At 34.0% G+C, this 267,646-nt stretch overlaps 30 protein-coding genes, 3 long non-coding RNA genes, 3 other non-coding genes and 1 pseudogene across 73 annotated transcripts; 20 read left to right on the forward strand and 17 right to left on the reverse strand.

Annotated features, from left to right (window-relative positions):
* The first annotated feature begins 24,319 nt into the window (after positions 1–24,319).
* Positions 24,320–26,796, forward strand: LOC108819063 (indole-3-acetic acid-amido synthetase GH3.6). The gene is made up of 3 exons (XM_018592054.2): positions 24,320–24,756; positions 25,040–25,968; positions 26,064–26,796. Exons 1-3 carry the CDS (start codon positions 24,431–24,433, stop codon positions 26,645–26,647), a joined length of 1,839 nt encoding a protein of 612 aa, XP_018447556.2. The 5' UTR covers positions 24,320–24,430; the 3' UTR covers positions 26,648–26,796.
* A 2,961-nt stretch (positions 26,797–29,757) lies between these two features.
* On the forward strand, positions 29,758–30,990 carry LOC130505038 (uncharacterized). Its single transcript, XM_056999644.1, has 2 exons — positions 29,758–30,162; positions 30,934–30,990. The coding sequence occupies exons 1-2, from the start codon at positions 29,874–29,876 to the stop codon at positions 30,948–30,950; spliced, it is 306 nt and encodes a 101-aa protein (XP_056855624.1). The 5' UTR covers positions 29,758–29,873; the 3' UTR covers positions 30,951–30,990.
* Positions 30,991–35,061: 4,071 nt separating this feature from the next.
* On the reverse strand, positions 35,062–35,168 carry LOC130508938 (small nucleolar RNA R71). Its single transcript, XR_008943122.1, has one exon. It is a non-coding gene; the product is annotated as a small nucleolar RNA R71 (small nucleolar RNA).
* A 14,622-nt stretch (positions 35,169–49,790) lies between these two features.
* Positions 49,791–50,831, reverse strand: LOC130508637 (uncharacterized). The gene is made up of 2 exons (XM_057004233.1): positions 50,352–50,831; positions 49,791–50,300 (listed from the first exon to the last, which is right to left on the reverse strand). The coding sequence occupies exons 1-2, from the start codon at positions 50,829–50,831 to the stop codon at positions 49,791–49,793; spliced, it is 990 nt and encodes a 329-aa protein (XP_056860213.1).
* A 10,885-nt stretch (positions 50,832–61,716) lies between these two features.
* Positions 61,717–63,328, reverse strand: LOC108822384 (NAD(P)H dehydrogenase (quinone) FQR1). The gene is made up of 4 exons (XM_018595442.2): positions 63,173–63,328; positions 62,744–62,837; positions 62,251–62,513; positions 61,717–62,172 (listed from the first exon to the last, which is right to left on the reverse strand). Exons 1-4 carry the CDS (start codon positions 63,193–63,195, stop codon positions 61,935–61,937), a joined length of 618 nt encoding a protein of 205 aa, XP_018450944.1. The 5' UTR covers positions 63,196–63,328; the 3' UTR covers positions 61,717–61,934.
* Positions 63,329–68,807: 5,479 nt separating this feature from the next.
* Positions 68,808–69,462, reverse strand: LOC108839769 (calcium-binding protein PBP1). The gene has a single exon (XM_018612545.2). The coding sequence runs from the start codon at positions 69,390–69,392 to the stop codon at positions 68,997–68,999; it is 396 nt and encodes a 131-aa protein (XP_018468047.2). The 5' UTR covers positions 69,393–69,462; the 3' UTR covers positions 68,808–68,996.
* A 5,834-nt stretch (positions 69,463–75,296) lies between these two features.
* Positions 75,297–76,770, forward strand: LOC108838078 (kelch repeat-containing protein At1g19460). Its single transcript, XM_018611061.2, has 2 exons — positions 75,297–76,559; positions 76,632–76,770. Exons 1-2 carry the CDS (start codon positions 75,358–75,360, stop codon positions 76,633–76,635), a joined length of 1,206 nt encoding a protein of 401 aa, XP_018466563.2. The 5' UTR covers positions 75,297–75,357; the 3' UTR covers positions 76,636–76,770.
* Positions 76,771–80,082: 3,312 nt separating this feature from the next.
* LOC108841888 (uncharacterized) lies at positions 80,083–81,193 on the forward strand. The gene is made up of 2 exons (XM_018614671.2): positions 80,083–80,740; positions 80,832–81,193. The coding sequence occupies exons 1-2, from the start codon at positions 80,240–80,242 to the stop codon at positions 80,934–80,936; spliced, it is 606 nt and encodes a 201-aa protein (XP_018470173.1). The 5' UTR covers positions 80,083–80,239; the 3' UTR covers positions 80,937–81,193.
* A 2,764-nt stretch (positions 81,194–83,957) lies between these two features.
* On the reverse strand, positions 83,958–85,547 carry LOC108842102 (universal stress protein PHOS32). Its single transcript, XM_018614914.2, has 3 exons — positions 84,721–85,547; positions 84,264–84,320; positions 83,958–84,160 (listed from the first exon to the last, which is right to left on the reverse strand). Exons 1-2 carry the CDS (start codon positions 85,427–85,429, stop codon positions 84,313–84,315), a joined length of 717 nt encoding a protein of 238 aa, XP_018470416.1. The 5' UTR covers positions 85,430–85,547; the 3' UTR covers positions 83,958–84,160; positions 84,264–84,312.
* A 1,720-nt stretch (positions 85,548–87,267) lies between these two features.
* On the forward strand, positions 87,268–94,893 carry LOC108842103 (trafficking protein particle complex II-specific subunit 130 homolog). 2 transcript variants are annotated; one of them, XM_018614915.2, is made up of 21 exons: positions 87,268–87,445; positions 87,868–88,097; positions 88,215–88,396; positions 88,736–88,919; positions 89,200–89,290; positions 89,486–89,646; positions 89,759–89,848; positions 89,940–90,101; positions 90,351–90,412; positions 90,547–90,637; positions 90,855–91,018; positions 91,187–91,400; positions 91,512–92,057; positions 92,147–92,359; positions 92,505–92,895; positions 92,992–93,082; positions 93,158–93,242; positions 93,365–93,551; positions 93,800–94,098; positions 94,277–94,367; positions 94,467–94,893. In XM_018614915.2, exons 1-21 carry the CDS (start codon positions 87,382–87,384, stop codon positions 94,643–94,645), a joined length of 3,777 nt encoding a protein of 1,258 aa, XP_018470417.1. In that variant the 5' UTR covers positions 87,268–87,381; the 3' UTR covers positions 94,646–94,893. The 2 variants fall into 2 exon arrangements, with proteins under 2 accessions (XP_018470417.1, XP_018470418.1); XM_018614916.2 differs by having other exon boundaries at positions 93,806–94,098.
* A 2,421-nt stretch (positions 94,894–97,314) lies between these two features.
* LOC108842104 (uncharacterized) lies at positions 97,315–98,974 on the reverse strand. The gene is made up of 2 exons (XM_018614918.2): positions 98,268–98,974; positions 97,315–98,028 (listed from the first exon to the last, which is right to left on the reverse strand). The coding sequence occupies exons 1-2, from the start codon at positions 98,764–98,766 to the stop codon at positions 97,646–97,648; spliced, it is 882 nt and encodes a 293-aa protein (XP_018470420.2). The 5' UTR covers positions 98,767–98,974; the 3' UTR covers positions 97,315–97,645.
* Positions 98,975–103,192: 4,218 nt separating this feature from the next.
* On the reverse strand, positions 103,193–105,627 carry LOC108821033 (PAP-specific phosphatase HAL2-like). The gene is made up of 4 exons (XM_018594084.2): positions 105,338–105,627; positions 104,049–104,685; positions 103,619–103,986; positions 103,193–103,430 (listed from the first exon to the last, which is right to left on the reverse strand). The coding sequence occupies exons 1-3, from the start codon at positions 105,498–105,500 to the stop codon at positions 103,683–103,685; spliced, it is 1,104 nt and encodes a 367-aa protein (XP_018449586.2). The 5' UTR covers positions 105,501–105,627; the 3' UTR covers positions 103,193–103,430; positions 103,619–103,682.
* A 3,448-nt stretch (positions 105,628–109,075) lies between these two features.
* Positions 109,076–111,013, forward strand: LOC108824878 (protein arginine N-methyltransferase PRMT10). Its single transcript, XM_018598252.2, has 7 exons — positions 109,076–109,346; positions 109,427–109,619; positions 109,755–109,860; positions 110,004–110,193; positions 110,277–110,459; positions 110,553–110,636; positions 110,717–111,013. The coding sequence occupies exons 1-7, from the start codon at positions 109,134–109,136 to the stop codon at positions 110,891–110,893; spliced, it is 1,146 nt and encodes a 381-aa protein (XP_018453754.1). The 5' UTR covers positions 109,076–109,133; the 3' UTR covers positions 110,894–111,013.
* Positions 111,014–112,560: 1,547 nt separating this feature from the next.
* On the reverse strand, positions 112,561–112,633 carry TRNAF-GAA (transfer RNA phenylalanine (anticodon GAA)). The gene has a single exon. It is a non-coding gene; the product is annotated as a tRNA-Phe (tRNA).
* A 1,116-nt stretch (positions 112,634–113,749) lies between these two features.
* Positions 113,750–116,612, forward strand: LOC108821223 (serine carboxypeptidase-like 42). 3 transcript variants are annotated; one of them, XM_018594279.2, is made up of 12 exons: positions 113,750–113,798; positions 113,881–113,938; positions 114,119–114,377; positions 114,445–114,552; positions 114,664–114,756; positions 114,831–114,923; positions 114,997–115,085; positions 115,165–115,425; positions 115,522–115,655; positions 115,756–115,848; positions 115,923–116,040; positions 116,163–116,612. In XM_018594279.2, the coding sequence occupies exons 3-12, from the start codon at positions 114,122–114,124 to the stop codon at positions 116,334–116,336; spliced, it is 1,419 nt and encodes a 472-aa protein (XP_018449781.1). In that variant the 5' UTR covers positions 113,750–113,798; positions 113,881–113,938; positions 114,119–114,121; the 3' UTR covers positions 116,337–116,612. The 3 variants fall into 3 exon arrangements, with proteins under 3 accessions (XP_018449781.1, XP_018449788.1, XP_018449773.1); XM_018594286.2 differs by having other exon boundaries at positions 113,780–113,798; positions 113,899–113,938; XM_018594271.2 differs by lacking the exon at positions 113,750–113,798 and having other exon boundaries at positions 113,815–114,377.
* Positions 116,613–122,939: 6,327 nt separating this feature from the next.
* On the reverse strand, positions 122,940–124,366 carry LOC108841113 (uncharacterized). Its single transcript, XM_018613896.2, has 3 exons — positions 124,106–124,366; positions 123,652–123,988; positions 122,940–123,550 (listed from the first exon to the last, which is right to left on the reverse strand). The coding sequence occupies exons 1-3, from the start codon at positions 124,326–124,328 to the stop codon at positions 123,097–123,099; spliced, it is 1,014 nt and encodes a 337-aa protein (XP_018469398.1). The 5' UTR covers positions 124,329–124,366; the 3' UTR covers positions 122,940–123,096.
* A 4,136-nt stretch (positions 124,367–128,502) lies between these two features.
* Positions 128,503–128,575, reverse strand: TRNAF-GAA (transfer RNA phenylalanine (anticodon GAA)). The gene has a single exon. It is a non-coding gene; the product is annotated as a tRNA-Phe (tRNA).
* Positions 128,576–134,675: 6,100 nt separating this feature from the next.
* On the forward strand, positions 134,676–138,556 carry LOC108843497 (ADP-ribosylation factor GTPase-activating protein AGD5). Its single transcript, XM_018616710.2, has 11 exons — positions 134,676–134,947; positions 135,730–135,788; positions 135,900–135,990; positions 136,209–136,263; positions 136,353–136,443; positions 136,536–136,773; positions 136,902–137,106; positions 137,192–137,361; positions 137,553–137,795; positions 137,882–137,934; positions 138,134–138,556. The coding sequence occupies exons 1-11, from the start codon at positions 134,897–134,899 to the stop codon at positions 138,297–138,299; spliced, it is 1,422 nt and encodes a 473-aa protein (XP_018472212.1). The 5' UTR covers positions 134,676–134,896; the 3' UTR covers positions 138,300–138,556.
* A 1,685-nt stretch (positions 138,557–140,241) lies between these two features.
* On the forward strand, positions 140,242–141,515 carry LOC108819529 (uncharacterized). Its single transcript, XM_018592587.2, has 2 exons — positions 140,242–140,929; positions 141,006–141,515. The coding sequence occupies exons 1-2, from the start codon at positions 140,284–140,286 to the stop codon at positions 141,341–141,343; spliced, it is 984 nt and encodes a 327-aa protein (XP_018448089.2). The 5' UTR covers positions 140,242–140,283; the 3' UTR covers positions 141,344–141,515.
* A 37-nt stretch (positions 141,516–141,552) lies between these two features.
* LOC108819519 (cytochrome c-type biogenesis ccda-like chloroplastic protein) lies at positions 141,553–144,352 on the reverse strand. The gene is made up of 12 exons (XM_018592576.2): positions 144,207–144,352; positions 143,692–143,826; positions 143,416–143,474; positions 143,182–143,312; positions 143,010–143,095; positions 142,887–142,918; positions 142,557–142,718; positions 142,395–142,467; positions 142,215–142,315; positions 142,031–142,123; positions 141,871–141,917; positions 141,553–141,773 (listed from the first exon to the last, which is right to left on the reverse strand). The coding sequence occupies exons 1-12, from the start codon at positions 144,271–144,273 to the stop codon at positions 141,698–141,700; spliced, it is 1,062 nt and encodes a 353-aa protein (XP_018448078.1). The 5' UTR covers positions 144,274–144,352; the 3' UTR covers positions 141,553–141,697.
* A 9,053-nt stretch (positions 144,353–153,405) lies between these two features.
* LOC108842586 (myosin-2) lies at positions 153,406–159,952 on the forward strand. Its single transcript, XM_018615555.2, has 23 exons — positions 153,406–153,662; positions 154,033–154,523; positions 154,791–154,892; positions 154,981–155,124; positions 155,205–155,355; positions 155,458–155,485; positions 155,563–155,731; positions 155,811–155,874; positions 155,997–156,010; positions 156,087–156,171; positions 156,261–156,364; positions 156,453–156,591; positions 156,683–156,801; positions 156,901–157,053; positions 157,149–157,238; positions 157,320–157,397; positions 157,555–157,713; positions 157,806–157,991; positions 158,079–158,420; positions 158,491–158,734; positions 158,816–158,916; positions 159,002–159,202; positions 159,293–159,952. The coding sequence occupies exons 2-23, from the start codon at positions 154,071–154,073 to the stop codon at positions 159,773–159,775; spliced, it is 3,609 nt and encodes a 1,202-aa protein (XP_018471057.1). The 5' UTR covers positions 153,406–153,662; positions 154,033–154,070; the 3' UTR covers positions 159,776–159,952.
* LOC108842587 (chlorophyll a-b binding protein 3, chloroplastic) lies at positions 159,918–160,995 on the reverse strand. Its single transcript, XM_018615556.2, has 3 exons — positions 160,793–160,995; positions 160,539–160,700; positions 159,918–160,458 (listed from the first exon to the last, which is right to left on the reverse strand). The coding sequence occupies exons 1-3, from the start codon at positions 160,916–160,918 to the stop codon at positions 159,949–159,951; spliced, it is 798 nt and encodes a 265-aa protein (XP_018471058.1). The 5' UTR covers positions 160,919–160,995; the 3' UTR covers positions 159,918–159,948.
* Positions 160,996–162,639: 1,644 nt separating this feature from the next.
* On the forward strand, positions 162,640–163,772 carry LOC108841218 (uncharacterized). The gene has a single exon (XM_018613999.2). The coding sequence runs from the start codon at positions 162,663–162,665 to the stop codon at positions 163,770–163,772; it is 1,110 nt and encodes a 369-aa protein (XP_018469501.2). The 5' UTR covers positions 162,640–162,662.
* A 594-nt stretch (positions 163,773–164,366) lies between these two features.
* On the forward strand, positions 164,367–168,063 carry LOC130507905 (uncharacterized). Of its 15 annotated transcripts, none has more exons than XR_008942536.1 (11): positions 164,367–164,790; positions 164,877–164,974; positions 165,275–165,389; positions 165,534–166,235; positions 166,395–166,529; positions 166,656–166,710; positions 166,810–166,864; positions 167,059–167,143; positions 167,394–167,571; positions 167,679–167,755; positions 167,844–168,063. It is a non-coding gene; the product is annotated as an uncharacterized LOC130507905 (long non-coding RNA). The 15 variants fall into 15 exon arrangements; XR_008942535.1 differs by having other exon boundaries at positions 167,059–167,127; XR_008942538.1 differs by having other exon boundaries at positions 167,059–167,127; positions 167,398–167,571.
* Positions 168,064–173,665: 5,602 nt separating this feature from the next.
* Positions 173,666–175,624, forward strand: LOC130508638 (myosin-2-like). The gene is made up of 6 exons (XM_057004234.1): positions 173,666–173,693; positions 173,851–174,092; positions 174,163–174,406; positions 174,488–174,588; positions 174,674–174,874; positions 174,965–175,624. The coding sequence occupies exons 1-6, from the start codon at positions 173,666–173,668 to the stop codon at positions 175,445–175,447; spliced, it is 1,299 nt and encodes a 432-aa protein (XP_056860214.1). The 3' UTR covers positions 175,448–175,624.
* On the reverse strand, positions 175,590–176,667 carry LOC130507906 (chlorophyll a-b binding protein 3, chloroplastic). Its single transcript, XM_057002685.1, has 3 exons — positions 176,465–176,667; positions 176,211–176,372; positions 175,590–176,130 (listed from the first exon to the last, which is right to left on the reverse strand). Exons 1-3 carry the CDS (start codon positions 176,588–176,590, stop codon positions 175,621–175,623), a joined length of 798 nt encoding a protein of 265 aa, XP_056858665.1. The 5' UTR covers positions 176,591–176,667; the 3' UTR covers positions 175,590–175,620.
* A 1,974-nt stretch (positions 176,668–178,641) lies between these two features.
* On the forward strand, positions 178,642–179,867 carry LOC130499620 (uncharacterized). The gene has a single exon (XM_056993869.1). It carries the CDS (start codon positions 178,665–178,667, stop codon positions 179,772–179,774), a length of 1,110 nt encoding a protein of 369 aa, XP_056849849.1. The 5' UTR covers positions 178,642–178,664; the 3' UTR covers positions 179,775–179,867.
* Positions 179,868–180,239: 372 nt separating this feature from the next.
* Positions 180,240–182,158, forward strand: LOC108840834 (uncharacterized). 10 transcript variants are annotated; one of them, XR_008942939.1, is made up of 6 exons: positions 180,240–180,800; positions 180,893–180,965; positions 181,219–181,318; positions 181,405–181,473; positions 181,558–181,637; positions 181,922–182,158. It is a non-coding gene; the product is annotated as an uncharacterized LOC108840834 (long non-coding RNA). The 10 variants fall into 10 exon arrangements; XR_008942934.1 differs by having other exon boundaries at positions 180,241–180,800; positions 181,219–181,314; positions 181,405–181,637; positions 181,922–182,142; XR_008942937.1 differs by lacking the exon at positions 181,922–182,158 and having other exon boundaries at positions 180,241–180,800; positions 181,558–181,915.
* A 14,059-nt stretch (positions 182,159–196,217) lies between these two features.
* Positions 196,218–197,330, forward strand: LOC108838098 (uncharacterized). Its single transcript, XM_018611077.1, has one exon. The coding sequence runs from the start codon at positions 196,218–196,220 to the stop codon at positions 197,328–197,330; it is 1,113 nt and encodes a 370-aa protein (XP_018466579.1).
* Positions 197,331–197,419: 89 nt separating this feature from the next.
* Positions 197,420–197,798, reverse strand: LOC108838109 (chlorophyll a-b binding protein 3, chloroplastic-like; annotated as a pseudogene).
* A 3,777-nt stretch (positions 197,799–201,575) lies between these two features.
* Positions 201,576–202,840, forward strand: LOC108838118 (uncharacterized). Its single transcript, XM_018611091.2, has one exon. The coding sequence runs from the start codon at positions 201,587–201,589 to the stop codon at positions 202,700–202,702; it is 1,116 nt and encodes a 371-aa protein (XP_018466593.1). The 5' UTR covers positions 201,576–201,586; the 3' UTR covers positions 202,703–202,840.
* Positions 202,841–203,225: 385 nt separating this feature from the next.
* Positions 203,226–206,242, forward strand: LOC108840767 (uncharacterized). 2 transcript variants are annotated; one of them, XM_056991875.1, is made up of 3 exons: positions 203,226–203,582; positions 203,783–203,903; positions 204,078–206,242. In XM_056991875.1, the coding sequence occupies exon 3, from the start codon at positions 204,865–204,867 to the stop codon at positions 205,975–205,977; it is 1,113 nt and encodes a 370-aa protein (XP_056847855.1). In that variant the 5' UTR covers positions 203,226–203,582; positions 203,783–203,903; positions 204,078–204,864; the 3' UTR covers positions 205,978–206,242. The 2 variants fall into 2 exon arrangements, with proteins under 2 accessions (XP_056847855.1, XP_056847857.1); XM_056991877.1 differs by having other exon boundaries at positions 203,783–203,832.
* Positions 206,243–219,101: 12,859 nt separating this feature from the next.
* On the reverse strand, positions 219,102–229,505 carry LOC108840901 (uncharacterized). 10 transcript variants are annotated; one of them, XM_057002687.1, is made up of 4 exons: positions 229,391–229,501; positions 227,285–227,403; positions 220,471–220,542; positions 219,102–220,381 (listed from the first exon to the last, which is right to left on the reverse strand). In XM_057002687.1, exons 3-4 carry the CDS (start codon positions 220,488–220,490, stop codon positions 219,289–219,291), a joined length of 1,113 nt encoding a protein of 370 aa, XP_056858667.1. In that variant the 5' UTR covers positions 220,491–220,542; positions 227,285–227,403; positions 229,391–229,501; the 3' UTR covers positions 219,102–219,288. The 10 variants fall into 10 exon arrangements, 3 of the variants coding, with proteins under 3 accessions (XP_056858667.1, XP_056858666.1, XP_018469209.1); XM_057002686.1 differs by lacking the exon at positions 229,391–229,501 and having other exon boundaries at positions 227,285–227,493; XR_008942555.1 differs by lacking the exons at positions 220,471–220,542; positions 227,285–227,403 and having other exon boundaries at positions 220,220–220,359; positions 229,391–229,497.
* Positions 229,506–230,585: 1,080 nt separating this feature from the next.
* Positions 230,586–236,451, forward strand: LOC108828257 (cyclic nucleotide-gated ion channel 4). The gene is made up of 8 exons (XM_018601891.2): positions 230,586–231,256; positions 233,390–233,605; positions 234,405–234,718; positions 234,824–234,932; positions 235,020–235,256; positions 235,355–235,441; positions 235,539–235,903; positions 236,260–236,451. Exons 1-8 carry the CDS (start codon positions 230,663–230,665, stop codon positions 236,411–236,413), a joined length of 2,076 nt encoding a protein of 691 aa, XP_018457393.1. The 5' UTR covers positions 230,586–230,662; the 3' UTR covers positions 236,414–236,451.
* Positions 236,452–246,551: 10,100 nt separating this feature from the next.
* Positions 246,552–251,492, forward strand: LOC108840319 (uncharacterized). 2 transcript variants are annotated; one of them, XM_018613152.2, is made up of 3 exons: positions 246,552–247,285; positions 247,677–248,001; positions 251,200–251,492. In XM_018613152.2, the coding sequence occupies exons 1-3, from the start codon at positions 246,803–246,805 to the stop codon at positions 251,241–251,243; spliced, it is 852 nt and encodes a 283-aa protein (XP_018468654.1). In that variant the 5' UTR covers positions 246,552–246,802; the 3' UTR covers positions 251,244–251,492. The 2 variants fall into 2 exon arrangements, with proteins under 2 accessions (XP_018468654.1, XP_018468655.1); XM_018613153.2 differs by lacking the exon at positions 251,200–251,492 and having other exon boundaries at positions 247,677–248,101.
* A 1,602-nt stretch (positions 251,493–253,094) lies between these two features.
* Positions 253,095–253,587, reverse strand: LOC108840596 (uncharacterized). The gene has a single exon (XM_018613432.2). The coding sequence runs from the start codon at positions 253,464–253,466 to the stop codon at positions 253,275–253,277; it is 192 nt and encodes a 63-aa protein (XP_018468934.1). The 5' UTR covers positions 253,467–253,587; the 3' UTR covers positions 253,095–253,274.
* Positions 253,588–260,966: 7,379 nt separating this feature from the next.
* On the reverse strand, positions 260,967–262,896 carry LOC130507908 (uncharacterized). Its single transcript, XR_008942556.1, has 2 exons — positions 262,495–262,896; positions 260,967–262,332 (listed from the first exon to the last, which is right to left on the reverse strand). It is a non-coding gene; the product is annotated as an uncharacterized LOC130507908 (long non-coding RNA).
* Between the last annotated feature and the right edge of the window lie 4,750 nt (positions 262,897–267,646).

Consider the following 267,646-nt stretch of genomic DNA (forward strand, 5'->3'; position numbering starts at 1 on the left):
AATTTCTTAGAATGTTTCTCATTTAATATTTATATATATAGAAGATATGTTGGGATAAACATTTGTAATTGTAATTGTGGACCGAAATCTATTTTGAATTTATGATGAGTCTAATCAATTTGGGCAATTAATTTTTTATCACAATGTTTATATCTATAAAAACTGGAATATGGTCAATAAGTCATTTTTATTACAAAAACATGTTCTACAATTTTTTTAATATTTAACTTTCACATCATTGAGAACCATTTTAATGATTTTAGAACAATCATCTTATTATTTTCAAAATTGTATTACTTTAACTTTAGTCTTCCACATAGTTTTGAAAGGTTTCAACTGGACGACTAAAATTGATGCAGCCAATTTTGTTGCTTTAAATCGTTAGTATATATATATATATATATATATATATATATATATATATATATTATTTAATTTGAGTAGTTATTAAATAAAAAATCACGTTAATACAATTTTATAATTATTTGTATCTTATTATAACAAAAACAATTAAGCAATTGATCACAAAATTTTCAAAGTGAGATCTTCAAATTTCTAATAATTTATAAACGTTTTGAAAAATTCAAACTATAACATATAAGAAAAAAATCTAAATTTTTTATTATATAGTTAATGTGATTTTTAATATCTTTTAATAATAAAAAAACTAAGATACAAAAATTGCTATCAAATATTCATTATTCATAATAATTAATTTTTATATATACGTTAATTATATTAGGTAATTTCATAGCTTTTATTTAAGGAAAGTGCGAGATTGTTTTTGTACATTATTTATCAATTCGATATTTAGTTTAATAAAAAGTGTAATATAAGTTAAGATGGACCAATTTACTTTTCTAAGAATAATATATTTTATATATTGTAATTTATATAGTTATTTATTAAATGAAACTTCACAATCATATGGTTCCTATGATCATTCATATTGTTTATAACAAAATATTTAAATCATTGATAACAAAATTTTCAATGTGAAAATTTAATAAGTTTATAATTTATAAATGTTCTTGAAAATTCATTGAAGTTTTTAAAATTAAAATATTTATGTAATCTTATATGGTATATAGTTTAATCTATATATATTGTTTTATTATTAATTGATACTTTTTATTCATATGGTTTTAAAATCATGTGTATCTTTTTATAATAAAAGTGTTAAACCATTGATCATTAATTTTTAACATAATAGTTAAATAGTTTTAGTCATTTATTGTCATTTTTTAAAATTCAAAATATAACATATACGAAAAATCTAAATTTTAATTTTATAGCTAATTCGATTTTTTAATTTATTTTAATAATATAAAATTAAACAAAAATGATGGAGTTATCAAATATTTATTATTAGAAACATTAATTGTCATATATATATATTAGTCATTTATGGTAATTTCGTAGGTTTTATTTAAGGAAAGAAAAGAAAATAGTAATTATATCTAGTGGAACAATCATCAAAAGCTTCTATCATAAATATCATATCATATCATCATATCATTAATTCGGGGATAAAATTATTATTTTATTTATATTTTGGGAGAATAAAACAATAATTCGGTTTCATTTGGATTAGGGATATTCAATCCGGATATCGGATTGGTTTCGGTTTGGTCTTTTTGGTATTTTGGATTAGTAAAATATAACTACTATTCTAAATCCATATTTAATTCGGTTCAATTTTGTTTATATACCTTCGGTTTTCAGTTTGTTCGGCTTTATACCAAAAACATAATGATTTAGTTTGAGATCATATTATATATTATACAAATTTAAGAGTCATGTTGTCCAAAAGTCATTTATTAAAAAAATATTATATATTTAAATAAAAGAATAAAAAAACAAAGAAAAGCTTTATCATCTAATAAAATAATAAATCTAAAATTAGATCAAAACTCTAAATTTTGAAAAAAAAAACAAAACACAAGCACAAAGAAAAGTTTTTCTAATCTTTCATATTAAGTGTTCATCAAATTAATATGTCTTCAGTTGAACACATCTCTGTTTGTTTAAAAATAAAAAAAGTTATAAACAACTTCAACTAATCGGTTTTGTACATCAAATTTCTAATCTTTACTTCAATTTAGGCAATGTTAAAACAAAAAACAAAAAAAAAACCCGAAAATAAAAAGTCTCAATTACATTGATATGGTCAACATGTTGATGATAAAAAGTCGCAACTAAGGAATGTATAACTAACATTATGAGATAATTAAGAAAAATGGTCAACAGGTTGATGATAAATTATTAGTTTTATCAGAATTTTTTCTTTATTTTGTGGAATACCTTTGGTATCATACACAAACCATGTGGTCACTGTGAGATTACTCTTGTCCGTTCCAGTGACAAGACGCGATCACATTAAGTAAAACGGGGGGGTATAACAATACTCTCCCTGAAAACATAGTATAATATTGACTCTAAAATGTTTTCACGACATAATTTCACAAGTTTAACGATACAAGTTTAACGAATTTTGTAGCTCTGCTTTATAATTATCTTTGTATCGTTAAACTTGTGAAATTATGTCGTGAAAACATTTTAGAGTCAATATTATACTATGTTACTGACCGCCATTAATGGTATAACAATACTCTCCCTGAAGAAAATTCAAAACAGAATGTGGTTTGCAAGCAATAACTTTTGTTTGTCGTCACAGAGATAATACAAATTTATTGGGCAAAGAAATGTAACAAAAGGCATGAAATAGGCGTTACCCAATCAATTATGTGGCCACTGGCCACTAACAAGTGTGTCAGTTCAACTTAGTAATAACCCAAATATCAGCTTGCAAGTAAATGACTGGCACACTATAGAAAAGACATTGATTGTGTTTCTTACCTACAATGGAAGTACAAAGATATAATCATTGACTGTAATTTGACCCCCAAAAAAAAATCATTGACTGTAAATGCGATGTAAAGTAATACATATGTTACAATTGTAATATCATACTTTTTGTATCACACTCAGTTACAAAAAAAAAAAAATATCACACTTTTTGTACTCGCCAAATACATCAAATATAACCGTCTAAAAACAAGTGTTCACATAAACAGAAGTACTGTATATAAGGCTGGGCAAATAATCCGAACCCGAAAAACCGAACCGAACCCGATCCGAAAAAGTAGCACCGAACCCGAACCGAAATTGATTAAATATCCGAACGGGTTCAAAATTTCGGTATTTAAAGAACCGAAACCGAACCCGATCCGAATCGAAGTATTTTGGGTACCCGAATGTATCCGAAATAAATTTATATACTTAAATATATACATTATTTTTATATATAATGTATATTAAAATATTAAAAATATATAAGATACCTTTAAGTTTTCCAAAATACTCGAAAAATATATGCAAATAGTCAAAAGTAAATGTTTAAAATAGCTAAAGTATACTGAAAATACTAAAAATAGTTAAATATCTATTGATTATTTATCCAAATATTCAAAGAAAACCAATTTATATGTTAAATTAAGGTATTTTGACATATATGTTATGAAAATTTACATGTAATATATTATCTTTCTTATAGATTTTGAAAATTTAAAGTATATAATGAATTTTGAAAATTTAAAAACATTTTAAATGGGTTATCCGAACCCGAACCGAACCCGCAAAGATCCGAACCGAACCCGAACCGAAATTTAGAAATATCCGAATGGGGCTGAAGTCTTTGACGCCGAAAACCCGAAACCCGAATGGACTGAACCGAAACCCGAATGGGTACCCGAACGCCCAGCCCTAACTGTATATATGGTGCTTATATCAAAAGTGTGGTTTCTCACATATTTGTCGAATTTTTTTTGTGTAGAATATGGAAGTTCTTATAAAAACTGTAATCACAAAAGGATAATGAAATGGTGAGACATATACCTTTTCATGGGGGAGAAATTGAGGAAAGTGGATACCAACACAAAAAAGAAGTCTCCTTATCTTTCACACCCACTCATACATAAACCATAAAAATATTATTGACACATAAAAATGATCATGCATCTGTGACCAAAACACAAACGCCAACAACACAACAAAAAGAGGAAACAATTATCTTCAGGAAAAAAATTATAAACATATTCATTTGAAAACAAAACAAAAAAAATTCTCCATCTTATCATGATTCATCACATTTTCATCTTCTTCGTCTTCCTCTTGGTCTTCTTCTTCGCACTAAGTAGACAGCCAAACAGTTAATTTTCCAAGACATTACTTGGTCCACAAACACAAACCCTTTAAAGTTTAAAGGTTTTCCATTACCTAAGTTTGTCTTCAAAATGTATATGCTGTATTGAATGAATCTAATTATTACCACATCTTCAATTTGCTGGTGGCTACTATTTATTCAAATGCTCATATATTTTTAGCCATTAGAAATAATATCCTCCTAATAATATGTAAAAATTAGAATGTCCCTTAGTACCGCTGATTTTTGACACATTTAGGGGGGTGTATTCAATTAAGAGTTTTAAGTGATTTGTATTAAAATGACAAATCTACTGTTATTCAAACGTGGATTTTAAAAAACACTTTAAAATCCAGTGTTATTGAACTTAATATTTTATAAAACACTCTGAAATCTACTGTTATTGAACAAAATTTAAGTTGGAGATTTTAGAATACTTTAACGGGGGTGTATTCAACTGAGAGTTTCAGGTGATTTGCATTAAAATGACAAATCCACTGTTATTCAAACATGAATTTTAAAAACTCATTTAAAATCCACTGTTATTGAACTTGACATTTCGTAAAGTACTCTGAAATCCACTGTTATTGAAAATATTTTAAGTTGTGAGATTTTAAAGTTTTGAGGTGACTTTAGGGTGTTTGGGTGGAGTTTCTTAGTTAAAAAAAAAATAAAACTCAAATCCCATTGTTTTAGGTAAAATTCTAGAGTAGTTTAACAAAAATAACCTAAATCTCTGCAACTTATTAAAATCATCTAGAACTCCATTAAAAATCAAATCACATCAAATGCTAAATTGAATACATCCCCCTAAATGTTTCTAGAGTGTTTGAGGGAAGTTTCTTAGTTATAAAAATAAAAATCCAAATCTCACTGTTTTAGATGAGATTTAAAAGTGTTTTAACAAAGTCACACCAAATTCTCTAATTCTCCTGCAATCATCTCAAAAATCATTAAAAATCAAATCACTTCAAATTTCAGATTCAATACACCCCCTCCCCCTTAAAGATTTGTCTGTCATATGGTCTACTATCAAAATCAAAATCAATCTTAACCAATCTCATTGTATAGAATACAGTCGAAAGCTCTACCCAAACGACATGTACATGACGTATGCGCATATAAATAAGTTTTAAAAACTAACTAAGAAGAGCCTAAGACTATGCCCTAGTCCAACATTGATGTTCTAAATAATAGTCAAATGTGATTTCCGTTCATAATAGCACCCTTTTCGTATACAATTTTATATTTTCCCTTTTGTAGATAATTCAACTGGAATTTTCCAGACTAGTGCCGAATGTATGCATCTATTATCGCTACTGTATTTCTAACCTCTCGTTTTTTATTTGAATATATTGTTTTGTGCAAACATATTTATGCACCCTACTTGGCTAGCTATTAAGCCTACATCTATACAACTCTATGTTTTCCACTTATGTCTTGAGTTTGTTCCCCACCTTCTTTGGTTTCCAACAAAGGATCTCTTCCTTTCTTTTTTACTTTCTTTTTTCTGAACAATTCTCTTTTCTTGTATTATAAAATAATATAGTTCTATATCAAAATTAACAGAAACGGCACTAACTATATCCAATCTACAAAACTTCATTGCATCATCCAAAACCTTGCAATCTAAATTATTTCCCATGTCCTCAACCCCACACATCTAAAGTTTTTCTTTCAATGATGCGACAAGAATCAGCAGTACAATTGGTTTTTTTTTTTTGTAACTTCAGCAGTATTATTGTTTGTTTTTTTTTTGGTAAACTGATCAGCAGTATTATTGTTGCAAGGACTAACTCTGCCAAAGTTCTAGCCAAGTCATGTACTATTCATGGCATCGTTTTAATGAGGAAATTGATGCCTCCAGTGAGGCAGTGACTACTGTCACATATAATGTAAAGACCGTTGAAGAAAATGTGTATGGCGTCCATCCAACCTCTAAAAGCGTTGATCGGAGTTTTGACTTTAAAACGGTTTATGTATATAAAATATCATAAGATATAGTAATATATAATATTATATATATGTGTAATATGATATTCATTGATCCATAAATCATTGGAATAAAAGGAAAGCATATATCATAAATATCAAAATTTAAAAGTGTGTGAGTATCCTAATTATCCCAAAAGAAAAACTCCCTGAACTAAAAATTAGATAGATCGCATTCATTTGAAATTAATACCACCACTTTCAAATTTACAATGAACAAAGATAAATTTATAAATAATAATAATAATAAATGTTAAAACATTAAAAATTAAAAATGTTAAAAACAGGCAATTATAAAGAAATTAAAAATGTTAAAAACAGGCATTTATAAATAATGTTTGCTTAAGAATCTTAATGGATAAGTAAATTGAAATGAGTGACACGAAATAAGTGTTTTTTTGTGACATTCATGAAATAACTAAAAAATCTATTTGTTTTCTAGGAAAATGATATAAAGAGTACTTGTGGATGGTCAAGCGAGTGTTCGATAGGTATATGGACCCACCGGATCGGTTATCGGAGACATGAACCGATGGGCTTAAAAGTTCTTACGACTTAATTATGAGTTAATAAATTTCTTCACCTCTCATTGGATATTAACTTTATGGTCTCAAGACATTTTGATGCACGTACCTTGTATATATTTTACGGAAAAAGTGTTTATTTCAACATGAAATTTACGCGTCGTGCCTATTCCTTCACGAACTTTGTAGCAGTGCGTATTTCACACTGAACTAAACAATTTTTAAAAAATACTATATAAACTTTATGCGTCGTGTCTATTCCTTCACGAACTTTATAGTAGTGCGTATTTTACATTGAACTAAACAAAAATAAAAAATACTACATACACTCTCAAAATAGTGCTTATTTCAATATTAAGCGTTAAATGTGTTAGTCATCCGTTAATTTATCAAAACAACGTCAGAATAAATTTTGTGAAATTAAAACGTAGCTTGGTTTGTTATTTGGCTTCTTGTTAGAATCGAATTAGAGCCAAATAACAAACCAAGCTACCAAGGCGATTAGTAAAATATCAAAGTAGTTTGGTTTGTTATTTGGCTCTAATTCGATTCTAATTCGTTCGCTTATGATTACAATGACCGTCTTTATAAATAAGCATACCTTGCCTGAAAGAAAATAAAATGCTTTGATTTTTTATAAAAGAAAAATATTAATAACTTCACTTTTGGACACTTTTAAGTCTTAAACCGTTTAACATAATGTACTAACAGTTTAGACATTTAATTAGTATTAGATATTGACCCGTGCGACCGCACAGGTATTAATTTCAATTTTAATTTTTATTTATTTATACTAAATATATATAATATTTGATCGTTTTATATTGATTAAGCTAGGGATAAATATTTGGGTATCCACTCGAATTCGGTTAAAATTTATTCGGGTTTGGTATTTTCGAGTTTAAAGATTCTAACTCTATTCGGGTATTTATAAACTTTGGTTCCGGTTTGATTTAGATCTTTGCGGGTTTGATAACCCGTTTAAATTATTTTTAAATTTTAAAACTTTATATATCTTTAAATATCCTTAAATCTAAAAAAATATAACATATAAATTTGAGTAATGTAAGCTAAAGTACCTAAATTAAAAATTAAAATAAATTTAACTTGAATATTTAGATAAGAATATATATATATATATATATTTTAAGTATTTTTGGTGTTTTGATTATTATTTATCTACTTTAGATGTTTACTTTTGATTATTTTTTATATTTTAAATCAACTTAAAATAGTTAGATATTAACTCAAAAAATAGCTAACATATTGAAGTATTAAATATGATTTAAATACATTCGGATATCCGAAATATTTCGTTCGGGTAAGGTTTAGTTATGGTTCTCTAGATACCAAAATGGTAAATCCGTTTGGATATTATCTAGTTTCGGTTCAAATTTGGTAATACTTTTTGTTCATATTTATTCAATGAAAGTTGATATTATAATTTTCATGAATTGTTTGTCCAATAAAAGTGTATTTTTTTGAATACGACATTATTTTAATTGAAAAGTTAATGAAGTGTATTTAATTCAAATTTAATTTTAGAACACATTAATGTAAGTGGAAAAAACAAAGCATTAAAATAGGAAATATTATTTAATTGTGTATTTAATTCAAATTTAATTTAGGAAAACACATTAATTAAAGTGAAAAGACAGCATTAAAATATGAAGTATTATTTAATATCAGTGGCATGGAAGTGTAAATAACACTGAAAACTAAAGGGCATTTTATATGTGTACTTCTCTTTTAATAATATATATACTATCACGCATAGAAGTAGACCCATCTACTTTATTCTTAATATACTACCTTTCTTCTATCTTCAGTATGATTAATTTTATATGAAATGCATTAACGCTTAGAGGTTGAATCCAAAATAAACTGATACTACCTCCATTTTTTTTTGATTATTGTTTTAGGTTTATACACACAAACTAAAAAAATATTTAACCTATATATTTTCAAAATAAAATACATTATCTATATACCTAGCTATATTTCAACTAATAGAAATATAAAATGAAAAATATTTTTAATAAATTTTGCATTGAAACTCTAAAACAACATTTATTTTGACACATAAATTTTAGTTTACAATGAGAAGTAAATTGAAACGATGGAGTAATAAATAAATTGACATTGGCTGGTATATTAGTTTATGTCATTTCAGATGCAGAATTATAGACAAGCTTTCTCCATAAATAATATTCTCTATGTTTCAAAAAGACTTATATTCTAGAATTTTCACATTTCTTAAGATAATACGAAAGAGTTTGACAATAAATGTATTATTTTCTGTATTTAATTATTTCTTATGATTTTAACCAATCAAAAATCAGTAAACACAATTTATATTTTTGAAATTCGCAATTTATTGTTATTATATACATTGAAAATGTAAAATATAAATCTTTTATAAATATTTTTTTCTAAACTATGAATCATTCTGGTACAGAGGCGCATACGTGTTTGAGATGTTTATCTTCAATAAATTCCATAATATGACAAAGTTTTTTCTGTAAGATTAATATAAAAATGTATATGTACGATCAAAATATAGAAGTTCAAAACATAAATAAAATACAGTCTTACAGACTAAAGTTTTGTTTTAGAGTTCATCGAACGAGGTTTTTGTATATTTTGGTAGTTATTATCTATATAATCATGCTCCCTGTTTCCGTTAGTAAAATTGTCGTCTTAATTTTTCAACGGCCTGTAATTTTAATTAAGGTAATGCGACCTGTCGACTTTTAATTTTGTGAAATATGTAATTTTGTTTTATCCGTAATTGTAGTTAGAGCCGGATCTGAGATTTCGAAATCCTATTCAAACCAAAAATATTATTTATCTAACTTTATTTTTGAGAAAATATTTTTTTGAGCAAAATCTTAATCTAAATTACTTCTGAAGTAGTACCTTGAAAACAAAAAGAAATAGATTAGTCTATTATAATATTTTTTGTATAATTAAAAAATTAAATTGTTTTGTCATTTTTCTTTCTATTTTATATTTTATAGCAATAAACGACTATTTTATTACTCAAATTTGAAATAGTTTGGATAATCATACCGAAATAAAACAACTAATAAAACAAAAAGTTTTTTTCAAAAAGAAAAAATCAGTCTTCTTTGAATATCGAGGTGCATAACGTACAATTATGCCGTTCAGAAGAAGTCTTCTACGGAAAGAAAGCATGTACATATAGTGATATCTTATGCATTTACATGTTTTTAGCTTGGATATCTTATACATTTTAATTATATAGAGTAGGATTTAGGCATCTTTTAAGTTGTATTTTGCATGCATAAGTCCATATCAGGTGTTGGAGCATGCTATGGAGTTCTTAAAGGTGTTTGAGATCAGTCATGGATCAAAAGAAGTGAAAGATGGGCATTGTGCGAAGTTAACGTCTGGAGCGGAGTACTTGGACCGGTGTCACGACACCGCTGTGATCCAGAGCGAGGTCTGAACGAGTACACGGAGCGGCGTAAGTGATACCGCTCGGGTTGACGACGAGAAACGGTGTGATGCGGTTGGAGCGGGGTTACAAACCGGTGTCACGACACCGCTGTGAAGGCTGGAGCGGGGTTGAGCAGCCGTATGGAGCAGAGTCACCAAGGTCGCTCGGGTTTGTGACGACACGAAGCAGTATGAGTCCGGAGCGGGGTTAGCCAGCGGAGTCACGACTCCGCTGCGTGTTTTTGACTTGAGCGATTTGTAATGTTTTAAGGGTTTTTTAGTCTTTTTATTATCAACCATTAGGGTTTGAAAGGATCATATAAGTACTTTTTAGACCCAAATGATGGAATTATCTTATTATCTCTTGAGAAACACAAACCTCTTTTGTGAAAAAGTTCTTTTCTTTGAATCAAATCATCATTTTGTTTTTTTGTTCTTAAGTTATTTTAAGTTCTTATTTTCTTTCTTTACATGATTAAGCTTAAATCCTTCATGGGCTTAAGGGGAATCATGGTGATTAGTGAGTAGTCCATTTTAGGATTCATGGGTTAGGAAGATTAAGGGTGATTAAGTTAGATCTAAAGGGTTTTATACTATATCTATTTATTTCCTTGCTAGTAGAGTGATCTTATTGCTTCTTTTGAGTTGGCTTCTTAAAGGTTGATCTTTAGACATTTCACATTCGAAAGGTGTTTGATGAAATGTCTGAGTCAACTCTTTTAAGCTCTTATAACACTTTGCCAAAGGAATTTGTTGTTAAATGTGTTAAGATTGCTGGTAGGCTTAATTTTAATGATTGCTTTAGTAACATTCAACCAAAAGAATTTGATGCTTGAGTTGTTTTAGCAAATGAATATTCATCTAGGGATAGAGCTTGTTTAGTGTTGTGTCTAGGCCTAAGGTTGCTAGATTGATTGAAAGTCATCCCCTTTAGTTCAAAACTTAATCACCCAAGATCTGTTCCCTACTCCCATGAGTTCTCCCATCTCATAATCAAAGAAAGTTTGCTATTTTACTGCATTTTAGTATTGCTCTAGTTTAAAGCTCATCTCACTTTTGGTTTGCACTTAGATTAAACATGGATTTGTATTCTCAGTGCATTGAAATCACTTATGATTGGTTCGACATCTCATATACTACTTCATTTGATAGGGACCCTTGAAAATTCCTGTTATCATATAGAGTAAGTGGAGAGGAAAAATCTCATAAAATTCTGATATTATTCCATTCCAGCAGCTCGACCAGTAAACAATGAAAAAAAACTCAAAAATCCTTTGTTTTCCTAAAGAACGGAGCCATATAGCTTTACCAGTTGGGAGTTATCTGTGATGAGTTCTGATTCAGTAGCTATCAGTTCAAAATAGATCTGTCCTTATGTCGATTCATCTATATGTCTACATAAAATCTTGAATTTCACAAGGTTCACAATAGAATTTTCTTTTAGTAGGTTGATCTAAGCCTTGAGCTCCACTAAAGGGAGGCCAGCTATTTATGGTATTTTGGTATGAGGATGAATGTCTCTAATCTAACTATTGTCATGTTTTAATCATATTCAATCATATAGAAAACTACTATATACCCTAGTTATTCTGCCTCTTTTTTCTACATTCCATATGTATTGAGCCGAATCACCATCAATATATTATATATATACCAAGACTACTTATTTTTTTAGAAAATACAGTAAGCATTTGAGGAATTTTGGGATCGAGTTGAAGCATGGATCCAAACCTCCAATTATGTAGACTGGGACTGGGTAAATGAACGAGCAGTCCTAAGTAGTAAATCAACAATTTCATTTTTCGTCCTTATAATGTAGCAGATTTTAGAGTTGGAGAAGCATATCTTAAAATTCGGAAAGCAATTTCTATTTTATATTTAACAATTATTATTGTGTATATATTTTATTTAAAAAAGAAATCTTACGAAAGTAGAGTCTCCAATCAAATGTTTCAAAATCATGGAGTCAAGTCCGGCTCTGATATAAAATTGACTCGAAACAACCGGTTTGCAGCTTATGTTTTCGAATTTCGTTTATCATCTATTTATCGTATTAAAGCTTAAGTACAATTTTGGTATGTTTGGATACTTGGATAAGAGTTTTAAAAAAAAATAGTGTATTTGGAAACATGGATTATAGTCTTTTAAAAAAAAATTATGTTTGAAAACAAAGATAGTAATATTAAACATAAAAATTAATAGGCTTAAGTTATTAAGTCCATTATAAAAAAAAAGTTGTCAATATATATAAGAAAAATACAATACAAAGCCCAATTTAAAATACCAACTCAAAATTATGGTTTTTATATTTCATTTTAAGTTTTTAAAATATAATATATGTAATTATTTATATGATGATACAGATTAAATATTATTAATTATATGATTACTTATATGATGGTACATATAAAATACGATTAATTATATGATGAAATTATACGATATATAATAATGACTAAGGATGGATTTTCAGACATCCATATGGGTTTGGTTCTGATCGGTTTGCGTTTCCGGTTTTTGAGGTCAAAGATTTCAGTCCTATTAGAATGTTTCTAAATTTTTGTTTGAGTTTGATTCGGATCTTTGCGGGTTTGGTTTGGGTTTGGATAACCTATTTAAATTATTTTAAAAATTTTAAATCACTATATATTTTAAATTTCTCAAAATCTATAAATAAAGTAATATATTACCTATAAATTTAAATAACATATGTCAGAATACCTAAGCTTAACATATCAATTGGTTTGATTTAAAATTTTGGATATGAAATCAATAATTATTTTAAGTATTTTTGGTGATTTTAGTATACTTTAACTATATCAGATATTTATTTTTGACTATCTATATATATTTTCAAGTATTTTAAACCAATTTAAAAGTATCATTCTTGATGTTTTATATACATTAAATATAAAAATAATTAATATATAAGTTTATAAATCTACTTTTAGATAAATTCAGGTACACGAATACTTCGATTCAGATCCGATTCGGTTCTCTAACTTATAAAATTTTGAATAATTTGAATATTTAATCAATTTATGTTCATGTTTGGTACTATATTTACGGATTGGTATCAATTCTGTTCCTTGGATTCATTTTGCCAAACCCTAATAATTACATGAAAAACTAATATCATCATTTTTTTTAAAATATACATCCGCGGAGATGCAGAGATCAAAGTCTATAATCATTTATTTTAACAACAAGCCAAATAAATATGTTGATTGAAGAGCGAATAAAACAAAATTAGAAAAATACATAGTTTATCAGAGACAATCTATGTGTCGAATTTATTATAAAGAAAATTTTATTAAAATAAATAAATTCAATAATTACAAACAAATAATATATTTTATAAAAGTGAAAATAATATCTGCGCTTTCGAAGCGCGGATCAAAATCTAGTTTCCATTAAAGATAACAATAAAACTACCGTAATTTATTAGAGAATGCTAACGCCTACCTAAACTGTCTAAGAGCATCTCTAACCCTTAGCTATTTTCATCTCTATATGCTATAATAGAGGAAAAAATGTTCCATCCCATCTCTATTTCCACCTCTATAATAGAGGAATGCTATTTTTCCTCTATTTAATTTCCACCTCTATAGAGGAAAAAATAGCATTCCTCTATTATAGAGTCATACTTTTTATTTTCAAAATAGTCCTTTAACTTTCAAACTTTTATATTTATAACCAAAATAATTATTTTATAGAGAAATAAAATGTTTATAAAAATAAAATTATATTTTTTGTTTACATAATAGTTTTTGAATACAAATTTAGTTTAAACAAATTCATAATTTTATGAAATATTTTAAAAATTAAAAGTAAATAGGGTTAGTTATCAATTTTTATAAATAAAAAGTGTTTTCTGTAAACTTAAAATAGAATTTTTTGAGAATATTCTTTTATAGAGGCAAATATAGAGGAATACATTGGAGACAAACCCATCTCTATTTTAAAGTTCCTTTGTTTTAGAGATAAAAATAGAGAAATACATTGGAGATGCTCTAACTAAAACTTAGTAGTTGAGTTCTCTTAGAATTGTAAGGATCTATCGTAGAGTTTTAACTGTGCTATCTTTTATTGACCCATCTTGTCAAACTTTAATTTCTTGGATTCATATGAATTTTTATATTTTCAGAAATTGCTAATCACCCATGCTTTTTCGTCGTGCCACTAATTCCAAACCTAAGTCTAAGTCTATAATTCATAAAAATACATAACATACTCAGTGTGATAACATAAATAGCAAATAGACACTATTAACATAAAAATTAATATTAAATACTCTGATATATTAGTTTTTTGGAACACCCTCTAATATATTAGTGAAATGCAAATTCGAAAAGGTAAAATCGACACACTCATTTTTTCATATTGTAGTAGCATGTGATTTGTTTCCATACCATCCATTTTTCTGCTTTTAGTTCGTTTTGTTACCAACTTTTTTTTATCTCTTAAAGCGTCTTCCAAAACTCATTCCGTCTTTCCGGTTAATATTTGTATATGTGACATTTGCCCCAATACATAGAAAATCGCAAGTTTGAATCCATTATTACTCAAGGGTTTAATCATGCCAAGAAAACTAAAAATCAAATGAAATTAAGAATCAAAATTAATCAGGGATAAAAATATTTGTAACCTGGTTAGAAAATTAGTGGAGTACGAAATTAATCTTTTTTTTACTAAAAGGCTACGAAATTAATCTTCTAAATAAATCTTATAGCATATATGCGGCTTATCTGATGGTGAATTATGTCCTCATAATATCAAAATTTCCTGTCAAGGTAATGACATAAACGATGTCAAAGAGATACAACTAGTAACAAGTTACGTTACTTTCCTAGATATTCGATTTGTTTAGTGAAACATTTCAGTTTTATTCACCATAACCAATTATTTTGAGAATGATACATATACATATACACACACACACACACACACATATATATATATATATATATATATATATATATGTAACCTGAATTTATGAAATTAAAATTTTAGGAAAAAAGATCAAGCAAAAATAAAATAAAATCTCTTAAAAGTTGTTTTATTAATAAAAATAGCTTTCCCCGAATTTGTTCACTAACTTTTCCATCATAAACTGTTTATGTTTTTAGAACTATAATTTATCCCACAATTTCTCAATTTAACTGTGTTACTAAATACTAAACGGATTCAGTATTTTTTATGTAAGTTGTAGCCATGTAATGAAAAAGCTTCGGTGCTATAAAATTTGAAAAATCGAGCCACTGAGTTTTATGTATTTTTAATTTAAAATCAACTGGCGGTAAATGTAATGATTCAAAAAAATTATATATCAATCATGTTCGAATTGAAATTTTCAATGTGAAATCTTTTTAACCATTTTCTGTCGAAATAATGGTACATATAATTATTAATATATAATAATATAATTCATTCTAATTTTTATAATTTTTTAGATCGAATTAATGGGATAACATATGGATCAACTTTAATACTATTTCAACTTGAAACTAATCGACGGTTAATAAAATGGTTAGTTCTTCATATCACTCATGTTCCATCAAAATTCTCAATGTAATATTTTTTCTCCAACACGAATTCAATAATTGATTACTAAATTACAATTTTTGGTAAAATGGATCACAATTATACGTAGTAAATAGAAAATGTTAACTAAAAAATCTTGTGTGGTTTCAGTTAACATTTTCTATTTATTACATATAGTTGTTATCCATTTTACCAAAAATATATATAATTGTAATCGAGCAATCAATCGTTGAGCATAATTTTTCAAAAATTTGTTGTGGTTTTAAACCTTTTAACAAAAAAATAACTTGTGCCACCAGGGTGATCCTCTTAACCTATTTCAAATGGTCTGATTCATTGATAAAATCATAAGAAACAAGATACCCTCTCTTCGTTACCGGAAGCCAGCTTTCTACAGCAACAATGATACAGTGATGGCTTACAAGGACTGCTCCTTCATAAGTTCGTTCTCTGTTTCCTATAAAAATTGTGCTTAATTTCTGAAAACATAAACTTCAGTAATCTGTATTTTTTCTTTTTGATAATTAATTTAAAGTTTCAACTAGGCCTAGTTTCAACAAAAAAAAAAGTAACTTGTGTGGTTTCAACTTTGAATGGAAATGAATGTGTAAGAGAAGTCTCATATTATATATGTGGCCACAAAAGCACGTGGTGGAAGGTGGAATATACAAAGCTTAAACTTTTTCCCCAACATTTGATCTGTTGATAAACTATTTTACTCACCCAAAGGAATAGGATGAAACATTTTTAGATAACGACACCTATAGACTAACTATAACACTATTTGGAAAATGCATTCATTGTACATGAGAGCAAGAAAAAATTGACACAAAAGAGTAAAGAGAGTAGACATGAAACTTAATTTGTCAAAATGTCGTTCAATCGCCAGAGGTGTTTATTTTCCCTAGTTCTAGTGGGTTTCTTTTAATAGTTACCTCTAAAAAGTCAAGGATAAGGATAAAAGTAAACAGTACTTTTATATAATTTTGATATGCACGACCGATCGATTTCAAGATCAATTATTGTCACGACAAGAGATAGAACCAAGATGTAGACATTAAGCTTTACATGGCGACAATGCTAGAAGTGGTGTGGTAGATATAAGCGCGGTAAATATGGTAGGTACAGTAGAAATGACATCGTCAAAGATTGGTTGGTAAATGTTATACTTGGAATAAACAACTGGTGCATGCAGTAGCAGTTATAATCCATTGGGGTTATAATAGTATAAATGATGATTAAAAATGGTTTGGATATTTTTAGTATATCTGATTCTGAATTATATTTAATCGTTAAAATAAATTTTATAGATATATGCTAATCCACATACAAACACATCAAAGAGAAAAGACAGGTCATGTCCATTTCGAGTTTACTGCGATTTACGACTTGTAATCAGTCTCATATTGTAGTTTGTTGCTCGTTTTGTTGTTGGGCAATGACTAGTGTTTTTTATTTATTTTTGAACAACAATGACTAGTCTCAAATCGATATTTAATATCTCTATAAAATTTATCAAAAATTAAAGTGTTCTATAACTAATACCCGTAAATAAACTTCATTTGATCACAAGACATAAAAACATTTGATCGCAGGTTCCGGCGACTTCAAGTCGAACTGGTCCATAATGTTACTACGACAGGGTTACTAAGACTTTCGTATTCTTTTTTGCAGAAAAATTAAGATCTTCAATTTCTTTTCTTTTCTTTAACGAAACAAATAGCTGCGTCTTATTTCATGGCAGAACTGTTGTAAACTTTTGCACTTATTCATTGTTTGCGTAGTTTAACGTATTATCAGTAAGAAAACATATATAGATGATCTGATAAACAGATGTGGCATGGTGTAATGATACTGCATGATGAAGTGACGTATCGCATTGGAATCATGCTTTTAGAGAAAGCTTAAAAATCAAATCAAACCTTTTATTTGCTCGTGATTTTATTTTTCACCTTTAACTCCGTTCTTTATTGTCCTTCCCTTCGTTACCGAAATTCAAAAGACATTTTTTTTTTGAAAACAAAATTCAAAAGACATTTGATGTTGTTATCCTTTTATTACAAAGTTGTATGTGGAATTTGTCAATTCATTTCTTGCTTGTTTATATGTGCCACTGTCTAGTCTGTCTTTGTGCGAAGACCGTACGATCTCGTACAATAATCAGAAAACATATTTACTATTTTGAGCTATCAAAAAACATATTTATTTATTTTTTGGAGAAAAGGCATATAAAATTTTATTTATTGAACCCTGATTTTTTTCCAATTACGATCCACATGTCCCTTTAATTTTTCTAATATTATTATTTCGTAAGTTTGCAAAAAAAAAAACACGACATTCACTAAATCAAATGATTAAATGAAAACAGCTTTAGTCAACGCCAGTGGTCAAAATAAAAATGAAAAAAGCTTCGAGTTTTAAGTTTAGCCTACCAAAGTGTTATGGTAAAAACAAAACAAAATTATGCCTACTAAACTATACAACTGAAAGAACTAACTGATGATATTGAGGATAATAATAATCAAACTGATGATATCTTTTAAGAAAAAATATTTAAAACCAAAAACAGAATAAACATCTTATTGGCAATACATAAATGCGTGGTTAAAAAACTTGGTGATATTACAAAATTTAAAAATACTATTTTCATGGCCAATTTTCAAATTTTATTTCACTCTCTTACAAGATATATCATATATCACACATATATGAATCGAGAAAAAAGAAGGAAACTCCATGATTTATGTCACTTCTATGTATATTCCATCTACATGAAAAGACGAGAAATAGAGATTTAAACACAATCTCCAAAGCCCTTTTCGACTGAAAGATAAGCCACTTTCTCATGTGGTTTTTGAATCTACCCCTACTCAATCAATTTCCAGTCGTCTCTACTTTAATTCTTACTTGTATAATCTTAATAACATCTGTTATTCAATTTATGTATCATTTTAACTAACCTCTTTATCAGACACGATCCTGCCTTCACGTTACACACTACATGTGTTTACAGAATGTGCTATGACAAGGTTAGGGTAGATTACTAATTCCTTTATATGTAGGGTGGATGGCTCTTAATCTGCTGACTGTGTGACATGTGGAGTAAGATAGCACTTATAACTCAAAAATAGTTAGATTGATTTTTCGGGACTCCAAGGAAATCGAAGAGCCAGTTCAACAGTTCATCTAAAATTACAGTTTAATTATTCAATACGGGTTCAAAATTGCTGGTTAAAAATTAAATGGTCTTGTGGATTCATTACGAATGGCCGGTTTTTGCTGTTGAGATTGCTTGGCTTTTTTTTACAAAAAACATTGGAAGGTATCTGGGTCGAGCTACAACTAATCAAATATCAACGACTGATCGGGCTCCGAATTTCCTAATGTGGTCTTTTACGTGACTAAGTTCTCCGAATTTGAAGAAGCACATATGTGGTAAAAGATGAAAAACAAGCATGAAGAGTATAAACATTAAGATTGTATTTTCGTTTCTGTATTATTTTTTTCTTAGATACATTATGTGATATGTTTTCTCTACTTAACCTTGAGTATTTTAGCTTTGGCTACGTACATAGTATAACACAATATTGTAATAGTATGTCATGTGTATTTATGCACATATATTATATTGATGAGTTGGCAAACATTTTAGGACAGCCATCAATTTGTAAGATCCAAAATAAAAACATCTATTGTCTGCGAAAGATATTTTCACTCTATTCAGTTTCAGATGGACGCTATTTTGTTGAAGAATTGAAGTGCAAAAGCATCATTTACCGAAAAACTTGCCCACTTTCACTTCTACACTAAACCGGAAAATTGGTGTGTACACAAGCAAAAACTAAGGTTTGAGTTTTGACTATTATCTTAGGGACCGGAAAACAAGAAACAATCAGGGACCACTTCATTGGTTTTCATGAACTGATTTGATATTAATGAAAATTAATTTTCATTAAGAAATAATTAACAGTAATTAATTAAATAACACCTATATCCTATGTGTTGTTCCCTCTAAGTAAACCATAAAGCCATATTTCAACATTCAACCATACACATGCAGGTTGTGACACCATCATTATAAGTTATTCCAAAATCCCGTATTTAAATAACATAAGTTAGCAGCTTTAATTATCTGTTCTCACTTTTCTTAGTTTACGGGAAAATTAGTTTGCATGTACGCTACCTATTAAGTACATACGTATACAACCAGTACAACACACTTAGATGTTGTATAGTCTACAGAACATAGTACGTCGTATAGATTTTGCTAGCTTTGCAATATCACGTGCGAAGATTACATGCATGGACGAGCGAGAATTTAGATATTTCAACACTTTACAAGAATTTGTTTTCCGTCCTCTCCAACACACAATTGATAAGATATATCTCATCACTTGGTTCGGGTAACTTGACCCTTCACTATCATTGGGTCGTTTAGTTCATCTCAGCTTCAATGCATCCTTTTTTCTTATACGTCATTCAAAACTTAATAAGAAAAATAACACTCCTACAAAATTGAAAGAATAAAAAACAAAATTTACACCTTATTGCACCAAAAAGTTATTTTTGCACACCAAAAAATTGACACCTTGTGTAGAGATACAAAAAGTCAATGGTCAAAGATTTGCAATGATCTGTCGGTGCCTCCCGTACCCTTTCCGTATAATAGCACAACAAAAACTCTTTGTGTTGCGATGAAACGTGTAGAGTCAGAAACACTAATTAAGTAAGGATTACATATATATCAAAAGGTTCAGAAAACGCCATCACGGCTCACACTACTATAGAGACAATTATTTATATCAAGGACTTGGCCTGATCAAGGAGTGATGTCCTACGGTCCTACTACCCTTGCATCTCGGTGCAGCCGCTATCACCTGATTTTCGGTGGGGAGCTCCCACATGGCATTACCGTATGGTCCCTTGTCAAAAAAATTTCCTAAAACGATGAAACACTCTTATCCATAGTATTAACTTTTGTCATGATTCAGATATTTTTAGCTCGTTCTAGTTATTTTTCCTTGGGATTTTCTAGGAAATTTATGGTTCATACCCGAAAATAAGGGAGATGGCGAGCGTAAAATCGGCAAACGAATATAAAAAATGCAGACCGTATTGCTAACATCACCTAGTGATGTTATTTACGAAATTTTCCACTACGAATTTTACATCATTTAATTTTAGGATGCTTTTGGAATATAGTATAATAAAGTTATATAGTCATGTGCATGGAAAATCAACTCACAAGAATATAAGTATAAAGTTTAACTACCTTCTGAGGCTCTTAGCCAGATAAGAAATAAGAAGTTTGACTAACTTGGAAGGGGATATCTATTCGCTCTTTTGTTAAGTCAATTTTTCACCTAAGTATTTAACTGCTAAATACGAACACCGAAGTGACCAAGGAAATATGTATATAGTTGTTTACCCTAGATGCGGTATTTCAAAAAGCATATAAAACTGTTGTGATGCGATTTCATATGGTTTCTTTTTGTGTGTTTGTATCGCCATTCTATCTTCTACTTTACCGGTGTTTGATTTGTTTGGCTGAGTACAGTCTTGTTAATTTCTCTTTTAATGGAATTTAAGCTTTTATAGACTAAATGTAAGTATGGTTTTGGGGTGGATATGTACAGTAAGGGTGTGGGGTCACGTGCCCCCAACTTATTTTAAAATTTTCTTCAGGAATTCTTATGTTGTTTACGAAATGCCTTCGACTGAAAAATAATTTTTATGTATGTGCCTCTACCTAGTTACATTCCTGCATCCGCCAATTGACCAAAAAAAATATAGTCGTCTACGCATATGTTAATTGTTACGCACTGATTTTAAACCTAAATATATACGGTAGTCAATTTATATTTATGTGGAGCCGTATTATGTACTTATGTACTTACATTAGCCGTCATGTGTTTTTGAAACCGTATATTTATATGAATATAATTTTCTTTTAATCAATGATTTACGTTTCTACGGATTCGACTAAACGTGTTTTGGTCATTCCTTGCAATATATATCTATACTACACAAGAGGCTTCAATTGATATTGAGTTTAATTTGAAGATATACTCCGATTATATAGTGTTGCTTGTCGAATAAAATTCCAACTTACTTGTCAACGATATAAAATATATACTTTTATGATAAGACAAGTACTTTGTAATAAACGCTATATATGCATTTGTGTTTATACGAACAATAACAAAGTATTTTAACAAATTATAAAAATATCGCATTTTCCTTCACTTTCTCTACAATACTTTTTCAGAGTTTCATGCATTAGCCTTTTTGTCATTGAATTGTTTTATATTCTTTTACAATTTCTTATGAACTAAAATATTACCTATAAACCGTAGGTCATTGTCTTTATATATCATTTCTGTAGTATCTTCTTCTAGAATTTTCCCGCAATTATGTATGATAGAACATTCCAAAACAAACAGTAAGAGTTTAAATTAGATAAACAAGAATATAAATTGAAAAGCAGAAGACACTTTGGCGGGAATAATATCTTTGCTAAATATTACCATCTTGGTCTCGTATCTAATTCTAGTTAATATCTACTTTTAAGTCAAATAATAGGTGTCCCCGATGTGATAATTCCAGTAACAAAAAGTCGAGTTTACAATCTAATTAAGACGTTTGCCAATATTTGACATATTATTATTGATTTTTCAAATTATACAAATAAAACCATCTAAAAGAAAACATCAATAAGGTGTTCACACCCAACAAATGTTGATTATAGACACTCATTTGATTTTCATGGATGATCAAAATTATAACAAATCCAGCAAAAAGGTCGGATGAAAATAAACTATACGTGAAGGCACCAAACTAGTATAAACACCAATTACACGTGTCAACCAATAACAATGGAGTCCAGCTGTAATGGTCCACACCTTAGGATTTCTACTTCTCTCGCCGGGATACATTGACCAAAAACATCTCAAAGTTCATAGTGAACGCCGTTTTTTGTGTTTACCGGGAAACGGAAAATGATGGTGTAGCTTAGGGTTTTAGAAAAGGCTTTAGGGGAGTTTGTTGCCGGTTATTTGTGGGACAACTACGTTAGAAACTACTGCTGATTAAACGGATATTTCCGGTTTCTCCGCCCTGGTCAACCGGGTAAAAATCCCGTTATAAAATCTGTGCCCTCATTTATGCTCTTTTCTACTCCCTCTGTTTTATAATAAGTGTCGTTCTGAGCTTATTTTCTTGTTACACAAAAAGTATCACTTTACAATTCCAATGTAAATTATACTAACTTTCAGTTGAAAATTAATTGCAAACTGCATTGATTTTATAAATAATTTTATTTATCTAAAATACTATTGGTCAAAGAGGTATAATTAATTAAAACTTACATATATTTCAACAACTTTCTTAATCTGTGTGAAAAAATGTCACAACGATACTCTTTAAGAAATAGAAGGAGTATCTCTTTCTCACTCTCATACGTCTGTGTTTGCATTTAAAGCGTTCCTGTCACCTTAATTCATACTCCCTCTGTTTCATAATAAGTGTCACTCTAAGCTCATTTCCTTGTTACACAAAGAGTGTCACTTTACAATTTCAATGTAAATTATATTAATTTTCAGCTGAAAATTAATTGCAAATTGCATTGATTTTATAAATAATTTTATTTATCTAAAATATTATTGGTCAAAGAGGTATAATTAATTATAACTTACCTATATTTCAACAACTTTCTTAATCTGTATGAAAAATGTCACAACGACACTTTTTAAAAAACGGAGGAAACACTGCTCTTATGTTTTTTCTTATTTCTATCCTTACTTTTTACCGTAATGGTCTAATAGGAAAAGCAGAACCAAAGTAAACAAAAATAAAGTCTACTATGAAATCAAACCCAATTTCGTGTAACCACTATCATTTTGGGAACAATAAAAATCAACATAAGTCATGCATGATCATTTTGTGAATAATAAAAATCAATATAAGTCAAAAGAAAAAAAAATCAATAGAAGCCATGACATAAAAAGGGAATTAGTACGACTATCATATTACATGTTCCAACTAAAAAAAAATTACCTGTTCCAGTTTCAAAAAAGTTACATGTTCATGATCATTTCATTTAGGTTCAGTGATGGGGTAAAAAAATTGACCAATGTCAATGTATCAAACTATCAACCCCTTTCTCCAAAGAGAATATATATCTAATGTATTTTATTAGCTGAAAATAAAGTGGGCGAATTAATGAATACTCCTATATATAGTTTGAATGTCCTTCAAATATTATTCAAAGCCAGTAGGGGTATTGACCATTTTGGAAGATTAAAATATTATCGAAATACACCTTTTGAAACGGAATAAAATAATTTAAATCAAATTTCTTTTTTTCTTGTCGACAATTTAATCCAATTAAACACGAATAGTAGGCCGTTCACAGAAATCGTGGATGTAATTACATATTGTTAATTTATTATTTTATACCCTTCGACGTCATCTTCACCCTCTTCCTCCCACCCTCTATATATGTAATTACATATTGTTAATTTATTATTTTATACCCTTCGACGTCATCTTCACCCTCTTCCTCCCACCCTCTATATATATCAACCCGTTCTCTTCTATTCTTCCTCACACCCTCCAAGCTTTAAGACTACAAAGCTTATTCACCATCTTAACTCTTCCTTATCTCTCTCATTTCAAATCTCTAAAACCACAAAAACTTAAAACGATGCCTGAGGCACCAAAGATCGAAGCTTTGGAGGTTTCTGATCAGACTCTCGAGGAGAAGAACAAGAGCAAGCTCCTGTTCATCGAAGAAGTGACCTCTAACGCTGACGATGTCCAGAGAATGGTTCTTGAGGAGATCCTCTCACGCAATGCTGACGTGGAGTACCTCAAACGTCACGGGCTCGAGGGACGAACCGACCGTGAGACTTTCAAACACGTCATGCCTGTCGTAACGTACGAAGATATTCAGTCTGAGATCAACAGAATCGCTAATGGTGATACGTCCAAAATCCTCTGTTCTAGCCCCATCTCTGAGTTCCTCACCAGGTTTGTCCATTGTTACTCTGTTTTTTGCTCTGTTTTTGCTCTGTTTTTACTTTTTTCACTTTGTTTCATCAGTTTGGCTGAGATGTAATATTCGAATCTTTATTGGTTAGTCTTGGGTTTTAATGGGTACTCAAAAAGGTTTTAACTTTCTCATCCATTCACTGTTAAAACCTTTATCAAGAAAAAGATATAAAAATATTCTCTAACTTTTTCTTATGTGTAAATAAAATTCTCATAAAATATTTTTGAAAATTTAGAGCCTAATATTAATTGTGTAAAACAGTTCTGGAACATCTGGTGGAGAGAGGAAACTGATGCCAACAATAGAAGAGGAGCTAGACCGAAGATCACTTCTCTACAGTCTCTTGATGCCTGTGATGAGCCAGTTTGTTCCTGGTCTTGACAAAGGCAAAGGAATGTACTTTCTGTTCATAAAATCCGAATCCAAGACACCTGGTGGTCTCCCAGCTCGTCCTGTCTTAACCAGTTACTACAAATCCTCTCACTTCAAAAACAGACCCTTTGACCCTTACACCAACTACACAAGCCCTAACCAAACCATCCTTTGTCCTGACTCTTACCAGAGCATGTACTCTCAAATGCTCTGTGGGTTATGCCAACACAAAGAAGTACAACGTGTTGGCGCTGTCTTTGCCTCTGGTTTCATCAGAGCCATCAAGTTTCTTGAGAAACATTGGCCTGAACTAACCCGTGATATAAGAACCGGTACACTCAGCTCTGAGATAACCGATCTTTCGGTCCGTGAGGCGGTAGGGGAGATTCTTAAACCGGATCCAAAGCTTGCGGATTTTGTTGAATCGGAATGCAAGAAGACCTCTTGGCAAGGGATCATCACTAGGCTTTGGCCAAACACCAAGTATGTGGATGTGATTGTGACTGGGACAATGTCACAGTATATTCCAACTTTGGATTATTACAGCAACGGTTTGCCTCTTGTTTGCACAATGTATGCTTCTTCGGAATGTTACTTTGGTGTGAATCTGAGGCCACTATGCAAACCAAGCGAGGTCTCTTACACTCTCATACCAACCATGGCCTATTTCGAGTTCTTGCCTATCCATAGGAACAACGGAGTCACTAGCTCAATCAGTCTTCCTAAAGCACTCACTGAGAAAGAACAACAGGAGCTTGTTGATCTCGTTGATGTCAAGCTTGGTGAGGAGTATGAGCTTGTGGTCACCACCTATGCCGGTAAAAAAAAAGTTTTAATCCAATTATTATTTTATTGATATTTTTTTAAAAAAGGAAAGACTTAAAAATGTGTTGTTTTGTGATATTCTTTGCAGGACTGTACAGATACAGAGTGGGTGATGTCCTAAGAGTGGCTGGTTTCAAGAATAATGCACCTCAATTCAGCTTCATATGCCGCAAGAACGTAGTCCTAAGCATTGATTCAGACAAAACCGACGAGGTGGAGCTTCAAAATGCAGTCAAAACCGCGGTAACACACCTTGTTCCCTTTGATGCCTCACTCTCCGAGTACACTAGCTATGCAGACACATCGTCTATCCCAGGCCACTATGTCTTGTTCTGGGAGCTCTGCTTGAACGGTAACACGCCGGTTCCTCCCTCGGTGTTCGAGGATTGTTGTTTAACCATAGAGGAATCATTTAACAGTGTGTATAGACAAGGAAGGGTCAGTGACAAGTCCATTGGACCGTTGGAGATCAGGGTAGTCGAATCAGGGACTTTTGATAAGCTCATGGATTATGCGATAAGCCTTGGGGCATCTATCAATCAGTACAAGACACCGAGGTGTGTGAAGTTTGCTCCGATCATTGAGCTTTTAAACTCTAGGGTTGTTAAGTCTTACTTCAGCCCCAAGTGTCCAAAATGGACCCCTGGTCACAAGCAATGGGGAAGTAACTAAAGAGGGAAACTTTGAGGAGAAAGAGAGACTCTCTATGTGATAATAGTTTCTAGTCCCATTTGAACTGTTTTTGTAATCAGATGAATGTCGAAAAGTGGTTAATTATTATGTCTGTCTGTCTGTCTAATTTTAATCTTAATCTTAATTTTTGCTTTATTGTTTTTGATAAACTTTTGTTTTAAACTATGCTTAGCTCCTAATCACATGTACATATGAACTTTATGTTTCTTTTAATCCATTTCGTTTTTACTATTTTCTTGCAATTGCTTAGTCAGGGTGAATTTGCTAAAACTGACCTGGCTTAGCAAACTCAATAATTAGAAAAACCATAATTTGTTCTGACTGTTATGTATTTTTAGCAAACTATATAAATCATCGAGAGATGAACAAGAATCATCAAAGATTCAAGGATCGAAAACTAGTTAATTAAATAAATAATATGTATGCAGTGTAGGCGGTAGACCCGACAATTTATTATGTGCACGTAATATAATAATGTGCTGCATTTTCAAACTATTTTATAACTCGAGCAAGTATTTTATCTGTTTAGTTCACATTAACGTCATAAGTAGCACAAATGAATAAGACTTTATTCTTTGAAAACCAGCTTTCAGAAAACATAAATGAATAAGACTTATTACTGCATTCTAATATATACTCCATCCATTTCAATTTACTCGTCGTTTTAGGTTCATTTACATAAATTAAAAAATATTTAATTTTGTATATTTTCAAAATTAAAATATTATTATCCATACACCTAACCATATTTCAACCAAGAAAAATAAACAGAAAATCTTATTAATAAATTTTACATTGAAATCATAAAACAATACTTATTTTGAAACAAAAAAATTTCTTTACAACGATAATTAATCTGAAACCGAGGAAGTATAACGTATTCTCTTGGAATTAGAAATTGATGAAATTTTGCCAAGTTGTGAGAACAATTGTTCCATGTGTGATCATCAAGACCACAAAACTGACCACAAAACCCTACTTTTTAACACTGTAAATCCATTCTTTCATATTCTTAACTGGACCAAAAGTCCTTACATCATGTGGTGAAAGAATCAAACTCAAACGCACCATACCAAAAGACAGCGAGGACAGAACGAATAAAATAGGAAGAGAGCCATCTAGGGCTCGCCACATACGATTGAGTAGAATTCGTAGAGATCACACTTTTTGCAATCAATCCTGCTGGAACATCCACATTTTATTGACCAATTCCAGCTTCCAGTGACCAAAAGAATGAAGGGAAGCTAAAATCTGACTGGATCTCCACTTAAAGAGGGCCAAGCCGGCGGTCTAGTGACAGCACCAAATAGATCAGACGCTTCAACACCGAAAACAATCTTGTTTTTTTTGTACATATATATAAAAGATTTTGTTCAAAAAAAATATATAAAAGATTAAATTTGAGTAAAAGACTATTCAAAGTTTACAAAAAGGAAGAAATGCCATTGTAGTGTTATGAAATGAGAGAAGTGTTGCTGTGAAAGTTGTGTCTTTCTCATTAGCTCTTGCCACTTATATATAGTGATTGTCACATAAGGTTTTACATCAATGGAGAATCTACATAATGAATACACTTTGACTACATTCAATACAATATCAAGACTTGGTCAAAGCTCATAGATGCTTAGGTTGAATGGGTCTTCATCTTGACAAGTCTCGGGCGGAATGTAGACGGATCGAATAGACGGGTCGGATGTAAACCTCCTTGGTCTTGGTTATAGGCAATCCACACAAACCATACTATGGTTTATAACTGATATCTTGTGTATTTCATGGTTTTAACCATCCATTTTGCATTCATTTTGATTATTTAAGTTAGTGTTTAGGTTTGTCTAGGTTGCATTGCATGGTGTTTATGTGTTTTCAGGTTTGGAGAAGTACTAATCAGATTTTGGAGCTTAAGAAGTCATGAAACGTCCAAATGGTGAGTAATGGTGCGGTAGCAGGGAACCTTCGCGGGCAAATGGAGGCTGCGACGAACCATGACGACCGCAGGCAACCATCGCGGGTGAAGGCAGGTCGCGACGAGAATTCGACGAATCCGACCAGAGAGTTTCGCGGGCTGTCATCGCAGGAAGAAGAGGGCGCGGCCATAGCATGCGTATCGCGGCCTACTTTCGCGGGTTTGAGAAGGCTGCGGCCGAAGTTTAAAACAGACTTTATCCATTTTCTATTTGGGTCGGCCCAGGGTTGTTGGGTTGACCCGGTTCGAGTTTTAGAGTAGTATAAATACATTTTAGACCTAAAGGTTATGATATCTTGTTTTCTTTGTAATCACATTAGCTATTTTGGTGAAAGACTTAATCTTGAGCTTCTTTTCATCTCTATCTCTTGTGATTATTGATCAATCTTGACCACTAAGCATGATTAACCTTCAATCATCCATGGGTTTTGGGTTATTCATGTCTATTAGTGAGTAGTTACCTTTTGGATTCATGGGCTAGGGTGATTAGAGTGATTAAGTGAAGATCTAAGGGTGTTTAGTGTTAGGTCTCTTGTTTCCTTGCTTGTCTACTTCTCTTAATGCTAGATTAATGTTGGCCTCTTTATTCTAGAGCTCTAGACATTTCCCACCCACAAGGTGTTTGATGAAATGTCTGAACCAAGTAGAGCTTGCTCTAAACTTGCCTTACACAAAGACCATTGTGTTAAGGGAGTTTAGATAGTTAATAGACTCATCCTTAATGATTGCTTAGATCTTTTAGGCTCAAAGATCTTTGATGTCTAGTTGATTAAAGCAAATGAGCATTCTTCTTGACCATAGAGCTTGCTTATTTCAGTGTTCTAGACTTAAGGAAGTTATTTGATTGAAAGTTGCCACCCTTAGATCGGATCTCAATCGCTTGAAGTCAAATGCCTAGCCCCATGAGTCCTATTGTCCTAGATTGATTGAAAGCTTGTTCCTTTATTACATTTTAGCATAGTTCTAGTTCGCATCATCATTCAAAACCTGTTTGCACTTAGATTAAGCATAGATTTGTATTCTCAGTGCATCGAAATCACCTAGGATTGGTTCGACATCTCACATACTACTTCATTTGATAAGGACCCGAAAAGTCATGTTATCAAATTGGCGCCGTTGCCGGGGAACTAGTAGATTTATCATTAGGATTTCAATCTTTCTTGAGACTAAGCTTTATTTTCTTGCTTTGTTTTGCTTTTGTATAGTTACTAACCTTTAGTTCTAGTTTTTGTTCATGCAGTTATGGCTTCAAGCTACCATGGGGAGCCACAAGAAGAGGAAGACACATTTGAATATCACATTCAAGATGATTTTGATGCAAGTATACTCACACCAGCACAACTTGTGATGTTATATGAGCTTCAGAAGGAGTACCCGGGGTCGGCAAAGACATCCCTAGCACGAAGGATCCGGTTGGAGCTTATTAAGGATCGAGCAGAGCTTGAAGGAAGGGAGGTTACAAAGTATGAGTTTAATGTTGCCTATGACCTTAAAGAGGTAATGGATTGGGCTCCACCACTCCAGCTGGAAGGTATAGAAATTTCCATTTTAGAACTTCAATTTGAGAAAATATGCTTGCCTTGTGGTGAAAACATTGCCCATGATCATAATTCTCTTGTGCTCATCAATGAATGTCTTGATATGATATGTGAAACTAGGAAACTAGATGAGTTGAGAATAGAAAAGCTTGCTAGAGATCATATTGAAGTTTGTTTTGACAAGAGCTATCTATGTGCTTCATTTGATCTCGAATCTGAGTTTTTTATGCTTGATGAATCTAGACCTCTTCTTGAGATAGCTGATTTAGGGGATGAGCTTGATGTTGATAAGCTTTTGCTTGAGATAGAAAATCCCCTTGTCAAAAGCATTCATGAGAATGAGAACATTGTGTTCTATTCAGTTGATGGAGATAGAGTTGACTACTTTGTTAAGACCTCGTTTGAACCTGTAGTTGACTTTGTCTTTCCACCAAATACATTTGATTCTCATGACTATTTGAACATCAAAGAGCATCTCATATTTCATGATTCATCTATAGTGAAGCTCCTTGATGAAAAATCTGTCTACTATCTATGGACAGTAGTGTGCTCCTTTGCATGCTTGGTTCCTTGTTCTTGTAGGAGAAGGACCAAAGGTGCATTGGCTCAGCCCTTTGATACCTATGATTAGCATGTGCACAAAGTCAAGCTAGAGACTTAAAACAAGCTCACTTGGGAGGAAATCCCATGTTTATCCATTGTATATATTTCTTTATCTTTCTTTCTTTTTAAGTTGTTTAATAAGTATTGTTGAGGTTGTTCAGGTTGGGTCTATCTCTAGATAAGAGAAGTCTTCATTTCCACTTCAGCCCATGTCTACCGGAGAAACAAATCTGAGGCCAAGGGTCCTCTACCACCCAATTCAGCTTATAACTCCAAGTATGTGCCACTCCAACCCTGTACATATTTAATTCTCATGTTTCTTTATTTTCCTTAGATCTCTTCTTTGAGCTTACTCTCACACAAGGGACTGTGTGAAGTAAGTTTGGGGGAGAGTCTACTATCTCACATTGTTTTTTTTGTTTTGTTTACTTGTCATAAGTCTCATGCATTGTATTGCATACTTATTTGCATTCAAAAAAAAAAAAAAATTTAAAGCATTTAGTTGCATCATTTGCATTTTTAAGATTGAGTCTAGAGGCATTTAGATTGCATTCATGCATTGGGAGAAACCTTGTAAAGAACACATGTCTAGAACTCAATTTGACACCCTAGCTAAACATATCAAGTAGCTTAAGCATCTCTTGAAAGCCTTGCACGCTTTGAGCCTTGAACACTCTTCTTGAAACATGTTGCTTGCTTGAAATTGACATCGTTCTTGAAAGCCAACTCCAAACTGAACTTGAATGTAATGAACTTAATCTCTCTTGCATATGGGCACTTGCATACTTGATCATGGATCTCATACACATTTGGGTTATCTTATTCCATTATTCCACTCTCTGTTAACCCAAATGGCACTCCTTTACCCTTTAACCCTTACCATTCATTGAAGCCATCATTGATTTGCTTGAGTGAGGCCTTTTTGTGAAAGCTAGTAATGTGCAAAATCTTGAGAGTATTAAGAGCGACAATGGTTTGTTCTTATCTTTGGCTAGCACTAGGACCTCATTTGAGCTAGCACTTAGGATGGTTGTTGGGTTTGTAAGCTTGTTTTTAATCTTGGGATTGGGATGTGAGTGAGAAAGGTGAAAGAAATGAACCAAAAGAGTGAGAAAAGAAAAGAATACCACTAGGGATCTAAAAAAAAAAAAAAAGAGAAAAGCTCTAGAGTATATAAATAGGAAATCCTCTTAAGAATAAAAAGAAAAGAAACATGAAAAGAGTGGGGGAAAGAAAAGAAAAGAAAAGAAGAGCTTAGTAAAAAAAAAAAAAAAAAAAAAAAATCCCTAGTTGGTTATGATAAGAAAAAGAAGAGTGTTCATTGGGTGAGTGATGAAAGTGGGTGTATCTTTGGGTTTTGGGATGATGAAAAGAAGAAGGGTAGAACTTGAAATCATTTAGGAAAAGGGTAGAATGATGAGAACAAATCATTGTATACATGAATTGCTCCTTTTCTTAGATAAATTTTGCATAATGTTCTTGCTTCTTTTCTTGAGAGTAAGTCACCATGAAAAATGCATTTGAAACCCCTCTTGTTTTACATTAGACAATTTTCACTCACCAAGCCAAATGATTGAGATCATGTGCCCATTTGTGAGAATTCACCTTATTGTATAAATGAATGTGAGAGTTGGTCTAAAGAGCTTGTTGATGGATGAGCATTACAACTTGTGTAGAGGTATAGGAGTATGGATAGGTCTTGAGAAGCTAGAGTGTAATAAAAGTTCTTGCTCATGCTATTTGCTATATTTTCATTAGGATGTCAAGTTGAAGGCTAGAAAGTGTTTCTTTTGGTTATAAGCTCTCAATTTCAAACTCTTCTCTTTGATTGATCTTAAATGTTTACTTGTGGACAAGTAAAGGTCTAGTGTGGGGGAGTTGATATCTCATATTTTTATAGGTTTTTAGATTCATATTTTAGATTATTATGATCATTTTAGGTTGCATTTAGATGTATATATTGCATTTGCATACTTATTTGCATATTATAGGGGTTGGAGTGCACAATTGAAAGTTCTGGGTCAAATCGCGAGGTCATTTCTGCAAATTCTGAAGTTTTGGGGCTAAATTGTAAAAAGGCAGAAGTTGAGGACCAATTATGCAAAAACGAGGAAACCAGCCATTGGAGTTGTTCTTCTTGCCGGATCTGTTGACGACGCGACGGCGGCGATTAGCTGAGCCACATTGACGACGAGTACGGAAGCGGAGAAGCTTGGTTTGGTGATCCACGGCGGTGGGGGATTGTGGCGAAGAAGCTTGGTCGCGGTGAAGCTTCGCAGCAGTGAGGGCTGACTCCGACGATGACGAGGACGGGAGAGATGGCCATGGTGACGACGGAGCACGACAATGGCGGAGTTGTAGTTCGACGGAGGCGCAATGATTTGACGACAAGTGAACTCGTGCTTTGATTCATGGTGGAGACTTCGGCTCGAGATTGATTCAACGAGGTCAGTGGAGTTGCAATGTGAAGAAGTTAAGCTCGAGTCAAGAGCGGTTTGATGGCAGCGGGCAGATGACATCGCTGGGACTGAACCGAGCTCCACAGCGGCTTAGTGAAACGGGATGCGTAACCCGCTCGGGAGAAGACAAAGGCACGAAATCAAATGGTTGACCGGTTATCTCCGGTTTGACCTGGTTTAATCCAATTAAACCAGCTCGAAATTTGTCTCTCCTATATATAGTTTTAGATCCCAAAACCCTAATGTATCTCATTTTTTCTCAAGACTTTGTTTCATCTTGTAAAAGCTTGAACCTTTTAATCATTTTAAGGAAGTTCTTCATCTTAAATCTTGTTTCTCCTTCTCATAAACATGATTGGCCTTGAATCTCACATAGATTTAAGGTTTCTCATGGAGATTAGAGAGTAGACACACATTGAATTCATGGGCTAGGGTGATTAGGGTGATTAAGTGAAGATCTAGGGTGTTTAGTGTTAGATCTATTGTTTCCTTGCTTGTCTACTATCCTTAATGCTAGATTAAAGTTGGCCTCTTTGATCTAGAGCTCTAGACATTTCCCACCCACAAGGTGTTTGATGAAATGTCTGAACCAAGTAGAGCTTGCTCTAAACTTGCCTTACACAAAGACCATTGTGTTAAGGGAGTTTAGATAGTTAATAGACTCATCCCTAATGATTGCTTAGATCTTTTAGGCTCAAAGACCTTTGGTGTCTAGTTGATTAAAGCAAATGAACATTCTTCTTGACCATAGAGCTTGTTTATTTTAGTGTTCTAGACTTAAGGAAGTGTTTGATTGTTAGCTTGCCACTCTAGCTTGGATCTTAGTCATCCAAAGTCAAGTTCCTAGTCCCATGGATTCTACCTTAGCATTTGATTGAAAGTTTAGTTCTTGCACTTATTTCTTGATAGGATTTGAGATCACCTTTGTTTATATTCTAGGATCTTAACTTGTTACCATCATCCATCTTCATATTTGCTTAGATTAAGATAGTTTGTGTATTCTTGGTGTTATAGATCACTAGTTCTCTGTGGTTCGACAACCTTTATATACTATCATTTGACTTGGGAGCATTGAAAACTTCCAATATCAAATTGGCGCCGTTGCCAAGTTCTATTGTGATTTTGACATTGAGATTTAGTCATTTGCTTGAGACTAAGTCATTTTTATTGTTACTGTGATATTGGCTCTGCTTTTTCCTCTTTATTTTTCATTTCAGGTGTATGAACTTGAGAAGTAGAGGGACTACAAACCTCACTCCTCTAGTACCAGACATCCGGGCTTTGGAAAGAGAGAATACAAGAAGAAGGAGAGAAGAGGAGCAACAGGCTCATTTCAACAGATTGGGTTTTGATATGGCTCACCATCAGAACCAGAATCAAGATGGGGAGATCCCTTTGGGAGCTGCCCAAGAGGGAAATGGTCAAGGAGCTGCCAACCTTCGACCACAACACCCACAGCGCCAAGCTCGCGCCATTGGAACCTATGATCGCCCTCACATTCATGGTCATAGGTTGGGAATCAGAGCACCACCTGTGGAGAACAACAACTTCGAGATCAAGTCAGGGCTACTCAACACCATTGAGCACAACAAGTTTCATGGCCTGGCAGCTGAAGATCCTATTGATCATTTGTACAAGTTTGATCAGTATTGTAGTTTGTCCAAGACATATGGTGTCTCTGAAGATGCATTCAAGCTGAAGCTGTTTCCCTTCTCTTTGGGAGACAAGGCACATCAGTGGGAGAGGTCTGTCCCAAGTGACACTATCACCACTTGGGAGGGATGTAAGGAAGCCTTCTTGGAGAAATTCTTCTCTACCTCAAGGACAGCTAAGATAAGGAATGAGATTTCTGGTTTCCAGCAGAAGAATCTAGAGAGCTTCAATGAGGCATGGGAGAGATTCAAGGACTACCAAGCTCAGTGTCCTCATCATGGTTTCAGCAAGGAGAGCTTGCTTAGCACTTTCTACAGAGGAGTTCTCCCATCTTGCAGAAACAGACTTGACACTGCTAGTAATGGTTTCTTCTTGGGCAGAACTGAACAGGATGCAGAGGAGCTGGTGGAGAACATGGCAAAAAGTGATTCAGTCTACAATGAGGAGTATGATAGAGCCAACAGAGGGGATGACCAGCAGACAAGGAAAGATATCAAGTCTTTGCAAGACAAGTTGGACTTGGTTCTTTCAAACCAATCCAAGAAGGAGCAGGTTAGCTTTGTTGGTGATCCTAGTCAAGAGGTTCCTCCTAAGGTGAATGAAGTTGATGGTTTTGAAGGGCAAGAGGAGTTATGCTTCATCAACAACAATGGTACTTGGTACAGGAAGGAGCCCAACTTTCAGTACAACAACTACCAGCAAAGACCCTATTCCAACAACCAACACGGTGGGTACCAGCCTAAGAACAACCAACAAGGAAGCCATCAACCTCAGCAAAACCCTCCTCCTGGTTTCTCCAACAAAGGAAACCAGTCTACTCAAGCACAAGGAAGTTCTTCTCAACATCAGCCTCAAGACACAAGTGTGGAATCAATGTTCAAGCAACTACTTGAAGCTCAGTCAAGAAGTGAGAAGCAAATTGGTTATGAGTTGAAGAACATCCACTCAAAGATTGATGGGAGCTACAATGAGCTCAACAACAAGTTCAAAGCTTTGGAGAATCAGTTTGCCTCTATGAGTTCCAACTCCAATCGCCAACAAGGAACTCTTCCCGGAAAGCCTGAGCAAAACCCAAAGGAGACAATGAAAGCAATCACTTTGAGAAGTGGTAGAGAGTTGCCTTCTAGAGTTCTCATTAAGGATAATGAGAAACAAGGTGGGGAGGTGGTCATCAATGTAGATGATCATGTGGTGATTGTTGATGAGAAGACTAATGAGGAAATCTTGGAAAAGATAGTGGAAGCCAAGGGAAAAGGAAAGGTGGGAGAAGAGAAGACAGTTGTGAACAAGAATGAAGTTGCTACATCATCAAAAGAAGCTTCATTCACTCCTCCTCCCTATGAGCCAAAGCTCCCTTTTCCTGGTAGATTCAAGAGACAACTCTTGGAGAAGTACAAAGCGTTGTTTGAGAAGCAGATGAGTGAGGTTCAGATTACCATGCCTATTATAGATGCCTTCATGTTGGTACCTCAGTACAGCAAATTCTTGAAAGATGCTGTAGCACAGAAGAAGAAAGAGATGGAAGGAATGGTGGTGCTTACTCATGAGTGCAGTGCTATTATTCAGAGATTGACTGTCCCAAGGAAGCTAGAAGACCCAGGCAGTTTCACCTTGCCATGTGCTATTGGACCTTTGACATTTGAGAGGTGTCTATGTGATTTGGGAGCAAGTGTGAGTCTCATGCCTTTGTCTATTGCCAAGAAGCTTGGGTTTTCTCAGTACAAGAAGTGTAGAATCTCTTTGGTGCTAGCTGATAGGTCTGTGAAGCTTCCTATAGGCATCTTAGAAGATCTTCCTGTCATGATTGGAAACTGCGAAGTGCCTACTGATTTTGTGGTACTTGAGATGGATGAAGAACCTAAGGATCCCTTGATCTTGGGAAGACCTTTCCTTGCTACTGCTGGAGCTATGGTGAATGTAAGAGATGGCAAGATAGACCTTCATCTTGGCAAAGGAAACATCCTGCACTTTGACATCAACGAAGCTATGAAGAAGCCTACCATTCAAGGCCAAGCATTCTACATCGATGAGATGGAGACTCTAGCTGATGAGCTTCTTGAGGAGTTGGCAATTGAGGATTCCCTACAACATGCTCTAACTGTTGATAGGGAGAATCAGATGGTTGAGAACCAAGAGAGTAATGACCTTGTGAGGAGGCTAGATTCACACAAGAAGTTTGATGAGAAGGTGCAGTTTGAGGAGCTACCACAAGCAGCTTCAGCTACTCAACAAGAGGACAGTCACCAAGGTGACTGGAGTGAGCTCAAAGCCCCTAAGGTGGAGCTTAAACCCCTTCCCCATGGTGTAAGGTACGCTTTTCTTGGCCCTAATGAAACTTACCCTGTCATTGTGAGTAGTGAACTTACTGAACTTGAGCTATCTGAACTTTTAAATGCACTTAAAAGATTTAGAAAAGCAATAGGGTATTCTCTTGATGACATCAAAGGGATATCACCTACTTTGTGCATGCATAGGATACATCTTGAGGATGAATCTATGACTTCTATAGAACATCAAAGAAGGTTGAATCCCAACTTGAAAGATGTTGTAAAGAAAGAGATTCTTAAACTCTTAGATGCTGGTGTGATCTACCCTATCTCAGATAGTAAGTGGGTATCTCCTGTGCATGTAGTCCCAAAGAAAGGTGGTATCACTGTGGTCAAGAATGAGAAGGATGAATTGATACCAACTAGGACCATAACAGGTCATAGGATGTGCATTGATTACCGAAAGCTTAATTCAGCCTCTAGAAAAGATCATTTTCCATTGCCATTCATTGATCAAATGCTTGAGAGGCTTGCAAATCATCCTTTTTATTGCTTTCTTGACGGGTATTCAGGGTTCTTCCAAATACCCATACATCCCAATGATCAAGAGAAGACAACATTTACTTGCCCTTATGGTACCTTTGCATATCGAAGGATGCCATTTGGGCTATGTAATGCTCCAGCTACCTTCCAAAGGTGCATGATGTCTATCTTCTCTGATCTTATTGAGGATGTTGTGGAGGTGTTTATGGATGACTTCTCTGTCTACGGATCTTCGTTTTCTGCTTGTTTGTCCAATTTGTGCAGGGTCTTACAGAGATGTGAAGACACAAACCTCGTGCTGAATTGGGAGAAGTGTCACTTCATGGTTAAAGAGGGGATTGTGCTTGGGCACAAGATTTCTGAGAAGAGGATTGAAGTAGACAAAGCTAAGATCGAAGTGATGGTTAAGCTGCCTCCACCAAAGACAGTGAAAGACATTAGAAGCTTTCTTGGTCATGCCGGGTTCTACAGAAGATTCATCAGAGACTTCTCCATGATTGCAAGACCATTGACCAAGCTGTTGTGCAAGGAAGCCACCTTTAGCTTTGAGGTTGAGTGTCTTGAAGCCTTTAAGAAGCTGAAGAATGAGCTTGTTAGTGCTCCCATTGTCCAGCCACCAGATTGGAACCTTCCCTTTGAGATCATGTGTGATGCTAGTGACTATGCTGTGGGAGCAGTTTTGGGGCAGAAGAAAGACAAGAAGACACATGGGATCTACTATGCTAGTAGAACTCTTGATGATGCCCAAGTGAAGTATTCTACAACTGAGAAAGAGCTGTTGGCTATTGTCTTTGCTTTTGAGAAGTTTAGGAGTTACTTGGTCGGGTCAAAGGTGATTGTCTACACTGATCATGCAGCATTGAGACACCTTTTGGCAAAGAAAGATGCCAAGCCAAGACTTTTAAGATGGATTTTGCTGTTGCAAGAGTTTGATCTTGAGATTAAGGATAGACCGGGGGTTGAGAATGGTGTAGCAGATCACTTGTCTAGGATGCGAGTGGATTGTGGTATCCCCATCGATGAAGGACTTCCAGAGGAGCAGATCATGGCCATTAGAGCAGTTGAGGCAGTTTGTGAAACCGGGAAAAAGCTTGAAGAAGTTAAGGCAACTGATGAGAAAGGTCCTTGGTATGCAGATTTGGTGAACTACTTAGCTTGTGGGAAGGAGCCATTGGGGCTTGAAGGATATGCCAAGAAGAAGTTCTACAAGGATGTGAAGAGATACTATTGGGATGAACCTTACCTCTACACACTTTGCAAGGATCAACTCTATAGAAGAGTAGTAGCTGAAGAAGAAATCAATGGGATCCTCACACACTGTCATGGATCATCATATGGAGGTCACTTTGCTACATTCAAGACTATTGCTAAGGTTCTACAAGCTGGATTTTGGTGGCCACACATGTTCAAAGACACACAAGATTTTGTCTCAAGGTGTGATTCTTGCCAAAGAAGAGGGAACATCACCAAAAGAAATGAAATGCCTCAAAATCCAATACTTGAGGTGGAGGTGTTTGATGTATGGGGAATAGACTTTATGGGACCTTTTCCATCATCCTTTGGCAACAAGTACATCCTAGTGGCTGTTGATTATGTGTCCAAATGGGTTGAAGCAATTGCAAGCCCCACAAATGACTCTAGGGTGGTTCTCAAGATGTTTAAAAGCATTATCTTCCCAAGATTTGGAGTCCCTAGAGTGGTCATAAGTGATGGAGGTTCACATTTCATCAACAAGTTGTTTGAAAGCCTCCTCAAGAAGAAGGGTGTGAAGCATAAGGTGGCTACACCTTACCATCCTCAGACTAGTGGGCAAGTGGAAATTTCCAACAGGGAAATCAAGTCTATCCTAGAGAAGATTGTGGGAACTACAAGGAAAGATTGGTCTAACAAGCTTGATGATGCACTTTGGGCTTATAGGACAGCTTACAAGACTCCTTTGGGCACTACACCATTCCACCTTGTGTATGGAAAAGCTTGTCACCTTCCAGTTGAGCTAGAGTACAAGGCATTATGGGCAGTGAAGCTTCTCAACTTTGACATCAAGACAGCTAAGGAGAAGAGACTCTTTCAACTCCATGAACTTGATGAGATTAGACTTGATGCTTTTGAGAACTCAAGGATCTACAAGGAGAAGACTAAAGCTTTTCATGACAAGATGATCTTGAAGAGAGAGTTCAGCCCTGGTGATCAAGTGTTGCTGTACAATTCTCGGTTGAAGCTGTTTCCCGGAAAGCTTAAGTCTAGATGGTATGGTCCTTTCAAGGTTAAAGAAGTGAGGCCATATGGAGCAATTGTGTTGTGGAGCAATGATGGAAGAGACTTCACAGTCAATGGACAGAGAATTAAGCTCTACATGGGAAGCAACACAGAAGGAGAAGGAGTTTCGGTTCCACTCTCCGATCCTACCCAAGCCTAGCCTCAAAAGAAAGGAAGTCAAGCTAGAAACTTAAAACAAGCTCACTTGGGAGGAAATCCCATGTTTATCCTTGTACATATTTTTAATTTATTTTCTTAAGTTGCTTTGTTCTTGTTTATGTTTCTATGGTTCTAGATGGCAGGTCTCTGTTTCAGGTCTCTCAAAATGAAATCTCAGGTGTTGAGTCAAGTTATGGGATTTGAAGGTGCCATTTCGCAACCATTCACCGCGCCCTAGGGTTGCCTGCGATTAACCCACTCACGCCGCGACCCAGTACCGCAACCTCGGAGTACCCGCGGTGAAAAACTCGACGAATTTAATTAATTCGACCAGAGAGTTTCGCGGGTAACGACCGCGCGATATGATGCCTGCGACATTGACCACATCGTCGCGACCTCCCTCCGCGGTGGTACGATGCCCGCGGCGAAGATAAGTTAACCGGTTTGGTTCAGTTAAATCGAACCAAAATCGATTTCAATCCGTTCTAAACCGGACGCCAACCCTATTCCTCTGCATTATGTCGTGAAAGTGGCTCTCTCTTCCCTTTGTTCTTGCTAAAAGTTTCTTAGTTCATCACCATCTCCTCCTTACCTCTCAAGAACTCAATCTTTTCAATTCTTCATCAATTTTCGTGATTCTTGTTGCTATTTGACGGGTTTCTTGTGCTCTTGAAGTTTCTATAACTCGTTCCTTCAATCGTTTATCTCAGAATCAAGGGTAAGCTTTTCAATTTCTAGGGTTTGAGAAAAATTTCGAAATTTCTTAAAACTCAAATCTCTTAGTGATTGTTGGTAGTAGAAGTCTTATGAGTTGTTCATTAGTAGAAACCCCAGTGAATCTCGCCTTGAATTGGTCTGCATTGCAAATTTTTTGAGTTTGAGTTCTTGAGAAATTTTGAATTTTCGAAATTGTTGATAAAAGTCTCGAATTGATGTTAAGAGATGGTGATTAGGAGTGTTTTAAGCTTGTAAGCATGAGGCTTTATTGATTGACCAGTTTTCATTTCATAGTTTTCTTTTAAAGTCATGATAAATTTCTCTCTTGAGTGTTGCTCCTTGAACTTGATCTCACCCTCTTCTTGAGTATTTCTTTTGTAGGCGTATAGCATGGGAAAGACAAGAGACACTATACCAAAGCCATCTCATGTGCCAAGAAAAGATTCATTGTATACAAGTGGAGAAGGAGGGTCAAGTTCTTCTCAAGCTAAGGGTCGCAAGGACAAAGAAATAATGAGGGAGGAACAGATAGCAGAAGGAAGCTCTCATGAATCTGAAAGTGAAGAGGAACCAGTCCTCAAGAGGAAGAAAAGGGAACCAAAGCCAAAAAAAAAGCCACCTCCACCATCAGAAATTGCTAAACTCTTCAAGGGGATGACTTTCATGCCGACAGCCTATCCTGATCCTCTCATGTTGCAACGTCTAGGCTTATATGAAGATGTGAAGTTCATGTTGGGCAAGATGGGCCTTGAGAGCTTGTTGACATTGCAGAGACCAGGTTATGCGACAGCCACATGCCAGTTCCTCTCAACACTTGATGCTACATTCTACTCAAAAGAAGATGCAGATGAGGGATATGGGTTCATCAAGTTCAAGATTGGAAGACAAACTTATCGGATGTCCTTCAAGAGGATTAGTGAAGTCATGGGATTCCCGGATAGACGTATTCCAAGGCTTGGAAGTAACCGTGTTGATCCACCAGGTTTGTGGAATATGATTGGAGTGGGACCTTATGATACAAAGCTGATTAAAGGAGCTGACATTAGGAATCCTTCTCTCAGATATGTCCAAAGAATCCTATCAAGCACTCTTTATGCAAGAAAAGATCCGGGAAGAGTTGTTGAGGATGAGCTGAGGTTCCTTACCCTAAGCCTCAGGGATGTGATAGGAAAGTGGAGCGATGGTATAAATCTTCATCGTGATGGAATGATTGACCCGGGGATTGTGGGGCTTTTTGTGAACCGTCTACTTCACTATCAGCAGTGGGCTTGGACGAAGAAAGACAAAGAACCAAAGCTGAGTATTGGAGGTCTTATCACACCACTCCTAGAGGCAATGGAGGTTCCTTTACCCGACGCCGACGTTGGATTTATATCCATGGATGAATCATTCCTAACCAACAGTGGATTCCTTGGTGGAAGGGTAGGAAACTTATGGGTTTATTGCTTCAAGGTGGTGAAAGAACAGAATAAGTATGTGAGGGTTTTTCTTCCCAACCAAAGACTCACATCTGTGGCTGATAGGGAGAACATCAAATTCAGAATCCCTGAAGAAGCTTTGTATAACCCTGATGTTCATGAGATACCCAAAAAGATCAGTAAGAGCAAGAGGAAGCAAGCCACTGATGACTCTCAGCAGGAGGAACAAGCTGCGCATGAACCTGCAAGCCCCATTTACGGAAGTTCCCGGTACTACTTCCCACCTTATAGTGGAGCTCTAGCTGACGGCCCCCTCCGTGAAGCTCACCAACAGATTAGGACACTGCAGCGAGGGAACAAGTTTCAGGATAGGACGATAGCAAAGCTAGTGAAATCTGTGAACTACTTGGCAAAGAAGTTGAAGAGCTTGACTTTGAGACCGAGGAGATCCCGAGCTTCTACTCCTATCACTACAGATGATCCTATGGATGATGATGGAGCCGCGGTTGATGAAGAACAGATTCATGCTCATAGACATTCATACCATGGAGATGCTAGCGCTACTGAAGCATACTATGAGGAACCACGTGCTTCTCTTCGAGAGCCCCGTCAGCGCAGGCCTAGAAGGCAGAGACATCCAGTCCCAGTATTACCTCCCAACGACTCCGGCAATGAAACGCCCTACATCCCCACTTCTGACACAGACGAGCAGCTCGATTTCACCGAGCCTTGAGGTACTTCTCAAACCATTTCTTGTACATATTTCTTTCCTTGTTTTTTTTTCAGTATCTCTTCCCCTCTTGATCACATAGAGACTGTGTGATTCAAGTGTGGGGGGAGGTACCAAGTATCTGATCATTTATGTGTTTCATGTCATTGTCATGCATTGTACATATTTTTATGCATTATAAAAAGCCAAAAAAAATCTGAAAAATTTGAAAAAAAAATTCAAAAAGAAGCATGTAGTTGCATTTGCATCTTTAAGATCGAGTCTAGAGCATTCATCTGCTTGCATAAAAAAAAAAAAAAAAAATTAATTAATTAGGAGTCTTTAAGCATGCATATAGGATGCATTCATTCATGCATAGGGGGCTAGGATTGAAACAACCTTGCAAAGAGCTCATGCTTAGTACTCAATGTGATACCCTTTGTAATCATGGTAAGTAGCTTGAGCATCCTTTGAAAAACTTGTAGATTTCGAGCCTTGAAAACTCTTCTTGAAACATGTTGCTTGCTTGATATTGACATTGCTCTTGAAAGCCAACTCCAATTTGAACTTGAACTTAATGAACTTAATCTCTCTTGCATATGGGCACTTGCATACTTGATCATGGATCTCATACACATTTGGGTTATCTTATTCCATTCATTATCCTTTGTTAACCCAAATGGAACTCTCCTACCCCTAAACCCTTAGCCATTCTTTGAGACCAACATCGATTTGCTTGAGTGAGGCCTTCTTTTTGACAGCTTGTCATGTGCAAAATCTTGAGAGTATTGGGAGCGACATAGATTTGTTCTCATCTCTTGCTAGCATAGGATCCTCATTTGAGTTAGCATCTAGGATGGTTGTTGGGTTTGTTTATTTTAAAGTTTGTTATCTTGGGTTTGGGAGAAAAGAAAAGATGAGAAAGATGATCAAAAAGTTGAAAAAAAAAAAAAAAAAAAGAGCCACTAAGGATCAAAAATAAGAAATCTCTAGATTTAGTCTATTTGAACCTTCCCCCAATATAAAGAAAAGAAAAAAAAAATGATGAATCAATAAGATGGTGGGAAGGTAGATAGAGCTAAAAGTTGTGGAAAGTTAATAAAAAGATCCTTAGATGGTTAAATTAAAGAGTTCATGAGGTGAGTGTGATAAAGTGGGTTACTTTGGGTATTGGGATGAATGTGAATAGGGGTGAAGCTTGTTATATCACTTAGGAAAGGGTAGAATGATGAGAATGGATCTATGTATGCATAAATTGCTCCTGGTCTTAGATAAATTTTGCATAATGATCAAGCTCCTTGTTCTTGAGTGATTGCCACTTTGAAATGATTTATTTGAGCCATTGTTTTCATTCACATTTGACCACTTTGTTCACCAAGCCAAATGATTAGGATCATGTGCCCATTTGCAAGTATTCACCTTATGTGTTTGTATAAATGAATGTGAGAGTTGGTCTAAAGAGCTTGTTGATGGATAAGCATTGCAACTTGTGTAGAGGTTTAAGAATATTGATAGGCCTAGAGAAGTTAGAGTTGGAAAAAGTCTTTGCTCTTGCTATTTGTTATGACTATGTAAGGATATCATATTGATGACTAAGAAGAGTTTCTTTTGGTTATGAGCCCCCCTTTCAAACCTCTTCTCCTTTTTGATCTTGAAAGTTTACTTGTGGACAAGTAAAGGTCTAGTGTGGGGGAGTTGATATCTTGTGTATTTCATGGTTTTAACCATCCATTTTGCATTCATTTTGATTATTTAAGTTAGTGTTTAGGTTTGTCTAGGTTGCATTGCATGGTGTTTATGTGTTTTCAGGTTTGGAGAAGTACTAATCAGATTTTGGAGCTTAAGAAGTCATGAAACGTCCAAATGGTGAGTAATGGTGCGGTAGCAGGGAACCTTCGCGGGCAAATGGAGGCTGCGACGAACCATGACGACCGCAGGCAACCATCGCGGGTGAAGGCAGGTCGCGACGAGAATTCGACGAATCCGACCAGAGAGTTTCGCGGGCTGTCATCGCAGGAAGAAGAGGGCGCGGCCATAGCATGCGTATCGCGGCCTACTTTCGCGGGTTTGAGAAGGCTGCGGCCGAAGTTTAAAACAGACTTTATCCATTTTCTATTTGGGTCGGCCCAGGGTTGTTGGGTTGACCCGGTTCGAGTTTTAGAGTAGTATAAATACATTTTAGACCTAAAGGTTATGATATCTTGTTTTCTTTGTAATCACATTAGCTATTTTGGTGAAAGACTTAATCTTGAGCTTCTTTTCATCTCTATCTCTTGTGATTATTGATCAATCTTGACCACTAAGCATGATTAACCTTCAATCATCCATGGGTTTTGGGTTATTCATGTCTATTAGTGAGTAGTTACCTTTTGGATTCATGGGCTAGGGTGATTAGAGTGATTAAGTGAAGATCTAAGGGTGTTTAGTGTTAGGTCTCTTGTTTCCTTGCTTGTCTACTTCTCTTAATGCTAGATTAATGTTGGCCTCTTTATTCTAGAGCTCTAGACATTTCCCACCCACAAGGTGTTTGATGAAATGTCTGAACCAAGTAGAGCTTGCTCTAAACTTGCCTTACACAAAGACCATTGTGTTAAGGGAGTTTAGATAGTTAATAGACTCATCCTTAATGATTGCTTAGATCTTTTAGGCTCAAAGATCTTTGATGTCTAGTTGATTAAAGCAAATGAGCATTCTTCTTGACCATAGAGCTTGCTTATTTCAGTGTTCTAGACTTAAGGAAGTTATTTGATTGAAAGTTGCCACCCTTAGATCGGATCTCAATCGCTTGAAGTCAAATGCCTAGCCCCATGAGTCCTATTGTCCTAGATTGATTGAAAGCTTGTTCCTTTATTACATTTTAGCATAGTTCTAGTTCGCATCATCATTCAAAACCTGTTTGCACTTAGATTAAGCATAGATTTGTATTCTCAGTGCATCGAAATCACCTAGGATTGGTTCGACATCTCACATACTACTTCATTTGATAAGGACCCGAAAAGTCCTGTTATCAATAACACTCCCCCTTGGATGCCATAACCATATCGGGCTTGTAATGTGCTAACGTTGCCTCATTAAAACCTTACTAGGAAAACCCATTGGGACAAAACCATAGTTAAGGAAAAAGAGTACAACACACATTACTCCCCCTGATTTGGACAGCACTGAAGGTCCTTGAGTCTACGCAAGCCAATCTGCTTCGTGAGCTTCTTGAATGTGCTGGTGGGAAGTGACTTGGTGAAGAGGTCGGCTGAGTTCTCACTAGACCGGATTTGGACGACATTGACCTCCTTGGATTTCTGCAACTCATGGGTGAAGAAGAACTTGGGTAAAATATGTTTGGTCCGGTCACCTTTGATATACCCATCTTTGAGTTGAGCAATGCAGGCTGCATTGTCCTCGACCATACCACTATCTGATCGGATGTGTTGGGTCATGGACCTCAACCATACACACTCACGACTTGCCTCATGCATGGCTAAGATTTCTGAGTGATTAGATGAAGTGGCTGCTATAGTCTGTTTCATGGAACGCCATGATATTGCAGTACCACCATGAGTGAACACATAGCCGGTTTGGGACCGAGCACGGTGTGGATCAGATAAGTAGCCTGCATCAGCAAAGCCTACTAAACCATCTTTGGTTTCATTTGTATAAAATAAACCCAAATCCTTAGTTCCTTGAAGGTAACGTAAGATATGTTTAATTCCGTTCCAGTGTCTTTGGGTCGGACATGAACTAAAACGAGCTAGGAGGTTGACGGCAAAACATATATCTGGTCTAGTGTGGCTAGCCAAATACATTAACGCTCCTATGGCACTGAGGTAAGGCACTTTAGGACCCAGGACGTCCTCATCGTCCTTCTTAGGACCGAATGGGTCAGTGTCCACTCCAAGGGACCTCACAACCATTGGGCTGCTCAATGGGTGAGCCTGGTCCATATTAAATCTCTTGAGTACTCTTTCTATATATGCCTTTTGATGCACAAGGATTCCTCCTTTTATGTACTCAAGTTGTAATCCCAAACAGACTTTAGTTTTACCTAGGTCTTTCATTTCAAACTCTTTTTTGAGACATTCAACTGTTTGGGCGATTTCCCCAGAGGTTCCAATGATGTTCAAATCATCAACATACACTGCTATGATAACAAATCCATTGTTTGCAAACTTCTTTATAAAGATACATGAACTGATAGGGTCATTCTTATAGCCTTCTTTGGCAAGGTACTCGCTCAAGCGATTGTACCACATTCGACCACTTTGCTTAAGTCCATATAAGGATTTGTTCAGCCTTATGCAGTGTTCTTCTCGAGAACCTTTGTTAGCTTTAAGCTCAATACCCTCTGGTAATCTCATATATATTTCATTATCCAGTAGACCATAAAGGTATGCGGTTACAACATCCATTAACCGCATATCCAAATTTTCTTTGATGGCCAGACTTATTAAAAATCGAAATGTAGTTGCATCCACCACAGGGGAGTATGTCTCCTCATAATCGATGCCTGGTATTTGTGAGAATCCTTGTGCAACAAGCTGTGCTTTGTATCTTACAATTTCACCATGTTCATTTCTCTTCCTCACAAATACCCACTTATATCCCACTGGTTTAACATCACAAGGTGTCCGGATAATCGATCCAAAGATATTCCTTTTCTTAAATGATTCTAACTCCACGTTTATGGCTTCTTTCCATTTTAGCCAATCTGATCTTTGAGTGCACTCTAGTATAGACGTGGGTTCATGATCCTCATTTAAGTCCATCATTTCAAGGGCTACATTATATGCAAATATATCATCGATGTCGACATCTTTTCGGTTCCATTTTGTCCCAGACATTAAGTAATTAATCGAGATCTCATCATTATCAATGCCTTCAGTACCATGAGGCCCGGCGTCCCGAACCCCAAGTGTTGATACTGACGGCATAGCCATTTCGGCCTTGTCTGGACAATCTATGACCTCGGTTTCTTTTGCACCTTTCTTTGTTTTCCGAGGTCTTTTATCTTTGGAACCAATTGGTCTACCACGCTTGAGGCGTGCCTTAGACTCAGTAGCCACTTGATTGTGTCCATCTTGGACATCAATACTTATTGGTGCATTACAAGCTGGTATATAGGACTTAGTCACTCTTTTCGGGTCAGCAAAGGAATCAGGCAATTGATTAGCTAGCTTTTGCATATGAATTATTTTCTGGACCTCTAAATCATATGATTGAGTCCGGGGATCTTGCCATGATAAGGATGTTTGATTCCATATTATCACTTTGCCCAGCTTGTTATTTTCTACCCCTAATGTTGGGTACTCTGATTCATCAAAATGACAATCAGCATATCTGGCCTTAAATAAATCTCCAGTAGTGGGCTCAAGATATTTAATAATGGTTGGAGAATCAAAACCAACATATATCCCCATCCTCCTTTGAGGTCCCATTTTTGTTCTCTGTGGTGGTGCAATAGGAACATACACAGAACATCCAAATGTTTTAATATGGGACACGTCTGGCTCATGACCCGAGAGTAATTGGGATGGAGAATATTTATGTTCACTGGATGGCCTTATTCGTATCAATTCAGCAGCATGTAAAACTGCATGTCCCCAAGCTGATACTGGTAGCTTCGACCTCATGAGTAATGGTCGAGCAATCAACTGGATTCTTTTAATGAAGGATTCGGCCAATATGTTCTGTGTATGTACATGTGCCACGGAGTGTTCCACACTTACCCCCATGGACATACAGTAATCATTAAAAGCTCGGGAACTGAATTCACTTACATTGTCAAGACGTATAGTCTTTAGTGGAAAATCTGGAAAGTGGGCTCTCAGTCTTATGATCTGGGCCAATAAGCTTGCAAGTGCCAAGTTTCTAGATGATAATAGACAAACATGCGACCATCTGGTCGATGCGTCAATCAGGACCATGAAATATCGAAATGTCCCACAAGGTGGGTGAATTGGTCCACATATATCACCTTGTATCCTTTTCAGAAAGTTCAATGTTTCTTTAACCTCCTTTACCGGTGATGGCCTTATTATTAATTTCCCTTGTGAGCATGGAATACATGTAAGGCTCTTAGGGATAATATTCCTTTCTTTCAAGTAATGGCCAGTTGAGTTCAAAATTATTTTGCGCATCATGGTCGAACCAGGATGGCCGAGCCTTTCATGCCATTGTTTGAACTCATCATTCATTGTGGCATTTGTCTCAAGCACTTTTATATCGGCACAATAGAGGCCCATAGATATAGCAGGGATAGTCTCTAGGACTTTTTTATGGCCTTGGGCATTCTTATAAATCAAAAGGAATTCTTTCTTTCCCTTGCCCCTAGTTTCAACATGTAGATCGTTCATTCGAATGTCTTTGAAACTTAATAAATTTCTCTTTAATTTAGGAGAATATAATGCATTAGAAATTTCTAGATGCGTGCCATTAGGCATTATTAAGTTAGCCAAGCCATGGCCTTTAATAAGGCTGGCTGTGCCTGCTATAGTTTTGATATTGGCACTCTTTAAGATAAGGTTAGCAAAATATCCTTTATCTTTTAATATAGTGTGACTTGATCCACTATCTATTACTAGCAGGTCTTTGTCTTCTTTCATTTCTGAAAAATAGACAAGAGTCAGCACCATAGATATTATTTGGGAGAAATGATGTCTTAATGGTTTTGTCTTTGTTGTTCTTAATAAGTTTAACTTATATAAGGCATATATATATAAAATAAAAATTTTATTTCATAGATAGAATTGCCAAAGTCATAGAACATAGGGAACAAAGACATAAAGCCAAAGCAAAAATGCAAAGTGCAAAGACAAAAGCAACTTGATGTCGGAATCTTCATATTCAGCCACTTTTAAGGAGATCCGAAGTCTCATAATCAGCTTGATCATTCTCATGGTCTAGATCATTCTCATCATCATGATGGACCCAATTTGCCACAGGGTCTTTTCCCTTTATGCTCTCCTGGTAGAGTTTAACAAGATGTTGGGGAGTTCTGCATCGGTTAGCCCAATGATTGGTCATCCCACAACGATAGCAAGGAGTTTTGGTCGAGCCATGGGTTTTGAAGTCGGACTTATACCCATGGCTAGCATGATGACCTCGGCTATAGCCTCGGCCTCGGCAGCGACCAAGATGATCTCGTGGTTGGAATCCACGTCCTCGTGGCTGAAACCCACGACCTCGTAGTTGAAACCCACGGTTACTTCCTTGCCATCTTCCACGGCCTCTCATGCGACCGCGGTATGACTCTCTTGGAGTCTCATCTTTTGGCTCTATGGCCGCATGTGCCTCAGGCAATGCTTTAGTACCAGGTGGCCTTAGCTCACTGTTCATCATGAGTAACTCATTGTTCTGTTCAGCAAGCAACAAACAAGAGATTAAGGCAGCATAAGTGGAGAAAACCTTTTCTCGGTACTGTTGCTGAAGCAACATATTGTTGGTGTGGAATGTGGAAAATGTTTTCTCCAGCATATCAGCATCAGTGACAGTCTCCCCACACAATTTCAACTTGGAGACTATCTTGAACATAACCGAGTTATACTCTTCCACAGATTTATAGTCTTGGATTCTTAGGTTCCTCCAATCATAAAGGGCCTTTGGCAGGATCACAGTTTTCTGATGATCATATCTGTTTTTCAACTCTGTCCAAAGTTCCAGAGGATCCTCAATAGTGAGGTACTGGTCTTTAAGACCTTCAGCCAGATGATGGCAAATGATCACAATGGCCTGGTATTTATTCTTAACCGATGGCTCAGTGTCTTCAGTGATAGTATCACCAAGATTTTTAGACCTCAAGAGAATTTTGGTATCAAGTGCCCATTGGAGGTAATTATCTCCGGAGAGATTGAGGGCAGCAAACTCAAGGTTGTTGATTTTCGACATCTGAATCAAATAATCCATAAGGAATGAGGATTCATAATAGTATGATCAATCCATGTTCAGATTTATGAATGGAGATTTTGATCATGGCTTTAATATATATTCTTTTTATATTTCTGAAAGATTTATATGTATTATATAATATGGATGATTTATATAAAGTAATCATTGTCAAACAGCATATAAAAATGCAGCATATAAACATGACAAGAAATGATTATAATTTTCAGGATTTAATTCAAGGTATCATGATCAGAATTATCTACCATATGAATGAATAATCAATTTCAATAAGACAATATGATAGGTGAATGAAAATGGTCAGTTCAGAATATGAGCATGATATAATAAAATTTCTAAACCAAGTTCAATTCAATATGGATGTTTCAGAATAATAGATGTTATGCAAAAATGATCTAGAATATAATTCAATCATCACAAAATCATTTTCAAGGTTGTGGACTATGTTTCACAAATTTTAGTATGATCATGTATCATGGGTTATATCCTCACTCCCCCTCATGAACATACTCAAATTTGTGGTGCATAGTAATATATAATGAACATATTATATAGTCATGAACATCTATAATGAACTTATATCAAGGCTGATCAGAATTTAAATAAAAGATGACAAACAATAATAAGATCAAATGATATCAACCTATAATTTATTTCATCTTATGTCATATTAATGCAAAACAGGACTATAGGTTATAAAATTTAAATGCCAAGTCAAATAAAATCGAAAATGCATTTATAAAAATCGAAATTGCATTTATAAAATCATATCAGTTATAAAGAAAATAAAAACAGTCAAAGATATGCAATCAATTGGTTTTAATATTTATTTTATTTTGGTTGACTGAATTAATTTTTTTTTTCAGGGAGGCTGGCCGAAAATGGCACAGCAAGGGATTCAAGGTTTTGATCTTTGAGTTTTTGATGGTATTGATAAACGACTTATACACCCTGCTGGAACAGCTGGTGATGCGAATAAACAATGGTTTGATTATTGGTTTCAATCCTTTAGACAAATCCGGATTTAAGGCCGGATCATATAGGAGAAAGGTAGAGCCTATTAATGGCTTGCAAACCAGGAAGGGGATTTAGGATTTCACAAAACTTTTATAAGATTTCAAAAGTTCTTATAATCAAGATTCATATAGATCTTTATGTTCTTTAATAAGTTTTACAGATTTTAGAGATTCAAGATAATTTTTAGAATCAATATACTTATAGAACTTTTGATTCAAGATTAATATTTAGATAATAATTTTAGAACAACAGGTTTTAGTAAGTTTTATAGGATTCATATAGATCCAAGATATGAACATATAGTGTTCTTATGAACATGTTCTTAGATATGTTCTTATATTTTGGATTTTGATTAAAGTTTTGATTAGTTTACCTCTTCTTAACCAGGAATCTGAATGGACCACCTTGAGCAAGATCTTGAGAGCTCACCGGAAAACTTGAATCGCCGGCGGAGCAAGGCTGAGCGCCGGAGGAGCTGGCCGGTGAAGAAGAACTCCGGTGGAGAGCTTTCTCGTGCTGATAACGTGTTATGAAATGAGAGAAGTGTTGCTGTGAAAGTTGTGTCTTTCTCATTAGCTCTTGCCACTTATATATAGTGGTTGTCACATAAGGTTTTACATCAATGGAGAATCTACACAATGAATACACTTTGACTACATTCAATACAATATCAAGACTTGGTCAAAGCTCATAGATGCTTAGGTTGAATGGGTCTTCATCTTGACAAGTCTCGGGCGGAATGTAGACGGATCGAATAGACGGGTCGGATGTAAACCTCCTTGGTCTTGGTTATAGGCAATCCACACAAACCATAATATGGTTTATAACATGTAGTCGAATTTAATACATTATTATGTGCTACACAAAACAGCAGACAATACTCAGAATGGCTGCTGACATTTTTTTTTTTTGGTAATCATGTTAAAAGCTGCTGACATTATTCACAAGAAAGAGATGCTTTAGTTAAAAAAACTCAAGTAAAAACTGCTGTACCAAAAAAAAAACCTCAAGTAGAAACCGATATATACATATTATTATTGGTCAGCCATTGTTGGAGTTCACACTCACACATATTTTTTTTTTTTTGTAACTGCACACTCACACATAATCCAAGACTAATTTGCCATACAATGTCATACTCTATACAAGTACATTACGGCCTCCACTGTCTTTATTTCTAGACTTTTATAAGTTTTGATTTGCTTTTTTTTTCTTGTCTTATTTCTCTTTTTCTAAATTCTATATGGTGCCAGTTTATATTTTTATTTGAAATTATGGTTTCGGAATTAAATTATGACGTTTATCAATACTATTGTTTAAACTTAAGATTTTATTTTTGTTTAAATTTTGTATTCATTTATAATTGGTATTTGAAGAAACTGTTTATATAACTATGTGAATCAATTGGTTTTCTGCATCTCTTTACTAACAAATCCATTAAGATGTATAAAGCTATTTGGAGGAGATCAATGATTACATCACAATTATTTGATATCACAGAAAGAAAAAGAAAAAAATAAGCAATATCGTGGAACTCTTTTGGTTAACCTAATATTGAAACCAGAATTTTCCCACACATAATTTTCTTGGGCGACAAAGAGAATGACAAGAACTTCAATGATTTGGTAAGCAAAACAGAAAATTTCAGATGGCACAAATCGAGTGTCGGTTTATTTGCTGGATTTGTCACGTGGCTAATCCGACAATCACTCAAAACATACTTACACGTGTGGCTACAAATTTGTTGACTTTTGACTGACCCCATATGAAGGTATCCCGCACGTGCGGTGCATCAAAGCTTTGTTCCCTTTCTGGGCTTACATTGTGGCTCAGATAGGCGATAACTTGGCCCAGTAGTACTGTAGAAGTAAAACGACATTGTATGATGTGTTCTGCCTTTCACTTCTTTTGTCTCCAATTCAAATTATTACTTTTGCCCACATCAGGCCAGTAAACATGATAAGTATAATACTATTTATCAGAATAGTATAACTACAACAATGCCCATCATGTGCTGGTTTGGACAGTGGAAGATACATGTACACATGTATAGTATTATTTTATATACATTAATACATACACGCAAACAACAAACATAACAATATGCAATGTTTGTATGTCTCGTGACCATTATTGCACATATAATCATAATATACGTGCTATTTTTTGGCTTAATATTTAATTTCGTTATCAAATTGGTTATCCCCGGCTAACAACATCAAGTTTGATTTTATTTATTTATCTGCTTATTGTGTGATGAATGTGGAAATTTAACACAAGCTAAGACCCAAGGGAAGCTATCATTTTTTTATTTTTTTGAACACCAGGGGAATCTATCAAGGTGTACAAATGTAATATGGTAGTTTAGCATGTTGTAAAATTGTGGTTTAACACTCGTATATTTATTAATAAAACCATGTGTTAATATAAACAGAATTAAATAATGCTTCTTTATGCTTCCATTTCAACAAAGTTTAGAGCATTTCCAATGTAAAATTCCATTTTTTCTTCTAAAATAGAGTAAAAGTGAATATAGAGTAAAATTGCTCCAACTCTACTCCATTTTTCACTCCATAATGGAGTCATGAACAAACAAAAAATAGATTACTCCATTTATGGAGTAAACTTCAAAATAGAGTGAGATATGGAGTTGGGTTGGAGCATATGTTACTCCATATTCACTTTTACTCCATTTTGGAGTAAAAAATGGAGTTGGGTTGGAGATGACCTTAGAGAATTTAAGTCTTCTAATACGGCGTATAGAATCGCTAGATTGATGTGCTCCACTGCCACCCACCATCAATATTTATTTACCGCATGCATTAATGTTAATAGATTAAAAACATTGCAAAACTGATCTAATATTTATGCAGTAATTATTTATAATAACGATGGATGGTCGGCTCATAAATATTGTTCTTTGCTACATGTTGTATTGTGGTGGTTTAAAATGTTGATCGTAGCCAAATACGGATAGCTAATTTGATACACACAATACACAATTTATATTTATTGATCTACTTACATTTCATGAAGTCTAGTATTTCGATTTCAGAAAACTTAGTTAAGAAATCACTCATGTTCAATATTTTCTTAAATTTGTATCATTTTACTCGGAAGTATAAAAACCAGGTAACTGTTTTGTCTGTCAAAGAATAATATGAGAAAATGCTCAAACTAAAAAAGTCACAACTGAAGCAAATAATGTATAAGAAATGGCATCATCACTGAATATTCATGATTTCATCAAACGACATGATACTTCTTTTTCGGGTCATGCACATGAAGCAACTTATACCTAACATAGTGTGGCCACTCGTCCATGCAACAAATGAATAGACGATGATGTGAACTTTGTTGCTATGTGCGTATTAACTGCTGCTTGTTTTATTTAGAGTTGTATCTGTCCATTTCATGGATTGTTGGATATGGTATAATATTGACTAAATAATGTAAAAGAACATGCCTTTAGGTTTCACTCAATTTGTGCGATATTTTCATTTAGATAAATAATATTATAATTTGCAAAGTAAAATTTTAAGAGGATAAACCAAAATGATCCCATACGTTTGAATATTTCAGTCTGGCTACTCTAGTTATTGGTCTCTACCTTTCTATAACCAGATAGTTCTGGTATTAATTAATCACTGTACCAGAATTCTTCGAGATCCGATAGCATTGTACCAAAATTATTTGCTACATTACCTTTAAATAATGTCCTTAAGTAGTCTTTTCTAGAGCATATTCGAATCCATTTCCCCTGATGCTCAAGCTTAGTCGAAACCTTATAGTTAAAGATTCATTCAGGATACTCCGGTTGATAATAAATGTAAGAGTAAATAAATTAAAATCTTAAAGTATATATGTTTCAATATTTTGTGAGGACTGCTGAGTACATGACCACTCCTAGGTGTTTTCGCCTTTGTTATATAATACAGAATAATTGTTAACAAAACACAGTCTATAGTTTATTTGTATATATATTGTGTATATTTGGGTTAAGATAATTTTGTTTAACAGTATCAGTTTCTTTTTTAGGACGTATGTTAATAAGAGCTATATCACGGGGTTCACATCACTACTCACATGTTGAAACATATATTCTTCAGAAACATTACAAAATATGTGCGTCCTCCCCTTTTTTTTTGTCGAAAAGCATCAAATCTAAACCCATCACTAAATATTGATCAAAACCATTTCAGGGTTTTACCAGATTCAAAAGAAGTCCTTTTACAATGATATGTCGTTTTTCTCTACACTACGGTACGGTAAGGTACGAAATTGTTTTTTGGGCCGCCACGTTTGGTATCAATGGGACGTTACCGGGCCGTAATGATGGTGGTCTCACTTTGCGACTTTCTTTGTTGCTGGATCTGAACATTTGCATATGGTTTGTTTTGTCTTAGGGTGTCTGATCTGGTTCGCTTCAATCAAATGTAACCAGTCTGTTCCTAAGTGAAATTCTTGTTAATAGTGATTTATTTTTATCTTACAAATTATATAAGAAGTATTAAATTATTTTATAATAAATTATTTTATATATTTATGAGGATTTAAGGCTGACTATTCTATTTGTAGCACCCTAACAACATCTTAAATGCAAAACTCTATTTTTTTCCTCCAAAATAAAGTAAAAAAAATGTTCCAATCTAATTTCATATCACTCCATGTTAGCGTAATGAATAAAAAAATGGATTACTCTATTTATAGAGTAAATTTCATTATGAAATAAGACATGAAGTCGAGTTGGAGCATTTCTTACTCCTTATTCTATTTCATTCAATTTTAGAATGAAAATAGAGTAGAGTAGGAAATACCCTGAAAGTCTTCAACCATTTTATAAAAAATGTACGTCTGATGATTTTATTTGCAATATATTAAAAAAATTAAGTAAACTTTTTCTTTATTAATTTTTATGATTACTAATAAAAATTAGGATTAAAAATTCAAATCCATTGTAAGAAAATTTAGATTTATTGGTAACTAAATTAATAGTAAATACTAATGAATTTAAATTTAAACATAATCCAGCATTATTAAATTTGATAATTTTGAAATTTTTCATATATATTTAGTAGCTTTTATTGTGGAAACTGATTTTTGAATAATATTTCATGAATATTAAATCTGAAAAAGCATTTTTGTGTCATCAACTTAAAAAAACAGATTCATACTGACTCTGAAAACCACATCGATAATTCTGTATTCATGTGAACGACGAAAGACGGTTGATTCCTGACACTTCGTGCTAGATTATCCGCCTTCATATTCTATGTTTGTGATACATGAATGATCTCTGAGTTGAGGAAATTTTTTTGCAGCATTTTGATGTCTTCTAAATAACTTGCAAAAATAGATTATTCTTCTGATTCTGAAACCATTTTCACCAATTGAGAAAAATTCGTTGAAAACGTAATCTGAAACTAACGCAAATTTTCCATACACTCCATTTCTCTAAGTAGCATCTCCACCTCTAAGTGAAGAGGGGGGAGACTCGTCCGGACATTTCTTGACCCCATTAAACCATCAAAACCTTCTAAAGTGATGTACCAACCTTATCCTAAGAAAAATTTATTATCCTTCCAAGAGCCATCTGTAAAATATCACCGCCCTGGGATTGACGGTAGATTTAAAACCTCAAAATGTTGTGTTTCTCTCGGTGTGATCAACATTTGTGCTTCAGCCCAAAGTGTTGATTCTGTTTCTGCAAATTTGAGCGTTTCTCTAAGAATCAATGTCTAAATTATTAAAAATCTTGTTATTCCTACCTTTCCAAATATACTTTAATATTGAATATTATTGAATCTGAAAAGCATTATTGAGTATAAAAATAGCTTTATATATTTCTAAATAATTTAAATATCCTTAATATATGATAAATCTGATATTTCTCTAAGAAAACTGCTTTATTTACAACCAAATTTTGACATATAGCATTTTCCAAAATTGAAAAAGATCAATATTATTTGAAAAGTGATATACCATGTTAAATCTCCACATTGATTTTGAAAAAAAAATGAAATTTACTAACTATGATGATATGGTTTGAAGTTAATTATGACATAAACATTTACATTTAATGTTGATTTATATCATTAATATTATAATATTTTACAGTTTTGAAAATTATTTAATTCTATTTTTTATAATTATAATATTTTCACTAAAATAATTCTTCAATCTCCTTTATTTCGTTATTTCGTCGAATCTCCTTTATTTCGTTGCGTTGAACTAACGTCATAAAACACACTATTTCCTTTTTTTCCCTAGGATTGGCTTTGTATAAAGGGTGATTTAGGAGAATATACCTAAATAAAGCTCAAATTAGAAGAATGCTCATGATTTGATGCAATGGAGAGTTGTCTTGCCATTTAGACTTCAGTTAGACCGTTTTATCCTTGGTGGATTGAAAATTTAGTCAGAGAGAGTACAATGACGTGGATGGCTTCAGATTTTGTCAGAGATTACATAGTTTCCTACTGATTATAGGTCAGCTTTACAGCATACTCTTCCCCGTAAAAAAAACTTATTCTGCTCTCTCTTCTTTTCTAGTAACTCACAACTCTCATCACCTTTTTTTATAAAGAGATTTTCATCACCTAAAAACATTTTTCATTCATGAAACAAATTAAATTTCAATATCAAGATCTAAAGAAAAGGGTACGATTTTAAAGATGGAACTTTGGGATCTTGTGGTAGTGAAATAATTTCATTAGAAAATTGTTCTTTTGAAGAGAAGAAGAAGATTGAATCTGGGCGAAGCACGACGAAAAAGGTGGAAGGAGGATGAGAAAGCCAGTGAGTCTCCTTTGTTCTCTCCCCTCTTTTTGATTTGCTTCATTTTCTATTTTTTACAAAAATAAAATGACGAAAGTGATGGATAAACATGTTTTTTAATTGAATTAACAATTAGGTTCATAAATCTTGATTTCTTCATGTATGCACAGGGAGAATAATGGAATCTAAGGGTCAATAGTTGTTAAATATTGCTATGATACAGAAATAAAAGATGAATGTGATGATTAATATGGTGTTGAAGAAGATAAGGATTGTTGCTGCTAAACAAAAAGGTTTAGTTGTTAACAAATTTGTTACCTGCCCAATTTTTTTGTTGATTGCTATTGTCGATGCTTATCGAGTAACAAGGGACTTAAACGATTGAGCATGGTTGTGTGCAGGCCAGTGAGGTGGATTTTATGGACGTGGCAAGACAATACCAAATTCGCAGATAACATAGATTTTACCGGCCATTTTTTAGTTTATGTGTATTTAAAATAAGTGGTTGTTAAATTATATTGTAGCTGCTATGATAAACCATTGCTACTGTAATCAACATATGTGTAGATTACTAGCCTATCTCTTTTCGTATGCACCATTAGACTACTAGTCTATCCCTTGTCGCTAAGCTAATACCAAATTCGCAAATAACATATATTTTACTGATCATTATTTGGTTTAATGTGTATACAAAATATGTAGTTGTTAAATTATATTGTAGCTACTATGATAGACTAATATATAACTGAAAACAGTGGGAATAATAACATCGGACTACTAGCCAATTATTTACCGTCAGTAAGATAATATCAAATTCGCAGATAACATATATTTTACTGCTCATTATTTAGTTTAACGAGTATGTAAAATATGTGGTTGTTAAATTATATTATAGCTGCTACGATATACCAGTGTAACAGTAATCAACATATATGTCGGCTAAGTATGAATGTAACTGTTAACTTTTTGTATGAATACTTAACAGATGCGAAGGGCATGTAACAAATGTGGTGGAACGGATCGTTAGCAAATATGTAAACACAACAGGGATCTGAATAAAGATTGCCCATCTACTAATGTATCTGAACACATGTATAATAAAAGTTGGTTGTTATGTTTTGAGTTAACGTATAAGTATTGGGATATGGTTTAAGTATTTTAGTGTCATTGAAATGTGACAGAAAATAGGGACTATCATGAATGTTGATTACTCCCATACACTATAAGTTGATTTTACGACATACATACGTAGCCAAATACAAATTCAATAGTGTTTATACACTACGAAGAAATGTAGTTATAACAATATTGCTTACTGAAAAAGAGATTTAGACAAGTAAAAGAGTGTTCGTATCCCAAAGATCAAAATCAAAAATCTCTTGACAACAAGCATAATATAGAAAATATATCTACTATGACAATATGAACTTGGTAACAAATAATGTATCAATTAATAAATTATGTACCAAATAAAATGTAACACCTAACAAACCATGTACTATCTAACCAACCATATATCTACTAACACAATATAGTTTGTAAAACTTAACAACAAATTATCAATTAGTGACAATCATATAGTAACATCTAACAAAATATTTATCTCCAATGGAGGCAAAAGCCTGAAGACCCACTTAACAAAAATAATCTCTGGTACTAAGTAAAATGTCAGGTAACATTAATTTTATCTATAATTAAAAATAGCATCACAGATTTGCTCGCATCTTCTTTGTTTTCAGCTTCTTTCTTTAACATCTTCCCAATTATAAGAATAGCTTCTCTTTAGATCTGAGCAGCTTTTCCATACGCTGACAAACATTGGTTCAGACTTTCATATGATTTTTATGTATATAAACAGAGAATAAAATAGCTTTAATCCAAAGATGATAATCATCAAAAATTAAAGCTTCAGGGAAAAAATGAAACAAAAATAAATAAATGCAATGAAGAAATAAATCTAGTTCGTATCCAGCCTGGTAAAAACCATTACCACAAACGTTTAGATCAACTACATATTATGAAAAGAATAGTGCAAGAAAAAAATTGTACAACCTGAGATAACGTCCTCCTGCATTTCTTTTGATTATAAAGAGATTTAAATCTTTTGAAAAAAAAATTAGAGAGAAACTAATATAGAATAGAGAGATGGAGAGAACTTGAGGGGTTGAAAGATGATTGTCATAAACATTCATTGAAACCATGAGCTAAATACTTTCTTGTAACTTTTTGATTTTCTAATACATTTTCCTGGATTTTAAAACTCATCTTGAATTATTTCTGCAATTCAAATTTAATACTAGAAAAAATATAGGAATTAGAAAGTAAACAAGAAAAGAGAAAAGAAAAATCTGTTTATTTGAGAAACCTAGAACTTTGGATAACTACTTTTGAAAAGAACTACATGCTCTAGGCTACTTTACTGAGGGTTGTCAGTCACCTAGCCTGACGTTCGCAGAAGCTACATGATAGGTTGGTTTAGGAAATAGGGGTAATTCGGGGATGATTTTTCAGGGAAAATGAGAAGGTTAGATTCTTAATATTGGTGTCAAATGGGTGTACGTGAGCCAATTATCTCTTGTATAAATATACATCTTTAGGTTTAATGCAATAACAGAAGTCATCATCATCTCTTTTGTCTCACTTCGCCGTTGACAGAGTTAAGATTTGCTCGTTATCTGTTCCTTTTCAGTTTACGTCTCTCTATCACTTTACAATGAATAACGGAGCCATGAGAGAGAGGAACACAAGCAAAGAAACCAAGAAGAACGATGACGTGAGGAACAAGCCACCACAAGAAGTAGGAACCGAGTTTGAGCATTTAGACGCAATCTACGGATTCAACTGGGATTTCAAAAACCTAGAAGAAGCCCTAGAGGAAGGAGGGTTTCTCCACGGGAAGAAAGTCTACGTGTTCGGTTTTGCAGAGCCACAACACTTCCTTGACGACGACAAGGAACAAGAACATTTCATCCACGTCCCAACGGTTGTGGTCATAGACTCGACCATCGAGCCATCCAACAAGGTAGCAATCGCGTCGATACAAAGCGCAAAGGAAGAGACCATAACGATGAAGGAGATGAGAATGGGTTGGTTTCCTTACATTCCTTTACGAGAAAGAGACAAACAAGTCGAGAGAACAAGCATAAATCATTACATATCTTAATACGTAAAAGCAAGACAAGAATGATTGTTTGTGAAACAATACCATGTTTTTGATAATCAAAACCCGAAATAAAATATATGATTGTTTTTTTCTTATTGATATATTTTTTTCAAAGGGCCGGGCTGTCTCTAAGCAGAAGAAGATCCCTTGAGCTTCTTGGTGATGGTTGCAATGTACTTGCCTTGGTGAAACGCTTGGGCTAGCTCAAGCTCAGTTGGCTGCCTTGAACCATCTCCAGCGAATGTTCCAGCTCCATAGGGGCTACCACCTTTCACATTCTCCATCTCGAACATCCCAGCACCAAATGTGTAACCGATGGGGACAAATATCATCCCGTGGTGGACCAGCTGAGTGATCGCCGTCAATCTATACACATCATTACCAAAAAGTTATTAAAAATATAGGCAAAAGAGATGACGGCGTGAAGTTAAGAGAAGTAATTACGCGGTGGTTTCTTGGCCACCGCCTTGAGAGCCAGTGCTGTAGAAGATACCAGCTGGTTTACCAGCGAGTGACTGAGTCCTCCAGAGTCCACCGGTTGCGTCCAAGAAGGCTTTGAACTGGGCAGCCATCATGCCGAACCTCGTCGGGAACCCAAAGACGAAGCCGTCAGCTTCGGTGAGGTCGTTTGGTGTGATGATTGGTGATTCGCTCTTTGGTGGTGCGCTCATCTTAGAGAGTGCTTCTTCTGGAAGCGTCTCTGGTACCTATCAAACAACAATTCATTAAGGTTCACATGGATGTGTTAGGAAAGACTTAATCCTTTCTTCAAGATATACAACACAAACTACTTTTTAGACTCGAACCCCCTAGTGTTAGTGCCACTTATATCATCTCTTAAACATAGTTTCTCACTGTAACATAAAATTACTAACATCTCGTAATTGTGAAAATTGACAAATACAAAAGCCATAATGGAGGAAGGCAAATCTCTCACCTGCCATAGCTTGGCTTCAACACCTTCAACAGAAGCAGCTCCTTTCCTTATCTCTTCAGCTAATTTCTCCACATGACCATACATTGAGTAGTACCTGCACAAATATGTCAACGAGACTTTAAAAAAGTCAAACTTGAGGTCAAACCCAATCATAAACACAAATATTGAATCGTGTTTCGCCAATTTTAAACAATCAATAGGCTTAATTGCAGAAGAGTCTGATGCACAAATCATAAATCAAAAACAAACATCCCTTCCCACCCATGATTATTACAGAACAGGTAAAAGCTATGATACGAAATTAAAAAAAAAAAAAATCAAAATAAACAATAGAAGTCGTATTCTTCGATCAGCATTGAGAATAATCAAAATCAAAATCAAGTCGCTACAGTTAAATGAGAAAGATCGTAATAAGGAGTTTTAACTTACACGATATACACTTTGGTCGCCATCGATATCTGAAGATTCACTTTCTGAATTGTTTTTTTAGATGAGAGATTGATTATAAGTTCAACGAACCGAAGCTGCAGAGAGCGTATTTATAGAGAGGTCCATCAAGATGATCTGAAGTTTTATTCTTTTCTACAAAGTTTCTCTTTCATTCCAACACCCTATATATTTGGTCAAATTAAATCTCACCCCATAGTTTTTCTTACTTTTATATTTAACCACTTTTTAAATAGGTTGATTAACTACTCTCTTCCGTATTTAAAAGATTTATGTTTTATCATTTGGACACACAGGTTTACATATTTCTATTTATTAAATTTTTATTTTGTTTTTAGTTTTATTTGTTTTCAATAAACTCCTATACCATTGATATTTTTAAATATTAAATTTATATTTTACTTCTTTTTTTATAATGTGCATTAATTAAAGTTAAAACATCAAGTTTTAAATATAAAATTTAAATTTAAAACAATCTTAAAATGGAGAAGATATCAATTTGGCTGATATTTTAATTATTTTTGTCTTGATGTATTACTATAAGATTGTTTTAAGTGGGAAAATACTTCTAATTAAATTTATAAGCCAATGAAATGAAATAGATGGAACGTTATACATATATCACTATTTTCGTATTCATATTATCATGTCAATTCGTTTATTATTCTGATTATAGCTAACATGGAAAGAAACAAAACTATTGGGGCAGTTTGAGCTTTGACTGATATTACAGGGGCTACACGGTCAACTCAAAACGCTGTCGTCGTGCCTGGCTTGGTATTGGACGACGGGGAGTGGGGTTGGTGCGGGGAAAATACAACTTTGGTTTTCTTTTTAAAGTTTTAAATGATTAAAAATAACATAATAATGATGATATGTGTTGCTGTCACCTTCATCATCATGATCATGTTTGTTTTCCCTCAAAACTCTGTTTAATTTTAATTATTTAGCATAAGAAAGAGCTTTATGCTTACTTGTTTTCTCTAGAATATGTCTTTTCTAAACATGAATCATATACTACTGTTTTGCTATTCAAACTATATATGATTAGATTACGATTCAATCTTACACAAAATAGTAGCTTGACTAAAACTATTAAAGTTCCCAAACTCAATTGATTTCAGTCCTACTGGTGTCATGAGTGTTTCCATCTAACCATAATTTACAGCTCTAAAGTTCATGTCTTGAGTTACATGTAGTTTTTTGTTTACCATACCAATCACTCAATCCTCATTTGTGTGGCACAAGTAATTTAAACCCATATTTGTTTAGAATCTATTAGTGAGATATATTTGTGGAGAAGGATTGAAATTGAGATAGATGAGCAAGTCAATGAATATGATCCTAGCCCCATGAATACAACCAAGTAGGTGCTAAACTGACCGAGTGTAGGGTCAACAAACCTTGCCCGTCCAATTTTTGATCGACCATGACAAGCTAGCCATTGGATCTCTTTCTCAACAAACGGCTCTTGAGGTAATCTAGATTCCGACTACAAGTCCTTTTTTTTTTTTTTTTTTTTTTGATTAACCTGGGGGTATCCCGGGCCTATGGAAGGACCCAGACTAATCCCCAAGGGAAGGTGCAGCCCACGGATAGACCTTCTCTCCGGGTATGCAAATGGGCCCTAAAGCATAGGCCCATATCCGTGTTGGTGTCCAGAAATCATGACTTAGTTCCTTCCAACAGGGTTCGAACTCACAACCTGGATGCAGGAAGGAGTCCGTCCTTACCATTGGGCCATGATATTCTGGACTACGAGTCCTTGCATCATCACTCTTATCATTATAGTTCTTTTGTTCTTTTTTTGACTTTTCATTTTCTTCATAAATCTACGGAGTGATCCACATATACATCATTTTCTTGACGTTATATATAGATCATTTTGCTGACGTTATAATTTTAATTTTCTTAAGAAAGTGATGTATATGTGAATTTAGAAAATAACAGTAGAGTTGAACAAAAAAAAATAACAGTAGATAAATACAGCTAATTTTACGTCTTCAAAATTGATGGTATATAAATATAATACATGTATTTGGACCTGCGGCTAGTAGAACCTTATGTATGCTAGCTGGATTTATATACCATGATTGTCATTCAAGATATCTAAATTCATATATTTAAATGTTACTTAGCTATAATGTGCGCACATATTGTTAGGCCTATCAAATTGCAAACTTTACTGTCCATATCAGAGTGAAAAGATTCACATTAGCAATTTAGAGTTTTTGTTAGTTGGATTAATATGGTATCGAGATAGATGGTTCCAGACTGCCTTAGACTGACCAATATAGTCAACACAAAGTCGATCTACTATCGAGCTAACTAGTGCAAATTAATTAGGTAATGTGAATATCGAGATGAAACAAACGTTGGAAGCTTGGACCATATTTTTATAGGTCGAATGCATGAACCGACTATATTTCTTTTTGTAGTTTTCGAACATCTTCTTTTTTCAGGTCAATGTCTTTGGACAATCTATATTTCATTTTTTTCTTCTCTTTGGACCATCCGGCATCCATATTTCATAGTATATTTTCATATTGCTACAGAAGTCTTCGAATTAGTAGTTTTTATTATCGAGCTTTGATTGTAAAGAGATAACTAAAGTTTAACTCATGAGTTTTTCAGACGATTTTACACTTAAATAAGATTTTACGAGCAATATGTATTTTATCTTTTTGTATTTTAGATTTTAATGCTAAGTGCTAAGTGTATATGAGATTTGCTTGGGGATCAGAATTAGAAAGAACATATCTCAGGCACATGGATGTAATAATTTTGCATATCCCTTTAAATTACAGAAACCTTTGTTGTAATCAAGAAGGGGAGACGTTCGACGACATTTCTTTCCAATAACTACATGCTAAATATTTAAATAGCAAAATTATAATATATAGCAACCACAAATGATGTTAAAACAAGTTAATTAAGCTAAAAAGTAGGGTGTCAAAATGAATTAGCTCGCTCAGCTCAGTTCATAGTGAGTTCGGCTCTTTCATGAGGTAGCTCAGTTCATTTATTATATTCAAACTCAGATCATCTTGATCATGAGTTAAATAAGTTAACTCGTGATCTAATACAAAATAATAATAATAAATTAAATTAAATTAAACAGTGATACAATAACTTCTATGATACTATTCAAAATTTAAATATTAAAAAATCCAAAACATAAATACTAAATACTAAACAAAAACCAAACCATGACAAAAAAAATCGAACTCCTGAAATAAATTAAATTAAAGCAAAACGCCAAAACCAATGGTACAAATTTGGGATCAATGAAGTTTGTGAGACGGTAGGGTTAACGTTCGTTTATATAAAAGATTTTGATAATTTCTAAACATGATAGTTTCTTTTTTCTTTCCTCGAAAAAATTAAAGTATAGATAACTTTTAAAAGTTTTATTCCTATATTACTTGTGTATATTTCACATTTTAATTTTTAAAGATAAATATGATAAATATAGAAATTATCTTTTTCCATAAGAAAAATAGAAATATATATATATATAATTACAAGTATAAAAATAAATAAGCTCATGAATTAGCTCATGTTCATTAAAGATCGTTCATATAACTCGTGGTCTTTTTTAAGTTCAGATCACTAAATTTATTTATTGAATGATCATAAAATATAAAGATTATACTCATGAAAAAATGAGCTGAGCTGAGATACCTCATGAGGTATAGCTCATTTTGATACCCCTACTAAAAAGGAAGAAGATAATGATAAAATGCCAAAGTTGGCTTGTGTTCTAAGGATGCTTCGCTTTTCACCCTTTTACCTATATAGTGTTCAGTTCACCCCTGATTTCCGTGTAAACAAAGTAATCGGCTTTGTTATAGCTTTATTGGCCGAAGTGTCGCTTAAGATACGTACATGCATGATTTGGTCTTTTCGCTGGATCTCTGGAACTGCATGGCTACACGCATTAGGCTGCATGATGAATCAATCGCAAGGTGCAACCATATTTGCTTTATAAAGAAAATTAATTAATGCAAAAGTAGAACTATGAACAAGTGGTTGAAAGTTGAAACTACACTGAGAAATCTAATAATTACATGTGGACTTTGATGAGTGGTGTGTTTAGACGTTTGTTACAAAGATTTTATTGTTTACCCTTTCACCTGAGTTTGCGGGCTTTTTAATCTATAATATATTTTTTTGATTGAAATCATAAACACGTCAATGCAAAATAGATTATTACCAATTTACCAGGATGAGCTGGCTCAGCCGGAAAGGATCTGAGGTATTTGTGACAGAGACCTCCGTTCACTATTTGGGAGGAGATTTATCAACTGGCTCTTGTCTCCCGTTCTACAAAGATAGTTGGCGTAAGGTCCGGATCACTTCCAGGTCTACAAAAAAAAATCTATTTTCGAAATTTAAATTGCTTCTATTTCAAGTCGGATCCAACAAAACTTTATAAAATCTTTAGCGGGTTGAAGAAAACAATACAATCCATATTATAGTGTTCTATATAAAAATATAGAAAGCCAATGTAAACGTTAATACTGTATTTAAATATCATATATTTCAACAAAAAAAAACTATATACGTAGAATAAGAAAATTCATATCGAATGGGAATTTACATTATGTTATATGCTAGTAATATTTTAGTTGCATGGTTGTGCTCTGAATTTCTCATTTCAAGTAAAATGAGATATAAAGTACCTACAAAGTAATAAATCATGAATCAATATGTGTACTATATATCAACTAAGATCAGAGTGAGAATTCAGTTTGTAAAACTTAATGTATATGGGTACCAGAATATAGTTAAGCTGATATAGCGATGTTTCTGATATGATTATTGCCGATCCGACTATAGGATTATGTTCGAGATGTACTTATAAAAATCATCATCTCAGTGAACATATGAGTATGATATAACAAGACTTAATAGACACAGTATCGTCTCGGAAAATTAATATTTTCATAAATATCATCATATCTTTGATGAAACCTATCTCATCAGATAATTTTATTTCGTTCCCCAATAATTCTCATAAGCAGTTAATCACCTATAGCTTCGGTTAGATCACTTGCTTTGTCGTCTGATTGAAATCGTTGGGAAGAAGGATCATTCAAAGGTGGATCACCGATGTGAATCAATATAGAGATGACAAAATTTAGAAACAAAACACAATTTTGTATCTTCTGGGAATGGAAACTGATACACATTCGTGATAGAGATTTGTAGGGGTTTTACATGGAGGACCAGTAACTACGAAGATGAAGCAATGTTAACTCAACTGGACAAAAATAATACGCAAAGTCTAGAAATCATATAATCGCATAGTATTTGGGAAGAAACTAAAATTATATACTGTGGTTTTAGATTGGAAGAATCTGATATGCACAATTGAAATGTGTTGATTGTTTTCAGTTTTTTTTTTTGCTTAATTTTTTTTTATTGATGTGTTATCTTTCCATAACAAATTAACAAAAAAAAGATGTTTACACATATGGATGGAAACACAATTGTGTTATTGTAGCGTTGATTTATCAACTTTCACATGCCGCAGCCTAAACTAAATCATCCAAGGAGGTAAAGAGGTTGAAGAGATAAATTTGCATTTGGTATATATATTTATATATATATGTTTTGTTGTCAAAGATTTTCCATATCAGTTTTATTATAATATATCCAACAATTTATACGAACTGCAAAAGGAAATCAAAGAGAACATAGGAAAGAACATAAAAGAAGAATCGGTTAAAAAAATTTAAAATAGTAAAAAACTAAAAACAAATAAGTCAAAGTCTCTCATAGAGAAAGAAGCTTTCTATCATCAACGCCTGTGCCTTCGATCACCAAACTCCTCCTCTATCGCTTCAGTGACAACACACCGTGACGCCTCCATCAACTCAGGGCTAAGCCTAAACATGAGCACGCAAAACTCCATCTGATTCAACGCACCGTCTCGATCGAAATCCCCTTCGTTGATCATACACTTCACATCGTCGTCCGTCAAGTCACCGAGCCCAAGAACCGCCGATGCGTTTCGCCGCAAGCTCTCGAAAGTGATGACACCTCTCTCTCTGTCCACGAGTAGCTCGAACCCTTTGCAGAGCTCGTCGATGAGACCTTCTCCTCCGAGTTTTCCTGCCATCGCCGGGAAGAAGTCGTGGAAAGTGGGTTCTTGGTTTTGCTGGGTGGGTCTTGTTGAGGATTTAGGAGACGCCATTAGAGAGAGAGAGAGTGATGATTTTGAGAAATGGTTTTATGTTGTGAGGTTGATGATGGTGAAATGAGAGATGATTTTTTTTATATAGGAAGGAAGAGAAGTTTGGGAGTTCCGAGAAGGAACATCCATGGAAGACAACTAAGCTACAGGTAAGGGACGAAGGAACATCCAATTTGTTCTGGTTTGGTTTGGTTTCTTCTTGGAAGGTCACTTTAAGGGTATAAACGTCTTTTTTATTGAAGATGTGACTGTTCACACGGGCGGTGCGTGGTGTGAAACGCGAAGAAAGGAGGGTAAACTCGTCAGCTTTGAATGTGAAGGTTCTGTCTTTCTTAGAAACTCGTTAGGCAAGTGACATTTTGATTGCATTGATGAAGGAAAGTTCTTTAAAAACTACATTTGAATTTTCTTAGCACTTTCTTCTAGTTTGAATGATCCATACTGAAAACTACGCATAGATTTGGCCGATTGGAAAGGTTAGCGCGTTCTATTTTCATGTCTTTTTTAGAATTGCAACACTTCAGTTAGACTTACCGTCTCAACCAAACTTTTAGGTTTTTTGGTTTTCATTTGGACTATTGATCTCCAGAGAGATGGGTACTCTTTGTTTTTAATTAGTTTTTGGTTTGATTTGGTCTTAATATAACTTAAAAGTGTGTCGAATTTTGATCTTATAAGAAGTATGTCAATCTATTTAAAAACATACCATAGCGTTACTAAGAACTATAGAATTTGCAAGTTCAACGCAATTTTTTGGTTGTGTTGATGGTATTAACACTATAAAATTTATTAGTTACCTAACAGATGTTGTCATGTATAACATATAACTTTGAAAATTTCAGCATTTTTTATACATAATGATTTTATCAAGATATTTTATTATATATTTTTCTTTTAAGTTCTATTTGTTTGTTTTTTATAACGAAAAGGTATAAATGAAGAGAGCATTTGAAAAACTCTTCGGAATTTGGTATAGAGACATCAACCATGTAAAAATAAACTTTAGTGAAGCTCATAACTAAACCATGTCATATACTACATTTTTACCACTTCTTTTCGAGTAATTTTTGCCGATGACCCTGCCGTTTTAGTAGAAACAATACTTTTCAGCATCACAGAATATAATATGTAGGTGGGTGACAAATGCCTCCAAAATAACACATTCACAGTTTCATAGTGACTTCTAGTGGACAAGGATTTTTTTTCTTAATTTATATGTGTGCAATTATGAATTCTTAATCCAGATTTTTTGTCGCTTATTGGAAGACAATAATATGTTAACATCTTAATTGGAACTTATATATGGTGGACATATCACATAATATTCCACTTGGTCTGCCCGTTCTATTGCATGCCTTTGTTTTTTATTATTACTCTCGATAATCATCCAACCAAATGTCGTCCTCATTTGATAACCACTGCCATTATCCGTACTTTACTTTACTCCTTATAATAAAATCGAATGCAAGAATGAGTTAACCACTAACGTAAAATGAACCGGATTCATAGAAAGAACATTGAATCTTGATTATTGACCCGGTCAATTCATCAATTTTAGTTAAATTATTTAATTCGACCAACAAGATCAAGATTCAAATCAGTTACCAATACTTTTTAAAAATATTTCAGTAACGAACAAATATTTTATTGAAAAAAAGAATTAGTGCACTATGTTCCTTACACTTCAGGCAGAAAAAAATTATTTGGGCTGGGCATTCCAATTATTTACCATTGTTTGAATAAATGCAAGGTTAAAAAGCTCAAAAGAGTAAGGAGAAATGTGATACCAACGAAACAAACTTTGAACTAATAGACTTCTCTTACCCATTCACTCGCTCCGATCCTTATGTTCCACTCTGTGCGTACAAAAATTACTGGAAGCTCAAGATATTTGTTTACCAACCATACAATTACCACATAATCTTTTAATTTCACTTACATAATATCACAAAATACTTTCTAATAGATCATCTCTATTTTGACTTTTGCAACTCAACACGCTTGTTTCAAGAAATTCTCTCTATATACATATACGAAAAGATAAATATACTTTAGTAACATAAATAGTTAAGTCATTTATATGAAATCTTTCACATATAACAAAAACCGAGATGTAACAAATTTTCCTTGAAATTTCTAAACTAAGTAGCAAAACTCACCGGCCTTCGCCATATAAACTTTTCACTTTACATAGGTGATTAGAGACTATAAATGATACTTGTTGTTGGAGGTGCGCTTTGAAATCCCTAAGTCAACCCCACCCAAATGAAAATCGACCAATCAAAGAAAGATAAAATCCATTCAGCTCTCAAAACATATTACCCATTATTATTGGATCTTAAGCAAAAACTAGAGAAAATTGCTACATGTTTATTCAGCAGCTTATTGACATACTTCTCTACTTGTAGCTAGCATCTGCTTATTGATAATAAGGTCCTCATTGTTTGTTTGGTTTTTAGATTTTAGTTTTAGGTTTTTACCTTTTAGTTTTTTCTAAGATTTTAATTTCTAAATTTATTCTTTTTAAAAGCTTGAATGGTAACTTATATTTAAAAAATTTGTTTTAGAATTTTAGATCAAATTAATAAATATATTGTAAAAGCAATAATGATAAAATAGTTTTCTCTACAAACAATAAAAAGTACAAAATATCATCATGAAAAACAGACATACAAAGAGAGTTATAAAAATTGCTATTATAATTTTCAATTTTATAAAATATTTTTAGATTAATATTTAAACGTACTACGATATGTTTTTTTTTTTTTTTTTTTTTGTCATCGACTTTTACAGACTCAAACAGACTCTGTAAACCAAAACGGTAGCTCTGCATCCATGTGCACAACAAAGGACGTTTGTTTCCTAGCACTACGTGCTAAACCATCGGCCTTCAAATTTTGTGTGCGAGGTACATGAATGATCTCCAAGCTGTGGAAGGATTCTTTCAACGTCTTTATGTCTTCTAAATAGTTAGCAAATGCCGGCCATTCCTCTGGTTCAGAAACCATCTTCACCAGTTGCAGACAATCTGTTGCAAACGTGACCCGAAACTGACGCAAATTCCTCATGCATTCCATTGCCCATACTAAAGCTTCTGTCTCCGCGTGAAGAGGAGAGAGAGAAGCCCTTATATTCCGTGCTCCCATTAGTCCTGTGAAGCCTTCTAGTGTACTATACCACCCCTGCCCAGAGAAGACTTCATTTTCCTTCCAAGATCCATCCACGAAACACCACCTGCCGGGAATCATCGGCAGATTCGATTGTTGTGGATTTTGTGTTGGCACTTGCACTATTTGGGCCTCAGCCCATAGCCGTGCTTCTGTTACCGCCAGTTGAAGAGTCTCCCGCGGATCTATATCCAAATTACTAAAGACTTTATTATTTCTTCCTTTCCAAATATACCATAATATCCAAGCAAATTGATGATCTTCCATTTCGGGCCGTATTCGCCAAAATAGGTAATCCATATTTGTGAACAAAGATCCCGTTGGGAAAATTGTTGAGTTAGATGGGATATTGGACAGTGCCCAAACCTGACGCGCTGGAGGGCATTCAAAAAACACATGGTTAATCGATTCCTCCGTAGCCCCACATCTATCGCAGTACAAGTCCCCTGATAGCCCTCTCGCATTTAAATTCTTTCTGACAGATATACATCCTGATACCAATTGCCATAGAAAATGTTTAATCTTTGGCGGGCAGCGAACTTTCCAACAATGTGCTTTAAGTGAATCCACATTTGGCCCAAATACTGCAGCCGGTTTGGCTGTATCTGGGTAAACCCGTTCCACTTGATACCCTGATTTTACCGTGTACTTTCCATTTTGTGTAAAGTGCCATCCGTCTCTATCCCCTCGGGTAAACCTACTCAGAGGTATACTTTCTATGATCTTTGCATCTTGGGGATCCACTAATTCCTGTATTGCCTGAGAATTCCAAATTCGTAATTCTGGATCTATCAGTTGATCAACCGTAAGATCATGATTACTATGAAGACTGGTAATTTGATTTTTGTTTGCTGGTCTCGGGCGAGTGGTTGGGAGCCAGGGATCATTCCATACAGATATGGATGACCCTGTTCCCACCCTTTTGATTAGTCCTTTGCTAACCAGAGATCTAGCTGAGCTAATACTTCGCCATCCATATGACGGTGAGTATGATTTAATCGGTTCCAGGGGTGAAGCATTCCTGAAATACCTTCCTTTAAAGACTCTCGAAAATAAGGTGTTTGGTTTCTCCACCAGCCTCCATAACTGCTTACCCAGCATAGCCGTGTTTAAATCCGTTATATCTTTGAAACCCAACCCACCATCCTCTTTGCTAATGCAGACCTTGTCCCAAGACTTCCAATGCATTCCTTTTGTTCTTCCTCCAGGGCTCCACCAAAACTGAGCTGTAATACTCGTTAGTTTCTTTGTTATTGCCTTTGGTAGACGATAGCAAGACATCACATGATTGGGTAAAGCTGTGGTTACTGATTTGATAACCACTTCTTTCCCTCCTTTAGTAAAAAATTTAAAAGTCCAGCCGTTAATCCTATTATTCAGGCGCTCTTGCAGAAATCCAAACACCTGAATTTTTGACCCACCAATATTCTCCGGCAGGCCCAAATAGGAACCCATTCCTCCTATATTCTGAATACTTAAAATATCCCGCATTTCTTGTCTACAAGATTCCTCAATCTTGTACCCAAATTGAATTGATGACTTTTGAAAGTTTATAAGTTGGCCAGAAACTGCCTCATACTCATTTAGAATCTTGAGAATAGTTTGTGCTTCCTCCCGTTGGGCTTTGCAGAAAAAAAGACTATCATCTGCAAATAACAAGTGTGATATCGATGGACAAGTCCTTGCTACCTTCATGCCAGTAAGCCGTTTATCAGCCTCTGCTTTTTTTAAATTTGCTATTAATGCTTCCGTACACATAATGAATAGATACGGGGATAACGGATCCCCTTGCCGTAAGCCTCTTTGAGGAACTATATGTCCTCGTGGCTGACCATTGAGTAACACCCGATACTGTACCGATGATATACACTCCATTAAAAGTTTAATCCAATGAGAATCAAAACCCATCTTCAATAGAAGAGCTTTAATGAAATCCCATTCTATTCGATCGTACGCTTTACTCATATCCGTTTTAATGGCCATAAATTTTCCTTGACATGCCTTATTTGTTCGCACACCATGAAACATTTCCTGAGCTATCAGAATATTGTCCGAGATCAATCTCCCTGCCACAAATGCCGATTGAGTCTCTGAGATCAGCGTTGGAAGACAGATTTTCAATCTCTGACATAACACCTTGGATATAATTTTATATCCAACATTACATAAGCTTATTGGTCGCAGTTCTGTCATCCTTGTGGGCCTTTCCGTTTTAGGTATCATACATATATTAGTCATGTTTAACCTTGAATCCAACTCTCCCGATATTAAGAAATTATTTACCATAGTCACCAAATCCTGTTTCACCACATGCCACGAGTGTTGGAAGAAAAGAGCTGTCATTCCATCAGTAAATATGTTATTATATAAATATTTAAGTATTATTTAATGGACTTGTTTTAAAAACAATCTGTGCACACTTATTTTATGATTATATATATATATTTCTCTAAATTAATTAAAATTGTAAAATTTAATTTTGTTTTGATTTTTCTTTTCAAAAAAAAAATTATAATTTCAAAATCCGAGAACTTTGTTATTATATAAAAACGGAAATAACAGTAAAAAATGTGCATACAAATTATCTTTTTGGATTTAGGAAATAGAACGAAGAACATTTAAAACAGGAAAAAAACGAAGTGTATGAATTCATGGAAATGCAAGAATTAGTAAAATATAATTTTAATGCCATGCATGTTTTACTTATAAAAAAAGAAATACTCAACCGCCTTGTGAATTAGGCTCGCTTTCAGTTAATTCCTCTACCAACTGATTTTCTGACTTCACACGGCACGGCCATGAAGGTTATCTCTCACATTCCCGACGAAGAACCAAACGGCGGCGATCCAAACAAGAAACCACAAGAAGTAGTCGAGAAGAAACAAGAAGACGACGTTAAGCGAGGGAACTTGTTGGAATCACTACCTGACGACGTCACGGAACTCTGCGTCGCACGAGTCTCCAAATATAACTACCCGGAGTTATCGTCAACCTCCACCGCCTTCCGTCGTCTCATCGCTTCGCCGAAGCTCTACATCACGCGCTCCCAGCTCGCCCTCGTCCAACGCTTTCTTTACGTCTTGATCAGCTTCCCACCTCGCAAACTCCCAGAGTGGTACATTCTCTATCCATCACCCGACAACGCTTCTCTACAGTTGCGCAGGATCAGCTCCCTCCCTACCATGCCTTTTGGAGCCGCCGTGGTCACCACGGCAACGGAGATATACGTGATCGGCGGATGCGACGACGGCGAAAGAAACACTCGGGACTTGATCCTCATCGACTGCGCAACTCACAAGTGCGATCGCTCCCTCCCGAGGATGAAGGTGGCTCGCCGCGGGGCAGCCGCGGGGATAGTCGACGGAAAGATTTACGTGATCGGAGGCTGCGAGAAGAGATATTCCGATTGGTTCGAAGTGTTCGACCTAAGGACGAAGGTCTGGTCCGGTGAATTGGTGGGGACGATCACAGCCGAAGTGGATTTGGAGTTCTTGTCAGATGCAGTGATGGACGGGGAGAGGATTTACACTCTGGATCGTAAGCAGCGCATTCACGCGTTTAATCCCAAAACTTTTGTGTGGACATCATGGTTGGATGGGTCTCCTTTGAGTTCTTTATGGAAAAAGTCCTCTTGTGTGGTTGACGGCATGTTGTACTCAATTGATCCTGCGTGTACCTTTTATCATCCACTAGTGGTGTTTAATCCGGAGGGGGAACGGTGTTGGAGACCCGTGGATTTAGGGGCAAGTCAAACCCTTATGCCTCCTGTGCTCTATTATGAGCAGTCTAAAATGGCCAATGTTGGTGGGAAGTTGATGCTTTTGGCCTCTAGTCACTGCTGGTCATCGACTTGTGACGAGGAAAAACTAATCTGGTTTTTTATGATCGCTTTGGAAAGACGTCAGGGAGGTGTGATTCGTGGGACCGTCGAATCAGCTACTATTGTGTTTAGAACCATGGAGTCGCCACCTTCCATTGAGCTTTGTCGATCTATTACCATGTATGTTTCTGTGACATATGCACTTTTTTGATAGATGAACTCTCATGTCAATACCCCGTCATGAACTTACAGGTGATGGATCTTGTGGAAGCCGAGTAGCTGAGAAGCAGCTGTTATATGACATTCTCAAGAGTAAATGTTAGGCTTTCGTGAAGAAGCTTCTTGTGAATACTTTTAGCTTTGACGAGTAGATTCCTCTAAACTGTAAAAAAAAGGCATGCACATTCTTTTAGACGTGTATGTAAAAAAGGCATGCACATTCTTTTAGACGTGTACACGACATTCTAACGAAACTTATTGAGATTCATCTTTTCTGTTAGCTATCTCTTGGGGGTTTCGGGCACTTGCACTAACATAGACTCTATCACGTTCAATATGCTTCTAATTAGTGAGAAGCTATAAAACATGTTGGCGTAGGGATAAATGAAGCAAAAACAAACCGGCAAAAACAAACCGCACGGGTATTCTTGATCCTTAATACACGTATGTATGGTAACTAACGAAAATCTACAAAATCAAGTTGACACACTAGTACAGAGACTTGTTGCAAATACAAAGCACAGCCGTCCAAAGACTTTGACTCACCGACGCTAAACTTAAATTTAAGTCTACTAAACCTTTCATTGTTATATTCCTTTGCGAATAACATACTCTAAATTTAGGTTCTTCAGGGCATAGTAGCTGGTTAGTTTATATATATGGAGTCTTACCATTTATTTCCATTTTTATCATCTTTCCGGCTCTGACTTCCAAACTGATAATCGATCGATACATACTTTTTACTCAAGCCAACATCATTAGTTTTGATCTGCAGGTCATCAAAGCATGGGGAAATTGAATAATCTTTAAATCTACTCTATCAATTTAGAGTCATATTTTTTTATCTACCACTGAAAACTTTTAATAGAAACATTTGACTTGATTTCCTAAGTAATGCATGGTTTGATCAAAAAAAAAAGAAACATTTGGTTAGATGATTTTAGTCTAATAAATATGTTAAGAAAATATATATTTAAATTTTATTTTTAATTATAACTAAATCTTTTGAGAAAAAATCTAACCAAATCTTATTAATTTTTTTAAATATTTTTATAAAATAAAGCAATAATTAATTTCGTAATGAGTAATAAAATATTATTATACATTAATACTAATTAAATTTTTATTATAAAACAAATAATAAAAAATTCTTTGCTATTTTTATAAATTTCATACTATATTAAATAAAATAGAAGTACTATATGAATTAAATAAAAAAACTATATAAAATTGGTAAATTAACCTATTTTATCTGAAAAGTGCTTTCATTTAAATAAATAAATAAAATAAACTATCATTCCTTTAAAAATGGTTAAAATTCATAAACTATGTATAGTTTATACAAAAATACTACCATATGTTAAAATATATCTACAAAAATACTACCATACGTGTAAATATTACATCACCTGTCTAAGGATATAGTCTCACACTCACTCTCTACCTTGTCTAAAAAATGACTCCTTGTTCAAACAGTTTCTTGTCGCGATTCAAGCTGGGACAACAAAACCGACAATTCGTTTTCTCAAGAGAAATGATCCACTCTACCCCGACCTCACATTCTCCAATGTCAACAATAAGACCACGATACCAAACGGACCGCGCCAGCCTCAGCTTATTTTGAGACACCAGCCCAAGTACGATGTTGATAGTTCGTAAAACTTGCGCAAGTTGGGTGAGGAGGCAGACAAGAATTTTGCAAGATGTGAAGCTGAGGCAGGCAAAGCCAGAGCCAGAGGTGATAAAAAGACGGAGGAAGCTAAAATTGAGGAAGCCGCAGCACATCTTACTGTAGAGGAAGCGTTAACTGAGGAAAAAAGAAGTCGACTGGTACATGTGTACATATAAATTAAATGTGTAACGTAATTTGAATGGAATAATATAATGTGTTATTCTCTCTCTCTCTCTCTCTCTCTCTCTCTCTCTCTCTCTCTCTCTCTCTCTCTCTCTCTCTCTCTCTCTCTCTCTCTCTCTCTCTCTCTCTCTCTCTCTCTCTCTCTCTCTCTCTCTCTCTCTCTCTCCATAATCCATTGTTGATAATGATGTTTATGTAACTGGATTAAAGTATGATTTTGTTTTTTAGATTTATACTATTGTACATTTAGATATCGCATATGTCAAAAGAAAGAAGCTTATTCATGCATGTATTGGATGCCCATGCGCAGTAAAGACTAGAGTTGTTATTTTAAATGTGTAAACACCTGACTAAATTTATTACATAGTTCTATCATGATTTTTTTTTCTCCTAGTGGTCATTACATTAATTGGCCCTCATAAGTATTTGGTCTAACGTAGAAGTGGGCAAATAAACTGAATCCGTACATTTGAACTAAACCAGACTAATTAAAACTAACTCAAGTCGATCCGAACCCGATATAAATACCAAATAGATCTTATTTTACGGTATTTCAAATTATAGGTTTTATCCAAACCGAACCTAAACCCTAAATAGATATCTAAAAGAACTAAAAATTTAAAAATCTCAAAAAATAATTTGTACCAAACCCAATCTTAATCTTTATTATGTATTCAAAATACATTAAGATACTATTGAGTACCTAAAATAATTATATATTCCATGAATAGTTAACTCAAAATACTTAATTTAATATATTATTTTAATTTGGTAAATATTAATGCTTTTATGTTTTAACAATTAAAATTATAAATAATTTGTTTTTAAAGTTTAAACAATGTTTTTAGCAAAAGAAAAGGTTTAAACAATAATATTTTTTTTTTAAATTATCACAGTTTATTTTTAAAAGTTTAAATAGTGTTTCTTATGTTTATAATAAAGTTACTACTTGATTACTTTAATTTTTTTTATTTTTCATTATGATATCATCATTAAGCCAAATGATATAAATGATATTTGTATATTTCACTTATTTTCAAATGTAAACCTTGTTCGCACAAACACTTGGATCAGAGCAAGCGAGAGGAATTAAAAAATTGTATGGACCGCAGTAAACGTGTAACTTGGTCCAGACGAATCCCAGGTTTGGATCACGTGGCTTTAGTATTCTTGAGAACATGATTCTTCCACGTAGGATATAATAGAATCTTCCTCTCCCCACCTCACCAACTAAAAATATCTGTTTGGTATGTAACGACTCATATATCGACACGCAAGGTTGGCCCCCATAGGGCTCTGTTCCCGTTACGGGGTTTCAGGACCAAGTAAATTTAAAAAAAAACAACTAAATTGTTAATAAGACTTAATTACTCTCTCCCATAATTTAAGAATCCGAGGACTATGCTCAGCCGCAGAACCCTTAAGAAAATGGTTTATATAGAACTGATACAGTAATTATGCACAGGTTATCTACCATAAAGTTTTACAAGTTTGAACGATTCCTTAAGATATGGAAAATGAAAAAATATTGTAAAAAATCGAAACCTTCATTCGTATCTTAAAAGACGAAAATACCCTCAGAATATTGAATCACAGAAAACTCGCCACGAAACTCTCATTGTGCAAACTGTACTTTCCATTTCTCGATCTTGTTCCCTTTGTTTCTGTCCGCAGAATAAAACGAGAGGAGAGAGAAGGAAGTAAGAGATAAGGACAGGATCAAACACACACACAAAAGAAGCAAGAAAACTATTTTGATATATAGAGAGAGAGAGAGGGAAGAGAGATGGAGAAGTTGAAGTGTGAGCTATGCGACGGTGTGGCGTGGATGTTCTGTGAATCAGACCAGGCGAGTTTATGCTGGGACTGCGATGGTTACGTTCACGGAGCTAACTTTCTGGTGGCTAAACACGCGCGCTGCCTTCTTTGTAGCGTTTGCCAGTCTCCTACGCCTTGGAAAGCTTCGGGTCTTCGACTATGCCCAACAGTTTCCAACTGCGAGCCTTGCCTTGCTCGTAAGAATAGTAACGGCAGAAATGGTTACGGAGAAGACGACGGCGCAGAATCTTATGATGAGGATGAGGAGGAAGAAGAAGAAGAAAGTGATGATGAGGAAGACGAAGAAGAAGAAGAAGGGGAGAATCAGGTGGTGCCGTGGGATGCGGCTGCGGCGGTGCAAGAACCTCCAGTGATGAGTTCTTGGTGTTCCGTTAGCAGCGGAGGAGAGGAACGTTTCAGTTTGGTAGAGAAAAGGACGCGACAAGATTCAGATCTTAACTCCTCCCATGTATGAATCACTTTCTCTCTTGTTGTCTTTTCTCAGTTTGAGGAATGGTCGGAGAAACAAATGATTGAACGTTTTTTTTTTACAAATGCAGGATGAATCAAACGAGTCACGACCGTTGAAACGGCTAGCGAGAGATGAAACCTGGCCAAGATCAACGGCTATGATGAAATCAACCTTAAAAATCAAACGACTGTGATACACCACCAACATAAAATAGAAATGCCAGCCGTTGATTTCTGCTTATTCAGATTAGATTAATCATCACTGTTCATTGCAAACAATTCATCTTTTAGTTAATTGAGTTTAGCTCCCTTTATGGCTTAGTCGGCTTACTGTTTTTTCTGAAACCAAATGTACTGGTTGAACCCATTTTGCTTAGCTGCTTACGATTTCGTATTTTTGGTTGTATTATTCACCTATCTATAATTATGTTGATTTTATTTGTTTAAGCTATTAGTATGTTCTGTTAATTTTTTTTTCTTCAATACCTGGTGGTGGGATTAATCATGAGAAAATTATTATAATCTTTAGAAGTATTATCAATCAAACCAAAATTTTAAAACTTATATTTTATTGTTCAATTCATGTTGGGAAAAACTATTTACAATTTTTGAGTCTCCGAGAAAAAGGTGAAACCACATTTTTTACACCAAAAAAAATCAGTATGTTTGATGCTGATTGGTGATAGATGAAGTGTGTACATAATGTATAAATGTCGTTAGTCTGCGACCACAAATAAAAAGAAATTTAAAGGTTGTGGAGACACAATAAGATATTAATAACATTGGGTCCTCCTTCAATGCTTCTTTAATTTATTAATCAGAGCGTTGAGTATATCATTTCTTTTTATCTGTAAACTGACTTTGAAGCTAGGAAAAACTGAGGCTCTCACGGAATATTTTCTTTAATAAATTAGCATATGATTTAACAATTAAAAGTTTTTAAAACAATTAAAAGAAAATAAGTATGGTCAGTTAGAGAATAAACTGACTTTGAAGCTGGGAAAAACTGATGTTCTTACGAGATATTTTCTTTCATAGATTAACATACGATTTAACAATTAGAAGTTTTTTAAACACTTAAAAGAAAATATGTATGGTCAGTTACAGAACTGGACGGCGAGGGTGGTATACCAAATTTGTTTTATACATTTAAATAAAATTATTACAAGAATATGTGGTTTTCTTTTCAAAGACCGATCATTTAAGTCCTTCAAAACAGTCTGTAGTTTGTTTTTTCATTTTTTCAAGATTCAGACTGAAGTTAGTGTTATACGAATAAATTAATAAACATGGTTATTATATTCTTTGTTAACAATGTGTAGTTTTTTATATACAAGCTATGTTTAGAAAAAGAGTGTCTTAATTCTTAAGTACTTTAGATTATGCACTATGGTCAGTTAGAGAACTGGACGGACAGAGTGGTCTACCAAGTTTTTTATACACTACAGTTAACATTACTATGTTTTATTATCAAACAATTAACAAGTGAACAAACCGAGGTTGAAAACAAAACTGTACAAAAGAGAATTTTATCATACGGAGAATCTTGTTTCATTTTAGATAGTGATGATCTAAAATGCACAAATTTTGAAAAATTAAAGAAAACAAACATTAGTAGACTCTTACATATATATGGAAATCAACATTAAAATTGATCAAATAACTCAAAATTCGACCACATAAAACATTTTGACCATAAATAATGTTCTATTATGATATAAGGGTATGTTGCTTTTCTTTTTTTTTCTTAAAATTTTGAATTTTCTTCAAAAACAAAAATTCCAATAAGTTTGTTTCATTTTCTCTTTGTTAGTTGCATTGACTTCCTCAAATTATATGCTTGCATTGTATAGACATATGGGAGACTTCTCTCCAACCAGACTCTGCTAGGATACTTCTTTTCAGAATTCTTGTCGATGGAATGATGGAAATACATTCCAAATTACTCATCCATAGGCGTATAGATCCCTCTTCATTCTACCTTGTTTATCAAGAGAACCAGAAGTTCGTTGGCAAAATTGGCAATCTGCAATATTCTGCTTTAGTTAATCAGGAGACTATGATTCCTCTTCCTGAAGAGAATAAAGCCTAGAAGAAATTACCTGAACAGAAAGAGCTTGCAAATGGTTCCTAGTTGAACGAGTGTGTGATTTTGTGGTTAAAGATTGTATAGTTTCGAAACTAGCTCTTCCGTGTTTAAAAAAAAATTAAGGATTGGACGGTGTGGGTGGTCTGCCAAATTATTTTATACATTTAAATAAATTATTAAAAGAATATGTGGTTTACTTTCAAAGACCGATCATTTAAACCGGCTTCAAAACAATGTGTAGTTTGTTTTTCATTCTTTTCAGGATTCAAATTGAAGTATACAAATAAATTAATAGACATGGTTATATCTTATTTGTTAAGAGTGTAGTATTTTTTTGTCAAAAAAGATAAACTGTGATATGGTAGTTTTTTTTATTTGAAAAGAACTGTGATATGGTAGTTTCAATATTGCGTTTTGATGCCATCGGCTCCACACTTGCAAAAGAAACTTAGACCTAAGAACCAAACAAGTTTTACAAATTACAGTTTAAATTATCTGATAAATTTAATTTTGTTTTCCATTTCACACTTCTTTCTTAACATCAAACATTCAGCATCGTTTTGAGAAAGTGGAGTTGCTTGTGGTTTCAATAACTTTGTCCAAGCTGTTAAAAATCCTGATGATTGGCCTTCATTGCAGTACTAAGTTATGGAAGTGAATCTGTTGCTGGATAATTTTTTGGAGTGGAGGTTTGTTTACGAGCATATTTCATCAAACAGAGGAGCTATGTTCATTGCTCTTAAGTGTGCTTTAGCGCAGTTTTTTTCAGTCCTATGTTGCAGCAGGCTCCCCATTCTGGCTGTTTCAGTGGCTAGAGGATGAAGTCTGTCTTCTCTGTTTGATTTTTGGGTTTGTTCGTTGTTTAAAGCTGATGGGCGTTAGTTGTTTGATGCTTTGATTTTATGTTATAGTATATGCGGATCTCTCTGCAAATTATTGGTGTTGTTCGTTTGGTTTATAAATACAATCAAGTTGAAAAAAAAAACATCAGACATTCAGCCTTTAACATTTGTCCAAGATACCAACCCAAAACCATATTGTTTATCTGATTTTAACAGTAAACAGAGTTGATATTCACACTCTGAGGCAACATGGCAAACCTTTTTCATAATCTTTATTGTAAGTCCATAATCTTTATTGTAAGTTCATAATCTTTTTCTTTCCTAAGAAAATAAAATAGGTTTTAGTAATCATACAAACTCCATGTTTAATGAGGAAAACATTAGATGGAGAAGACAAGAGACTCCAACATAACCCTGAGATCGCTAAAGATAGAACACACAAACACTCCTCCACCATTCCGCTCAAACTCCTACTTGCTTTATGCACCTTTTTTAATTCCAAAACACACAGAAAGAAAGAATAATCAATAACTATATTAATGTTCCGATGAAAGCTCTAGAAGATGGTTGATGTTAGTTTTTATCTTTACCTGGATGATGATGTAGAGAGTGTTAAACCTGATCAAACCCCAACAAGAGTTACTCATCTGTAATAGAAACACAGGATAATGAGGAACAATAAATTATTATTTGATCTTTTGGTCATAGAACCCTTTTCCACAAAACCCATTTCAAGATAATGACGATACCAAATGGATTACTTAGCCTTTTTACCTTCAATCATATTATACATGCAAATCATACAAAATTCACAAGGTAGAGCTTCCAGAAACGAAATGTTCAAACACTAACACAGCACAAACTATGGTGTTTCTGAAGAAGCAATCTACGGAACCTCACTAACTCAGTATCTTTAATCGACAACTCATCAGAAGCTAATGCTACATGTCCAATTAGATATGATATCTTTAACATAACGCAATGTTCCCTAGTCTGATTCATAACAAAACACAAAAGCATCTCATCATCAGCCACTAAAGTACAAACCTTTGATATGGTGTTCATGATGAACAGCAACACCAACATCATCATCATCCACACCGGTCTTAACAGTAACGACAGGCCCATCACGATCATCAGGGTATCTAACGACAACAACAGGACAAACACAGTGATGAAGACAGTAATCACTAACAGACCCAAGCTTCCCATCACTCCCTTTCTTCTCAGCACCGAACCCTCTACTCCCCATGATCACAGCGCTCAAACCAAGCCTCTCGATCTCAAGGCACAGCCTCTCCCTCATGTCGTGATCCTTCACTATATGGATCTTGTAAGGGAACCCGCTCTCCTTCAACGGCTTGGCGAGATCCGCCACCTTGGAGGCGGTGAAGGCGTCGAAATCCTCCTGGCTAGGCTGCTGCTGCTGCTGCTGCTGGTCGGATGGATCTTGCTGGGTTTTGAGAGGGAGAGGGCCCCAGTCGGCGCCGAAGAGGACGGAGGTGGGGGAGACGTGGAGGAGGACGACGGCGTCTCCGGGACGGATGTAGTGATCCACGGCCCAGCGGACGGCGTAGGCGCTTTCTTCGGAGAGGTCGACGGCGACTCCGATTTTACGGCGGGCGCCGGCGGTGGGAGTCGGGGTGGCGGCGGCGGAGGAGGGGGTGGAGGAGGAGTGGTGGTGGTTGTGGTGAGGGGAAGGAGGGTGGTGGATCTTGATGGTGGGGAGCTGAGGGTGATCGGGATCTGGGTTCATGGTTTTTTTTGAAAGATAAGTCTTTTGATCGCTGGAGAGGAGAGAGTGATGAACGGAGAAAGTGAATGAGAGTTTCCGAATGAGAGAGGAAAGAGGAAAGAGGAAAGAGTCCAAAGAGGAAGCGTGTTTTCCCGATTTGTTTATTATTATTATACTTTCTCGAACCTTCTGACATTAGTTAATTTGGTTCGGTTTCAGCTTTTGGTTTGTGTTTGGTTATAAGTTCAGTTCAGTTTGATTTTAAAAAAACTTTACAAAAACGATTATCGATATAATCCGGTTCAGTTTGATTCTAAAAAACTTTACAAAAATGATTATCGATCTACTTCAGTAGTCGGTTAGTTCGATTTTGAAAAATAAACTAAATTTTAGTTTGCGGGGATTTGTTTTTTGTTTTTAATTAGGGATAATTTGAAAAATACTCTATAAATAGTTTGAAATTTGAAAAATGCATCTTATTTTTTATTTTTTGAAAACTACACTTAATTAAATGTAAAAAGACACTTTTATCCATATATATATTTCTAAAATATAAATTCAAAATTATTAATAATAATATTATTATTAGAATCTTAGTTATGTCTCTTTGCAACGCTTCTCTTCGTTTCCAAAATTTTATTTCAAAGCGTTGTGACATATTAGCTCTCTGTTTCTTTCATGCATCAATGTTTGTCATGAGATATTAGAGTGTGTGCAATTAAAAAAAAACTCCCATGATTTTTGCTTTTTTGTGTCTTGAATGATATTTTGTTGGTCTGTCCGTCTGTGATAATGAGCTTCCAACATTATCAGGTTTGATACAAAAGATGAAAAGTGTATATTACAGAGATTTGAACATTTTCAACTTCGTGCAATTATTTTTACAGCATTTTATCTGGAATCTCTTCTTTTTAACCAGTGTGCATTACAGAGTGACGGCGAAAGAAAATGTGAATTTGATGAAAAGTGAAAATAATCAAATTTATTATAAAATCAAAACTAAAATAATTACCAAATCCGAAGACAAACGTTTAGAACACAAAAAACATCAAAATACACTTAAGTATAGAAAAATAATCAAACTAGAGAAAAATGGTTTGCAGAAAAAGAACTGAGAAAAAAAACACGAAAAGAAGACATGTCATGTTTTTTTCCCCAAAAAGTTCAAAATTAAGATATTGTATAGATATTAAAAAAAATAAAAGCATATCTTATTATTGTTGAAATTGTTAATTTTAATATTAAATAAATTATGATAACAAAAATGACAATAATATTAATATTTAAAGGATACTTTAGTAATTTCATATATAAGAAAGTGTGTTTTTCAAAAAACTTAAATGATAGTGTATTTTTCAAATTAAAATCTTTTATAAGTGTATTTTTCCAAATGTTCCCTTTTAATTATTGATAACATTTTTAAATATATAGTTAATTATATATTTTTAAATTTCTACAAATCTATCCAGATTAAAGATGATCCTACTGAATTCTTTCTAGAAATTTATAATAGCCAAATTGTCTTTACTTCATTTTTAAACTTTAAAAACACGATATCCAGAAAAAATCATATTCCAACAGATATTTTGATGTACTTATCAATCTGATTTTATAGTCGAAGAAAAAAATATTTTTTACTTTTTATTTTTGTTAGAAACGAAAAAAATACTAAGATAAATTTTAATCTAAGTCTTGCATAAATTTTTATCTAAGTCTTGCGCATGAATAAACAAAATTTATATTTTTGATCGAATTGAATTTTTATTGGGTTTTGATTGGGCCTAAACAGATTAAAAATGAAGATCGAAGCCGAAACTGAGCATGAACTTAAGCTATTTACATAAATACCCTCATCTCCTTGATCAAACACAATTAGCAGGAAAGGAGTAGAGAGCTCTATCGAATCTGATTTCTCTTCTCTTTCTAAGTTAAGACCGATCTCGGATCGGCGTCGGATATTTCCACCACTCAGAATGGCGAACTATCTGGCTCAGTTCCAAACGATTAAGAACTCCTGCGATCGCGTCGTCGCCGCCGGTAAACTTCTCCAATCTGTTTTCGTTCAATTCCTTACTAAGTTCTTCCCCGTCGTCGATTAGGATCTGTACTACTTCTTCTCTCGTTTACCACATTTTGCGATCTCATACTCAGCATTTTAGTGCTAAGATCTTATTTTCGTAATCATAAATAAATAAAAGTTTCCCAAATTGTAGTTGAAAGAGCTCAATTTCACAATGCGAGATCTCGTTGGTTGCTACATTCTTCAGTCTTTTAGTTCTTCATAGGTTAAAAAATTGTAACTAACGGTTATTATTGGTTAGTGATGGATTATTATGATTTTTGTTTCTGATAATAATATATATATAACTCTACTTGCTCACTAATGTTAAGACGCTTTCTCCTTTTCTGTTTCTTTTTTTAACTGTGGATCTTACTTACCTTTTCTCGTTTATTTACAGTCGAAGATGTATCTGATCTATGGCCCACAGTTAAAGGCTTGTTCGAAGAGCATCAGCCCTTGAAGAGAGCAGTCTTGACAAACAAGACTCGGAACCCGGTTCTCGTTGAGAATTTGCCGGTTGAGTTCATATTAACAACAGACGCCAGGCTTCGCAGTCGGTTCCCGCATGAGCAGTATCTGTACTGGTTCCGAGAACCATATGCAACTATTGTTCTTGTGACCTGTGAGGTACTTTGAAAACAAAGATGATGTTCTGTATTCCTTTGCTATATTTGGTTGTTTTTTCGAATATACTCTTTTATCATCTCTTCTTTGGTTTACGTTTTATTGTCTTTGTCCTTGCAGGATCTTGATGAGTTTAAGAATATTCTTAAACCACGTCTGAAATTAATTGTTCAGAATGATGACAAGGAATGGTTTATTGTGTTTGTATCTAAGGCTCACCCAAGTAATGATCTAGCTACTAAATCTGCCAAGAAAGTATATGCCAAGCTTGAAGTTGATTTCAGTTCCAAAAAGAGAGAAAGGTTGGGAATGCTAATTGGATTTTTTGTTTTTTTTTTCGTGCTTTAAAACATGTGTCCCTAGAACCAAAGTAAAAACATGCTAGATTCTCAAAGAGGCTTCATTGCTCGTGCTGGAAATATAACTCTTGCAATATATTAGGATAAACAGTTGCACAATTGCAGTAACCCATATGTTTTGTTAGATGCATAAACTAAACTCATTTATCAGTAATGACCCGTTGTAATGAAGTTAATCTGTAGATTAGTTACTTTAAGACAATGCAGAAGGGGTAGACGCTACCACACATGTTCATTTGCTTGATCAGATTTACTCAACTCTATTTATGCCATCCTTTTAAGGTGCTGTAAGCTGGATATACATGGCCCCGACGCAAACTTTTGGGAGGATCTAGAATTAAAGATTACCGAGTGCATCAGGAATACCTTGGAGAGGCGCGTTCAATTCTATGAGGATGAGATTCGCAAACTCACCGAGCAGCGGTTTATGCCAATATGGAACTTTTGTAACTTTTTCATCCTCAAGGTTATCTCTCTTCTCTATTTCTGAAAGGAAAGCGAAATGTGGCTGCTATGTAGATGAATATAATGGTTTAAAATTCTGTTTCTTCGTGTTTATAATTTGATTTTGTACTGTTTTGGTAAAGTCTCTTATGGAAACTTTTTAGTCCCTTTTGTTATCTTCCATAAGTATGAGAAGAATGCTCATCTGTTGAACTTAAAAATTCCACCGTTGGTCCTTGCAGTCTCATTTAATGAAACTTATCTCATTTTCTTAAAGATCTTTATGTTCAAATCTGTCCCAGGAAAGTCTGGCTTTCATATTTGAGATTGCTCATCTTCATGAAGATGCATTACGTGAATATGATGAACTAGAGCTCTGCTATTTGGAAACAGGTCCTCTTCTTACCCCTGTGTCTCTCTCCAGCATATCCGTGGCAGTAACAGTCCACGGTTATTCTGCATATGTTAATATATAGCGGGAAGATAAACTGTATGTAATATCGTGTTTAGAATAACTTTATATGTAATATGATCCTCAAATTCTATTACTTAGTCATAATAATCTATTATGCATTAACTACGATGCAGTTAATATGCCTGGGAAAAAGAGAGATTTTGGAGGATTCGACAGTGAAGATGACCAAGCTGCGCTGCTGAAACCAGGAAGCAAACCACTGACACAGATGGTTCATGATGATTCTTTTAGAGAGTTTGATTTCAGACAGTATCTCTTTGCCTGTCAGTCTCGGGTTAGTGTACACAAGAGCATCATATTGAGACGATGCCTTTTCGCTTTCACAGTTGTAGCTTTACTTGTGCATCAAATTTTTCATTAGCTTACATGCATGTGGTTTTTCGCAGCTGTTGTTCAAGTTGAATCGTCCTTTTGAAGTTTCATCCAGGGGATATTCTTTTGTTATCAGCTTTGCAAAGGCCTTGACCTTCCATGAGGTGGTTTTATACTTTACTAAACAAATCCTTACTATCATACCTCTGACTTGTTGATTTTCGTCCTTATTTTTCCTCTTCTTTCGATATTTAGAGTGTACTTCCCTTCTGTTTGCGGGAAGTTTGGGTGTTTACTGCATGTTTAGCGTTGCTCGATGCAACTGCTTCTCATCACAACGATGGCGTTGTGGCACCTGATATTGAAAAGGAGTTCTACCGTCTTCAGGGTGATCTCTATTCACTGTCACGGCTTAAGGTAGAAATCTTCTTGCTTTCAGAACTGTGAGAATGCATACAACCCTTGTTTCTCTCAGTTTGCTCGTTAATATATATGTTTTGAGGGGATATTGCATTTGTTTATGCAATAGTTTGTTTTATGTGATGCCATACTTGTTAATTTATGTCCAGACACTTTAAAAGTTGATTTTGTTAGTTGGATATGAATTTAATAAGCCAATCATTCTCAAGTATTATAACCAATAAAATGCTTTTCTGTTCATGGCAGTTCATGAGACTTGGATATCTGATAGGATATGGAACAGACATAGAAAAAAGTCCACTGAACAGGTATCGGTCTATATTTATTATAGCATATGCATTTGCTTGTTAATTATAAGTATTCATTCTATTCATTTAAACAAAACAAGGCAAGTCTTTGTTGGCTTAACCAATGTAGTAACTTCTACGCATTTTTTGCGCAGTGCTTGTCTCAGCATGCTGCCGTGGCCAAAACCAGCAGTCTGGCCATCTCTTCCACCAGATGCTTCCTCTGAGGTGCTTGAAAAAGAAAAGGTATAATCTGCATATTCTGCTTCGTGAATGTGTTATCTGATAGAACTTTTTCTTAAAACAACGATGCTTTAGATTCAGGCTAAGAGTAAAATTGTGCTTGAATAGCCTCTTGTCGACTTTACCAGTCTAGTGTTGTGAATGTATATGCAATCTAGGTCTGCGTAAGTATATATTACCATCTTGGTTTTTTTTCGAATACTTATCTCCTAGTTTACAGACTATTCTACAAGAAACTTCAAGGACCAAGCACTTTGGGATCCAGCGGAAACCTTTACCCCTTGAACCATCTGTCCTTCTGCGTGTGGCTAACAGAAGAAGGGCTTCTCTTTCTACTGGAAATATTTCTGAAATATTTGATGGCCGCCCAGGCTTTACTGAAGGGTAATGAAATTTTAAAATAAAATTATGTCCGTTTAGCCTTAATGTTTTAAAATGTGTGAGCACTTGTGCCACAAATATTCTTTTTGAAATTTCCAGCAAGAATTGCAAATCATCATCTTTTGTTTATTCTTTGAGGAACTAAAATGATATGTTTGTATATTCCGACAGATCAGGTTTAGAAGCGTCTCCAAGAACCCCTTCATCACTTAAAGTACAAGCAACTCCAATGTCGAGAACAAATTCCTCACCCGGAAATTTTGAGAGTCCGCTAGATAGGCCTATGAGGCTTGCTGAAATTTTTGTTGCAGCTGAACACGCTCTACGGCTTACCATTTCAGATCACGATTTGTTGAAGACATTGTCATCTGTTCAGGATTTCGAGGTAGTAAACGAGGAAGTTAGATTGTGCAAAGGCCATTTACATACGGATGCTCTTTTGATGTTGATGCTTGTCTTTCTTCTAGCTTTTCATGTGTAAATTTTGTTGTGGCAGCATAAATATCTTAATCTAACCAAAGGTGCTGCCGAAAATTATCACCGTTCTTGGTGGAAGAGACATGGAGTCGTTCTTGATGGTGAAATTGCAGCGGTCTGCTTCAAGCACGGGAAATATGATTTGGCTGCAAACTCTTATGAAAAAGTTTGTGCCCTTTACGCGGGTGAAAGATGGCAAGATTTGCTAGCAGAAGTCTTGCCCAATTTGGCTGAGTGTCAAAAGATTCTTAATGATCAAGCTGGGTACATGTCATCTTGTGTTAGGCTACTTTCGTTGGATAAGAGCTTATTCTCGTCCAAGGAGCGACAAGCTTTTCAGTCCGAGGTTGTCAATATTGCACACAGTGAAATGAAGAACCCAGTTCCCTTAGATGTGTCATCATTGATAACATTTTCTGGAAATACTGGTCCTCCTCTTCAGTTGAGTGATGGAGACCCTGGGAATCTATCTGTTACTGTGTGGAGTGGCTTTCCTGATGATATCACCCTTGATTCACTTAGTCTTACCTTGGTAGCCACTAACAACACTGACGAAGGCGGCCAGGTTTGGCTCAATTAGACGTGAATGTTCGTGTACTTTTCTTCTATCAAACTTCACGTTCTTAGGATATTTGTATATGAATTGGGTTTCAGGCTTTGAAGAGTTCAGCTGCAACTGTACTAAAGCCCGGAAAGAATACTATCACATTTGATTTGCCGCCACAAAAACCCGGTTCCTATGTTTTGGGAGTCGTCACTGGCCAGATTGGTCGCTTGAGATTCAGGTCTCACAGCTTTTCAAAGGGTGGTCCTGGAGAAAGTGATGATTTTATGAGTTATGAAAAGCCAACCAGACCTATCTTGAAGGTACACGATCTCTCAATTCTAAGAAATTTATTACAGCTTGTGGAACAGTAGAAAATCCTTCATTACATGCGTGAGTACTGAGTAGTGATACTCTATTGTAACATTTTGTTTCCTTGATTGATACGATAGACATCTTATGCTTTAGGTGTCCAAACCAAGAGCTCTGGTTGATCTTTCTTCAGCTGTATCTTCTGCGCTGCTTATAAATGAAGCCCAGTGGATTGGTGTCATTGTGCGTCCTATTAATTACTCACTGAAAGGCGCCATCTTGCACATTGATACTGGTCCAGGGCTAAAGATTGAAGACTCATACGGCATCGAGATGGAGAGATACGTGGAAACAGATTGCGATGCTGGTGCAACAAAAGCTGAAGCTTCTGAAGAAGATAGCCCTGTCTCTCCAAAACGTGATTCAGAGGTCCTTAATCTCTGCGACGGGAAAATAGTTTTCTCAGAATGGGCAAGCAATGTGAGTTCTATTCTCTGGGTCCCTGTTCGTGCATTGAGTGAGAAGCTTGCTAGAGGTTCATCTTCAGGTTTGCAGCAATAAATCATTGTCTGATTATTACATGTCTCTTGTCATATCCACAAGCCAATATGATCTTTCTTTTCTTTTTTTTTTGCGTGAACAGTCACTCCGCTGAAACAAGATATTTTAGAGGGAATGAGAACTGTGGCTCTGAAACTTGAATTTGGGGTGCATCATAACCAGATATTTGAGAGGTATTGTATTTATTTTCTGTTATGGCAAATCTTGATCGTCTTTGTTCCACATCAGAGGTTTTGTTATGTGAGCAGAACGATAGCTGCACATTTTACCGACCCTTTTGACGTGACTACAAGGGTGGCAAACAAATGCAATGATGGCACGTTGGTCTTGCAGGTAGTCAACTTGATCTCTTTTAAACTGATATTTTTTTTTAAGTATATTCTTAACCTCTCAGTCCCCTCATTCTTATTTTCACGTCCACGCAAGGTTATTGATCAAGTAATTCTTATTTACAGGTTATGCTACACTCCCTTGTCAAGGCCAACTTGATAGTTCTTGATGCTTGGCTTGATCTTCAAGATGGATTTGTACATGGAAAAAGTGATGGAAGACCAACTGCAACGTTCTTTCCCCTTGTTGTGTCACCGGGATCTAGAGCAGCAGTCGTGTTCAGTATATCCATAGAGAAGACAATTCCATCAGGTATTCCTATTCTTCTGACTTACTGTTAATATCACTCTGTTTCTTACTTTAGATTTTACTTTTGGTAAACAAACTGATAAAGGCCATCTGCAATTTGGAAGCTATTTCTGATTTAAGAACAGTGTGCGCATAATAAGGATAACGTATCATGTTATTTAAAATAGGAACACATAAATAACATGAAGAGAGACATTTTTAAAAGGTTGTAGAGATAACTGCGAACTAACTAGTTGTTTGCACAACATAAGGAAAAGATTTGCAGGTACCAGAGAGCATTCTGAATATCAAATATGAAATCCATGGTGATAGAGCTGCTGGAGCACACAAACCGGTGGATGCAGATCACTCTGGAACTGATGCTGAAAGGAGAGATTTGGTGTTCAAGAGTGCTATTGTTTTGCAGCGTCCAGTGCTTGATCCTTGTCTGACAGTTGGATTCCTCCCACTTCCTTCCGATGGTCTTAGGGTCGGGAAACTTATTACCATGCAGTGGAGAGTCGAAAGGCTGAAAGAGCTCAAGGGAAGTGAAGCCATAGAACAGCAACAAGTAAGTCATGTGTCCAGCTCGAGCTTTATATTTATATATTACTTTTCCTTATGAGTGTTATTTGCTATAATCATCGATCCACGATCACTTAATCATTACCAAAATTTTCCTTAGCGTTTTTCTTTTAAATATCTGTGTGTTCATCAACTGGTACCGTTTTTTTTTAATTTTGTACAAGGATGAGGTATTATACGAAGTCAATGCAAATTCGGAGAACTGGATGATTGCGGGTAGGAAGAGAGGTTATGTCTCTCTCTCAGAGGAGCAAGGTAAAGTCTTCTTCTTCTTACTTGTTTTTGTTGCAAGAAAGGCTTTTGCATAATACTAATTTTGATATGTTTTTTTTGGTTGATTAAAATATTACACAGGTTCAAGAGTGGTAATATCGATACTGTGTGTTCCATTAGTTGCGGGTTATGTCCGTCCTCCTCAGCTAGGTTTGCCAAACGTGGAAGAAGCAAATGTAAGCAGCAATCCACCGGGTCCTCACTTAGTGTGCGTTTTGCCTCCACTTCTCAGTTCTTCCTTTTGCGTCCCTGTCAAGTAGAGTAAAGGTGGTGTTCCCACTTCAACTTTTTCCACTCTCTGACTCAAATTTTCATTAGAGTATTTGCCGCGAGGACAGTCGAGAATAGGTATTTTATTGTATGTTTGTTTTTTGTTGGTTTGCGATCGTAGAAATATCAAAGCATTGAGTTCATTGATCGTCAATGAGGTTGAATTACGCAAACAACACTTTTGTTTGATACTATTAGAGCATCTCTGATGGTTGATATTATTATTTTTTCAAAATGATTTTATGTTTTACTCCAATGATTTCCCTCATTTTCTTCTTAAAAATGATATTTCAAAAATATTATATTACTAATTCTAATGATGCTTGCTATTTTAAAAATTTACAAATTTTCCCCAAAAAAAATATTTCGACTATATTTTTATTATATACATAAATTTAGTTTCTAAAAGAATATAAATTATTTATATAATCTTATAATTGTATATTATGATAATATTAACAATTTTATTAAAACATAAAACACAAATAATGTTTTTTTAGAGCCAAACAAAAGTATATAAAAATTAAAATGTCACTTTATAAATAGAAAAATCTAACATCAAAACGAGTATTCCTTCGAATTTGAAAGAATACTATTCATAAATTTATTTTTTCCCCTCAAAATAATGTTCAATTAAAATATTTTTCTTTATTTTTTTATGTTTTTCCACAAAATGAGAGACTACTAAAAATGGTCTTAGAGCATCTCCAACTCCACTCCATAATTTATTCTAAATTGAAAAATAAAATTGAAAATAAAGTGGAAAATGAAATGATTAGAGTAATGCTTTTATTTTTTGATCATCACCCCATTTTTCATTCTATTTTCAACTTCATTTCTCAATTTGAAGTAAATTATGGAGTGGAATTAGAGATGATCTTACACACCAGATATCAAACGAATGTTACAATCAAAACTCTTTATCTGTTTGTTTCAGAAAGGAAACATTTAATACGTTTGGTAGAGAGATCTTTAACTCGAGACAATCTGGATAGGAACAAATCTTATTACCCAAGAACCAAACAAAGGTACTACTGCAACATTTAAGAGTGAAACTAAGTGAATGACCGTTATGTGGAGAAAATTAGTGAAATAAGCATGTAAAGACTATAGTGAAAGTTGTGACAATTTATCACGTCAATATACTTTTTTCGTGTTTGACTGTGACATTGCAACTATATTTTAATGTGAATTGTTCATCTTTCTATTTTTGTATTCACCACGGTACGTATGTGATCGTACTAGAATGATAGACTGGTATCTGCAGAATTGAGGGTTCATAGCCCTGCTATACTGGAGACACAAATATATATATATAGAAAAAGGTGTTAAGAAGATTAATCAAATAGTTTTTTTTAAAATCAAATAGTTAAAGATCGTTAGATCCAATTCATGCGGCGAGTAACAACGGTGATGGTGGAGGGAACAAAGAACATACACGTTTCGATTTTCTTTTTCTCTGAGCACTCCTGCAAATCATTCACTTTTCAACTTATGTTAATATTTGCGAAAAAGCAAATTGGTCAAAAAAAATTCATAATGTTTATTGTATCACCATAACACCTAGTTTGTAATGGTTAGTTGCTGACTTTTAGTTTTTTGAACTAACTTTTATTTTTTGATGATGAGTGTAGAATAAAAAATTTCCTACATTTAACTCGAGATCAAGTAAACAATTGAACATATAACATGGCTTGTTTCAACTTCAAAAAAACGCATGGCTCGTTTCAACCACCTTTACTGGGTAAAAAGTAGAAGAAGAGAGGGAGACAAAAGAAGAGACAGTGAAAAGAAGATGCCCCCACACCAGAATGTTAGCTCTCAGATACCTTCTTCATTTTTTGGATCGAATGGCACTACTGATTACACGTTTAGGTAGCAAGAATTTAACAGGTTACTATTATAATTTTTTTTAAAGGTTAGGCAATATAAATTATATTACAAAAATCGGAAAATATCAAAAGTTTAATTAAGACAATTAGTTGAATGGAAAATCAATAAATCGATAGTGACACACTGATGCTGACACTACTAACTAACTAAGTATCACTTCATTTTCAAGCAAACTGAAGTCTTCCACATAATCAACTCCCTAGATTTGGCATGCTCATTGCTCGTAGCATTAACTTCTAACCTAATTTTCTAAGCTGGCTCACATTATTAAATCATGTTTGATCAATGGAGCATATTCGAGAGAGTAAACCAATATCAATTATCCTTCAAATATATCTATAACCAATGTTGTCGTGTTATCGTAAAGTAAAATGTATATTTAAAATATGTATCTAAATTACAAAAGCTGTTATCGTGTTATCATAAACTGTATTAGAATTTAGAAATCCATTTGTTTTTTGTGTGCGAAAATGTCTACTTATTTATTCTAGACTCTGAATAAGATCATAGTCTAGATTGTCATCAAAAATATTCGTTTTGTTATTTTTATAATATCCATTCATTTTTCTTGTATTTCATTTGTTGGATTCTAACATACTCGATTTCAATCCAGTTTCAGTGAAATTAAGTGTTAGAAGTACTCTAAAACTGTTAGTTAGAAAATGAAAAGAAAATTAATCTCTTTTGAAGGATTGGTGTTATTTCATTCAGATTTTGATTATTATTATTATGGCAATAAAAATTTGTACGAGTCGTCCTAAACAAATTAAACATAATAAATATTTGATACTTTGGTTTATAATTTTTTGAAACATAATCGACCTTGTGAAATATGGATTTATGTCAAAACTATAAACCAAAGTATAATGGATAGTTGATACTTTGGTTGGTGATAGCCCATAATCGACCGCTTGATACTTTGGTTTATACAAAATTAAGATCATTTTAGTGTTTTTAAAGCTCCCCACAATACACAAACTCTATCTATACTCATGCACTGCAGATCGATGGATATCTCTTATATTCTGACCGCATAGGTTCGCTAATCAGAAGAAGAAAATGTATGAAAATTAAAGATTCTTATAATTCCACGCCTTTCAACATCTCCAATCTAAACGCACTTCTCCCGGACCGACAAAATGCTGACTTGGCTTCCTAAACGAGACCATATGGCTCTTAACCATAAACGCAGTGACTCCCTTCGAAACCCTAATCTCCTCCATCCTCAGCTCCTGTAACCGCCTCACATACTCTGGCACGTGTACAAGGTCCCAAACCACTCCTACGCCTCCGGGTTTCAACACTCTCACCGCTTCTCCTAGCACTCTCGTCCTCTCTGCCGCCGCCTCCACCGTTTTCTGACCGTATTCTTTTCCGACCGTGTGGAGAAACACGGCGGAGACCACCACGTCGAAGTAGTTGTCACCGAACGGTAGCCGTCTTACGTCTCCTTCACGGCAAGTCACGTACTCTTGCACTCCTATATGTTCCACAACATAAGGTTATTGATTTACTAATCAAAATATTAAACGCCTTTAATTCAAAAAGAAAATAGTGGATAATTTTGTCAAGACATGACAACAAAAACAATGTTTTTGACCCCCACCCCCCTATATGTAATGAAAACTAATAGTAGTGGTTGGTCAACGAGAAAAAATACTTTGAAACGTAAAAATGAGTCAGAAAGTCAACGGAATTAAATAACTACTCAAGACGCACCTTCCATGTGAGCCGTGCGGAGAGTAGAGAGAGTAGTGCTCATGGATCGGTCCAACCCGACGACCCGACCCGAACTACCGGTTTTCTTAAGCTGCCTCGCCACCGCATTCAGCAAGACCCCTCGACCGCAGCCGAGATCAAGCGCCGTCTTGACGCTCGACCAGTCCCCCACCGATCCGACCATCCTCTGCGCCATGTCGTACCGGAGAGGCACGGCGGAGTAGAAAAAGTTCGCCGCCGCGAAGAACAAACACACGGCGGAGAGCGCAGTCACTGCTCCGAAGAATCCGGCGGAGAATCTGGCGGCGGCGGAGGAGGAGCTGGAGAAGAGGAAGGAGTCGAGGAAGAGGCAGATGGGGTGGAAGTAGAGGAAGAAGAGGGTGGAGAGGAGGGAGAAAGCGATGGCGTTGAGGAGGAGGAAGAGGAGAGTGTGTTTCTGCTCGATCCCGTAAATGGCGTAGATCTGAGCCCAATCTCTCGTCCCGCTCGTCTTCCCCATTAGATAGAATCTCAAGAACTTTCTAAGGATAAGTGTTCCCCTTGGAAGAAGAAGAAGTAGAAGTAGAAGTAGAAGAAGAAACAGAGACGGTTAAAAAAGAAAACGGTTCAAAGATCAATGAAACACGAGAAAGAGCAAGAGAGAGAGGAATCCTTCTCTGACACAATTCAGACCGTCAGTTTTTTTTCTTAATTACAGAACAATCACAGTGAAGCTTTATATATGATAAAATCTATACACACACTTATATATAACTATGTCTTAGTTATATACATAGGAAGCTCTACATGGAAAACATGCATCGCCGTATACATACATGCATAGTGTCATGCATAATAGTAACGCTGATACATACTTTTTATTTGTTTTTGTATTCAACAGTCAAACACTTTTTAATTGTCTTTCTATAATAAAAATTTTGTTTCGACATTATGATTTTAATTCAAAATTTATTAATAAAATTTTATTATTTATTTTTAAAAAATATGTTTATATGTATAGTTAATGATATTTTAATTTTAAAATATATAAAATTAAATATTTTATTAATATGTGTGCATAAATCTAAAATTACAAATATAATGAAAATGAGAGAATTGTCCCTCGTCTAATTGCTTTGTGATTATATCTTTATCACTAATGGTATTTTATCTGAATTTAGGCTATATGTTCGGTGAGTAACCACTCGTCCGTGTTTTTATTTCTTTCCTACGCATTTTAAGTTTGAATTTAATTTTGTTTGTTTGGTGAGTTATCACTTTTTTCTTGTTTTTGAAAAATTCAAACTTGTTTCGTTTCCTTAATCATGCATGATTCATGATGCATGATTATTCCATGCATTATCTTTCAACACTTTTAAATATCAGTCTATTTTTCGTTTATTTTATATTTTTCAACACTATTTCTGATCTATTCATTAAAAATTCTTTCAATCTAATCCAGTGTTATCCTTGTTCGCTAATATTCATTTACATTCCTTTATGTTCATATATCAGAAACTTACATTGTTCGGGTACTGCATTCCTGAACTTAGTTAAACAAGTTTACTATAAACGCTTATAAAACTATTTTTAAGAGTTTTTTTTTTGGAAAACTCTTATAAAACTTGATTATTATTTTTTAATCAAAAAAAGTTGATTTATATCTTCAAAACAATACCGATTTAGAAATTGGTAGACATGAGTCATGAGGCCTGATCGGTTTTTCTTCCATCCCTAGTACAAAAACTATTTGGATATTGTTTCTTATCAAAATATTAAAAAGGGGAAAATATCACATGCATCTAGCTAGGTGCATTACGTATATAATTTTACAATGGCTTTAAGAAAAAAGTATATAATTTATAATGGAGAGTTTTCACCCAACTATCACTATTTTTTTGGGGCAACCACCCACCTATCACTATAAAACCTTTAAATATCACACAAGTTTTACTTCTGTGATTAAACTGTTGTCCATTGTATTTGAAAACAATATCCTTAACTAGAAAGGGAAAAACAGAAAGGAGTTGGACTTGTGGTGCCAGTGAACGGAGTAGGCACATGCTAAGGTCATACATTTGTCGAAATCTGACTTCGACGCTTCCTTGGGCACATGGAATTTATTGTCACTTATTTACTTTCATAAGAAAATAAACAAAATTTCTTCTGATAAAGACATTAACTTAAAATATTTATCAATTTATTTAAATATTATGCTTTCATTTGAGATGAGGGTTCACACATGTGTTATTAGTTGGATGTTCTTAAATCTGAGAATCCACATGTCAAAATGTTATATCTTATTAATTTGAACATGCATGTCTGTGAGAAACGCCCAATTCTTTTTAACAATAATGTGATGTATATACGTAGATATGAAATCATATGCTGCAACGTACGTTATCATGGTTTGTCCGGCAAACAAAATTACATTTTTACAGTCAACAAGTTTCCAGTATCTTATATATAATCTTAGATTGAGTCAGCTGTTGTCCAAACAAAAAGATTGAGTCAGTTTGTTGACTGTTGTTGTCTGTTTTTTTTTAAGTAGTAGTTGTCTTAGTTTTACAAATGGTATCTTTTGGACAAGTTTCCAAGATCTTATATTTTGTTCTGTTTACTACAAAAGCTAAAGAAAATAATTCGGCAGACAAGTGCTCATATAAAAGTTTGCAGTTTGAAATCAAACTACGTGTAAATTGTATATGAGACTTTTTTTGAGCGATATATGAGACTATTATGTATGTCACATATATGCTTCTGTCAGTTCTGTATGCGACAGCTTCTTACCAATTCTATTACTTTTTAGCTAGTATTTGTAACTTTTTATAATTGAGGTAGATGTGTATTAGTAAACGTTAAAGATTTCATTTCAGAACTATAAAGAAAGAATTGAATTCATCAGAAAGAGATGTTTATCAACTAACCATTCATGCATCATTACTGACACTTTGGCCCTCCTCTATTAGTAATAGAATATAATTATTTTGAATAATTATGTACTTACAAAAGTAAAGATGAAGACACAACTGTGACTAATGATGTGTGAGAAAAGCTTGTCCAAGGTTGGATTTTGATGGATTTTAAAGAGTAAAATCTTCTAACTAGAATCAAATCCAAGCCATTGTCGGCAGAATCATCTTTACTTTTGACCTTTAGACTGCTAGTACCTGTACATATACAATTTATCAACTATAAGCTACTTCTCTTAGGGTACCAAACATGTCGGTTTAACCATCTTCAAGAGTTTTAGTTTGGTCTGATTTGATATTTTTATTCCGATGAAAAAAGCAAATAAAATAGAGACACAGTTCCCACAAAACAAAAGAAAAATGGCGGCCCAATAAACACAAAAATGGTTGGGGCAGCCTAATAAATACAATCTATTAGCCCAAAATCAGACCAATACCATATATTTTTGGACCAACGAAATTGGATTTTCCGGTTGATAATAAACGAAACACCCCCAATTCTCGTTGAATATTGAAATAGTTTTGAAATCAGAGACGAAATGGAATCCATTTTCCATCTACAATTTGAATAGCACAATGCTATTTCTGAAGAAAACCGAATTTCTGTGATCTTTCCAATCGGGCAAAAGCATCGGAATATAACGGTGACTGAAATAAAAGTGCCTTGCTATACTTCTAAAAGACACATAGATTAGTCATTTTGCAACTCCAAACCCAACACTAACAAATGATATGAAGATGAACTGTTTGTCATAACTTGGGATATGACTTTCGTGAACGCTGGCTGGTTTTCGGTTAATCAGAATAAGAATACTTAGGCTCCAGTTTATCCCCAACGTTAATTTTTCTACCTGCAATAAAGTCCCCTACTTAACAAATAAATCGGTCTTTGAGATAGCAATTTCATCGCCGATCCAAAGAAGGTCTTTACATGCACAAAGAAACTATTAAAGTGCCAGTGACCAAAAACATTAGTACTTGGAAGTGCTACTCCAAACAAACGAAGTCACCGCATAACATTTATGAGCTATAAACCACCTCAAGCCATCATGTGCCCTCGCCATTTGCCGCTTTCGGAAGGACAGATCAATTTTCTCACTGTTTGAAATGTCTCTGGTGACAATCAAAGAAAAATGAAGACAAGTAGAACTCAAGAACCGACCTCTTTATTGCGTAACCGTCACTACCACTACGGAGAATGAAAATTAATGCCTAATAAAGGATGAAGCAGTGAGAAGGAGGATAGAGGAGCCACTTATGCAACAATCATAGAAGAAAATACACTTCTGCTGCTCCTTTTAGCTTCATGAGTCAGAATTAGAGACAGAGGACCACCACCTAACAGAGTCTGGAATTAACTTCTCCGCCATATCTAAAAATTCGATCCATCCTACTAAACAAGACGGACCCCCTTAAAGAGATGTGAGGTTAGTTAGCCCCAGTAAAATTATATAAATTAGATTTGCAAGCCATGTTCATTAGTTGGTTTGAAAATGCACTATTGAACCCATGAAGGGAAGAGAAAATGTGATTTGGTTAGAAGAGAGAAGGTGTGTTTGCAATAGAGAACTTTATTGTATCTTTTGCGGTTGGTGCTTCAGTTTTATTTCTCTTTGCATAATGTTTATGGGGATTATTCCAAGAGGTTAACTCTTAAATTATCTAATTCCATTTCATTACTAATGATTTCTGAAAAATGTTCTATATCATTTCAAAATGATCCATATTTTCGAAAACAAACTTTTCTTTTTTCAAAAACAAAATATTAAAAAATACATTTTTATATTTTTATGTATTTTTATTAGATAATAATGATAAATTATGAATTTTGAAAAAAAAATTGCTTTTATTAAACATTCTTTGGCTAAACTAAAACTCCTAGAGAATAATTAATCATAAAAAATAATATATGTATAATTATAATTTTATATCTATGAAAATTCTAAAACATAGTTCATTTTGAACCGAATTGAATATCATATAACATTTTTTACTACTATTTAATTCAGCTCGTTAAAAAAAGTTTAAACATAATCCGAGTTTTGAAGGTACAAAACTAAATATCATCCATTAAGGGTACGTGAATGCAACAGCTTTATTATTACTATAAAAGATAGTAAGATTCTTTTTACCGCTGCTTCTAATACTATTTACTTTCTCCCCGATTTACATTCACCCACTTTGCAAATCGTAGCTTACCAATTGCCTCGACCTATATCCAAACCGGAAAAAGCAAAACCGAGTTAAATCCAAATTCATTGTTTGACCAAAAAAAAAAAGTTAAATCCAAATTCATCAAAAACCGTTCAGAATACAGAGTAGCAATTCTACTAAACCGTACCAAATGGTTTTCCGATTTCCATTAACCGGATTATAAGAGAAGATTAGTTTCTTCTTTACCTTGCTGTTAAAAACGTTAGCTCGCTGATGCTGCAGCAAAAGGAGGCTTGTGGCTAAAGGCTATTCAGAGGCTGGAAGACTCCCAACTAGCATAGACAGCACCTATAAGCTTATCATGCAGAACTTGACCAGAACACGCTATGATTCCTCTGTCAAGACCTTCCAAGTAAACTCCTTTTGAGAAGTCTAAGTTCCTCCCTCCTGCATCAGTCACCACACCACCAGCTTCTTCCACAATCACCACTCCAGCCGCGTGGTCCCATATCTTCTCCTTGTAACTAGACTGTGCAAACTTCATAAACACCTCAGCGTCTCCACATGCAATCGCTGCATACTTCACCATGCTATACACTCGCATGGGCTTTTTCCTGAAAGATAGATTGTGGTTAGAGACTTTTGTAAAACAAAACAGTAGTGTCACTTACCCTACCTAACTCCCATGCTATCGGCAAGTCCTGCAGTGAACAAGTGGTTTGAGTTTGCTCTCTCTACCGGCTCACAAACCGTAGCTAGAACCGGATCATCAACCGATGAAACCTTAAGAAGCGTTGCAGACTCCGGATATCCACCAGGGATCAACGGTTGCATCCAAGCCTGACCACTTCCTCTCTTTGCATACATGACACACCCTTTGGCTCCAGGTTGGTTACAACCGTTACTCAAGCCTTCTTTCTTGACAGGATAGTTAGGACATCCCAACACCCCCAAAAGAACTTTACCGTTCTCTATCAGAGCCAAAGCAACAGCGTACTGATCACCACGAACGAACCCTAACGTCCCATCCACGGGATCAAGAACCCAGTGCCTTCCCTTAGGACCTCCAACGGAGTTGCATCGACCAATAGCCTCTAGAATATCAGCCGTTCCCAAGGGCTTGTCCGACTTTGGAAGCCCGTATTTGGAAGCTTCAGACAGGGCTTCGTTTACAGCGCTCGAGACAGCTCCCAAGAGTCCTAGTGACTCGGCCTTGGAGAGAGACTCGGTGTCCTCTTCAGCAACGATCGAAAGGTTTTGACCACCAAAAACTTGGGCTAAAACCCAGCTCACAATCGCTTGAACACCCCAATCTGTTAAACCAAACACAGCCAAATTCAAAAAAAAAAAAAACTTAAAAGAGCAATATTTTAGTACAATCACAGTCTCTCTGTCTCTTATATCAATCTCATCAATGCAGACTCCTCAACATAACTTTACTTGAACTTGTATCACTAAAACGCTCAAAAACTTGTTCACACACACTTTCTCAAGTACTACACAATTAAAACTTGGTTTTTTTGCAACAAAAAATATATATACATTTTCACTATTACAATTTACACACAGTTAAACTACTAATACAATATACAAACAATCTTTTGGTCAATCTAATTACATATTAAAAAAAAAACTGTACAAAGTAAAATAAATGAAATTAGCATTAGTACACAACATAAAAGTGTCGAACATTATGGTTTCTGACTTTCTGTTTCATGTTCAATGAATAACGGACACAACAGGTAAATATGGTTAATGTTCTATGTTCAATGAACAAAAGGACACAACAGGTAACTACGGTTATGTATTTAGCTTAATTCAGTGATAATAATTTGTGAACATTTTGACAGAACAAAACCCAGAAGAACCCAAAACGGATCTCGGATTGCAATAAACCACAATTAGATCGAACGTACGTATTTATACACGATGAGAAAAAAAATCATTAGACGGAGAAAAATGAACCTGCGACGGTGACAGGGGAATCATCATCCTTGGACTTAACGTGACCACCGTTGGTCGAGGAAGGGAGACGAAGCTTGTCCTGAACTTTAACACATAGGGAAGAAGCGAGGTGCACAACACGCACCGCCGTTTCCATCTCCTTCGCTAAGAATTCCACCGCCATCGCCGGCGAAATCTTTTTCGATGGAGGAAAAGGAAAGGACAGAGAAGGAGGAGGAGGAGGAGATATGGAAAGCTACACTTTTTTTTTCTGTTTCTCTCCACTGACTCTTCTTCTCTACCTTTTTCACTTAATTGATCCCTTTTTCTTTACTTTTATACTTTTTCTTGCTTTTTTAAATTACTTTTAAAATAAATCTTCCTTTTGTCGAGATTAAAATAAAATAATACTCTCTCCGTTTCATTTTATTTGTTGTTCTAGACTTCGACATACAGATTAATAAAACATTTAATTTTGTATATTTACTAGATAAAAACATCATTACCAATATACCTAATCCAATAGAAAAATAGATTAAAATAAAAAATCAATAAATTTTGCATTGAAATCATAAAATGACACTTATTTTGAAACGAAAATTTTGTTCTAAAACGACATATAATTTGAAACGGAGAGAGTAATATTTACCTATTCCTAGAAAAAACCTAGAATGAGTGTTATGATAATTACCACCATACAATATTTCTGAAAAATATTTTTCATGCCTTGTAGTTTTTATATATATTTTTCGCAATCCCCTACATCTTTTTGAATTACTAGTTTAAGAATGTGGTGCATTTGATAACTTTTGACATCAGGCTACCAAATCATGTATGTTATATGTTTTGATTTTGACGCTTTTCTAATTTATAATGGAAATAGAATCTTAGTGGGTATCTTTTGGCATCTTTTTTGAGCATTTTCTTAGAATATCCAAAAAATCAAACTCCAAGAAAATAAATCATATTATATTTTTCAAAACAGGCAATTATCTCAAAGTAAAAAAGTAACATGGCATTAATACAATCACCTTTTATAAGGACACTAATACAATTAACATTTTAATGTTTCATAAAGAAAATAAATAATTTTAGCCAAGCTGTGCTGTACATGAACACAAAACATAATAAAAAGCTTCTTATGGTAACAAAAAAAATCTTAACATGTCGTATGTCGGGTGGGGTTTGTAACTTTGTACTTTTCGGACTTGTAATTGTTGTTAGGTGAAAAGTTCAAAAAAAAAAAAAAATTATTGTTAGGTGAACAAGAAACACGTGGGAATAAAAAGGGTCGAAATACCAAATTAAATACTTACTGCTAATACATTTACATACTTTCTGACAGAAATACATTTACATGTACTTAACTCTTCATAATTGACCCAAAAAAGAAAAAAAAAAATCTTCATATGATTTTACCCTTTCTCGTATTTGTCCCTTTTTTAACTGAATAACTGCATGATGATTTATAACGTGATAAACTGATAGTAAAGTAAACGAGTTGGAGATAAACAAGCGCATGGACGGCTTTTTTTCCTCCCTTCACATCGCTTAATAACATAGAGAAGAAAAACAAAATATAGTTGAAGAGGTCAAATGTATATAGACTGAATGTGTGGAACTGTGCATGCTGGTGCATGAAGACAAACAAGAGCTCATGTGGTTATGTATAATTATATTATTAAAGTATACTTTTAATCAAACAATTCATTTAATTAATCAGCCTGGGATTTAAATATGTTAGTGTTAGCTTGTGATCCGTCCAAGTAATCGTTACGTTGAATTCTCGTTGTGTGTTGCCTGGGAAACGAATGACTTATAAATAAACAAAAGACCTAGGTATTTTCCTGCACCATGTGCAGTAAAAGAATTTTAAAATATTTTTAATAGATAAATATAAAGTATATTTAACTTTTATTAATATTATAAATTTTTTTTTCTTATCAATATTTTAATATGAATTTGATTTAACTGAACATTAAAATTAAGATAAAAATAATTTTGTTTATTTTGAATTATATTTAAGAATGTGTATGTATATATTTTAAATTATAATCCGAGGTAGATTTTTCTATCTATTTATTTTAATTAAATATATTAAATAAATATGTAAATTGCATAATTCTCAAAAATTAAAATTAAACAATATTTATAAAATATGTAGATATATATAAGAAACTAATAATTTTACGATTTAAATTTGATTTTATGATTTAATTTTTATAATTTTCTAAAAGTATGTATATATTTTTGAAATATGTTTAATTTAAATGATATTTCGAAATTTGAAATGCCATAATTGAATATAATCGAAATTCGAAAGTTTACCAAAAATATAGATTAACACTAAATATAATTGTCCATGTCATATTAATCTATAAGACATGTCATCAATTTTAGTAGTCATGTCACAATTATTAATCTATGTGTTTTCCTGCACATGTGTAGTGATGAATTTTTTAAAAGTTAAATTTTATATTTTAAAATGTAATTTATTAATATTATATATTTTTATTTTGACCAATAATTAATATAAATATCATTAATTAAGCATAAAATTAAGAGAAAATATTTTTTTTTTAAATTATATTTAAGAATGATATATATAAAGTTAAAATCGTAGATTAAAAAATATTTATTTCATTTGGTTAAATGTATTAAATCAACTTGTACAAAATTACTAAAAATCATATAAAATTGTATAGTTATCAAAAATTAAAACTAAATAATATTTACATAATTTGTAGATACCTAAAAGAAACTAATGATATTATGATTTAATTTTTTTAAAATTCCGAAAATTTAGAAAATTTTAGATAATAAAATTTTTATAATTATAAAATAAATTATATAATATTTCGAAATTCAAAATATCATATTTGAATATATTTATTTTAGTGATGATTTATGACTTATTACCATATTCCACAAAGTTTACCAAAAATATAAATCAATATTAAATATAATATATGAGTTATTGCCATATTCTAAAAATATTTCCAAAAAAATATATTAGCATTAAATGTAATTGTGATATGACATGTCATCAATCTTAATAGTCACGTCATAATTTTTTTTGTGAAAACGATTGTATAGAAGATATGTGGCAAATCACTTCTCAAATATAGACCAGGGGGATTAACCTCTTCCCAAAAAAGCATTATTGTTTCAATGAGTGCTATAATGTTTTTTTTAATAATTAAAATAGCAAAGTTGACCCTGTGTGTGATTGTTTATAAAATAGTGGAGAAAAGAAGAGAAACCCCAAAAATGGTTTAGAATCTAAGAAAATCGAGAAGATGTTAAGGATTGATAAAGTTCCCAAGCGGTGAAACTTCAACTCTATAGATTCCACTGGATGTCAACTCTATAGAATTTTTTCTTCAAAAAAAAAAAAAGGCTACAGATTTTACTGTATGTATAAAAGCTTACAATATCAAAAAAAAAAAAATTAGGGTATTCGATGTTCGTTTTAGCGTTTTTAGCCGATTTAATCTCTCCATTAATGGGCCATTTAGTCTTCATCGTAATATATTATTATTATTTTTTTTTGGTAATCTCGTAATATATTATTGGGCTTTCTTGTGAATACAAATTCCGAAGGCCCATTACCAATTTCATGGTGCTTATCTACATTGGTGGGACTTAGTGCTATTGCCCAATTAAATGTTTTTAAGATGAAAAAGAGAAAACTTCTAAATTAGACAATGCTGACGTGGCAAGTGGTAGCCAAAACCTTGCCTAATTTAAAATCAGTTTGCCCTAACAATTAGAACCCTCAAAATCACCTTCTTCACTCAAAACGGCAGCAAAAGCAATGACAATGAGGAGCTCCTCATCAAACGGCGGCGCAATGGGCGGGCGTGCTGCCGGAACCGGTGGTGGCGCAGTAGACAAAGAAGTAGACTACGCTAATTACTTCTGCACATACTCATTCCTCTACCACCAGAAAGACATGCTCTCCGACCGTGTCCGTATGGACGCTTACTTCAACGCCGTCTTCGAGAACAAACATCACTTCGCCGGCAAGGTAACAGAAAAAAACAGAAACTCACTTTCTCTTGATGACGTCATTGGTCCCCTAACTGTGTGTTTTTGTTTTTTTGAAAGACGGTGTTGGATGTTGGAACCGGGAGTGGGATTCTAGCGATTTGGTCGGCTCAAGCTGGTGCGAGGAAAGTGTATGCAGTGGAAGCTACCACGATGGCTGACCACGCTCGTGCTCTTGTCAAAGCCAATGGTCTCGAACATGTTGTTGAAGTGATTCAAGGCTCTGTCGAAGATATTTCTTTGCCTGAGAAAGGTAATTCTGCAAGCAAAAGAGAGAGAGTCTTTGTGATTTTTGAGATGTACTTAGGAGTTTTGTTATGACCTGTTACGGTATTAGATTAAGCTAATATGTTAATGTATTCAATTTTTTTAAATAAAAAATGTGCAGTTGATGTAATTATCTCGGAGTGGATGGGATACTTCCTTCTGCGTGAGTCCATGTTTGATTCTGTTATATCTGCTCGTGACCGTTGGTTAAAGCCCACCGGTGTCATGTAAGTTGTTTTTATTCTTTTGAAAGATGCATCATGGTTACTTACTAGCTTACTCGATGTTGTGTATATTAATTAACAATGTGGTCAAAGATTTGGTTTTGGTGTTTGCGTATGTGACTAATAAAAAGCTTTGGATCCAATAGGTACCCAAGTCATGCACGCATGTGGCTTGCACCCATCAAATCTACTTTGTCAGATCGGAAGAAGAATGATTTGGATGGTGCGATGGCGGATTGGGATAACTTCTCAGATGAGATCAAAACCTACTACGGCGTTGATATGAGCGTTTTGACAAAACCTTTTGCTCAAGAGCAAGAAAAGCATTACATACAGGTAGGTGACATTAAAAAGACTCAACAATTTGCTCTGTTATTTGAATGGAAACTCATGAAACTTTGTTATTTTTTGGGGGGCAGACGGCTATGTGGAATGACTTGAATCCACTTCAAGTGATAGGCACACCTACACTTGTCAAAGAGATGGATTGTTTGACAGCCACTGTCAGTGAAATCGAGGAAGTCAGATCCAATGTAACCTCAGTCATCAATGGGCACACAACGCTGTGTGGTTTCGGTGGATGGTTTGATGTTCAGTTCAGGGTTAGTTCATATACAGATTCGCTGTGTTGCCTTATGTTTGTGTGTAATGTTAAAGAGACTTTTAAAATTTTGTGTTTTTTTTTCTGTAAACAGGGGAGGAAAGAAGATCCTGCACAGCAAGATGTCGAGTTAACCACAGCTCCAAGTGAACAGCACTGCACACACTGGGGACAACAGGTACGTTCTTCCTCAGTTCCTGCCCTATGCTATGATTAAGGCCTCTAGCTGAAAGACATGTTATGATCTGAATGTGGCAGGTTTTCATTTTGTCAAATCCTATAAATGTTGAGGAAGGAGATAATCTGAATCTCGGTTTGGTAATGAGCCGGTCCAAAGAAAACCATAGACTGATGGAGGTTGAGCTTAATTGCGAGATCAAAGAGGCTTCTGGCAACCCTAAGGAATCATTCAAGAAGACTTATTTCATAGAATGATTATACGGATGCATGGAGCTTGGTGGTTCTGTATCGAATGAATGAACCCAAATGTAATGTTTTACTATTTGTTGTTTCCAACTTTTTTTTTTGTTATGCAACGAGCAATTTATTTTGATATCTTAGAAACTATAGTCTTTACAAGATTTTTTTTTAAAAACAAATTTTGATTAGTATTTAGTGAAACTTTTTTTATACCGAGTGATATATCACATACTATATAATATTTTTCATGTTTAATGAGTTTTGGAGAAATCTGAAAACGTTTTTGTAAACATTTTTAGGACAATGACAAAGCACCAAGTTTGCAATAGTAGTTGTACTTTTGTATTCCTTGACAATGTTAATGACATTTACGGTTTAGTAACACACAAGCATGTATCATAGCCCTGGGCATTTGGGTCGGTTTCGGATCGGTTCTTTTCGGTTTAAATTCTTTCGGATCCTAAACATTTGGACCCAACAAAATACTTCTAAATTTTCGGTCCGGTTTTGGATCGATTTTTTCCGGATCCGGATTGATTCGTGTCTATAATTAAAATACTTGTAAAATACTCATAATTCTTCGGGTCTATATCGGGTTCAGATATTTAAGATCTAAAACACACAAAAATATACAAATTTCATCAAATTTAATCAAAATATGTCATGTACATTTAAAATCTTACAAAATAACATAAAATAAATTACTAAAATTTAAAAGAAAAAAATTTGAGTTTTACATTTAAAACTTCATATTACTTGAAAATGTTACAAAAATAATAACAAAGATTACGAGGCGAAAAATATATTTCAACTAAGTTATAAAATAAAATATAGAAAATAGAACATAACAAAATATAATTTGGAATATTCATGTTTTTAAGTCGGTATGAATCGGTTCTTATCGGGTCGGGTCTAATTGGATCGGTTTTTTTCGGGTCTGGGTCTATTCAGATCGGTTCTTTTCGGGTCCTGATCTATTTGGGTAGGAAATTTTTGGACTCAACAATTACTTCTAAACGTTCCGGTCAGTTCTGGTTTCGGTATTTTCGGGTCGGTTCCAGGTCGGATCTTCGGGTTCAGATTATGTAATAAAAGGCCAGTTGTAATGTTTTTTAAACCAATCAGAATGTGATTATTTACATTTAAGTGTTTAAAAAGTTCTTTGGGTTCATTTATCATTGCGTTACATACATTGTTTAGTGTGGCAGGTCGGCAACGATGTCGTTTGGAATATTCATGTTTTTAAGTCGGGTATGAATCGGTTCTTATCGGGTCAGGTCTATTTAAATCGGTTATTTTCGGGTTTGGGTCTATTCAGATAAGTTCTTTTCGGATCCTGATCTATTCGGATAGAAATTTTTTGGACTCAACAGTTACTTCTAAACGTTCGGGTCAGTTCTAGTTCCGGTATTTTCGGATCGGTTCCAGGTCGGGTCTACGGATCCAGATTATGTAATAAAAGGCCAGTTGTAATGTTTTTTAAACCAATCAGAATATGATTATTTACATTTAGTGTTTAAAAAGTTCTTCGGGTTCATTTATCATCGCGTTATATACATTGTTTAGTGTGGCAGGTCGGCAACGATGTCGTTTGGTGTGAGAGGTCAAGAACGACGCTGTTTTAGACTTTTGAGTATACACGCGTGATACGTTTCAGTGGAAAAATTAAAAAATAAAAATATTGCGGTGAGCGTGGATCGAACACGCGACCTTCAGATCTTCAGTCTGACGCTCTCCCAACTGAGCTATCCCCGCTTTTGTTTGTAGATATTAGTTATTTCTTTTAGTCCAACTATTCAACAATATCGTTCTGCACTACATGAGCAATATTGTTCTGCAGCTCTACAATATTGTTGTAGATTAAGCAGTGTTTATTAGAAACTTGATATGGATCCTTGCAATTTTTTATTTTATGAAAAACAAAATAATAAGAAACAATTTTAGTAAAATTTTATGATTTTTGCATATATTAAGTGAAACAATTTTATGAAAAAGAATTCATTTTTCACATTAGTTTTGGTTAGTATTTCTATTTCAATAGTGATGACACATAAGCGAATTATTTGCAACTTCATATATATGGCTAGAGAAAAAATGTCATTTGCGAAAATTCAAATAGAATCCAACCTAAAAAAATACAAATAAGAGTGAAACTTTTTAAAAAATCACTTGCTTAATATAATTTATAATTATTTAAATAAATAAATTACATATATAACATTTTTTTAAAAAAGGATATTGAGGAGTGTTTCAAAAATAATAATCTTTTCAATTATATATTCTTTTCTAAATGTATTTTTATCAATCTATCCTATTAAAACAGAATTATAGTACATAACTTACATTCAATTCATGTGTTATTTACAAAATATGTCATTAGAAATCTTTGAAATTTTAATCATTCAGAAATAATAATAACAAATCGGTTTTAACAATAAAGTTAATTTTTAATAATAACAAAATATGTTGAGACAAAAAAATCTTACTAACAGATTCAGATATTTTCTTATAAAATAATATAATAATTGAAATCAATGTTAGTTAAAATTTACTACTAATATTTTTTATAAATTTTATAATCACTGTCTATTTTATCTAAAATAGAAGTACTATATAAATTAAATATGAAATATCTTTGTAACTAATTAAAAAATAGAAGTACTATATAAATAAAAAATATATATTTAGATTTTTTTTACACATATTAAAAAACATATGAATTTTTTTTGTAACAAATTATTCACCATAAATTTTAGCCAGTAAAATTTCAATGAACACACTATTTTTTTTTTGTTCAACTGAGAATAAGTTCTTTACAAAAAGAAAAAGAATAGTTCTTTTCAAAAGGGAAAGTGTGATTATTGGCTGAGTTGAGTTTAAAAGAGTCTAGGAAGATGAAAGCTGTTAAGAAAAGAAAAAGGTATCATCTTGTTCTCCAATCAAAGACTTTAGCTTTTAAATCCTTTAACTTCTCGACTCCTTGTGTTTCCTTTTCACTATAGATTTGTGGTTTCTCGTAGAACTATTACAAGCAGATAAAGAGGAGAGATCAAGTTAAAGGTCGTCTTCTACTCCTATGTTCTGCATTATAATTATGTTTCGCTGTAGTTCTTATAATCAGCAGAAACTATAATTTTAAATAAGCAGAATTGTAGCTTATTTTCCTGATCTTTTATGTGTGTAAAAAGAAATAGTGAGATTGGAGTTAAATTTATAACTTGTTGTTTGACATGTTTCAAGATCATGGTATCGTACGGTGCCTTGGCGGTGACAGTGGTGGTGGTTACAGTGCAGTGCTTGTGGTTTGGTTGCAACTTTGCAGAAGGGTATCCGGAAGAAGACTTGGTGGCGAGGCTTCCTGGTCAACCCAAAGTCTTATTTAGGCAGTATGCAGGTTATGTGGATGTTGACGTTGAAACAGGCCGCAGTCTCTTCTACTACTTTGTGGAAGCAGACACACAGCCGGATACCAAACCCTTAACCCTTTGGCTTAATGGAGGTTCGTAATGTTTCTTCTAGCTTTGGTTGTGTCCTCCTGTACGTTTGAGGTTGGTCTTGCATTGCAGGTCCAGGTTGTTCATCAGTTGGTGGAGGAGCTTTCACTGAGTTGGGCCCATTTTACCCAACAGGAGATGGCCGTGGCCTCCGCATTAACTCCATGTCTTGGAACAAAGGTTGTTTTTTCTTTTCTTTGATAATATTTATTTAATGTATCATTCAAAAAAAATATTTATTTAATGTAAATAGAAGAGAACTATTTTGATTCTGATATATGCTATGTGTAGTCTCGAACCTGCTTTTTGTGGAGTCTCCTGCGGGAGTAGGATGGTCTTACTCCAACACAAGCTCTGATTACAACACCGGGGACGAAACTACTGGTGAAAATTCAAGATTCCGTTATTAGAAGACTCTGTTTGTTGTTTATTGACATGTTTTGTGTATTTCAAACCAGCAAAAGATATGCTTGTGTTCTTGTTGAGATGGTTCATCAAGTTCCCAGAGTTGAAAGGTCGTGACTTCTTTCTCACTGGGGAAAGCTACGCAGGTGTGTGTGTTTGATCATGTTACTGCTGATTTTATTAGTGTGTCTTCTGTCGACTACACTCTCTTGCATGCAGGGCATTACATACCTCAACTGGCTGATGCTATACATAGCTACAATAGAAAGTCAAGTGGTGGGTTCAAGATCAATGTTAAAGGAATCGCAGTAAGCAATAAATAATCATTCTTCCCTATTTTTGATCAACTTTTTTCTGATTCCTTTTTCTTGTTTTTTTTTTGATCAGATTGGGAATCCGCTCCTAAAGCTTGTCACAGACACTTCAGCTTCTTACGAATTCTTATGGTCGCATGGGATTATTTCTGATGAACATAGACACGCAATCATCACGCAATGCAACTTTACCAGTCTCCCAAACATAAGCAAGGAGTGCATCGAGGCTCTCACTGAAGTCAGCTTCGTTTCTGAGTATGTCAACGTCTATGACGTTCTCCTCGACCTATGCTTCCCATCCATTATTGAACAAGAGTTGAGGCTCAAGAAAATGGTATCAAGTCCCCCGTTTTCCTCCTTTACCACAATATATATTTATATATATATATATATTTTTGGATCTGTTTGTTAACTTTAGAAATGGTTTCAGGCTACACAGATGAGCATGGGGGTGGATGTTTGTATGATGCACGAAAGACAGTTTTATTTCAATCTCCCAGAGGTTCAACACGCTCTTCACGCTAACCGGACTCATCTACCTTACCAATGGTCTATGTGCAGCACGTAAACCAATTTTTATCCTCTTTCATTATATATTTTGATTGATCACAATAGTAACTGAACTGATTGGGGTATTGGCTTTTCACTTTTGACTATGTCATAGCCTGGTAAATTACAGTGGCGCCGACATGAATATTAACATGCTTCCGATGCTTAAGAGAATTATACAGAACAAAACTTCTGTTTGGATCTTCAGGTAAGAATTCTATTTCAAAGATCCTTCTTCTAATGTATTTTGCAGCTTAAACACCCAGCTTGTCAACATTGCAGTGGAGATCAAGATTCTGTGGTTCCACTTCTTGGTTCTAGAACTCTTGTACGAGAACTTGCTCATGATCTCAACTTCAGTACCACACTTCCCTATGGACCTTGGTTCCACAAAGACCAGGTAACTTCTCTTTTCCATTGTAACAATGCTAAAATCAGCAGAAGCCAATTTTCTCCCTTCCCCTTGCAACTTTCTCAAGCTGATTGCAAATTTGTGGTTCGTTTGGATTGTGATCTGACTAGGTTGGTGGCTGGGTCACCGAATATGGAAATCTATTGACGTTTGCAACGGTGAGAGTAGCGGCTCATATGGTGCCCTATGCACAGCCCTCACGAGCTCTGCATTTATTCAGTAGCTTTGTGCGTGGCCAGAGATTGCCCAACAAGACACATGAAAGAGGAGAGATCTTTTATTAGATATATTCAGTTAGGATTAGTATATTATATGGTTAGCTTGCTAACCACCTATATAAATACAATTATTGTAGTTAAAGCTTATATTCATCGGCTGATCGGCAGAACTTTGCCTTGACCGTTGCCTAAAGATGTGACTGATCTTTTCTGAGTCTGCTTGCACTAGATTGTCTGATCTAGAAGATTTTTTTTTTTTTTAAGAAGATAAGCGCACCACTGGTTTCTTATAGGTAAAATTCCATAAAATATTTGAACTAAATTAAGTTTTAATATTTAACTTTTTTGCTATCCATTTTAATACCTAAACCAATTATTTTCCTTATTTTAATACACAAACTCTTAAAACGATGCTATTTTGATATCTAAATTGTGTTTATTTTAACTAAAATATTAATAATTTTAAATATATTTTTTTTCAAATCTCTAAAATTCACTAAAGAATCTAAAATCAAAATATTATCTACTTCTAATTTACAAATTTGAATGAAATACGTTTCTTACAAAAAAATCATAGTTAAATTCGGAAGTGATTGTTACATAGCCAATGATAATATTTATTATAACATATGCGCTTATATAAAATAAATTAATTGATAAATACTGTAAATATTATTTGGTAAGTTATATCGAGTAATGTTTACAAAATTAATTAGCCCAAAGAAATAATGACAAATTATTATCACTACAGTTGGCAAAAACAGTTTAAATAAAATTATATCTTGATAAGGTAATTTGTAATAAAGTAAAATGCAAACATATGTTTGCATAAAAGGATAAGAAATTACTTTAACATTATTTGGACTAAAATATAAGAAAATTAACTTTAAAGATTTTATGCCAAAAAGTCCTTTACATAAGTTTATGTTATTACACACACACATACTCACATATATATGAGTGTAGAGGACTTTTTTGGAGGTACCAATATTTTAGAATATTGACTAAAATTTTTCAGTGTTATATACTCAAAAATTTTAGTCAATATTCTAAAATATTGGTACCTCCAAAAATATGTTGATCGCATTTTTTACCAACTTTTTCATGATACCAAATGTTCATTGCAGCAATATCATTCCAGGTACTAAAATATTATTTTAAATTTTAATTTTGCTTATAATAGTACTTTTATAGTTTAATTATTTTAATATTAATATTGATAGATTTCGGAGTAAAACTCGAGTATAAAACTGCTACGGCCAATGTTGTACAATTGAAGACAGACGCGATAAACTTTGTGGAGATATAAGCTTTCAGTTAATTTCCAAATGATTTCCTGGCACCTATTTTTTGTATTTCCAAAGAAATATAACATTAAAAAAATTTTAGACAAAATGAATATTTCCAAAAATATATTGATCGCATTTGTTTTCACTATCTTGTATCAAATCTTCATTGCAATGATATCATTACAGGTAGTAAAATATTATTTTAAATTTAATTTTTCTCATGATAATGTCTATATAATTTCAATATCTTAATATTTTATTTCTTATGAATTTTAAACAGATTTGGAGTAAAACAGGAGTATAAAAAATGCTAGGGTTAATGTAATAAAAATGAAGATGACGGCGAGAGGTTTTGTGGAGCTATAAGCTTTCATTTAATTGGAACATGTTTTTCTGGCTCCTGTTATTTAATTTCAAAAGACATAATTAAATAATAAAAAATGATTAGATGTTATATATTTTTATGATGTAAATAAATATTACCAGTGATACAAGAAAGCATCATCAAACTGTGTTTGAGTAAACTCAATAAAATACTGGTCAAAGTAGACAAATTATATAATTTAATACACCATACAAGAAATAGAAAATTAAAATATCTAGATTGTAGGTCAAGCAAGTTTTCACATACATGTAACAATAAGGTTGGTATATTTTTGTACATCTAAAATTTTATATTGTACGAATTTTTTCACTGCTAGTGAAAAAACTACAATTATATTGTTTTCGGTTGATTGTCGAGATAATTTTCTATCAAATAATAGAATAATTGAGGATGTCATTTTCAATAATTGTTGTGTTCTTTATCTTGAAGTTGAACATCTTTTAGTTTTTATCAGATCAATATTATCTAAAATATTAGTATATATTAAACTCAATTATACAGGAGAAAAAAGGAAACAAAACTACACAATAAAAAGATAAAAAATCAAGAACAAGAACTAGATATTTAGCATATATTAATTATGGCTAATTTCTTCTTTCTTGTACTTTGCATTTGATACATTAATCAATCAATGAGTTATTTCATATGTATCACCTTGTTTTCTAAAATTCTCTACTACCTGGTTATTTTCTTCAAAATATTTGCTTTGTATTTATTGTTTATATAAAATGCTATATTAATTAGACACACACATATAACTATAATATATGAATATTAAAAAATAGTATTCTGATTATTATGTATAAATGATATTAGGTATGAAATTAATTATATATATATATTAAAGTAAAAACCAAACTGTAGACTTTTTCTTTTGTTATCTTAGTCTAATAAAAGATTAAAGATTACAATACTATTTAGTTATTTAATTTGGTTATGCCACTAACTATATATATGTTACCTAATTTATTTCTGTATAATATAAATACTTATCAATGATTTTACTGTTAAAAACTGATAGAAGTGATGTACAAGTGTTCACATTCTATGTTACATTATGCAGTTTGTCACATGTGTGTATTGCTATTATAAGGGAAAATGATAATATAGTTGATTAAGAGATTGGATCAACGATAGGAATATATCAAGATACGATAAAAAGAAAATGATTTACTTCCAATTTAAAATTTTGAATGAAATATGTTTCTTAAAAAATCACAACTTAAATGCCATTGAAAAAAATATTTTGAACATATAATTTTATATAAAATAATTTACTTAGAAAATATTTTAAATATTATTTTATTAGCTATATCGATTAATGCTAACAAAAAAATTTAGCCCGAAGAAATAATGAGAAGTTATTATTATTACTTTTGAAAAATAAAATTATATCTTGATAGGGTAATTTGAAAAAAATTAAATGCAAACATATTTTTATACATAAATAGGTAAGAAATCATTTTTACATTATTTTGACTAAAATCTAAAAAAAATTAATTTAAAGATTTTATACCAAAAAGTCATTTACCTAAGTTTATGCTATGCATTATATATAACTATTGAAAGTGAAATAGAACACTCAAAACAATAATCAACAAAGATGGGTATCTCCAAAAATTTATTGATCGCATTTGTTTTTGCTATCTTCTTCGTGCTATCAAATGTTCATTGCACTGATATAATTACTGGTACTAAATTATTATTAAAATTTAGTTTTTTCTTATGATAATTTCTATATAATTTCATGATTTTAATATTTTATTTCTTATTAATTTTGAAGATTTTGGAGAAAAACATGAGTATAAAAAATGCTACGAAAAGGAAAAATGTAATAAAGAAAATGAAGCCGATTGCGAGAGGTTTTGTGGAGCTATGAGCTTTCAGTTAATGGGAAAATGTTTTTCTGAAAAAATGTTGTTGTATTTCAAAAGACTAAATTAAATAATGAAACCATATTATTGGATGTTATATATTTTCTGATGTAAAACAATATTACCAGTGGTACATGAAAGCATCATCAAACTGAAATTAAATTTGTGTAAACTCAAAAAAAATATTGGTCAAATTAGACAAATTATATAATGTAATACACTATAAAAGAAATTGAAAACTAAAATATGTAGATTGTAGGTCAAACAAGTTTTCACATACATGTAACAAAAAGGTTGGTATGTTTTTGTACATCTAAAATTCTATCAACTACGAATTTATTCGTTGCTAGCAAAAAGGTTATGATTATGTTGATTTCAGTTGGTTGTTGAGATAATTTTCTATTAAATAATAGAATACTTAGGATATCATTTTCAAGAATTGTTGTGTTCTTTAACTTGCAGTTGAACACCTTTTAGTTTTTATCAAATCTATATTATCTAAATATTAGTATATATTAAATTCAATTTTACAAGAGAGGAAGATGAAACATAACTGCACAAGATAAAGACAGAAAAATTAAGAACGATAACTTGATATTTAGCATATATTAAGGGGATGTATTCAATTTAACATTTGATGTGATTTGATTTTTAATGGAGTTTAATTTCAATAAATTACAGAAATTTAGGTGATTTTTGTTAAAACACTCTAGAATCTCATCTAAAACAGTGGGATTTGGATTTTTATTTTTATAACTAAGGAACTCCCCTCAAACACTCTAGAAACACTTAAAGTACTCTAAAATCTCCAACTTAAATTTTGTTCAATAACAATGGATTTCAGAGTATTTTATAAAATGACAATTTCAATAACACTAGATGTTAAAGTGGTTTTTAAAATCCACGTTTGAATAACACTAGATTTGTTATTTTAATACAAATCACTTGAAACTCTTAATTGAATACACCTTCCTAATTAATTATGGCTACTTTCTTCTTTTTTGTACTTTGCATTTGATACATTAATCAAAGGAAATTGCACCCTATAGCTTAATTTTTTTTTGAGAAATTCTTGGGTTCACCCCTAGAGTGAACCTTTAGGTTCGCCCAACCAATAAGATTTCGTTATTTCATATTCAGTATCTTTTAAAAAAGGAAACAAAATATTGTCAAATTATATTAATATTTTTAAACTAAAAAATAAAACTAATAAAAATTAATATTAATTGCAAACAAAAATACGTTTTAGAAAAATATATTTTTAATACCGTCAACCAAACAATAAACCCTAAACCCTAAATCTTAAACTCTAAACCCCTGGGTAAACCCTAAACCCTTGGGTAAATCATAAACCCTTAGGTTTATGATTTACCCAAGGGTTTAGGGTTTAGTATTTATGATTTACCTAAGGGTTTAGGGTTTACCAAGGGGTTTAGGATTTAGGGTTTATCCAAGGATTTAGGATTTAGTATTTATGATTTACCCAAGGGTTTATGATTTACCCAAAGGTTTAGAGTTTAGTATTTAGGGTTTAGGGTTTAGTGTTTTGCTGATTTAGTTAAAAATATTTTAAAAAAAAATCCAAAGATTTAAGATTTATCCAAGGGTTTACCATGGATTTAAGGGGGTGTATTCAACCGAGAGTTTCAAGTGATTTGTATTAAAATGACAAATCTACTGTTATTCAATCATGAATTTTAAAAACTCATTTAAAATCCACTGTTATTGAACTTGACATTTAGTAAAGTACTCTGAAATCCACTGTTATTGAAAATATTTGAAGTTGTGGAGTTTTAAAGTTTTGAGGTGATTTTAGGGTGTTTGGGTGGAGTTTCTTAGTTAAAAAAATTAAAACTCAAAACTCAAATCCCGTTGTTTTAGGTGATATTCTAGAGTAGTTTAACAAAAATCACATAAATCTCTGCAACTTATTAAAATCATCTAAAACTCCATTAAAAATCAAATCACATCAAATGTTAAATTGAATACATCCCTCTTAAAGTTTATGATTTAGGGTTTAGTGTTTTGCTGACGGTATTTTAAATATAAAATCTTTTTTTGCGACTACTATTATTTTCTATTTATTTTTTTATTCTAAAAACATAATAAAACTTGACAATATTTTGTTTCCTTTTTTAAAAGATACTAAATATGAAATAACGAAATTCTATTGGTTGAGTGAACCTAAAAGTTCACTCTAGGGGTGAACCCAAGTATTTCTCATTTTTTTTTATAATTCATTGTATGCCACATTAACCTACTTTTTAGGATATAATGTGTATTTGATGAAATAATACATTTATGCCCTCGGGCCCCTAACCATGTTAAGCCGACCCTAACTGTGATAATTCAGAGTTTATGGTTTTGTTAACATATATTAAAAAAAAATGAAAACCCAGGAAAGATGAATTTTAATTTCATATCTCATGATTTTAGCAGGGGCGATCCCAGAAATTATTTTTTGTGGGGTCAAAATATATATAAAATCTCTCTAAGGAGAGTCGAACCCAGATTTGTGGGTTTATGCAAGCACATCTAAACCAAATTGCCACAGTAATTTAATACAAATAGCTTACAAAATCCGATTTATATTATTTTTTGGGGTGTCAAGTGACACCACAACCTAATATGTGGGTCCGCCCCTGGCTTTTAGTAAACACTGCCTTCTTTTTATCCAGGTTTGTTTTGCTGGTGAGTGATGGTCGTATAACAAGAGAGAAGGAATGCCATCTTTAGCGGCTGTTTCTCGAGAAGCTGAGATCGACATGAAAATAGCTATTTCTGAGTCCAAGAAAAAAAAGAAGCCAGAAGTGAAATAGTGGAGCTATCGAAACAGCTGCAGCAAGCAACTCAAAGGCTGATGAATAAAAATCATTCACTGACACGGTGAAGCAAAATCATTCACTGAAGAGCTACGAAAGTCTCAAGAAGAAGCATAGCAAGCAAAAGCCGAGGCAAGTATAATGGAGGCCATTTTATTTGCAGCTCAGGAATAAACCAAGGCTGCTAAAGGTTTGGAGAGGGCCGCCATCTGCTTAGCCAGCGTGCTCATGATGCTGAAGAAGAAGAAGCCAACACAAGGGTTGGCACAGTTGTTCTGAGATCGAGGAAGCTAGAGAAATAGAGAAGGTAAACTTGGATAGAATACATGGTGGATGATACAATAGAAATACATTTCAAAGTAGTAAATAGCAAGTACAATAGAAATACTATGTAAAATTTCCAGCAGAAGCTACTGCTCTCTGGCCTTATTCCAATTCTTTTCAAATACGATTTCTTCACTTCCTGCACACGATTCCATATCCAGAAGACGCTCCACGGGTGCAATCCAAAGCAGCATATTCAATCTCTGACTTAACGGACTCAATCTCTGCCTGTGATTCAGAGAAAATGCAAGTCCTGCAGTCGTTAGAGAGGAGAGACGAGGTCTTGAAGCTGTCTTCACCACCAACCACTGGCATTGCAACCCCAGGCTTAGCCGGATTCTGGAAATCAGGTTTGTAGGTCCGTCCCAAGATTCCGTCTACCTTTGGTGAAAGGTTGAAGAACTTGAACTGAACCTCGAGATGTGCAAAGCAGTCATCTGATGGTACTTTGTAGCTATGGATCCTGTCGTCTTCTTTAGTGACTGGAACCACATTGACCATGATCTCGGCTTTGTCTTTGATTGTCACGATCACACTGTTTCTCATAGTCACTCTCTCGATCTTGATGTCCTTGTTTGGTGAGTACCTAGTTTTCAAGAAAACAATATTAGAAAAATAAATAAATAAAATATTGGTTTCAAGAATTTTGGGAAAATATATTCAAACTGAGTTTTTTTTAGTACTAACCAGGTGGAGAGTGTTTCTTCCGGGACAGATAAATCTTGGCCATCGAAAGTGAACTTGAGATGGTCAACTTTGTTGTCCCATGTGGTGGTTTTCGCGGCTTCAAGAGAGAATTTGTGGGAGTTGAATAGGAACCCGAGAGCTTGGATCCATGTGAAGTCTCTGGCACGACCGGCGGGTCTGTGGCCAATGAACCTACCATTGATCTGAAGGTCAGAGTCAGAGACGAGGCTGAACTCTTCATTGCTCTTTCCATGGAAGTAAAACACAATACCGTCTCCTCCAATGAACCTTGGATCATAACAAGCTGATCCAGGTCTATTGCAGTTCGGTTTCCTCACTAAACAAAAAAAAACATATGATTAATCCATCATTACTTGAAAAAAATGAAAAAGAAATGGGCACAAGAACATGGGGAATGTGGAAACTTATATGACAAGGTACCAAAAAATCTTACTGCGGCATTGAGATTTGCAAGTGGGTCTGTCGCAATCTGCGTAGCAAACTTTGTTCTTGGAGTTCATAGCAGTTGTGCTTGGACATTCCTCTGGACACTGAATGTACTTGTGGTAACATCGAGTGTAAGGGTTGCTACAGTAAACTCCAGCTGCCTTGGCCTGCAAGAAACAAGTTGCAGCCACAAGAGAAACCACTAGCAAAAGGGTTTTCGAGATCTCCATGTTTGTGTCCTTTTGGTTTTTGAGTAGAGAAGGAGAGAGTTGATTGTGGTTGGTGATGATGAGAAATGAATTTTGATTGTGGATTTATAGAAGTAAAAAGTCAAATGCTTGCTCAATAAAGGAGCTATGATGTTTATTGATTATTGAGGTCCATGTTGGATTGTTGGGGAAGGGTTGTGTGTGCCTTTGGACGAACTTGGCGGTGACACCATCAACAATTGCACTTAACGTGTTTTTTTTTTACTTCGTTTCAAAGTAAAAGTGTGAGTATTTCTCAAATTTAAGCATCATTTAATTAAGAATAATTTTGTAATGAAAACAGAAGGACATAATAATCTGAATATTTTGATTCTTAAAGGTAACAAAAAGAGGTAATATTTGTTAAAAACAGACAAAAAAACAATATAAGTAATATAGCTGTTAGAAAAGAAAGTAGAATGATCATTTCTCGGTATTAGTAAAATGGACAATTGATTTGTTGAGCATGTATTATGTATACTCTGTTTGTGACCTGAATTCATCAATCATGTGCGAATGGAAATACGAATCAATTAGGGAGTGAATCAAATAATTGTTTGGTTATTATATGACATCACGAAAGGGACATTCTTGTTGGACTGATAGGTTATAGCCTTACAGGCGAGAGGGATGCTGTGAATTGTATGGTTAAGATAATAAAACACCAAGAGTTTTTGAGGAATTAGTTCTGCAAATTTCCATGGGAAAGTAGAGACCCGTTTGAGAGATTCTAAATTGTAATTTGTAATCGTGGTTGTAGTCGTTACTGATTCAACTAAAGAGAGAGCTTGCACACTTATAATGTACACTCTAACTTAGACCTCGTTGCATATATACAGTTCATGAACTATGATGCATTGTCTGCCTGATTACAAAACTTTCAAATCAAATATATGTTAGCAGCATCTGCATTTTAAGTCTGTTCATTGCGAGCATAAGCTGACATGTCTTAGAATCTTTGGCTACATATTTTAACTCCTTCAAATCCCATGTTTCGCTGCAGATTTTGAGTAGAGTGTCGCCGTCTTCAAACAAATAGCGTTTCCTAGGATGTACTTGCAACTTCACTCTCTTGTTAAATAGCTCTCTCAAAGATCTTTTAACAGCCGTATTAACCAAAGTATTAATGTTATATATTTGGAGGTTTTGCTAATAAATATCACAAACAAGCAGTTGTAGATGAGATAGCAGAGTGAAATGGTGCAGAAGTTCTTCCAAAACGGCGAGGTAGAAGAAGGCATGAACCTCACCAACATCTGTCTGATACCGAAGAAGCTCCATGCTACATCCCTAAAGGAGTTTAGACCAATCAGCTTATGTAATGTGGTTTTTAAAGTTATAACTAAGATCCTGGCCACTAGAATGAAGCGAGTACTCCCTTGTATTATTTCTGATACCCAGGCTGCTTTTGTCGAAGGACGACTCATCTCAGATAATATATTGGTGGCTCATGAGTTACTCCATGCTTTGAATTCTAGAAACAAATGTGCAGAGGAGTTCATTGCCATCAAGACCGATATATCGAAAGCTTATGATCGAGTTGAGTGGGCCTTTCTTCACAAAGCAATGCGCACATTAGGATTCTCGGAGCGATGGTGCAGAATAATCATGGGATGTGTGAGCTCAGTGAAGTACCAGGTTCTGATCAATGGAACCCCTTATGGGGAGATCACACCTTCAAGAGGTCTACGACAAGGTGACCCGCTTTCACCGTATCTGTTTGTGGTGTGCACAGAAGTCCTGGTTCAGATGCTCAAAACAGCAGAAAGAAAACAGCAGATTACGGGTCTAAAGGTAGCCAGAGGAGCCCTGGCAGTGTCTCACCTGCTGTATGCGGATGATAGCCTCTTTTATTGCAAAGGAAACGATGAGGAGCTCCAGCAGGTCACGCAGATTTGGGAACGCTACAGCATGGTATCGGGGCAAAGGATTAACTACCAGAAATCCTGTGTATATTTTGGTAAACTGATCCCGGAAGAGAGAAGAGAGCAGATTAAAAACAAACTTGGCATACACCAGATTGGAGGAGAAGGAACCTATCTAGGTCTACCTGAGTCTTTTGGAGGATCAAAGGTGTCAATTCTAAGCTTCCTCAAGGAAAAGCTAAGTCAGAGAATACAAGGGTGGCAAACTAGATTCCTATCACCGGGTGGAAAGGAAACTCTTCTCAAGTCCATTGCAATGGCTTTACCAACTTACACTATGTCATGTTTCCTGTTACCAAAAACGCTGATGAAGAAGATTATGGGGATAATGTCTGATTTTTGGTGGCAAACAAAGAAAGAAGGAAGAGGACTACATTGGAAGAGTTGGGATCAGCTTACAAGATCAAAGAACACAGGCGGCCTAGGATTCAAGGACCTAGAGGCTTTCAATCTTGCCCTCCTTGGAAAACAATTATGGAGAATGATGACTCACAGAGACTCCCTCATGGCAAGAGTATTCAAGAGCAGATATTTTGCTAAATCAGACCCGCTCTCTGCCAGTCTTGGCTCGCGCCCCTCCTATGCTTGGAGAAGCATACATGCTGCACAAAGTCTGATCAAACAAGGCGCCAGAGTGACCATAGGAAACGGCAAAGAGACGAACCTGTGGCAAGAGCAATGGCTGAGCAGGAAACCGGCGAGACACGCGGTTTGCATGAGGAGAGAGGTGAATGCTAGCGTCAGAGGCATATCTAGTGATATGAAAGTATGTGAACTCATGATACAAGGCACCCGAGAGTGGGATATTCAGCGGATACAAGAGTTATTTCCAGAGGAGGAAAGCAGATTGATACAAAAAGTGAGAGTGATGAGCAGCGAATCTGAGGACAACTATTGCTGGGACTACACAAAGACGGGCCACTATACGGTAAAATCAGGTTACTGGGTGCAGCAAAACGTCATACAAGGAGACCAGTCAGAAGTATTGGTCAACCAGCCGAGCCTAGATTGCCTCTACCAAGCAATTTGGCAGGTCAAGACAAGCCCCAAGATCCAACACTTCCTATGGAAATGTCTCAGTAATATACTTCCAGTGGCAGAAACTATGAAAAAACGTCACATTGATAAGGAAGATGAATGCCACCGATGCTCTACTGGATCGGAGTCAATCAATCATATGCTCTTCCAATGCCCTTTGCTAGACTGGTATGGGCAAATTCCAGCATTCCAGCTCCGGCTGGTGGGGTCTCCTCCAACTCAATCTATTCTAATCTTCATCATGTGCTCACAGTGAAAAAACAGTACCCAAGAGATCAGATTGATGAGGAAATAGTCCCATGGATACTATGGAGACTCTGGAAAAATAGAAATGAGCTGCTCTACAAAGGCAAAGAGTATGATGCACACGAAGTGTTACAGAAAGCGAAGAAAGATGCAGCAGAGTGGAAGAAGGGAAGCGAAGTTGAGACACATGAGGTGAAAGCAACCACCACAACAGCAGTACCGGCAAGATGGAAGCCACCACCAATGGACATGATCAAATGTAACACTGACGATTCTTGGAACAAAGAGACAGGAAACGGTGGCGTAGGGTGGATAAGCAGGGATCAAAGAGGGCAACTGTTGTGGGCGGGAGCTAGAAAGGTTCAGAATATGGGATCACCATTAGAAGCTGAAGCTGAAGCTTTAAAATGGGCTATTGATACTATGTATGCATTCCAATATAAACAGGTGTGCTTCGAATCTGATTCGCAAGGACTGATCCAAATGATAAGAGGAGAAGAACCTGTATGGCTTACCATTCAGCCAATTATTCAGGACATACAAAAAAGGCTTCAGCAAAGTTCAGGATATGAGGTGATGTATCAGCAGAGAGGTGGAAACATGGCAGCAGATAGAATATCTAAGGAGACTTCTTCTTTTGAGAACAATGTCCCTAGGTTGTATTCTATAGTGCCTTCTTGGTTAAACTCTTTTGTGGAGGTTGACAAACCTTTTATAAGGTGAAACATTTGGTTAATATAAAGTTGATGTTGAGTTTAAAAAAAAAAAAAAAAAAAAAAAAAAAAGATGAGATAGCAGAGTCAGAACCAGTGTCATGCCTAAGTGTCCTCACCTCTTTTGAATGAGACTGCCACATAGGAGATTTGTTGTTAGCACATATTTACAAGGAAATGAGGACAGTAACTTCCAGAGCAAGTCATGATTTTGCTCCAGGAAAAAAACAAAAATGCGGTGAGCGTGGATCAAACACGCGACCTTCAGATCTTCAGTCTGACGCTCTCCCAACTGAGCTATCCCCGCAATGACAACCATTTTCAAACATTATGATATAACCCAATCTAACCATAGCACAACTATATCATTGACTAAAACACAAACATTACATACAAGAGAAAATATATACATATATTTTGTGAAATGTTAACCAAATGCTTTAGCAACAAAAATCTTTCATCAAGGAAAATTTGTTGTTAACTTACACTTCCTATTAGAATAACTCATTTCGTAAGATGAAAAGACTCATCTATTCTAAGCATCAAAACTTTTTGTATAGATAACTTATAGGATAGAGGGTTTGTGATACTAATCAATTTTCTTAAACAATTGAGCGTTATTCATAGTTTTCGATTTGGCCTTATTCTAAGTAACACAAGACTCATTTCGTAAAATTTATGCATGCTCCATGACATTTAGGTGAAATGTTTAACACTAAATCAAGATACAGTTTAGTTGAAAAATTGGCCCAAAATGTGATGTGAGCATAACATTGATAATTTGGTCTGTTATACAATAGCTATATCTTAATTTGTTTTTACTATGGTGGTCTTTTATTAATGTTATCAACTACTAGTGTTTATTTGTGGTATAAAACCTTATATAATTTCTAAAAACGAGCAATTGTTTTTCCAACATGTCTCTAGTATATGTCTTTTATGTACATGAATTGTACATAACTCTGGCCCTGTTTTACTGATAATTTTTATTAATTCTTATAACACTAATCAACGTTAGTAAAAGTACTGTATTAAGAGTAGTGGACTAATTTTGAATAACTTCTACTTTGAATTAAAGTTCCTCAGTGAATATTTGAGGTATTCTTGACGAAAGGATTTTAAGCAAAATGCGGAACCTCTTTCACATTTAAAAGATGAAATTCTCCTTTCAATATTTTGAACATGACTTCTGAAATTTGCAGAAAATTTAGAACAATCATAAGATATAGGCATTGAGAAAAAATGGATTCAGGAATTGTTCAAATATTATCGAAAGGCAAAAGATGACAACAATGAGGGAAAAGAAAAGAGAAAACAATGCCAAGGAGAAGAATGAGGTGTAGAAATGCCTCAAATAGTTATGAGATACCTCTCGCATATGAAACCAAATACTAAACAATGTATATAAAAAACTAAAAACTCAAAGGGAAGATGATAAATCAATCACAGACCACAACTCTTAGCATCAACCTCTTCCTGCATGCTGATCCTCATCATGATCTTCAATCACCACGTTACCATCATCGTCCTCAAGCACCACGACATTGTCTTTCTCCTTTGCAATGAGACTAGAGCCTGAAACATTATTATCATCATGACGATTGGTGGTTGGAAGATGATGAGAGAGAGGAACGTTTCTAATGATTGAATCAAGCGGATTATGGCTGTGAAAATGGAACCGAGACGCACGAGGACGCACTAGCCTGTTCATGTTCGTGGTTGGTGGAGGATGAGAGAGATGAACGTTTCTAGTGATTGAATCAAGCGGGTTAAGGCTGTGAAAATGGAACTGAGACGCACGAGGACGCACCGGCATGTTCATGTTCCTAGTTTCTCCTCCAGTGATTAAGGATGGGTAAGCGCTGCTATTATTATTGCTGCTACCGTTGGAGTTAGACGGACCAAGAGAGAGCGCAAGTGATAATGAATCTTGTGAGCTACTGTTGTTGTTGCTGTCACCCATGGACTTAGATGGACCAAGAGAGAGTTCAAGTGATAATGAACCTTGTGAGCTACCGTTGTTGTTGTTGCTCAACCTTCCGATGGAATTAGCTGAACCAAGAGAGCGGTCATGTGAGTTATTATACCTGTAAGATGGTAAGGGAACTCTTGAACGGTATGGAGTAGCAGGAGGAGCCCTGGTGATTCCACCGTTGAACAACGAATATGGGTAGGCACGGCTGCTACCGTGTCCTCCAGACTTGAAAGGACCGAAAGAGACACCCCCCGGACGATTAAAATTTGATAAAGTAGGGCGGTTATGGTTGTGAGTGACTAAGGGAGTCCCTGAAGAAAATCCATAACTAGTGTTCCTGTCTGGAGGCACAGGATGACGAAACACGGGAATGTTAGCGTTTGTGACTCCACTATTGAGTGACGGGAAAGTGGTGGTGTTTTTGAGTGACATAGACTCAATTGGACCACGAGAGAGACAAAGATACTTATCATAATTTGATAATGAATACCCACCCAAGGCGACCGAGTTAGACGTGCCTTGTCCAAGAGTCCTCGTCTTCTTCAGAGCCCTCTCCAACTGTTTTTCACGCGAGTGGACTCTTTGGTGACCGTATAGGGACTTAGGGGTTGGGAACTCTTTCTTGCAGGTGTCGCAAATATAGAAAATATTATCGTTGTTCATCATACTTTTTGTTTTTTTTTTTGTTTGGACAACACCTAATCGGACACTAGGCCTCTCAGTGATCTTCCTCTGAGAGACAAGCTCATGAGGAGACCTCCTATTTATGCAGAGGATTCACTATTTGTTTGGTTAACGCTTAAGGTATAAAATCTCCGAGGATAAAATGAAACCGTACAAACTGCTAAGCATCCCAAGCATTAATAGTTCTCTTCTGATATGTTTCTTTATCTAACTATATCTTGAGTCTACTCTTTATTTTTTATTTCTTTTTCTAGCATGGTACTTCATGTGTGGATATGTACCTATTTAATTTATATAAACTCACTAAATATGTAAAACAAAATGTGTATATTTATTAACTGATATGTTGAGATATAATAACGATTTAATAGGCCAAGTAATCATTATATTCTATTTCTATTGTTATGGAAAGATGGTGTTATTATCTTCACATACATTGTAGTGACACTCTCCAGCTGTGTCTTAGTAAGCTTTCCTACATTTCCTTTTTTTTATCATGGCTAAATAAAAATCATGTTTTTCCTTAATTAGTTTTTTTTTTTTGAAAAAGGGCTTTTTTCCTTAATTAGCTGTTTTGTAGTTTTCTGCTTCTTACATTTATATGTTCTTACTAAAAAATGGTGACAATTATATATAGAGAAATACTTGGGTTCACCCCTAGAGTGAACATTTAGGTTCACCCAACCAATAGGATTTCGTTATTTCATATTCAATATCTTTTAAAAAAGGAAACAAAATATTGTCAAATTTTATTATGTTTTTAAAACAAAAAATAAATATAAAATAATAGTCGCAAAAAAAAAATTATATTTAAAATATCATCAGCAAAACACTAAAAATTTAAACTCTAAATCCTAAATCATAAACTTTAAATCCATGGTAAATCCTTGGTTAAATCTTTGGATTTTTTTAAAAAATATTTTTAACACAATCAGCAAAACACTAAACCCTAAACCTTTGGGTAAATCATAAACCCTTGGATAAATCCTAAACCGTAGGATTTATAACCATTTTGGATTTACCAAGGGTTTAGGATTTAGGATTTAGGGTTTAGGGTTTAGTGTTTGGCTGACGGTATTAAAAATATATTTTTCTAAAGCGTATTTTTGTTTGCAATTAATATTAATTTTTATTTTTTAATTTAAAAATATTAATATAATTTGACAATATTTTGTTTCCTTTTTTAAAAAAATATTGAATATGAAATAACGAAAATCTTATTGATTGGGTGAACTTAAAGGTTCACTCTAGGGGTGAACCCAAGAATTTCTCTTATATATAGTGCATGAACTTCAAACAAAAGCAGTTTGTAAGATATACATTTGAGATATACATATAGGGGTGGGCGTTCGGGTATCCGTTCAGGTTCGGGTCGGGTATTTCGGATTTTCGGGTATTTTGGTATAGGGCTATAATATCCGTTCGGGTATTTTTGCGTTTCGGATCGGGTTCGGGTATTTTTAGTTCGAGTTCGGTTATTTCGGATCGGATTCGGATATTTAGATTTTAAAGAAAAAAATTTAATTTTTAATTTTTTAAAGTTTATTATATTTAAAAATATAGATTTTACTTAACTTATTTTTTAATTTTTAATAGATTAAATGACTAATAGATTTAGAGATAATGTTTCAAAAATAAATAAACATTAGTTTTATTATTACTTTTAAATTTCGGATGTAAATTTTGTTAATACATGAAACAAAAAGCTTAACATGCATTTTAAGTGAATGTCAAATCATTTTCTCCGTAATCATATGTATATTATATGATCTTGAAGTATGTGTAGCATCAATATAAATATTTTTAATAAAACAAGAGATGTAAACTAGAAATATAAAAGTCAGTATATATATGTTTGGTTATCTTCGGACATCTATTCGGGTTCGGGTATTACTTGTTCGGGTTCGGATATTCAATCTCTCTTAACTTAATATCCATTCGGATATTTTGCTACTTCGGTTCGGATTTCGGTTCGGATTTTTCGAGTCGGATTCGGGTGCAGCTTCGGATATCGGATAAAGTGCCCACCCTTATACATAGAGGTATTACTTAAAAAAAGAGAATACTATTAACTTCAATTTTCGTTAAAAGCCCTATGAAAATACCGGCTAAAAATCCTGGGTCAGCGTGATATATCCCCATGAAAATTCAACGAATTATAAATTCGTTTTAGACCTTCCAAAATTAAAATTTACGACAAAGTTTTTTCTCTGAATCGAAAAACTTATTTTTCCAGTCTTAAACTTAATTATATATCAACAATGATTTTAATCGGTTTATTGGAAATCTGAAGTTTTCAAAGTTTCTTTGATGAATACCATTTGGTTAGACTGGTTTAAATTGTATGGTTAACAGTCAACTAATTAAAATTACAGTATATGGAAATAAGATTTGAACTATTGATTTGGGTATAAATAAATTTGAAACTTTTAGCTAGGCCATTTTAAAAAAAAAATTAAGAACAATTTTATACAAGATCATAGTTTGATGGATATCTTATGTCATATAATAGTTTTTGTGAAAATAGCACGTTGACATCAAAAAATGATTTACTAATGACATTCAGAATTTCAGAGCAGCTAGCATTATGAAAAGAGATCACTTTTCAAGGGGCAATCCGACAATACATTAGTTCGAAAACTGTCCTGATTCGAGCCTGTGCCGAATGCTTGGATTGATTCTGTCTTGATTCGAGCCTGTGTTGAATGCTTTGATTGATTCGCATGACAACCAAAGTCAATGTTGAATTTTAGGAACCCTTGAGATATTAATAATTAGTTTATATGATTTTTTTCCTAGTTTTCCCAGGAAGCCACTATACATCAGATGAAGAAATCTTAGAAATTAAAATTTCCCAAAAGCATCACAAAATAAATAAACAAAGAAACTGGAATCAATATAACAACTCCAAAGTGGAAACAGACATAACAGATGAGATGGCCATGTGGTTATTTCCCACTTTCTAATCTCTGTCTTATATGACGAAGAGTCAACCACTTAACCAGAAAAGGTCAAATAAACCGAGATATGCTTGATAAGTCAAAATCTACTCACACATTTTGCAATGGTAAGTAATTCCTCCGTTTTTAAAAGTTATGTTTTGTTTTTATTTTTTTCAAATTACATTACATTTTAAAAAATTTAATATAAAATTTATTGATTTTTTCCCATATACTTCTTTATATGATTATGTAGTTTTTTTTGGTTCGTTGAATTTTGATTAGTTAAAAATTAATTATATTTTTACAGAGAAAATATATAAAATATAATTATATTTTATTTTTATGTACACTAATAATAAAACATCAAATAAAAATGGAGAAAATATTACATTTTATTTCAAAATATTACGTAGATAAGATAATCAATCAGTAGTTGAGAAATACTATACTAAAGTATAGTTTTACTCCAGCAAACATAGAGAAAATTTTCCAAAAAGTAAAATTGTTAAATTAAATAACAAATACACTAAATTGTTAAATTCAACTTTTTTATGTACATGAATAGCGTATTAAATTGAAAATAAATATAATGATTTAATTTGTATTTTCTTTTAAACTACATGAGTTATATAGATAAACACCAAGTTATTTTAATGATTTCACCGTAATGCTCATTATCTTTACTAGTGAAACAAAAAGAAAAGATATAAAAATTGGTTAACAGAAGAAAACCGGAAAGGAAACAAAAACCGAGAGGTAAACCAGAGACCTATAATCTGAACGGTCTAAAAGCATTTGACCCCAACTAATCAATCATCTCTGTTCTCTCTCTCTCATCCTCCCTCCCTCGCTCGCTCTGAGAGGGCAAGAAATAGGCTTTCATTTCATTCTTTAGAGAGAGAGAGAGAGAGAGAGCGCAGAAGGTGGTAAGACCGTTTTGACCTTGTCGTCTCCCCAGCAGATTTTTGTTTTTAGTCATAGGCGATTCTTTCTCCTCCTGCACCTAGTCTCTCTCAATTAATCCAACATGAACGAGAAAGCCAACGTCTCCAAGGAGCTTAATGCTCGCCACAGAAAGGTCTCTCTCTCTCTCTCTCGAAATCTCAGATTGTTTTTTTTTGTTTTGTTTTTTGTAATTATATAATGATTAACCATGGACGATCTTAATTCGATTGGATCTGTGTTTTTATTCGATTTTCTGTAGTTAGGTGGGTGAGGTCTTCCGATTGTTTTTTTTTTTTTTTGTTGTTGTTGTTGTGTAATGAATTGTCCTTACAGGAAAACATATATCTTGTCCTGATCACACAACAAACATACATACAAGAGAGACGAATAACGATCTCGTTTAAGTTTTGTCTGTTTCTAATAGAAATTCTTCTTCTGTTGCTTTGATTTTTTTTTGGTAAGAATCGAACAAAGGGCTTCTGTTTGACATATCTTGAATGAAGTACGTACTACTGTAGTTAGCTAAGGATCTCGCTAGAGTTTTCGAATCAGCATACTCTAATTTAAATCCCAAAATACCATTCAGTTAATAAGATCTCTCTCTCTCTCTCTTTTGTCTATGGATGTAATCGGTTTAGTGAACCAAGTTAAATCTCTATTATCTCTTTTCACTTTCTCCTTTATTCATCCATTTATAACAACGTCCCTTGTGGATTTTCATTTTACATGTGGGAGCCATGCTGATTGTGTTGAGAACTTAGATTCATGTTAATTTGTTGAACATGACAGTTTTGTGTGTGTTTTAGATTTTATTATCAATAATTATATAGTCTATACTAGTTACTTGGTGTAGCCTCTCTTTACGGGTTTTATTTATTTATTTCCCTTAGTTTTGGTGCGCTGCTTATTTTGCAGATTCTTGAGGGGCTTCTTAAACATCCAGAGAACAGAGAATGTGCTGACTGCAAAACAAAGTATTGTTTTTTATTTATTTTGTCGCTGTTGTGAGTTTATCAGAAGCACTATGGGATTCACATTTATATGTATTTGGCTAATATTATTATTCCATTTTGCCTTTTTGGCAGAGGTCCAAGATGGGCTAGTGTTAATTTAGGTATCTTTATCTGCATGCAATGTTCTGGGATTCACAGGAGTCTCGGCGTACACATATCAAAGGTCCTCCTCTCTCACTTTCCTTTATACACCTATCTTCTAACTGCTGCACTTTCGATACAAAAGCTCAGATCTTAGTTTAGTGTTCTAGAAAATATGTCGTTTATACGCAAAAGTACATGATAAAGTTGTGCCTTCTGATTTCGTCCATCTTGTCAAGTCGATTTCAACCTTAGCAGCATAAGCGACTTACTTTTTCTACCAATGGCTGATGAGTGTAGGTTCGATCTGCCACCCTGGACACATGGCTCCCGGAGCAAGTTGCATTTATTCAGTGTAAGTGTTTTTGAGAATGAATTCTCTGTAGGTGGTCCACGTTTAGACAGGAATATGTAATAGTATATAACCTTTTATTTTGCATGCAGCAATGGGAAACGAGAGAGCAAATAGTTACTGGGAAGCTGAGCTACCCCCAAACTATGATAGAGTTGGCATTGAGAACTTCATACGTGCAAAGTAATGACTCTCTCTCTCTCTTTTCAATTTTCACAACCCTCAGCCTCAGTTCATTTGACATTTAACTAATTCTTGTGACATGACTTTTCTAGGTATGAAGAGAAGAGATGGGTTTCTAAAGGTGAAAAGGCTAGATCACCCCCAAGAGTCGAGCAGGAACGGCGGAGATCTGTGGAGAGGACTACTGTGCCTGGATATGAGCATGGGCACAGTAGTGGTACTCCTGTAAATTTATTCGAGGAAAAGAAAACTGTCCAAGCACCTAGAACAAGATATAGTGCTTCTGCAACGAGGATAAGTCTTCCCGTACCTCCCCAGGGACCTGGTCAGGTACCAAACATATGATAATTTTGATGTCAGACATTGTATTCTTATATCTAAGCAGACAACTTTGTTTCTAGGGCATCATCATTTTTCAAAGCCTGTTTTTTCTGATAGATGGTGGTTAAAAATGATAGGTTATAAAGCCACAGCAGAAAGTAGAATCTGTAGCGGCTCCTGTGGAGACGACGAAACCAGCAGTAAATGTTGCGCCCGTATCAGCAGAACCTCCAAAGGTGGATTTTGCTACTGATCTCTTTAACATGCTATCAATGGATGAGCCGACTGCAAATACCTCAGAGGCGGCTCCTCCTGCTGATGATAATTGGGCTGGCTTTCAGTGTATGTTTCTATTCTAGCATGTGCACTACTTTTAATCATATGATAATATTACTCATCTCCGTTAATATATGAATCCTAATTGCAGCGGCTGGAAATGGTCAAACGGCAGAGAAAAGTGTTGCAGCAAAGCCTGATGAGATCAGTTCTCCTCCAGCTACTGGCATCGAGGATTTGTTTAAAGACACACCTACTTTAGTTGCCCAACAAGCACCACAGAAAGATGTGAAAGGCGATATCATGAGCCTATTTGAGAAGGTCAATTCTGAAGTTAATTATATATATATTATCTTCTCATATTTACTGCGTGTTAGGTTTACTTTTCTTTACCTCCAACACTAAACCTATGTCTTGTTATTACTTACTCTGATTCTTTCAAAACTGAACATTTAAAAATTTCCAGACCAAAGTCAAAGTGATATAACTCTTGTGTGTTTCATATGTTACAGACGAATATAGTGTCGCCTTTTGCCATGCATCAGCAACAGGTTGCTATGCTTGCTCAGCAGCAAGCTCTATACATGGCTGCAGCAGCAAAAGCTGCTGGCGGGACTCCAAACGGTGTGAATCAGCAAGCTGTTGCTAATGCTCTAAACTTAGCATCCGCAAATTGGTCAAACACTGGCTACCAGATCCCTGGAATGACTAACCCAGGAGGAGGTGGTCAAGCTGATCTCCAGAAACTTATGCAAGTAAGTATCTATCTCCCTTTTGCTTTTGTTTCATCAAGATCTATATTACCCCCTTGGCAATTCTCACTACTGTCTCCATAACTTAGAACATGAGACCCGCACAACCGCAAGCAAGCACTCCTCAATATCCAGTATCCAGGTATGTAGACAAATGCTGCTTTCTGGTTGTATCATCTCAAAAAATAAGAAAAACAAAGAAGTAAACTGTACCTCTCTCTTTAACTTGCGTTCGCCTTTGAACATAGAATTAGATGTAGCCTGGTGGATAGGTGCTCTCTTATTTCCATGAGCTCCCATGGTTATCATTATGTGACATCTTTTGCTGTTTAATAATGCAGTTTCTACACTACGGGTCAAGGTAATGCCGCGGGTAATGGTATGACCCCAAACTCAGCCGTGAAACCTCAGACGTCATCCTCGGCGGCGAGCACTACACCATCTTCTCAAACAGGCAAAGACTTCGATTTCTCATCCTTGATGGACGGAATGTTCACAAAACATTGATCAAGAGAGGGACTTTTCCCGAATTCGCACGTCTCAAAATTTGAAGAATTAAAAGATATATACTATATCAATTAACAGTTTTCTGTTAAAACAATTTTTTCCTATCAAACTTTGTTGTAGTTTGGGGTTTGATTCTTGAGAAGAAGAAAAAAAAGATTTTACCCATATTTTTTATAATATGCTTGTTATATTAGTTTAATGTATAAAATAAAATAATCAAATTATGTTGTCTACTATTCCTTTATTAACACAAACCACTGGATGACTTATCGATTGTCTTGCTTGAGGAATCGTCTGGGACTCTCCTGCCGGAGGAGAGTCTGCTGCTGGTGTACTTTGTCACAGGCTGTGATTATTGCTGCTACTCTGATTTTTAGATAACTTATTGCTTAGTTCTTTTGATGCCGCAGTTGAAGTACCTAAAGAAGATTTGTTGTCTTTCTGAACAGTAAATGGAAGCAATTGTCTCTTCTTAACAAAACGATATTCTGTATATATTATCATGTATAAGTATTATAATTTATATCTAAGATAATATACCAAAGTAACATTCGTGTTAATGCTAATACCCAAATCTAACAAGTAAACAAAAAATCCAACAAACACGTAAAGTTTTTAGTTAGTTATACCAAATTGTACACTAAGTAAAGTTTGAGACTTGTTAAGGAAAAAAAACGGTCGGAAACTCCTTTCAAACAAAAAGCTATCTACCTTAATGGAAGCTATCTACCTTTAATGGTTTAGTATCAATAAAGGCGACGTGATGTTGAACATGTGATGGACGGCTGTTTTAGTGTTTAAGAGGTTTGAGTTTGGCATTGTTTGGGCTTTCGGTCAAATGCTTAAAGCTCAGTCTCCTCCCCCACCACAATTTGTTTGTAGCTCACTCTCGCCAACCTTTGTTTACCTTTTTTTTTATCTTTTAAGATGTCGTGAACCACTTCAATTGTACATCATACGTTAATAGTAGATTCTTAGTCTTATATAGTAATTAACAATTCAAAATGAGTTCTTACGCAGTAGCTGTTTTCCATCCATAGTAATAACTTATCATACTTTAGAATGGTTGGTATAATCGTAAATCAGAGTATCTACACGAGAAGTAAGATCTTCAACTTGTAACTTTTGAGTAGATTGTACGTTGGATCTGTTAATTTTGTTTTACTAAATTAATCATCGTCTCTTTACGCCTATCTATAGTGCAAACATAATATGATAATCCAACTTATCAGGCCAGGTCCGACTTTTGGCTTATACAACTGGTTAGTAGAAGCAAAGATAAAAATGTCGGTCTTGGAGCGAGCTTGGGACATATACGTTTTGAGTTCTGTTTTATGTATTTACAATAATTAAAGATCAGTCAGTGTCAAGCACAATCAAATACAAAATGGTCGGTAGAGTTTTTTGTTGTGCTTGTTGACCCGTAATGCGATATACATCTTTCACGGGTTTGAATGGTCAAATCAAAATCTACTATTAATGTATGCAATGCAAACAAAATTGAACGTTAGAATTGAGGATGGGCGTTCGTAACGTATGCATCCATTCTCAATTATTTTATTTTGTTAGATCTGCATGTCCTTATCTAAAGCATTATTCAAATTTCTCACTCTGAATTGCAACTATTAGTTCAACAATATGAAATGAAAATGGCCTGAAAAACTTTAGATTATCTGTATCTAACAATTCTATAATCGCAATGACATGAAATTATTCACATTTTATTGTCAAAATCTTGTTGTAATGTTAGGTAAGTTTTAGGCTTTTAGCTTCAAAAGAAAGCATCAAAGTCCAAAACCGCCACGTGTAACTCAGATAAGCCTTTATCACCATACCGTATGTACATGGCCCACTTGTGATTCTGCGAAAAGCCCATAAGGACCACAATTTAAATTTAATTTCACCAATATTTTCTTCTTCTCGATATATAAATACACACACCTCGGCTTCTTTGTGTAGTAGATAAGAACCACCGCACTTAAACATGAGATCATTCACCATGCCTACTCTCCTCCCCACCTCTTCCTTCAAAACGGCAGCCACCGTCTTCATCGCCGGCGTCTTTTCTGTTGCGGCGGCGGTGAGTTTCACCGTTCCTTCGGTCCCGCTCTCGCATTTCGTGGCGTCTTGCTATCCGGTGATATACGATAACACCGTCTTCCTCCTTAAGCCGCCGTATCTTTACTTAGTCATCAACTGCATCATCGTCTCTATTGTCGCTACTTCTAAGCTCACTCACAAATCATCTTCCAATATCGACGATTCTGTTTTCTCCATAGCCGATACGCCCGTAACAGTAGTACTACCGGTACCTTCTGATATCGACACGGTTTACTTAAACGTGGCTTCTGATTATACCGGACGTGTGGATAATGATCTGACGGTGGAAGTTCTCCCTCAAGTTGTCGATGATAATAAGGTGATTGTAGGTGATCATCAGCCAGAGACGGAAAAGACAAAACCAAAGAGTGATTGGTCGGAACCGGACCAGCCAAAACTGAAAAGTGATTGGTCGGTACCGGAGAAGGAGAAGCCAAAACAGCAGAGTGACTCGCCGGAGATGATTTCGAGGGTGAAGCTATCGAGAAAGCCGCCGAGATATAGTCAACTTAAAATGAGTGCTGAAGAAGGTATAGATTCCGTCTGAACATTCCGGTTTCGTGGAGGGGTAAAATCGTAAATGAACGTTTTCCAAATTTTCTGCAGGTGATAAAAGGCCACCGAGGAGGGAGGACACGCTGGAGACGACGTGGAAAAAGATAACGGAAGGACACTCGACGCCGTTAACGAAGCACCTGACTAAATCCGACACGTGGCAAGAAAGGTCGCGCGTGCATAGCTCGAAGGAGGAGATGACCAAGTCCGAGAACTTGAATGACGTAAATGCCCCTACGGAGCTGAAACGCGAGCCGTCGCCGGGTCAGGAAGAGCTGAACCGGCGTGTGGAAGCGTTTATCAAGAAGTTCAACGAAGAGATGAGATTGCAAAGATTGGAGTCTTTGGCTAAGAATAACGAAATGGTAAATGGAGGGACTCGTTTGTAAATATTCGTGTTTTTTGTTGTTGTGTTTCCTTAGCTGTTGATGAACAACAACACTGGAGAAAGGGACGGCACCGGCACAGTCGCAAATGTTGACTCTTTTGTACAAAACTACTTAGCTGTATATGACTTTATGTGTGATTGTTATATTTCTACTTTCTAGGGCTTGTTGATAAAAATGAGGGATACTGTATCAGCAGAGACTAGAACTAGTGAGTAGTGATCGAATCCATTGTTGGCTTGTTTTTAAGATTTTTACATTATTAATCAATATGAATGTTTTAAAATACTATACACACATCCTTTGTTGTTTTTTTTTGGGTAGAAATGAGTATGTGATTCTTTTAGTAACAAATATTTACATGACCATAGTAGTAGCAGGGAAAAGCCTATCCAAGAAAGTATACAAACCTCCTCCAAGCAGAAGAGCACCACTATAACAAAAAAGAAACATCGAAAATTGAAACAGCAAATTAACAAAATATGAAATCATTTATGGTTTTAGAATGTGCCTCAAACTCAAAAACATACCTTATGGGATTGATCCATGCAGAAACTTTTCGAAACGAGAGTAAGCTCTGCAGAAGTTCAAGAGACGGTAATAAACGCAGATGCTTCACAAAATTTAAAACCTAAACTACGAAATTTGCAGCTTGACTATTTGTAAAGAGTAAAAAGAAACACACGATACCTGTAAAGCTCCCGCGAAAGAAGCAGCCAGGATGAGTGGAGCAACGTATCCTGTTGTATACGTCAATAGTAAGCTTCCACCTATTACTGGATCCTGTATTTCACAACCGTTACATTATCCCTTATAACTTTATATAACCAAGTAGAAAATTATACTAGCTCTCATATCAAAAAAAAAAAATTACCTTGGAAGTAGCCACATAGCCAAGAAGGGTGGCTAGAACTGGAGTACTACAAGGTGAGGCAGCAAGTGCGAATGTGAGACCCGCTAGATACGCTTGTACACCTATCAAAACATTTTGTTACCAAAAATGTTACAAACAAACGTAAAGTACTTGTGTGTGACTTTGTCTTGGGAGGATTACTAGATGGGAAGTTTGCTGCTGCTGCACGAGGATCAAAGTTGTCAAAGAAAGATGGAAGCTGGAGTTGGATTACCTGTAAGAGGAGAACAGAAGAGATTGCTGTTGGACATGGCAATGCTACTGATGCTAAATGAAAAAGTACTAATGTGTAACGGAAAGTACCTCAAGAAGATTGAGACCCATTACAATAGCCAGACCTGATGCAGCTACTGGTAGTCCTTGTCCTATTTGTCCATATGCTTTTCCGGCAAAAGATGCTACTATCCCAAGAAGTGCTAAGGTAGTTGCTAACCCCAGTGAGAAAGCAATTGCATCTCCAATAACCTAAGTGCATGGAGAGCTGAAAATATTACCGAGGGATATAAAATGTGACTAGGAAGTTGATTAAAGAGAACTTGGCCTTAGCTTCTTTTACGTTTTGATTCTACTTAAATGGCACTTATCTTGCTAACTCAACAAAGTTGATATAAATCTAATCGGAGAAACACTAACCTGACCTCTGCTTTTGCCAGATCCAAACGCACCTATATGTTAGTAAGGACCGGAGTGGAAGGAATTAGAACATCAAACTAAAAATTCTATCAATATTCAAAAACTTGAGGTAAGTTATCATACCAATATAACCAAGGGTCAAAGGCAGAACACTGAGTGTACATGGAGAAAGACTTGTCACAAGTCCAGCACCAAATATTACTGCCAAACTACAAGAGGGGTAAATTATCAGGAGAGTCAGAGAGACAAACTCTCGGACATGCGTGCATTGAGAAGGAACCAGGAAAAAATGAACCTTGTTACACTGAGAGCTGAGAGCTGATCCTGAACAGCTTCATTAGCTTGTTGGTTAGCCGAATACAAGAAGTTTCCAAGCGAATCTCCCAGCGTCCCTTCAGCCAAGATGTAAACGGAAGTGGCTTGATCCTGTCTTAACAGGATACATAATTAGTTTAGGATTTTACAAGCCAAAACTGCAAATAGATAATAACTGAAAAAGAAAGATGATAGGATATGATAAAAACCTTACCAAGACAACCAATTTCAAGTCTGCGGCCTTTGCTGAGCTAAGAGTTACCAAGTTTGCCACTGAGAAACCAAGAAAAAAATTGATGCGTTTCATAATTATGTAAAAAACTAAGTCGTTCGAAGACATAACGAAGCATACTTTGTTAGTTTTGCCATACCAACTTGCTCATAAACTAGGCTTTTAAACACACATAGATTTCTTATTTCTCATCTCAAGAGTCAAAGACTTGCAGAATAAATAAATAAATAGGTGAAATGGAGAAGAGGGTAACGTTACCTCCTACTAAACCACTACCGAACATGGCAAGTTTAGCACTTTTGCTCTCTTTCTTCTCTAAAGAGAGAGCATCAGACCCTAAACTTCTCCCTCTCTGAAGCTCACAGTGCTTGGCAACACGGACCAACCTTTTTTCTGCAGTTCCCAGAGAAAACAAACTCAACAATGACCAATGGCTGATAATTCCTGAGTTAACAAAACTAAATCCTATTCAATTTCAAAGCAGTGCATGTTCTGAGTGGTACTAATGAAATTAAGGTTACAAAGAAGAAGATAACTAATATGTGGTACTTGTAAGGACAACACGACCCAGTTTCGATTCCCCCAGAGCGAGTAAATTTCATATCTTCAGTTCAAAATATGAGGCTAATAATCATGCCTAGGTGTGACTGATCATATATAATCTAATCCAGATTACTCTATATACCTACCTTGTACAGGTTTTCAGCTTTGTGAGTTTCTCACATAGTTTTTTCTTCAAGCTTAAATAATATAAAACAAAATAAGGAACTCACCAGCACCATTATTGATTCTGCAACTCAAAGATCCACCGGCGATGCATCTGTTCACGCTCAAATTCATGGCACTCCTAGAGAGAGAGAGAGAGATAAACGGTCTTGTCTATAGATATTTTCAGTTTCCTTAATTTTCATTTCGTTATATTTTAGATATTCTCTGATGGGCTGTATCAAAATTAAATTCTCTGATGGGCTGAAATTTATAGCGGTCTTACTATAATCAAATATGAGTTACCATTTTGGAAAGTTTGTACAAAAATATAGTAAACCAAAAAAAAAGAAAGAAAAGAATAAACCGATTAATCGCAATGCATTTCCTCAAAGATCTTTGTAATCGTAGAAAAATAAATCTTTGTTATCTAAGTTCTAAATGTTGACAAAAGAATGATTGTCAATCCTACACCATTTACCCAGCTCCATCAGTTTCGACAATCTCGTAGTGTAGTTCGCTTGCAACAAACCAGACATTAGAAGTTAAAATTATCATTGTAATGAATAATCATATCACCCACAAAGTGGGCTTGTAAGTAATTCTAAAAGCATAAACTCAATTGTCATTTTCTATTCAGCTGGTTTTACCAAACTTTGCTACAAAACCAAAATTTTCAAAAGACATATTGGCCCACTTTAGGTTTTATACTTTATAGCAAACATCCCTCGCACCGCGCGTATTAAAATAAAAGTTGTGGTCGACACCGGTCCGTAGAGACGTTTTAAGATATGCATGGATTTTGGATAGTGTCTTCTCGTAAGGACAAACTACAATTACATGGTTTTTTACTTAATTACAGTTACATGTTTCTTCCTTAATCAGACGTCGTTTTGATTAAAAAAGCTACGCAATTGTGATATATTAATTTGATATAAAGATCAAGCAAATTTCTGGTTGTAAATAAAAGAGATCACGCAACATGTACCAAAAAATAAAAATAAATAAAGATCAAGCAAATTAAACCCACGTAACACATGTAGCATGTGATGGCTTATCGCTATACCATTTTTAATGAGCATATGATGCGTGTAAGTTAATCCCCGGTTTGCATGTAGAAAAAGATTTTATTGTCTGAGCAACTGTTTAGAAATTAATTGATACTTACATGTTAATTTGTACATACTTGAAAGTTGAAATTAGCCCTTTTAAGCATATCTAAGTATCTAACATGTACTAATTACAACCACACCCACTAACTGTTATTTTTGTATGGGTAAATAAAATTAGGGTAATAATTGCAAAGAACAAAAATTAGTGGGCAATTTGGGGTTTTTCGTTTGGCAACTTTTATTAAAGCAATAAACGATTGACATTATATAAGCTGACGAACTTTCGTGTTTTATTTCTTATTATGACAACTGACAAGCCAGGTGACTACATATATAAGCTGACGAACTTGAATCAGTACAAGTAAACAAAATGTCTATTGTTCTCACTTCCACTATCTTTTGTCAAAAATCTTTTTGGTCGCACATAAACAACATAAAACTTCAATAATGTTTATGTGTTTAGAAATCACTCTTTTAGCTGATATAGTAGGATTAAAATTGTTGGACCACCATTTTCCATATTTCAACAAGATTTATATACTTTTATATAGTCTAGTCGCCAGTTAGTTGACGATGTTTCATGTATCCTGATCTAAATCAGTAACAACAGTATTACATAACAATATATATTAGTAACCATGGCTTCTACTATAATGTATTAGTATTTGCCATTCCACATAATGCAATCGATGTTTATACATCACTCACGCAGATAACTTATACATCGAACATCGAAGTATGAGGTGTATTGACTATGCAGATGGCGTACGGCTACAAACACTGAACCACTACAAGCACATAATGATTCAATGTATTTATATTGGTAATTATTTGTAGTAAATTTAATAATTGGGTGAATTATACAATTATACGGTTCCCTCATACTTCAAATAGGAGCACAAGAACAACAAAAGAAGGAAAAATAGGAAGAATGTCAGAGACTTTAGGACAAAGGGATTGGGATAAACATGAAGACACATGAGTATAAATGAGGACATTCCCTTCTGGATATGTCAGAAAAATAAATAAAATAATATTATGTCTGTCGACCTTTCTTCATCATGCTCAATGATGCTAAGCATTTAAGTCATCGCATCGCATGTCTACAACTTATTATTAAGAAAATAGAACGTATAAAATTGTCTATGGATAGAATCATAGAAGTAAATAATTACAAAATTAGTATTACTAACAAACAGTTTGGAATTTTATATTGATGTAATTGTGTTTTATTATTTAAGCCACTTAAGGTCTAAACCACCTCTACATTCAGTATGATTAACAAAACGCGGGATGAAATAAATAAGGAGTCAGTTAAAAGATGTCAAATCTTGACTCGTCTTACATAGAATATCGAACTTCGCCTATCAAAGGATGCATATTTGACTTGTTTACATAGAGAGTTGGTAAGAAAAAACTTGTAGTTTATTAATTTTCTGAGTAAGAAGGAAAAAAATAAAAATCTAGATCGCAAATTAAAATGAAAATGTTACCATGAACAAACATAAGTTATGACAAAAAAGCAACATAAGTTAAACAAAATGGTAGTAAGTTTTTATTTTTTGAAAAATGAAAATTGTGGTCACTTCAGTTGCCGCTAGTACAAATGAGTTGAGTAACTATTGAATGCTTAGACCGCACTGATATTTAATATGCTTCGACGTAAGAAACCTGATAATAAATGTAAATATAAGTACATTCCCCATTCAAAATCACGAGTGTTATGTAAGTTATCATTCACGTACCTTGAGCAAACACATCTCATCATTTTCTTTTTAAAGATTCGGATCCATCAAAATTCAAAATCATGCAGTCTACTTTAACTAGTATAGCTTTTTTGGTATGCAAGGATTCTATTAAATGTTAACGAACGCATATACTTATTAAAGTTATTATCCGAACAGTGATAGTTTTATATTAGAGGAGCTAGAATCTTTTTTTTTTGTAACTTAGGAGCTAGAATCTTTGTACACTAGATACTGCGAGTATTGACGTGAACTAATCATTGCTAATTTCGATTTGGATAATATAATTAACTTAAAGTCTACAGAGCACTGTGTTGATTAGAGTGATTAGACTCACGAACAGAATCAAATTTCTGGGGTAGATGAACTTTTTCGATAATCAATTATTTACAAGAAAATTAAAGCAACCGAATTATGTTTGTCTAGTAGTTTCCTTTAGGTACGTGGATTTAGGTCGCAAATTGATTTTACCAGACGTTTATTTTCCTTTGGTTGCTATGAGATTCCTACCACGACTGCAGGCTTCTAGAGTTAGTCTGTGCTTTGCTATGAAGTTCTTTGGTTAAAAGATAAATAATGATGATTCTTCTTTTTTCTATCAGCAATGATGATATCATCTTATAACCTTTTTGTAGTTGGATCTACTTCATCTCAAATCTAAATTAGCACAATGTTTTGTTTCGCTTGTAATAAATGTACACCTGGTGAGTACTAACACTACAAGAAATAAGTTGCAGTTGGTAATTATTAGATATGTAGCTTTTTTTTTGTAACTTGATATGTAGCTTTTTGAGGATCTTATGTGGAAGAGATGAAGATGGATTGATCAATTACATCATTTATTTCCGACCATTTTTGTTCATATCATATAAATTGTAGTTTAAAAGACCATTTTAATAAGTACTGAGTCAAGTTTTGTTAGTCGATTGAGACTAAATGAATTTATTGTGATGGTTAAGATTGATCTGAATGCTTAACAGTGTAGAGCTAATAGCATTTCCATCCCAAGACTATTAAAGATTACCAAAAGAAAAAAATATTATGTGAATTTACCCAAAGAGATGTTCATACTCATATTTCAATAAAAGAGCAGGCCAATGGTGGCAAGTTTCATCTCGTTTCTCCCAAAATAAATAAGCTTATAGTCTCCCATTGGCTTGTTGGACTCTCCTATCGAAAGCCTAATTGGTTTTACATGTTAAACACACAACAAACAAAACAAATAGTTGCATGATCCAAGTTAAAAGGGTGACCTGTTAATGAAAAATATTTATCTGGAACATTAATTTGTATTATTGTTAGGTAGTTGTTGATGGGTCTTGGCGACTTGTTACACCTTAATATGTTAAGCCGGATTGTTGACTCGCTCTCCTATGCTTTTCGTCTAAAAGTGCTTTTTATAGTGTAGATTAGCGGGAACCACGATCTGCTGCGTTTATTTTATATTTAAATTGTGTGTACGTCACCTGAATTATGTAGTACTGAATTAGAGATTAGTCTCGTCCAAGAATATTAGGGGCCTTTTTGAAGATACAGCGAGAGTAATAGAGCATGAAAAATTCAAACCTAACATAGAACTATAGCATTTTATGCATGTTCTCTACACTACAAAAAAAACCGGACTTGTAAAATAGCTTATAAATTGCCACGCTATAAATTTAATCTTTTAAAATAACTTAACATTATAGATTTATAATTGCCATTAATCTAGAGACTACCAAAGGGAGGGCCAAATTGTGGAGAAGAATGGAAAGGGTAGTTGGAGTTGAGAGACTTGAAGAGGTGCTAACGTGAGCGCCTTAATTGATGGGTATTATCGTCATTTGATCAAGTAAAAACCCTGAATCAAACTCTGCTCAGCTTTTACAAAAAATACTTTTGACTTGAACATTTTTTTTTTTGAATAATGACTTTTAACATTTAGATCTACTAGGTGTGTAAAAGAATTTTAAAATATTTTTTAATAGATAAATATAAATTATATTTATTTTTTTATTAATATTATAAGTTTTCTTTTTTCTTATCAATATTTTAATATAAATTTGATTTAATTGAACATTAAAATTAAGATAAAAACAATTTTGTTTATTTTGAATTATATTCAAGAATGTGCATGTATATATTTAAAATTATAATCTTAGGTAGATTTTTCTATCTATTTATTTTAATTAAATATATTAAATAAATATGTAAAATTGCATAATTGTCAAAAATTAAAATTAAACAATATATATAAAATCTGTAGATATATATAATAAACTAATTATTTTACGATTTAAATTTGATTTTATGATTTAATTTTTATAATTTTCTAAAAATATGTATATATTTTCGAAATATTTTTAATTTAAGTGATATTTTGAAATTTGAAATGTCATAATTGAATATATTTATTTTAATGATGATTTATGAGTTATTACCATATTTTAAAAAATCCAAAAATATAAATCGACAATAAATGTAATATATGAGTCATTACCATATTTTAAACAGTTTACCAAAAATATAAATTAACATTAGATTTAATTGTCCATATCATATTAATCTATAAGACATGTCATCAATTTTAGTAGCCATGTCAGAATTAATAATCTAGGTATTTTCTGCACTATGTGTAGTGATGAATTTTTTAAAAGTTCTTAAATTTTATATTTTAAAATGTAATTTATTAATATTATATATTTTATTATTTTGACCAATAATTAATATAAATATCATTAATTAAGCATAAAATTAAGAGATTTTTTTTAAATTATATTTAAGAATGTATATGTGTATATATATAAAGTTAAAATCTTAGATAAAAAAATATTTATTTCATTTGGTTAATGTATTAAATCAACTTGTAAAAAATTACTAAAAATCATATAAAATTGTATAGTTATCAAAAATTAAAACTAAATAATATTTATATAATTTGTAGATATCTTAAAGAAACTAATGATATTACGATTTTTTTTTTAAATTCAGAAAATTTAGAAAATTTCAGATAATAAAAATTTTATAATTATAAAAGTAAAATTATATAATATTTCGAAATTCAAAATGTCATATTTGAATATATTTATTTTAGTGATGATTTATGAGTTATTACCATATTCTACAAAGTTTACCAAAAATATAAATCAATATTAAATGTAATATATGAGTTATTGCCATATTTTAAAAAGATTTCCAAAAATATATATCAGCATTAAATGTAATTGTCCATGCCATATTTAACCATATGACATGTCATCAATCTTAATAGACATGTCATATTTTTTGTGTGAAAACGATTGTAAAGAAGACATGTGGCAAATCACTTCTCAAATATATAGACTAGGGGATTTTAATGTTCAAAATTTTCTACTCATGTTCACTACTAACTATACTAGTACATTTGCTTCTTCTTTTTTCTAGTTCTAAGTAACCTTACACATAAGTTTTCTATTCATGTTCACTACTAAACTATACTAGTACATTTGCTTTTTTTTTTCTTTCTAGTTCTAAGTAACCTTACATATAATTTTTTTATTCATGTTCACTACTAAGACCATCTCCAACCCACTTCTATTTTCATCTATATTTTTTTTTAAATAGAGAATCTTTATTATAAAGGTGGACTTGCTCTAATGTATACTTCTAAACTAGAGTTTCTCTATTTATAGAGGAAAATATAGAGATATGTTATTTTCATCTCTAAATATAGAGAAAAAAATAATATTCTTCTATATTTTCCTCTAAAATAGAGAAACTCTATTATAGAGACATACATTGAAACAACACTATTTCTATAATAGATATCTCTATTTTAGAGGAAAATATAGAAGCATCTTGGAGATGCTCTAAACTATACTAATACATTTCCTTCTCTTTTTTTTCCAGTTCTAAGTAACCTTACACATAAGTTTGAACTTAAAAACAAATAAATAAAATGATACAAAATCAAGTGAGTGGACACATATACTTCCTCCATTTCAAATAGATAATGATTAAGGGAGATTTTGATGTTTCTAAATAAATGATATTTCTATATCAATAAATTTTTAATTTTATTTTAAGCTGTGCAACTAAATGACTAATAATATTTTATAGTATATTTTTTAATTGGTTGAATAATTTATAAATGATATTTTAATGATACTTTTAAAATAAGAAAATAATTTTTAATAATTGTGCACTATCATATTCATCTATTTTAAAATGGAAGGAATATTTAACATATAAGTTTGAACTTAGAAAATAAAAATAAAATGACACAAAAAGTAAGTGGACACACATCTTTAGCATACATGTAATGCCTTTTTATATAAAGAAAAAGTTAGAAGATAATTTCTAAAAATATATAGATCGAGTAGACACAAGAACAACTATAAAACTCTTTTACAATCACTAAATAATTTGAGGATAAGTCTTTAAAACAATCTTATTTATTTTTAATAAACTACCTTTGGTCATTGTTAAGTGGATTTGTGGGTTATATTGAAAACAAGATGATCAATCCATAGAGTAATAATAAAAAAATATGTGAAATGAATTATCTTTAATAATACCCAAACTTTATACAAATTTAAAGCTACCAATTAAATTAAATTAAATTAATTTTAAAATCATTTAAATATAAAAAACAATGAATAAATGTCAGGATTTTTATTTTAGTTTATTAGTTTAGTTTATACCTAAAGTAGGTGATTTGCCCGCATTTGCGTGTTTAATAATTTTACAAAGTTTTATGAATAGATATATTATCAATCCATATAAATAAATTATTTTCATGTTTTGAAATATTAAATAATTAACTTTTTATTAAATATTTTATATAGAATAAAGATTTTTTGTATTTTAAAATATCTTTTATTACGTAAAATAAACTTCAAAGCATTCGTATAACATAAAAATATGTAAATGGATTTATATTTATTTTTAAAATATTACGATGTAAAATATTTTTGGATACATAATAGAGAATCTTTTTAGATAATAATTATCAAACTAAAGAAATTCCTTTTTAATTTATGGATAATTATATATTAACAAATCTTATCTAATTTTTTATTAAAGGTAATAAAGACTTTAAACGATATAATTCTTAACGTGAGAGAAAAAATCACTTTGTATATAATAATATATATATTTTTGAATTCTTTGCCAATTGTTTTTCAGAAATAATCACAATGAGTAATTTTTATTTTCATAAGATATTTATCTTAAAATATTAGATGATCCATTATATTTTATATTTTATGTGATATATATATATTAAAATAGCGTAGGTTTAGTTTTACTAAACCAAATATAATATTAACATATATATATAATTTTAATATTACTAAATTAAATATGATATAAATATAACTAATGATATCATTGTTTATTTTTTTAATTATTCTCACGATAATGATAAATTATTTACTAAATCCACTAAAATTAGTTATTAAGATTAGTTATTGATAATAAATTAAACTTAAAATTATGGAAAACATGACAAATTAGTAAATTCACTTCTCAAATAATAGTATAGATAGATAATATATAATGTTTTAATATTACTAAAGTAAATATAATAAAAATTTAACTAATGATATTATCGTTATAATTTTTAATTATTCTCAAAATAATCAGAAATTATTTGCTACATCACTAAAATTATTTTTTAAGATAATAATTGATCGTAAAATATGACTAACCTAAAATTATGGAGAGCATGAAAAATTCAGCAAATTCACTTAACAAATAATGTGTGTATATATATATATATTTAAATATCACATCATCGTTAGATTTTATAATTATTTTGATGATAATGATAAATTATCAGTTAAATCGCTAACATTATCTATTAAGATTAATAATTGATCATAAATATGACCAAACCAAAAATTATGGAAAGTACGATAAATAAACAAATTCACTTTTCAAATAATAGTATAGAAATATGATTAAACATAAAATTATGGAGAAATGATAAATTAGCAAATTCACTTCTCAAATACTAGTATAGATATGATTACATATAATATATATTCACCATTTTTATATTTTATCTAATATAGCTTTAATTTTAACAAAACTAAAAATATTCTAAATGATCCCTTTAAAGTAATCAGTTGGATAATATGATCATTTTTGCCAAAGAAGAAAATATGATTTGAAGGGGGTAAATTCATAGGTAACTTCCTTCCTAGTTATAATTTCATGATTTGATTACAGTTGGGGTTAATTAACAGAAGGGATTGGTATGATTAAAGTTAAAGATCCAGTACCTTAACTGTAATTTTCTAAAAGCACAGGGGTACATTCAAGTGACCGTTTTATGATAGCAACGTTAATTTTTACGACCAACTTTTTACAAAAATATAATTTATTTTATTTAATCATTAATGTAATTCGAATTCGGACCATTTATTTGTCTGAACGAAGGGAAAAAAAGACAAAAAAGATTTGAATATTTGTTTGTTGGTCGAAGAGAAAGAGAGGAAGCAGAGCAGAGCGATTTGCTCATTACTCTTTTTTTTTGTTATCTGCACAAACGAAGCGAAAGTTCATCATTTTCTCAGAAGAAGAAGAAGGAGAGAATCTTAGGGTTTAAAATATTCTCAGGAAAACGATTCGTTTTTTTTTTCTTCTTTTTCTCGAATGTTTGTTCCTCTAACAAACTAAACCAGACACTCCATCCATTGACCTCGTAAGTTTCGCTCTCTCTCGTTTTCTGTTTCTTGTTTCTGTCTTCTTCGATTGTCCAAAGATCAGTTTTTTTTTTGTTTTTGTTGATTTACCGTTTGGACAGAACCGATGTTTTTCTTAATTTTGTCAACTTAATTTTTCCTTTTTTCAAATCTCTTACCCGAAATGGAGATTGCGTTTACAAATGTTGAGTGCCTCTTCTATAGCTTTCTGAAATTTTGTTTCTTTGTTTTTTTTTTTTTGTTTTTTATAATTCCCAAGAAGCTATCTCCTGTTTGGAGGAAGTATGCATGACCGAATTGAGAAATTAGGGTTTATGATGAAGCTCGAAAGGCTCCAAAATTTCTGATTTTGAGGTGTTGGGTTTGTAGAGATCTGGTGATACATTGTTGGGGGTCTGAAGAGGAATATGATGTTATCGCCGTCGCCCAACACAGTAGCGAAAAGCTCTCTGGAGGAGATGCTCGAGTCTCTCCGGCAGATGGATGAGTGTGATCGGCCTCCTATAGATATCCCGCCGGCGCTTCCTTCTCGTCCTAACTCCAGAGCTCGTCTTCCCTCCGCTCGCCGGTCTCTTCCGGCCAAGTTTAATGTTTGCAGTGTCATGGAAGATCAGAATCAGAGCGGGAGTGTTGCTTCTAAGGAAGAAACTGAGCCGGAGAAGAAAGAGGAAGGGAAGAGGAAAGAGAAGGATTTAGGAGTTAAGAGGAACAGTTTTGGTAGCAAGAAGATGAGGACTGGTTATGGCTCAGAGTCTCCGTACGCAGCAGAGAAGGAGGAAGGCGTGAAGGTTAGTCCGGTGGAGAACAAGGAGGAGCAGAAACCTGAGTGGAACAACAATGTTGAGTATTTCATTAACAAGGTAAGTTGATGATGCTGTCTCTTGCTAACTCTTTGTTTTCCTTTTTTTTTTTTGTTCTTGTGAAGTTTAATGAATCATCTCCAAGGTAGATCATTTGAGAGCTTGATTATAGTTAGGACGAGAGATCAGGAGTGAGTCTTTTAAGAGTTGATTTGAGCAGTGAGATTCTGAAATTTTGTGATCAGAAAAAGACCTACCTCTGAAAATTGAGATATATAACTCTGTTTTTGGGGAACTTGTGGTAACTGTGTTTGTATTCTATTTCAGAAACTTCGAGTTTGGTGCCGGGTTGCAAATGGGCAGTGGCAACTGGGGAAGATACAGTCCACTTCTGCTGACACATCGCTTGTTATGTTGTCCACTTCAGATGTAAGTTTTTTTTTGTAATGCTGTTGCACTTTCCATATGATATTGAGGGGTTTCTGCGGTTTGATTTTTTTTTTGGTTGATATCAAAGGTTGTGAAAGTGACTACTGAAGATCTTTTCCCAGCGAATCCAGATGTTCTGGAAGGTGTTGAAGACCTTATACAGCTTAGCTATTTAAATGAACCGTCTGTTCTTTATAACCTTCGTGTCAGATACTCTCAAGACGTGATTTATGTGAGTTTACTGCTAACTCTTTTGATCAGTTTCTCAATTTTAGTTCTTACCTAACTTTTAGCGTTTCTCTTTGTTTATAGAGTAAGGCAGGGCCGGTATTGATTGCGGTCAATCCGTTCAAGAGTGTCCAAATTTACGGAAATGAAATCATCTCAGCTTATCAGAGGAAGGCTGTGGATGCTCCTCATGTTTATGCTGTGGCGGATTCAGCTTTTGACGAGATGATGAGAGGTGAAGAAACGCATTCATTATCACGCCTTTTGTATTTTTACATCCTAATTTGTCTTCCAGTGAGTATCTGGCACTTACATTTTTAAACCATTGTACATGCAGAAGAGAAGAACCAGTCTATAATTATAAGGTAGTACGAGTCTCTGCACTCTGAAGACGTTATGAATGCTTTTGTATTGGTTAATTGATTTATTTATTGTTGTGCAGTGGAGAAAGTGGAGCTGGGAAAACTGAGACTGCCAAATTTGCAATGCAGTATTTGGCAGCTCTTGGTGGAGGTAGCTGTGGAGTAGAGTATGAGATCCTTAAGACAACTTCCATTCTCGAAGCTTTTGGGAATGCTAAAACATCAAGAAATGCTAACTCTAGCAGATTCGTAAGTTCCTTACTCCGTCAAGTTAATTATAAAATGTGCATTCACTGCCACTCTAAACACTGTATCTTAACTGGCGCAGGGTAAACTCATAGAGATTCATTTTAGTGCAACGGGAAAGATAAGTGGAGCCAAACTTGAAACTTGTGAGTGTATTTTGAGCATCCATACTATTGTTTCTCATATTGTTTGGATTTGGAGCTCACTTGTTTCTCTTGGTCTTCTTCTCCATGTTTTCGACAATTAACTCTTTGGTAAATGTGTATAGTTCTGCTAGAGAAGGTAACTTTGTTTCCTTCATCTGACTTTCACTGCTTAAGCCATTGGTCACTAATTGGTAGTATCATCCTTTGACCAGTCAAGAGTGGCTCAGCTGTTCAATGGCGAAAGATCCTACCATATATTTTATGAGTTGTGTGCAGGTGCTTCTCCAATTCTGAAAGGTAACATTACAAACTGAAATCTACCAAGATTAAATTATTGCTTAGTTTTGTCTTTGGCTAAACTATCATTTTAATGGTTTCAATCGTAGAGAGATTGAAGCTTAAAACAGCAAGTGAGTATACCTACCTGAACCAGAGTGATTGCTTGACCATCGACGGTGTTGATGATGCTCAGAAATTTCGCAAACTACTGGTAATCTCTCTCTGTTTCCTTTTTCTTCCTGTGCTTGCTACTGGTTTTGTTAATTCTTTTTGTCTCAGCCAAAGCTCTAATTTTGTAGGAATCTTTCGACATTGTTCAAATCCCTAAAGAGCATCAAGAGCGCGTGTTTGCACTGCTTGCGGCGGTGTTGTGGCTAGGGAACGTATCTTTCCGAGTTACAGACAATGAAAATCATGTGGAGGTGGTAGCAGATGAAGGTAGAATCATCTACTGTCTTTTTTTAATTCATCAAAACCTGTAAACTTGGTGGTGATGCTCGCTTATCACTTGGCTGCTAAATTGTTACAGCTGTCACCAATGCCGCTATGTTAATGGGCTGCAACTCAGATGAGCTTATGGTTGTTTTGTCTACCCTTAAACTTCAAGCTGGTACGGATTGTATTGCCAAAAAACTTACATTGCGGCAGGTAAAAAGCTTAATGTTCATCATTTTTGATATTTTATTTTCATATATATTTTGATCATAAGGTGATGTATTATGAGTTTATGTGCCGTTTTAAATGCAGGCAACCGACATGAGGGATGGAATAGCAAAGTTCATATATGCAAGTCTTTTTGACTGGCTTGTTGAGCAAATAAATATCGCATTGGAAGTCGGTAAATCACTTACAGGGAGATCTATAAGCATCCTTGATATATATGGGTTTGAATCATTTAAGGTTAGTAGAAGTACCCATGTATGCTCTAGGTTTCGTATTAGTTCTTTTTTTGAAATATTGAGATGATGATGATGTGGTTTCTCCTTTGTTTTCAGAACAATAGCTTTGAACAATTCTGTATAAACTATGCAAATGAAAGGTTGCAGCAACACTTCAACCGTCATTTATTCAAACTTGAACAAGAGGTGATCTTTTGGGTCTACATGATATGGTTATGTGTGGTTTCTGCTTTACTGTTCCATTCAATATTATATTTCTCTGTTCAGGAATATGAAGAGGATGGAATTGATTGGACTAAGGTCGACTTTGAAGATAATCAAGAGTGCTTAGATCTCATCGAGAAGGTAACTAATTAATGGCCTGCTACACTTGTATCCGTAGTCATCCATTCTATATTCTCCAGAAGGAAAGAGCTAGAGATGTATATTGCTTTGATCTGCACTATAAAGACATTTCTGCATGTTTTGAAAAGTAATATCTTGCATATGTTTGCTTGTGCAGAAACCCATTGGTTTGTTGTCTCTACTAGACGAGGAATCAAATTTTCCCAAAGCAACGGATTTAACCTTTGCCAACAAGCTCAAGCAACACTTGAAGACCAACTCTTGCTTCAAAGGAGAGAGAGGTCGAGCCTTCAGAGTTAATCATTATGCCGGAGAGGTCAGTTGATGCCTTTAGTTTAGAAACAAGACTGCATATTGAATATGTTTTATATGGATCTGATTACAGACAGCTTTTTTTTTTGTTTACAGGTTGTCTATGATACAAATGGGTTCTTGGAAAAGAACAGAGATCCGTTGCCTGCTGATCTTATCCATCTATTAGCATCATGCAACTGCCAGTTGCTCAAATTGTTTTCTACTAAAGTCCGTAATAAATCTCAGAAGCCGCTTATGTTATCTGACTCCACAAATCAAACAGTTGGGACAAAGTTTAAGGTAAACGATGCAAGCTTTGTTTTCAGTTGCAATCTTCCCCACCTCACCTTGTTGTATCTCTCATGGTTAATTAATTACCTCTTGCAGGGTCAACTATTCAAGTTGATGAACAAGTTAGAGAACACAACCCCTCACTTCATTAGATGCATAAAGCCGAATTCGAAGCAGCTTCCCATGGTTTATGAAGAGGATCTTGTTTTACAACAGCTTAGGTGTTGTGGGGTGTTGGAGGTTGTTAGAATATCAAGATCTGGATATCCTACTCGTTTGACACATCAAGAGTTTGCAGGAAGATATGGGTTTTTATTGTCAGACAAAAAGGTCTCTCAGGATCCTCTGAGCGTATCAATAGCTGTTCTGAAACAGTATGATGTTCATCCTGAAATGTATCAAGTTGGCTATACAAAACTGTACCTACGAACTGGACAAGTAAGTAACTCTTTACGCAGAGATATAGAAAGCTAGTTAGCTGATCTTTATCTTCAAATTTTTTTTATAGATTGGTATCTTTGAAGATAGAAGAAAGAAAGTTCTTCAAGGGATAGTGGGATTACAAAAGCGTTTCCGTGGTCACTTGTCTCGTGAGTACTTTCAAAGTATGAGAAACGGAGCATTGGTACTTCAGTCATATGTACGAGGTGTAATTGCCCGAAGGATGTTTGATATTGAAGCAAAGCTCTATGCAGATTCTGTTTCTGAAGCAAGCACAGGAGAGTTAACTGCAGTCATACACTTGCAGTCTGGTAAGTCTGCGGAAGATTTTGGTTCTCAAATTTGGTAATAGAGATTTTAAGGCTCATCATTCATTTTTTCTCTCTTTGCAGCTGTTAGAGGATGGTTAGCTCGAAAACGATTCAGCAGTAAGCAAAGACAGAAAGAGTTACTCAATGTGACGACAATATCAAAGAGGAAATCAGAAGACAAGGTACTTACTATCAAAAGAAAGATTGTCCACTTTCTGAATGAAACATTATTACACTATATAACTCTCTTTCTCGTTTGTGATGTAGGAGCAGTTCCAAGTTCAACCATCAGCTATGTCTGATCTCCAGAAGCGGGTTTTGGAATCTGAAGCAGCTTTAGTTCAGAAGGAAGAAGAAAACACAGCGTTGAGAGAGCAGTTGAGACAGTTTGAGGAGAGATGGTCAGAGTATGAACTAAAGATGAAGTCAATGGAGGAAACATGGCAAAAGCAAATGTCATCGTTGCAGGTTAGTTCTCCTCATTACTTAAAACGGATTCTTGACACAGAGATAATGAAATGTTCCAACCCCGGATTCTTTTTTTTTTACTTTCTTCAGATGAGTCTCGCGGCTGCGAGAAAGAGTCTAGCGACAGAGAACGTTACAGGTCAAGCAGGAGGAGGAGCAAGACAAGACACATCGGTATCACCTTTCGGTTATGAATCAGAGGACACAACGTCTACTACTGCAACTCCAGGGTTAAGGACACCCACAACTAACTTCACAAACGGAAACACTCCTGAACTCAGAAGCAGAGAGCATCCCAACGGAAGTTTGAACGCTGTTAATCATCTCGCGAGAGAGTTTGATCAAAGGAGACTCAATTTTGACGAAGATGCTAGAGCCATTGTGGAGGTGAAAGTAGAGCCGGAGGCAACTGCTACAAACGGGCAGCAACAGCAACAACATCCAGAAGATGAATTTAGGAAACTGAAGCTAAGATTTGAGACATGGAAGAAAGATTACAAGGCTAGATTAAGAGAGACTAAAGCAAGACTCCATAGTGATAAACGTCGTCACCGGAAATGGTGGGGCAAATGAGACTAGAGCAGTCGCTTAGGTTTGTTGTATTAAGTTATAGATTGAGAGCATTGTAGATTCAGCTGAGAGAGAGATGTATTTTGTTCTTTTTGGAACTTTGTTATGTGCATAGCATCAAATAGAGTTTTTGTATTTTGAGAGCAACAAGAAAGATTATGTTTCATATCATTTCATCAAGCTCCGGGTACAAACTTTGTTGCGAAAGCCCATGCATTGTTAGCAACAGGGTTATCAAGATGGTCAAGGAGATTCTCCAAAGGACCCTTTCCGGTAACAATGGCTTGAACAAAGAAGCCAAACATTGAGAACATAGCCAACCTTCCATTCTTGATTTCTTTCACCTTGAGCTCAGCAAAAGTAACTGGATCATCTGCAAGACCCAGCGGGTCAAAGTATTGACCGCCCGGGTACAAGTCATTGCCTTCACCAACACCATCAAGACCGTTGATGCGGAAACCTTCAACTAGTCCCATTAGGATAACTTGGAAGCCAAGGACGGCTAAAATGCTCTGAGCGTGGACTAGGTTTGGGTTGCCTAAGTAGTCCAAACCACCTTCGGAGAAGATTTGTGAACCGGCTTTGAACCAGACCGGTTCTTTGAAGTCCACACGGACCCATTTCTGAAGAACTTCAGGGGTTATGCAACCAAATGCTCCCAACATTGCCCATCTCCCATGGATCACCTGTGAATGATCATTACTGTTTAGTGTTACACAAATTGATTTTTGTTTTTGTTTTGAGTGAGTGAGAGTTAGAGACTAACCTCAAGAGCTCTATTTTTGGCAAAGGCTTCAGGGTCTGCGGATAAACCGGCAGTATCCCAACCATAGTCTCCGGGAAACTCTCCGGTGAGGTAAGACGGAGTTTGGACAGAAAAGGGTCCTAAGTACTTCACTCTGTCTGGTCCATACCAAAGATCATTCCCCTTCACATGTCAAAGTAAAAACATTAGACACAAATCCAAGAAGTTATATGAAACCTTTAATATGAGATGTTTAGGACAGAAAGGAAACAGACCATAGTGTATTTGGGAGATCCGAGAGAGACAACATCACGAAGAGGGTTAAAGCTGGAGCTTTTAGTCTGACCAAGGAATGTTGTTGGGCACAACACACTGCTTGAGCTCGTGAATGTTGAAGCCATTGTTCTCTCTTGTATTGAGTGTTTGTTTCTCTGTGGTCTTGTTATTATTAGTTGCTATTTGGTGAAGTGTTGATCTAAGGGAGGTTGACTTTTATGTAAGTGTTTTGTGGATGAGAAGAGAAGGAGAATCTCAGAGGGGATATAGTTAGGAGTGAGATGTTGGGATTAGCCAATCAGGAAACTGATTTTTTTTGAGGTATCTATAACTCCATCTCTTTTTATCCATTTTTTTTGTCTTTGCCTATTAAGCTATATGGATTATTAGTTTTATACATGATAAAAGAATACAACATTTTAGTAATTTTACATCGAATATATCAAAAGAGATATTATAAATAAAAATAACATTTTTTAGAATATAATGTTTTTCTTTTTTTGGTGCGAAATCAAATACCAAACAAACAAATAATGCTTTTACATCTGTTTGATATCAGCAATGTTTAATTTATCTTATTCTGAATACTGATTAATTTAAAATTTGACTACTTATTTTTATTAGCTTTAGGTTTGTTTTCGTTGATGATTTATAGTAAAGCTTTAATATCATATACTTTCATTGTCATGATTATTCAACTTTTCAATTTTTGAAATTAAGTTTTAAATTATAAACTGATATTTTAGTTTTAATATATTATTATTTTTGTTTAAATAATAATATGCATTAAAAATTATTTAAAATATTGATATTGTATTAATCAATATGTTTTGATTAAATATAGGAACTCTCATTGATTAAAAAGTCAGTGGCATAAACTTGTAACATTAAAGATAAGGTGAGCGTTAATTTTCACTTGCACATCGGTTTTAATAGATTAGACAAAAATAAAGATTATATTTGGTCGCAATAGTTAATTGTAATGACTTCTATTTTAATAGATAAGATTATACCACAAAGTATAGATTAGTAAATACTGTTTGTCATAGATGAGTAAGTGTTTATTATTATTTTCTCCAGTTTAAAAACGCGGCCGCCTAGGCGCTGTTCGAGAATTGACCGCAGCAAATTTGACCAAATCATTGAAGTTAGGGGTTAACCCGTATGAGACCGCCTAATTCTCGCCTAATTCCCGAGTTGACCGCCTAAAACGTTTTTTTTTCTTTAGCGTAAAATTAAAACACGATTAATTATTTTTAATCATTATTGACAGATTTTGTGTAATTATTCATTATTAAATAATTAAAATTAGCTATTAAACCCAAAACAAGCATATACATACTGCATTTAAAGATTTTTTATCAAACACACCATAATCTAAATGTAGGACAATCAAAAAAAAATTGTTTAAAATTATATAAAAAGTCATATAATCACGTCTAAAAACTTGTGTCCTTATGTTTAAATTAGCTAAACATATTATAAATGTATTATATTATATTTAAAATTAGATCCCGCGTATTCTTCGAGTACTTTCTAATTTTTCAATAATTCGTTAGGTCCGGACTTACCGTCCGACTAGCGCTTAGGGTAGTTTTGAACCGGGTTGTTTTCTAATCAAAAGAGTGTTTAAAATTAGTAATTTGTCTTGTCATTTACTTTTTGATGTATACAATATATAGAAAATCAAATGCTAGTTATTTTATATTAATATATAATAAAGGAAAAGAACGTCAAGTTTCCACAAATATAGTAGTAAAATTTATGGAAACAACTGTGTTAGGTAGAAACTTGACGGGCAAGGCTATTCCTTTTATATTAAACAAATGCTTCATTTAGGGTTTCTTACTTATTCAGTAATTTATATTCATGTCTCTAATTCTGAACCGGCTCTCGAAGCTCTGTCTTGGGAAATCTCGAAGATCAACTCTTCTACTTCTCTCTAACGGATTCTCATCATCCTCGAGGAAAAAGCAAACCCCTCCCTGTTTCGTCGTCTCAGCTGAACTTTGTGAACCTTATGAAGCCTGTCTAGGAAAACTCGTTATTTCAGAGGTCCATAATGACATGATTAATCTGGAAAAGAAGGTGCGTCTTGAGTTGCTTTATAATGATATATTTGATAAAGTGGTAACCATCGGGGCATCTAATGGATGGGTAGCTACTTTGAACGGCCACGATGGAATCCTGCGTCTCCAAGATGACCTAAACCCGTATGCATCGTATACGGATCCAAAAAGCATTCCCCTGCCTCCTCTTGTGACTCTGCCACGTTGTCAGACCCAAATCGTCACTAACGTGTCAATGTCCACCTCTTCTCCAGAGGATGAAGACTGTGTTGTGGCTGTCAAGTTCTTGGGACCTCAGCTCAGTTTTTGCCGACCAGCTCTGAGTAAAACCGAATGGGTCAACATCAGGATCGATAATCCATGCTTCTTCTCTTCTCGTGTTATGTTTTCCAAGAAAGAGGGCATGTTTCGCACTCTCGGAGCTGGAGGTCACCTCATGGGATCATGGGATCTCCATAATCACAAACACAAGATTCAGAGGCTGCGGTTTAAAAAGGTTCCCGAGTTAACCAAGACCACAAACGAGCTTATGGATTCGTGCTGCACGTACGAGCATTTGGTGGAGTCAGTAACCACCGGCGAAACTTTCTTGGTTAAGCAGTACAAGAAGACGGTCGAGATGGATGATGAAGGTTTTGCCAAAACGAGAACAGAATATTTAATGGTGTTCAGACTAGACGGTGAAGGCAATGCAGTTCACACTGAAGACATAGGAGATCTTATCATTTTCCTCTCAATGTCTGAACCTTTTTGTCTCCGGGCTAGTTCTTTTCCTGACCTATTCCCGAACAGCGTTGAAAGCTTGGATTACTGGGAAAATGTAACTGTCGAACTGGCTGACTACTTAGTTATTAGAGGTTTTCGTCCATTCCTAGCCCCTTACCTTATTCCACCACAAAATATAGATTAGTAAATGTTTGTAATAGAGTCGTGCATCCCCACAATTATAAGCTTTTGTAACTTCATGTTGTGTGCTGGAGCATAATTTCTATGGACCAAAATAAGTGCATATAACTTATGAATGCAAACGTGATAATTGTCTCTCTTTGTTTCTTAATCCTATGAACTGTTCATTTACCAATTCATCTAACCATATCAACTGACCAATATACTGCGAATCTAAAGTTAATGATCCATCAACTAAATAAATACTTGTATTTTTTATGTATATAAATAATTATTTAAAAGAAATAGGAACAGTGTGTTGCATATGTATAAAAGATTGATACAAAAATTGAGTTTTCGGACCCATTTTAAAAGAGTTAAAAGAATGATTTTAACCCAAAAGACAAAAATAAAATCGGGCTGATAGGCCGAACAAAACAAAATGGACTTTAGACCAAAATCTTATACTATAAAGAAGATCTCTATTCTCTTCTCCTCTTACCATGTCATCAAATAGGGCAAGGAAAACACGCCACGCGTCCATCTCTTTTACGTAATGCAATCTTTCTTTTATCTGGACTTTTATGTTCGTTTATTTTGTGGGCTCTCTTCTAAAAGTTCATATCTGGCCCATCCTCTTTTAGGGTTTGATCTGATACGACCACACCTGCACTTGGCTCCTCCTCCCTCACTCTTCGTCTCCTAAAGCCTCCGACCACCGCCTCTGTAACGGCATTGGGCTTTTGAGTAGTGTAGTCTCCGGTTGTATTTATGTGCTACGTTTGTGGTGGGTTTATTAAAGGCAACATCACTTTTCCACTTATTCATCATTTACTCTCCTTTTCAATTAGTAATCAAATGAAAGATTCAGTTGTTGAGATCTTGAAGAATCTGAGAGGATTTTAAATTGAGAGACGAAGGCTTTACTGGGATGTAAAGAAGGTGAGGTAAAGGAGAAGAGAGAACGCGGTGGGAGTGATATTGGTGGTGAATCTAGCTGGCAGCGATGAAGTAGGGGACATAGATGATTGCGATCGTGGCAGGTGTGTTGTTGATCACAACATAAGAGATAAGTATTTTTACGAGTGAGTGATTGAATGATTATAATGGTAGCTTATTTTGTTTGCAGTAAATTGTCAAGAGTAATACTGAACAGATTTTGCCATGTCTGCACCTGCTAAAAAAAATTATACAGAAGCTAAGCCAAGGAGAAAGATCTAATGCTTGGTAAGTTTTAAGTGTTTAAGAGCTGGTTTCAGTGATCTAAACCTTAGTGAATCCAGATTTTGTTTACAAGTGTGCTTCCTATATGATTGCCTTTCAACTTGGTTGCGGCAGAAAAAGATTAAAGATATTTCTTGAGAAGATTAATGTGAATTCGCAGAAATTTCGACAAACTATGAAGATTAAGTGGCTGCTAATTCTAAGATTTTTTTAAGAATACTATGGACTACTTCTCTAAGATAGTGTTGTTTGACAACAAGGCACACTGTCTCACATAATTATGTTTCTCTGTCTCCTTCTCAGGGATATGGGTTTCAACATGGGTGGAGTTTTTGGCAAGTTATCGTCATCTAAAATTGACATATCGGACTTTGATTTCTCAAGCCCAGTCAGGAAAACCACAAAAGACGAAAGAAAGGTATAGTGGAAGTCTAAAACAGAAAAATGATTTCGTTTGCCTTCTTTTGTGATTTTGATGCGTACGTATCCACTAATTATTTTTAAATGAAATCCTATCTATGTTAATCTGAAGTAACTTAGCAATATGCTTTTCTGCAAGCAGGTTAGGCGACTATGAACTTCATTCAAGCCCACGGAAGAAGGCAAACGAGAGTACGACGACCACGTCCACAGATTCCAAACTCCAAAGAGTTCACTGCTACAAGAAGAACTGATATGTCTTGACTCTGTGGACATCATTCCAGACTTACTAACAACTAGACAAGTGGCCTCCAGGAGTCCAGGGACAAATACCGATGTCAAGGAAAATGATTCAGCTGACAACGTCTACAGATAGTATGAGCAGACACTGGAAACAAGCTGATATTATTTCCAATAGAGCGTGAAATTCTCTATGGAGATGGAATCACCTCAGCATCTAACGATGAGAGCCTCACGAGTTCATACAATGAGTGGAAAACTTCAGTCCGCCAACATTTCACCATCGAAGAAAATAAACAGCATCACCTCGCCATTACATTCTTCTGAGACTGCACATACTGCAGGAAGTAGAGAAACCATTCTATGAAATATGTAGTTCTGCTGCGAAAGTAGATTCTCCTAGGGATCCAAAACAGATTGCCAACAATAAAAAGATTACACCACGAGATCAGGTTATGAAGCAACGAGTATAAATACACCATCTTCCAGCGATGAACAGCACAGCTCACCGTAACGTCTCCTTCTCCTCTGTTTCTGAAAATCTAGGAATGCCAAGAAAGGTGGAAAGTTTATGGGGATCGATATAGTTCTGGTAGATGAGAAGGTAAATTGCCTCTTTGGAAACGTTTATTCTTAAAAGTATTGGAGTTTTGCTTCCAACGCATATTCTTTCTCTTATAGATCGAGAAGGCACTGAATCTTTTGTTACTTTCTCTTATTGTAACAGATAACTGTGTTTATAATGTCTTCTTTTTTATTAAAGGATGCAGTCTACAATGATCCAGTGATGGATTAGAGTCCACAGAGTTGAACATGTTCCAATGCCTACTCAGAGAGGGAGGTAGTTATCAGCTGAGTTCATTTGATGTGACAAAGAGCAATCAGTACTCTCAGAGAGGTATGTAGTCATTTTATATCCATTGTTTGATTTGTGTCTCTCAATTATATTCTGGTATTTTTCGTATCTTTCTTAGCACTCATTCAGCATAAAGTTTAGGATCAATTTCTAATGTTTTCTTTACAGCCAGAAAATCACGGCAAGCTCAAGCTCGGCTCTTACGAGGGTACTATGTTTCTTGGTGCGTGCTTATATTGGTTCTTTTCTTCATGATCAGTTGTGGGTTTCAGATATAGATGAGTGTTGCCTAAAGTTTTTGTTTTGCACTTCTGTTGTGCAGTTTAGTTAGACGGACTTAGATTAGCAGATTGGTGCTTCCCTCCTTCAGTCAATAGGTGGTTACATATCTGACTTTGAGATCGTTACGTCTGCTAGAAATTACAGACTTTCTCTTTATGTTTTCATACCGACAAAACCATCTCTTTGCTACATGGTTGATTGGGCAAGTAAAATGTCTAATAGGAAAATATGAATAATATTTTAGTGATTGTGAATCGTTTCTTTTTTTTTTTCACTATCTGCTTTCCAGCTTATGACCGAGAGATTAAAGCCAGATTTCGCGTATTGCCCAACTCCAATGGAACATGGATAGTACATGGTAGTTTCACCTTGAAGTATTTGCTCTTATCTCTCAGTTTCCTTAGCCAGTTAGTACAAATGATTATCATCATGGTCATAGACATGTCTGTCATTATTTGGTTGATTTTACTGCTGTTCACTTCTGTTTTGGGCTCCAGATGTATGGCCAGTGTGTTTACAATCTATTACGTGCACTTAATTTTTTCCATGTATTACTCTCATTCGTCAAGTCATTATTATTTGGACTGTATAGTTTTCATTTATGCCCTACTCTTATCAACGCAGACAGACTTTCACCAGCAATAGCTTCCAAGAATTCGAAAGCGAAGGCGTCTCTCTCATCACACGTGTTCTTTGATGATGTGGTTCCCGAAATTTGCATTGACACTTTGTATCCGATGTGGTGTATAACCACAGCGATATTTCTGGAGGGGTTTCCTCGAGTCCAAAATCTGAGTCAAAGGTATTTTTGCTTTACTTTAATTCTTTTTTTGGTTTCCTTTTCGTTTTCCTCAGACTGTTGTGATTCGTTTGTCACTAACCAGTGTTGACGCAAATTTTGTTTGTCAGGTGGTTGATGCTTGTGGTGTGAACAAATCACTGAAGAATGTGGTTTTAAAGAATGTGACAACATGATCGTCGAAGAGGTGTGTATGAGTTACTCTGAACCTTTGTTTGTTATAAGTGGTTTGAATTTGGTGATTGTAAAATTTACTGTATTTTGCGTGTGAGTAGCTGGAGTTGGTGTGGCATGACTCAACCAATGGCTCGATCAAGACTGACACTCAGTTAGATGGCCTCAATGGAAATGAACCATCTTAGTTCTAGAAGTGAATCAGATGCCTTTTCCAGTCAATGATTTATATATATATTTTTTCTACAAATTTGTATACATGCTTAAATATAACAGTTTCAGCTAGAAATAAACTAAATAAATTTGGTTTTCATTTTTTAATTTCAGATGTGTTATGGTCAGCGGTTAATGAGACTTTAAGAAAGCAAAACAAGTTGTTTTAGTGCCTTCAATTATTTTATTTCCAAACAGAAGCTTCCATTTATATATAGGCACATACACTTCAAGTATCAATTGGGAGTCAAGGGCCGCTATACAAATCAGATTATGAAAGTTGTTTTTTTCTTTTGTATATCTATATTGAATCAAAACAATGAGAAGAATTGTAACTTTATGATGTATTTCTATTTTTTAGTTGTGTCTGTTTCACTTATTTTCTTAATGAAAGAGCTTGCAGCTAAGAAGATATGGTTTTTCTTCCAACTCTAATGTCGATTTTTAATAAAAGAAAGAAAATAAGGATTACATATGATTAAATCACGCATAATATAAGAGAATGAGTAAAATTAGATAACTTTAAATTAAACAAATAAATCAACAATTCTACATCATTAAAATAAAAATAGAATAAAACTTTATATAAACAATTTTATTAACCGTAAAGAAAAATTTAGTTAATAGTAATGAGAATGACACTGAATAAAAAATAACAATTAATGAAATAATGATTCATACTAAATTATTAATATAGAACAAAAATTTAAATAAAAACAAAAATTTTAAAAAATCAAAAATATTACTCTAACAATTTAGATTATTTTTAATTACGGGCGGGCCGACCCTAGTCTTATACTATAAAGAAGAGCTTCACTCTCTTGTCATAAAGACACGTCATCAAATATTTTTTTCTGGATGTGACACCTGTCTCACCATCTTAAACACTGCGTTTCATTAACTTCATTCTACTGAGATACATGGGCTTCGTTATGTGTTGTTAGTGCTCGATAATTTCCACAAGAACCCAGCCCCTTATCGATAATTTAGGGTTCATCAAAATCTACGACATTTGCCATTAGATCGGCGTGACGATTCCGTTCGTTGGGGTTTCGATCACGTCCTTTCACCTTCGTTCCATCCATCAAAACGAGACAGTTTCCAGATCGCATTAAACATGTTCTTAACTACCGTAGCCACGAACTACAATGTGCGTGAATCTTCTCAGAGACAGAGGCGGTATTTCTAAGAGTATAAAAGGTATGCTTTCCTTCTCTCAAAATCATTCTCTCTAATATGGTTTTCTCCCTCTTAAAGGTCTCTCTCCTCCGAGTCCCGTGTGAATGTTCAGAATTGTAATTGTTTATGTATCTGACCGCAGCATTCAAAGCTAGATACAGCGTGTTAGGCCGTTCCAGGACGCAATAGGTTTTGAATTGATTCATCTCGGCGGTGGCAGTTTCGGCAAATAATGATGCTAACTCTCGAGAACGCCGGTGGTTTCACGTTGTTGCTTGAGCCTTCACCAGCACAAGCAGTGTAGCTTCTCCATTTCACTGATTTGCCGTCGTTGTATTTTTAAGTACTGGCCCTTACGGAATTTTTTCAGATATCTCCACCGCCGCTTCACCATTACGAAACGTTGACTAGCCAAAAAAAAAAACAGATAAATTTCTAAACAGGATAGTCCAAAAAAAAAAAACACAAGAAACTAGAAAATCATGGAAATTGCCTTTTTGTTATATTCTGCTCATTAACTAATAATTGTTGTTTAAAACTTTGGTCAAGCCCATCCATGAAGAACACTTTGGTAACTAATAACTTTGGTTAGAGATATAAAAAGATTGACAAATCACAGTGACTACCAAACAGATAAATAATTTGAATGTTATGTGGCATATTACAGGAGAACAAGACCAACAGGTACATGTCACCCGAATAGGGGTGTCAAAATGAGTTACAACTCATGAGTTAGCTTAGCTCAGTTCATTTTTTCATGAGTATGATCACTATATTTTAGGCTCATTTAATAAATGAGTTTAATGATCGAGTTTAAAAAAGATCACGAGTTATATGAACGATCGTTAATGAATATGAGCTGACTCATGAGCTCGTTCATTTCTTATGGAAAAAGATAATTTTTATATTTATCATATTTATCTTTAAAATTAAAATGTAAAATATACATAAGTAATATAGGAGTAAAACTTTTAAAAGTTATCTATACTTTTTCCGAAGAAAGAAAAAAGAGACTATCCTGTTTAGAAATTATCAAAATCTTCTATATAAACCCATGTTAACCATATCATCTCTCTCACAAATTTCATTGATCTCAAATTTGACATACGTCTCTTCTCACTTTGCTTATCGTAACTCAGAACTCACGGTAAGTTATTTATGATTAATAGTTTTATTAAATTTTGAATAATACTATAGAAGTAATTTTATCGATGTTTAATTTAATATAGTTATAATTATTTTGTGTTAGATCACGAGTTAGCTCATTTAACTCATGATCTAGATGATCCGAGTACGAGTTTACATATTGAAACTCATATAATAAATGAGCTGATCTGAGCTAACTCATGAAAGAGCCGAGCTTACTATGAGCTGAGCTGAGCTGAGCGAGCTAGCTCATTTTGACACCCCTACACCCGAACAACATTTAAACTGGATCGGACTCATGCGACCAATATATAGTTGAGCAACATATGCCACCGTATGGTCTCCGTATACCTTTTATAATTTCTGGATAAAATTTCAAACATGACTCTTTTTTTTACACATTTCAAACGTTACTTTAACTTCTTCCCAATTATGAACCCGGATTTGAAGTTGTGAATTAAATGTTAATAGTTGTATTGACAAAAAAAAAGTTGTAACGTGGGAAAAATCCAAAATTTAATCCAACCTTCCTACTTTAAAATATGTTACATAGGCACGCAAAATGCATCACACAACTCTATGAAAAACAGAATGCAACATCACCATAATTCTACAAACCTCAATATAAATAAATTAAGAAAAACTGCCAAAACAAAATTAAAAAAAACAGCATGGTTGTTCCGTTGGTATAATATCATCTTTTAGTTGTTTCTTTAGTATAATTTTCTTTCATAATCTCAAAACTAATTCTTAATTAATCAAATTAAGCACATTAAACACAAGATAAAAATTTAGACAAATTTTAAAAATAAAAGGAATTTTTTTTAAACCGTTAAAATTTATTTTTTTTCTTACTTTTTAATAAAACTAAAAATTTTACAAACATCTTAAACTTTTTATAAAAGTAAAATTTGTTAAACGTTTTTTATAAAGTTTATTTAACTTTTTTATTATAATTTTTTTATAAAGTTTACGTAAAATTCGTTAAACGTTTTTTTATAAAGTTTATTTAACTTTTTTATTATAAACTTTTTATAAAGTCTACAAAGTTTATTTTTATTAAAGTTTTATTAAAAAGTTTTACAAAGTTTTATTTCATTAAAAATGTTTTACAAATTTTATTTTTATTTTTATGCAAACATTTTTTAAAAGTTAAAATTAAAATTTTATCTTTTCATTAGAAAGAAAAAAACTTTTTGGAAAAAGTAAATCGACCTATACACGTTTTATGGAAGTTAGAATATAACGAATATTTTAAAAATATTGTTTAACTGAAATATTATAATTTTTGCCAAAATCAAGTTTTTTATCCGTAGAAGACACTTTCTATATATCCTAGAACCAAAAAAAAATCTCATAAGCAGATTTTACCTCATTAAAATTATCTATTACATTAAGGTTTAGAAATAGAAATAATAAAAGAGACAAAAATAGACAAAAAAATTTATACCAAATAGACAACCATGCTGTTTTTTTGTTTCGTTTTGACAAATTTCCCAACAAATTAACTGTATAGTAACCATTTAAAAGAAATTATCAACATATCCCGCGCGAAGCACGGGTTTTTCCTAGTTTTGATATAAATTAGAGTGATTTAGGTAAATATACCTATATAAGACCTAAATTAGTTAATTGTCCTTGATTGATCAAAATGGATAAAGTGTCTACCATTTTATGTCAAAAGTGACGATTTTGCCCCTATGCATGTGCAGTACGACATTGTGTCAGACTGACGGTGCAGAGCTAGGGAGATTGACGGTGCAGAGCTAGGGAGACGATGTACCACAAGATCCTCTGGTTTTAGGATAATTGGTACAAAATTTAGTGGAAATTGCTGCGGAGGCGGTTAGTCGCTAACTATACAAGAGGATGAATAACTTTGTTATTAGCGAAAATATTATCTTTGTTTTTAGAGGAGAGTGCTAAGTTGTATAGAGCTATTATTTGTTCAATCTTTCATGCAAAAACCATATAATCGTTGATTATAAGTGGTAGAGCACTATGCAAAACCGAATGTTTTACCAAGAGAAAAAACCCTAGCCGTCAAGAGAGAAAAAATAGATTTTTTTATAGTTTCAAGCCGATGGTAGGAGGTTTCTACAGCTCCGTCATCGGCTTGTTTGATTCGCTTTGCTTCTTTCTTTGATCTAATTTACTTCTGGTTGTTTATTTTATTCGATTGCCAATTTATCTTAAATTTGGCAAAGTTTTTTATTGTTTCTTTGTATGTTTCTTCCAATAGATTTGGAAAAACAAAGGTTTCGGTTCAATTGAACCGTTTAGAAAAAGTAATTGACAGATCTACTGCGGATGGTGGCGACGGGTCTTACCGGCTTCAATCGTTGATGGTTCCTCATGTGATGGTGATGGAGTTCTTGTTGTAAACTATGGTTACTTCAAAAAACAGTATCAAATTCTACTGAACGGTAATCTCTTTGACTCTATTATCAGCAATGGAGCAATATAAAGAGTTGTCTTGTCTTAGTGGCTCCTACTGGAGTACTAAAAAGAGACTGACAATCGTTCTCAATTCAGTAGGAAACGTGGTGTTTTGGATTAATATGAAGATAATCTCTCTTGAGATTCAGCTATTCCAAAAGCAAATATGGAGTTTTATGTGAAAATCTTTAGTTATCCATACGCAAGATATGTGTTATTTTACTTTGGATCCTTACTGGTATATCCCTTTTCTACTTTTATTTTGATAATTCTCATTGTTTAAAACTATTTGCATTAAAGACTTAATAATAAAATCCAGCGTTAAAAAAAAGAGCACTATGCAATTTGGTTAAATAGGAATTAAGATTAGAAAAGTTAAGCATTCTTGTTTTGGAAAATGCTTTTTGAACTCAATCAAAGGAGGTAGAAAAAACTTCAAATTATTTTGATTTTCACCGATGATTAAAGTTAGATTTATCAAATATTTGTTAAACCCAATTAAAAATCATGATTATAAAGTACATAAATCATGTATAAATATGGCATTAGGGTTTTATTACCAATATGAAAATAAGGATAAAACTGTAAATTTGTCACTATTACAAAATCGAAAAACCAAAAAGTTATGTTGAAAGAAAATATAACTAAAATATTTTAAAATTTCATAAAAACTCCCAAATTAATTATGGATTAATTTCTGATTAGTTGACTATTAATTTATTTGACATTGTGCCCGAATCAACTGCACTTGTTACACTTACGTAAAAACGTGAACATATTTTTATATGGGCATACGTTTAAAACACTATGCTTCATAATCACAATGTTTAAAGTCTTAACGACTATATTGTGTTATTAACAGATAACCAACTATGTATCGTCGCTACATAGTTGGTTAGTCGTTAACAATAAAATGAGTAATTTTCATGTTAACGGGATAAATCAAATGGTAACGGCTATTGATAATGTTAGCGGTGATTTAACTGTCTCTGGAAAATGAAGGATTATATTAGTACACTTTATTAAAAAATTGATCTAATGGATCGATAAAATATAAATTTTCGGTTAACAAACAAATTTATCTAATTTATGTTTTAACTTGTAAGTATGAACTTAGCGACCATTTTTAAGAGGATCTTGTTTTACAACAGCTTAGGTGTTGTGGGGTGTTGGAGGTTGTTAGAATATCAAGATCTGGATATCCTACTCGTTTGACACATCAAGAGTTTGCAGGAAGATATGGGTTTTTATTGTCAGACAAAAAGGTCTCTCAGGATCCTCTGAGCGTATCAATAGCTGTTCTGAAACAGTATGATGTTCATCCTGAAATGTATCAAGTTGGCTATACAAAACTGTACCTACGAACTGGACAAGTAAGTAACTCTTTACGCAGAGATATAGAAAGCTAGTTAGCTGATCTTTATCTTCAAATTTTTTTTATAGATTGGTATCTTTGAAGATAGAAGAAAGAAAGTTCTTCAAGGGATAGTGGGATTACAAAAGCGTTTCCGTGGTCACTTGTCTCGTGAGTACTTTCAAAGTATGAGAAACGGAGCATTGGTACTTCAGTCATATGTACGAGGTGTAATTGCCCGAAGGATGTTTGATATTGAAGCAAAGCTCTATGCAGATTCTGTTTCTGAAGCAAGCACAGGAGAGTTAACTGCAGTCATACACTTGCAGTCTGGTAAGTCTGCGGAAGATTTTGGTTCTCAAATTTGGTAATAGAGATTTTAAGGCTCATCATTCATTTTTTCTCTCTTTGCAGCTGTTAGAGGATGGTTAGCTCGAAAACGATTCAGCAGTAAGCAAAGACAGAAAGAGTTACTCAATGTGACGACAATATCAAAGAGGAAATCAGAAGACAAGGTACTTACTATCAAAAGAAAGATTGTCCACTTTCTGAATGAAACATTATTACACTATATAACTCTCTTTCTCGTTTGTGATGTAGGAGCAGTTCCAAGTTCAACCATCAGCTATGTCTGATCTCCAGAAGCGGGTTTTGGAATCTGAAGCAGCTTTAGTTCAGAAGGAAGAAGAAAACACAGCGTTGAGAGAGCAGTTGAGACAGTTTGAGGAGAGATGGTCAGAGTATGAACTAAAGATGAAGTCAATGGAGGAAACATGGCAAAAGCAAATGTCATCGTTGCAGGTTAGTTCTCCTCATTACTTAAAACGGATTCTTGACACAGAGATAATGAAATGTTCCAACCCCGGATTCTTTTTTTTTTACTTTCTTCAGATGAGTCTCGCGGCTGCGAGAAAGAGTCTAGCGACAGAGAACGTTACAGGTCAAGCAGGAGGAGGAGCAAGACAAGACACATCGGTATCACCTTTCGGTTATGAATCAGAGGACACAACGTCTACTACTGCAACTCCAGGGTTAAGGACACCCACAACTAACTTCACAAACGGAAACACTCCTGAACTCAGAAGCAGAGAGCATCCCAACGGAAGTTTGAACGCTGTTAATCATCTCGCGAGAGAGTTTGATCAAAGGAGACTCAATTTTGACGAAGATGCTAGAGCCATTGTGGAGGTGAAAGTAGAGCCGGAGGCAACTGCTACAAACGGGCAGCAACAGCAACAACATCCAGAAGATGAATTTAGGAAACTGAAGCTAAGATTTGAGACATGGAAGAAAGATTACAAGGCTAGATTAAGAGAGACTAAAGCAAGACTCCATAGTGATAAACGTCGTCACCGGAAATGGTGGGGCAAATGAGACTAGAGCAGTCGCTTAGGTTTGTTGTATTAAGTTATAGATTGAGAGCATTGTAGATTCAGCTGAGAGAGAGATGTATTTTGTTCTTTTTGGAACTTTGTTATGTGCATAGCATCAAATAGAGTTTTTGTATTTTGAGAGCAACAAGAAAGATTATGTTTCATATCATTTCATCAAGCTCCGGGTACAAACTTTGTTGCGAAAGCCCATGCATTGTTAGCAACAGGGTTATCAAGATGGTCAAGGAGATTCTCCAAAGGACCCTTTCCGGTAACAATGGCTTGAACAAAGAAGCCAAACATTGAGAACATAGCCAACCTTCCATTCTTGATTTCTTTCACCTTGAGCTCAGCAAAAGTAACTGGATCATCTGCAAGACCCAGCGGGTCAAAGTATTGACCGCCCGGGTACAAGTCATTGCCTTCACCAACACCATCAAGACCGTTGATGCGGAAACCTTCAACTAGTCCCATTAGGATAACTTGGAAGCCAAGGACGGCTAAAATGCTCTGAGCGTGGACTAGGTTTGGGTTGCCTAAGTAGTCCAAACCACCTTCGGAGAAGATTTGTGAACCGGCTTTGAACCAGACCGGTTCTTTGAAGTCCACACGGACCCATTTCTGAAGAACTTCAGGGGTTATGCAACCAAATGCTCCCAACATTGCCCATCTCCCATGGATCACCTGTGAATGATCATTACTGTTTAGTGTTACACAAATTGATTTTTGTTTTTGTTTTGAGTGAGTGAGAGTTAGAGACTAACCTCAAGAGCTCTATTTTTGGCAAAGGCTTCAGGGTCTGCGGATAAACCGGCAGTATCCCAACCATAGTCTCCGGGAAACTCTCCGGTGAGGTAAGACGGAGTTTGGACAGAAAAGGGTCCTAAGTACTTCACTCTGTCTGGTCCATACCAAAGATCATTCCCCTTCACATGTCAAAGTAAAAACATTAGACACAAATCCAAGAAGTTATATGAAACCTTTAATATGAGATGTTTAGGACAGAAAGGAAACAGACCATAGTGTATTTGGGAGATCCGAGAGAGACAACATCACGAAGAGGGTTAAAGCTGGAGCTTTTAGTCTGACCAAGGAATGTTGTTGGGCACAACACACTGCTTGAGCTCGTGAATGTTGAAGCCATTGTTCTCTCTTGTATTGAGTGTTTGTTTCTCTGTGGTCTTGTTATTATTAGTTGCTATTTGGTGAAGTGTTGATCTAAGGGAGGTTGACTTTTATGTAAGTGTTTTGTGGATGAGAAGAGAAGGAGAATCTCAGAGGGGATATAGTTAGGAGTGAGATGTTGGGATTAGCCAATCAGGAAACTGATTTAGATTTGAGGTATCTATAACTCCATCTCTTTTTATCCATTTTTTTTGTCTTTGCCTATTAAGCTATATGGATTATTAGTTTTATACATGATAAAAGAATACAGCATTTTAGTAATTTTACATCGAATATATCAATAGAGATATTATAAATAAAAATAACATCTTTTAGAATATAATGTTTTTCTTTTTTTTTGGGTGTGAAATCAAATACCAAACAAACAAATAATGCTTTTACATCTGTTTGATATCAGCAATGTTTAATTTATCTTATTCTGAATACTGATTAATTTAAAATTTGACTACTTATTTTTATTAGCTTTAGGTTTGTTTTCGTTGATGATTTATAGTAAAGCTTTAATATTATATACTTTCATTGTCATGATTATTCAACTTTTCAATTTTTGAAATTAGGTTTTAAATTATAAACTGATATTTTAATTTTAATATATTATTTTTTTTTAAATAATAATATGCATTAAAAATTTTATTTAAAATATTGATATTGTATTAATCAATATGTTTTGATTAAATATAGGAACTCTCATTGATTAAAATGTCAGTGGCATAATAACATTAGAGGTAAGGTGAGCGTTAATTTTCACTTGCACATCGGTTTTAATAGATTAGATAAAAATAAAGATTATATTTGGTCGCAATAGTTAATTGTAATGACTTATATTTTAATAGATAAGAATACACCACAAAATATAGATTAGTAAATACTGTTTGTCATAGATGAGTAAGTGTTATTATTATTTTCTCCAGTTTAAAAATGCGGCCGTCTAGGCGCTGTTCGAGAATTGACCGCATCAAATTTGACCAAATCATTGAAGTTAAGAGTTGACCCGCGTGAGACCACCTAATTCTCGCCTAATTCCCGAGTTGACCGTCTAAATATTTTTTTTTCTTTAGCATAAAATTAAAACACGATTAATTATTTTTAATCATTATTGACAGATTTTGTGTAATTATTCATTATTAAATCATTACAATTAGCTATTAAACCCAAAACAAACACATATATACTGCATTTAAAGATTTTTTTATCAAACACACCATAATCTAAATGTAGGACAATCAAAAAAAAATTGTTTAAAATTATATAAAAAGTCATATAATCACGTCTAAAAACTTGTGTCCTTATGTTTAAATTATCTAAACATATTATAAATGTATTATATTATATTTAAAATTAGATCCCGCGTATTCCTCGAGTACTTTCTAATTTTTCAATAATTCGTTAGGTCCGGACTTACCGTCCGACTAGCGCTTAGGGTAGTTTTGAACCGGGTTGTTTTCTATCAAAAGAGTGTTTTTTTGTCGGGTTTATTATGCTATTAGAAACAATGAGAAATATTACATAGACGATATTACAGCTGACCATTCTACCTGCCTTATGAGAGTTCATGTCTGACTGCATCACCCTGAGCCGCCCTATAAGATCTATTCCTGACGGTATTCATTGCGCCATGTATCCCTTGTAAAATTTGTCTCCAATATTCTGCATAATTCGCTTTCTCCGGGAATTGAAACCCAGACCTCCTGGTGTAGAAACTGCGTCGCCTGGGATTCGAACTCCAAACTTGAGTGTAGAAGCCTTTAAACCTTGACCACTAGGTCACGGTGCTTTCACAAACAAAAGAGTGTTTAAAATTAGTAATTTGTCTTGTCATTTACTTTTTGATGTATACAATATATAGAAGATCAAATGCTAGTTATTTTATATTAATATATAACAAAGGAAAAGAACGTCAAGTTTCCACAAATATAGTAGTAAAATTTATGGAAACAACTGTGTTAGGTAGAAACTTGACGGGCAAGGCTATTCCTTTTATATTAAACAAATGCTTCATTTAGGGTTTCTTACTTATTCAGTAATTTATATTCATGTCTCTAATTCTGAACCGGCTCTCGAAGCTCTGTCTTGGGAAATCTCGAAGATCAACTCTTCTACTTCTCTCTAACGGATTCTCATCATCCTCGAGGAAAAAGCAAACCCCTCCCTGTTTCGTCGTCTCAGCTGAACTTTGTGAACCTTATGAAGCCTGTCTAGGAAAACTCGTTATTTCAGAGGTCCATAATGACATGATTAATCTGGAAAAGAAGGTGCGTCTTGAGTTGCTTTATAATGATATATTTGATAAAGTGGTAACCATCGGGGCATCTAATGGATGGGTAGCTACTTTGAACGGCCACGATGGAATCCTGCGTCTCCAAGATGACCTAAACCCGTATGCATCGTATACGGATCCAAAAAGCATTCCCCTGCCTCCTCTTGTGACTCTGCCACGTTGTCAGACCCAAATCGTCACTAACGTGTCAATGTCCACCTCTTCTCCAGAGGATGAAGACTGTGTTGTGGCTGTCAAGTTCTTGGGACCTCAGCTCAGTTTTTGCAAACCAGCTCTGAGTAAAACCGAATGGGTCAACATCAGGATCGATAACCCATGCTTCTACTCCTCACGTGTTATGTTTTCCAAGAAAGAGGGCATGTTTCGCATTCTCGGAGCTGGAGGTCACCTCATGGGATCATGGGATCTCCATAATCACAAACACAAGATTCAGAGGCTGCGGTTTAAAAAGGTTCCCGAGTTAACCAAGACCACAAACGAGCTTATGGATTCGTGCTGCACGTACGAGCATTTGGTGGAGTCAGTAACCACCGGCGAAACTTTCTTGGTTAAGCAGTACAAGAAGACGGTCGAGATGGATGATGAAGGTTTTGCCAAAACGAGAACAGAATATTTAATGGTGTTCAGACTAGACGGTGAAGGCAATGCAGTTCACACTGAAGACATAGGAGATCTTATCATTTTCCTCTCAATGTCTGAACCTTTTTGTCTCCGGGCTAGTTCTTTTCCTGACCTGTTCCCGAACAGCGTTGTAAGCTTGGATTACTGGGAAAATGTAACTGTTGAACTGGCTGACTACTTAGTTTTTAGAGGTTTTCGTCCATTCCTAGCCCCTTACCTTATTCCACCACAAAATATAGATTAGTAAATGTTTGTAATAGAGTCATGCATCCCCACAATTATAAGCTTTTGTAGCTTCATGTTGTGTGCTGGTGCATAATTTCTATGGACCAAAATAAGTGCATATAACTTATGAATGCAAACGTGATAATTGTCTCTCTTTGTTTCTCAATCCTATGAAATGTTCATTTACCAATTCATCTAACCATATCTACTGACCAATATACTGCGAATCTAAAGTTAATGATCCATCAACTAAATAAATACTTGTATTTTTTATGTATATAAATAATTATTTAAAAGAAATAGGAACAGTGTGTTGCATATATATAAAAGACATTGATACAAAAATCGAGTTTTCGGACCCATTTTAAAAGAGTTAAAAGAATGATTTTAACCCAAAAGACAAAAATAAAATCGGGCTGATAGGCCGAACAAAACAAAATGGACTTTAGACCAAAATCATTCTCTCTAATATATGGTTTTCTCCCTCTTTGTCTCTCTCCTCCAAGGGTTTCTGTGAGAGTGAATGTTCAAAATTGTAATTGTTTATGTATCTGACCGCAGCATTCAAAGCTAGATACAGCGTGTTAGGCTGTTCCAGGATGTAATAGGTTTTGAATTGATTCATCTCGGCGGCGGCAGTTTCGGCAAATAATGATGCTAACTCTCGAGAACGCCGGTGGTTTCACGTTGTTGCTTGAGCCTTCACCATCACAAGCAGTGTAGCTTCTCCATTTCACTGATTTGCCGTCGTTGTATTTTTAAGTACTGGCCCTTACGGATTTTTTTCAGATATCTCCACTGCCGCTTCACCATTACGAAACGTTGACTAGCCAAAACAATCGGTCTCGCAAGAGAATACAAGTTATGTTTTGTTGACATTTGATTAAGTCAGTGATTGATGAATCCTTGCCACATATCCTAATGGTATTTATAGGCTAAAATCTCAACGAAGACGAAGAACAAAGCTCGGAAGAGAACGAGAAGATTTCATATGTTCATGTTAGAGTTTGCTGTGGTGAAGCAACAGATAGCCATAGCAGAACGAGTAACTTTGCATCTCACATATTTGCACAACTTTTCTTCTTTTTTTTTTATTTTAGTCAGTGGATTAATTGCTAATTCATTACTAATGTTCAGGTTATAGGCAAGAAGGGAGAAAATTAATACACTGATGAAGCTGCTATAGGAACTGGTTCCAGGCTGTGATAAGGTTTGTCTCTGAGATAATGACTTGCGATCAATATGCTAATTAATCTTAATGTCTTCGATTATGCTTAACGACAGGATATTTTTCTAAATAGATTCACCTCAAGATAAGAATATTGAATAGTTTTGATGATATAGTTTGTTTTTGTTAAATAATCAACACAAAAAATGGACTGCTTAATCGCTTTTTATGAAGAAGAGTGGTTGCCAAAGTGGCCTTAAAGGTCTTAACTTTATTATTTCTGTGTTGGGAGAAGTATCCTCACAGGAAAAATTCTGGCTTGAAATCAGCCTTAGTCAAGAAGATAGTAATAAAAGTTCTGGAAATGACTTGAGAGACAAAGACGATTTGAGTAGGTATAGATTATCTTTTCGCACATACTCTGTTTTTTTTTTTAAACAAACCTAGCAATGCCTAAGTAGAGCGGCCATTGTTTCTGCAGTTGTCTTCAAAGGTGATGAAGCAGACGATGCAGAAGAAGAAAACAATGATTTCTTCTATGATTCCGAAAGTGATCACGTTTTTTGTTTTTCTTATTTTTTACTTTCGAGCCTCTGTTTCTATGTCTGATAGAAATTTCCTTTATGAGATACAGTGAGTTTAGAGACTTTGATAACTCTGAGTGACACCTCTGGATTGTTTGGAAGGTCTCAACTTCTCGGATGGGGCTAATTTGTAATTCTTTTCTTTTTTTTTGCTACAACTAACGTGTAATTCTCAATCTCTCAAACCTTCGTATCCTTTTATCAAGAAAACACAAGAAACTAGAAAATCATGGAAATTGCCTTTTTGTTATATTCTGCTCATTAACTAATAATTGTTGTTTAAAACTTTGGTCAAGCCCATCCATGAAGAACACTTTCGTAACTAATAACTTTGGTTAGAGATATAAAAAGATTGACAAATCACAGTGACTACCAAACAGATAAATAATTTGAATGTTATGTGGCATATTACAGGAGAACAAGACCAACAGCTACATGTCACCCGAACAACATTTAAACTGGATCGGACTCATGCGACCAATATATAGTTGAGCAACATATGCCACCTTATGGTCTCCGTATACCTTTTATAATTTCTGGATAAAATTTCAAACATGACTCTTTTTTTTACACATTTCAAACGTTACTTTAACTTCTTCCCAATTATGAACCCGGATTTGAAGTTGTGAATTAAATGTTAATAGTTGTATTGACAAAAAAAAGTTGTAACGTGGGAAAAATCCAAAATTTAATCCAACCTTCCTACTTTAAAATATGTTACATAGGCACGCAAAATGCATCACACAACTCTATGAAAAACAGAATGCAACATCACCATAATTCTACAAACCTCAATATAAATAAATTAAGAAAAACTGCCAAAACAAAATTAAAAAAAAAACAGTATGGTTGTTCCGTTGGTATAATATCATTTTTTAGTTGTTTCTTTAGTATAATTTTCTTTCATAATCTCAAAACTAACTCTTAATTAATCAAACTAAGCACATTAAACACAAGCTAAAAATTTAGACAAATTTTAAAAATAAAAGGAATTTTTTTTAAACCGTTAAAATTTATTTTTTTCTTACTTTTTAATAAAACTAAAAATTTTACAAACGTCTTAAATTTTTTATAAAAGTAAAATTTGTTAAACGTTTTTTTATAAAGTTTATTTAACTTTTTTATTATAATTTTTTTATAAAGTTTACGTAAAATTCGTTAAACGTTTTTTTATAAAGTTTATTTAACTTTTTTATTATAAACTTTTTATAAAGTTTACAAAGTTTATTTTTATTAAAGTTTTATTAAAAAGTTTTACAAAGTTTTATTTCATTAAGAATGTTTTACAAATTTTATTTTTATTTTTATGCAAACATTTTTTAAAAGTTAAATTAAAATTTTATCTTTTCATTAAAAAGAAAAAAACTTTTTGGAAAAAGTAAATCAACCTATACACGTTTTATGGAAGTTAGAATATAACGAATATTTTAAAAATATTGTTTAACTGAAATATCATAATTTTGCCAAAATCAAGTTTTTTTATCCGTAGAAGACACTTTCTATATATCCTAGAACCAAAAAAAAATCTCATAAGCAGATTTTACCTCATTAAAATTATCTATTTCATTAAGGTTTAGAAATAGAAATAATAAAAGAGACAAAAATAGACAAAAAATTATACCAAATAGACAACCTTGCTGTTTTTTTGTTTCGTTTTGACAAATTTCCCAACAAATTAACTGTATAGTAACCATTTAAAAAAAATTATCAACATATCCCGCGTGAAGCACAGGTTTTTCCTAGTTTTGATATAAATTATTCTTACAAACAAGGTGGAAGAAGAATTCGAATTCAGGTTGACTGGTGACATTTAACAAGATTTTAACAAAACTAGGTCATGGTCCGCGCTCCGCGCGGATTATTAATCTATAAATTTTAAAAATGAAATTTGTTTTAAGAAACTTAAAATGAAGGAATAAATCTGTAATACTAAATGTTTTAGAGTTTGTTATAATACAACATGAATACCTTAACTGTTTTATTTAATTTTGAGTGTTGTTTAGTTTCTATTATAAAGTGCTGTTTATTTGTTTGATGTTATCTTTCCAATAAGTTCATACTGAAATTAATTTAGTTTTTTATAAATAATTATGTTTGTTTACTACTTTATATTAATTTGATATACATGATTTTTTGAAAATAATACATTTTGAAAAAGTTACACTCAATAAAACACTTTTGTTATTTAAGATTTATATTACTTTTAAATAGTTGTAATCTTATATAATAAATTGTCAATAACAAAAATAAACTAATATCTAATCACAATTAACACCAAAACACATTAAATAAAGTTGAAAAAAAAATTAATTATTAAAAGGAGAATGCCACATGGCATTTTTCTCCCCAAGGAGAAAAAAAATTCAACTTTATTATATAAGATAGGTTTTAATGTTAGTTATGAAAGACATTGGTTTTTTAAAATTTTCCTCAAAAAAACCCAAGCATTTATAACAGTGTTTTGAACCCGAACCAGAACCACTGTTGAATCGGTAAACTCTCCGGCCCAATATGAATCGGATTTGAGTTTTGTGAAAAAGCCAAAATTTAAAACCCCAATTAAAACCTCCAAAAACTCACTGAAACCCAAACCCGATACCGGTTACACCACTGGTTGAACCAATAGATAATTTTTATTTTTTAGTTTTAGTTATATTTTAAATTCTGTTTTATATTCTAAATTTCCAATTATCTAATATAACAAAGTTGAGTTTTTTTCCTCCCTAGGAAGAAACCAATGTCATTTGGAACACTTTTTTAATAATTAAAATATTTTCTTAAATTATATTTAATAGGTTTTAATGTTAATTATGAAAGATATTGGGGTTTTAAACTTTTCCTCATAAAAGCTCAAGCGTTTATAACAGTGTTTTGAACCCGAACTGGAACCAATGTTGAACCGGTAAACTTCGCGACCCAATATAAATCTTGTTTAAGCTTTATGAAAAAAAAACCCCAAAATTAAAACCCCAATTTAAAACCTCAAAAAACTCACTAAAACCCGAAATCCAATACCGATTACACCACTGGTTGAATCAATAGATAATTTTTATTTTTTTAGTTTTTAGTTATGTTTTAAATTATGTTTTATATTATAAATTTCCAATTATAAAGTTAGATTTTTTCAGTTTTATTACCGTCTTCCTATTCTTCTACACTACAATTTACGTTTACAAGGAAGGTGAGTAAGCGTGATCGTGCTCGACCCGCACATCCGTAAAACAAACTCAAGGACGATCAAGCTTATTATTCCTCTACATTACAATTTACGTTTGCAAGAAAAGTGAGTAAGTTATTTTTTATTTAACTTAGTTTATAACAAGTCATTACATTTTTAATTTACATATCAAAAAGAATAAAATCATATGATCATGTGGATTACAAAACATGTTTCGAATTGTTGAAGAACAAGAACATGGCGAGCTGTTGGTAAGTATTAAAATTTAGAGAAAATCAAAATTAGTTGATGTGATTTGGTGTTAATTTATTTTTATTATTGACAATTTACTGATATGACGTTTTAATTTTGGTTTATTTTGCATTGGAAGTTTAATTTATTATTCACATTCGACATAAATATTTGTGAATTGTATGTCTTGATTTTTAGATGTCATAACTCTTATGTTACAAATTTTTTTAAATAGTCTAAACTATTTCTTAATATTTTGTATGTCAAATGAAGATAAAAATATAGAAACCAAGGTTAAGTATTTTCTAAATGTTTTAAGCATAAAATAGATAAATATCCAAACTATTATTTTATGTTTAGAAAACATTTCAAAATATTAACTATTATATAAAATTTTCATAGCTAATATATTATTATATAATAAAATTAATTCATTTATTAAGATGCGGTTCATCAACGGTTGGTCCAATAACTCATTGATCCGGTCAATTCAGTGACCCGGTCAATCATCAGATTCAGTGTCTAGGTTGGGTTTCAAAATCACGGTTTTTAGGTTTTCTTTATATTTGATGTTGACTATGAAGAATAGAGCCTCTATGATTCTCCATAGTCAACAATCTGTATCACTTTCATAAATTCGACTCACATGATCCGTATCACCAAAAATCTTAAACCCGCATCCATCCCGCCAAAACCCGTGGGTAAACCGTCTTACCCGCGGCTAATAATAATTATATTAAAAACTAATTATTTTAATTATATATTAATTATTTTCATTATATATTAATTATTAAAAATAATATTAAAATAATACATTTTAGCTAAAATTATAAAAATATTTTATATGTTTATATATTTTTACGAAAAATAAAAATAAAAATAAAAACTTTTTTTTTGAATTTGCGGGTCGGCGGGTACCCATGACTCATATTTGGCTGACCCGCACCCACCCCGCTTAAACTAATCTTAACCCACACCCGCACTCGCAGTTCGAAAATTTAAACCGATCGACCCGCACCCGCTCCGCGGCAGATCAAACGGGGCGAGTCCCCGGGATTTGAATTAAATTCCCAGTTCCACTAACCACTATCAAAAAGATCAGAAAATATCATTTTTATACATATTTTCATTTCATATTTTTAGAATATTTTATTTACTAAGACCATATAATAAATTATAAATTCATGTAAAAATACAACATATGAATCCGGCGTGTAGCGCCGGTATACCACTAGTATATAGTATAATTCTCCTAAATAGACATTTTTAAGTTTTTTTACAAAAAGAGCATCTAAGAAATAAATAATGATTCATTTAAAAGATAAAAAAATCTTATATCCTAGATATATAAATACAAAAAAATTAAAAAAGTTAAAAAATGATAATAATATTGTTTTATAGTTTCGAATTATATATTTTCAAATTCAAACTTTCTTATAAATCTATAATTCGAAAAATTAGGGTTATCTTAGGATATTATATATATATCATGTTAATATTTTAGATTAAAATATTATACATGTTAATTTCAGTTGGATTTTAACCTTTCTTTATATAAGAAATTAGATGTTTGTGACTAACATAATTTTGCTTTTCTGTCTGATCAACAATTGATGAATGCACGCGTGATTTACATATATCTATATTATTAAAATTGAAGTATATTTAAGAATTATTCGGAAATATAGATAGTAGTATAAAAATGAGTATAATGTTGTTTGAAAATATAGATAGCAGTATATTAAGAAAAAAAAATTATTGGACTTACGTTATTAAGAAAATTAGAAGCTCATTATATTATGAGAAACTATATATATGTGACAGTTTTAAAATATAAGAAATGACTCAATCTAATTACCTAAAAATATATTTTGTTTAGAATAATCATAACAAAAATTAAAATTTATATACATATTTAAAATCAAAATAATAACTTAAAATAGATTCTATCGAAAATTGATTAAAAATATACATATATTCAAAACTTGATTTTACTAAAATATTTTCCAATAACCATTATAAAAGATATCTTAAATATATATAAGAAAATAAAATTCAAAGTTCAATTTCTAACACCAACTTAATTATGGTTTTTATATTTCATATTAATTTTTAAAAATATAATATATATGATTATTTATATGATGATACGTATAAAATAGTATTATATAGTTGTAAAAATGTATTCTGAATCCATTATAAAAGCCACGTAATTGTAATATATCTTAATCATATTGATAGCTCTATATTTATACAAAACATATATAGTATTTTGGTGGAGTTATTCGTGGTTTAAATTTTAACTTACTAATACTCTTTAATTATGTCTATTTTGCATAGCAGTATGGACGATTTTTTTAGTATGGGTTAATTTATATGTGAATGTACTTATTAGTTTCATTTTGATTAGAGAAATAATTGATGACTATCCTTATTAATGCACATTTAACACATCATTTGTTTTTTTTATAACTGAAGATATTGTTTGTTTTGTAAAATAAGGTAGAGAAAACCATTGTCATTCTTACCTATTCCGTTAAGAGAGTCACATCTGCGCGTCGATAGGTAAGAGTCACTTTTTTTGCGCATGTTCTTAACGGAAAAAAAAAGTAAGAAGAGAGGACAACACTATAAAGAAAAAAATAAATGTCTTTGTACAAAAAGCAGGTAAAATTAACTACTCAAATTTTGAGGAACTCGTAAATAAAAATTAACTACTCAGAATTTTGAGGAACTCGCAAATGTTCTTGTACTGTCAGTTATAAAGAAAGACGGCTACCTTTACCTTTTGTTGTACCACCTGCAACCAAAAATTAGACTTAAAATAGATATTTGCGTGGGCAGTAGCATATCATTTTTATACACAAAGTTTTAAAATAAAAAAATGTATTTTATGTTGTGTGAAAGTATTGCTTGAAAATTATGTCACACATAATATAAATTAAATAAAAGGGAAGTAACAAGAACTAAGTAATTGTAATAAATACAAAAAAAGTTAAAGCCTTTTCAAAAAAAAAAATACAAAAAGTCTCAGATAAAAAAAAATACAAAAAGTATAGTAAAGACATACTTTATGATAAATTGGCTTTAGCAAACAACAGTGCATTCATTTTTTCTGTCAATAGTTAGTATTTTGCTGCAAGGTTGATCCCCATAACATAATGTTTTATCCCAACTGCCAACTATTTTATAAAAAAATATTTACAAGAATAATGCAAAGTGTAAACTAATAGATTATAATATTTAGTCATGCTAAACTTTAATTTTGTTACTATATGCAATTGTACAAATACAGATAAATTTAGATCTTTATATAGATATGTAATTATATATGTGTAATATAATAACAATAAATAATAAAGTAACTCGAAAATAAAATGATTTCTTGTCTGTTTTTAGAAATAAAATTTATTGTAATTTTAATTGTTTACTTCAACTTCAGTTAACTTGATTTTTTTTTTTAATTTTAGTTAACTTGAATCTATGATAGAGAAATTATGGTTTCTACCCTACAACATTTAGATGTTTACGTTTATGTGTATGTAGCTTATATCTTGTAGTTCTATCTTCATAAATAAAATTTAGTTGAATATTAATTCTTTTTTTTTTAACTTCAATTACCTTGAATTTATGATAGGGAAGTAATGTTTCTAGTTTCTAGGAACAGACAAATGTTGCAACCGACATGATGAAATGAGTTACTGAAAATTTTCCCCATTTCATGACGAATCTCGATTTTTGTAAGTATGAGAAAGAATAGTGAGGTTACCTAATATAGTAACCTACGAGTATTTTCTAGGACTGCGGGGACTAGCTGGTCGCTTGTTTTAATGGTCTGTTTCGAATTCTGGACACATATTTTTAAGATAAAGATCCTAGACAAAAGGTGTTAATGTGATCTATTTATTGACACATATGAATACTTTTAAAAAGGTGTATCATTTGAAAGTCCCCGTCGAAACAAACGTTATGAGAAAACTTTGAATTAGTGTATATATATAAATTATAACGTTTGCACCAAAACTATATTAAATCTTATAATGGTGGGAATGCATCACGTCTCTCATGATAAGTATAACTTCACCTCAACTGATACATCTGTTGAAAGTGCGTGAATTTTCCCATATGGTCTACTATTAAGATTAATGGAATGGGAACGTTTAATTAAATCAACACATTTGCCTCATCAATTTGTTTTTATTCCCGTATTTTGATTGAACATTTTCAGTATAAGTTCTTTGACAATGAGCTCAGTTCTCGTGTGATATTGCTCTATCTTCTTGTAAAATTCAAGATCCAATCAGAGACTTAACAAATGGTACTGTTAGATCTGTGGCCAATGTCTCTTTTAATACAGAAGATCTTCCAGCTTCAGGTAATTAAGTGATGGATATGGCACATGAGACTTGTTCACCCTTCATATTTTAGATATATGCTATTTTAGAGGATTTGGGGACATCGAAGTTCAAGATTAACGCAGTGCTTATTTCCATACATGTCCTTTGGAAAAGCAGAAAAAAAAACTCTCATATCCATCTTCAAGCAACATTTGTAATACAAACTTTGAGCTATTAATATATGGGAAGCGTTTTTGATCAATCCCATTGATGGATATCAATTTTCTAACAACCGTCGATGGCTATTTCAGAGCCACGTGGATATACTTATTTTGTGCAAAGAATGAAGTTTTAAAGGTATTTCATTCGTTGCACTAGTTTAGAACTAGTCTAATATTAGAGTCAAATCAGTGTGACTAGATAAATGCTCTTTAACTTCGGTTTACTTGCATCTACCAAAAAAGGTATTGTGGCTTATCTTTCATGTCTTGAGACTCTGAAGCATATATAATTCAATCGTTGAACACAAACATCAATATATAGTGCATGTTACTTGAGCTTTAAATTTCCAGTCCAATGTTCCTCTGAATCTATGGGAGACTGAATGTCTGTAATAAGTTGGGTGGCACAATCACTAAACCTTCTATAACTCATAGAGACTATCGAGAATGGCCTAGGTGCTGTTTGATCCGGTCATTAAATTGAGATGGTTAAGTGTCAATTGAGCTAATTATAAAATATTGTGAAAAATGTGAATCAACCTTGAAAGAAACCAAGAAAATAGGAGAGAAACTCGACTGAGGCAAATACTTATTAATTGTGAGTGAACCATTTACATCCCTTAGACATGTATTTACACAACATTAAACCCTGATATTCCTTTTCCATTTATGAAAACTTATTTGTCTACTAAAAGTGGTTTCTACGATGACCACATATTCGATTAAGCCTCTTATGTATCTTTGAATCCAATTGTTAGAGTCCAATTACTTCTATCAAGATTCAACATATACTTTCTTATACGTAACTAATTGTTTGAACACAGTGTAAGGGACTTGTGCTATATCTCTGATCTTTTCAGCAGATTTAGGATACTGTTTTATTAAAACTATGGTGTGTTTCGTCAGAAGTGAAAAAACGGTTTTAACTTCTCCATATAGAATAGTTTATTCAATATTTTGTATCATTGTTTTATGATAATAAATCGGTGTTAAAAACATAGTCATTTTTGTTAGACATTTATTTATTTTATTATCTAATTTATAGTAAACTTTAATGAAAATTGGCATACAAAAAACTATATTACTCTAATCCACTTTTTAAATTTAGCTAGTGATTACCCTAAATACATTAAATTCATTTGTGTTGCACTGATTACAACTAGTATCAATGTGGTCTCTCTCTCCGTGAAAAAAAAGCGCTATCTTATTACTATTCATTCATAATAATTACAAAAACTTTAATACTATCTACCAGCAAGTAGCTTTCTTATATAGAGGAGACGAAAGGTGAGAGAAATCATATCACTATTTCGTTAAAAAGGATGTTTAGAGCTTTCTCTAAGTTTCGTCGTTTCCCTCCGGCTCATTACAGGGCACGTACCTTGAGCAGCATCAGAGAGGACCGTGGCCCTTTTGCTACTCAGGATCAGCCTATGCCGCCAACGGCACCTTCTGGCGATGATGATGACGGGCCAATATCCAAGAGAGAAGTTTGGGCTCGTAAGTTGAGGTTGAGACTGGAGGAACTTCAGTCGAGTTTCGACAGCTCCACTAAGAAGTTAGTTAAGATGGGTTGGGATTTGGCGGAGACTGATTGCCCAGAGAAGAAAAGTGTTCTTTACGAGAGGATTGGAGAGACCTTGAGGAAACAAAAGGAGGTGAAGCGTGACATGGAAAAGGTGGATAATGAGCTATTGAGGATGATGTCACAGGATGGAAGCGGTGGTAGTGACGGTGACGCCGGAGACGGCACTGGCGGTGACGGAAGCGGTGGCAGCAAAGGCAACAGTGGTGGAGACGGTACTGCGTAAGTTCTTAATTTGTCGTTGGCTTGGTATTAAGGAATGGTTGTTACGGAATGCTTGCGTGCGTCTTATTTTAGTATTGTTGTTAACGAATGACTATGATTATCTATTTTTAAGTAATGTTTTTGTTAAGGAATGATTGTATGCTTTTAAACGCTTGTGTTTTTGTGTCTTATTGTAGTATTGTTGTTAACGAATGATTATAATTATCTAGTTTTAAGTAATGTTTGTGTTAATTAGGAATGATTGTATGTTTTCAAGGAACGCTTGTGTTTGTGTGGTCTATTTTAATATTTTTGTTAAGACTTATTAATCTCATAGAGGGTTGTTAAAAACTAGTTAAGGGTTGTTAAAAACTAGTTAAGTCAATAATTGACCAATAAAAACAAAAGATATTGATGTAATCTAGTTACTCATACATTTTGAAGTTTTTTTGTCTTTGGTACAGTGTTTTACACCTCATCAGGTTTGCTCACTCATATACTACTTAATAACAAACATAATATAAACATATGATAGTTTAAACTATAACTGAAAATATCTGGAAAAATATGATATCTCAAAACATATTTCATCCAACGTTAACCGATGCATGCAAATCAAGCCTTACTAATTCGACTAACTGAAAAAGAAAATCTGAAAGCGTTTCAATATTTATTAACTATCGTATATCAATCAACATTAACTTCTTCAATTTATGTCAAAATTTAATGTATCGTTTCCCTTTAATTTGTACACCCAATTGAAAGCTGTAGCTATGCTCTACGTATGCATGAGTATGCATGAGATAAAAGAGCTGTTTTATTTGTACTATAATCATAATATACAAAAAAACATTAATAGTGGCGAGTACGTATATGTGCATACACTTCCCATTTTTTTATGACAGTGCATATGTTTTCCCTTGTACTTACTAGGCACGATTTCTGCAATATAGAGACCATTAAAACAAAACAAAATCCATGATAAGACTTATAAAGCATATGCTAGACTATACTAAAGCATTTTTTAACCAAAATGAAATACCTGAAAGATATCATCAGTTTTTGTTTGTTAGAAATTTATCTATCTATTACTAGTAGAATTCAGATAGCTAATCGAACCATATAAATGAATGATGATCTTTAGGCAAAATTTGAAGTAATCACTAATCAACACTGGACATAAAGTATCTCTAACTCCATACCTTTTATATTTTGTCAAATACGCAAGGATAAAATATTTAATTAAGCGTTTGGAAATATAAACTCATAAACAAACATTTTATACACTCAAGCCTTTAAAAAAACAATCTATACACTCGGGCCATACAATTACATAATTATCCTAATTCTGAAATGAACACTGATTTGAAGAAAAAAAAAGAACACTGATTGTCTCATGTAGCATCAACGACAATACCTTAAAAGTTAAAAGAGAAGAGAAAAATGTACAAAACAACATTCTCTGTACATCTCACAACAACTAATTATACCTCTCCGTTTAGAATAATAATCGATGGTTTTGTGGCCGATAAGGATACAGAAGAGGGTGATCCAGTTTGTTTGGAACCATTTACAAATAAAAATAGGAGTCCAACTAGAAACCACCATAGAAACACTAAGAGCAAATAGGAAATGAACAAATAAAAAAATATTGTAGGTATGAAGAAAAATCATTATTCCTTCTTAAACTTAGCCGAGGAACAAATTTCTGTATAATACTATACAGAAATAATATAAAGAAAAACTATTGCTCATAAGTGATGTGATTTCCTAAAAATGTTAACATTTAAAGCCGTATTTGATGACATGGTTACCATGTTTGGTCTTTATTATAGTAAAGTTCCAAATGGTCACATAAAAAAATTAATGGAAATAATGAATTACTATCCATTTCTAAATATTTACACCGTTTATGAAAATATTTGTAACATATAGTTTTTGTCATTATTTTAGTTTTAAGAACTATATAGGACAAAAAGCATACTTTATCAAACTGGTAATAAAAATAATAATAAATATTCTTTTTGTGTGTGTTCTTGTTCATTTCTTTTCCTTTCATTTCTGCTATTAATTTAGTGGTCACCATTTTTAACCTCGTAATTATGAAGTGGTCTTGCAAAATCTGGACGAAATCAAAAGTGAACCGGCAAAACAAAATTCCTTGTATACTAAAACAAGAGCATTACAACTTTGTATCTTTTTCTGTTCCATCTATTTTTATTATAAGGGATAAAGTCCAAAACATACAAAGTACAAAAAACCAAAAGCCCAAACTATAACAATTAAAAAAAAATCACCAAATGGACCGAACCCAAACCCCTAAAATCCTACACGTCATACACACGTGTTACTCCTCAATAAACGAGGAGACACATGTCGCCAACCTCATCAAACTACCCCACTGCCGGCAAAACTAAGCGGCCATTCATCGGAATACCACGCGGAGCAAATAACTTCGATTCACTAGCCCCACCTGAACAGGAGCCACATCGAAATCCTTGCATCTTCTGATTCTCCTTACGCCGGAGAGCTTCATTGAACCAATCCGAGATCTCATCTGCAGAGACATCAGCCACTACACACCCCAGACTTCCTTACCCAACTCCAGTTCGCGGAGAGCATCCATCAACAAAGTGTCGAGATCTCATCCGATACACCAATTTCAAACACCACGCCTTCCGAATAGAACCAACCCAGATACCATACAACATAGAATAATCCAGAGCCGGCGACGCAAAGCTGAGGAAGCTTCACCCCCGGAGTCAAAAGTCGGCGCCAATGTAGCTGTAGAAGCCTCCACCGCACGGAATAAGAGATCCAGTTTGGACGAGCCAAACCGGAAGTGGCCTCCTTCATCCGCTCAAACGACATGCAGAGAAGAAGAAAAAAAGAAGAAAAAACAAGGCCGGACCGACGATGGGTATGGGAGCCTTCGCCATCGGCCGGAAAACACTATTCAGACGGTAAGGATGTAGAGAGAAGACAGAGAAGAGAGAGAGAGAGAATTTTCCTTTTTTAGACATTACGGTGCATTGCAACTTTGTATCTGTGACACATATCATTATTAAGATAATTCTTATAATCACTAGAGAATTAAGTTGATCCATCTAAAACATATACTATATTTTATTAAATTAATCATAAATGAATTATTAATGTATAAAATGATATTCTTTTCTTTTTATAAATAAAAGCTATGGAATTATCTACTATGACTAAAATATATATTACAATCAATGATTTTGAATAGTAACGATTTGATAATAATTTTTATATCCTTCACTATTTTCTAAATTTTATATTATTAAAATAAAATAAAAATCATATTCACCTTATAATAAAAAATAGATTATCAGTATATGTTATTTTGAATTCTAAAAGACGGCTTGATATTACTATAAACTGCTAAAAGTCTCACATTTAAAAGTTTGTGATCAACGGTATAAGTTTTTTTTTATAACAAGATACAAATGATCTATAAAATTATATGAATAGAAATTCTCATTACTATAATATTCAGAATTAAAAGTATATATATATATATAATCTATATATATATATATATATTGTAATGCTGTTTTAATTAAATTATATACCATATAAAAATAATATTTTAGTTCTTAAGTTTGCATTGACAAGTATTGAGAACTTTATATTTTAATTTGCAATTTGCATTGATTTTTTAAATATCATTATAAATTAACAAAATTATTAAAAGTCCACATTTTTTTTTGTTTTCAGCACTTTAATTTTTTACTATAAAAAACAAATGATCATAAAATCTTATGAGTTCAGAATCTTATTTAATAGATAACTATATTAAATTATACTGTATATGTATGTTAATATGTTTTCAATTTAACTATATACCATAAAATAGGTAAATATGATTTTTCTGATTTATTTGTCATATAAATATTTTAAAATAAAAGTGATTATTTTAATTTATATGTTCATGCCAATTTAGCTATATATGTAATAGTTATGTTCTTCTCAATTATTCAATATGTATTTATTATTTTATAATATGTAAACATGCAAAATAAATAATAGAGTACTAAAAAGAATTTGTATACCCTATGTTTATCCTGTCCAAGATGCAAATTTTAACCTAGTACTATATAAAAGTCTCTTACTAATATTTGTTTCCACAAAGCTTTTCTACAAATTAGGGGTGGGCGTTCGGATACCCATTCGGGTTCGGATCGAGTATTTCGGATTTTCAGGTATTTTGGTATAGGGTTATAGAACCTGTTCGGGCATTTCTATACTTCAGGTCGAGTTCATGTGTTTTTAGTTTGGGTTCGGATATTTAGACTTTGAAAGAAAAAAATAATTTTTTTCGTTTTTCAATTTTTTTAGTTTTGTATTTAAAAATGTATATTTAACTAAATTAGTTCTTTAATTTTTAATAGACTAAATGATTTTTATTAGATTTGAAATAACATTTAAAACTAAAAAGACACTAATTTAGTTATTGTTTTGAAATTTTGAATACAATTTTTGCTAATGCAGAAAACAAGAAGCTTGACATATATTTCAAACAAATAGCAATCCATAATTATATGTATATATTATCTAATCTTAAACTATGTGTGGTATCAACATAAATATTTCTAATAAAATGAGAGAAGTAAACTAGAAATATAAGGCTAAACATGTATATATTCGATTATTTTTGGATATCCATTCGAGTTCGGAGATTCAATCTCTCCTAATTTAATATTCGTTCGGGTATTTTTCTACTTCAATTCAGATTTCGGTTCAAGTTTTTTGGATCGGATTCGGATGTGACTTTGAATATCGGGTAAAGTGCTTGGGCCTACTACAAATATAGAAAATATAAAAACTTGTGTGCAAGGGGCTCACACATGTATTATTGGAGGGTTTTATTTTAGGTGGAGAATACGGAAGAACTCCTTTCTTTCCTCTTTAACCTCTTTGGCAAATATACATGTCTCTGTTTATGAGTCGGCTCCGCCTTGGGAAACAAGGGTTGGTGAGAAGATCATCTCTTCTTATCTTCTCTAATGGCTTGTCATCATCTTCCTTACATCAAACCCCTCCTTGTAATATCATCGGCGCTAAAGCTTGTGGAGAGGGTCTCGGGAAACTCATCATCAAGAATGCTAGCGAACGTGACCCTACTGAACTGGAAAAAAAAGTGCCTATAGATTTGGTGTATAATAATCATGGTAACGCTACCATCGTTGGGGCATCTCATGGCTGGATAGCTACTCTCAAGAACGACGGAATCCTGCGTCTCCAGGACGATCTCAACCCATATGCATCGTATACAGAACCAAAACACATCCCTCTGCCTCCTCTTGTGACAATGAGACATTGCCAAACCAAAATCATCACCAACGTGTCAATGTCCTCATCTTGTCCGGGTGATGATGAGAACTGTGTTGTGGCTGCTAAGTTCTTGGGAGCTCAGCTCAGCTTTTGCAAACCGGCCGGTAAGAGTAGTAAACCCGAGTGGACCAACATCAGGATCAAAAACCCCTGTTTCTACTCCTCACGTGTCTTGTTCTCCAAGAAAGACGAGATGTTTCGCATTCTCGGATATGGAGGCCACCTCATCGGGTCATGGGATCCCCGCAAACCCAGCGAGGACCCCAAGTTGCAGACCTTGCATTTCCAAAAGATTCCTAAGCTTCCCAAGGCCACACGCGAGCTTATGGACTCGTGTTGCAAGAGCGAGCACTTGGTGGAGTCACCAACTGGTGAGACTTTCTTGGTTAAGATGTACAGGAAGACATCCGAGATCACAAAGGGTGGTATTGCAAAAATGAAGACGAGAGCTTTAATGGTGTTCAAGATAGATGAAGAAGGAAACGCTGATTACACTCAAGACATAGGAGATCTCGTCATTTTCCTCTCGGATTCTGAACCATTCTGTGCTCCTGCTACTTCCTTTCCTGGCTTGCACTCAAACCACGTTGAGTTCTTGGAAGCTTTTAACGAAGTCGCGTATATCGATCTGTCTGGTCACGCCTTCATTAGCTATATTGGTTCTCACTTCCCTGCTTACTATATTCCACCTCAAAATCTAGAAAAGTAGTTACGAATTGATGGCTGAGTCTTACATCCAACAATGAAAAGCTTTATATCTTTACCCCTAGACTTGTTAAACGTGATAACAAAAAACAATTACCTTTGAGACTGGCGCAAACCAAGAGAACCATCAAGAGTAGTTTGCTTTATCGCAATTTCACATTTTTTGGCAAAACACAATTTCACAGTTATAAACTTTGTTGCTAAAGCCCATGCATTGTTAGCAATAGGGTTATCAAGATGGTCAAGGAGATTCTCCAAAGTCCTTTCCCGGTAACAATGGCTTGAACAATGATGCCAAACATTGAGAACATAGCCAACTTTCCATTCTTGATCTCTTTCACCTTGAGCTCAGCAAAAGTAACCGAATCGTCGGCAAGACCCAGCGGGTCAAAGTATTTCCCGCCCGGGTACAAGTCATTGCCTTCACCAACACCATCCAAACCGTTGATGTGTAACCTTCAACTAATCCCATTAGTGTTTTTATCTTATTATTTTCAAATTTGTGTATATTCTACCTTTGTATCTAAAATGAGAAAAAGAGTTTTTATATTCTAAATTTTTCTTTTATAGTTTTGTTCTTAACTGTAGTTTGCTCACCCATAAGCTATTTGATTACAAAAAATTATAATCTCAATTGTAATGAATAAGATTGATAGCTCTTTAGATGAAAGAAACTAAATGACATCTCAAAAATCATGTTTATATAATACATACAAATGAACCCTTCCTAATTCAACTAATTAAAAAAAAAATTCTTAAGGCATTTCAGTATTTTACTATGGCATCAATTATATTAATTTCTATAATATATGTCGAAACTTACTGGTAAAATTTGATGTATCATTTTCCTTTTCTGCTTATGCCCCTTCCTAGAAGCTCGGTGTCTATCTACCTCTGCATGACACTATAAGATTATTTTATTGTTTGTAATGAATAAGAACATTAATATATCTAACAACAAGTGAATATTTTTAATATTGTAGTTAACATATCAGATAGATGGAAACAGTGACCTTCTTTTATACTCCCTCCGTTTTATTTTACTCATCGTTTTAGACTTCGACACACAGATTAATAAAACATTTAAATTTGTATATTTACTAGATAAAAACATCATTACTAATACACCTAACCAGATTTCAACCAATAGAAAAATAGTTTATAATAAAAAGTCAATAAATTTTGCAGTGAAATCATAAAACGACACTTATTTTGAAACAAAAATTTTGCTCTAAAATAACATCTAATTCGAAACGGAAGGAATATTAGATAGATGGAATTAGTGACTTCTTATATATATAACGTGTTGTTTCTCTAATTTTAAAGAATGATTGGGTTGATAAATACATTCTTGTTAATTATATACATCAATTTTATTTTTATTTTATTTTATCTACTTTGATGAATTTAAATTTAATTGACAACTTCTTTTTATCGGTTTTGTTAAATATTTTTTTGTTGACGATTCATAATAAAACTTTCAACTATGTATTTCCAACATCATGATTATTTTCGTATTTCATTCCTTTAATGCAAACATCAAAGGTTTTGTACTTGCATTGAAAACGTATGTTGGAATTCAATACTATTGTTGTGTTCAACAACTAATTAAGTAGGTATCTTGTAATTAGATTCAGAAAACAAACAAAAAGTTTCCTTTTTGATATTTTTTAAAAATTAACTTTAAGATCATTAAAATGAAAATTTGGTTTAGTTTATATATTTAGATGGAAAACCAGTATGTATTTAAGATATTTCTGGTGTTTTGAGTATTTTAAATATTTTTGGTTATTTATTTTTAGCTATATTCAAGTATTTTGAATTATTTAGAGAAAAAAATTGGGTATACAAATTTTTTTTGAGTAAAGAGCAAAGAGAAAATAAAAAAATAATAATGTGTATATCTTTGTAAAAAGATATGACATTTTTGTGATGCAATATAAAATTAATTAATATTTATAATTATATAAATTATGATTCAGATATTTTTAGTACCAAAATATTTAAGTTTGGGTTGGGTTCTCCAGATACCAAAATTTTGTTCTTTAGGATATCTTACTAATTTTGATTCAGGTGTGGAACATTTTTTGGATTGAGTTCTGTTAGTTTTTTTTTTAAAGTTTGGATATTTTGCCTAGATCTAGTGAAAAGTTATAAAACATAACAGAGGGAATATATATTATCTGCCCCTGATAAATACTTATAATTTTCACACAGATTAAAAAAGTGACGGAAATATATGTAAGTTGTTATCAATTGCATCTCTCTGATCAATTATATTTGAGATAAATAAAATTATTTATAAAATCAATGCAGCTTGCAATTAATTTTCAGGTGAAAGTAAATATTCTCTCCGTTTCATATTAAGTGTCATTGTAGAAGAAATTTTTCGTTACAAAATAAGTGTCGTTTTAGCTTTTCGATGCAGAATTTATTTATTTTATTCTGCATATTATTTTTCTATTGGTTAAAATAGAAATAGGTGTATGGGTAATTGTGTGTTTTATATGGAAAACATGCAAAATTAAATGATTTCTTAATTTGTGTGCAAAAGTCTCAAACGACACTTGTTTAGAAACAGAGAGAATATAATCTATATTATTAAAAGAGAAGTACCATTTAAAATTTTCTCTTCATTTTTACACTTATTTACACTACTATGTCACTGACATTAAATAATACTTCCTATTTTAATATTTTGTCTTTTCCACTTAGATTAACGTGTTTTCCAAAATTAAATTTGAATTAAATACACAATTAAATAATACTTCATGTTTTAATGCGTTTTCTTTATTAGTATGTTTTCTAAAATTAAATTTGAATTAAATACACTTCATTAACTTCTCAATGTCAAATTAAAAAAAAAAATCATTTTTGTTGGACAAACAATTCATGAAAATTATAATATCAACTCTTCATTTAACAAATCTGAATGAAAAAAAAATATTACCAAATTTGAACCGAAACTAGATAATATCCAAATGGATTTACCATTTTGGTATCTATAGAACCATAATCAAACCTTTTATGAACAAAATATTTCGGATATTCAAATATATTTAAATCATATTTATATACTTCAATATGTTAGTTATTTTTCGAGTTTATATCCAAGATATAAGCTATTTTAAATTGTTTAAAATATTTAAAATATAAAAAATAGTCAAAACTAAACATCTAAAGTAAATAAACAATAATCAAAACACCAAAAATACTTAAAATATATATTTATTCTTCTTCCAAATATTCAAGTTAAACCTATTTTTAATTTAAGTACTTTAGCTTACATTACTCAAATTTATATGCTATATTTTTTTTTGTATTTAGAGAAGTTTAAAGATATATAAATTTTGAAAATTTAAAAATAATTTAAATGGGTTATCAAACCCTCAAATATCTGAATCAAACCGGAACCAAAGTTTATAAATACTCGAATAGAGATAGAATCTTTAAACTTGAAAATCACAAACCCGACTAGACTTTAACCGAATTCGAGTGGATATCCAAATATACACCCCTAACTTAGTCAATATAAAACGAACAAATATTACAAATATACTATTTAGTATAAATAAATAAAAATTAAAACTGAAAATTATTATCCGTGCGGTCGCACGGATCAAGATCTAGTTTGCATTGAAATTATAAAACAATACTTTCTACGTTTCTAAATAAGTGTCCCTTTGATATTTTTCATACATATTAAGAAAGTGGCAAAATATATGCAAGTTGTTATTAATTACATATTTCTGATCAATAGTATTGAAATAAATAAAATTATTTATAAAGTTAATATAGTTTGCAATTAATTTACAACTAAAAATCAGTATAATTTGCATTATTATAAAATGACACTTTTATGTAATAGAAAACTAAAATGACATTTATTATTTTTTGTTAACAAAAAAGAATAAAATGACATTTATTATGAAATATAGAGATTAATTTTTCTGGCTCCACCACTTGCATGTATACATAATAAAGGAAACTCATTTTTTAGTATAGTAACATTGAGTATATTTTTCTCTTTAGTAAGTAAGATTGAGTATATCTTGGTAAAGAGAAATGACATTTTTGTGAGACAATACCCCAAAAAAAAAGCATTTTCTTTTGTTTCCATATCTACTCGACAAACAAATTCGGAAAATCTCGAAACGACTGTGTTTGATAATAACTTACGGGCAAGGCTGCTCTCTTATAATTAATAAGGAGGGCAGCACGATTAGGGTTTACTCTTACTTAGGAAGGTTAATATCTATTATGTCTCTGCTTATCAGCCTGCTGTCGAAGCTCAGTCTTGGGAAATCTAAAAGATTACCTCTTCTTCTACTTCTCTCAAATGGATTTTCATCTTCCTTGAGGAAAGAGCAAACCCCTCCATGTTACATCGTCTCAGTTGAACCTTGTGAACCTTTTAAAGCCGGTCTCGGAAAACTCGAAATTTCCAGGGTTCATAATGATATGATTAATCGGGAAAGAAAGGTGGTGCGTGGGGAGTTGGTGTACAATGATCTATTTGGTACAGTGGTAACGATCGGGGCATCTAATGGATGGGTAGCTACTTTGAATGGAAAGGACGGAATCCTGCGTCTTCAAGATGATCTGAACCCGTATGCATCGTATACAGATCCTAAACGCATCCCTCTGCCTCCTCTTGTGACTCTGCCACGTTGCCAAACCCAAATCGTCACCAACGTGTCAATGTCCTCATCTTCTCCAGAGGATGAAGACTGTGTTGTGGCTGTCAAGTTCTTGGGACCTCAGCTCAGTTTTTGCAGACCAGCTCAGAGTAAACCCGAGTGGGTCAACATCAGGATCGATAACCCATGCTTCTACTCCTCACGTGTTATGTTTTCCAAGAAAGACAAGGTGTTTCGCATTCTTGGGGCTGGAGGCCATCTCATGGGATCATGGGACCTCCAGAATCACAAACACAAGATTCAGAGGTTGCACTTTGAAAACATTCCCGAGTTAACCAAGCCCACAAACGAGCTTATGGACTCGTGCTGCACGTACGAGCACTTGGTGGAGTCAGATACCACCGGCGAAACGTTCATGCTTAAGCAGTACAAGAAGACTGGCAAGATACTCAAAGGCGTTGCCAAAATGAAAACAAGAAATTTAATGGTGTTCAAGCTAGACAATGAAGGAAATGCAGTTTACACTGGAGACATTGGAGATCTCGTCATTTTCCTCTCAAAGTCTGAACCTTTTTGTGTCCCGGCTAGCTCACTACGGAGGATGCTCCCTAACTGCGTCGAAACCTTGGATTCATGCGAAAATGGATTTGTCCATCTGGATGATCGCTACGCTTATACACATATTGGTGGTCTAAACCCGGCCCCTTTCTTTATTCCACCACAAAATATAGACTAGTAAGTGTTCTGTAATAGTCAGAGAGTCATGTTTCCACCACTCAAAGTTTTTATATCATACCAGTTGGTGTCGTAGCTAGATCTTACCTTATTTTTGCTGTATGTTTTGTTTTTATATCTTAACAGTTACCACTTATATTCACGCGACATCATATCCCTTTAATACATAAACGTTAAGAAAATATAGAAAAAACGTATTTTTCTTCAGTTAAAGACATCAAAATTTTCTAATGTGTGAAAAAATCGTTTTAAGGTTATGTCAAAGTCAGACAAACAAACATCAATAAAAGGGAAATTGACATAGCATACTTTATGATAAACCGTGGTAGTTTCATATCCAGAAATAATGGTTTAGTAAAACTGTGCATTCATTATTGTGCCAGTTGTTAGTATTTTACTATTAGGTTTATAACTTTATCCCATATAAGATTATGTTTATCCCAATTATTGTTTTTATTTATTTACAAGAATGCAAAGTCATGTTAGAGCACCATTATCGGTGTATCTAAGCCTCGGGCCTTAGTCATTATGGATCAAAAAATAAATCAAAAACACTTTAAAACATTACAAACGGATCTTAATTAAGAAGTTTTGGCCTTGGTCCTTAGAGCAACGTGGCAGCAGCCGATTGGGTATCGAAATCACTCTAAACCGCCGTCGCTCTCGTCCCACCCTCTGCTGCGTCCTCTCCGTCACTCCCCAATCGACAAATCCCCCTCCCCAATCGACAAATCCCCCACAGAAATCTCAGACTTTTCGGCTGCCCTGATGGAGTTTTGAGTGGAAATATCCTCACTTTCATCTGTTTTTTTCTTTCAGGTAATAAAAGAAGCTTCGATGATCTCGAAGACGATGAAGATGACATCTTCGGATCCAAAAAGGTACCCCTTTTTTTCTTAAATCATAACAACATTTGAAAAGTTTTGGACTTTCTATATGTTTCTTACTTTTAGAGTTTGCCCACTTTTGCTTCTTAATGTATATACTGATTTTGCTGGCAATCACTTTCTCTTGTTCTCTCATATTGCTAAAACTATAGTTTGTGTTCATGAGAAACTTGTTGTTTTACTTCATCTTCCAGGGTCGTACCAAAGTGGAAGAAACTAGGATGATTTTGTCACTCCGAGACAGGTTTTTTCTATCCATCATTCAAATCAGTAAAGAGCAAAAAGAAAAGAGAAGAGAAGAGTGTTTAGTTATATGTATATTTCTAACTTTCTTTGTCTTGCTCTCTCTCTCTCTCTGGCATTACTCTGTTTGATATTGATATTCCCTCTAGAGAAGAGAAGAGTGTTAAATTACTCTGTTTGATATTGATATTCCCTCTAGTATTTTTTTCTAATGAATCTAACTAATTTTTATTGTGTTCTGGTCAGAATGAGCTTGAATCAGCGAAAACTGAGATTGATAAGTGGAAGACAATGTTTCAGAACGAGTCCTTTGTGCCGGCTGGAAAATCTCCTGGTTAGCCTCTTCTCTACTCAGTGTAGTTGGTACTGGCATCATCGTAAGACATATCATACCACACATTGCCTTTCCCAACGATGGATTTGTTGTGTGCATCCTTCGTTCTTTCTTGCTTGCTAGTCTCTGAGTTCTTTGGCTCTCCTCAGTAGTCGTACTGGTACAATGCACTTGTTGGATCGTATTGGTCTTTCTCAACGATAATCTGCATTTTTGCTGATTCAAGCTCATTCTTGCTCCTCAGTAGTCATACTGGTACAATGCAGTAGTCATTCTCTAGGTTTTTTATTTACTAAGAAACACCATAAAGTCTCAGCAATAATCTGCATTTTTGCTAATGACTCTTAACATTGTTTCTTAACTTAAAAATAATAATAAAAAAATCTAAGAACTCTAAAATTTGTTCCTAGCAATAATGTTGCTCTTAGTTTCATAGAACAACTAAAGGAAATATATTTTTAAGAACAGAAAGACATATGCGAATGTTTTTGTATATATATACATAATAAGGGAAACATAGATTTTTACTAATATAAATTGAGTACATATTTGTAAAGAGCACAAACAAATTCGGAAAAAACTCGAAACAACTGCGTTTAATAAAAACTTGGGTGGAAGGCTACTCCTTTTATATTAATGGACGGCACGATTAGGGTTTCTTAATTGTCCATTAAGAACGTTAGTTTCTATTCATAATTCATGTCTCTAATTCTCAGCCGGCTGTCGAAGCTCCGTCTTGGGAAATCTCGAAGATCAACTCTTCCTCTACTTCTCTCTAATGGATTCTCTTCTTCCTTGAGGAAAAAGCAAACCCCTCCTTGTTTAATCTTCGCTACGCCTTGTGAACCTTATGAAGCCTTTCTAGGAAAACTCGTCAGATACAACGTTAATGATAAAACCACTACTGATTTGGAAAAGAAGGTGCATATGGAGTTGGTGTATAATGATCTATTTGGTACAGTGGTAACGATAGGGGCAGCTAATGGATGGGTAGCTACTTTGAATGGCATGGACGGAGTCCTGCGTCTCCAAGATGATCTAAACCCTTATGCATCGTATACAGATCCTAGACGCATCCCTCTGCCTCCTCTTGTGACTCTCCCACGTTGCCAAACCCAGATCGTCACCAACGTGTCAATGTCCTCATCTTCTCCAGATGATGATGAAGACTGTGTTGTGGCTGTCAAGTTCTTGGGACCTCAGCTCAGTTTTTGCAGACCAGCTCATAGTAGATACGAGTGGGTCAACATCAGGATCGATAACCCATGCTTCTTCTCTTCTCGTGTTGTTTTTTCCAAGAAAGAGGGCATGTTTCGCATTCTCGGAGCTGGAGGCCATCTCCTGGGATCATGGGATCTCCAGAATCACAAACACAAGATTCAGAGGTTGCGTTTTAAAAACATTCCTGAGTTAACCAAGACCACAAACGAGCTCATGGATTCGTGCTTCACGTACGAGCACTTGGTGGAGTCGGTAACCACCGGCGAAACTTTCATTGTCAAGCAATACAAGAAGACTAGCGAGATAGACAAAGGTGTTGCCAAAATGAAAACAGAAAATTTAACGGTGTTCAAGCTAGACGGTGAAGGACACGCGGTTCACACTCGAGACATTGGAGGTCTTGTCATTTTCCTCTCAATGTCTGAACCTTTTTGTGTCCCGGCTATCTCTTTTCCTAACCTGTTCACTAACAGCGTCCAAAGCTTGGATTCATGCGAAAATGCATTTGTCGATCTAGCTGACTACCACGTTGTTGCAACTAGTTTTCCAAACGTGGCCCCTTATTTTATTCCACCACAAAATATAGACTAGTAAGTGTTACAAGTTATTACATGCATCCACGATTAAAAGTTTTTATATATTAGTATCCACAAGCAAATTCTGTTGTTACAAGTTGGTGTCATAATAGATCATAGCTTGTTTTTGTTGCTCCAGTTTTGAAGTTGCAACCAAGATAAATAGTGTTTCTTTATTGCATTTGTCCCTTCAATATTACATAAATTAATCGTTTTTCTTTGTGTTTAACTCACTGTGAATTTATTTTCACAAGCGTAATCAACTTCTTAATTTTATAGTCGCTCACATGTTTGTCTGATCATGCACATTTGTAACTTCACACTTGTTTAGGAAAACAACATAACATTGGGTTCGGTGTTTGATGCCTTTGTGTCTGAGCCTCCGAGGGCATTTCCATTGTTTTTTTTTTTCAACTATATTTTTTTCTGTCAGCTTATTTTCAATTATATTCATACATTTAAAAAAATGTTGGATATTGTACCAAATTCACAGATAAAAATGATTTAAAATGATATATTCTTTTGAATTAAAATTACGGTTACAAGATAAAATATCATGACCATATGCCATATACTTTTTTGTTTGCTTAAACACTATGCCATATAGTTGGTTTAAAAAGAAAATAAAATTACAAGTCTTATAAATATTTGAATTCATAAATGATATGAATTATACCTTTGAAGATTTTCACCACAAATTCATTGGAAGATATGGGTATAAAAGAACTTGACCATGACATCAATTTCTTACAATATAAAAAGAGATTTATTATAATTTATTAGAAAATTTTGAGAATTTTAGATGATCTTTTGTTGTACTATAGTGCAACCTGCATAAATAAAAAAAATTGTTGGACTTGGAAAGAGACATTCTCGTGGCCAACTATCTCGTCTACAGAGAATCGTCCGTAACGAGAGTGTATAGGACCACGTGTTGTCCGCTAAGTGGTAATAATGCAAGCAATGTTAGCTTGTTCTTCAAGAGAAAGAAAGGAGTTTTACTCAAATATATTATTGTATATAAATTAGTTAACACTAAAGTTTTAACTTCGTATCATTTTTCTTTTCCAAAGCACTCCTATGTTTTGAACATTTTTGCTTTATTATATTAGTTTCTCTATTTAAATTATTGTTTATATTTATAAATAAATATATATGTATGTGTATTATTAAAATTTGTTAAATTCCATTTATTTATGTATTATACGAATTTTGATTGGGGTCTAACACACAAAAGAGAAGAGTGGATATATATAGATTTTTGAGAACTAAGAGTATAGTGGATGGTTCATTTGCTTAATTTTAACGGTTTCATTTTAGAAATAGATATTTGTCTTAAAGTGATTTAACTTTTATCACCACGTTAGAAATAATTTTGTTCTAAAAAAACTATTATTTTACGTTTATAAAAAAAACAGATCATTATCTTTTGCTCACCTCCCGACAAAAGAATATATTTTGTGAGCAGCTCCGACTCGTACAAAGGCATTAATTAGTCTAGTATATAGACCTATAACCGTTTTCTTAGTCACTCACGCGTTTAGTAAGAGAGTAGAGGAGCACGTGTCCTTGGTTAATTAGTCTATATGCATGCAGAAAAGCAGCCAATAGTAGTAGCTTGATCTTCAAGAAAAAAGGAAGGAATTGTACTGAAATATATTTATGAGGTAACACGGAAGTTTTAACTTCATATCTTTGAGCATTTTTTTTGTTTTGTTTATAATTTATATCATTTTATTTTTAACTTTATCACTGATAAAAAAAATTCCAATTCGATTGTTGGTTCACAAAAAAATTAGTATTATTAAATTTTGATAATTTCGGTTTCTTTTGTAGTCTAAATTTTTTTTGGGTTAGTAGAGTCTGCTTAATTTTAACGTACGTGTAATTCATTTTTATAAATAGAATATTATAAAATGATTTTAAAGTTTTATATAATCACCATGTATTCGCGCGGTGAACTTTTTTTACAGAAAGTAACATGCTCGCATCACTACGCCTCTTTCCTGCCTCTTTCCTCAACGCAACACAATACTGATCGAGTATAAATATCTATACAATACACCATCTTCTCACTCCTTAATCTTTACTGAGAGAAGAAGACAAAAAAAAACAAACAAAAGATGATGAGGAACGCCTTTTCCCGTCTCATCCGTCGCTCAGCCGCCAATCAACGTCACCGTCACTCAGCCGGAGATGACAATAACCGTCACGGTAAAAAGGGGCCATTTTCCACCAGGGACAAGCCCATGCCCCCAGAACCAGAGAAGATACCTCCGGTGTTGTCCAAAAGAGACAAGAGGGTCAGAGATTTGCGTTTGGAGCTGGCTCGAATTGGTGACCGTCTGGAGCATAGGACGAAAGGGTATGATTGTCTTGTCTCTTTGTTGGTTGATTGTCGATCTGATGTACAGAGGGGTATACTTCGTGAAAATCTCCAATCGGTTGTTGAGAAAACCGACGAGGATAATTAAGAAGAAGCTAATGAAGGTGCAGTGGGAGCTCTTGTCCCTTGGGGAGTTGACCGGCGGTGAAGAGTGGATCGGAGGTGGTGTCGATGTGAGTGGTGGTGGTTTGGGGACTGGTTGTGGTGGTGGTGGACACGGGATCGGTGGTGGAGCTGGAGGAGATGTGAGCCGAGATGAAGACGTGGGCAGTGGTGGTGAGGTGGGCGATGGTGTTGACGGGACCGGTGGTGGTGACGTGGGCGGTGGTGTTGACGGGACCCGTGGCGGAGATGGAAAGGTGGGAGGTGGTGGCAACTGACTGTTTTCGTTCAGCCTTGGTTGTCTTTAATAAGTTCTCTTCGTAGTTCTTTGTGTTATGCTTTCTTTAATTTCAGTCACTTTATGGTTGTTTAATGGATAATGAGACGTTGCATGTTAATTTTGTTGGTTTTGGAAATTAAGTTATGGTTAAGTTCTCTTCTTATTACTTCTTGTTTTATGGTTAATGTTATTAGTATGATTAATCTAGTTGGTTTTTACAATTAAGTAATGAGGTTCAACAAAACAAAAACTCTTAACTATAAATATAATATAATAATATTATTATAATGTAAAAGGAATCTTTATTTATTACCATTTTTGTCTCCCAAGCTAAATAGCACTGAAAATAGCAACCATAATACTAAACGATTTATATAAATGAAAGGCATAAAACCGACAGTTTTTATATGTCAATTTAAATGGAAAATTTTCATTCTAGTGGATAAATTGGTATTACATGAACTTAAATCACAAAGTTAATAAAATCAGGAAAATAATTATGTTGGCATTTGTAAGTATGTCGCAAATGCTAAGAAAATCTCATGTTTGTGACACATCAGGTTTTGATGAATATACAACCTTAAGTTTTTGCTTTATTTATGGGACCACCTCATTTTTTGAAAAAAAAAATCCTTTTGTTACATCTCTCTCTCAGGTGCTTATATTATCACGTGACAAGTGACACGAGGACTTTTGTAAAAATATCCAAAATGATCCGGTATATGTTGCACACATACATACATAGCCATGCCACATAGGTTAGTCTCCGGAAAGGATATTAATAAAGTATCCCCGACAAATTACTATCATTTCTTTCTTTTTCACAACCCTCCTCTTTTCATGTCTCTCTAACGTCACCCAGACAACAAAGTAGAGAGCAAAGAGAGTGTAAACTTTTAATTAGTTATCATATTACTCTTTTAAATTTTTTGATTTTTTCTGTTTGTTGGATTTTTTATAAAAATTATACTATATAGTTTTTGTTTTAAATACTAACCAAAAGAAAAAGAACTCTTGTAAAAAAAAATCTCAAAATAATATCTTATTATATTACCATGGCACTTAGCATTTGCATTTTTTATTTAATCAGGATTTATAAAAAGTTTTCTAAAAAAAAAGAATCCTTATTTAATCAGGATTTTCTCTGACTCTTTACATTTTTTCTGTTTTTGGTAATGGCATACTCTCTTTGTGAATTGCGATCTTATTTAGACCACAAATCCAAAATTAAAGTGGGGACTTCAAACTTCACCAAACTGTTTGCTCTGTAACCATGCGATGGAGAGTCGGAACCATCTCTTTTTCGATTGCCAATTCTCGTGGGACTTGTGGCGTTCAGCTGCAGGCTGCTGTGGTATCCAACCAGAGAGAACATGGGATCGAGTATTGGCACAGCTACAATCAACTGATAGACGATCGCCGACTGGTATCCTACTCCGACTCTGTTGGCAAGCTTGTATCTATTGGACTTGGACAGAAAGAAACGGCCGACTTCATCGCCAAATATTCCGATCACCAACTGCGATATCACGTTTATTGGAGCGCCAGGTGAAAGACAGACTCTCTTCACTCCGAGACTCAAATCCAGGAGCTACTTCTCGGCTTATGCAGCAATGGTTAGGGTGAATCTCTTCGGCAACGACCCTACACCTCAACATCTCAACATCTCGATTTCTGCATCTCCTCTCTTTGTGATCATCGCTCTTCACTACTTTTTTTGGTTATTGGGCTTCTTAGCTCTGGGTCCTAATTGTGTGTCAATCCAAATATGAGCCTATGGACTCTAAGAAAAATACTAGCTATGGTTTTTTTTTTTTTTCCCTCAAAGTTATATATAATAAAAGGCCGAAGCCCAAGACCAAATTACAAAGCCCGCATTCAATCTGGGCCACACCTCACACCACCCATATGGGCTTACAGCCCAAAACGTGAAACCCTAGCTAGACGAGACTGGACAATGCTGCCGCCACACAGATCGGAACAAGGTGATAGACCGGACACGTGTACGCATCCTCGTCCACGAGGGGCACGCGTCAAACAGGCATCACATCTCCACCGCTACTAGCTTTCACCGGAGACTCTAACCTCGGTTCACCGGACAAACCAGATCTCCGACTCTCCAAACCTCAACAACCGCGAGCCTCTTCGATCTTAAGGGCGGACGTTTCCAAAGAGAATCACACGCCGCAGCGAGATTTCCTCCGCCATCATTCACCACAACAACCCAAAAGAGAGAGATCATCGCAAGCACCGAACACTTCCCACCTGAGAGCATCTCCGTCCTCCGACGAGACCTCAACACCACACCGATCTAACACTTAAAAGCGAAAAGAAAATAAAGAAAAGGAGAAACTGAACCCTAAAAGACTAGGGGCTAAACCGAGGCGGCCTGAAGCTGAAAGAGCCTTCATCCCCTGGAGGCTTCATCCCCTGATATGGTTTGTATCTTTTTATTTCTCTTTTGCATTTTATATAAGAAAGCTAAGTTAAAAAAAAATCCATAAATTAATTGGTAACAGACAAAAACGAAAGAGGCCATGTGATGGCGATCATTGGCATAGTATCTGTATCGATAACCGTGCGTGTGTAAGGCAACGAGCATTTTGATTCTCGAAGTGCATTTTTTTATTGTTGAAAATAGTTGGTTACCAAATGTCGACTCCCTGCTTCGGGATTGAAAGATCACCAAAATTATTAGGTGGGTCCCTGATGCCGGAGCAGGAAATTACACACATTTTCTTTTTGTTTCTTTATATTTTTTTTTCTACATTCTAAATGTCATTAATAATAATGAAGTTTGGTTACAACTAAGATGTAACCAGATTCTCCTTGAAAGCCATTTTGAATCTCTTGGAGCCGCAAAAAAGATTAAAAAAACTCCAAAAATACTAAGAGATTAATTCCAAGTTTGTCAACAATAGTGAACCTGAAACTAATAAACATTAAAGGACAAGAGACATCAGAATTTAAGCTTCCATACGAAACGCTTCTTGACAGCTAAGATTAATCAGACTATCAAGAGAATAGCAAAAGGCACATTCAGTCAAGCTTTCACCGAAATCGCTCAAGCAAGCATCGATAGAAGCAGATGGTTCCCGCTCTGGAGCTCCACAGGAGGAGGAAGAAGCTGGCAAACGAGCCCATGCTAACACAGCAGAAGACCAAACTGAAAACAAGAGTAAACGCCATTGGAAGTGAAAAGCACAAGTCATGGTCAAGCATAGAAGGTAAATAGAGCTCTCCATCCGACTACGCAACACAAGAGATGCAACATAAACAGCAAGGAGACATGGAAGTTATTTGCCGGAGCTTGGAAGAGGGAAATGAAGCACATAAGAAGAGTTAACCTCCTTGAAAGCAAGTGCCTTTACCGACAAGAAAATGTTTCGCCTTGAGAGCAAGTGACGTCATCAGATTTAAACGTTTATGGATGCTAAAAGATAAATAATAATTCGTATGAAATTATGATATCATTAACTAAGTTATGACAAAACAAAAGTTTTAACATGATACCGAGAATAAGACCATTTGTCATATTTATATAATGCCACACAACCTCAGACTACTCAAATGCGATCACCAAATCCGTTGATATATGATAGTTTCACCATGACTTGACTTTGTAGACATGTTGAAATGTGGGCTGTTTGGGTCAAGAGAGCTAAAGTTCAGACCCAATAAGGCCGATGCCTTCATCAGGGTGGTGCATCTCGTATCTTCTTCTTATGCACAAACCCCAAATATCTAAGAACATCATTAATCTAGAATCTCTATTTAGGGTGCTTATTTTTATTTATTTTTTTAATATTTTGTCTTATTTAAAAAAAAAATTTAAAAACGAACCAATCGCGAGCCATCACGTGTCAGTGGAATCCGCGAATTGCACAACCAACCCAACGATTTAGCGCTTAAATAAGCCACAAACTCTCTTGTTTTTCCAATCCAGTGAGACCCACCTCACTATTTTATTATTTTCTTTTAAGCTCCCCCCCTCTAAATACCTAGGGTTGATGATGCTCTAAGAGCAATATTATTGTTGGGACAAATTTTAGGTGTCTTAACATTTTTATTATTATTTTTAGATTAAGATTGTTAAGAGACAATGTTAAATATACAGATTATTGATAGAAACTTTTATGTTGTCTCTTAGTATAAAAGAACATTACTTATATAACAGAACAAGCTCCATGAAAAATTTATCAAGTATCAAACACATTCATTCAATGCAATCAAGATATGAAAGAAAATGAAACAGAGTCCTAAACACAAGGTACACACCTCTCAAAGTAATTTGCAGTGAGGAACTTTCTCATTGCCCTCAATCAATATGGATGCATCGGGACAGAGTAACAGACGCGGCAGATGCATCTCCAACGTGTTCTTTGAACCGTGCATTAAATAGATGGATGGCAGCTGCATTCTACAATGAATACACAAGGGCATCAAGTGAATGCAGGTTTCAACTTAACAGAGCCAATGAACTGAACTTAACAGAGCCAATGAACTGCTCAACTTAACAAAGCCAATGAACTGCTCAAAACAGAGAACAACAAGAACAAGAATAGGCCACACGGTTTCAACTTAACAGAGCCAATGAACTGAACTTAACAGAGCCAATGAACTGCTCAACTTAACAGAGCCAATGAACTGCTCAAAACAGAGAACAAGAACAAGAACAGAACAAGCTGCCAAGACTCGAGCTTTTTACACAGTAAGTAACTGACCTTGAAAGGCTTCGATTCAGGCTTTTGTTCCGCTGCTTTTGAGGAAGAAGAAGGAGTTTTTAAACCTGGGATAGGACCTTTAGTTTTCGATAACATCAACATCGATTGTCATATTTAAGAAACCCACAAGAAATTAAACAAAAACAACAAAACAAAATCAATTGACAAATAAGTGATTGCTTTGATTCTTAATTTATCAGCAACAGACTGTGTCCTGATAAGTGATTGTTTTGATTCAGATGTAATCAGAGGAAGAGAAGCTTAAGTTTTCAGAAGACACCATAGGAGGACTGGGGAAGCGAGATGGGTCGAAGAAGAGACTGGAAGAAGCAAGCTTTGGAGGAATCCATGGAGAGGATGAAGGATAACGCGGTGCAGAACCAAGGAGAGATCATAGGAGTGAGAGGCAGAGTTGATTTTGGGAGAAAGAGAAAGAGACGTGAATGGGCAACACGTGTCTCTAAAGACGTCGAAAAAACTTCTTGTTTAGTTAACGTCTTTCTATTATTTCGATTTTTTTGATTTAATTTTCGGTGGTTTAATGGTAAGAACCGTGGTTTATACCACCGATAATGATGATCTAATGATCGTATCTTCTTGCTGATTGAAAGAAGAAAGAAAAAACAATTAGAGATAGGGATGTCCATGGAAACCCCTCCGTCAATACAGACGGATGCCTTTCTCGCCAAGTTGGTTTAATTGTGTAGTAAAGATCAAAATAAATCTTACTACAGAAAAATAAAAATTGAAAGAAAAGGTTTTTGGGACAAGAAGTACATGTTTATATATTTGTTGTAGCTAGATTTAGTCCTGGTTTGTGACTCTTCCTGAAGTAAGATTAGTGTAAATACAGCTAAATAATACAACATTTGCTGATATATTTGCCATTTCATATGCATTGTGTACAAGTTTTATAATGCAACGTGCGAGAGAAGATCATTTACACTAATCGGATTATAAATCAAATATTTATTTCTTAGATTATATATGATATTCTCACGTTGGCGGAGTAGACACATGTATTGAATAATAGCCAAATAACAAGTAACGAAATCTTATGAAAAGTGTTGTTTTTATTTATGTATTTGTCACTCCTAAAGAGCTCATCCAAATCTTATATAATAAAGTTGGTTTTTTTTTTTCTTTGGGGGTTTTAATACCATGTGGCACACTCCTTTTAATAATTTTTTTTCTTAATTTATATTTAATACTCCCTCTGTTTTTTAAAGATACATATTCTAGACTTTTCACATATATTAAGAAATCACATTAAAAATGCATTAATTTTTGTGAATAACAATTTTCCATAATCTTTAACCAATAAAAATCCAATAAACACAATTAATTTTCTTGAAGTTAACTGATTTTCATTAAATAATACATTGAAAAGACAAAAAATGTATCTTTTTAAAACAATTTTTTTTCCTAAAACATGGATCTTTAAAAAACAGAGGGAGTAGGTTTTAATGTTAGTTATGAAAGACATTGAATTTTAAAAAATTTCCTCATAAAAACCCAAGCATTTATAACAATGTTTTTGAACCCGAACCAGAGCCACTGTTGAATCGTCTAAACTCTCCAACCCAATATAAATCGGATTTGAGTTTTGTGAAAAAGCCAAAATTTAAAACTCTAATTAAAACCTCCAAAAACTCACTGAAACCCAAAACCCGATACTGGTTGCACCACTGGTTGAACCAATAGATAATTTTTTTTTTAGTTTTAGTTATATTTTAAATTATGTTTTATATTCTAAATTTCCAATTATCTTATATAATAAAGTTGAGTTTTTTTCCTCACTAGGAGGAAACCCAATGTCATTTGGAACACTCTTTTTAATAATTAAAATATTTTCTTAAATTATATTTAATAGGTTTTAATGTTAATTATGAAAGATATTGGGTTTTTAAACTTTTCCTCATAAAAGTCCAAGCGTTTATAACAGTGTTTTGAACCCGAACCGGAACCACTGTTGAACCGGTAAACTCCGCGACCCAATATAAATCTTGTTTGAGTTTTGTGAAAAAAAACCAAAATTTAAAACCCCAATTTAAAACCTCAAAAAACTCACTAAAACCCGAAATCCAATACCGGTTACACCACTGGTTGAATCAATAGATAATTTTTTTTAAGTTTTTAGTTATGTTTTATATTATAAATTTACAATTGTAAAGTTAGATTTTTTTCAGTTTTATTACCGTCTTCCTATTCTTCTACACTACAATTTACGTTTACAAGGAAGGTGAGTAAGCGTGATCGTGCTCGACCCACACATCCGTAAAACAATCTCAAGGACGATCAAGCTTATTATTCCTGTACATTACAATTTACGTTTGCAAGAAAAGTGAGTAAGTTATTTCTTATTTAACTTATAACAAGTCATTACATTTTTAATTTATAGATCAAAAAGAATAAGATCATATGATCATGTGGATTACAAAACATGTTTTGAATTGTTGAAGAACAAGAACATGGCGAATTGTTGGTAAGTTTTAAAATTTAGAGAAAACTAAAATTAGTTGATGTGATTTGGTGTTAATTTATTTTTGTTATTGACAATTTACTGATATGATGTTTTAATTTTGGTTTATTTTGCATTGGAAGTTTAATTTATTATTCACATTCGACATAAATATTTGTGAATTGTATGTCTTGATTTTTTTAGATGTCATAACTCTTATGTTACAAATTTTTTAAATAGTCTAAACTATTTCCTAATATTTTGTATGTCAAATGAAGATAAAAATATGGAAACCAATGTTAAGTATTTTCTAAATGTTTTAAGCATAAAATAGATAAATATCAAAACTGTTATATAAAATTTTCATAGCTAATATATTATTATATAATAAAATTAATTCATTTATTAACATACGGTTCATCAGCGGTTGGTCCAATAACTCATTGATCCGATCAATTCAGTGACCCGATCAATCGTCAGATTCAGTGTCTGGATAGGGTTTCAGAATCACGGTTTATAGGTTTTCTTTATATTTGATGTTGACTATGGAGAATAGAACTTCTATGATTCTCCATAGTCAACAATCTGTATCACTTTCATAAATTCGACCCACATGATCCGTATGACCAAAAATCTTAAACCCGCATCCGCCCGCCAAAATCCGTGGGTAAACCGTCTTATCCGCGGGTAATAATAATTATATTAAAAACTAATTATTTTAATTATATATTAATGTTTTAATTATATATTAATTATTTCATTGTATATTAATTATTAAAAATAATATTAAAATAATAAATTACAACTAAAATTATAAAAATATTTAATATGTTAATATATTTTTACGAAATATAAAAGAAATAAAAACTTTTTTTTTTGAATTTGCGGGTCGACGGGTATCCACGACTCATATTCGGCTGACCCGCACCCGCCCGCCCCTCCCCCCCCCCCCCCACATACAGTTACGTAACTATGGTTTGGTTTATTGTCTTTCTTTAAAAAAAAACAACTCATCTATCTTATTAAACAGAAACATTATGTTGGACCTAACACTTATTTTGTAAGTTTTTAAATTAAATACACCTTATACTTTATAGTTAAACATACATTAAATCAATTTATGTTACTTTCTTTATACTACTATCCATGTTTCCAAACAATATACTTATTTATTTATACTACTATCAATGTTTCCAAACAATATATTTTTTTTTATACTACTATCAATGTTTCCAAACAATATATTTTTATACTACTATCAATGTTTCCAAACAAAATAATACAAGTAAAATTTTTCATCGTAAAATATTCCGCGCTTCAAAAGCGCGGGTCAAAATCTAGTTATCAAATTTAAGATTCAGCACTCCCAATTCCCAAAGACATAAAAACTGTTTTCTCCAATCAAAACAGAGAAGGAAGGTTTTTGGGACAAGAAGCACATGTTAGCGGTCGAAAATTAAAGCGTGCATCTGAAGAACTTTTTCAGAGTTTAGTCGCAGCGATCATTTTAAGCTTTAGATTAGGAATACTTTGGGCCGCCGGAATTAACAGCGTCAGCGTCTTTAGAAATCTGAAGTCAACTGCCAATTGCTAGCGACTATTTTCTCTCATGGTTACTGGAAATCTGAAGTCAGTTGCTGTTGTTACTGTGCTTTTCTGGTCGCTTGTCGCTGCCGCGGCGTCGTCATAAAAAAATTGGTTGTTTTGTTAGGTTTTGCTAGTTTTAGAAATATTATTCTTCACAGAGTCAACTATACGACCTAACTGAAACTGCTATCCTCAACAGAGGTTCCCCATGGAATATTACACCAACTCAATCACTGTACTTCAACTACAACTCAGATGGTCTATGCCTCATCTCCAAGTTGACAGGTTCCGTAAATCAGCCTTTCAGACTCGGTTTCACAAAAGCTCGCGTACCCCGGCACGGTAATGTTGGTGTTAGATGCTTTGATTTGACCAAAGTTCTGGCTGTATCATCGTATCCAGTTAACCTCCTCTCTATTGGCTGCTCTGAAGCAAGTATTGGTATTTTTGAGACTCACCTAGTCTCATCATCTTCCTCACGGATAGTTATGTTCTTCATTGTACTTGAGATTCACCCAGTCTCTTCAGTGAGTTTTGCCGGTTTCAGAGTTAATCATGGTTGTTTCAATGCCAAATCAAGTCAGTTAGGACTTCATATCCTCGATGAGTATGTTGCATACGGATCTGGAGCTTCTCACCAAAAGTTCTTGCCAGCCAACATTCCAATCTCAACGGTGCATCAACGTCGTTTCGACTATCATCAATTGTTCTATGAAACAATAGTTTTTGGACCTCAAGTGAAGTATCTCTCTGGGTTCCTTCACTCCTTAAACATATCTATCTCTCTTGTTGTAGTGTTTGTTTTTCAGCTTGTTGCCGTTGAGTTTTTCTTCGGTTGTACTTTTTAAGTTTCTCGGACCGTTAGATTAATATAATCATTCAGTTGACAAAAAAAAAAAAAAAAAAAAAAAAGAAATATTATTGTGTTTTAATCAAATCTAAAAACGTTTTTCTAATGAAAAACTGATTTTTAGATTTTAAATGTATTATTTTATTTTTATGTTTTCTGTAACGTTTTAGTGCCACATAAAAACATTTTTAAAATGTTTTAAATAAATAAAACGTTTTCCATATTTTACAACTAATTTTCTTATAAACTACTGGTTTAATTTTTTTAAAAATAAAATTCTATAGGTTTTTTAAAGAACGTTTTCTATAATTAAAATATCTTTTCATATATTTGAAATTATATTTAAAACGTTTTAAATTTCAAAATGATTCGTTGTTATTTAAAAAAAAATCTTATACTACTTTTATTTTCTAACTAAAAATAATTTTTACAATTTTGGTTGAAATTTTAATGTTTTGTTGTTTTCAAAAAAAAATTACATTTAAAATCTAACCAATTTTTTTATATCCTGAAATGCATCATAACAGCTGAGACCTGTTTCAATCTTTCGACCAGCGAATTGCCGGTTACCAAAGAAAGACTGAGATCTGTTTCAATCTTTCAGCAGGTAGAGATTACTCTGGATTTATGATGATAAATCCTCAAAAGGTTTGGACAGAAATATGTGGGAAAGGTACCTAAACATACTGTAACATAATGTTCACAGTTCTTTATTGAATGTTGGTTAACTTATGACAGATTATCAAACAATTTCAGGTTGCAGGACATTTTAATATTTTCCAACGCTTCCAAGAAGGCCGAGGTAAGGCCTCAAGGCGATAAAGCAAACCACTCTTGGTTTGCGCCAGTCAGTCTCAAATTCATATTAAAAACAGGAACACAAACAACTGCACTTAGCAAACACCAAGTGGTAAGAAACTCAGCCATCGATTCCAAACTACTTTTCTAGATTTTGAGGTGGAATATAGTAAGCAGGGAAGTGAGAATCAATATAGCTAATGAAAGCGTGACCAGACAGATCGATATACGCCACTTCGTTAAAAGCTTCCAAGAACTCAACGTGGTTTGAGTGCAAGCCAGGAAAGGAAGCAGCAGGGGCACAGAATGGTTCAGAATCAGAGAGGAAAATGACGAGATCTCCTATGTCTTGAGTGTAATCAGCGTTTCCTTCTTCATCTATCTTGAACACCATTAAAGCTCTCGTCTTCATTTTTGCAATACCACCCTTTGTGATCTCGGATGTCTTCCTGTACATCTTAACCAAGAAAGTCTCACCAGTTGGTGACTCCACCAAGTGCTCGCTCTTGCAACACGAGTCCATAAGCTCGCGTGTGGCCTTGGGAAGCTTAGGAATCTTTTGGAAATGCAAGGTCTGCAACTTGGGGTCCTCGCTGGGTTTGCGGGGATCCCATGACCCGATGAGGTGGCCTCCATATCCGAGAATGCGAAACATCTCGTCTTTCTTGGAGAACAAGACACGTGAGGAGTAGAAACAGGGGTTTTTGATCCTCATGTTGGTCCACTCGGGTTTACTCTGAGAGGCTGGTTTGCAAAAGCTGAGCTGAGCTCCCAAGAACTTAGCAGCCACAACACAGTTCTCATCATCACCCGGACAAGATGAGGACATTGACACGTTGGTGATGATTTTGGTTTGGCAATGTCTCATGGTTACAAGAGGAGGCAGAAGGATGTGTTTCGGTTCTGTATACGATGCATATGGGTTGAGATCGTCTTGGAGACGCAAGATTTCGTCGTTCTTGAGAGTAGCTATCCAGCCATGAGATGCCCCAACGATGGTAGCGTTACCATGATTATTATACACCAAATCCATAGGCACTTTCTTTTCCAGCTCAGTAGGGTCACGTTCATTAGCATTCTTGATGATGAGTTTCCCGAGACCCTCTCCGCAAGGTTTAGCGCCGATGATATTACAAGGAGGGGTTTGATGTAAGGAAGATGATGACAAACCATTAGAGAAGATTAGAAGAGATGCTCTTCTCACCAACCCCTGTTTACCAAGGCGGAGCCGACTCAGAAACAGAGACATGTATGTATATTAGTAAAGCAAATAGCCAGAGAGATTAAAGCGAAAAAAAAAAAGTTACTCCATATTCCCCACCTAAAAGTAAAACCCTCCATTAATACATGTATGAGGCGGCCTTGCGCACCAAGTTATCATATTTTCTATATCTGTGGAGTAGATTTATGGAAATAAATATTGGTAAAGGATTTTTGGTCCATATATTTGTGTACATTATTTTGTTATGCTGGTTCAAACATGGTAAGCAACTCATCATATACAAAACATGTACTTTAATTTGCTAACTAGAACTTGACGGTGATTTAACTTTTATATACTTTAATATTATTTAAATGTTTAGTAGTTAATATTTATAACATTTACCATATATTTAAATATTTATATAACTTTTAAACATAAAAATTGAATAAACACATGCTGTAATGTACTTTATTGTTATAAATAAATCATAATTTTATTATATATATATAATATATGTATCTTATTACTTCAAATTATTCCAGTGCCACACAAATAATAATAATTGATGGACATTTAATTCTAGAGGTGGGCAAAAAAATCTAAACCAAACCGGATCGACTTAACCCAACCAAAAATTAACCGAATTAAACTAAACCGTGTTCTCTACATAATCCAATTGGTTCATTTATTACTCAACTCGAATAGTTTAGTTTGATTTGGTTTTAAACTGGACCAAACCGATAATCCAAAATATTTTTATTTATTAATAAATACTATATATATATTAACATGCTGTAAAATTGTTTAGTTAAAGTTCAGTTTTCCTTTTCTCTTATATATATATATATATATATATATATATATATATATATATATATATATTAACATACTGTAAAATTGTTTAGTTAAAGTTTAGTTTTCCTTTTTTCTTAACTTCTATAGTTTTTAAGTATCCACTGATGCAAATAGTACTATTATATATATTGTCTAAGTTTAATCCTGATAAGTTCATCTATAATCAATAAAGACTATGGTAGATGCAAATATTCTTTTAGATTTTAGTGAAAATATGTTTTTAGTTAAATCATATTATGAAAGAGATAAACCTAATATTCATATTTTTTATGTTTTATATACATTGTTTTAGAAATGGATTTAGCTAACAAAGTGTCTATTTTATCCCCACTTTTGATAATTAAGTTAGATTTTAATCAAACTAATACTAACAAATTTTATAGCCAATCGAACTGAAACATAATAAAGTGAATCAAACTAAATTTAAACCTAACATAATCAAACTAAACCCAAACCAAACTCAAACCTAAACAACTTTAGTTTTGATTGGATTGAATTTGATAAAATTCAAATTAACCAAACCAAAGCGTACCACAACTAAACCAATATACCCATCATTTACAATAATTTAGGGAACAGGATATGCCCAATAGAATATATGTCAACTGTTTATTTAAAAACAAAATTAATAAAATTTGTAGAATACAGCTAATATATATAGAGCAACGTTCCCAATATTTTTATATAATGAAAGAGAGATAAGAGGGAGAAGAGAATTTGAGGTGGGGATACGTTCGAGAGTGATAGTTAGAATTGCATATGCAAGAGATGTACATATTATAAGAAATGACAAATTAATATGTTGGAATCTAGTAAACAAAGAAATCTCAATTCAAAAAACACTTAACAACCAAACAAAATACATGAACAATTTCATGTGACTCTAGCCAAACACATAACTTCTATCATCCACTTTTTCTATTGTTTACTCTCTCCGCTTCTAATTATAAATAATTCTGTTTAAAAGCACAAATATTTAGAAAATAATTACTGAAAAATATATCATTTAATCAATCACTTCAATCAATTAAAAGAAAATAAACATTATTTTATTGGTAACAGTATCAAATAAATGAGAAAGATACAATAAAATATGTAAACTAGTTATAATGTGAAACAATTTTTTTTAGTAGAACTACTTACATTTTGAAACAGAGGGAGTATTGATTTTCGATGAATAAACTCCATGTTTAAGAATCTATCTTCTTTTATAAACTTAAAGATAGAGCCGGTTAAAGATAGAGCCGGCCCTTGGACCAAGTGGATGAAGCACATGCTTCCAGCCGTTTTTAAATAATTAAAATATCAGCCACAAAATTGTCAAAAGTCTTCTTAGTCTAGTGGTTCATAAAGGAGGAAAATAATTGCGTGCAGACAATCCGGGTTCGAAGCCCTTCGTCACCAGCCATATTTTATTAATTTGCTTCTACTCTCTATTATGCTAGGACCGGCTCTGCTTAAAGAGAGGATTACACTAAATACAATAAGGCCTAATTAATGACTACGAAGCGCTTATGCATCTATTGAAACTATATAATTGGTTTTGTTATAAAGTAAAGAAAGAAAAGACAAGAGAAGAGAGGAATTGGTGTATCTTATTCCATGAATAATGATCTCCTTATATATGATACAATAGCTTGGAGACAAAGCTTAACTTGGAGTGGGGAACAAGTATATCTAGGACTTTCCATATGGACATCACTACAATATTTATAACACTTCCCCTTGATGTCCAATATGTCGAAGTGCTTTTAAAACGCCGTAGATGCTGCCTCGTTAAAAACCTCACCAGGAAAACCCAATGGGAAAAACCATGGTTAAGGGAAAAAGAGTGCAGCGCGTAATGACTTCCCCTCATGTGTACATTCGTCGAGATCTTTGAGATGATGTAATCTGATCAGGTGAACTAACTTCTCGAAAGTAGCTGAGAGTACCGCCTTGATGAATAAATCAGCCAATTTGTAGGACACGAATATCACCGTTCTTCTGCAGTGCTTGAGTCCTCCTATGACTTGATCATTTTCTTCGATTCTCTTGCTTTCAAAGACTTTAAATCAGCATTAGAGTTTCAAATACTCCTTTCTGGTGTGTATCATTTGTGTGTTCTTTGTTGCCTCGTTAAAACCTTTTCATGGGAAAACCAAATAGGATAAAAACCATGATAAGGAAAAAGAGTACAACCATACACATTTCAATATTTCTTCCCCTGAAAACAATATCTTCAGGATATGCATTTCAATCAAATAAATTTCCTTTGAAATTAGAATATCATAATAAACTCTTTCTATTAGAGTATTCAAGACCTATGGACTTCTGGTCCAAAATTCTCATTTGATATAGCTAATAATTTCTTGGTCTATTTAGACTTCAAACCAAACATCTTACATACAGTCTCCTGGACATTCACCTCGTACATACGAGTTATTCATTCATAACTATAAAAGTTATTATTATGACTTTCTTTCTTGTCATATGAAATTACATCTTTCAGTTATGAAAGAGAATAATAACTTGCTTAAATAACTTATGGCAAGGGACTTGTATGGCTTTAATTCCAATACCTTGGACCATTATGATTCCCTTTTATCCACTGATGCAATCATAAGAGCTCGTGCTTACATTTCAGTCCCACAGTGTAATCTTATTACTTAAACATCGCAGTCCAACTTTTCTTTGATGGCGTCTCATGACCATCTTTACCATTTGCTATAACTATGCATAATGATAGTTGATACCTCAAAACCATATCATGTTTTGGGTTGGCATATTATTCATCTCTCATGGATGATTGGACTTGAATGGAACCGGATATGACCTTTGATTGTATGGTCTTTGGCGTGAGCCTTAATGGTTCTCTTTTTCTATCTCTGTGATCATCTTATATGTCACTTAGGGCGTGCTGATCTCAGTCATACACATGTCCACGGCTATGGTCTCTGCTGCAAGTCATTGCAGTCTTATCATATGTAAAACATAGCTTGTTTTAAGTATGGTACTTCAGGACCAGTCATATATATGATCATCTTAAAATATTTAAAGATCTTTTAAGATAACATCTCTTATTCTAGATGTCTAGTTTGGAACACATAACAATGTAGTCTTTTCAAGATCTTTCTTCCAAACAAACAATTTGTTATAACTCTTCAAGAGTTTGGATTTTATTCAAATCAATGATTCTATTGATTCATAATTTCTTGATAAATACAAATGGATGTACTGATTAACTTCTAATATTTCACATATCCCATAAAACATATTTCGATTGAATAGCTAGAGTTCTTGGGAATATAATTTTGATATCATCAATCCTTCAAGGATTATATCTCTTAGGGATTATCAGTTTCCAATGGGTTGTATAGTTCAAGTTCTTCCTTTATTGCCAGACTAGTAAGAAACTTGAAAGTAGTTGCATCTACCATATGAGACTATGTCTCTTCACAATCAATTTCATATTGATCTTACTTTGGTGCAACCACATTTCTATCCCATTTATTTTACACCTTCTAGTGTATGGACTACTGGTCCAAATACATCTCTCTTTAACAAGAGTTTGTATCTTTTGTCTATTACTTCTTTATGATTTGGCCAATCATTTTTGTGTGTACACTTTTCAATAGACTTTATTTCATGATCCTCTTTCTTATTCATCATATCAACTGCTACTTTGCATGCATAAATATTATCGACGTCGATTTTCTTATCGGTTCCATTTTATTTCATACATGACATAATTTATTGAGATCTCTTTGTTGTCTCAGGTACCTGAATTTCTTTCAGTCATGTTTAATGTCTCTTCTGGAGATCATTCAAAAACTCTTATTCCTCTTGACCATTATTAATGTATGCTCCTTTTCGTTTACGAGGATTTTTATCTTTGGAACCAATATGTCTACTACGCTTCAGGCGTAACTGGCAGTTTGATATTATTCTTCTGGAACATCAATTCTTATTTAGAGCATTTATAGCTGGTATATGTGACTTGGTCACACTATATTAGGGTCATTAGTTGCTTCTGGCAACTGATTTACTAAGCTATAGAATTATCTTTTAGATTTCTGATTCACTTTTTCTTTAGTCTGAGGATCAATGATAATTCCATTCAACTTGTTTTCTTCTCCAGCTTTTTATTTTCTCCTCCTTATGTTGGAAATACTAATTCAGTATTTAGCATTCATATCGAGCCTTGTTTATATCCTTCGGGGATGACTATAGATGCTTAAGTATCAATGGAGATTCATATCCAACATATATTACCAACCTCATTTGAAAACTCATCTTATTTTAAGCTCTGTGGTGGAGCATCTGGAATGTATATCGCCATCCAACATTCTTAGATGAAAATGGTTGGTTTCTGACCCAATACCAATGATGGGGAGAATTAATGATTACTTTTTGGCTTGATGCAAATTAATGTTGCTCAAAATATTTAACACTTATCCCAGTGAATTTTTTTTATAGTCGTCAAAGACTTAGACGTGAATTCACCAATAAAGATGCATAGTGGATGATCAGTCCACCAACATCTCCTTTATTCATGCCAATAACTTCATTTGGCTGGTGAAAACCGTATTTTCATTTTATCTTATGAGCAAGAAACATTTGTGAAATTATTCACAAGAATCTTCTGGTTCTTCAATGAATATTCACATAAATCTTTATGTATCATTTCGCATCATCACTGAACCAAAATGGTCTAACTGGTTCATGCCAAGTATTTTGTAAACTTCTGGTTTACTCTATATATATCTTCATTACACTAATCTTTGTGTAGTACAATATATAAGAGGATGTAGATACTTTTTCTAAAATGGTTTTACTGCCTTGAGAAATATTTTTGGAAGTGAATTCCTCTGCTTAGTATCTAAACATAACTTGTCTCAAAATTTCATAGATTTACTTTGAGAAAGATTCATCAATCTAACTTTTAGTGTAAACATAATCTTCTGGATGTTTCACTTATTATAAAATATGAGATTCTTTAACTCTTCCCTTCGAGATGATATCACTACAGGTTTATCAATCTCGATTGAATCTCATATTAGAATCAACAAGATGCCTTACATGGGCCATGTACTCTTTCTTAGATCCTTCTTACTTTTGAGACTTATAAGAATATAATACATTAAGGATTTTAAATTGCATTCTTATGTGCAATAATATTATGTACTCTTCAGGAGCATTCATATATATCCTCTTCTTGAACTTTCTACAAGCTTTATACTACTTGTATTGTACTCACAATAATTTTCTTTCATCTTTATCTATTCTTTATTACCATCTTTATTTTCTCAACTTCAAGTGAGAATTTGAGTTCTAAAAAGAAACTCATTGGTCTTGACCTTATTTATATCCACATTCACGTCTACAACCACTTCTATGATCACTTTCTTGACCAATACTATTTTGTGGATTTTTTTTTTCAATGTCATATTTCTCTTCAGGAGAATGGTTCATAATCAATTAGACGTGATTATATCAATAGCTCATTATTTTTATCAGTCTCAAAGAGACAAAATATAATATAAACTTTTTTAATTTCTTTTCTCAATCATATGTCTACTGGACACATTGTTTGTGTAAAAGTTTCTTCGAGAAATTTTACTTTTAAACTTAACATCTAATATAGTTGAGATTTATTTACAGACTTCAGGTCTTGTAAAATGCATAATGAGCTTTAGGTAATCACATTCAGGTGATAATACCTTTTTAGATTATTTTCCAAGACGTATGGATCTTTTAAGGTCAAACCTTAAACTTAATACTCTTATATATACAATGATAATAAAATATAACATATGTATATCAGTATATATATCAGATTATATTACTATTAACATTTTACTATGAGTGATAAATCCTATTCATCCTTCTTTTTTTTTTGTTTACTATTATAACATTTATTAAATCGTACTATCATACTATTAATCATCTTTATATTGATTACTTTTCAATCAATTTTCTAAACAAAAAAAAAAAATATATACATATATATATATAGCAGATGTCATGTGCAAATTAATACATCTAATCAAATTTAATAACATGAATGTATACTGAGCATGATCAATAGAACTTATCTCAACGAGGATGACATGAATTGGAGATTGTAGACCTGACATATTAGAAACACTTCATGTTTCGCAAGTGGTTAGAATCGCGTCTAAAATTTTGTCTTTCACAAAAACATATATAATCCTGAATCATTAAAATAAATTGCTCATGGAAACATGGCTGTTATGTTAGTGAACATTAATATTTAATATCAATCATAACACTAACTTGATGAAAGAAACAGAGGAGAGAAAGAGAGAGAAAAGAGAGAGAAAGGCGATCTGAGTAGTTCTGGCGTCCGGCCGGCGCGTGAGCGTCCGTGCCGGCGCCGGAATCTTTTTCTTTGGTTAAGAGTCTTCTTTTGCTGTCCATCTCGTCGCTTACCACTATACGCTTTGTCCGAGCTCTGGGTTTGGGACATCTCTCCGGTGTGTTTCTTCGCTTGGAGGGAGGACGCGTCTATGTGGGGGCTCTCGGCGTGAGCGGACAAGCTTGCATGTTCAAGGGCTGATTCCGGGTGATGGAGGCTAGCGTAGCTCTGTCCACGCCGGCTTTACTCCGGGAGGTGAAGGTTCCTTCAGCTTCGCCGCCGCCGGTCTTGGTCGCCGGAGAGTGGAGGCTCCTTCAGTCTGGCTCTGTCGGCTTTAGTTTGGTCTTGTTCTTTTGACCTTTAGTGGAAACTTTGATGTTTTGTTGGTGGTTGTGGTTTCTCGGTTCGTGCGCTTGGAACCTTCCGGGAAAGGAAGGCTACCGCAGCTTCTCGTCGCCGGCTTTTAGGGTAGCGTTGTTTTACGTTTTTAAGGTTGGGGCTTTTTAGGGTTTGGTTCCGAGTTAGATCGGAGGTCTCTCGATCGTCTGTCCGACGAGTAGACGAGGTTGGAGGATCAGAGACGGTTCAGTCTGAGGCACGGCGGGTTTGTGCTCTGACGAATCGAAGGTTGGGGGTCGTATTCCGGTGGTTTTCTTGCGGCGGTGTCGGTTTTGGTGAGGGATGGTGACGAGATCTGTTCTGACGGTGTAGATACACCCACGTGTCACGCCATCTGTCTGCTAGACGCACGCGTCGAGATCACGCGGTCGACGTTTGGGTTTGGGTGTTGGGCCATGGGCCTTTACCTTTGTTTGTGTAGCCTGCCGGTTGGGCTGAAAGACGGGTTTATGTATTGGGCTTTAAGCCTTTGTTTGTAATCTGGGCTTGGCCCACTTCTTCAATGTTTTTGATGGAAAAAAAAAAAAAAAACACTAACTTGATAGAACAATACAACCACTCGTTTGATAATTTAAAGCAATAAAAAATAACCCATAAAGCATGTTTTATCAAAACATATTAAGAGAATGAAACATGTATCAATATTTCGTATGCAGTAATCGTAATAACGAGTACGTTTGAATAAGCATATGCGTTCTAGCATCACGATGATAACTATATATCCATCTACAATTATATTCTTAGTAAAAGCAAGATAGACATAACCAATGACTTATCAAACTAATTCAGACTAGTGATTTGCCAAACCAAAAAGAAAAATACCATATCAGTAGATTCGTTCAGCAATTAAAGTCACACTTATAAACTTAAACAATTCTAATATGTAATAATTCCAATATGTAATAATACAGTCCTTATACACGTTTCTATATAATCCTTATACCTTTTTTTTTTTCTTCATACGAAGACCTTTAAATCCAATATGTAATAATTCTTAAACAGAACATGCCCTCAACTATAAAATAATATTACACATACGGTGAGTCACAAACAAATAGTATTATATGCAATCAGTCAGATTCAACTTAACGTGATGTATTCTATGCATATTAAATATAATTTCAAACGTATGGCTAATATAAAATAAGCATATATATTCAACTGAAGTTGAATCAGTCGTGAGATAGGTCTTATAAAAGCCATAAGCATATAAAGATGTTAACCCAATAATGAGATCAACAATAAACGAGTGATGCAACAACATATATAAGCAATTATAAACTTAAAGTAAATCACTAAATAGCACTGTGCAGTAAAAATATTAAAATCATTCATACGAACATATATGAACGTAATCATTATGAGATTGAGCATCAGCTTATAAGTTGACATGATCGCATCAAAGATCGGACGATTTATTACCTCGGATGAGGGAGAATCGATGTCATCGACTAAAGCTTCATTAACTCAATATTAGAGATTCGTGCTGATAACGTGTTATAAAGTAAAGAAAGAAAAGACAAGAGAAGAGAGGAATTGGTGTATCTTATTCCATAAATAATGATCTCCTTATATATGATACAATAGCTTGGAGACAAAGCTTAACTTGGAGTGGGGAACAAGTATATCTAGGACTTTCCATATGGACATCACTACAATATTTATAACAGGTTTACCTTTTTCGTCTTACTAGTAGAAAATTCAACAACAATAAGAGAGAGGTCAAGAGTAAGAGAGAGAGGGCCAGAGAGTAACGTATTGTGTTATTCAATTCCATTCAAATTAGCTTACGCATTTTATTTTTATGCACACATACTGACATGCATTTATATATAGCTTTTCTCCAATTCACATGCATTTTGGTGCATTTCTTATCATCTTATGGTGCAAGTCTATCTTGCTTCGATTGTATTTCCATTTATTACTAATATAAAAGGGTCAATAATGATATTGTACATTATTGAATCGACAAGGATATATATAGTCCCCATCTAAATCTTTGTTTGCTTCTAGTATAGTACAAACTACAGAGACTTCTACAAAATAGAGTTCAAAATCTTTAAGGGGAAAAAAACTTCGATGGCGAATGAAATAACAAAACTAAGTATTTTTACCCTATAATATTGGAAGGTTGTCAAATGACAGATTCGACCCGCCGTCTCAATTTAATCTAAAATAGCTCGAACTATTATCAACTTTAAAAGACTAGCTACAACTAGCCTTTTTGTTGTCCAATGATATCCTCTTCTGATTCCTCCTTTTTCATGTTTTGATATATGAATGTTTGTGTCTATAAATTAGCTATGTAGAAAACGTATATTCTTTGTTTCCGCATCATACTAAGCCACTGTACTTATTTACTGTTAAATCTAATAAGTACGTATATAACCCATAAATAACGTGATAATTACAAGAAACAAAGCAAAAACAAAAACAAAAACAAAAAAAACAAAAAAAAAACAAAAACTCACGAGGGTATAATAGTAAATTGAGTAGCACTCTGACATCTCTTCGCCAGTTAAGGCAACGTATGTTTCTCCACAACTTAATTCCATTGAAGAGCTTCACAATTTAAGCTATTAATATCTCTCTCTCTCTCTCTCTCTCTCTCTCTCTCTCTCTCTCTCTCTCTCTCTCTCTCTCTCTCTCTCTCTCTCTCTCTCTCTCTCTCTGTTGCATGCGGTAGTACTTACCATGGCCACCGAGCAAGAATTCACACGCGCATCACGCGTCTCACGTGCTTCAAGCAGCTTAGGATATTACTCAGACGAAGATTACACGGACGAGGAAGAAGAAGAGATGGAAGAACCCGAGGAAAAGGAGGAGGAAGAAGAAGAAGAGACACGTGTTGGGGTCACGTGCGGAGGAAGAAGAAACGGGTCATGGGGTTCCTATAATAAATGGATGATGCTGGGTCGAATACTTGACCCGAGATCCAAACTGGTTCAAGAATGGAACAGAGTCTTTCTCCTCGTGTGCGCGACGGGCCTTTTCGTGGACCCACTTTTCCTATACACCCTCTCGGTAAACGACGCGTGTATGTGTCTGCTCGTCGACGGTTGGCTCGCTCTCACCGTCACTGCGTTACGCTCCATGACCGATCTTTTGCACTTATGGAACATTTTGGTTCAGTTCAAGGTTTCTCGCCGGTGGCCTTATCCCGGCGGAGATAGCGACGGCGATATTAACAAAGGAGATGGGACACGTGTACGTGCGAGAGTTGCTCCACCTTACGTTAAGAAGAATGGTTTCTTCTTCGATCTCTTCGTCATCTTACCACTACCTCAGGTTACTAGACCAGTATTTTAATTTTTTCTATTTACAAAAAAACAAAATATTTCCAATAATTTAATTCTTCTTATTTATTAAGCAAATTATATTATTTTTTACTTTAGTATATACAATAAATTAAATGCACTAGCTAGAGAGATAACTTCTTCTGAGCTATTAATAAACTAAGAAATCGCGCAAATTAAACTATATGTTAAGCTTTAGTTGGACGATCATCTATATATATACCGTATTTTTCTTAGCGAATTACCAAATCTATCTTATTAAAACTCAAGTACAAAATCATTTTGTTTGGTTACTTGGATAGAATTTTAAACATTCAGTGTGTTTGGAAACATGGATTGCAGTTTAAAAATGAGGTTTGTTTGAAAACATGGATAACAATATTAAATAAGAATTGTTTGGAAACATGGATAGCAGTATATTTACTTCCTTTTATTTACACATTTAGTCATTGCATTTATAAAAAATTAGGTATTTCCTTTTTATAATTTTTTTTATTTACAGATTTTACCACTACATTTAAAATCAATTTAAATTAATTAATTATAATTCCAAACTTATCTAAACAAATTGATGTCTCCATATATTGATCATTATTAATATGTAAAATTATTATTAAAAAATATTTTACTTATTTTAGCCAAACACATAAAAATATATATATTTTTATCTTTTTACAAAATCATTTAGGCATAAACATTCGGATACCCATTTAGGTATGAGCCGTTTCTTTCAGGGATAGATTTTTTTGGGTTTTGAAATTTCTTTTTAGTACTTCTTTTTGTGTTTTTTTATTTATAGATTCTACCATTGCATTTAAAATCAATTTAAATTAATTAATTAAATTTCAAAAATTATCTAAACAAATCGATATTTATATATTGATCATTACTAATATTGTAAAAATATTAGTAAATAAAAAATTTCTATTTAACTTCGTTTAGCCAAACACATAAAAATATTTTCTATTTGTTTACAAAATCAGTTAGGCATATACATTCATATATCCATTTAGGTACGGGTCGTTTCTTTCGGGTATATATTTTTTGGGTTTTGATATTTCTTTTTAGGTACTTCCTTTTTGTATTTTTTTATTTACATATTCTACCACTGCATTTCAAATCAATTTAAATTCATTAAGTACAATTCCAAAACTTATTGAAACAAATCGATATTCATATATTGATCACTATTAATATTTTACAAATATTACTGAATAAAATTTTATATTTCACTTAATTTAGCCAAACACATAAAATATTTTTTATTTGTTTACGGAATCCGTTAGAAATAAATATTTGGGTACCCATTTAGGTACTGGTCAATTTTTTCGAGACTACACAAATATGTTTATTTATATAAAAAATAAATTACAATGTAAATATTTAATTAATATAGAAATATATCACATTGTTTAAAATATCAATATAAAAGTATTATACATTTGCGTTCTAAAATTATTTATTTTAACAACAAGCCAAATAAATATATTTATTAGCGAGAGAATAAAACAAAGCCAAAAAACACATAGTTTACCAGAGAGACTCTATATATCGAACTTATTATAAAGAAGATTTTACTAAGATAAATGCATTCAATAGTTACAAACATTTAATATATTTCATAAAAGTGAAAATAATACCTAGTATTACTAGGCTTTGCTAAAATTTGAGTTATATCACTATGTTAGTCGTCGAGGACCCAAGACCAATGTTTAATGTTATATAAACACTTTTTAGTCAATGCAAATGCAGAGTTTACTATACATAGCGATTAGCGAGTAATACTTTCTACAATTAACTAATGAATTTTATTTTTGCTTTTCAGTTTTTTTTCAAAAGATTTCTTTGCTTTTCTTGTAACAATTACTAACATTGGTGAAAGGGCACAAACATAGTAATCAAATCTTGTACTGAACTAAAATTAATTGACTAATCTAGGAAAAGTATCTCAAATCCAACTACTTATCTGGTCTGAAATAAGTCTTACTTAGACAGACCTAATCATGTTCGTGGGTGGACCAAATGAAATAATACATATTCGTTTTCAGTCTTCTTTTCGTATGGTACATTATTGTTCTTTTGTTTGAATAATTTAATTACAAATTATTTTTGAAAATGAGAGCAGGTGGTGTTGTGGGTGGTGATACCTTCTCTTCTAAAAAGAGGCTCTGTGACGTTGGTGGTGTCAATCTTGCTTTTAACATTCCTCTTCCAATATCTACCGAAGATTTACCACTCCATTCGCCATCTCCGTCAAAATGCTACTCTGTCAGGTTACATTTTCGGCACCGTCTGGTGGGGAATCGCACTCAACATGGTCGCTTATTTCGTCGCCGCACATGTAAGTGTTTTGATAAAAACAGATTTCTTGCTTAAAATACGTGATACCATTTAATTTCTGATTATCACTTTAACGATTAGATAACATAATTGAGCTAGTTTAAGCCTAATTAAGTGAATCTCAATGTAAGCTTTTATTGTTGTGTCTAGACTTTTTGAACAGTTGTTAACAAGTTTAGTTATATGCTCGGTGTTCAATATGTTCATCAACAGATTATAAATTTCAAGTAATATATAGTAATGCATGTTTACGATTTTCTTTTATAAATTTCAGTTTTTTTTGTACTAGTGTGTGTAGGTAATTTCTTTTATAAATTACCAATTTTTGGAAAAGTATTGATTTTAAGGTGCCATATAATTATATTTTAGTAGTTTTTTGTTGGAGATTATTTATTTGTTACCTAAAATAGCATCACATGGACCTTTTCCTTTTCCCTGGGAGTCTTTTTGAAAGAGAAATTTATCAGAAAATGCCAAAATAAGAAAAGATTTGTTAGGAGGAAGGTATGATTATCACTAAACACCACTTGCATTCGTTTTAGGTATGATTAAATAAGAAAGACTAGGTTAGAATAATAAATTTTGCAATCACTAGCTTCTTTTTCCAAATACATAAATTTACGTTTTCACTTTTATTTGTCCCCATCAGCTTTTAATTAACATCGTATGAGAATTTCTTAGATCTTCCAACTCAATCATAACCGTATATTATTGTGATCATTATTCAACTAGTCAGACCGCAAAGATCTATTGGTTTTCCAATTATTTTCGTTACCATTTACTTGTAATATGAACTGCAGGCAGCAGGAGCATGTTGGTACTTGTTAGGGGTCCAAAGATCAGCGAAATGTCTTAAAGAGCAATGTGAAAACACAATGGGATGCGATCTAAGGATGTTGTCATGTAAGGAACCGGTGTACTATGGCACGACCGAGATGGTTCTTGACAGGGCTAGACTGGCTTGGGCACGAAACCACGAAGCACGATCCGTTTGCTTAGATATCGATACCGACTACACATATGGTGCTTATCAATGGACCCTTCAACTTGTGAGCAATGAAAGCCGGTTGGAGAAAATCCTTTTCCCTATTTTTTGGGGTCTCATGACTCTCAGGTATTGTTCAGATTTTAGTTTTGTTTGTGTGAATTTAGTTTAACTTATAGAAAGAAAATCAAATAAAAACGTTAAATTTATTTTTTGATCGATATAATTCACCAGCACATTTGGGAATTTGGAGAGCACAACAGAATGGTCTGAGGTTGTCTTCAATATAATAGTTCTAACAAGTGGTCTTCTTCTTGTTACCATGTTGATCGGTAACATAAAGGTAATTGCACTAGGTTATTCTCTTGTAATTTATTTTGAGATATCATAACTTAAGGAATTATAATTTTTCTATAATTTACAAATGTAGGTATTTCTACATGCAACAACTTCAAAGAAGCAAGCAATGCACCTGAAAATGAGGAACATAGAGTGGTGGATGAAGAAGAGACATTTACCATTAGGGTTTAGGCAACGAGTTCGCAACTACGAGCGGCAGAGATGGGCCGCTATGCGCGGTGTAGACGAGTGTGAAATGGTTCACAACCTTCCAGAAGGTCTTAGGAGAGACATCAAGTACCATCTTTGTTTAGACTTAGTCCGGCAGGTCAGATTAATCATCACGATTAATATTCGTTGATCGAAGAGATGAAGTTAGCTAAATAATTAATAATCACTGATGTCATGAGTATATGCATTTTTTAGGTTCCGTTGTTTCAGCATATGGATGATTTGGTGCTTGAGAATATATGCGACCGCGTGAAGTCTCTCATTTACACAAAAGGAGAAACCGTAAGTATCTTTAACTAATTTAATGATTATTTATTTCAATTTGTGAAGCCATATAGTTTAGTGAACACAAAGTAAAAATGTTTGAAAATGCATATAGATCCAGAAAGAAGGAGATGCAGTGCAGAGAATGTTGTTTGTAGTGAGAGGCCATCTTCAGAGTAGTCAGTTACTAAGAGACGGTGTCAAAAGCTGTTGCATGTTAGGTCCAGGTAATTTTAGCGGTGACGAGCTTCTCACATGGTGTCTACGACGACCATTCGTTGAGAGGCTACCGCCGTCTTCATCAACGCTTGTAACGCTCGAGACCACCGAAGCATTTGGCCTCGACGCTGAAGACGTTAAGTACGTGACTCAACATTTCCGTTACACTTTTGTCAACGAGAAAGTCAAACGCAGTGCCCGCTATTATTCTCCCGGGTGGCGAACTTGGGCCGCAGTTGCGGTTCAGCTCGCTTGGAGGAGGTACGTCTCATTTCTTGAATATATACATCTCCTTTAAAAACAGTTTAAATAATTTGCAAAAAGATTTCCAATTACAATTTTATACAATGTAGGAAAAGTGTGATTTCGATAATAATCGTTTTTAATGTTGTCTTCCAAAAATACAGCAACTTGATAAAAAAAATTCCAAACAATAAGACAACCACATTAATTGATTTTTGGAATTTTAGTATCTTCTGAAGCAAAAAAAAAATGTTAGTTTAAGAAATATATTTCTTAACAAAATAAAAAACTCATATTTTGTTGTTCTTTTGATCGGAATTATGTGTGAATAAATTTACATAAAGATAATTAAATGGTTCTTGTTAATGTGCTAGGTACAAGCATCGGTTAACTTTGACGTCACTGTCGTTCATAAGGCCGAGGAGACCATTGTCGAGATGTGCGTCACTAGGAGAAGATAAATTGAGGCTCTATACAGCCATCTTAACCTCTCCTAAACCCAATCCTGACGATTTCGATGATTATTAATTGATACCATTTTATTCTATCGATCTCGATTTTGATGATTATGCTCTCCTTCAATAACCGCAATATATTATCATGCATATGAGATATGACATGGAAAAGAAAAAACCAGATAGTAATATGCATCAAGAAGTGAAAAAAAAGAACTCCAAAAATGCAAATCTTGACTTGCACGAAAATAACTTTCATACGGTAGTTAAGCAGTGTATAATCCACACTATTTTATTATATGCTGCCAAGCATACATAAGACATAGAAAAATAAAAATAAAATTGTAATAGGTATAAAGAAGTGAGGAAATAAGTCTTATAAATACAGTTTTGTTTTGTGTTAAAAAAAATAAGACAGTTTTGTTTGTGGGCAAAGATGATTCTCCATTTGAAGGTTAGAATTGGGCCAGTAATCCAGAAAGTTATATCTTATAAGCACTATCAAAATGAAATTTGAGTTTTCACTTTAAATTGCCTCCAATAATTTATAGAAATCACATATTTTAAAAATCGAATTTATTCTTAGTTCCGAAGCATTGATTATGTAAGACCCGAACCTGGATCCTAAGACCCAACTGATCCGCGGCCTTAACCTAATCATCTAAGTGCAATTGGCCGGTTAATGTCCCAATATTTCTAAGTCATTTTCAAGTGATCTGAGGTTCATATTCAACTTATAAGCAATGCGGAAGCTAAGATAAACATTCATTTTATTAATATAAACCATGTGATCCATACAATGTAGTAATATCAATCAGTTTGCACAATAGGCTATCATAAGTTCAATACTATCTAAACACACATCACACATCCATCCTAAGCTTGAGTCTTCACAGCTCCTTGGCTTTCCCACGATCCTGACCAGATCCTGCAATCATATAAAACCCATCAAATACACAATCAAACCGATATCCTAGCAACAAGTCTAGCAATGCATGGTTAAGTCCCTTAGAACTAGTTTCTGTCCCAAACCTTGACCCACTCGGATAGGTCTCTAAAAATTATGCAAACACCATGATAAATCATGATAATTCACAACTAAGAGAATGGTCAAGTCAGAATCCACAGAACAGGTCCGGATCATACCGATCTCACCCTAGACCCGCCCCCATGGCCATAACTTACCATCTCTAAATCAGTGATATAAAATTATCCTTTCATCATGATAATTCATGAAAAATCCCAATTAAGAGATATATGAAGTCAGAATCCCCAAACCTCAACCGGAAGTAGGAGATCCAACCTTACATGCCCAACCAAGGCCATGGAGAGATTTCACTGAACACTCCATGCCCTGAGGGTCCGACCATGAGTTTAAACCCACGGACAACATCAATATATGTAATAAAAGAGATAGAATGGAAGAGAAGGGAGAACGGATGCAACCAACATCACTTGGTCCATGCGGACCATCCATCCGGACACACGGATCATGGCGATGGTAAGTGGTTAGCATCACTAACCTTAGGAGTGGCCGATGATGGGTTCTGATCCTTCCCACTAGCCTTCTCGGTTCCTCTTGTATCCATCTTCACACGGTTCCTTCCCACAACTCTTCCTTGGTCGCCGGTCAAGAACAATTCACCACCACACTCACACGGCCAACAAGTAAAACCGCCGGTCTCTTTCTCTCTTGGATTCTCTGGCAATTTTGGCAGAGTTTCCCCACTTTGTCTGATGATGAATATCGATGCCCAAGGTCTATATTTATAGACAAAGGCGTGGGTAACTGTTTTTGGGCGAATGGGCGCGAGTGAATGGCCGAATGGGCACATGTGGGAATCACCGCATCCCTTCGGCCCAACCGCTCCTCAACTGCCTCTCAACTGCTCCCATGCATCGATCTTCACCCTCTGGCACATTGCCAAGTGCCTGGCTGCACCACCAAACACCCCTGGTCCCATCCGGACCGCACCACATCCCACCGGACCATAACCGCTCATGGTCCGGTCACACCATCTCAACTCCTAACACTCCTCCAAGCTGAGATGAGCTGACCACTACTGTCACCAGCTGAGTGAGCTAGCACTCCAGCTACTGGAGCTGACCAGAACTCTTGTGAGCTACTGTGAGCTCCCTCACACTTCTTCTTAGCTGCCCGAGCTTGTTTCACACTCCGACCAGCTGTCTAAACCCTTGTCCAGCTTCCATAAGCTTGAACCTTCCTCGCCTTGGTTAAGTCTCAGCCTCTGATACCCTTAACCAACTTCCCCGGACCATGATACACTTTGCCATAGGTCACTTGACCTGATTTGGTGCATCTCCTTGCACCATGGTCCATCCGGCCGATCCTATCTAGGATCGGGGACATGACAAGTCTCCCCCACTTGATAGGGATTCGTCCTCGAATCCAGACCAAGTGCATCTTCACCAACATACTGGTCATACCACTCAGGGTACTCAGCCTTCATCCTTGCTTCAGTTTCCCAAGTGATGATGTCCTTGCCATTACTCTCCCACACTACTTTGATCATAGGTACTGTCTTCTTCCTTGTTGCCTTCTCTGCCCTATCTACGATTCGAACCGGCCTTGTCTCTAAGGTTAAGTTCTTACCAAGATCTTTGGGAATCTCAGGCAACACCACATCCTGTTCGGATAGGCACTTCCTTAGTTGGGACACATGGAACACATTGTGATATGCATCCATTGCTGATGGCAATTCCAACCTGTATGCCACTGCGCCCACCCTTTCTGTGATCCTGAATGGACCCAAGTATCTAGGATCCAGTTTCCTTCTTCCAGAAACCCTGGTCCTGCCTCTGAAGGTAATCATCTTGAGATACACTAGGTCACCAACCTCAAACTCAAGATGCTTCCTCCTCCTGTCCGCGTAGCTCTTCTGTCTATCCTGAGCCTCCTTCATCTTCTCTTTGACAAACTTGATCTTCTCTGTGGTCTCCTCCACAATCTCAGGACCAATCATGCTGCGCTCCCCCACTTGGGTCCAGCACAATGGTGTCCTGCATGGCCGCCCATACAAAGCCTCATATGGTGACATACCAATGCTTGTATGAAAGCTATTGTTGTAAGCAAACTCTACCAAAGGCAAGTGCTTCTCCCAGGTCTCTCCCCAGTCCAAAACACAGGCCCTTAGCATATCCTCCAATGTCTGAATCGTCCTCTCTGACTGGCCATCAGTCTGAGGATGATAAGCTGTGCTCATGTGCACTCTTGTGCCTAAGGCCTTCTGGAAAGCTTGCCAAAAGTAAGATGTGAACCTCGGATCTCTATCCGACACAATGCTTGCAGGCACACCATGAAACCTCACTATTTCATTGATGTAAATCTGCACAATCTCATCCACACCATCCCCCTTCTTGATTGCCAAGAAGTGAGCCGACTTGGTTAGCCTATCGACCACCACCCAAACAGCATCCTTCTTGTTTCTGGTCGTAGGGAAGCCAGTCACAAAATCCATGGTGATGTGATCCCACTTCCATTCTGGAATGGGTAGGCTTTGGAGTAGTCCACTGGGTACTTGGTGCTCCGCCTTGACCAATTGGCAAATGGGACACCTTGCCACCCACTCGGCCACATCAGTCTTCATGCGCACCCAATGGTAGTACCTCTTCAAATCTCTGTACATCTTGTTCAGTCCAGGATGTACTGAGAACTTAGATCTATGAGCTTGCCTCATAATCTCCTCCTTGAGTTCCTTGTTGTTAGGAACACTTATCCTCCCATTAACCAAGATGGTACCATTGCTTGTGGTTTGGTACTCAGTCTTGTCATTGAGAGCAACCTTTTGAAGGTTCTCATCCAGCTTCTGAGCTGCACAAATCCTGGTAAGGAGATCGGCCTGATCCACTGCCTCCAACCCCAATGGCTCATCAGCACTAGCCAGCGTGTTAAGGTTGAGTGACCGGACCATCCCTTCCAATATATCAGCCTCCTTCTCAGCTGAGACCTCAGCCCTTCTCCGGCTCAAAGCATCAGCCACTAAGTTGGCCTTCCCTGGATAGTAAGTTATGTCCAGATCATAATCTGCCACAAACTCCATCCACCTCCTTTGCCTTAAGTTCAACTCAGGCTGAGTGAAGATATACTTCAGACTCTTATGGTCTGTAAGTATCTGAACCTTGGCACCATAAAGATATGATCTCCAAATCTTCAGGGCAAACACCACAGCTGCCATCTCTAGGTCATGTGTGGGGTAATTACCCTCATGCTTCCTCAATTGCCTTGAGGCGTATGCAATGACCTTCCCATGTTGGGTCAGTACACATCCTAATCCAGTAATGGAGGCGTCTGTGTACACCACATATGGTTGGTCCTCCTCAGGCAGGACAAGGACTGGCGCACTAGTAAGCATGTCCTTAAGCGCAGAGAAGCTTCTCTCACACTCCTCAGACCATACAAACTTAACATCCTTTCCTGTCAACTGAGTCATAGGCTGTGCCAAGCTAGCAAAGCCCTTCACAAACTTCCTGTAGTAGCCGGCCAGCCCTAAGAAGCTTCTGACTTCTGTGGCATTCTTAGGCTGAGGCCATGCCTTTATGGCCACTACCTTCTCTGGATCAACAGACACACCTTCACTTGACACAATGTGTCCAAGGAAGCCAATGCTCTTTTGCCAGAAACTACACTTGCTTAACTTAGCAAAGAGCTGCTGCTCTCTCAACCTTCCCAGCACAGCCCGGAGATGCCTCTCATGATCCTCCTTGCTCTTGGAGTATACAAGTATGTCATCTATAAAGATGATTACAAATTCATCCAAGAAGTCTCGGAAGGTACCATTCATCATCTTCATGAATGCTGCTGGTGCATTGGTCAGACCAAATGGCATAACCACAAACTCATAGTGGCCATACCTGGTTCTGAATGCAGTCTTCTTTATATCACTTGGTTCAATTGGGATCTGATGATACCCTGAAGCCAAGTCAATCTTGGAGAACCACTTTGCTCCCTTAAGCTGATCCAACAGCTCATCTATCCGAGGCAATGGGTACTTGTTCTTGACAGTAACCCTATTGAGCCCTCGATAGTCAATACACAGCCTAAAGCTACCATCCTTCTTCTTCACAAAGAGGACTGGTGCTCCCCAAGGCGACACACTAGGGCGTATGAAACCCTTATCCAACAACTCCTCTAGTTGTTTCTTTAGCTCGGCCATCTCAGCAGGAGCCATGCGGTAGGGACTTTTTGACATTGGGGCCGTCCCTGGTTCCAGTTCTATTATGAATGGGTCTGACCTATCAGGGGGAATGCCCTGTGGAGACCTAAACACATCCTCAAACTCACTGACCAGCGGAATCCCGTCCGGGTTACCACCCCCAACAACCTCCTTAGTGGTGATTGTGGCAATATAAGCCTCACAACCCCGCTCAAGCATCCTTTCCGCTTGGACTGCTGATACCACTAAGCATCCAGAGGTTGGACGAATACCTTGGAACCTGATCGGGGGTCCACACCCACTCTCAAACAGCACCCTCCCCCGGTGACAGTCTAAGGTGGCCCGATTCTTTCCAAGCCAGTCCATACCCAAGATCACCTCATGATTCTTGAGTTGGACCACAACAAGATCCACAGGCATTACCCTGTCCTGGATCACCACTGGGATATCCTTCACTCGTCCTAATGAGGGCATCAATTGGCCTCCAGCCGCACTCACTAGGCCAGGATCATCCCCTGTCCCAATCTGGAACAAACCCTTTCCGACCAAACATGGACTCACAAAACTATGTGTAGCTCCAGTGTCGAAAAGTACATGTGTTTTCACACCACCAATACTTAGGGTCCCTACAGGAAACCCAATCTAAGCATCTAATCCATTCTAGGTTCCATACCATGCATTTCTAAAAATTTAAAGAGAATAAGATCAGATCATTACCAGTGATCGCCATGAAAGGCTTGGCCTCATCAGTGTCCTTAGACAACTCATAGACCCTTGGTGCAGAAGTCTGGCCACGGCTTGGCTCCGGCTTGCTAACCTCAGACCTCATCCTGCCTGACCCAGCCTGAAGCTTAGGACAGTCCTTTCGGAAGTGTCCGGCCTTCCCACACTGGAAGCAAGTCCTAGAGTCACCACCAGCCGCTTGACCACGACTCTGATCTGGTCCAGGACAGTCCCGGACTGAGTGGTCCATCTTGCCACACCTTGTGCACGCTCCCATAGCTCTCCAGCACTCACCACCATGGCGCCTTCCACACTTTTGGCACTCCGGCCTTCCACCTGAGGTCTTACCCTCATCACTTGAATCTCTCTTCCTCTTCCGGTCACCAGCATGACCAGTACCACTTGCCTGACTCCTACTCTTGAGTCTGGCCTCTTCAGCAAGGTTAGTCTCCAGCATTGCCATACGTTCCACCAACTCAGAGACAGTACGGAAGGTACGGACTGAGCAGTAGGTCCGGAGCTCGACCCTAAGGCCTCTTATGAACCTACGGACCTGAACTTTCTCATCCTCCAACTCCTTACCCACATACTTCCTGAGCCGGTTGAACTCCTCTTCATACTCCCTGACTGACCTACGCCCTTGGGTCAAATCCAAGAACTTGGCCTCCAAACGATCCCATGCTTCAGCTGGGAAGTACTTGTGGTTGAACTCAACCTCAAAATCAGAGAACTTCTCAATAGAACCATTGGTGCGCTTGTCCACAGACAGCCACCAGTTGTGTGCATCTCCCTCCAGGAAGTGCACTGCTATGTCTCTCTGGTACTCCTCAGGGCACCTTGTAGACTTGAAGTTCCGGGCCAGCCTGTCCCTCCATTCATCCGCCTCCATAGGGTCAGCACTTCCAGCAAAATGCTTTGTCCCTAGGCGAGATATGTGCTCTAGCACCTTCAGGTAATCCACCTTACCAGATCTTCTAGCTGGCGGATCAAGTTCAATCACCTCATCAACTGGTGCAACTTGTCCAGCAGCTCCTGGTACCACCACCTGAACTGGTGGAGCTTGCCCCACGGATGAATTCACCAATGGAGTGATCACTTGGGTCATAGCCAGCATCTGACTACCCATGAGCCTGATTGCATCAAGCACCTCTTTCATGCTAGGTTCCACCAGCTGGTTTCCTTGGTTAGCCCCACCATTGGCTGCACCAATGCCTCGGCCGCCCTGATCACCAGCATGTGAGGACTCTCCCTCAGCCTCCATGTCATCTTGTAGCTGCCTTGCAGCTTCCTCAGCTTGCTCTTGCAGCTGTCTAGCTAGTTCAGCTTGCTCCAGCTGCTGCCTAGTCTCTTCAGCCGCCTTTTGCTGCTGTTCCACTAGACCTCCATGAACCTCAGTCGGAATGATCCGAGCCAAAGGCAATCCAGTTGTACTGTCCACACCAATGCTTGGGTTAGGCAGCACCACACTTGGATTGGCTCCATCCGCGCCACCTTGGCCAGATGCTCCAGCTCCATCCTTAGTCCTCTTGGACTTGCTCCGACTCTTACCACCCTTAGGAGACATCAAAACAACACACAAGATCAATGTTAGTAACTCTTAACCAATGATCTATCAACCAGTTCCTAAAACAAAAATAAATCAAGCCCTATACTGTGAGACTCCCGCCGGATGTGTGATGATCAAACCATAACCCCCAAGTCCTAGAATCAACCTGGCTCTGATACCAACTTGTAAGACCCGAACCTGGATCCTAAGACCCAACTGATCCGCGGTCTTAACCTAATCATCTAAGTGCAATTGGCCGGTTAATGTCCCAATATTTCTAAGTCATTTTCAAGTGATCTGAGGTTCATATTCAACTTATAAGCAATGCGGAAGCTAAGATAAACATTCATTTTATTAATATAAACCATGTGATCCATACAATGTAGTAATATCAATCAGTTTGCACAATAGGCTATCATAAGTTCAATACTATCTAAACACACATCACACATCCATCCTAAGCTTGAGTCTTCACAGCTCCTTGGCTTTCCCACGATCCTGACCAGATCCTGCAATCATATAAAACCCATCAAATACACAATCAAACCGATATCCTAGCAACAAGTCTAGCAATGCATGGTTAAGTCCCTTAGAACTAGTTTCTGTCCCAAACCTTGACCCACTCGGATAGGTCTCTAAAAATTATGCAAACACCATGATAAATCATGATAATTCACAACTAAGAGAATGGTCAAGTCAGAATCCACAGAACAGGTCCGGATCATACCGATCTCACCCTAGACCCGCCCCCATGGCCATAACTTACCATCTCTAAATCAGTGATATAAAATTATCCTTTCATCATGATAATTCATGAAAAATCCCAATTAAGAGATATATGAAGTCAGAATCCCCAAACCTCAACCGGAAGTAGGAGATCCAACCTTACATGCCCAACCAAGGCCATGGAGAGATTTCACTGAACACTCCATGCCCTGAGGGTCCGACCATGAGTTTAAACCCACGGACAACATCAATATATGTAATAAAAGAGATAGAATGGAAGAGAAGGGAGAACGGATGCAACCAACATCACTTGGTCCATGCGGACCATCCATCCGGACACACGGATCATGGCGATGGTAAGTGGTTAGCATCACTAACCTTAGGAGTGGCCGATGATGGGTTCTGATCCTTCCCACTAGCCTTCTCGGTTCCTCTTGTATCCATCTTCACACGGTTCCTTCCCACAACTCTTCCTTGGTCGCCGGTCAAGAACAATTCACCACCACACTCACACGGCCAACAAGTAAAACCGCCGGTCTCTTTCTCTCTTGGATTCTCTGGCAATTTTGGCAGAGTTTCCCCACTTTGTCTGATGATGAATATCGATGCCCAAGGTCTATATTTATAGACAAAGGCGTGGGTAACTGTTTTTGGGCGAATGGGCGCGAGTGAATGGCCGAATGGGCACATGTGGGAATCACCGCATCCCTTCGGCCCAACCGCTCCTCAACTGCCTCTCAACTGCTCCCATGCATCGATCTTCACCCTCTGGCACATTGCCAAGTGCCTGGCTGCACCACCAAACACCCCTGGTCCCATCCGGACCGCACCACATCCCACCGGACCATAACCGCTCATGGTCCGGTCACACCATCTCAACTCCTAACACTCCTCCAAGCTGAGATGAGCTGACCACTACTGTCACCAGCTGAGTGAGCTAGCACTCCAGCTACTGGAGCTGACCAGAACTCTTGTGAGCTACTGTGAGCTCCCTCACACTTCTTCTTAGCTGCCCGAGCTTGTTTCACACTCCGACCAGCTGTCTAAACCCTTGTCCAGCTTCCATAAGCTTGAACCTTCCTCGCCTTGGTTAAGTCTCAGCCTCTGATACCCTTAACCAACTTCCCCGGACCATGATACACTTTGCCATAGGTCACTTGACCTGATTTGGTGCATCTCCTTGCACCATGGTCCATCCGGCCGATCCTATCTAGGATCGGGGACATGACAGATTAACTCTTTGATTAACTACTAACTAAATTGAAAAATACTTATACATGTATTCCAAGAAGATGATGGAGTTGGATGCATTGGAATATCTTTTAGTATTTTTCACTTTAAGGTTATGATTGTTAAGTGATATTCCAATCACATATTTTAAGTGATACATGTATAAGTATTTTTCACTTTAAGGTTATGATTGTTAAGTGATATTCCAAAGATAGTCTCTAAAAGATAGTCTCTATCTTTAAACTAAAAGATAGTCTTTGGTTTATTTAAGGTTATGATTGTTAAATAAACCAAAGAAATTGGATGAAAGACCAATTCTTGTTTCCAAGAAGATGATGGAGTTGAAGGATAGTCTCTTCCTATTGAAGAGGGAAAACATTACATATGTAATCCATTTGTTTTGATTTTTAACCTGACTTTTGATTACTAAATCTCGGTTTATTACTTTACTAATAAAGTGAAATTTCATTTGATTTTTTCAACCTCTTTCTAAGGTTTCAATATAGGGAATTTGCTGATATATGGGGCTGACTGAATCCAATCAAGTAGGCTATTACAAGACGTTAATAGCTTAGATGTCAAGAAATGTAGGACGAGAGAAAAGAACTGTTTTGTAGAATCGCTGGTTCAATTCTATACTGTACCGATCGAAACTAACCGGTTCGGTTCTATGATAAAAGGGAGTTAGCTGAAAGATTCGCTGACCTATCAGGACTCATGTGCGACGTGTCACCAACACTTGCTTCCTTCCAAAGCAATAGACAAACCCTCTAAAAACCTAAAAGATTTATTTATTGAAAAAAACAAATTATAGAAAAATGAGGTAAAGATACTCGTTGCCGCCTTTCTCTCATCACCTCTAGCCTGATAATAATCGTTTCTCCCTCCTCCAATATTTCAATGCCTCTCTGAACATTCTTGCATTTTCTTGGGGAAACATTTCTAATTTTCTGATTTGTTTCTCCCACCTCCGTTTTTTTGGGACGCTCCAAGAAAACCTCTTCCGGTTTTAATCGGAAGGCGAAGAGACGATCGGCGATTTTCTTTGTTTTTTTTTTCTCAGATGGCGCCGCGTCTTTTCGCCTGTTTCCGCGTCCACGGATCATCAACTTCCACCGCCGGAAAAGGAATCTCCGGTCATAACGCTGCCGTTGTAGCTGCCGATGTTCCCGCAGGTGACGGACCTGTTCTCGTTCAACTCTTCTCTTCCCAGGGGTGCAAGACTTCTCCGGAGGCGGAGATGCTCGTGTCGCGCCTAGGCCGTGGAGATTTCGACGGTCAGATCCGTCGTGAAGGTGGGGCTGGTTCTCCGGCGATGGTTCTTGTTTTTCACGTTGATTATTGGGATTACTTGGGGTGGAAGGATCCGTACGGGTCGAGCCAATGGACGGTGAGGCAAAAGGCTTACGTCGAGGCGTTGAACCAAGATACGATGTTCACTCCACAGTTTGTGGTTCAAGGTCGCGTCCAGTTCCTTGGCAATGAGGAAGATGCTCTTCTCAGGTCCATCGTTGAAGCGCCTAGGTTTCCTTCTCCGGCGTTTCGGGTGAGTAACTTCATTACATTGCCATGTTTGTTATTATAAATGTGATGACATAAATCTCACACTATACACTATGTTATATAATTCAGAATAATTTACTGTGGAGTCAAAAACATCCATGGATAAATTAATTATATATATCACAAGAATGTAACTGGTTTGGGATTGCTTGTAGCATAACAGAATACAAACACTATATGTCAAAAGCATTATATATTGCTGGTTTGGGATTGCTTTGTCTGCCTCTACCATAAACATGAATTTGACTGTGGTCCAACTATATCTTATTAGGGCTCTTTGAGATAGGCTTTGACACTAGTAAGTAACCTTGTACGTGTGCTTTTAGCTAAATTGTGATAAGATCAGTAAATTTTGAATTTGTTTCTGTTACCAGGCCACATTTCAAAGACCAACCTCAGAAACCCTGCAAGTATCTCTCACGGGAGCATTGAGAATGAAAGTGGACTCGAGCGGGATGGATATAATGGTGGCGCTATACGAGAACGGGATAGTGACTGATTGCCCTCGGGGAGAGAACTCAGGGAGAGTCTTGTCCAATGATTACGTTGTAAGAAAGCTAGAAAAGTTATGCACTGTTAAAGATTTAATGGCGAAGAAGATTGTGTCGGGAACGGCTCATTTCACGGTATGGGATGGGTTCAACAGTGCTAAATGTGGTGTCGCTGTATTTCTACAAAATACTTCTCTTCAAATTTTCGGTACGCAGAGTTTTCAAATGCCTGATGAGATTTGACAAAAAAAACTTCTAAATCTATTTATATAAAAAATATAATTAACTTACCCTTTTATGTTCGTTTATCATAATTGGTTATTGGATTTTTTGTGTACACTTTTTCGATTTCTTTCTCCCCCTCAGTATGCTATCCACCACGATGTTTAGGTCCTTTAGGATTTTAAACTACATATAGGATTATTTTTTGACCAAAAAAAAATATAGGATTATTTGTGATCGATCTTTCTGAGTTCGATGCTCCAACGAAAAACTTATTTTTAACTTTAAATTATAAACTCAAAGTATTAGATATGACCATGACATAAACCTACTAGCGTTGTGTTACCACTCGGACTTACATCCGCTACATGTTGATTATGGAATACTTGAGCATCGTTAAGACATTAGAACAAAACTTAGCTTCACCGCTAAGGTGAACCTTTACATTCACCCACCAATAAAAATTAATTAATTGAGATTTGATATCTATTAAAAAAGAAACCAAGTAATAAGAATTTAATGAAATAAAATTATATTTTTAGATAAATAAAAAATAGCAACAATTATAATTTTTTTTTTTTAATATTGATAGATCCGTCAGAATCCTAAACCATAAACCCTAAACCCTAAATTCTAAATACTAAACCCTAAACCCTTGGGGAAAACCTGAACCCTTGGGCAAATCCTATATCCTAAATCGTTAATCTTAAACCCTAAATCCTTAATCATAAACCATAATATTAAACCCTAAATTCTAAACACAAAACCCTAAACCCTAAACTCTTTGACAAATATTAAATCATAAACCCTTAATCATAAACCATTTTGGAATTTAGGATTTAGGGTTTAGTATTAGGGGTTATGATTTAGGGTTTAGAGATTAGGATTTAGTTTATGATTTAAGGTTTGGTTTAAATTTAAGGGTTTAGTGTATAGGATTTGCCCAAGGGTTCATGTTTTTCCTAAGGGTTTAGGGTTTAGTATTTAGAATTTAAAATTTAGAGTTTAGAATTTAGGATTTAGGGTTTAGTATTTTCTGACAGATTTATCAATATTAAAAAAAAAAATTTTTTTTATAATTTCTACTATTTTTTGTTTATCTAAAAACATAATTTTATTTCATTAAATTCTTATTACTTGGTTTCCTTTTCTAAGAGATATCAAATCTCAATTAACTAATTCCTATTGGTGGGTGAATGTAGAGATTATCCTTAGAGGGTGAAGCTAAGTTTTGTTCAAGACATTAACCATCATAAATTGTATAAGAGCATCCACAATGGTGGATTCCATTGTGGAATCCTTAGCCATATTTTATTATTTTTTTTTGTTTTTTTGTTTAAATAGTTAAGGATTCATTGCAAAAAATTGTCTACAATGGTGTACTCCAATTTGGAGTCCTTAAAATAAAATAAAATTTTTTTTAAAAAAATTGAAATCCTTTTTCAGTTGATGTTACTTGCTGTCCAAGATACCCAAATCAAACCAGAAACACCGAGCATATGAGTCGCAAAAGCTTACCTTCACACAGAGAACTCAAGTTCAGTATACAAAAAACACACACACCAAGAGTTTAAAAATATTAACAAGTAGCATCTAAATCAGTAATGTTCACAACCAATCACATTTTATAACCAAAGATTGCAACTTTTTGGATACCGAAGAGATATATCAGGTGTATATGAGAGTATATGTGATGCATTGTAGCAAACGTACCTTAGATTCTTCTTCTCTTGATCAGAATTAATAGCCATTTTCGAATCAGTTCCCTTGGCCACTGGAATTGTGGTTCCTCCAATATGAGCATTACAGATCTTTGTAAGATATATGAGATTACTGGGAAAAGAATGCAACTCAGTTTCTTAGAGCCTACCTGTGATGCAACTCTGTTCCAAGCTTGTCTGCTTCTTGTGATTGGAATTGATAAATGTCTTACTTTTACGTTTCTCACCCGGTTTTGAGTTTTCGACTACTACTGCCACTGAAACCAATTGTAATCTCATTAGAGAATAGAAACCAATCCTAGACATCTAAAGTTTCAATTAAAATCCAATTAAAGTTACCATCTTGCAATACAACAAAGCTCTAGAACAGACTTCATCTTCGATCTAAGACAAAAGGGTACTTGCTTAGGAACAGAGTCGCCGGAGGGAGGATGTCCGTTGTTGCTGGCGGCTGAGCAGGAGAGTGTAGAGCGACCATGTAAGAAAAGACAGTGGTGGGTTTGAGGTGAGATGAAGGGAATAGGAGTAAGGATCTGGAAGTTGATAGAGGAGGAGGAGGAGGAGCAGGAGAGAAGCTCGTCGTCGTCGTCACTAGCTGAAGCTTGTCGTCGTCATCATCTTCATTGTCAATACCTTGCTTCCGATTCGAAACCCATGGCCACCGTAGTATCAATTTCTACGGAGAAAGACAGAATAAATAGAGAGATTCTAATTTGTCTAGGTTTATGTGCTAAGGATCAAGTCCTAAAAATACTTATCCAAGGATCAATCCTTACAATACTTAAGCTAAATAATATTATTATATTCTAATTTGTCTAGGTTTATGTGTTAAGGACTCCCAAAATCCACTTGCAGGTGGTCTAAAAGGGTACTAGTTTTTTAATAAATACGAAACGTTAATATGTTTTTTTTATTAAAAAAGCAAAATATTAATATTTCATTTTACACTTATATCTCACTTAATTTTATATATTTCAACTCGTAGTTGTATATACCCTTTAAGCCTTTTTTTCCAAAAACGAAAACTAGTATATACCAGCAGTAGAATCAACAAGAAGAGTCATTTTCAATCTAAATAGTTTCATCATGCCTTTCATAACCTAACCTTTATACTATGCTAATTTCAGTTTAGCTAAAAGTAGACCTCGGTCCTCAATGAATGTTTTTTTTTCATTTTGTAATGGATAACATTTATAATCGATAACGGTTTTTCATTGTTTGTAAATGTGTTAATTGTCCATATTGTGGTTAGATGTTAAACTAATCAAGGTGATATATTACATAAGTTATTTGTCATTTGATCATATACTTGCAAAAAGATAATTAATAAAGCCTTTAAATGATGTAATATTAAAGTCGAAAATAAATTTCGAATTTCGACTTTAGTTTGTATATAATATTTAGTTTCATATTTTAATCTAAATTATTAACTTGAAAATTACTTTTTGTATTGTTATATTTAGATATGTTTGCCCAACTAACCCACTCGAACACAAACGAGCTGTAACCTTAATCGGTCCAGAGACGGCTTTGAGAGAAGTATTAAAGACACAAGCCCAGCAACAGTATATAGCGAAGAAAAACAAAAATATTGCTTTCCAAATATGGGCTTTGCTTTGTATAGTACGTGATAAAATGAATGTAGAGCTGTAACGGGTTTACATAAATGAATTGCGAATCATATACAAACGTGAATCAAGATTTACATTATGGTAGCAATTACGGTAGCTTAGGCTCTGGTAACCGTTCTTTGATCGTGGAATCACGAAAAACAGTTAAAGTACGAAAATTTATTAAATTGCGAAAAATTTAAAATTTGCGAAACGATGGAATACATATTAAACTGATCAAACTGTTTTACATGGTATTCAATTTTTTATAATAAAAACAAAAATATCAATAATTAAACTAATTAATACAAAATGTGAAAATAACTAAAATTTATTTGTAAATATTTTAGTTTTTGTTATGAATATCTACCTTATTTTTCAACACGTTTTAATAATAGATTGACATCTAATAATATACAAATTATATTATAGCTTTATTTACCGAATAACTATTTATCATCAAAAACATTAATTGCTATGTATTTTAGTTTTAAAATAGTATTAGCATATAATGTAATAATATGACTAAATTGTTGATTTTGTAAATTTTTCCGTCATTATCTACTAAAATTCACTCTATTACTTAATTAATTTCTCTTAATATTTTTGTTAACAAAAATGTAAATTTATATTTTCGCATTTTTGTTACACAATATTTTATTTATTGATAGAATATTTATGGAATCGCATTTCATATGTCATTTTGCAAAATTACCAATCAAAATGTTAGGCTTATTTGATTCAGTTGACCTTTTTTTATTCAACCGCTTCTTCATCTGAACACTTGATTCAGTGAACACATATTTTCACAGTTGGTATTATTTTATTCTATAGCTTTGGATTAGTGTAGATATTATTCAGACTTTCGTAACACATGGCTCTATATAGAAATGATAAAAGATGGCGTATATTACACAGCTGTCGATTAATCAAGTCGTTGAATGTCAAACTTTTTTTTCAACCAATACACTTTTTATTTACTCCGTAATTTATCAACTTGTATATTTTGGCTTTGATTACATTGTGGAACGACGGAATAGCATTTTTACGCGATTCCAGAAATATTTTGCCAATTAAAACAAATTAAAAAACTATAAAAAACATAAAAATGCACATTTACGTTTTTACTAACAAAAATATAAAAATAATTTTTGTTAAGTAGAAAAGTGAGTTTTAGTAGATTATGGTGAAAAAGTTATAAATTCAATATTTTAATACAAATTATATGCTAATAATACCATTTTAAAATTTTAAATAAATAATAATATTTTTAATGATAAATAGTTATGTTAAAAATAAAGTTATATTATAATTTGTTTTATAATATTATGAAATGTCAATCTATTATTAAATATCATATTGAAAGATAAGCTAAATATTAATAATAAGAACTAAAGTATTTTTTTAAAAATTAGTTATTTTCATATTATGTAATAATTAATTTTATTATTGATATTTATTTTTTCATAAAATATGAATATCATATAAAATATTTTGATCAATTAACACTTATTCTATTATTCCGTAAATTTTGAAATTTTCGTAGATTAATTATTTTTCTAGCGATTCGATTAAGTGATAGTTACCAATTAGAGCCTTTGTTGATACCAGATTATGTTTTAATAAATTGAGAAATATTTCATAATTTTAAACAGTTTACTGAGGAAATGTGCGCAGTGAGTTAATAACATTGAAGTTAAATCTCAAAAATCTAATCTGAGCTTTCGATCATCCCCATTTGTGAGAAATATTGAACAAAGAAAATTGCAAGATCTTCTTCATTGCCAATAAACATAGTTAGTAAAATCATAATCACCACTCACGAGTAACAAAAGTCATCTCTATATATTTAAGTTTAGATACGGATCTACAAAAGCTCTATACGATTCAAAACCAAGAGAGGACTAGGAGACACTCTTTAAAATCAGTCAGAAGTCGACGAGATGAGATGAGAAATCAGGAATCGTTGAAGATGTTGAGGAAGGAGCAGGAATGATGAAACCGCCGATCCGTAAGGCGTTTCTATCGCCGGTACGCCGTGGGAGAATACCAGCGGTGAGTTTAGCGAGAGCCGTCGTGTACTCCACTAGTAGCTCAGTAATAATCACCACTGAGATCATCTTTCTGGATCTAGAGACTCTAGGAGTTGTTCTTTCTTGTTCTTGGTATGCGAAGAAAGATTTGAGTAGTGAAGAAGATGAGAGAACTTCTTTTGTTTTTATAGGCGACGATTCTTTTCACTTTCAGTACAGAGTCGCGAGAATATTATTAATAACAATATTATTATTATTTTAGCTTTTAGGTTTTGTTTTTTTTTTTCTCTCTCTCTCTTTTTTAAATCACCTGCTACTCACGCACACTGAACTTTACATGTAAAACCAAATCAAGTTTGAATTTTATAATGGGACTATTTTTTAAACAGGTTTTGTTTGGCATAGTCACACAGAGGAGGAAATTAATCATTTTAAAGTTATACTCATAGCGATAAATTATTGGTCCTATAATTGATTTGATTCTTTTAGCATTGAAATTCAAAATTTTCATAATAAATATTTTTCTCTCTTAACCAGACATATATGAATATACTAAATAAGAGTATGCATTTTGTACGGATAATATAAATACCTAAATATTAACTTTATTTAAATTATTAACATATATATATTTTTTTAAATTATGTGTAAATTATTAAAATGTATATATATATATATATATATATATAATTATATATTAACAATTAATATAAAAAAATTAGTTCCTCATCTTTTTAGGCGGTATATTTAAATATAGACATACTATTTGCTAATGTATTATACATTTTCTTTTCTTTTAAATTGAAATAAAATTTGTTGTAAGAAAAATTGAAATAGAAACCTTTTTTTTTGACAAAGCGGAAATAGAAACTTAAACTATACATTACATTATTAGGAACACAACTTAAAAGATAGACATCATTGTAATAAACGATTACAGAAGTTAACAGCCTAAACAAAATTCAAAGAGCAAATGAGAGGTGAAATCCTATTCTATAAATTATGCGGATGTGGTCGAATTACAACTTGCTCAGAAAGAGGATAAATGTTTTTTTGGTGTTTTTTCCTTTGCAACTCTTTTCAAAACAAATGTTCTAGTTTCAAAATACGTTTCAAGATTATCCATTTATAATGTTCAAAAAAAAAGATTATCCATTTATGTTAATAAGACGATGTGGGAACTTAACTCTTACATAAATCAACCAAGTTTATGTGTCACGATCATTCGAATTCTTGAAAATTAGTCTAGGTATTTAGTATTAGACACAAAGTGGCCACTGTTCTTATCATCAATTGGTTTTAAGTGTAAAGTTCATTTAGTTTAATATGGTATCAGATCCCGATCTATACAGTCCAACTCGATCCATATCAATTTGGCCCAAAGTTGGCCCGTCAATCTTTGCCCGAGCATTCCAAAATTGACGTTAACAGAGCCATCATCTCGAAAGGGCGTATTAGATACAGAGTGTCCCACATCAGTAGTTGGAAAAAATCTTTAGTAGTATATAAGGTGGATGGACCACTCCTCTTATTACCTATTGATTTTAAGTGTGAAACTCATCTATCTTAACATTTAATTCATGTTCTGTATGTAAATTTCTGGATTTTTTTTTCTTTCTTTTCCTTGGTTTGCCACATGCGGATATAGCTGGATTCGTCAGAATTTGTTGTTTTTCAATTATGTGGATCTATATAAAACATTATCTATTAACATTTCCATAGTAATATTAGTACATGCATACCAATAATTCATATGGTCTTATCTGTGACTAGCATTAATCAGTAAATGAATATATAACTGGGTATGATGCTCTTCGTTGCAATTTCTGAAAAAAAAGATTCATTTATTTTGAAAGAAAAAGATAGTGTATTAATTCCCATTATTAAAAGTGTCACCACAGAGAACATTTAACAGCAGCTATCGGTAAAATATGAAGACCTGATAGGGGTGTATTTGTTGCCTTGATAGAAGACAAACCCCTAAGCTTTTGGATACCTTCTTTACTATGTACGGACCATCCTATTCCTGCTACTTCATTTTCACTCTTCCAGAAAGCATCAACTAGACAATATAAGCTTTGTTAATTTCGGGTGTACCTCATGTATGCTTTCGGTTTGATTCCTCTGTGTTCCGGTGTTCTGCTCTTGTGGATTTTAGTTATCCATTGCTTTATTCCAGTTTTGATTCTCTCTTATTGCTGCATGTATAACCTTCAGTATATGATCTCTTTTATGATGGAATGTGATATTGTTTCTCATTTTCCATATATTCCATCCTGCAAATAAATTCAGAAGCTCTCTCTTATCCTGCTTAGCACATACCAGCAAACGATTAATATTCGCAACCAAGTTATCTAAGGAGTTAGTAAACACATGAAAACGAGAAGTTTATATGAATATTAAATAATATATATGTGTCGATATCTTGTTGGAGATAATATTGGATAGCAGTTTCTCTTTTTTTTTTTTGTTGATCCGAAATATTCTAGCGGTCAAGACCCAACCGATTGATCCTTTTTCGAAGAGTACTTAGTGGCTTACTTAGTGGTTTGTATATAACTTGACACTTTCACATGTTTGATCTAATGTTACATCATCCGATTTATCACTTTTACTGAATAGATACTAGGGGTTAATCCGGGTTACGCCCGAGATAAATTTTGATTTTTCAAATATTTTGTATATAATTATTTCGTTGGATGTTGTATTCTGAACTATATATTTTTGTGAATTTATGAATATTTTATATTTATAGTATGCATAATAAATAATTTGGATATTTTTTGAGTATGAAATTATTTTATTTTACATTGATGTAAATATTTTTGTGATAGTTGATTTTTTTTGTTTGTATTTTTTTATGATAGTTTAACCTTTAAAATTTTTGTATATATTTGAATTCTTATTTCTAATTTTGTATGGGATCTAATAAATATTTTCCAACGGAACTTTATAATATAATCAGAACATTTGGTATTATATATGTTTTTTATTTTGACTTAAAAATTGTTTTTCCTATCATTTTGTTTTTGTTTTTAAAAATTGGCTTTCAGATTAACCAAATCAAATTTCAGTTAAAAAACAAGACATAAACCGTATCTCAATCTCCTATCCACATTAACCTAACCAAATCAAGTGTCAATAACCAAAAACATAAACCATATCCTAATCTCATCTCCACATTGACGGAAACGAATTGTGCCCGTAAATTAATTTTATATTTTTTTATCACGTCAAATTTCTCTATTATTTTACAAATCAAATTATAAATCAAAAATATAATCATGTTTTTAAAGTTTGTTTTAATTTAGTTTCTAACATTATGTCACTTAGATTATTTTTAACAAAGAAACATATAACTAATAGTTGTATCCTTAATATAAATCTAGTTTAGTTTTTCGAATTTGTTTTTCACTTTTATACACAATCACATGCAAAAATTAAAATAATATTATCATAAACTAAGCTTGCCATCATTTGCATTTGTCATGGAAAGTCACCCTCTGTCGATGACTTGAAAAACCCGTTTTTTATAACAAATCTATTTCACTTCTCTTATGTCTTTGCTTCTTGAAATTTTCCGCGAAAAAATCACCAATTTCATACAATCAAAGTTTTAATTGTGAGATGTGTCAAAAAGGATCTCTTTGATGTTTTCTTTTCTTTTTGTTCCAGAAAGTTGTAATTCGTTATGTTTTTTTTTTTTTTTTGTTCTTAGGAAAGAATGATTCTTGCTCATTTGTGTGATGAGCTGAAAGGAGAAGACTGAAAACAGTCATGTGCATGGTAAAAAATCCATAATTTTCAGTCGCCATTCTCTCTATATTACTGGTTTGAAAACAATATCTTTTTATTTTCAAAATGAAATCTCTACTCTATAATTCTTTTGCAAGCGCTAAAACTGCAAAATTGAATGATGAGTATACTTTTTTGCATATTTACATTTTTCTGTAGAATGTGTAAGACACTTATGCATAGAGATGAAGAAACTATGAGTGATGAAACCGTATGAGAAATATTTCAAGTAAGTTGATTCTTCACTATTTGCATGTGAACTTATCCTTTTTTGTAACAATTTTTTTAACACAAATGTGAACTTATCCAAACATATTTTTTGTATAGAAAAAGCTTTTACTATATTTTATGTAATATTTCTATTTCTCTTTACGATAAAAGTTTAATGTAAATTTTTAATTTTGTATATTTACTTATTTTTTTTCTTATATTGTATATTTACTTATTCTAATTTTCTTGCTTTTATATCAAATGATAATATTATGATATATGTTTAATGTAGTATTTCTATTTCTTATATTGTATGCTTGTTTTTCTTATAATGTTTATTTACTTATTAAATATTTGGAAATAATAAAAGTGTACAACTATACATTTTCTTGTATTGTATATTTACTTATTCTAATTTTCTTGCTTAATATTGTATGTTTATTTTTTATATTGTATATTTACTTTTAAAGATATTTGGAAATAATAAAAATGTAAAACCGTAAATTTTTTAAGATAAGTGTGTAATGTAGTTTTTACATTTTTTATATTGTATATTTATTTGTTTTTATGTAGTTTTTAAATAAATAATAAGTAAAATGCTGAAGGTGTGAATTGAAACAATTTAATTGTAAAGTAAGATAGGTGCGAACTTTTAATAGTATAGATTCAGTTAACTGAAATTTGGAGGTGTGAATTGAAACAACTTAATACTCGCAGACTTTTGTAAATAAATAATTTAGAATTTACTTCAGAATCGAGGCTTTTTAAGTGTGAACCTTAATTTTCTCATATCAAAACTGAAAATGTGTCAGTTACAAAAAAAAAAAAAAAAAAAAAACTGAAAATGTGTCCAAATCTATAAAAAAAACTAGTCCAATATGGCTATTTCGTTTTGCGGTTAGTAGATACCTAGAGACTTAGAGATGTTAACTAGAACTAGAACTGTTTGTCGAAAATAGGTAGAACCGTAGTTAAAAATGTTTCTTGCGGTAAAAAGTAAACAAGAAAATCAAATTAGATTCTAGGGTTGACCATAGTAATGTGGTGCCTAATCAACTTCGTGCAGCCATATTTTATAGCGTAATATTTCATGTACACATTACTTCGTGTACTATGTTGAAAAGAGACTAATTCATAAAAATGATCTAACTTAACGTGGAAATGTATAGAGATGAATCATTAATTTTTGTTAGTGGCAAAAGCAAATCAAAAATATGTTAAACTTAGGACATGGTTGAAAATTAAAATCGAAGCTATATAAATATTGAAGGGTTGTAAGTAGTAACTTCTACAGAATCTTGGTTTATTTTGATTTGGTCTTTTGCAGAAAAGCAGAGAGTAGACTTTGAAATTACAAAATTGGTAAAATAAGATATTAGAGATCTTAAAATCCCCTACGTAAGGGGCCATTATCAATTAGATATGCATGGGTCCTTCTTCCCTACCGTACCCTTTATAAAATTGGATACTTGATTGCCTCGCCTTTTCCGCCTCCTATTTAGTAGTATTAATTGCAAAAAAAATTGTACTCTCTGTTTCATAATAAGTGTCACTCTAATCTCATTTTCTTGTTACACAAAGAGTGTCACTTTACAATTCCAATGTAAATTATACTAATTTTCAGCTGAAAATTAATTGCAAACTACATTGATTTTATAAATAATTTTATTTATCTAAAATGCTATTGGTCAAAGAGGTATAATTAATTACAACTTACATATATTTCAACAACTTTTTTAATCTGTATGAAAAATGTCACAACGACACTCTTTAAGAAACGGAGAGAGTATTTGTTTTTTCTTTCTCTTATCAGCAATTATGTTGTCATTCTAAGCAATATCAGATTTCTTTAATTACTGGAGAAGAAACCAATCTTCTTTTTACCTATACTATTAAAATAGATAATTATTTATGAATCTACCCCTAAAATTTCTAAGTAACTACAAAAATTGTCTGTACTTTTTCTCCAGTATTATTTGCAACCAATCAAAAGTCATTATTTTACAATTACATTAAAGAGTATTTAATATAATTCAGTTCTTAACCTTTTTGAAAATTTTGTTTCCTAAATTTTTGTATCATATCTTTCCAAAAAATCTTTCACATTATTAATAATTTGAAAGCATTTATAAATAAATGAAACCTCAAAATAAAATCAAGTTGAAGTAACAAAAATGATTAAATCAACAACATCATAATACGGGTCTAAATTATCTTAACACCTTAAAAATAAAAACTTAATAACATAAACTAAATTTAATAAAAATTATAGAACATGTTTTGAAACGCACAAATGAATTTTTCAATACAAGCGTGTTGAAGATATTAAATATTTTATTTAAATTTAAAAAATCAGTGTAAAACAAGTTTAACTTCGGTTTAGATAAACAAAATCATATTACAGGTTAGAATTATTCAGAGTCTTCTAAAATTTAGTCATATTGGAAATAACAAAAATAATTCATATAAGTAAATTTAAAATAAATTTCATAAAAAGTTATATAATATAATTTATCAAAAATCATTTTTATTACGTAAAATAATTTTCCAACAAAAAATATACCCGCCCTTTTTAAGGGCGGGTCAAAATCTAGTACACTATTAAAGTGTACTACTAACTTTTTTTTTTTGTAACTGAGTGAAAAGCAGTCATGTATGTAAGCTAGAATGAGAAGTAGACCAATTAAATCAGTATTTCTAATCAATTAAAATAACTTTCCTAAATATTGCAGTTTTGAAACAAATCTGATAAACTATATATGTAAATACTATATTATTTAAAATATTTCTATTTCCAATATTTTGTTTCTAATAATTAAGTTTCAGAAAATAGTAAAAATATGATATACTTTAGGAAAATTTTGTAATTCAATATAAGCTAATAATAATTCATAACTAAACCGGTTTAAATATTCTACGTGAAAATACATTCAATTAAAGTAAAAGGATAAATTATTTTTAACGATTCATGTTAATTTTTATACATATAAATAATAAATTAAATGAAAATTATGAATTAACAAAAGTAATGTTTTAAAATTTATTATAATTAATATTTTATACCACCGCAAACACAATAAATTGTCTATCTCAGACCAAAATTATAAACTGGTAATTTTTATTTATTATAATGTTTCTCGAATTCAAACTTTCATACAATATTGTATGTTTAAAGAAAAGGCATTTACATATGCTTTTGATAAATTTAATCAAAAATATTTTGACTTATAATTTATTGGGGGTCAAAGATATATAATACTATAAATGTTCAGTCTGACAAACCCATCGTTCAACATTTTGGGACAAATAAAAATCAATATTACGATGGTTTAATATATTTTATTTTTGGAACTTTGTGTCATATTCAACTTGCATATTTTAAAGGAAAGCACTCTAGACTAACATTAAAAATTTAGTATCATTGATTAGATAATTGACTAATTAACAATAATCAATAGACATATAGATAATCCAAGGACATGTGATTGGCTAAGTAACCCGTATCTTATATATAAAAAAACCATTAGTAACTATGATTAATATACAAAAATAAAACTGCATACAAATTATACGCAAAGGAAATATCAAAAAAATTATAATACTATTTATGATGTGTTTGGATGAGAAATTAACACAATGGGTCACTTTTAAGAATCTAATAACATTCTAGGTCACTTACAACTACCGAGGTAGTTTTTTGATGGTCAATTACACTCTTAACCTTTAGTCCATTTTTTTTTTTACAATTTTTTTGACTGCTAGTCGTCATCTCCGCGAACCTTCACGGGAGCAAGCTTCTCCATGGCGTCAAGTCTCCTCTCCCATGCTGTGCTCTGTTGTCGCTGCTGCAAGCCTCTCCGTCTTGTCTTGGTCGAGCTCGCGCTCTTCTGTCGTGACAGAACCACTACCGCCCTCCTCCTCTTCGTGGTTCAAATCCGAGATTGATTCGGAGCCATCCACCACAGGCTTTCTCCTCCAGGATATCTCAGCTCTCCGCGGTGCTCAGCTCCTCGTCGTCGGCATCGCGTAGGAAGAGAAAGCTCGATCTCCTCCAATGGAGATCTTTAGAGTATTTGCAGAACAAGTCCCTTGAGTTTTGATTCCTTTCACTTACGCCCCTGACTTTTCAAACTTGCAGAAATAAACTCTCATAACCAAGAGGAAGCTGATGCTGTTTATTCTACTGATTTGAAGCTGATGCTGGAGACAGGTGGAGAAGAGGAAGAAGAAGCTGAGTGGCAGATTCATATTTTGCAAAATGATACACATCTCACACGACCTGTTCAAGATGTGAAATGAAAAAAAAAAGACTAAGAATGAACATAGTTTTTTTGTACCTCTTATTCCCTGCTCTAGATTGGAAAAATGATATCAATGTTTGATTCAATACGAGCACGTAATTACATATTTAGAACATACCTCATGCTGCTTGCTCTAGATTTCAAGGTTTACATGGTGTACACGTAGATATATGTGATCTTGTGTACATGTGGATAGAGTTTCAAAGATGTACATGTGGACACTACATGTGTACATGTGGACATAGATTTCTCTTGCTGCTTATAAACGCTTGTCCATAATAACTTGTACACAAGAGCACGTCTACATAGATATTTATTTTCATATCAGTTAGTATTCATAACCCATTGTCCACTTTAACTTGTTCATGTGTACATTGGAGTTTACACTACTTTCTTAGCGACCAACAATATCAGTTCATTTTCTCAAGTTATATGTTTGTATATGTGTACAATCATTATTATGTACAATTGTTCTTGTTGGTGTACACATGTAATTTTTTGGCTTAAGAAATAATTCAGAGGAATTGATGTGGCTGTTGTAGCATAAACATTGCATACTACAGAAACTGTTGTGATAAGGTCGTACATCATAATCCCAGCATCTGCTAGACCAGGACTGGCACGCAATATCACAACAGAAAGGTCACCTGCAATGCAATACAATTCTCTGGCTAACATCAGAATATACCAAACAACAATCCTCTGATAACAAGTAACAAATTATATCCAAAATTGAACAACCAGTAAGCAAATTCTACGCTTTAATAACATTATTTGATTATTGTTGAGACTAACAAGAGAATACAAACCAGAATCACTATCACAGGCAAATCGACTCCTCCGACGGAGTTACCAACCACCACTCTTGTTGATAACCCACCGAAGAAAGAGACAACGAAGATGGAATTCGAGGGGATTCTCTTCCGTGGCTGCCTAAAAAATTCAATGGTGATTTTGATACTGACGGTGATGGGGTTCAAATAGAAGATGTAGAAGGGAATAACAGGTGTAGGAGGAGACAGTTGAGGAGAAGGAGGAATAGAAGACGGAGGACGAGATCTGGGAAGAAGAGAGAAGATATGATTTCTTTTGCTTAGAGAAAAGAAGGATAGAATTGTAATTTGATATTTTTTTTCTTTTTTTGTAACAAAGTAAAGATTGCATAAAGTGTGTCGATAGAAATATGTGACTTAAGATGATATTAATAAGTAGAAAAGTGACCTTGTGTGTAATTTCGTGTTTGGATTTATAGGTGGCTTTCGGTATCTCTCACTATAATCAATAATGGAGAACTTATTATTGTTACATTTTCTATATAGAAGATATGGTGAAGATTTTTCTCAACCCCTAAAGAAGATGTGGACTTTCTTGATTAGGCCAACTTAAAGTTTCATTGCGAAGATTTAATGTTAGTAAATTGACAGATCCAATGACAGTCACGTGGTCGGAGGGATTATCGAACTACGTGGTTAAACTTGATTTAGAAGGAACTGGATCTTGGAATGATCATCTTCATGGCTTTCCAAGTGATATAAGAGGTTGTTACGATTAACGAGTGATAAATCCAGTTTTAAAATTTTGAGTTTCTTCAGGAATCAAGAAGCCAATATAACTCATAACTTTTGTTAACTAGAAAAAAAATAATCTTAGTTGGATTTTTTAACCATATACAATCAACATGCTTACCTCATACCTGGGTGTATTTGGAGATATGTAGTTGTGAATCACTTGTGTATCTATACAGTTAAAACAGAAGTGATGATTTAATTTATGTGTGATTTTTCTATTCGGACTATCCATTAGAAAGTTGTTTAAATTAAATATTTTATAATTTAAATATTCTAAAACAAACAAAAAAATAGATACTCCTATATTTTATATGAAATTGTATCTGAATAAAATCTTTAATATCCTTTTATTTATAATATAAATATATATTTTATTTTTCATTAAAATAAACCTTTTAAATATTAAAATAATTTTTATTTATTTAAAATAAATGTATATTTCATTTTCATTTAAACAAAATTTTTGAATTATTTATTTAATTTTTTATTTTTAAATAAATGTATATTTCATCTTAACTAAAATAAAAAATTTAAATATCTAATTAATTTTGTAATTATAACTAAACTTATGTACAATTTCGTATAAAATTTACGATATTAATTTTAATATAATACTTTTCAATAAAAAATTGATCCTTAACCAATAAGATTTTCAATTTAAATTTTTGTATCACATGATTTAAAATATGCTATCACTGAAATTTTTTTTTAAATAAATTAAATAATTGCATGTGAAATATAAAATTATTTGTTTTAAATTGTTATATTAAACAATTATAGTAATATGGTAAATATTTAAATTATATATAATTAATCATGTAAAACAAATAGTTGTGTATAAAATAATCATGAGCATGATTGTACGGGTCAATATGTAGTTTGTTTATTATTTACTTATTTGTAATTAGATTAAGGCTATGTATAGATACTAATTAGTGAAGATGGTATTGTTGGATGATCATGATTTATCAACACTTGGGATACATTCGTGAGGAACAGAGATGTAGTAGTTATCACAAAATTGGATTGAATTAGAAAATTGTATTCTAAAAGAAAGAAAATTGTAACTACCTTTAAGCTAAACGTAATATTTTGTGGCTGTGATAATATTAGATGATTTGCAAGTTGTTGAGATCGATCGTCGTATTATGCTTCTTCTTTTTTTATTCCTCGCGAGTGGCAAAAGGAGGCTATTCTTTAAGATCATTTAATGTCTTAAGCTAGGGATCACATGCGTCGCAACTTTTGTCTTTGCTTTATTGCCTTTAGTGAAATTGAGCCCTTAACCTAATCTCAATCTCTTTCTTTATCTCCTAGCTGCATTTTCTTTCTTCATATTCGACGAGCTTCGTATCTCATGTGATAGGTCATGTGACACAGTCAATGTTTATATTATCCTAACTGTGTGTTTAGGAAAAAGACAAATTAAATTTTATAAACAATACAAAACTTTTCGTTGCATAGATTTATAGCTAGCTTTTTTGTTTTTTGTTCAACTGATTTATAGACTAGCTAGATGCTAGATGCTGCTTCTTCCCACATACTCTTTTAGTTGTTGTTTTCTTAATCTGAATAGTCAAATTAAATATTAAAAATACCCAGTTTTCTGTTTTGTATATTTATATTGCTTACTTATTATTATCAAAAGTCTTTACCTGATTTTATGTCTTTTTTTTGCTAACTTACCTGATTTTTTGTCGGTATCACAAAATTAATGGCATTGTTTTATGACACTCGGACAAGTTGCAATTACCATATGAGACACATTTTTCCTAACACAATGCTCGAATTTTGATTTGTTAATAAGAAACTGTTCATAAGAAACTGTTCATAATAAGAGTTTGCCCAAACAAAAAGAGTTTAGAGTCTGATGGTTGTGTGCGTGACTACAGGGGCGGACCCAGAAAAAATAATAATATGGGGCACTAAATACATAAATATTTATATATTAAACAAAATTTAATAAATGAAATTAGAATATATTTTGTAGACATTAAAATTTACATCTTTTTGTTATAAAATAGGTCAAATAATTTATTTATATCGTTTTAAATATTAGTTCAAGTAATATTACAAAATTTCATACTGCACTTGATAATGTCATTATAAAAAACTGTTCATTTTGGTTTTTATTTTAATATAAATATTGGAAAAGAAATCCAAGAAAAATGTTAGAGTAAAATCTAAATAACTACAATTATTTTGTCAAGAACTAATACTAAAAAGAATGAAAAGAAAGAAGTTATATAAAAATAGTTTTCAGTAGCAAATTAAAACTATTTTTAAAAAGATGATTAATCGTGTAAATAAATATAGTTGAATGAACAAATACATATATAGTGTTTATTCAAGCACTCGATCTTGAATTAGGTGGGTCAGAGTTTTTGTTTAAGCAGTCGAACTTGAATTAGGTGTGGCACAATTAAGCATTTTAAGCAAAAGCGCTAAACATTTGTATATGTTTATGAACTTACACAGGGGATTGATATTATTAGTATGTGGCATGTGCCACACCCCATTTGTATATAGGTCCGCCCCTGCGTGATTATGTTACTTATCGACTCTTACGCGAGTTTGCTCAGGGTTGCTTAAGAGAATAGAGTAAATGCATCAGAGTTTGATGTCTAGGAAGATAACTCTGGAACCTTGTACATTGGTGCCCATGCTTGAAGCTTATGCGTACTTTGTTGTATCTGGAAAAATGTAGGAAACTAGTGACAAGATTCTAAAAGCATCGTTAGTGGTAAGAGACTCATATAATAGCAACCGCATTAGTGGTTCACCAGACTTTTTCGCACAAGTTCCAAAAAAATAAAATATTAAAATAAGGTGAATTTGATGAACCCGCGTCGCAAAAGCTCTTTCTAGTGATACCGTGTCGTCACTGTTTTGCGGACCCCATGCCACGTGGTGGCCCGCGATTGGACCAATATTAGTTTTTTTTTTTTTTTAGAAAAGTCAAACGAAAAACAGAATAAAATAATTAAATTGAAAGCATAGGAACTCAAGCCTTGCAGTTCGCGAATGCGGATGCTCTAAGTCTCTTACCAATAGAATAACAGTATTTTTGATTAAGTTTGGTTAAACAATTTAATTTACAATCACATTTATAAAATGTTTAAACCAGTGAAATGTACTCACATGTATTAAGATTCATCCAGTTTATTTATTTTTTTGTAAAAATTCTTTTGAGAGACCCATTTCACTCTTTCATATTTTTAATTCTCTTCATAATTTTACTTTTACATTGAGAGATTCTCAATGAAAATGCTCTAAGGTTTTGGATTTGTCTTGATGAGGGTTTATAAAAATGTTATCTAATGTTCACATTGATGACCTCATGTTATCGAAGCTGGATGATTTGGGTGGTGGCATTCATAGGACCGATCTGGCTTGGTGTCTCAGGCTTCTGTGTCATGTCCGTCTTGTGAGTCAAAAAGTTTTAGATTATATTGGGATATACTGAAAATTATGCAATAGTTATGGACTAAGATTGTAAATATTCATTGTGAAAGATGGGTGATTTCACGAGCGATGAACTGTTACACTTCGAGTTACTAAGGAAACATATGAAACTTGATCTTGACTGTAGGAATTGTCTTAGACTTGAGTGCAGCTGCGTTCAATGGTACTGATTCATGAGTTGGAAAAATATTGGGTTTCTGATATATGACCAATGTCTTATTCTTTTTTTTTTCTTTGATAAACCCTCCGACTATTTGGTCGGACCCATAAGAAACACATTTAGTTTAGTGCTATAGGATAGATTCACCAAAAACATATATCATATTGTCTAACATGAGTTTGAATACATTACGACTAATGTCAAGACTACTGGGCTACCATGTAAATCATTTGGACCGAGTCAAGATCCAGACTGGTCAAATAGAAACAACTTAGTTTCCACCGGAAATATAAATCAAGACACCAAATATGTCTGTGTTCCAAAAAAAGACACTAAATATGTAATTTAGCTTTAGATTTTCTTAAAACATAGGTTGCTGAAAGAAACAATTGGGTAAGAATTCGTGAAGATATCATCCAATTACTTATCATAGAGAAATAAAATTTCCAAGGCAAAGCGTTATTTGTGGAAATCTAAATTAAAGTGACTCAATCTATTGTGTAGAGCTGGCGTAGTAGATAATTAGATGGCATATGTGTTAAAAAGAGCTTTAGGAGTGAGTGTAGAGGAAGACCAGTGTCTCGCATAAGTGAACTTATCCAACATAGCTCAACCGCAGTATTGGATAGTGATAAGTACTCTGCTTCCGTACAGAATCGTGACGCTGTTGGCTGGTTTCTTGCATACCAAAAGATATGATTTGACCCCAAGAATGTAAAAGATCACCAGTGATCTTCTTGTTTTCCACATCCTGTCTAGTCACTGTAA

Source organism: Raphanus sativus, chromosome 2 (assembly GCF_000801105.2).
Source record: "Raphanus sativus cultivar WK10039 chromosome 2, ASM80110v3, whole genome shotgun sequence".
NCBI lineage: Eukaryota > Viridiplantae > Streptophyta > Magnoliopsida > Brassicales > Brassicaceae > Raphanus > Raphanus sativus.

Excerpts from the sequence above, each read along its gene's own strand:
- LOC108819519 (XM_018592576.2), bottom strand. The coding sequence starts at position 144,273 with ATGAATTTGAGCGTGAACAGATGCATCGCCGGTGGATCTTTGAGTTGC. Across the intron at positions 143,096-143,181 it reads TCAGCTCTCAGTGTAACAAG|TTTGGCAGTAATATTTGGTG; the intron begins GTTCATTTTTTC and ends CCCCTCTTGTAG. Across the intron at positions 141,774-141,870 it reads GCATGGATCAATCCCATAAG|TGGTGCTCTTCTGCTTGGAG; the intron begins GTATGTTTTTGA and ends TTTTTGTTATAG.
- LOC108819529 (XM_018592587.2), top strand. The coding sequence starts at position 140,284 with ATGAGATCATTCACCATGCCTACTCTCCTCCCCACCTCTTCCTTCAAA. Across the intron at positions 140,930-141,005 it reads TAAAATGAGTGCTGAAGAAG|GTGATAAAAGGCCACCGAGG; the intron begins GTATAGATTCCG and ends AATTTTCTGCAG.
- LOC108840596 (XM_018613432.2), bottom strand. The coding sequence starts at position 253,466 with ATGATCTCAGTGGTGATTATTACTGAGCTACTAGTGGAGTACACGACG.
- LOC108840901 (XM_057002687.1), bottom strand. The coding sequence starts at position 220,490 with ATGGAGGGTTTTACTTTTAG. Across the intron at positions 220,382-220,470 it reads ATGGAGGGTTTTACTTTTAG|TCGGCTCCGCCTTGGTAAAC; the intron begins GTGGGGAATATG and ends TCTGTTTCTGAG.
- LOC108841113 (XM_018613896.2), bottom strand. The coding sequence starts at position 124,328 with ATGGAGATCTCGAAAACCCTTTTGCTAGTGGTTTCTCTTGTGGCTGCA. Across the intron at positions 123,989-124,105 it reads TTGCAAATCTCAATGCCGCA|TGAGGAAACCGAACTGCAAT; the intron begins GTAAGATTTTTT and ends TTTTTTGTTTAG. Across the intron at positions 123,551-123,651 it reads GAAGAAACACTCTCCACCTG|GTACTCACCAAACAAGGACA; the intron begins GTTAGTACTAAA and ends CTTGAAAACTAG.
- LOC108838118 (XM_018611091.2), top strand. The coding sequence starts at position 201,587 with ATGTCTCTGCTTATCAGCCTGCTGTCGAAGCTCAGTCTTGGGAAATCT.
- LOC108842586 (XM_018615555.2), top strand. The coding sequence starts at position 154,071 with ATGATGTTATCGCCGTCGCCCAACACAGTAGCGAAAAGCTCTCTGGAG. Across the intron at positions 154,893-154,980 it reads TTATGTTGTCCACTTCAGAT|GTTGTGAAAGTGACTACTGA; the intron begins GTAAGTTTTTTT and ends TTGATATCAAAG. Across the intron at positions 156,365-156,452 it reads AGAAATTTCGCAAACTACTG|GAATCTTTCGACATTGTTCA; the intron begins GTAATCTCTCTC and ends CTAATTTTGTAG.
- LOC130505038 (XM_056999644.1), top strand. The coding sequence starts at position 29,874 with ATGGCTTCAAGCTACCATGGGGAGCCACAAGAAGAGGAAGACACATTT.
- LOC108840767 (XM_056991875.1), top strand. The coding sequence starts at position 204,865 with ATGTCTCTAATTCTCAGCCGGCTGTCGAAGCTCCGTCTTGGGAAATCT.
- LOC108821223 (XM_018594271.2), top strand. The coding sequence starts at position 114,053 with ATGTGTGTAAAAAGAAATAGTGAGATTGGAGTTAAATTTATAACTTGT. Across the intron at positions 114,553-114,663 it reads CTCCATGTCTTGGAACAAAG|TCTCGAACCTGCTTTTTGTG; the intron begins GTTGTTTTTTCT and ends TGCTATGTGTAG. Across the intron at positions 115,426-115,521 it reads AGTTGAGGCTCAAGAAAATG|GCTACACAGATGAGCATGGG; the intron begins GTATCAAGTCCC and ends AAATGGTTTCAG.
- LOC108819063 (XM_018592054.2), top strand. The coding sequence starts at position 24,431 with ATGCCTGAGGCACCAAAGATCGAAGCTTTGGAGGTTTCTGATCAGACT. Across the intron at positions 24,757-25,039 it reads ATCTCTGAGTTCCTCACCAG|TTCTGGAACATCTGGTGGAG; the intron begins GTTTGTCCATTG and ends TGTGTAAAACAG. Across the intron at positions 25,969-26,063 it reads TGTGGTCACCACCTATGCCG|GACTGTACAGATACAGAGTG; the intron begins GTAAAAAAAAAG and ends TATTCTTTGCAG.
- LOC108840319 (XM_018613152.2), top strand. The coding sequence starts at position 246,803 with ATGGCGCCGCGTCTTTTCGCCTGTTTCCGCGTCCACGGATCATCAACT. Across the intron at positions 247,286-247,676 it reads TTCCTTCTCCGGCGTTTCGG|GCCACATTTCAAAGACCAAC; the intron begins GTGAGTAACTTC and ends TTCTGTTACCAG. Across the intron at positions 248,002-251,199 it reads TACTTCTCTTCAAATTTTCG|ATATGTTTGCCCAACTAACC; the intron begins GTACGCAGAGTT and ends TGTTATATTTAG.
- LOC108843497 (XM_018616710.2), top strand. The coding sequence starts at position 134,897 with ATGAACGAGAAAGCCAACGTCTCCAAGGAGCTTAATGCTCGCCACAGA. Across the intron at positions 136,264-136,352 it reads GCAAGTTGCATTTATTCAGT|CAATGGGAAACGAGAGAGCA; the intron begins GTAAGTGTTTTT and ends TTTTGCATGCAG. Across the intron at positions 136,774-136,901 it reads CTCCCCAGGGACCTGGTCAG|GTTATAAAGCCACAGCAGAA; the intron begins GTACCAAACATA and ends TAAAAATGATAG.
- LOC130499620 (XM_056993869.1), top strand. The coding sequence starts at position 178,665 with ATGTCTCTAATTCTGAACCGGCTCTCGAAGCTCTGTCTTGGGAAATCT.
- LOC108841888 (XM_018614671.2), top strand. The coding sequence starts at position 80,240 with ATGGAGAAGTTGAAGTGTGAGCTATGCGACGGTGTGGCGTGGATGTTC. Across the intron at positions 80,741-80,831 it reads CAGATCTTAACTCCTCCCAT|GATGAATCAAACGAGTCACG; the intron begins GTATGAATCACT and ends TTACAAATGCAG.
- LOC108842102 (XM_018614914.2), bottom strand. The coding sequence starts at position 85,429 with ATGAACCCAGATCCCGATCACCCTCAGCTCCCCACCATCAAGATCCAC.
- LOC108822384 (XM_018595442.2), bottom strand. The coding sequence starts at position 63,195 with ATGGCGACCAAAGTGTATATCGT. Across the intron at positions 62,838-63,172 it reads GCGACCAAAGTGTATATCGT|GTACTACTCAATGTATGGTC; the intron begins GTAAGTTAAAAC and ends ATATTTGTGCAG. Across the intron at positions 62,514-62,743 it reads TTGAAGCCAAGCTATGGCAG|GTACCAGAGACGCTTCCAGA; the intron begins GTGAGAGATTTG and ends GTTGTTTGATAG.
- LOC108842587 (XM_018615556.2), bottom strand. The coding sequence starts at position 160,918 with ATGGCTTCAACATTCACGAGCTCAAGCAGTGTGTTGTGCCCAACAACA. Across the intron at positions 160,701-160,792 it reads GATCTCCCAAATACACTATG|GGGAATGATCTTTGGTATGG; the intron begins GTCTGTTTCCTT and ends TGACATGTGAAG. Across the intron at positions 160,459-160,538 it reads CCAAAAATAGAGCTCTTGAG|GTGATCCATGGGAGATGGGC; the intron begins GTTAGTCTCTAA and ends GATCATTCACAG.
- LOC108821033 (XM_018594084.2), bottom strand. The coding sequence starts at position 105,500 with ATGGCGGTGGAATTCTTAGCGAAGGAGATGGAAACGGCGGTGCGTGTT. Across the intron at positions 104,686-105,337 it reads TTCCCCTGTCACCGTCGCAG|ATTGGGGTGTTCAAGCGATT; the intron begins GTTCATTTTTCT and ends TTGGTTTAACAG. Across the intron at positions 103,987-104,048 it reads GCCGATAGCATGGGAGTTAG|GAAAAAGCCCATGCGAGTGT; the intron begins GTAGGGTAAGTG and ends TCTATCTTTCAG.
- LOC108841218 (XM_018613999.2), top strand. The coding sequence starts at position 162,663 with ATGTCTCTAATTCTGAACCGGCTCTCGAAGCTCTGTCTTGGGAAATCT.
- LOC108824878 (XM_018598252.2), top strand. The coding sequence starts at position 109,134 with ATGACAATGAGGAGCTCCTCATCAAACGGCGGCGCAATGGGCGGGCGT. Across the intron at positions 109,347-109,426 it reads AACATCACTTCGCCGGCAAG|ACGGTGTTGGATGTTGGAAC; the intron begins GTAACAGAAAAA and ends TTTTTTTGAAAG. Across the intron at positions 110,637-110,716 it reads GCACACACTGGGGACAACAG|GTTTTCATTTTGTCAAATCC; the intron begins GTACGTTCTTCC and ends TGAATGTGGCAG.
- LOC108839769 (XM_018612545.2), bottom strand. The coding sequence starts at position 69,392 with ATGGCGTCTCCTAAATCCTCAACAAGACCCACCCAGCAAAACCAAGAA.
- LOC130508638 (XM_057004234.1), top strand. The coding sequence starts at position 173,666 with ATGGTAACGGCTATTGATAATGTTAGCG. Across the intron at positions 174,093-174,162 it reads TGTACCTACGAACTGGACAA|ATTGGTATCTTTGAAGATAG; the intron begins GTAAGTAACTCT and ends TTTTTTTTATAG. Across the intron at positions 174,875-174,964 it reads AGCAAATGTCATCGTTGCAG|ATGAGTCTCGCGGCTGCGAG; the intron begins GTTAGTTCTCCT and ends TACTTTCTTCAG.
- LOC130508637 (XM_057004233.1), bottom strand. The coding sequence starts at position 50,831 with ATGTCGAAAATCAACAACCTTGAGTTTGCTGCCCTCAATCTCTCCGGA. Across the intron at positions 50,301-50,351 it reads AGCAACAGTACCGAGAAAAG|AACAATGAGTTACTCATGAT; the intron begins GTTTTCTCCACT and ends CTTGCTGAACAG.
- LOC130507906 (XM_057002685.1), bottom strand. The coding sequence starts at position 176,590 with ATGGCTTCAACATTCACGAGCTCAAGCAGTGTGTTGTGCCCAACAACA. Across the intron at positions 176,373-176,464 it reads GATCTCCCAAATACACTATG|GGGAATGATCTTTGGTATGG; the intron begins GTCTGTTTCCTT and ends TGACATGTGAAG. Across the intron at positions 176,131-176,210 it reads CCAAAAATAGAGCTCTTGAG|GTGATCCATGGGAGATGGGC; the intron begins GTTAGTCTCTAA and ends GATCATTCACAG.
- LOC108828257 (XM_018601891.2), top strand. The coding sequence starts at position 230,663 with ATGGCCACCGAGCAAGAATTCACACGCGCATCACGCGTCTCACGTGCT. Across the intron at positions 231,257-233,389 it reads TCATCTTACCACTACCTCAG|GTGGTGTTGTGGGTGGTGAT; the intron begins GTTACTAGACCA and ends AAATGAGAGCAG. Across the intron at positions 235,442-235,538 it reads TTTACACAAAAGGAGAAACC|ATCCAGAAAGAAGGAGATGC; the intron begins GTAAGTATCTTT and ends AAATGCATATAG.
- LOC108838098 (XM_018611077.1), top strand. The coding sequence starts at position 196,218 with ATGTCTCTGTTTATGAGTCGGCTCCGCCTTGGGAAACAAGGGTTGGTG.
- LOC108842103 (XM_018614915.2), top strand. The coding sequence starts at position 87,382 with ATGGCGAACTATCTGGCTCAGTTCCAAACGATTAAGAACTCCTGCGAT. Across the intron at positions 87,446-87,867 it reads CGATCGCGTCGTCGCCGCCG|TCGAAGATGTATCTGATCTA; the intron begins GTAAACTTCTCC and ends GTTTATTTACAG. Across the intron at positions 90,102-90,350 it reads ATTCACTGTCACGGCTTAAG|TTCATGAGACTTGGATATCT; the intron begins GTAGAAATCTTC and ends TGTTCATGGCAG.
- LOC108838078 (XM_018611061.2), top strand. The coding sequence starts at position 75,358 with ATGAAGGTTATCTCTCACATTCCCGACGAAGAACCAAACGGCGGCGAT.
- LOC108842104 (XM_018614918.2), bottom strand. The coding sequence starts at position 98,766 with ATGGGGAAGACGAGCGGGACGAGAGATTGGGCTCAGATCTACGCCATT. Across the intron at positions 98,029-98,267 it reads CCGCACGGCTCACATGGAAG|GAGTGCAAGAGTACGTGACT; the intron begins GTGCGTCTTGAG and ends TGGAACATATAG.